The sequence below is a fragment of the Anomaloglossus baeobatrachus genome, chromosome 5 (assembly GCF_048569485.1).
Source record: "Anomaloglossus baeobatrachus isolate aAnoBae1 chromosome 5, aAnoBae1.hap1, whole genome shotgun sequence".
In the NCBI taxonomy this organism is placed as follows: domain Eukaryota; kingdom Metazoa; phylum Chordata; class Amphibia; order Anura; family Aromobatidae; genus Anomaloglossus; species Anomaloglossus baeobatrachus.
This window is the reverse complement of record NC_134357.1, coordinates 554,351,598-554,639,955: the sequence shown is the minus strand read 5'-3', so window position 1 is coordinate 554,639,955 and position 288,358 is coordinate 554,351,598. Positions and strand designations below refer to the sequence as shown.

The window sequence follows — 288,358 nt, the reverse complement described above, 5'->3', positions numbered from 1 at the left end:
AGCCAAGATATGTTAGTGATTGGGTCGGGGTTAGATTTGACTTTGAAAAGTTGATAATCCACCCGAAACTCTGGAGAGTCTTCAGTGCCACGTTCAGGCTGTGTTGGCATGCCTCTTGAGAGGGTGCCTTGATAAGTAGATCGTCCAAATACGGGATCACAGAGTGACCTTGCGAGTGCAGGACTGCTACTACTGCTGCCATGACCTTGGTGAAGACCCGAGGGGCTGTCGCCAGCCCGAAAGGTAGAGCTACGAACTGCAGGTGTTCGCTTCCTATAACGAAGCGTAGAAAACGCTGATGCTCTGGCGCAATCGGCACGTGTAGATAAGCATCCTTGATGTCTATTGATGCTAGGAAATCTCCTTGAGACATTGAGGCGATAACGGAGCGGAGAGATTCCATCCGGAACCTCCTGGTTTTTACGTGTTTGTTGAGTAGCTTTAGATCCAGGACGGGACGGAACGACCCGTCCTTCTTTGGCACCACAAACAAATTGGAGTAAAAACCGTGACCTTGTTCCTGAAGAGGAACGGAAGTCACCACTTCTTCCGCCTTTAGAGCGGACACCGCTTGCAGCAGAGCATCGGCTCGGTCGGGCGGTGGAGAAGTTCTGAAGAAGCGAGTTGGAGGACGAGAGCTGAACTCTATCCTGTACCCGTGAGACAGAATGTCTCTCACCCAACGGTCTTTGACCTGTGACAGCCAAATGTCGCCAAAGCGGGAGAGCCTGCCACCGACCGAGGATGCGGAGAGAGGAGGCTGAAAGTCATGAGGAAGCCGTCTTGGTAACGGTTCTTCCGGCTGTCTTGTTTGGGCGTGATTGAGTCCGCCAAGAATCTGAGCCCCTCTGATCCTTTTGAGTCCTTTTGGACGAGTAGAATTGGGACCTGCCTGAGCCTCGAAAGGACCGAAAACCAGACTGTCCCCTCCTCTGTTGGGGTTTGTTTTGTCTGGGTTGAGGTAAGGATGAATCCTTACCCTTGGAGTGTTTAATGATTTCATCCAAACGCTCACCAAACAATCGGTCACGAGAAAAAGGCAAACAGGTTAAGCACTTCTTGGAAGAAGAATCTGCCTTCCATTCTCTCAACCACAGGGCTCTGCGTAAAACCACGGAGTTGGCTGACGCCACCGCTGTACGGCTCGTAGAGTCTAGGACAGCATTAATCGCGTAAGACGCGAATGCAGACATTTGAGAGGTCAATGGTGCCACCTGCGGAGCAGATGTACGTGTGACCGTGTCGACCTGTGTAAGCCCAGCTGAAATAGCTTGGAGTGCCCATACGGCTGCGAATGCTGGCGCCAAAGACGCTCCAATAGCTTCATAGATGGATTTCAACCAGAGCTCCATCTGTCTGTCAGTGGCATCTTTAAGTGCCGCCCCATCTTCCACTGCAACTAGGGATCTAGCTGCAAGCCTGGATATTGGAGGGTCCACCTTGGGACACTGTGTCCAGCCCTTGACCACGTCAGGGGGAAAAGGATAGCGTGTATCTTTAAGCCGTTTGGAGAAACGCTTATCTGGATAAGCGTGGTGTTTCTGGATTGCGTCTCTAAAGTCAGAGTGGTCCAGAAAAGTGCTTAATTTACGCTTGGGATACCTGAAATGGAATTTCTCGTGCTGTGAAGCTGACTCCTCCGCAGGAGGAGCTGGTGGAGAAATATCTAACATCTTATTGATGGACGCTATAAGATCATTCACTATGGCGTCACCATCCGGGGTATCTAGATTGAGAGCGGCCCCAGTATCAGAATCCTGATCAGTTACATCCGCCTCATCACACAGAGAGTCGTCCCGCTGGGACCCTGACCAGTGTGATGAAGTTGAGGGTCGCTCATAGCGAGCCCGCTTAGGTTGTCTGGGACTGTCGTCCGAGTCAGAGCCGTCACCCTGGGGTGCATGTGACACCCCCGGAGCTAGGAAGTGTTCCAGCTGAGGGGGACCAGGGGGCAATGAATCAACAGTGCCCATGGTCTGAGTTACTGGTCTAGACTGCAATGTTTCAAGAATTTTAGACATAGTCATAGACAATCTGTCAGCAAAAGCTGCAAACTCCGTCCCTGTCACCTGGACAGCATTCACAGGTGGTTCTCCCTGGGTCACCTCTAGCAGAGGCCCCGGCTGAGCAATTGCCACAGGGGCCGAGCACTGCACACAATGGGGGTCAGTGGAACCTGCCGGTAGAGCAGCCCCACATGCTGTACAAGCAGCATATAAAGTCCGTGCCTTGGCACTCTTGCTTTTTGCGGACGACATGCTGTTGTCTCCTTGAGTAATCTAGGAGGGTATATAGCAGAAAATCACCAGCGACCGTACAGTGCAAAGTATTGCCAGCACAAAATACAAAGTACACTATGGCACAAGTGGGGGAGAGCCCTTGAGGGCTGCTTACCGCCCGCCGAAAAGCGGGTGTGAGGTCGTAGAATCCCGTGTCTGGGTCTCCCCGTCTCCCCTCTGCAGCTCAGCATGCAGACAGGAATGGCTGCCGGCGTCCTGTGAAAAGGGGCGGACCTTGGGCGTGCCACAAACAAAGTGCGGGAAACTGCGTCCCACTGTGCCTAGTGTGAGGGCTGGAGTATGTAAAACAGACTCCAGCTCTCAGCGCTGATGGTCTGTACAGCGTCCCGCCCTCCCCCTGACTGGCAGGTCTGGGGGCGGGAACGATACGAACTAGGCCGCAAAAGCCGGGGACTGTAGTAATAAGCGCGGCCGTCATATATGCACGGCCAGCGCGGAAGTCCCCGGCGCACCACAAGTCCCAGCCGCGTCGCAGTAAACACTGACCCCAGCGGCCGGATCGGCCGTTCGTACTAAGTCTACTCACTCAGCAGAGCTGTAGTGAGGAATGGCACAAGCGCAGCAGCGCTGTTTACCCCGGCGCACTAACACACCCAGCAATGCTGCAGTGTGCGTGCGGTATGCCCGGGGACACGGAGTACCTTGATGAAGCAGGGTCCTGTCCCTGAGGAAACTCAGCTCCGTATCCAGCAGATCCTCCAGGGGCTGTGGATGGAGCACGGTCTCAGTGCCCGGAGACCGGTAAAGTCCCACTTCACCCAGAGCCCTAATGGGGATGGGTAAGGAATCAGCATGTGGGCTCCAGCCTCCGTACCCGCAATGGGTACCTCAACCTTAACAAACACCGCCGACAGAAAGTGGGGTGAGAAGGGAGCATGCTGGGGGCCCTAGTATGGGCCCTCTTTTCTTCCATCCGACATAGTCAGCAGCTGCTGCTGACTAAACAGTGGAGCTATGCGTGCATGTCTGACCTCCTTCGCACAAAGCATAAAACTGAGGAGCCCGTGATCCTACGGGGGGGTGTATAGCCAGAAGGGGAGGGGCCTTACACTTTTTAGTGTAATACTTTGTGTGGCCTCCGGAGGCAGTAGCTATACACCCAATTGTCTGGGTCTCCCAATTAGGAGCGACAAAGAAAATGATTTTTACTGTTAAAATTTAGAGTCAGTCCTATAATCCTAGTGCGTATCATATTCGCTCACCAGCAAAAAGCGGCGGTGTTGGAAGGAAGGTCTCGGGAGGCACAGTCGATGATGCTCCAGGCTCGAAGGAATCGCGGCTCTGGAGGGTCAGTGGATGGAGGGTTGGCGATACTGCAGGCTCGTGGGATGTCGTAGCAAGCCTCATTGATCTTGGTTGATGCGATGGACTTCAAGAAAAATAGAGCTAGGCGGAGCATGCACAGATTGACCTCTGCGGCCATTTTCTTGAAATTCATTGCATTAGCCGCCGCCGATTCAAAGTAGTCCACAAGGCAGATCAATGGTCACCACTGATGTGACACCCACCAGCCGCAGTATCGCCAACCTTCAGTCCTGTGACTCTGAGCCACTCCTCCAAGTCCTCAAAAAAAAAAAAAAAAAAAAGAAAGTGTGTCTTATAATATGGAAAACCATATTTTGGTTTTACCCACTGAGAGCAGTCCATCTTTTTTCAACTGGTGAACACGGCACCAAACTATCTAGGATGACACCAGCATGATTACCCTCCGCTTTCTCTTAGGGGTCCACCATACAGATTTTACTTCTCTTCCTATGACTTTCTAAGTTGTCTGCACATTTTATGTACACTGTCATTTGTCATTGCAGATTAGAGATCTGGGCACCTAAGGGTTAACATCTTCTAATTTCAGGGATAGGATGGATCCTACCTGTAAGATCTCTCTGAAACAGATCTCATTCCAACAGAAGGGCGTCCAATGCCCAAATAAATGGGGACAGTATTGGGTGCAGGAGCATGTGGTGATCTAGCAGCAGAATGGTGACCATTTGATATGCCAGACTGCAATCCTGATAAAGCAGCCACAGCCGGTGACTGAGAAGAATCTGTGACTTCTCTGCATTTAATGGTCACTACTCACCTGGGCGGTTATCTGTAGGAATCTCCTCTTTACTCCGCTCATCACACCTCACATATGTCTCTGTAGTATTAATATGGGTCAGATCTTCCCCCTGAAACAAATATTGTAAAAGTCACAGACGGATGGAGAAGTCACATCTACGATCAGCTCTAATCCTGCCATCTCCACCGCTCTCATTACACAAGTATAAAACATACACTACTGGAGGATAAAACAAGACTGAGCACAAGATCTTCACAGCCGTCTACACATCATAGGGAGATTTCATGACACCTTCTCTCCATCTACCTGATGATCCTGAGGAACATCGGGATCTTCTTGTTTACAGTCCTGTGGGAGAAGAGGACGGGGACATCTCTCTGGTGTTGTCCTCTTACTGGATAGAACTGGAGGAGACACATACGGGGACCGAATTAATTCCTTACATACAGATAATTATAGGCCGTGTGTATTTAGTCCTGTCTATTACCTGGTGATGTCAGGGGCTGGGGATCCTCCATCATGACGTCCTTGTACAGATCTTTGTGTCCTTCGAAATACTCCCACTCCTCCATGGAGAAATAAACGGTGACGTCCTGACACCTTATAGGAACCTGACACATACAATGATACCGTCACCCCTGATCCCTTCATAGCGTTACTGTATATTGTCCCAGCATTCCCAGCAGTGTCACCTCTCCAGTCAGCAGCTCAATCATCTTGTAGGCGAGTTCTAGGATCTTCTGGTCATTGATGTCCTCATGTATCGGGGGGTGAGATGGAGGCCCCGTGATTGGGTTCAGGAGTCTTCCCCATCCCTCAGACACAGGGGCCTGACAGCGCTCACTAGAGGTCTTCTTCACTACTGTGTAATTCTGGTTATGGAGAGACACAGTAATAAATCTCACTACAGACATTTCCAGAGTCCTCACCTCTCCAGTTCTGTCCATCTGTTATTCCCATAGATAAGAATGATGTAATGTGACGTCATCAAATCTCTCACCTCTCCAGTAAGCCGGAAGAGGATCTCTAGGGTGAGGTGTAATATCCTCTCCGCCATCTTGTCCCTGTCCATATCCATCCTTGAGGAGTCAATGAAGTGAATTTTCTTGTATAGAAGATCTCCACTGAGAGGATCCGATATTGTAGGGACCTAAATGGGGAGAAGATGACGATGTAACATCATAAAGAATCCTGTATAGTAATATAATAATTACTGGAGACTTTATATCCGATCACCGGCTGCAGAAACAACGCTAACATGTATGGCATGAAGGAGAAGACAATTCATGGTTTTGGGCTGCAGGAACTGAAATGAGGATCCTTGATCCAATAATATTAAGAAGTGGCTTTTACTCCACATGTATGGCACATGACTATTTTATAAGTATTCGTGTATTGGGGATTTTTTTTGTCTGATTCTTAAACTGCAATTTAAAATATTCTGCAAAATTACTGTATAATAATGACACTGAAAAAGACGTGGGTGTGTGGGAAAACGAGAAAACCAACCAGTGCCAGGAAGCTGCGGCCAAGGCAGATAAAATAATATGATGCATTGAACGAGGCATAGATGCTCCGGACAAGAACAGTTTTGCCTCTATACAAGTCACTAGTGCGGCCACACATAATATTCTGCACAATTTTAGAGCCCAGAGTCTGGAGGAATAGTGGAGAGGCCATAATCCAAGCTGCTTGAAGTAAAGTGTGACGTTTCCACAATCAGTGATGGCTTGGGGAGCCAGGTCATCTGCTGGTGTAAGTCCAGTGTTTTATCAAGACCAAAGTCAGCACAGCCGCCTATCAGGAAATTTTAGAGCACTTCATGCTTCCCTCTGCTGACAAGCTTTTTGGAGATTTCATTTTCCAGCAGGACTTGTCATCTGTCTACACTGCCAAAAGTCCCAATACCTGGTTGAATAACAACAGTATCACTGTGCTTGATTGACCAGCAAACTGGCCTGACCTAAACCCCATTGAGAATCTATGGAGTATTGTCATGAGGAAGACGAGAGACACCAGACCCAACAATGCGGATGAGCTGAAGGCTGCTATCATAGCAACCTGGGCTTCCATAACACCTCAGCAGTACCATAGGCTGATCACCTCCATGTCACGCCGCACTGATGCAGTAATTCATGCAAAAGGAGAGTGCATTTACTGTACACACTTTTCAGTAGGCTAACATTTTTGAGTTTAACAATTTTTTTCAGCTGGTCTTATATATTATTCTCATTTTCTGAGATAAATGACTTTTGGGTTTTCATTGGCTGTAAGCCATAATCATCAACATTAAAAAAAATAAACACTTGAAATAGATCACTGTTTGTAATGACTATATAATATAATATATGCATTTACCTTTTTGTATTGATGAACTGAAAAAAAATAACTTTATGATGATATTCTAATTTATTGAGATTCACTTGTAGCAGGCAATAGGGCTCCAGTCAGTCTGACATGAAACAATGAATGGCTACCTTCTCTTGATTTGGGAATCAAAGGATCAATATTTCTGGCCTAATTAAGAACAGTTCACCCCTCACACAAATCTCCAGATGCTGCGTTTTCACATATAGCACAAGTGCAAAACTACAGAGGCATGGCCGTCCACCTAAACGGACATTCCAAGCAAGGAGCACACTAATTATAGAGAAGCAGCCAAGAGGCCTGTGGTTAGTGGAAAAGCAGGAGAAATCCAGAGCTCCAGGGGAAGAATCTATCAACAGGACAATTATAGGTCGTAGTCTCCACAAATTTGGCCTTTAGTGAAGAGTGGACATTTTTAAAAGCAAAACATAAGAATTGAAAGATGCTTCACAGACGCCTTCATCCAATTTACCTGAGATAGAGCTATTTTGTAATGTAGAAGGGGCAAAAATGTCACCTCTAGATGTGCAAAGCTGGTAGACACATCCCCCGAAAGACTTCCAATAGTAATTTCAGCAAAGGAAGGTCCTGAAAAAGTATTCACTCAGGGGCTGAATACTAATGCACATCACAATTTTCAGAGTTATATTTCTTAAAATATTTAGAAACCCATGTATAATTTCCTTTATACTTCACAAATGTTTGCTACTTTGTGTTATCACATAAAACCCCAATAAAGAAGGGAATTTTGTTACTTACCGTAAATTCCTTTTCTTCTAGCTCTTATTGGGAGACCCAGACGATTGGGTGTATAGCACTGCCTCCGGAGGCCACACAAAGCAATTACACTAAAAAGTGTAAGGCCCCTCCCCTTCTGGCTATACACCCCCAGTGGGATCACTGGCTCACCAGTTTTAGTGCAAAAGCAAAAAGGAGGAAAGCCAATAACTGGTTTAAACAAATTCTCTCCGAGTAACATCGGAGAACTGCAAACCGTTCAACATGAACAACATGTGTACCCGCAAACAAACCAACAATCCCGAAGGACAACAGGGCGGGTGCTGGGTCTCCCAATAAGAGCTAGAAGAAAAGGAATTTACGGTAAGTAACAAAATTCCCTTCTTCTTCGTCGCTCTATTGGGAGACCCAGACGATTGGGACGTCCAAAAGCTGTCCCTGGGTGGGTAAAGAAATACCTCATGTTAGAGCTGCAAGACAGCCCTCCCCTACGGGGAGGCAACTGCCGCCTGCAGGACTCTTCTACCTAGGCTGGCGTCCGCCGAAGCATAGGTATGCACCTGATAATGTTTGGTGAAAGTGTGCAGACTCGACCAGGTAGCTGCCTGGCACACCTGTTGAGCCGTAGCCTGGTGTCGTAATGCCCAGGATGCACCCACGGCTCTGGTAGAATGGGCCTTCAGCCCTGATGGAACCGGAAGCCCAGCAGAACGGTAGGCTTCAAGAATTGGTTCTTTGATCCATCGAGCCAGGGTGGCTTTAGAAGCCTGCGACCCTTTGCGCTTACCAGCGACAAGGACAAAGAGTGCATCCGAACGGCGCAAGGGCGCCGTGCGGGAAATGTAGATTCTGAGTGCTCTCACCAGATCTAACAAATGTAAATCCTTCTCATACCGATGAACTGCATGAGGACAAAACGAAGGCAAAGAGATATCCTGATTAAGATGAAAAGAGGATACCACCTTCGGGAGAAACTCCTGAATAGGACGCAGCACAACCTTGTCCTGGTGGAAGACCAGGAAGGGAGCCTTGGATGATAGTGCTGCCAGCTCAGACACTCTCCGAAGAGATGTGATCGCTACCAGAAAAGCCACTTTCTGTGATAGTCTAGAAAGTGAAACCTCCTTCAGAGGCTCGAAGGGCGGCTTCTGGAGGGCAACTAGTACCCTGTTCAGATCCCATGGATCTAACCAGGGCTGTGGAGTCGGTAAGCCAAACCTTCGACTCTGACTCCGACTCCTCAAATTCTCTTGCACCGACTCCGACTCCGGCTCCGACTCCGGCTCCGACTCCGACTCCTACATATATTGCTTATAGTTAGGTGAAAAATTTATTGTAGTACATGAATATGTGTATGTGAACATCAGACATTTAATAATTTTTATGATACAATAATCAAGATATTTGGATAGAACATAAAATATATTTATTGGAATACAACTTTAGAACACAAAAAACTGTAATAAATTGTAAATATGTAATACACTATGTAATATACAGTAGATTACATATATATCTTGTGTGTGTGTATATACACTGTATTATATATATTACATATTTACAATTTATTAGTTTTTTTGTGTTCTAAAGTTGTATTCCAATAAATATTTTATGTTCTATCCAAATATCTTTTGATTATTGTATCATAAAAACAATTAAATGTCTGATGTTCACATTGTACTACAATAAATTTTTCACTTAAATATAAGCATTATACTAAATGTTATTATTTAGTAAAATATTCAGCACATTCTGCATTGCACTCCTGTCCCCAATTTATTATATATTTTAGGAGTCGGAGTCGGTGCATTTTATACCGACTCCGACTCCGACTCCACCAAAATGAGCTCCGACTCCGACTCCGACTCCACGACTCCGACTCCGACTCCACAGCCCTGGATCTAACGGCCGCTTGTACGGGGGTACGATATGGCAAACCCCCTGTAGGAACGTGCGCACCTTAGGAAGGCGTGCCAAACGCCTCTGAAAAAAGACGGATAGCGCCGAGACCTTACCTTTAAGGGAGCCGAGCGACAAACCTTTTTCTAACCCAGATTGCAGGAAAGAAAGAAAGGTAGGCAATGCAAATGGCCAGGGAGACACTCCCTGAGCAGAGCACCAGGATAAAAATATCCTCCACGTTCTGTGGTAGATCTTAGCGGACGTGGGCTTCCTAGCCTGTCTCATGGTGGCAACGACACCTTGGGACAATCCTGAAGACGTTAGGATCCAGGACTCAATGGCCACACAGTCAGGTTCAGGGCCGCAGAATTCCGATGGAAAAACGGCCCTTGGGACAGTAAGTCTGGTCGGTGTGGGAGTGCCCACGGTCCGACCGTGAGCTGCCACAGATCCGGATACCACGCCCTCCTCGGCCAGTCTGGGGCGACAAGTATGACGCGGCTGCAATCGGATCTGATCTTGCGTAGCACTCTGGGCAAGAGTGCCAGAGGTGGAAACACATAAGGGAGCCGGAACTGCGACCAATCTTGCACTAGGGCGTCTGCCGCCAGCGCTCTTTGATCGCGAGACCGTGCCATGAAGGTTGGGACCTTGTTGTTGTGCAGTGACGCCATTAGGTCGACGTCCGGCACCCCCCAGCGGCGACAGATTTCCTGAAACACGTCTGGGTGAAGGGACCATTCCCCTGCGTCCATGCCCTGGCGACTGAGGAAGTCTGCTTCCCAGTTTTCTACGCCGGGGATGTGAACTGCGGATATGGTGGAGACTGTGGCTTCCACCCACATCAGAATCCGCCGGACTTCCTGGAAGGCTTGCCGACTGCGTGTCCCCCCTTGGTGGTTGATGTATGCCACCGCTGTGGAGTTGTCCGACTGAATTCGGATCTGCCTTCCTTCCAGCCACTGCTGGAAGGCTAGTAGGGCAAGATACACTGCTCTGATTTCCAGAACATTGATCTGAAGGGTGGACTCCTGCTGAGACCACGTACCCTGAGCCCTGTGGTGGAGAAAGACTGCTCCCCACCCTGACAGACTCGCATCTGTCGTGACCACCGCCCAAGACGGTGGTAGGAAGGATCTTCCCTGTGATAATGAGGTGGGAAGAAGCCACCACTGCAGAGAGTCTTTGGCCGTCTGGGAAAGGGAGACTTTCCTGTCCAGGGATGTTGACTTCCCGTCCCATTGGCGGAGAATGTCCCATTGAAGTGGACGCAGATGAAACTGCGCAAACGGAACCGCCTCTATTGCCGCCACCATCTTCCCGAGGAAGTGCATGAGGCGTCTTAAGGAGTGCGGCTGACTTTGAAGGAGAGCCTGCACCCCAGTCTGTAGAGACCGCTGCTTGTCCAGCGGAAGCTTCACTATCGCTGATAGAGTATGAAACTCCATGCCAAGATACGTTAGTGATTGGGTCGGTGACAGATTTGACTTTGGGAAGTTGATGATCCACCCGAACGCCTGGAGAGTCTCCAGTGCAACATTCAGGCTGAGTTGGCATGCCTCTTGAGAGGGTGCCTTGACCAGTAGATCGTCCAAGTAAGGGATCACAGAGTGTCCGTGAGAGTGCAAGACTGCTACCACTGCCGCCATGATCTTGGTGAACACCCGAGGGGCTGTCGCCAGACCAAATGGCAGAGCTACGAACTGAAGATGGTCGTCTCCTATCACGAAGCGTAGAAAGCGTTGGTGCTCTGTAGCAATCGGCACGTGGAGATAAGCATCTTTGATGTCTATTGATGCTAGGAAATCTCCTTGAGACATTGAGGCAATGACTGAGCGGAGGGATTCCATCCGGAACCGCCTGGCGTTCACATGCTTGTTGAGCAGTTTTAGGTCCAGAACAGGACGGAAGGAGCCGTCCTTTTTTGGAACCACAAAGAGATTGGAGTAAAATCCTCGCCCCCGTTCGTGAGGGGGGACAGGGATCACGACTCCTTCTGCTCTTAGAGAGTCCACCGCCTGCAGCAGGGCATCTGCTCGGTTGGGGTGTGGGGAGGTTCTGAAGAACCGAAGTGGAGGCCGAGAACTGAACTCGATTCTGTACCCGCGAGACAGAATGTCTGTTACCCACCGGTCTTTGACCTGTGACAGCCAAATGTCGCAAAAGCGGGAGAGCCTGCCACCGACTGAGGATGCGGAGGGAGGAGGCCGAAAGTCATGAGGTAGTCGCTTTGGAAGCGGTTCCTCCATTTGTTTTCCTGGGGCGTGAGTGAGCCCGCAAGGAATCTGACCTCCCTTGTTCTTTCTGAGTCCTTTTGGACGAGGAGAATTGGGCCTTGCCCGAGCCTCGAAAGGACCGAAACCTCGACTGCCACTTCTTCTGTTGAGGTTTACTTGCTCTGGGCTGTGGTAAGGAAGAGTCCTTACCCTTGGACTGTTTTATGATTTCAGCCAATGGCTCACCAAACAGTCTGTCTCTAGATAATGGCAAGCTGGTTAAGCATTTTTTGGAACCAGCATCTGCTTTCCAGTCCTTTAACCACAAGGCTCTGCGCAAAACCACAGAATTGGCGGACGCCATAGCGGTACGGCTCGTAGATTCTAGGACAGCATTGATAGCATAGGTCGCAAACGCAGACATTTGCGAAGTTAGGGACGCCACTTGCGGCACTGCTGGATGTATGAAAGCATCCACCTGTGCTAAACCAGCTGAAATAGCTTGGAGTGCCCACACGGCCGCGAATGCTGGAGCAAACGACGCGCCGATAGATTCATAGACAGATTTCAACCAAAGGTCCATCTGTCTGTCGTTGGCATCTTTAAGTGAAGCGCCATCCTCTACTGCGACTATGGATCTAGCCGCAAGCTTGGAAATTGGGGGATCCACCTTTGGACACTGGGTCCAGCGTTTGGCCACCTCAGAGGGAAAAGGATAACGGGTATCCTTAGAACGTTTAGAGAAACGCTTGTCTGGATGAGCGTCGTGTTTCTGGATCGATTCTCAGAAGTCAGAGTGGTCCAAAAAAGCACTTAATTTACGCTTGGGATATAGGAAATGGAACTTCTCCTGCTGTGCAGCTGCCTCCTCTGCAGAAGGGGCTGGGGGAGAAATATCCAACAGCCTATTAATTGCCGATATAAGGTCATTAACCATGGCGTCACCATCAGGGGCATCCAGATTGAGAGGGGCCTCAGGATTAGAATCCTGGTCACCGTCCTCAGTCTCATCACAGAGAGACTCTTGTCGCTGAGACCCTGAACAGTGTGAAGACGTGGAGGGTCTTTCCCAGCGAGCTCGCTTAGGCTGCCTGGGACTGTCATCTGAGTCAGAGACTTCAGCCTGTGATGCTTGAGACCCCCCTGAAGTACGGATTAGTTCCAACTGAGGGGGACCGGAGAGCATAGACACAGCAGTGTCCATGGTCTGAGCAACTGGCCTGGACTGCACACAATGAGAGTCGTTGGAGCCTGCTGGTAGATTATGCCTTGGCACCCTTGCGTTTTGCAGATGACATGTTGCTGCCTCCTCAGAGCAGTACAGGGTGTCCAGCCAAGAAGCGACCTTACAGTGCACTATATAAATATATATATATATATATATATATGGTACCAAGAAAAAAGTACACTAATATAACACTGAGGCACTAGAGGGGCCAGCACTACTGTGCTGCTTACCACCCGCTTAGGAGCGGTGTGTGGACGCCAGAAATCCCTCTAGTCTGGGTCCCCCAGAGCCTGCTGCCTTTCCCCAGCCAGACCGCATGTGTAATGGCTGCCGGCGTCCTTGTGGAGAGGGGGGGGCGGGCCCTGGGCGTACACCGACGAAGAGCGGGAAGTCTGCTTCCCCCTGTGCCTAGTGAGAGGGCTGGAGCATGTAAATAAAGCTCCAGCCCTCGGCGCTGTTAATTGAGCAGCGTCTCTCCCCTACCCTGATTGACAGGGTGGGGGCGGGAACGAAGCGGCACTAGGCCGCAGAAGCCGGGGGCTAAAGTTAGAAGCGCCGCCGCCGTAAAAGCGCGGTCGGCGCAAAGTCCCCGGCGCACTACAAGTCGCAGCTGCGCCGCCGCTCCAGGAGCGGTCGGCGCAGTAGTTCCCAACATGAAACGTCACTCAGCAAAGCTGCAGTGACCTAACCCCGGCGCACAGCGCTACTGTCCCCGGCGCACTATAACGCTCAGCAAGCCTGAGAGTGTCCGTGCCTGCCGGGGACACAGAGTACCTGAAAGTTGCAGGGCCTTGTCCCTGAACGGCACTCCCGCTCCAAATCCAGCAGGTTCTATGGGTCTGTGGATGGAGCCCGGCCCCAGGGCTTGGGGGCCGGCAAGATCCCACTTCCACAGAGCCCTCCAGGGGATGTGGAAGGAAAACAGCATGTGGGCTGCAGCCTCTGTACCAGCAATAGGTACCTCAACCTTACAAGCACCACCGCGGGTGAGAAGGGAGCATGCTGGGGGCCCCATATGGGCCCTCTTTTCTTCCATCCGATATAGCCAGCAGCTACTGCTGACTACAAACAGTGGAGCTATGCGTGGATGTCTGACCTCCTTCGCACAAAGCAGAAAACTGGTGAGCCAGTGATCCCACTGGGGGTGTATAGCCAGAAGGGGAGGGGCCTTACACTTTTTAGTGTAATTGCTTTGTGTGGCCTCCGGAGGCAGTGCTATACACCCAATCGTCTGGGTCTCCCAATAGAGCGACGAAGAAATACATTTGTTTGTGGCTGTAATGTGAAAAAAGGTGGAAAAGTTCACCGGGTATGAATAGTTTTTCAGGGAACGGTTTTGTCTACCTTCAACCTAAATTTACTCCAGTTTTTTTGTATATCAAATATTTTAGTGTAAACTTGCCGCCATTTAGGAAAACATGAGACTTTTTGCACTAAAAAGTCACAAACACAGGTCAAAAGGAAAAAATACCAAGCGTTTCTATTATGCTTAAAATTCATGATCCACTTGCTCCATTCTGAAGAATTTGGCACAAAAAACATTAATATGAGAAGACAAAAAAAGTCATTTAGAAAACCACAACAGACTTGGCTATACCCCATTTTTAATTTTATAAGATGCACCCCAAATTTAAAGATAAAAAAGGTAAAAAAAAAAAAAAAAAAAAAAAGAAGGGGGGGCCGTTCTATTTCATACCGAAGATGGGCTACAGCGGTGGGCTACAGCGGTGGTGGAGTGGGGGTCACAGGAGGCAGGGGCAGTTCTGGAGTAGGGCGATGCTCCAGGCGCTTCGGTGGGGGCTGTGGTGGCTACGGTGGGAACTGTGCTGGCTGTGTGGAGCAGGGCTGTGCGACGGGTGTCACAGATGCTCTGTCAGCAGTGCGGGCTTCAAAGAAGTTATATCTGGAGTCAGCGCGTGCGCAGATGAGATATCGGCTTGTCATTGAGCCAAGAGCTCAATTGCACACACGCCACCTCCGGCGGCACCATTTTCCTTTAGTCCGCTGCTGGGAGATCAATAGGTTGGAGGCGGAGCGTGCGCAGATGAGATCTTGAACAGAGAGCTCCATCGGCGCATGCGCCGACTCCGGGAGTCATTATTTGAAACCTACACTGCTGACAGAGCATCTCACCCACCACACCGCCCTGCTGCACACAGCCCCCACTGCAGGTAGCACATCCCCCACCGCAGCCAGCACAGCCCCCACCGCAACCAGCACAGCCCCCACAGTGCCCACCCCATCCAGCACAGTGCCCACCCCATCCAGCACAGCGCCCACCGCAGCCAGCACAGAGCCCACCCCATCCAGCACAGAGCCCACTGCAGCCAGCACAGCTCCCATTTTCCACCTCCCGGTAAACTACATTTGCAAAAGACGCACTCATCATTTTCCTCCCAAATTTTTGGAAAAGGAAAAAGTGGAGGAAAAGTGCGTCTTATAATCCAAAAAATATGGTAATTTTAATGTAAGTCATTAAAGAATTGCAATGTATCCGTAACACAACGTCTGCTGTGTGGTGGAGCTGGTGGGAATCTGAGGTTTTGTGCAGGCACAGACCTGAATGGATGAGTCTTATCCAATTTTACAGAAGGCACTAGAGGATGCTGGGATTATTCTCACACTCAGATTCGGTCAGTGAGAAAGAAAAATCCCCCATCTGCACCTCCACATCCAATAACAATGGCCTGAGGGCGATCCGTTGGGTTATTTTATGGACAGCACTCATACTGAAAATACAGTAGTGTGAACGAGAACTAGGAATCATCAAAGCTCTTATCTCTCCTAATCCTGCCATCTCCACCGCTCTCACTAAACAAGTATAAACCATATAATACTGGAGGATAAAACAAGACTGAGCACAAGACCTTCACAGCCGTCTACACATCATAGGGAGATTTCATGCACCTTCTCTCCATCTACCTGATGATCCTGAGGAACATCGGGATCTTCTTGTTTACAGTCCTGTGGGAGAAGAGGACGGGGACATCTCTCTGGTGTTGTCCTCTTACTGGATAGATCTGGAGGAGACAAATACAGGGACTGAATTCATTCCTTACATGCAGATAATTATAGGCCGTGTGTATTTAGTCCTGTCTATTACCTGGTGATGTGAGGGGCTGGGGAACCTCCATCATGACGTCCTTGTACAGATCTTTGTGTCCTTGTAAATACTCCCACTCCTCCATGGAGAAATAGATGGTGACGTCCTGACACCGTATAGGAACCTGACACATACAATGATACCGTCACCCCCCGATCCCTTCATAGCGTTACTGTATAATGTCCCAGCAGTGTCACCTTTCCATTCAGCAGCTCAATCATCTTGTAGGTGAGTTCTAGGATCTTCTGGTCATTGATGTCCTCATTTATCGGGGGGTGAGGTGGAGGCCCCGTGATTGGGCTCAGGGGTCTTCCCCATCCCTCAGACACAGGGGCCTGACAGCGCTCACTAGAGGTCTTCTTCACTACTGTGTAATCCTGGTTATGGAGAGACACAGTAATAAATCTCACTACAGACATTTCCAGAGTCCTCTCACCTCTCCAGTTCTGTCCATTATTCCCATAGATATGAATGGTGTAATGTGACATCATCAGAATCTCTCACCTCTCCAGTAAGCCGGAAGAGGATCTCTAGGGTGAGGTGTAATATCCTCTCCGCCATCTTGTCCCTGTCCATATCCATCCTTCACAGGGCAATCAGGAGAATTCTCTTCTAAAGAAGATCTCCACTGAGAGGATCCGATATTGTAGGGACCTGAATGGGGAGATGACGATGTTACATCATAAAGAATCCGCTGTAATAATACAATTACTGGAGATAATAAGGGGAAAAATATGAGGAGACAGAACGTGTAGAAGTTGTGCTCTTGATTCGTATGTGTGCCTTCCCTGCAGCAGTCAAACTGCTCGGATCCGGGGAGGGGGGGGGGTTGCTGTGTTGAGGGTCTCCGGACCCAGGGCCTTGCAGCCACTCAAAGTTAAAAGGGGGTATTTACAGGGGATAAGAGTTCGTGACACCACCCGTGGCTCGCGGTAAGGGGAGTACTGCCGCTGTCGATGGGAGTACTCGGGGAAGATGGAGTGGGGCAGCCAGATGACGTTCCCTCCACAGGTAGGGGAGGCCTCGGGACTCTGGATGGGATGAAGTGTAGGGGAGCGTGGTGCAGGTTGGACAGCGTACTCACTCAGGCCGTGTCGGTGTTGATGAGACCATAAAGCAGACTGACACAGTAGTAAACCAAGTCTCTGGGTGCTGTTGCCACTTCAGGGGAGCTTGTCCGGGAGTCCGCTCCCATTGGTATTGCTGATGGTTTGTAACCTGCCTCCATGCACTAGAATTTAGATGTTCTGAGTGACCCCTTGGCTTGAAGCTGTCATGGGCCCGCTCCCTACTGTTAGATAGGGGAGCTGTGCTCTCGATGGCTGACACTTGGGATTTCAGTGGGCCGCATAAGCTGGAAAGCCCTATCCCCCTCTTTGTGTTGGTACCTTCGATCTCTGAGCTCTTGGGGAAAGTTCATAAAAAGACTATCTTCCACAGGTGAATTATCAGGTTGCGTGAAGCTACTCCCTCATCTAGGGTACAATACCCCGCCGTGTTCGGTACCGGTTCGGTTACTAGATACTCCGGTGCTGACCGTTCTCCAAAACTAAGCCTAGCACAGTTCTCCAAAACCCTGCGACTGAGTCTCCAACTCCTCAGGTCCCAGACCACCGACTGCAACCTAGCCAACGTCTCCCAGGGAACTACAACTCCCTCCGCTCCTCACTCTCTGAGGGCTACCACTCAACTGACTATGTCCCTCCCACCACCAGCCTGCCTGTCCCCTTTTCCAGCTAGACCTCCCACTGGTGTGCCTGACAGGGTGTGGTGTGAGGTGTGGTTAGGATTTGAATGCTGATGGAGCAATACCAAAGGTTAGGATCCCAGAACCATGGGGGGGTTGAGCCCTGCACCAAAAGAGAAAGGAGTGCAGTACCCTGTGACACCCTGACTAGTCCAGGAGCGTCACATATGGACTGGAACGTAAATAGAATTGCTGACTAAGACGTCACCTCTGCTCCCAATCACTGGTTATTTTGGTCAATGCTTCAGCCACTGATTGACTGCAGAGATCACGGTTGTTATCACTGATTAAATTGATAGGAAAGCCAGAGGCTAACGGGGACCCCAGCAGCGGAGGCACAGGAGTAGCGGGGGACATTATGTGTTACTATTTTTAGTATTTTACAATAGTCAGTTTTTTCTATCTACTAATAAATCCTATATATTTAGGCCACACACACATCAAGCAGTTTCCTCCTCGGAGTCGGCAGCTCAATACGTTTCTCATAGACTCCTTCCATATCACTAATTCTCCTCTCATTTACCGACACTTGAATCGCCTTCAGCAAAACTGCAGGAGATATTCATTACACGTGAGAGGAGAAATAACAAAATGTACGGAGCAGAGCCGTGGTCTGCAATGTGTAAGGAGCACCGGTGTGTGTGTGTGTGTGTGTGTGTGTGTGTGTGTGTGTGTGTGTGTGTGTGTGTGTGTGTGTGTGTGTGTGTGTGTGTGTGTAGAGCGGAGCCGTGTGTACAACAGCTGCAGAACGAACAGGTATATTATCGTGTTCCTCCTTGTCACACCCAGTTTCGGCCTTACAGCCCCATTTCTCTGCGTGAGCTCAGTCCCGGGGGTCCGGCACTCTCTGTGTTATAGATTTGTACAGCTTGATAGCATTTTCTCCCGGTCTCTTTCTTAGTGCTAGGACACACGGTGAGTAAAACGGGCAGCTTGGAATGCAATATATACAGTACAGACCAAAAGTTTGGACACACCTTCTCATCTCTAGTACAACTATTAAGAGGAGACTTTGTGCAGCAGGCCTTCATGGTAAAATAAACCTACATTAGACCTGCGTAATCACATAGTGCATCAGAGAAAATACACAAGATTTCAAAAAGTATACAAATTTTATTAACATGATACCAACAAAACAGTATATCACATGATTAGAGACAGATATCAAAAAACACACAGTAAAAAGTAGTTACCCCTTAAAAACACAGAAACAATCCTGGGACAGTGTGGTATTAGAGTTGGTACATTGTAGTGGTCAAAAAATGGATATATGCATACACCCCAAAATACATCAAGGGTAATTTCATAAGACCGACAGTCTAATATACTGTAACAATCATAAAAAAGGTGTATGAATGTATCCCAAGTACATCAGGAATAATCATGCAAAAACTAACACTCCAGCAGGTATAATTAAGTACTGATGTTTTAATTACCACACCATGCAAATGCATACATATTGTGCATATGAAAAACCACCGCGGATTACATGAATCAGAGCATACATTTCTGCAATTGAATTTTAGTCATTACCTATATAAAGGTTTACCAGCATTCAGGTCGATAAAAACCTAAGATGCATACCATGCTATCCTGTCATCCAGGAGGGGGGAGGGGGGAAAAGAAAGACCAAAACCTGGTAAACTGCTGGAGGCAGAATTTAAGAGTTGTTAGAGACCACAACCTGTTGAACCACACTGCCCAGCACCTCTACGCGCGTTTCACACTCGCTTCGTCATGGTAAAATAGCTGCTAGGAAACCACTGCTAACGACAGGCAACAAGCAGAAGAGACTTGTTTTTGCTAAAGAACACAAAGAATGGACATCAGACCAGTGGAGGAGATGTGATGGTGTGGGGGGGGGGGGGGGTTTGCTGGTGACACTGTTGGGGATTTATTCAAAATTGAAGGCATACTAAACCAGCATGGCTACCACAGCATCTTGGAGAGGCGTGCTATTCCATCCGGTTTGCTTTTAGTTGGACCATCATTTATTTTTCAACAGGACAATGACCCCAAACACACCTCCAGGCTGTGTAAGGGCAATTTGACTAAGAAGGAGAGTGATGGGGTGCTACGCCAGATGACCTGGTCTCCACAGTCACCAGACCTGAACCCAACCGAGATGGTTTAGTGTGAGCTGGATCGCAGAGTGAAGGCAAAAGAGCCAACAAGTGCTTAGCATCTCTGGGAACTCCTTCAAGACTGTTGGAAAACTATTTCCGGTGACTACCTCTTGAAGCTCATCAAGAGAATGCAAAGAGTGTGCAAAGCAGTAATCAAAGCAAAAGGTGGCTACTTTGAAGAACCTAGAATATAAGACATATTTTCAGTTGTTTCACACTTTAAGTATTTCATTCCACATGTTTTAATTCATAGTTTTAATGCCTTCAATGTAAATCTACAATTTTTAGAGTCATGAAAATAAAGAAAACTCTTTGAATGAGAAGGTGTGTCCAAACTTTTGGTCTGTACTGTATATAAAAAAAAAATAAATAACCACATTCCCTTCGGACCCATGTTACTCTATGGGGCCGTTCCCATCTGCGATTTTATTTCTCAGCCCGAGTGTAAGCCGAGCCATATTCACTCGCACCCATACAAGTCTATGGGTGCAAGTGAAACATTGCACTGCACTTGGATGTTAACACAGTGCAGTGATAATCCCTCCCTCTCCTCCGCAGCGGTGATCCGATCACAGTATAATGACACGTGGCTCACACTCGCAGCAGAGCGGGAGCCGAGGTTCATTAGCATATAACATGTAATACGCTCGTGTATCCCCAGCCTTAGGCCTGTGCCACACATCCGTGCCTCCGGCACGTGTTTGTCATTTTTTACACGTACCGGCGGCACGGAGACACTTTAACCAATGCTACCCTATTGTAGCAGGCACACACACGTAAAACCACACGGAACGTGTGTCCGTGTGCGTTTGTACGTGTGTGCGATTTTCAAAGCGCTGACATGTCCGGTTTTTCGCCGGCAGCACGGGTGTCACACGGCCCGCACCCGCACCACACGGGTGTAGTGTGGATGCGGTCCCGTGTGACACGCGCCGGAGAAAACACACATGTCAGTTAAAAAAAAAAAAAAACATTAACTCACCTTCTCCAGCCCTCCTGCCTCTGCCGCTGCTGCCTCTTGCTGCCGACCGCCGCTCATTATTCTCATTGAATATTCACTTCACAGCCTGGCAGCAGCAGCAGCGGGGAGACGGGAGGGCTGGAGCCTGAGGATCAGCACCACGGACAGCAGCGCGGACATCAGGAAGGACCAGGTGAGTATAATAATTACCGGTTCTACGTGTGCTATCGCGGATAGCACACGTAGAACACACGTGTCACGCACGTACCAGAGACACGTACTTACCTGCACACAACACGCAGGGAAAATACGTGTCTCTCGGCACGTGCGTGAATTTCACGTGAGTGTGGCAGAGGCCTTACACAGTCTCTTGCTCACATTTCCAGCATTATTTGCTTCCCAATTCTGGCACAATTTCCCATTTTCAAGACAGTTTTATCTGTGGAATGTAATGTGGGATTTTTCTCTGCTTAAAAGCCAAATAGAGCATACACATGAGATGATTATTACCAGTTACTGGACAACTACTATATGGCGGCACTATACAAATTCTAATTGTCTTGTTAGGTTGTTATAAGGATTGTAAATTTATCATGACATTTCCAAAATCAATATTTGTATTTTGGAGTAAATTCTTTTCTATGGAGGATTTAGGAGGCCCAAATATTCTCTGTTATTGCTTCACCTCTGGAGCTTGTCAAGTGTCACTTCCAGGTGTCGGGAGGTGAGCGGTGCCAGTAACCCACAGGTCTAACGTATTCCTGTGTGCGTGTACAGAAAGACACGACCATCATTGGCTGTGAGCAGAAGCCACCAGGTCACGCATATCTGAAAAGTATTTCATGATGCTCAGTCCCCGACCGCTATTGAAGTTTGTTTTTCTCTGAATCTCCGCAGCCTTTGAGTCACACAAGCCTAGCGGAGATCATACAGCCACTGCCTGATACAGTCTGCTCGACCCACATGTGACATGTATCTGCTGTCAGGTTCCTTGTAAGCAGCGCTCTATACCACAGGAGGGTACAGAAGAGAAACAGAGGAAATACAAAAAAAAACAGCCGCACCACAGACATCAGTATTGATGGAATATGTGTATGTGCCTGTAGTGTGATAATACACCCACCCACTGCTGCTCTCTGGTGTCCAGTGCTGTTCTGCTCCTCATCTCAGTGAAGTCACCGCTCTCCAGTATCGATGGTGTCCAGCGCTGTTCTGCTCCTCATCTCAGTGAAGTCACCGCTATCCAGTATCTCCAATGTCCAGCGCTGTTCTACTCCTCTTCTCAGTGAAGTCACCTCTTCTGCTCCTCTTCTCAGTGATGTCACTGCTGTCCCGTATCTCTGGTGTCCAGTACTGTTCTGTTCCTCTTCTCAGTGACGTCACCGCTCTCCAGTATCTCCAATGTCCAGCGCTGTTCTACTCCTCTTCTCAGTGAAGTCACCTCTTCTGCTGCTCTTCTCAGTGATGTTACTGCTGTCCCGTATCTCTGGTGTCCAGTACTGTTCTGTTCCTCTTCTCAGTGACGTCACCGCACTCCAGTATCTCCGGGTCATACTGCTCTGCAGGATTTCAGATTTGCTGTGCGCACGTTGTTTTGGGGGATTTTTTTGCTGCATTTTTGTGGGGACCACAACACTACAGCATATCAATTCTTTTTGTGTTTTTAAGCCATTGGTGTAAAAAAAAAATTTTTTTTTTAAAAAAAAGGCATCAAAAAACACATGCATTTTTTTATGCAGCTTTTTTAGCCACAGGGTGCATTTTTGTGGTTAACATAATTCAGCATGCTGACAGCCTAAAAGAGACTACTGGATCAAACAGAGTGTAGTATGACCCAAGATAGAAGAGACGACTGCGGTAGGTGAGTATATTAATACACTCACACTACATTACATGCACATACACACAAAGAAGAGAGTTGAGGGCTTCTTTATATGTATTCACCTATGCCACCATATCCGGCCTTTCTCACACTTGTAATGGAGCTGAAATATATATAAACATTTAGGAGAGTACATGGATGTACACACAGATAAATACACAAGCATCACATACACAAATACATAGACATGACACATACAAACATATATTAGACAGATAGATACTAAAGATAGAGAGATATACAGACATACTATAGACAGATAGCCACACATTGTCTTACCCTCCCTGCAGATGATTGCACATGGTGCACAACACAGCAGGTTCTTCTGGAGCCAGTACTTCCATCTTCTGTGCTGCAGCCTCCCCTTCTCCTAGGGTCCGACTGCGGAGTTGTTGTAATTTCATTGCAGGAGGGGAGAGCGGCTCCGCCATGATGTTACAGAAAATGGGGGGGGGGCAGGGAGCCATGTCTGCAATACAGAGGCCTCTGCTCTGACAAAGACAGATCTGCTGTGCGGAGCCTCCTTTCTGGCTCTGACATGGGTTTTCCTCTGTGTGGTTGGCAGCTTCTGCAGATGTGAATCCCCCGGACTGCAGGCCCCTAACAGGTGAGGAAAGGGGCCCGTGTCCGCTCAGAATAATCATATGCGTTCAGAAGATCGGACCCCTGATTCTCCTCTTAGTTTCAGGCCCTCGGGACCCCTTCCCCCTCGGGGTCCCTGTGATACTGCACCGGCGATATGTCTGCCAGTGGATGTTACAACCTCACATACCAGTTGAGATGCCCGACCGTCCGGTATTATAAACCTCATATTTTAATGAGCAGCAGTCATTCAGGAAATCCACACAAACACAGAGAACATACAGACGTCTTGCAGATGTCGTCCTGGGAGGGAAGGGACAGCCGGACTCCAATGTTACACAGTCAGTCAGTCAGTCACTCTGCTTCCCGGTTTTCTTCATGATTTGCATGCCCAATTCTTTTGAGCGTGGCAAAACTTTCTTCAGACAACCATTAATAACTTTATGGATAAAAGGAGGCTTCTAGGCCATGCAATGCTCCTCTGGGTAATGAACACCTCCACAACCCATGACATACCCATACCTCATGTTTGAGAAGGGGCTCCCAGCCTATGACGTATGGGTACATTATGGCTATCACACGACCACTGTGACTACAGCAAGGGTGATCGCATGAAGGTGCTGACTATCTGACAACACTGCACCAGCACTCATGGCCATGATTTCTGTCATCGCTGTTCAATCCTTAACAGCAAATCAGCAATTACAATGTTTCAGGCAATGAAATTGGCGTCTCCACAGCACCTTGGCCGGCCGCAGCAGGACCCATGCCCTGCCAGAGCCAGCAGGCCAGGGCTGGAATCTGTATCTTCGGCCCACCAGGACCATCCTGAATCCTTGTTGATTCCTGGAGGCTCCCTGTTTAAAGACAGGAAACCAACTGATGTGGGGAAAGGTGCCGCCCCTTTTTATCCTGGAGGTTTCCTGTCCTTGAAGGGCAGATCCCCTCTCTCGTGGTGCTGTCATGGGTGCTGGAAAAATATGTCTTATATTCTAGGTTCTTCAAAGTAGCCATCTTTTGCTTTCATTACTACTTTGCACACTCTTGGCATTCTCTTGATGAGCTTCAAGAGGTAGTCACTGGAAATGGTCTTCCAACAGTCTTGAAGGCGTTCCCAGAGATGCTTAGCACTTGTTGGCCCTTTTGCCTTCACTCTGCGATCCAGGTCACCCCAAACCATCTCGATTGGGTTCAGGTCTGGTGACTGTGGAGACCAGGTCATCTGGTGTAGCACCCCATCACTCTCCTTCTTAGTCAAATAGCCCTTACACAGCCTGGAGGTGTGTTTGGGGTCATTGTCCTGTTGAAAAATAAATGGTCCAACTTACCCCAACCGGATGGAATAGCACGCCACTGCAAGATGCTGTGGTAGCCATACTGGTTCAGTATGCCTTCAATTTTGAATAAATCCTACAATTTTCAGAGTCATGAAAATAAAGAAAACTCTTTGAATGAGAAGGTGTGTCCAAACTTTTGGTCTGTACTATATATTGTATATATTATACATACACACACACACTATGAAAAATCCTACCTTCCCTCCTCCGGAAGTGATCTGGTTACGGCTGCATGTGGGCGAAAAATCTCATTTTTTCATATAGCAGTAATGCAGTACCAGAGTTCCCTTATACATTGATGGCATTTAGTGTGCGGCTGTATCCATTTTGTATTTGCTAGGTTTTTTCAGTTGGCACCTATACACACTTGTAGGATGTGCAGGTCAGTCTTTTGAAATATTTGCAGTAAGATGCTGTGGTAGCCATACTGGTTCAGTATGCCTTCAATTTTGAATAAATCCTACAATTTTCAGTCATGAAAATAAAGAAAACTGTTTGAATGAGGTGTGTCCAAACTTTTGGTCTGTACTATATATTATATATATATTATACATACACACATACACTATGAAAAATCCTACCTTCCCTCCTCCGGAAGTGATCTGGTTACGGCTGCATGTGGGCGATTAGCCAAACTGCCCAATCAGTGACTTCTAATGAGGTTCGAGTCAAGTCTGGTTCCAGAAAAGAACTTTAAAGTCCGGCTGAACTCGCAGAACCCAAACTTCCCAGGGTCCAGTCATCTTTAGTCAGGAGGGATTTACAGTGTGGATGTAGCAGAGCTGAGTGTGTACACAGCAGAGCCGCATATGGAGCAGAGCCTCTTGTGTACAATATGTGCAGAGTGGAGCCGTGTCTGTATGATGTGTACAGAGCAGAGCCGCGTGTGTGGCAGTGCCAGGGGGACACTGCTGGACAGGGAATCAAAATACAGTGCAGTAGAGGAGGAGACAATCACGGCATTACTGAATGCCAGAATATTTATGCCGGTAACTGCTACACCGCACTTGTGGCACCCCTGAGGCTTCAGGCGCCACAGTGTACTGCACCTCACTTAAGGTGCAGTGCTTATCCCAGGTAAGGAAGGGGTCATACACCGGTGCCAATCACCAACACGTAACACTCAGTGAAAGGGGGGGTGGCGGGATTTTGCTCTCCCACTGGGATTGAACTGGGGTGGTCGCAGGGGACAGCCATCACTAATATGGGATTCCTGATCCACTAGCGCAGACAACCTGGGGGGCAGGGCTTCCACCTGGGTAAGGCCCTGTGCGCACTGGAAAATGGAATTTTCTCAAGAAAATTCCGCAGGCATTCAAAGTTTACCACACCCGCGGTAAAAAAACACGGCTAACTGCACCCGAAAACCGCATGCGGTTTGCCGCGGTTTTACCGCTGTATTGTTTGCGGTATTGCCGCAGTTTTGCCGCGTGCAGGTTGGTACATGTGCTTTATTGCATTCAATGCAATAAAGCACATTGGAAAAAAAAAAAAGTCATTTCTTTCTGAGATGGATAGATAGAGAAATAGACAGAAGAACAGATAGAAGAATAGATAGATAGAGGGATAGATAGAGTCCCTGTGAGCACACGCTGCATTTCTCCCAAGCGGTAATGTGAGTTCACATTACCGGCCGTGGGAAATGCCCTGGAGTTACCTCTGCTGTCTCGCTGCGAGGCTGCATTCAGCCTGTGTCCGTGTCACTCGCTTCTGGATGCCAGCATCGGAGGACGTGGATTACGCCGGAGCGGTGTGTCGGGGGGTTAATAAACGGGTGAACAAGGCTTTTTTGTGTTTTTATTTAAAATAAAGGATTTTTCAGTGTGTGTGTGTGTGTGTGTGTTTTTTTCACTTTACTTACGGGTTGATCATGTAAGCTGTCCCATAGACGCTGCCATGATCAAGCCTGGACTTAGTGGCAGTGATCCGCTGCCAGGGTGGATAAAAATCAATGTAAAAAAAAAAAAAAAAAAAATTTATGCTATGTGCACACGCTGCGTTTTTTTGACGCTGCGTTTTTGGCCGCTAAAAACGCACCCGCGGCAAAAAATGCATGCGTTTTTACCGCGTTTTGGGCTGCGTTTTTCCAATGCATTGCATGGGGGGGGGAAAGCAGGAAAGAATTGACATATCCAATTTTTTTTTAAAGTTCAAAAACGCAGCTTAAAAAAAAAAAGTTATGTATTGAAAGCCATATTCTTGTCATCCCTCCTGTGTATAGTTTTTCTTGTTATTTTAAAGTATTACAATGCCATTTTTAAAAAGTGCACTAACCAAACCGTTGTATTACATTGGGTCAATGAAAAAAAAAAAAAAAAAAAAACACAAAAAAAGTGTTTAAAAATCTGTTCTTGAAATAAAATGCAGTTTCACTGCTTCAAAAAAAAAAAAGTTGTGTGCGGACAGCAAAAATGAAAACTCATAGGCTTTGCTGGGGAAGCAAAGTCATGCAGTTTTGAGGCCAAAAACGCACCCGAAAAACGCACTGTGCGCACATAGCCTAAACCATCCCTGCTGCGTCACACCATCAGCCCCAGTGAGAGACGTCCTGCAGCGGCGGCTAATCCCTGGCCGCACATCACAGGTGGCGTCACCAGACAACTACTACACCCAACATCCCCATACTGATTGACATCGACGGGGGTCACGGAGTTGGGTCAGGCCAGACCTGAGACCCCGTGGCCGTGTCACACTAAGGGTACTTTCACACTTGCGTTCAGCGGAGTCCGTCACTATGGAGAATAGCGCAGTCCGTTAATTCACAGCGCTATTCTCAGACTTGTATGGACAACGCACTGTAACACAAGTGTCAGCGTTGCATCCGCTGGACGACGCAGCGTCGTTATTTTGACGCTGCGTCTGGCGGAAGAAACGCAGCATGTAACTTTTTTTTTGAGCAGCGCAATCCGTAGGATTTCACTGCGCATGCGCTTTTTTTTTAATCACAAACTTTATTTCGTCTCTCGGTGGCCGAACGTTCAGCTGAGCGACCGGCCGCCGGCATGCGACAGCGCTCAGCTGAGCGACCGGCCGCCGGCATGCGACAGCGCTCAGCTGAGCGACCGGCCGCCGGCATGCGACAGCGCTCAGCTGAGCGACCGGACGCCGGCATGCGACAGCGCTCAGCTGAGCGACCGGACGCCGGCATGCGACAGCGATCAGCTGAGCGACCGGACGCCGGCATGCGACAGCGATCAGCTGAGCGACCGGACGCCGGCATGCGACAGCGATCAGCTGAGCGACCGGACGCCGGCATGCGACAGCGATCAGCTGAGCGACCGGACGCCGGCATGCGACAGCGATCAGCTGAGCGACCGGACGCCGGCATGCGACAGCGCTCAGCTGAGCGACCGGCCGCCGGCATGCGACAGCGCTCAGCTGAGCGACCGGACGCCGGCATGCGACAGCGATCAGCTGAGCGACCGGACGCCGGCATGCGACAGCGATCAGCTGAGCGACCGGACGCCGGCATGCGACAGCGATCAGCTGAGCGACCGGACGCCGGCATGCGACAGCGATCAGCTGAGCGACCGGACGCCGGCATGCGACAGCGATCAGCTGAGCGACCGGACGCCGGCATGCGACAGCGATCAGCTGAGCGACCGGACGCCGGCATGCGACAGCGATCAGCTGAGCGACCGGACGCCGGCATGCGACAGCGCTCAGTTGAGCGACCGGACGCCGGCATGCGACAGCGCTCAGCTGAGCGACCGGACGCCGGCATGCGACAGCGCTCAGCTGAGCGACCGGACGCCGGCATGCGACAGCGCTCAGCTGATCGTTCACAATAGTCTGCTGCCGGTAATGTAGAGAAGAAGGAAAAAAATAAAAACACTTTCCGTTGTTTTGTACGATCCATAGCATCCGTCACACAACGCAGTGCTACAGAAGCCGTCCAACACAAGTGTGAAACTAGTCTAAGGCTACTTTCACACATCCGGTTTGAGCCGTGCGGCTCAATCCGGCTGTGAAACCTATGCAACGGATGCGGCGAAAACACCGCATCCTTTGCATAAGTTTTTACATGCGGCCGGTCCGTTTTTTTCCGGTTGCGGCATGCTACTGGGCATGCGCAGTGGAAGAAACCGCATGTGGCGGCCGGATGCAGGTTTTTCCGCATCGCGTAGCATCCCGCGTCCATAGGCATGCATTGAAAAATGCGCCGCAGCGGCCGGATGCGGCGCAATGCGGTGGTTTTTGCCAGAGCAAAAAACGTTGCAGGCAACGTTCCATCCGGTCGCGGCATCGACTAAATCTGCCGCATGCGGCAAAAACCGGACCGAACGCAAGCCCCTGCGGCACAATACGGCACTAATGTAAGTCTATGTAAAAAAAAACCCGCAACCGGCGGCAAAAAAAAACGGTTGCGGTTTTTCTGCAGAGTGTCATATTATGCCGCAGAGCAAAAACCGGATGTGTGAAAGTAGGCTGCTTTCACACCTCCGGTTTCTGCAATGCGGCGCAATCCGGCACTTTGAAGGAAAATCGCAACCGTTTTTTTTTTTTGCTGCCGGTTGCGTTTTTTCTGCATAGACTTTAATTAGTGCCGCATTGTGCTGCAAGGCCTTGCGTTCCATCCGTTTTTTGCCGCATGCGGCAGATTTAGCCGATGCGGCGGCCGGATGGAACGTTGCCTGGCACGTTTTTCGTGCGGCAAAAAAAACCCGCATCGCGCCGCATTCGGCCGATGCGGCGCATTTTTCAATGCATGCCTATGGCGGCCGGATGCGGCAATAACCGCATCCGGCCACCGCATGCGGTTTTTGCCACTGCGCATGCTCAGTAGCATGCCGCAAGCGGCAAAAATCGGACTGGCCGCAAAGGAAAAACTAAGGCTACTTTCACACATCCGGATTTTTGCTCTGCGGCACAATACGGCGTTCTGCAGAAAAACCGCAACCGGCTTTTGTAACGCCGGTTGCGGTTTTTTTTTGCATAGACTAAGGCTACTTTCACACATCCGGTTTGAGCACTGTCCGGCTGTGAAAACTATGCAACGGATGCGGCGAAAACACCGCATCCTTTGCATAAGTTTTTACATGCGGCCCGTCCGTTTTTTTCCGGTTGCGGCATGCTACTGAGCATGCGCAGTGGAAAAAAACGCATCCGGCCTCCATAGGTATGCATTGAAAAATGCGCCGCAGCGGCCGGATGCGGCGCGATGCGGTGTTTTTTGCCAGAGCAAAAAACGTTGCAGGGAACGTTCGATCCGGCTGCGGCATCGGCTAAATCTGCCGCATGCGGCAAAAACCGGACGGAACGCAAGCCCCTGCGGCACAATACGGCACTAATGTAAGTCTATGCAAAAAAAAAAACCGCAATCGGCGTTACAAAAGCCGGTTGCGGTTTTTCTGCAGAACGCCGTATTGTGCCGCAGAGCAAAAATCCGGATGTGTGAAAGTAGCCTTACATTAGTGCCGTATTGTGCCGCAGGGGCTTGCGTTCGGTCCGGTTTTTGCCGCATGCGGCAGATTTAGGCTACTTTCACACCTCCGGTTTCTGCAATGCGGCACACTCCGGCACTTTGCAGGAAAATCACAACCATTTTTTTTTGCTGCCGGTTGCGTTTTTTCTGCATAGACTTTAATTAGTGCCGCATTGTGCCGCAAGGCCTTGCGTTCCATCCGTTTTTTGCCGCATGCGGCAGATTTAGCCGATGCGGCGGCCGGATAGAACGTTGCCTAGCACGTTTTTTCGTGCGGCAAAAAAAAACCGCATCGCGCCGCATTCGGCCGATGCGGCACATTCTTCAATGCATGCCTATGGCGGACGGATGCGGTGCAACAAAAACCGCATCCGGCCGCCGCATGTGGTTTTTGCCACTGCGCATGCTCAGTAGCATGCCGCAAGCGGCAAAAACCGGACGGGCCGCATGGGAAAAACTTATGCAAAGGATGCGGTGTTTTCACCGCATCCGTTGCATAGCTTGCACAGCCTGATTGAGCCTTAGGCTGCTTTCACACATCCGGTTTGAGCAGTGCGGCTCAATCCGGCTGTGAAGCCTATGCAACGGATGCGGTGAAAACACCGCATCCTTTGCATAAGTTTTTTTTACATGCGGCCGGTCCGGTTTTTGCCGCTTGCGACATGCTACTGAGCATGTGCAGTGGCAAAAACCGCATGCGGCGGCCGGATGCGGTTTTTGCCGCATCCGGCATCCATAGGGATGCATTGGGAAAAGCGCCGCATCGGCCGGATGCGACGCGATGCGGTTTTTTTTTGCCGGAGCAAAAAACGTGCCAGGGAACGTTCCATCCGGCCGCCGCATCGGCTAAATCTGCCGCATGCGGCAAAAACCGGACCGAACGCAAGCCCATGCGGCACAATGCGGCACTAATTAAAGTCTATGCAGGAAAAACGCAACCGGCAACAAAAAAAAAACGAATGCGGTTTTACTGCAAAGTGCCGGATTGTGCCGCATTGCAAAAGCCGGATGTGTGAAAGCAGCCTTAGGGTACTTTCACACTTGCGTTTATTTCCTTCCGTTACAATCCGCCCTTTTGAAAAACAGCGGAATCCGTTAACGGATTCCGCTGTTTCCCATACACTTGTATTGGTGACGGATTGTACCAAAAGGACCTGCGTTGCTTCCGCTGGGCGACGCTCCGTTGCTTCCGCCCAGCGGGAGGAACGCAGCATGTAACGTTATTTTGAGCAGCGGAATCCTCTGGATTCCACTGCGCATGCTCTTCTTTTTTCTTTTAAATCAAACTTTATTTTGGCTCGCGGTGGCCGAACGTTCAGCTGAGCGCCCGGCCGTCGGCAAGCGACAGCGCTCAGCTGAGCGACCGGCATGCCCGGCCGCCGGCAAGTCACAGCGATCAGCTGAGCGACCGGCATGCCCGGCCGCCGGCAAGTCACAGCGCTCAGCTGAGCGCCCGCCCACCGGCATGCCCGGCCGCCGGCAAGTGACAGCGCTCAGCTGATCACCCGGCGGCCGGCTGCAGGGAGCGATCAGCTGATCACCCGGCGGCCGGCTGCAGGGAGCGATCAGCTGATCACCCGGCGGCCGGCTGCAGGGAGCGATCAGCTGATCACCCGGCGGCCGGCTGCAGGGAGCGATCAGCTGATCACCCGGCGGCCGGCTGCAGGGAGCGATCAGCTGATCACCCGGCGGCCGGCTGCAGGGAGCGATCAGCTGATCACCCGGCGGCCGGCTACTGGGAGCGATCAGCTGATCGTTTACAATAGTCTGCCGCTGGTAAAACTGTAAAAAAAAAAAGAAGGGAATTTTGTTTACTTACCGTAAATTCCTTTTCTTCTAGCTCCAATTGGGAGACCCAGACAGTGGGGTGTATAGCTACTGCCCTCTGGAGGCCGCACAAAGAACTACACTTAAAAGTGTAAGGCCCCTCCCCTTCTGGCTATACACCCTCCCGTAGGAGTACAGATTCCTCAGTTTTAGTACCAAAGCAAGAAGGAGGAAAGCCAATAACAGTTTCAAAAACAAATTCAATCCGATAACATGATCGGAGAACTTAAGAAACAACATGAACAACATGTGCACCCGAAAAACGAAACCCTAAGAACAAATAGGGCGGGTGCTGGGTCTCCCAATTGGAGCTAGAAGAAAAGGAATTTACGGTAAGTAAACAAAATTCCCTTCTTCTTTTTCGCTCCTAATTGGGAGACCCAGACAGTGGGACGTCCAAAAGCAGTCCCTGGGTGGGTAAAAAGATACCACATGAACGGGCTGTCAGACAGCCTCTTCCTACAGGTGGGCCACCGCCGCCTGAAGGACCTGTCTACCTAGGCTGGCATCTGCCGAAGCGTAGGTATGCACTTGATAGTGTTTGGTAAACGTGTGCAGACTCGACCAGGTAGCCGCCTGGCACACTTGCTGAGCCGTAGCCTGATGCCGCAATGCCCAGGACGCACCCACGGCTCTGGTAGAATGGGCCTTCAGTCCAGATGGAATCGGAAGCCCAGCAGAACGGTATGTGTGAAGAATTGGTTCCTTGATCCACCGCGCCAGGGTGGATTTGGAAGCTTGCGATCCCTTATGCTGACCAGCGACTAGGACAAAGAGCGCATCAGAACGGCGTAGAGCCGCCGTGCGAGAAATGTAAATCCTGAGTGCTCTCACCAGGTCCAACAGATGTAAACCCTTTTCAAATTGGTGAACTGGATGCGGACACAAAGATGGTAAAGTGATATCCTGATTGAGATGAAAGGAAGAAACCACCTTGGGAGAAAACTCTGGAATTGGACGCAGTACTACCTTGTCTTGGTGAAACACCAGGAAGGGAGATTTGCAAGATAACGCCGCTAGCTCGGACACTCTTCGAAGAGACGTGACCGCCACAAGAAAAACTACCTTTTGTGAAAGCCGAGAAAGGGGAACCTCTTTCAAAGGCTCGAAAGGCGGCTTCTGGAGAGCAATGAGAACCTTGTTCAGATCCCAGGGTTCCAAAGGCCGTCTGTAAGGAGGAACGATATGACAAACTCCTTGGAGAAAAGTGCGTACTTTAGAAAGCTGTGCCAAGCGCTTCTGAAAGAATACGGATAGCGCGGAGACTTGACCCTTAAGAGAGCTAAGCGACAAGCCTTTTTCCAACCCAGACTGCAGGAAGGAAAGAAAAGTTGGCAATGCAAATGGCCAGGGAGAAAACCCTTGAGCCACGCACCACGCTAAGAATATCTTCCACGTTCTGTGATAGATCTTAGCTGAGGATGGTTTTCTAGCCTGTCTCATTGTGGCAACAACTTCATGAGATAAACCTGAGGCCGCTAGGATCCAGGACTCAATGGCCACACAGTCAGGTTCAGGGCCGCAGAATTCAGATGGAAAAACGGCCCTTGAGACAGCAAATCTGGACGGTCTGGTAGTGTCCACGGTTGGCCTACCGTGAGATGCCACAGATCCGGGTACCACGACCTTCTTGGCCAATCTGGAGCGACGAGTATGGCTCGATGGCAGTCGGACCTGATTTTCCGGAGAACTCTGGGTAACAATGCTAGAGGTGGGAACACATAGGGGAGTCGGAATTGCGACCAATCCTGAACCAAGGCGTCTGCCGCCAGTGCTCGGTGATCGTGAGACCGTGCCATGAAAACTGGGACCTTGTTGTTGTGTCGTGACGCCATCAGATCGACGTCCGGCGTCCCCCAGCGGCAACAGATCTGCTGAAACACGTCCGGGTGAAGGGACCATTCTCCTGCGTCCATGCCCTGGCGACTGAGAAAGTCTGCTTCCCAGTTTTCCACGCCTGGGATGTGAACTGCGGATATGGTGGACGCTCTGCTTTCCACCCACGTCAAAATCCGTTGGACTTCTTGAAAGGCTTGGCGACTGCGTGTTCCCCCTTGGTGGTTGATGTACGCCACCGCCGTGGAATTGTCCGACTGAATCCGAATCTGTTTGCCTTCCAGCCATTGTTGGAAGGCTCGCAGGGCAAGATAGATTGCCCTGATTTCCAGAACATTGATCTGCAGGGTGGACTCTTCCAGAGTCCACATCCCCTGAGCCTTGTGGTGGAGATACACCGCTCCCCACCCTGATAGGCTCGCATCCGTCGTGACCACTGCCCAGGACGGGGGAAGGAACGACTTTCCCTGTGACAATGAGGTGGGGAGAAGCCACCAACGCAGAGAGTCCTTGGCAGTCTGAGAGAGGGAGACCGTCCTGTCGAGGGACGTCGATTTCCCGTCCCATTGGCGTAGAATGTCCCATTGTAGAGGGCGCAGATGAAACTGCGCGAACGGGACTGCCTCCATTGCTGCTACCATCTTTCCTAGGAAATGCATGAGGCGCCTCAGTGAGTGCGACTGGCTCTGAAGGAGAGATTGCACTCCAGTCCGCAGCGAGTACTGCTTGTCCAGTGGAAGCTTCACTATCGCTGAGAGAGTATGAAACTCCATGCCAAGATAAGTCAGAGATTGGGTCGGGGTTAGATGAGACTTTGGAAAGTTGATAATCCACCCGAAACTCTGGAGAGTGTCTAGTGCCACTTTCAGACTGTGTTGGCATGCCTCTTGAGAGGGTGCCTTTATAAGCAGGTCGTCTAGATACGGGATGACCGAGTGACCCTGCGAGTGCAGTACAGCTACTACTGCTGCCATGACCTTGGTGAAGACCCGGGGGGCTGTTGCCAGACCGAACGGTAACGCTACGAACTGCAGGTGTTCGTCGTGTATGACGAAGCGTAGGAAACGCTGATGCTCTGGTGCGATCGGCACGTGGAGATACGCATCTTTGATATCTATTGATGCTAGAAAATCTCCTTGAGACATTGAGGCTATGACGGAGCGTAGGGATTCCATCCGGAACCTCCTGACTTTTACGTGTCTGTTGAGCAACTTTAGATCCAGGACAGGCCGATACGATCCGTCCTTTTTTGGGACCACAAACAGATTGGAGTAAAAACCGTGACCTTGTTCCTGAAGAGGGACGGAGGTCACCACTCCTTCCGCTTTTAGAGCGGCCACCGCCTGCAACAGAGCATCGGCTCGGTCTGGTGGGGGAGAAGTTCTGAAGAAACGAGTTGGCGGACGAGAACTGAACTCTATCCTGTACCCGTGAGACAGAATATCCCTCACCCAACGGTCTTTGACGTGTGACAGCCAGATGTCGCCAAAGTGGGAAAGCCTCCCACCGACCGCGGGTGTGGGAATCGGAGACCTCAAGTCAGGAGGACGCCGTTTTGGCAACGGTTCCTCCGGCTGCCCTTTTTGGGCGTGACCGAGACCTCCAAGAATCTGAGCGTCTCTGGTCTTTTTGAGTCTTTTTTGACGATGCGAATTGGGACCTGCCCGGTCCTCGAAAGGACCGATAACCAGACTGACCCTTCCTCTGTTGGGGTCTGTTTTGTCTGTGTTGCGGTAAGGATGAGTCCTTACCCTTGGAGTGTTTGATGATTTCATCCAAACGCTCTCCAAACAATCGGTCACGAGAAAAAGGCAAATTGGTTAAGCACTTCTTGGAATGAGAATCTGCTTTCCAATGTCTCAACCACAGGGCCCTACGCAAAACAACGGAGTTGGCTGACGCCACTGCCGTGCGGCTTGTAGCGTCAAGAACAGCATTAATCGCGTACGACGCGAATGCCGCCATTTGCGAGGTCAATGGTGCTACCTGCGGGGCAAATGCACGTGTGACGGAGTCAACTCGCGCAAGCCCGGCTGAGATAGCTTGGAGTGCCCATACGGCTGCAAAAGAAGGCGCTAATGACGCTCCAATCGCTTCATAGATGGATTTCAGCCAGAGCTCCATCTGCCTGTCAGTGGCATCTTTAAGTGCCGCTCCATCTTCAACTGCAACCAAGGATCTAGCTGCAAGCCTGGAAATTGGAGGATCCACTTTTGGACACTGGGTCCAACCCTTGACCACCTCAGGGGGAAAAGGATAGCGTGTATCTTTAAGCCGTTTAGGAAAACGCCTTTCAGGATAAGCGTGGGGTTTCTGGATTGCGTCTCTAAAGTCAGCGTGGTCCAGAAAAGTGCTTAAAGTACGCTTAGGGTATCTGAAATGGATTCTCTCGTGCTGCGAAGCTGACTCCTCCACAAGAGGAGCTGGTGGGGAAATATTTAACATCTTATTGATGTTAAATATAAGATCATTAACTATGGCGTCACCATCTGGTGTATCTAGATTGAGAGCGGTTCCAGGATCAGAATCCTGATCAGTTACGTCCGCCTCATCACCCATAGATTCATCTCGCTGGGATCCTGACCATTGAGATGAATGTGAAGGCCCGTCATAGCGAGCCCGTCCGAGTCAGAGTCTTCACCCTGAGGTGTATATGCCCGTCCCGGAGCTTGGAGCTGAGGGGGACCAGGGGGCAATGATTGCACAGTGTCCGTGGCCTGAAGTACAGGCCTAGCTCGCAATGTGTCAAGAATTTGTGACATAGTGAGAGACATTCTGTCAGCAAAAGCTGCAAACTCAGTGCCTGTCACCTGGACAGCATTCACAGGTGGTACACCCTGGGTCACGTCCAGCAGAGGCCCCGGCTGTGCAAGCGCCGCAGGGGCCGAGCACTGCACACAATGGGGGTCCGTGGAGCCTGCCGGTAGAAAAGTCCCACATGCGGTGCAGGAAGCATATAATGTCTGTGCTTTGGCACCCTTGCGTTTTGCGGACGACATGCTGCTGGCTCTCTGAATGTGAGAGAGTCTATAGCCAAAGGGCGACCAGCGCTATGTAATACCAAGTATTTGTAGCAACAAAATACTAAGAATACTACTGGCACAAGAGGGGGTGAGCCCTGAGGGCTGCTTACCGCCCGCTGAATAGCGGGTAAGAGGCGAAGAATTTCTTGTCTGGGTCTCCCCGGCTCCCCTCTGCAGCTCAGCGTGTCAGCAGGAATGGCTGCCGGCGTCTGTGGAGAGGGGCGGTCCGTGGGAGTTCCCAAACAAAAGTGCGGGAAACAGTGTCCCCTCTGTGCCGATTGTGAGGGCTGGAGTATGTAAAAACGACTCCAGCCCTCAGCGCTGATGCACTGGCCAGCGTCCCGCCCCTCTCCTGACTGGCAGGTCTGGGGGCGGGAACGAACGGGAGCAGGCCGCAAAAGCCGGGGACTCGAGTTATCAGCGCGGCCGCCGTAAAAGCGCGGGCCGCGCTGAAGTCCCCGGCGCACCACAAGTGCCAGCCGCGCCGCAGTCCCAGCGGCCGGCATGACCGATTTCTAGATGTGGCCAGCGTCCCGCCCCTCTCCTGACTGGCAGGTCCGGGGGCGGGAACGAACGGAAGCAGGCCGCAAAAGCCGGGGACTCGAGTTATCAGCGCGGCCGCCGTAAAAGCGCGGGCCGCGCTGAAGTCCCCGGCGCACCACAAGTGCCAGCCGCGCCGCAGTCCCAGCGGCCGGCGCGACCGATTCCTGGAAGTGTGCCTGCTTCAGCTAAGCTGAATGAGGCCATGGCACAAGCGCCGTAGCGCTGATGTCCCCCGGCGCACTACAACACCCAGCATGCTGCGGTGTGAGCGCCTGCACGGGGACACAGAGTACCTTGAGGATGCAGGGCCATGTCCCTGATGTACTCCGCTCCATCCAGCATCTTGTCCAGGGGCTGTAGATGGAGCCCGGTCTCAGTGCCTGGAGACCAGTAAATCCCACTTCACCCAGAGCCCTGTAAAAAGGGATGGGGAAGGAATCAGCATGTGGGCTCCTGCCGCCGTACCCGCAATGGGTACCTCAACCTTACAAACACCTCCGACATACAGTGGGGTGAGAAGGGAGCATGCTGGGAGCCCTGTTTATGGGCCCTCTTTTCTTCCATCCGACATAGTCAGCAGCTGCTGCTGACTAAAAACAATGGAGCTATGCGTGCGTGTCTGACCTCCTTGCGCACAAAGCTAAAACTGAGGAATCTGTACTCCTACGGGAGGGTGTATAGCCAGAAGGGGAGGGGCCTTACACTTTTAAGTGTAGTTCTTTGTGCGGCCTCCAGAGGGCAGTAGCTATACACCCACTGTCTGGGTCTCCCAATTAGGAGCGAAAAAGAAAAAAATCTAAACGAATTGCGTTGTTTTGCAGCATCCGTTGCATCCGTTGTGCCACTATATGCAACACATCCGTTGCATCCGTTACACAACGCAATGCAACGGATACCGTTCAACGCAAGTGTGAAAGTACCCTTAGGCTAGTTTCAGACTTGCGTTGAACGGGATCCGTAGCATTGCATTGTGTGACGCATGCAACGGATGCGTTGCATATAGTGGCACAACGCATGCTACAGATCGTACAAAATAACACAGTCCGTTGTAGTTTTTTTTCCTTGACTTTACACATCTGTCGCAGTTGTGTAAAGTCAGGTGCGTTAACGGAATCCGTCAAATGACGCATTCTAACGGAATCCGCCACCATAGGCGTCCATTATAAAAACAACGGACGCCAAACGGATTCCTGCAGGTTGCATTTTTTTGACTCTCCGCCAAGCGCAGAAAAACGTTACATGCTGCGTTCCATCCGCCCGACACAGCGTCAAAATAACGACGCTGCGTTGTCCAGCGGATGCAACGCAGACACTTGCGTTACAGTGCGTCATCCATACAAGTCTATGGAGAATAGCGCAGTGCGTTAACGGACTGCGCTATTCTCCATAGTGACGGACTGCGCTGAACGCAAGTGTGAAACTAGCCTTATGCAAAGGATGCGGTGTTTTCGCCGCATCCGTTGCATAGTTTTCACAGCCGGATTGAGCCGCAGTGCTCAAGCCGGATGTGTGAAAGCAGCCACAAGGCCGCCCTATACCGGAGCGCAGGGGACAACGGGGTCACTCACACTCACAGCGAGGAGAAAGGCGGGAACTGCTGCCTGGTCCCGGTGGAGCAGAGTTTGCGGTGTTGTCCTCTCCCTTGAGGGTAACGTCTCAGTCCTTTCGCGGCCTTTGTTGTGAGGGGCTGCTGCTCTCACGGTAGCGACTAGAGTGGAGTTGATTTTTTTTGGAGGGAAAAACGTCACCGGAAGGGGCGGGGCCTCCTCAGTGCCGTGCTGATCTGTGGGCGGGGCCTCCTCAGTGCGTGCTGATCTGTGGGCGGGGCCTCCTCAGTGCGTGCTGATCTGTGGGCGGGGCCTCCTCAGTGCCGTGCTGATCTGTGGGCGGGAAGCAGCAGTGCCCGGGCCCGGGGCTCCTCTGTGCAGAGCGGACGGATCCTGACCCTGAGGTGGAGAATATTCAGCTTCTCCTCAGTAGTTATAGCTCTGGGGTCTCAGCCTGTATGTTGGGGGCACAGAGCAGTGTCTCCTGTCAGTGCTGGGGGCTGCAGCTCGTGTATATCTCACAGGGAATGTACTGAAGCTGCAGCACCGTGCTTTGGAGGCTTCCATAAGAAAGAGGGTTATGGGGGGGTTACACGGAGCAGGGGGTGATGCTGTGGAGGCTTTCATAAGGAATGTGAGGGTTACGCAAGGCAGGAGGCGACGCTGCATGTTTGGGGGCTTGGAGGATGCAATGTGGAACGTTTTGGGGGGCTTGCAATTGCCAGGGAGTGACTCCGCATGTTTGGGGGATCTCGCACTGGGCAGTGGATGACGCTGCACGTTTGGGGGTCTCGCAGGGGGCTACGCTGCACGTCTGTGGGAGGGCTCGCGGAGGGTGACGCTGCACGTCTGTGGGGGCTTGCGCGGGGCAGCGGTGCGTGTTGTAGGGGCTCTTCCTGGGCAGCGGTGCGTGTTGTAGGGGCTCTTCCTGGGCAGCGGTGCGTGTTGTGGGGGCTCTCGCGGGGTAGCGGTGCGTGTTGTGGGGGCTCTCGCGGGGTAGCGGTGCGTGTTGTGGGGGCTCTCGCGGGGTAGCGATGCGTGTTGTGGGGGCTCTCGCGGGGTAGCGATGCGTGTTGTGGGGGCTCTCGCGGGGCAGCGGTGCGTGTTGTAGGGGCTCTTGCTGGGCAGCGGGGGGGGCTCTCGCTGCCAGCGAAAGACAGCGCAGCGCGCCTCCCCCCCCGCTGCCCAGCAAGAGACCCCGCAGTGCCCCCTTCCGCTGGCCAGCGAGGAGAGACCCCGCAGCGCCCCCTTCCGCTGGCCAGCGAGGAGAGACCCCGCAGCGCCCCCTTCCGCTGGCCAGCGAGGAGAGACCCCGCAGCGCCCCCTTCCGCTGCCCAGCGAGGAGAGACCCCGCAGCGCCCCCTTCCGCTGCCCAGAGAGGAGAGACCCCGCAGCGCCCCCTTCCGCTGGCCAGCGAGGAGAGACCCCGCAGCGCCCCCTTCCGCTGGCCAGCGAGGAGAGACCCCCGCAGCGCCCCCTTCCGCTGGCCAGCGAGGAGAGACCCCCGCAGCGCCCCCTTCCGCTGGCCAGCGAGGAGAGACCCCCGCAGCGCCCCCTTCCGCTGGCCAGCGAGGAGAGACCCCCGCAGCGCCCCCTTCCGCTGGCCAGCGAGGAGAGACCCCCGCAGCGCCCCCTTCCGCTGGCCAGCGAGGAGAGACCCCCGCAGCGCCCCCTTCCGCTGGCCAGCGAGGAGAGACCCCCGCAGCGCCCCCTTCCGCTGGCCAGCGAGGAGAGACCCCCGCAGCGCCCCCTTCCGCTGGCCAGCGAGGAGAGACCCCCGCAGCGCCCCCTTCCGCTGCCCAGCGAGGAGAGACCCCCGCAGCGCCCCCTTCCGCTGCCCAGCGAGGAGAGAGCGCCCCGCATCGCCCCCCTTCCGCTGCCCAGCGAGAGGCCCCGCATCGCCCCCCTTCCGCTGCCCAGCGAGAGGCCCCGCATCGCCCCCCCTTCCGCTGCCCAGCGAGAGGCCCCGCATCGCCCCCCCTTCCGCTGCCCAGCGAGAGGCCCCGCATCGCCCCCCTTCCGCTGCCCAGCGAGAGGCCCCGCATCGCCCCCCTTCCGCTGCCCAGCGAGAGGCCCCGCATCGCCCCCCTTCCGCTGCCCAGCGAGAGGCCCCGCATCGCCCCCCTTCCGCTGCCCAGCGAGAGGCCCCGCATCGCCCCCCTTCCGCTGCCCAGCGAGAGGCCCCGCATCGCCCCCCTTCCGCTGCCCAGCGAGAGGCCCCGCATCGCCCCCCTTCCGCTGCCCAGCGAGAGGCCCCGCATCGCCCCCCTTCCGCTGGCCAGCGAGGAGAGACCCCGCAGCGCCCCCTTCCGCTGGCCAGCGAGGAGAGACCCCGCAGCGCCCCCTTCCGCTGGCCAGCGAGGAGAGACCCCGCAGCGCCCCCTTCCGCTGGCCAGCGAGGAGAGACCCCGCAGCGCCCCCTTCCGCTGGCCAGCGAGGAGAGACCCCGCAGCGCCCCCTTCCGCTGGCCAGCGAGGAGAGACCCCGCAGCGCCCCCTTCCGCTGGCCAGCGAGGAGAGACCCCGCAGCGCCCCCTTCCGCTGGCCAGCGAGGAGAGACCCCGCAGCGCCCCCTTCCGCTGGCCAGCGAGGAGAGACCCCGCAGCGCCCCCTTCCGCTGGCCAGCGAGGAGAGACCCCGCAGCGCCCCCTTCCGCTGGCCAGCGAGGAGAGACCCCCGCAGCGCCCCCTTCCGCTGGCCAGCGAGGAGAGACCCCCGCAGCGCCCCCTTCCGCTGGCCAGCGAGGAGAGACCCCCGCAGCGCCCCCTTCCGCTGGCCAGCGAGGAGAGACCCCCGCAGCGCCCCCTTCCGCTGGCCAACGAGGAGAGACCCCCGCAGCGCCCCCTTCCGCTGCCCAGCGAGGAGAGAGCGCCCCGCATCGCCCCCTTCCGCTGCCCAGCGAGGAGAGAGCGCCCCGCATCGCCCCCCTTCCGCTGCCCAGCGAGAGGCCCCGCATCGCCCCCCTTCCGCTGCCCAGCGAGAGGCCCCGCATCGCCCCCCTTCCGCTGCCCAGCGAGAGGCCCCGCATCGCCCCCCTTCCGCTGCCCAGCGAGAGGCCCCGCATCGCCCCCCTTCCGCTGCCCAGCGAGAGGCCCCGCATCGCCCCCCGCAGCGCCCCCCCGCTGCCCAGCGAGAGACCCCCGCAGCGCGCCCCCCCCGCTGCCCAGCGAGAGACCCCCCGCAGCGCCCCTGGGGGCTCGCGGTGGGCGGGCGGTGCGTTGGGGCGGGGGGTGGCACGTTTGGGAGGCTCGCACTGGACAGGGGGCTATACTGCACATTTGGGGGGACTAGCAGGAGAGGATGCACGTTTGGGAGGCTTGCAGTGGGCGACGCTGCACGTTGTGGGTGGGCTCGCACTGGGCAGGGGGCGACGCTGCATGTTTGGCGGGGCTCGCAGGGAGAGGATGCACATTTTAGTGGGGCTCGCACTAGGTAGGGTGTGACTCCGAACTTTTGGTGGCTTGTAGGGGTCTGTGTTGCACTTTGGGGGGGGGGGGGGGGGGCTTGCAGGGTGCACTAGGCAGGGAGCAACCTTGCACGTTGGGGGGGGGGGGGGGTCTCGTGCTGGGCAGGGGGCTGTGTTGCACGCTGGGGGGCTCATGCTGGGCAGGGGCTGTGATGCACGTTGGGGGGGCTCGCAAGGAGAGTGCACGTTCGGGGGGGCTCGCAGGGAGAGAGACTGCACATTCGGTGGGGCTCGCAGGGAGAGAGACTGCATGTTGAGGGGGGCTCGCAGGGATGGGAGCTGCACATCGGGGGGGGGGCTCGCAGGGAGAGAGGCTGCACATCGGGGGGGGGGCTCGCAGGCAGAGAGGCTGCACGTTGGGGGGGGCTCGCAGGTAGAGAGGCTGCACATCGGGGGGGGCTCGCAGGGAGAGAGGCTGCACGTTGGGGGGTGTGACGGGGTATGCAACAGAGCAGTGAGGGACGCCAGGCCAAGGAACAATCCAAAGGGCTTTATTGGAACCACAAAGATAAAGCAGCAAACATAAATATAAATCCTTCAAATCTGCAAGGAGTCCACAACAAAAGATCCAGGGGCACCGCCTGGTATTCCGATGCCAGGGGAATTAGGGCAATGGTCCTTATATGAGTTCCTTGAGTCCAACAGGTGAACAACAAAACACAATCCCACGTGGCCGCGGATCTCCAGTCTGTAACAGTCCACACACACAGACCCCAGGATCCAGCCTCCGCTATAGATCCTAGTCCTTCTCCAGCCGAGCTCCAACTAACTGCTCTAACATGTTCTTCTCTCCTGGGATCAGCCCCTTAGGTGGGCACACCTCCCCCTGGCCATTTGATGCATGAATGGACTTTAGACTGCTGGCTCTGTTCTGTTTACCAAGTTGTAGATTGGAGAAGTCCCATGCTGAGAAGAACAATATATATATGCAACCCCCACCAAATCAATGACAATAGCTACTGCTGAAGCCTGATTGCAATATGATACAGGCTGGGGGGAAGGTATGGTCACTTACATCCCAAGACATAGTATTCCAGCAAATACAGTGAGAAGGTAAAATACATCATGACAGGGGGGCTCGCAGGGAGAGAGGCTGCATGTCGAGGGGGCTCGCAGGGAGAGAGGCTGCATGTCGGGGGGCTCGCAGGGAGAGAGGCTGCATGTCGGGGGGGGCTCGCAGGGAGAGAGGATGCATGTCGGGGGGGAAAGGCTCGCAGGGAGAGAGGCTGCATGTCGGGGGGGGGGGGGGTCGCAGGGAGAGAGGCTGCATGTCGGGGGGTGGCTCGCAGGGAGAGAGGCTGCATTTCGGGGGGAGCTCGCAGGGAGAGAGGCTGCATGTCAGGGGGGGCTCGCAGGGAGAGAGGCTGCATGTCGGGGGGGGCTCGCAGGGAGAGAGGCTGCACGTTGGAGGGGCTCGCACTGGGAACTGTGTGTGTTATTAATCTTCTCCCTTTGTTTTTCATATACAGCTTGTGACTACTGGCACTGGGTGTATTTGTTCCCCGTCGTCCCACCTTAGAGACTGAGAGAACAGTGTGGTCTAATCCACATCCTCCTCCTGTGTCCTCCAATGTATTCAACAAGACGATTTTTATGGTAAATGGAGAAATACAATTTTTGCACCTAAAACGCACGGGACTCGGATACAAAAGATTTTTTTCTTTCATTGTTGCCGATGTCCAACATGGCTTTATTCTATGTATTGATTTGTAAAGTTGATTGCTACATTATATTTGTACTACTGTCTCCTCCCCATTACCCTGTAGACTGTGAGCCCCCGAGGGCAGGGTCCGCTCTTCTCTGTACCAGTCTGTCAGTGTTATATATTTGTATCCTCGACCTACTGTCTCCTCCCCATTACCCTGTAGACTGTGAGCCCCCGAGGGCAGGGTCCGCTCCCCTCTGTACCCGTCTGTCAGTGTTATATATTTGTATCCCCGACCTACTGTCTCCTCCCCATTACCCTGTAGACTGTGAGCCCCCCGAGAGCAGGGTCTGCGCCCCTCTGTACCAGTCTGTCAGTGTTATATATTTGTATCCCCGACCTACTGTCTCCTCCTCATTACCCTGTAGACTGTGAGCCCCCGAGGGCAGGGTCCGCTCCCCTCTGTACCCGTCTGTCAGTGTTATATATTTGTATCCCCGACCTACTGTCTCCTCCTCATTACCCTGTAGACTGTGAGCCCCCGAGGGCAGGGTCCGCTCCCCTCTGTACCAGTCTGTCAGTGTTATATATTTGTATCCCCGACCTACTGTCTCCTCCTCATTACCCTGTAAACTGTGAGCCCCCGAGGGCAGGGTCCGCTCCCCTCTGTACCCGTCTGTCAGTGTTATATATTTGTATCCCCGACCTACTGTCTCCTCCCCATTACCCTGTAGACTGTGAGCCCCCGAGAGCAGGGTCCGCTCCCCTCTGTACCCGTCTGTGAGGATTGGTTTATTCACTGTAATTTATATCTGTATTTTGTGTTACCTGTTCCCATGTGCAGCATGGAATAAATGTTCTCTATAAAAATAAAACTGTATAAATATTTCTCCTTTTTGTTAGAATTATTGATATACTTGTTTTAATAAAACTGTTCTAGACGTATGGGCTGAATGTTCATTTCTATATTGATAAAGCTCGGTGTGACATTAGTGATCAGTCACTGCCGGTTGGATCTGTATCGGGCTGCGGTCACACATTGCTGTAGGTAACTTCCAGTCCTCACATGTAGGCCCACAGTAAATTGTTCAGATCTCGCTGACAGTTTATTTTCTGTCTTTAGCAGCCCCTGATCCTCTTATGCCCCACATTTATTAGGCCCTAGTCCTGTTTCTTGGTGTTTCCCTCTTTTTGTGGCAGCATAACTCCATGATGCTCACACCGCCTGATTCAGGTCATTTGGGGCGAAACTTTTTTTTTTTAATTTATTTACAGGGATGTAAGTCGCTGAGAGTCTGAAGCTGTTGCCACCGCTGTTCCATAGGACAGGCTCTGGCAGAGGTCACACTACATATTTTACAGAGGGGGTAACAATACTCCTTAGAAAGTTTGAGAAGTATTTTTAGCCTCTGAGGAGAACATCATAATTTGCAACAACACAAAACAATAGTACATACAGTAGATGGGTATCCATAAGGCCCCTTTCAGATGTCCGTGTTTAAACAGTTGCAAGTCACATGTGCCGCTATGGTCGTCCGTGTGGTATCGGTAAAAAAGTAAGATACTGAAATGAATATTTTGGGGTTTTTTTAATGTGTAAAGCCTGAAAAATTATAAATACATAGATAGAATAGTGATATAGAGATAGTGTAACACAGCTGGTCAAGCTATTTATTTTTTAATTTAAAAAAATAAATGACGCGGGGTCCCCCCAATTTTCATGTCTAGCACAGGAACAGCAGCAGCTGCAGGTTGCAACCCTCAGTTGTCTGCTGTACCTTGGCTGGTTATGAAAAATAGAGGGGATCCCATGCTTATTTTTCAAATTTTTAGATTTAAAAAAAAATGTTGTGGGGTCCCCTCCATTTTACTAAAAACCAGCCATGGTACAGCAGACAACTGGGGGATGTTATTATTAGGGTGGAAAGGGCCATGGTTATTTGGCCCTTTCCAGCCTAAGGGCTCATGCGCACGTTGCGTACTTACATGCATTTACGTTGAGTATAGCACTGCAGTGTAAATGCATGCGTCCTGCGTTCACTGCACAATCTATGTAGATTGTGCATGAGACGTGCGCACATTGCTTTTTTTGAACACAGCGATTTGGGTGCTAAAATTTTGACTCAAATCCGTGCGTTCATAAAAGCAGCATGTCAATTATTCCGTGCGCTATGGATACAGCTCCCGCTCTGTCTATGGTGGGGGCAGCTTCCCGAGCACATGAAATCGGCTTTTTTTAACAAAAAAAGGCGTACATTATGCAGTGTTTCTGCAGCGATTTAAAGCACACATGTGCTGTCAAATCGCTGTAGAATATTCAGCAGTTACATGCGCATGAGCCCTTACAATAGCAGCCCACAGACGCCTGAAAAGTGGAACATCCATTAGAGGCACCAATTCTGGTGCTGGACTCGGCTCTTCCCATTGCGCTGGTGTGATGGCAAATGGGGTAATATATGTAGGGTTGATGCCAGCTCCAGCTGGTATCAAGCCTTGGTATTAGTAATGGGTGGCGTCTAGCACACACCCCCTATTACTAATCCAGTAGTTGAAATAAGAATAACAAAGTTTATTTGAACAAAATACCTCCAATTTATTTCTCTAGTAAAGCCCTAATCCTGGTCTGTCGAAATCCAATTGGGGGCGGCCACGTCGATCCTATACTGCTGTCACATTCAATGGAGAACTGATCGTTCCTCATTGATTGTGGGAGCGCACACACACTGCTATGTATACTTCAGTTCTGTGACCTGGATCTGATAAGGTGAGCTCAGGTCACTGCAGGGACGACCTCAGCAGTATGTGTGCGGGTGTGGCAGTGATGTCAGGGGTTAATTAGTTCACAATGAATTCGGATGACATCCTGATGACACCCCTGTGACGTCCGCTGTATTGTGGGTGTCGCGGCAATAATGTCATGGGTTCATCTGAGTACCCAATGAACTTTGATGAACCCGTGAAGTCACTGTCTCTACACCCGCAGTAGCGTGGGTATCGTCAGGATATCATCAGAGTTCTTTGGATACTCACCTGTCCCCAGCGATGCTGTCCCTGGCACTGATGTCTCTGGTGCTGCTGCTTCCAGGTCCTCTGTGCAGTGCATATTCATTGAGTATAATGAGCGGAGATCGGAAGCAAGTGACAGCAGAGCCGAAAACAGCAGGGCTGGAGACAAGAGAGTATAATAAATCATTTTATTTCAGAGACACGTATTTTCTCCGGTACGTGTCATACGGATCACATCAGTGTGACACTCGTGCTGCCACATGTCTGCGTGCAGGGAAACACTGGGCCACACGGTCCATGTGAAAACACGCAGTGTGAGGAACACCATAGAATAACATGAGTACGTGTGGCATCCATGTTAATACCTTCAGCCCCCGGGCACGTTCCGTTTTTGCGTTTTTGTTTTTTGCTCCCCTTCTTCCGAGAGGTGTAACTTTTTTATTTTTCCATCAATCTTGCCATATGAGGGCTTGTTTTTTGCGGGACGAGTTGTACTTTTAAATGAAACCATAAGTTTTACCATATAGTGTACTGGAAAACGGCAAAAAAATTCCAAGTGCGGAAAAATTGCAAAAAAAGTGTGATCGTACAATAGTTTTTGGGATATTTTATTCACTGTGTTCACTATATGGTAAAACTGAGGTATCTATGTGATGCCTGAGGTCAGTGCGAGTTTGTAGACACCAAACATGTATAGGTTTACTTGTATCTAAGGGGTTAAAAAAAATTCACAAGCTTGTCCAAAAAAAGTGGCGTACGTTTTGCGCCATTTTCCAAAACCCGTAGCGTTCTCATTTTTCAGGATCTGAGGCTCATTGATGGCTTATTTTTTGCGTCTCGACCTGATGTTTTTAACGGTACCATTTTTGCGCAGATGCTACGTTTTGATCGCCTGTTATTGTATTTTGCGCAAAATTTGCGGCGACCACAAAACGTAATTTTGGCGTTTGGAATTTTTTTGCTGCTACGCCGTTTACTGATCAGATTCATTGATTTTATATTTTGATAGATCGGGCATTTCTGAACACGGCGATACCAAACGTGTATATTTTTTTATTTTTTTAACCCTTTAATTTTCAATGGGGTGAAAGGGGGGTGATTTGAACTTTTAGGTTTTTTTATTTTTTTTTTAATTTTTTAAAACTTTTCTTTTTACTTTTTTTTTTTATTTTACTAGTCCCCCTAGGGGGCTATAGCGATCAGCAATCTGATCGCTCTGCATTATCTACAAAGCTGAGAACTGCAGATTTGCTGCTTTACTTTCAATGCCGGCTGTATTCTGGCATTGAGAGGAAGTGAGTCATGTTAGCTACAGGCGTCATCACATGACCCTGTGCTACCATGGCAACCATCGAAAGTCACGTGATCATGTCACGTGACTTCCGGTGGGGCGGGGTAAGTGACCTGTCATGGCGGCGCCCATATACATATCGCTGCCAGATTTTGGCAGCGAAATGTAAGGGGTTAATGGCCGCGGGTGGAAGCGATTCCACCCGCGGCTAGCAGGCACACATGTCAGCTGTTGATAACAGCTGATATGTGCGCGGATCGCCGCCGCCTGCCGGAGCTTACCGGCACACGATCCATAACGTACCCAGTACGTCATGGGTCGTTAAGGGGTTAAAAACGGATGTCACACATACCTGAAACATGGATAAAAATTCCCTGCTTTCCCAATCAGTGCGGGTCCCAGTGATCGGACACTGATCAGCAGGGTATCACATGTCATTTGGATAGGTGATAACTTGTTTTCACTAAACAATCCCTTTAAGACCCGTAAACAATTCCTACAATCATTTGGCCCTCGGCTCTCTCTTGACTATCACATACAGGAGTGCTCAGCCAAATATTCTTGTGTTCTCTAGCAGAGAGCAGATGTCGCCTTCTCTGGTGGTGGATTATCTTTCAAAAGAACAAAAGGATCAACTAGTGGAATTCCAATAAGCCGGTTCCTTTCCTCCCTTGACATCCATTCTCGAGGTAAGTCGGGAAGCCCCCATACACATCAGATTGTTGTCTGATCCTGGCGACTTTAGCCCGGTGTATGGGAGCCTTCATGTAATCTTTATAAGGGCTTATTCAAACATCTATGCACGTCTGTACAATCTCGGAACACAATGCATGGACTGGATGAGGCAGTCCTTATAGACAGTGCTGTGAGCTCAGAAATCATGAGCCTCAGTGCAGCAACTCCGCTCTAGTCACCTCTGTAGTGAGACAGCTACAATGGAGCTGCTGCAGGGAGGACGTCCTTATAGACATTACCCAGAAATCATGGACCTAGGTGCAACAACTCCGATCTAGTCAACTCTGTAGTGAAACATCTATAATGGAGTTGATGTACATGTGCCGCCCCCACGCCCGTAGCAGCCGGGCTGCTCGGATCAGGACCCACTGAGTGGCTCGAGGGATCCTCCGGACCTGGGGGTCGCGCGGACACCGCAAATGAAAAAGGGGGAATGTCGCGGGCGGGGAGGGGACGCTGCGCTCACCACGCTCGGGTCCGGCGCTGCTGCTGCTTCGCCTGCTGCTCGGTGGCTCGAGCGGTGGGCCGGATACGGGGACTCGAGCGGCGCTCCTCGCCAGTGAGTGAAAAGGGGAATGGTTTTGGGGATTTATTGTCCGTGACGCCACCCACGGTTGTGGTGAGGTTGTGACACCACCGCTGCTCTGGACGGGGATCCCGGGAGCGATGACGGGGAGCAGCTTGTATGTTGTTCTTCCCCTCCATGGGTAGGGGGGTTGGTTGTCCCGGGGCCCGGTGAGGGAGGTCGTCAAACCTCCTCACCTGCCCCTCATAGATTGGGCCCCGTACGCGGAAGGTAGCCTGGCGGAGGCTCTCTTTCTCTCGAATCGTGCGGGCGACCAGCTCCGCCTTCCTCCTCTCCCTTTCTGCGATTTCCTGGCCCAGCGGGATCTGTTCCCTGTCCCAATAAGGGGCTACGGTGGGCCCCTGCGCACAAATCGGGCCCCGCGAGACCTCCTTCACGCTGGCCACTGCCAGTGTTCTGGGCGGCAGGTCCCGCGGTGTCATGGCCTGGGGTGCTGCCTTACAGCGGCGACCCGGCGCAGCCTCAGCCGAGGCATGGGGAACGGGTACAGGGGTCCTCTCCCACTGAGCCTCTGCCTCCTCCTGCACGGGACGGGCTGCCGGGGGTGTTACAGGGCCAGGCACGGTCACAGGTGCCTCCGGTGGACCTTTGCTAACGGGCTTAGCCTTTGGCTTCTTCCACGGAAGCGGTTCTGGGTGGTCACGGACTTCTGCTGCAGACCGGTCCGTCGGGGCGGATGGGCAGGGTACCGCTACCGATTGTGGTGGTAGCGGGCCTAGTGACGGGGCAGCAGCAGCCAATACGGGTAGCGGGGGAGGTAGCAGGGCGAGCGGGTGTAGACCGGGCCCCTCGGCCGCGATGACCGACCCGCTAGGGGTACAGGGGCGTGGGTCACTTACCAGCTCTTCCAGAACTCTCTCCACCTCACGTCTCTGTATGGCCGCCACCACCTCCGCCATGTCGGCCTCCCACTCCTCCAAGAGGAGCTGCACCCGGATCTGCAGCCGTTGTTGTAGCTGGGCGGTCTGGACCTCCACCCACGCTGCGGTCCCGGGCGCGGGGGCTACGGTGCTGCGGGACGGTTGGTACATCGCTGCGCCGGCCTCTTCCAGGAACCAAAAGATGGCCGCAGGGTCCTGGTGTCCCTGCTTTTATAGCCGCGAGCTACATGCGGCCAGACGCCATCCGTCCCTCTTAGTCTTTTTCCGGCTCCTCCTCTACAGGGGCGGGGTTTCGGCTTTCGCAACTCCACTGCTCAGGAAGATGCTCGAGCGGGGATTTTTCGCGCCCAAAATGGCGGCTTCTCAAAATTTTCGGCCGGACACCTCCGGCGGTCACAAGGCGCACCTCTACCAGACGGCAGAGCGGTAAGATCCTGTTCGTGACGCCAAGTTGTCACGGGCAGGGAGGGGACGCTGCGCTCACCACGCTCGGGTCCGGCGCTGCTGCTGCTTCGCCTGCTGCTCGGTGGCTCGAGCGGTGGGCCGGATCCGGGGACTCGAGCGGCGCTCCTCGCCCGTGAGTGAAAAGGGGAATGGTTTTGGGGATTTATTGTCCGTGACGCCACCCACGGTTGTGAGGTTGTGACACCACCGCTGCTCTGGACGGGGATCCCGGGAGCGATGACGGGGAGCAGCTTGGATGTTGTTCTTCCCCTCCGTGGGTAGGGGGGTTGGTTGTCCCGGGGCCCGTTGAGGGGGGGATGGCAGGCGGGCTTTGGGGCCTGGTGAGGTGCAGGGTCGCGGGGGCAGCGCGGTGCCGCACGGCACGGTGGTACTCACTCAGCCAATGACGAATGCAAAGTCTCCGGTAAAACAAATGGCTGGATGGACAGGTCCCACAGACGGCTGCGGTGGTTCTTCTCCCGGTAGGTTGGTGGTGACTGCCTTTCCCTGCACCTGTGTTATGTTCTCGGTTCTGGTGGCTTCCCACCGGTAACCCGCTCCCCAGCTTGGATGGAGGCTGAGGGAGCCCCTTTTGCCGCAGGCTCTGGCCCTGGGAACTGTAGCCTTGGCGGTGACTGTATTTCCCTTCACGGTTTGAGCTGTTGCCTTCAATCGGGTCTTGACTGCTGGGAAACCCCGGAGGTTCCCTTCGCTAACGGATTTGACCAGTTTTACGGCGACTCCTAGCCTGGTCGGGGTCCGTAAGCCCTGCCGAATGGTGCTGGCTTCTCTTCGCTCCCCGATCCGGTACCGGCGGGCCACCGCCCGTCCCCGGTCCCTACGGTTCACGTCAATCAGCCCCTCCTGCAGACGGTCACCACCGTCTGCCAACCTTGCTGTATGTGCCCGGGCCACGCACCCGGACACGGTCAGTCTCCTCCACTACCACTTCACTCCTCAAACTCCAAACTGAACTGCTCTGACTTCCTTTTCCCGCCTCCAGGACTGTGAACTCCTCGGTGGGTGGGGCCAACCGCCTGGCTCCACCCCCTGGTGTGGATATCAGCCCCTGGAGGGAGGCAACAAGGATTTTTGTTTGACCTCGATGTGCCTAGCCAGGGTGTGGGGTGTGTTGTTGCAGTACCTGTGACGTCCTGGCTTGTTCAGGGCGCCACAGGAACGTAGTGGTACGGGCTTGTCCGTACTCGGTTTGTGACGCCACCCACAGTGTGTGGTGAAGTGGGACACCACCGCTGCTGTTGTGGGGGCACCTGGGAGAGATGCGGTGGCAGCTCGATGTTAACCCCTCTGTGGGAAGGGATGGTTGACCCGGGGCCCAATGTCTCTGTGCAGGGTATGGCGATGGCAAGGGACTGCGCGCCCGGACCTACCAGGGGATGTTTGGTTACTCACAATTAAATGAATCACACGAGTCTTTTGGTAAACCAAGGTGCTGGTGGCCGGCCGCCGCGGTCTGTTGTACTCTGGTCCCCCACCCGGGCTGGTGGTCGCCGTCTTTTTCTCTGCACTATTATTGTTCTTTGTTTAGACTTCCCGGTATGGAACACGGGAATCCGCTCCCAGCCTTTTGTGTACCTGAGGAGCCGTGCCCACTGACGCTGACCCATGGGATCTATGGGCCCTGGCGGTTGCCCTATCCCTCTCTGTGGGTGGTTGTCTGCTTTTGGGTCTTTGGTTGGGACAGGATCTCTAATCCTGCCCTCAATCGGTTGATTAGCTAGGCCATTGGTTCCGATCCTGGCTTCAGGGTCCGAGTACCCCCTCTGTGCACGGTTTCCAGGTCGGGTCTCCGGTGTCGGTACCTGCAGGCTCCAACCCTGTCCCGGTCCACCTCGGATCTCCGGCTCCGTCTTTCCGTCGCCTGCCGACGGAGACCACTGTCTGCCACCTAGCCAAGGTACCAGGGCTCCAACCCTGGCACCATTCAACTTGAGCTATTCCTCTGCTGGAGCTACACCTAGCCCCAGCCTCCACTCCTCTCCACTTGAACTCCAAAACTTCAATGCTTGTTTTACCTCCCCGGGCTGTTTAGACCCCTAGGTGGGCGTTCCCTAAATGCCTGGTCCCGCCCACTGGTGGGCCTGTCTTGCCCTAAGGGGGGTGACTAGGGTTTCAGGTCGGCTGAGTGTAACCCTGTGAGGGAAGATGTTATGCAGGGGCCTAATGTGTGACTACCTGGTTTTGCCAGTGCGTCACATACACCAGACGTCCTTATAGACAGTACAGTGAGCTCAGACATCATGAGCCTCAGTGCAGCAACTCCGATCTAGTCACCTCTGTAGTGAGATAGAATGGAGTTACTGTACAGAGGACATTCCTTATAAACAGTGCTGTGAGTTCAGACATCATGAACCTCAGTATAGCAACTCCGATCTAGTCATCTCTGTACTGAAACATCTATAATGGAGTTGATGTACACCAGACGTCCCTTATAAACAGTGCTGTGAGATCAGACATCATGAACCTCAGTGTAGCAACTCTGATCTAGTCTCCTCTGTTGTGAGATAGATGGAGTTACTGTACAGAGGACGTCCCTTATAAACAGTGCTGTGAGATCAGACATCATGAATCTCAGTGCAGCAACTCCGATCCAGTCACCTCTGTAGTGAGAAAACTAGAACGGAGTTGCTGTTAAATTTTTAATCCAGGTAAAGAAGGAAAAGCAGCAGATCACTCTGGGAATTTGCAATGTTTATTCTGTATATACAGATAACATCAGATGGGGGAAAGGGGAGTATGGGTGCGGCAGACGGACAACAACCGTTATTATCCTATGGGACATGGGGAGTGTCTGTGTCCATGCTGCGGATATATGCGGCTGCGGAACATGCTGCTGATGTCCCGCAGCCGCACGTAATTGCATGTCATTTCTTTCTGCAGAATTATCTGCGGAAGTCCCGGCCCTCCACTATGGAGATAGAGGCCGGGACTTCCGCAGGTAAGCCGCAGGAATGTCCGCAGGTTTACCGCAGCTATTTCGCTGTACTACCACAGCTAAAAATAGCTGCAGATTCCGGCGAGCAGGTGTGGGAAACCTGCGGCCGTACCTGCGGATTTATCCGCAGGTGCGAGCTCCCGTGGGCACATAGCCTTAAGGCTACTTTACACACTGCGATATCGGTCCCGATATCGCTAGTGTGGGTACCCGCCCCCATCTGTTGCGTGACACGGGCATATCGCTGCCCGTGCCGCACAACATCGCCCAGAGCCGTCACACATACTTACCTGTCCGGCGACGTCGCTGTGACCGGCGAACCGCCTCCTTTCTAAGGGGGCGGTCCGTGCGGCGTCACAGCGACGTCACTGAAACGTCACTGAACCGCCGCCCAATAGCAGCGGAGGGGCGGAGATGAGCGGGACGTAACATCCCGCCCACCTCCTTCCTTCCGCATAGCGGCCGGGAGGCAGGTAAGGGGAGCTTCCTCGTTCCTGCGGCGTCACACATAGCGATGTGTGCTGCCGCAGGAACGAGGAACAACTTTGTTACTGCTGCAGTAACGATTTTTAAGAATGGACCCCCATGTCGCCGATTAGCGATTTTGCACGTTTTTGCAACGATGCAAAATCGCTTATCGGTGTCACACGCAGCAACATCGCTAATGCGGCCGGATGTGCGTCACAAATTCCGTGACCCCAACGACTCCGCATTAGCGATGTCGCAGCGTGTAAAGCCCGCTTTAGAGTCATTAGTAAATGGCTGCAAATGGAAAAGTTAATGTTATTGACAATTAATCAGATAAAATACAATTAAGTAAATGAAGGTCTGACATATGACCGTCAAGATATTAATATAACAATATGTACATTCTCTTGGCTGCCACATGTTACTGAAGATAACCTGGAAATAAAGAGCTTTTAGCGGGTTATATTGGTGATATACAGTATATGATTACACATAAATAACAGGAAGATGAATCAACCTGGAAATTACATTGTACTTCTGGGAAATGTCTTCATGTACCGGATATGTACAATAATACCTAAAAGTTCATTATCAAAAGGAAAACAATGGAATTTGCAAATTAGATAATGTATGACTGTTATAATGAAAAACCTGTGACATAAAGATGGAATAACCATAAAGATGGAATGATATATCCACATTTAGATAATTGCGCAATAACATCAGTTACTGCCATCTAAAGTAATAATAAATATATACGTGATACAAAGAAAATGTATCTACCAGTAATAGTATGGAGCGTTCATTATTCAGAAAACGTTTCTTACATAAACATATAGATGGAAATGCAATCATATATAGCGCCGTCCTACTGCCCATGAGATTGAGCCTAGGAGCCGTGTACCTGGAGCACAACCCAATAACAAAGGAGAATTACACAGATTGTTAAAGCTAAGAACATTCACATGGCTAGAAGACCCCAAAGATGTTACGTAAAAGGTCAAATGCCGCGATCTGGGGATTCATTATCGTTTAATATTTATATAGAATGAGTCGTTTTTATAGTTCATTCCATAAGGAGATTTTGTATGTACTGTAATTCCAAAATCCAAAATGCCCCTTGTAAAAGTAAAGATTTTTCCAGTTGTCGCTAACCATTAATGGCACTCATTCCAATGCATCGAAGTGAAGTCTGGATGTATCACTTCCATGGAGTGAAGTGAAGCGCTTGACTGCGCTGGAGAAAGTGGCATCTTATTCTCAGCATTTGATAAGTCTTCCACAATTCTCCTTCTTAGTTTTCTTATAGTGCGATCAATGTCCTGCATGTTACATGACGCGCAGATGGTGCCATAAACTACATGGTGGGAACTGCAATTATGAAACATTTTATGTTATATACCTTATCTTGTGAAAAGTAAGTTTTTTATTTTCGGCAAATCTGCATACGTTGCATTTGGGACATAGACATGTATAGAAACCCTGGGTATAAAGCTAGTGAGTGATTAATGGTTTATGACTGGGGCTTACACTGGAGAGAGCATGTTTCTCAGTATAGACTCCTTCAGGGAACACATTTCTATCCCTGATTAATGATCTTACTGACTGTGCTATCCTGATTGACAGCTGGGAGAGATTTCAGAATATTTCTGAACTGAGAAAATTGAGGCTGAAAGCTGCAGTAAAAGTTATTGAAAAATTTGCATCACAGACGTTTTTTATTGCTTTTACAATAAAGGTTTTCTTATTTTATTCGCGACTCCCTATGGAAGTTGCGGCTCCTTTTCCTTTTTTTCCAGCACACTGACCACTGTACATTGTATCAAACTGTCAAAGCTTTAGTTCAAAGAGTAATAGAGATGGGTTTTCCAAAGCCACGCCAATGACTAAAGGACGATGGTAATATAAGATTAATGTTGCTTTATTTTCATGCTCAGGTCAACGCGTTTCAGGAGACTTGGCTCCCTTCATCAGGACAAACAGGCAAAAGAACATCAAATCTGCTGTAACAGAGACCAAGTCGGCATTATATACCATTGTATTGATGTCACAATACCACCCACTTAGAAAAAAACTCAGCGGGAGTCCATACATTTGAAAGTAAACATGATGTATAACATCAAATTCACTGATTTTCAGAACATGTCTCCATTATATCTTTCACTTAAGTCCTATGTGTATAATGCAATGTAATTAAATTTGTTATGCAAAGGAAAATATATGTGAACTAATGTGTTCAAAATTTAAATAAAAATTAAAAAATAAATGTGCAGGGTTCACCTAGAACTCCATTCATGTGTTCGGGAATGCTATCACAGAAGTATGGGAGGATTGTGTGGACAAATTTGTAAATAAGCACTTGTACCATGCCCCTCCCCCCATCTCATTGTAGATTGTAAGCTCTCACGAGCAGGGTTGCCTTTTTTCCCTTTAAATATTGTATCTTCTATAATTGTTACTTGTTTGTATATGTTTATGTATATGATATGTATATGAGCCTCCTGAATTGTAAAGCGCTGCGGAATATGTTGGCGCTATAGAAATAAAGATTATTATTATTATTATTATTATTATTATTATTATTATTATTAAAAACATGCAAACCACTATACTATTCACTCGTGTGAACATAATTACCAAAACATGGTATGTAAGTGAAGGATTTATATATACATATTAACATATACCAGCAAGAAAAAAAGAACCAGAAAAATTGCCGTACATAAACCAAAGAAAAGAAGAAGCGGGTGCCAGATTACAACTCCCAACCTCTATCCTGTGAGTTCACCGGAGTTCATATTGAGCCGGCGAACAAAGAGGTGAATCAAGTTCACAAGTGTGGGAAAAAGGTTTAACACGGACGCTCAGGTAAAAGGTCTAAATCAAGGGCTAAATGAACCTCAAATTTGTGAGACGTAACTATAGAAGGATGGAGGCAGCCTGAACCCCTCGTGTAGAACTGTCTATACAGGGATCTTTCCACGCGGGTTAAAAAAAACGGCACATAAGATACACCATTATGTATGGTGATGCCGTCTAGATAAATGTAAAAAAGTGCAATATATTATTATTAAAATATATATATATATACCGTATTTGTCGCTTTATAAGACGCACTTTTGTTCCCCCAAATTTTGGGGGAAAGTAAGGGGTGCGTCTTATATTCCGAATATACGGGGGGGTGTATATATATATATATATATATACACTTCGGAGTCCAGGGGAGGTGGGGGCAGCTCTGGAGCTCTTCTGGGGGCTGGTGATAGCAGCGTTTGATCTCCTGCACCCGCTCATATAATATGCACAGCCGCTGTCCATCACCATGGTGCTGAAACCGCACCGCAGCGATGGGCTGGGGCAGCGGCGTATAATATATCTGCCTGCGCCCTCCTTTGATCGCACATGCCCCCCCTGTGTTAGATATGGCCCACATACTGCTGCCCATAGTAAAATAAAACACTCTTTACTTACTCCCTCCAGCGTGTCTCCCTCCTGCCACTGTGATCATGCACGCAGAGATGATATCACTCTGCCGTGCCGATCACATGACCGGCCGAGAACCAGGAAATGCAGGAGGCCGGAGCTCAACCCCAAGGAGGGAGTCACGAGACAGGACAGTGCTGGAGAAGGTAAGGAAAGATTTTATTTTACTAAAAGCAGCAGCATGGGGGCGATATCTAACACAGGGTGCTGTGTGCCAGCCACAGTGGGCCGTGTGCCATCCACAGGGGGCCATGTGCAGCCACAGTGGGCCGTGTGCCAGCCACAGGGGGCCATGTGCATCCACAGGGGGCCATGTGCATCTACAGGGGGCCATGTGCATCCACAGGGGGCCTTGTGCATCCACAGGGGGCCATGTGCAGCCAGAGGGGGCCATGTGCAGCCACAGTAGGCCATGTGCCAGCCACAGGGGGCCATGTGCCAGCCACAGGGGGCCATGTGCATCCACAGTGGGCCGTGTGCCAGCCACAGGGGGCCATGTGCAGCCACAGGGGGGCCATGTGCAGCCACAGTGGGCCATGTGCCAGCCACAGGGGGCCGTGTGCATCCACAGGGGGCCGTGTGCATCCACAGGGGGCCGTGTGCAGCCACAGTGGGCCGTGTGCCAGCCACAGGGGGCCATGTGAAGCCACAGGGGGCCATGTGCAGCCACAGTGGGCCGTGTGCCAGCCACAGGGGGCCATGTGCATCCACAGGGGGCCATGTGCATCTACAGGGGGCCATGTGCATCCACAGGGGGCCATGTGCATCCACAGGGGGCCATGTGCATCTACAGGGGGCCATGTGCATCTACAGGGGGCCATGTGCATCCACAGGGGGCCATGTGCAGCCAGAGGGGGCCATGTGCAGCCACAGTAGGCCATGTGCCAGCCACAGGGGGCCATGTGCCAGCCACAGGGGGCCATGTGCATCCACAGTGGGCCGTGTGCCAGCCACAGGGGGCCATGTGCAGCCACAGGGGGGCCATGTGCAGCCACAGTGGGCCATGTGCCAGCCACAGGGGGCCGTGTGCATCCACAGGGGGCCGTGTGCATCCACAGGGGGCCGTGTGCATCCACAGTGGGCCGTGTGCCAGCCACAGGGGGCCATGTGAAGCCACAGGGGGCCATGTGCAGCCACAGTGGGCCGTGTGCCAGCCACAGGGGGCCATGTGCATCCACAGGGGGCCATGTGCATCTACAGGGGGCCATGTGCATCCACAGGCGGCCATGTGCATCCACAGGGGCCCATGTGCATCTACAGGGGGCCATGTGCATCTACAGGGGGCCATGTGCATCCACAGGGGGCCATGTGCAGCCAAAGGGGGCCATGTGCAGCCACAGTAGGCCATGTGCCAGCCACAGGGGGCCATGTGCCAGCTAGCCAGCTACAGGGAGCCATGTGCATCCACAGTGGGCCGTGTGCCAGCCACAGTGGGCAGTGTGCCAGCCACAGGGGGCCATGTGCAGCCACAGTGGGCCGTGTGCCAGCCACAGGGGGCCATGTGCATCCACAGGGGGCCATGTGCATCTACAGGGGGCCATGTGCATCCACAGGGGGCCATGTGCAGCCAGAGGGGGCCATGTGCAGCCACAGTAGGCCATGTGCCAGCCACAGGGGGCCATGTGCATCCACAGTGGGCCGTGTGCCAGCCACAGGGGGCCATGTGCAGCCACAGGGGGGCCATGTGCAGCCACAGGGGCCATGTGCAGCCACAGTGGGCCATGTGCCAGCCACAGGGGGCCGTGTGCATCCACAGGGGGCCATGTGCATCCACAGGGGGGCATGTGCAGCCACAGTGGGCCGTGTGCCAGCCACAGGGGGCCATGTGCAGCCACAGGGGGCCATGTGCAGCCACAGTGGGCCGAGTGCCAGCCACAGGGGGCCATGTGCATCCACAGGGGGCCATGTGCATCCACAGGGGGCCATGTGCATCCACAGGGGGCCATGTGCATAAACAGGGGGCCATGTGCATCTACAGGGGGCCATGTGCATCCACAGGGGGCCATGTGCAGCCAGAGGGGGCCATGTGCAGCCACCATAGGCCATGTGCCAGCCACAGGGGGCCATGTGCCAGCCACAGGGGGCCATGTGCATCCACAGTGGGCCGTGTGCCAGCCACAGTGGGCCGTGTGCCAGCCACAGGGGTCGTGTGCCAGCCATAGAGGATGTGTGCCAGCCAAATTTGATTTTCTATTATGACACAGAGTGACATGTCTAGATAGACCATGCAGCATAAGTCCTATTTTTATATTGTGCCTATGTGAATTAATCCTGTTGTGTAGTGCTTGAGTCGTCCTACCAATATATTGTTTATCACATTCACAGTCAATTAAATAAATAAATAACAAAGTCCGACTGACAGGTTAAATGGTTCTTGATCAAAAAGAAATCACCCCCTAGAGATGAACAAAAATTAACCATCTTATGTTGGATAGAATTGCAGCATAAACAGTTCCTTGTTCCACATTTAAACAGTTCCACATTTAAAGAACCCACAGGTTTATCTGTAGTGTGTGCTGTTAAATTGTTTCTCAGTCTACTAGGCGCCAATTGATTCTTTAAACTGGAGGCCCTCCTGTAAGTAATCCCAGGTTTTTCCGGTAGAACATCCCTGAGGAAAGGATCATTTTGAAGAATTTTCCAATGTTTGGAAATAATACTTTTTAATATCTCCCCATCACTACTGTAAGTAGTCAAAAAATTAGAAGAAAACACCTGATGTCCTTTGTTATTATCCACAGTTTCCTTCTGTTTGATTAAGGCTAGTTTCACACTTGCGTTGAACGGTATCCGTTGCATTGCGTTGTGTGACGGATGCAACGGATGTGTTGCATATAGTGGCACAACGGATGCAACGGATGCTGCAAAACAACGGAATCCGTTTTGATTTTTTTTTTTTTTACAGTTTTACCGGCGGTAGACTATTGTGAACGATCAGCTGATCGCTCCCAGTAGCCGGCGCCGGGTGATCAGCTGATCGCTCTCAGTAGCTGGCCGCTGGGTGATCAGCTGATCGCTCCCAGTAGCCGGCCGCCGGTGATCAGCTGATCGCTCCCAGTAGCCAGCCGCCGGGTGATCAGCTGATCGCTCCCAGTAGCCGGCCGCCGGGTGATCAGCTGATCGCTCCCTGCAGCCGGCCGCCGGGTGATCAGCTGATCGCTCCCTGCAGCCGGCCGATCAGCTGATCGCTCCCTGCAGCCGGCCGCCGGGTGATCAGCTGATCGCTCCCTGCAGCCCACCGCCGGGTGATCAGCTGAGCGCTGTCACTTGCCGGCGCCCAGGCATGCCGGCGGGCGCTCAGCTGAGCGCTGTCACTTGCCGGCACCCGGGCATGCCGGCGGCCGCTGCTCAAAACAACATTGCATGCTGCGTTCCTCCCACTGGGCGGAAGCAACGGAGCATCGCCCAGCGGAAGCAACGCAGGTCCTTTTGGTACAATCCGTCACCCATACAAGTCTATGGGAAACAGCGGAATCCGTTAACGGATTCCGCTGTTTTCCAAAAGGGCGGATTGTAACGGAAGGAAAACAAAGAAAGTGTGAAAGTACCCTAAGTCTGCCTGTTTAAGGGTCTTAAGGTACTGTCACACTAAGCGACGCTCCAGCGATCCCACCAGCAACCTGACCTGGCAGGGATTGCTGGAGCGTCGCTACACGGGTTGCTGGTGAGCTGTCAAACAGGCAGATCTCACCAGCAACCAGTGACCAGCCCCCAGCCAGCAGCGACGCGTGGAAGCGATGCTGCGCTTGATAACTAAGGTAAATATTGGGTAACCAACCCGATATTTACCTTGGTTACCAGCGCACACCACTTAGCACTGGCTCCCTGCACTCCTAGCCAGAGTATACATTGGGTTAATTACCCGATGTGTAGTCTGGCTATGTGTGCAGGGAGCAGGGAGCCGGCACTGGCAGCGTGAGAGCACACCGCTTAGCGCTGGCTCCCTGCACTCCTAGCCAGAAAAAAACAAAAAAGCTAGCACTAAATGTGCACTACAGCACTAATAATTCCAACTGTAATTATTATAAATTTGAGAATTTTGGCAAAAAATTGCAATTTCTTGAGCCACCCCGCCACGCCACGGCAAATCTCATTTGGGGCAGTCCTAACACTAAAATATTTTTATAAAATGTGCCAAAAGGCCTCACATATGAAATAATAGAACTGCTCTTAGCAGCACTCACCTGGTCTATTTCAATCCCGCACCCATGACTGAATCATGGCTGTGGGCGGGACAGGTCCAAGCAAATGCTGCATGAAGTAAATAGCCTGTGGACAGGGCCTGATGACTGAATGTGAACAGTCACCAATCGCCAAAATCTAGACAGGTGGAATACATCCCAAATTGGGGTGCATAGCAAGGTGGGGGTCAGCCACCGACCAATTCAATGAAGAAAAAACAAAAAAGCTAGCACTAAATGTGCACTACAGCACTAAAAATTCCAACTGTACTTATTATAAATTTGAGATTTTTGGCAAAAAATTGCAATTTCTTGAGCCACCCCGCCACTCCACAGCAAATCTCATTTGGGGCAGTCCTAACCCTAAAATATTTTTATAAAATGTGCCAAACGACCTCACATATGAAATAGTAGAACTGCTCTTAGCAGCACTCACCTGGTCTATTTCAATCCCGTACCCATGACTGAATCATGGCTGTGGGCGGGACAGGTCCAAGCAAATGCTGCATGAAGTAAATAGCCTGTGGACAGGGCCTAATGACTGAATGTGAACAGTCACCAATCGCCAAAATCTAGACAGGTGGAGTACATCCCAAATTGGGGTGCATAGCAAAGTGGGGGTCAGCCACCGACCAATTCAATGAAGAAAAAACAAAAAAGCTAGCACTAAATGTGCACTACAGCAATAAAATTCCAACTGTACTTATTATAAATTTGAGATTTTTGGCAAAAAATTTCAATTTCTTGAGCCACCCCGCCACTCCACAGCAAATCTCATTTGGGGCATAAAATGTGCCAAACGGCCTCTCATATGAAATAGTAGAACTGCTCTTAGCAGCACTCACCTGGTCTATTTCAATCCCGCACCCATGACTGAATCATGGCTGTGGGCGGGACAGGTCCAAGCAAATGCTGCATGAAGTAAATAGCCTGTGGACAGGGCCTGATGACTGAATGTGAACAGTCACCAATCGCCAAAATCTAGACAGGTGGAATACATCCCAAATTGGGGAGCATAGCAAGGTGCGGGTTAGCCACCGACCAATTCAATGAAGAAAAAACAAAAAAGCTAGCACTAAATGTGCACTACAGCACTAAAAATTCCAACTGTACTTATTATAAATTTGAGATTTTTGGCAAAAATTGCAAGTTCTTGAGCCACCCCGCCACTCCACGGCAAATCTCATTTGGGGCAGTCCTAACACTAAAATATTTTTATAAAATGTGCCAAACGGCCTCACATATGAAATAGTAAACTGCTCTTAGCAGCACTCACCTGGTCTATTTCAATCCCGCACCCATGACTGAATCATGGCTGTGGGCGGGACAGGTCCAAGCAAATGCTGCATGAAGTAAATAGCCTGTGGACAGGGCCTGATGACTGAATGTGAACAGTCACCAATCACCAAAATCTAGACAGGTGGAATACATCCCAAATTGGGGTGCATAGCAAGGTGGGGGTCAGCCACCGACCAATTCAATGAAGAAAAAACAAAAAAGCTAGCACTAAATGTGCACTACAGCACTAAAAATTCCAACTGTACTTATTATAAATTTGAGATTTTTGGCAAAAATTGCAAGTTCTTGAGCCACCCCGCCACTCCACGGAAAATCTCATTTGGGGCAGTCCTAACACTAAAATATTTTTATAAAATGTGCCAAACGGCCTCACATATGAAATAGTAGAACTGCTCTTAGCAGCACTCACCTGGTCTATTTCAATCCCGCACCCATGACTGAATTATGGCTGTGGGCGGGACAGGTCCAAGCAAATGCTGCATGAAGTAAATAGCCTGTGGACAGGGCCTGATGACTGAATGTGAACAGTCACCAATCGCCAAAATCTAGACAGGTGGAATACATCCCAAATTGGGGTGCATAGCAAGGTGCGGGTTAGCCACCGACCAATTCAATGAAGAAAAAACAAAGAAGCTAGCACTAAATGTGCACTACAGCACTAAAAATTCCAACTGTACTTATTATAAATTTGAGATTTTTGGCAAAAAATTGCAATTTCTTGAGCCACCCCGCCACTCCACAGCAAATCTCATTTGGGGCAGTCCTAACACTAAAATATTTTTATAAAATGTGCCAAGCGGCCTCACATATGAAATAGTAGAACTGCGCTTAGCAGCACTCACCTGGTCTATTTTAATCCCGCACCCATGACTGAATCATGGCTGTGGGCGGGACAGGTCCAAGCAAATGCTGCATGAAGTAAATAGCCTGTGGACAGGGCCTGATGACTGAATGTGAACAGTCACCAATCGCCAAAATCTAGACAGGTGGAGTACATCCCAAATTGGGGTGCATAGCAAAGTGGGGGTCAGCCACCGACCAATTCAATGAAGAAAAAACAAAAAAGCTAGCACTAAATGTGCACTACAGCAATAAAATTCCAACTGTACTTATTATAAATTTGAGATTTTTGGCAAAAAATTTCAATTTCTTGAGCCACCCCGCCACTCCACAGCAAATCTCATTTGGGGCATAAAATGTGCCAAACGGCCTCTCATATGAAATAGTAGAACTGCTCTTAGCAGCACTCACCTGGTCTATTTCAATCCCGCACCCATGACTGAATCATGGCTGTGGGCGGGACAGGTCCAAGCAAATGCTGCATGAAGTAAATAGCCTGTGGACAGGGCCTGATGACTGAATGTGAACAGTCACCAATCGCCAAAATCTAGACAGGTGGAATACATCCCAAATTGGGGAGCATAGCAAGGTGCGGGTTAGCCACCGACCAATTCAATGAAGAAAAAACAAAAAAGCTAGCACTAAATGTGCACTACAGCACTAAAAATTCCAACTGTACTTATTATAAATTTGAGATTTTTGGCAAAAATTGCAAGTTCTTGAGCCACCCCGCCACTCCACGGCAAATCTCATTTGGGGCAGTCCTAACACTAAAATATTTTTATAAAATGTGCCAAACGGCCTCACATATGAAATAGTAAACTGCTCTTAGCAGCACTCACCTGGTCTATTTCAATCCCGCACCCATGACTGAATCATGGCTGTGGGCGGGACAGGTCCAAGCAAATGCTGCATGAAGTAAATAGCCTGTGGACAGGGCCTGATGACTGAATGTGAACAGTCACCAATCACCAAAATCTAGACAGGTGGAATACATCCCAAATTGGGGTGCATAGCAAGGTGGGGGTCAGCCACCGACCAATTCAATGAAGAAAAAACAAAAAAGCTAGCACTAAATGTGCACTACAGCACTAAAAATTCCAACTGTACTTATTATAAATTTGAGATTTTTGGCAAAAATTGCAAGTTCTTGAGCCACCCCGCCACTCCACGGAAAATCTCATTTGGGGCAGTCCTAACACTAAAATATTTTTATAAAATGTGCCAAACGGCCTCACATATGAAATAGTAGAACTGCTCTTAGCAGCACTCACCTGGTCTATTTCAATCCCGCACCCATGACTGAATTATGGCTGTGGGCGGGACAGGTCCAAGCAAATGCTGCATGAAGTAAATAGCCTGTGGACAGGGCCTGATGACTGAATGTGAACAGTCACCAATCACCAAAATCTAGACAGGTGGAATACATCCCAAATTGGGGTGCATAGCAAGGTGGGGGTCAGCCACCGACCAATTCAATGAAGAAGAAACAAAAAAGCTAGCACTAAATGTGCACTACAGCACTAAAAATTCCAACTGTACTTATTATAAATTTGAGATTTTTGGCAAAAATTGCAAGTTCTTGAGCCACCCCGCCACTCCACGGAAAATCTCATTTGGGGCAGTCCTAACACTAAAATATTTTTATAAAATGTGCCAAACGGCCTCACATATGAAATAGTAGAACTGCTCTTAGCAGCACTCACCTGGTCTATTTCAATCCCGCACCCATGACTGAATTATGGCTGTGGGCGGGACAGGTCCAAGCAAATGCTGCATGAAGTAAATAGCCTGTGGACAGGGCCTAATGACTGAATGTGAACAGTCACCAATCGCCAAAATCTAGACAGGTGGAATACATCCCAAATTGGGGTGCATAGCAAAGTGGGGGTCAGCCACCGACCAATTCAATGAAGAAAAAACAAAAAAGCTAGCACTAAATGTGCACTACAGCACTAAAAATTCCAACTGTACTTATTATAAATTTGAGATTTTTGGCAAAAAATTTCAATTTCTTGAGCCACCCCGCCACTCCACAGCAAATCTCATTTGGGGCATAAAATGTGCCAAATGGCCTCACATATGAAATAGTAGAACTGCTCTTAGCAGCACTCACCTGGTCTATTTCAATCCCGCACCCATGACTGAATCATGGCTGTGGGCGGGACAGGTCCAAGCAAATGCTGCATGAAGTAAATAGCCTGTGGACAGGGCCTGATGACTGAATGTGAACAGTCACCAATCGCCAAAATCTAGACAGGTGGAATACATCCCAAATTGGGGTGCATAGCAAGGTGCGGGTTAGCCACCGACCAATTCAATGAAGAAAAAACAAAGAAGCTAGCACTAAATGTGCACTACAGCACTAAAAATTCCAACTGTACTTATTATAAATTTGAGATTTTTGGCAAAAAATTGCAATTTCTTGAGCCACCCCGCCACTCCACAGCAAATCTCATTTGGGGCAGTCCTAACACTAAAATATTTTTATAAAATGTGCCAAGCGGCCTCACATATGAAATAGTAGAACTGCGCTTAGCAGCACTCACCTGGTCTATTTTAATCCCGCACCCATGACTGAATCATGGCTGTGGGCGGGACAGGTCCAAGCAAATGCTGCATGAAGTAAATAGCCTGTGGACAGGGCCTGATGACTGAATGTGAACAGTCACCAATCGCCAAAATCTAGACAGGTGGAATACATCCCAAATTGGGGTGCATAGCAAGGTGGGGGTCAGCCACCGACCAATTCAATGAAGAAAAAACAAAAAATCTAGCACTAAATGTGCACTACAGCACTAAAAATTCCAACTGTACTTATTATAAATTTGAGATTTTTGGCAACAAATTGCAATTTCTTGAGCCACCCCGCCACTCCATGGCAAATCTCATTTGGGGCAGTCCTAACACTAAAATATTTTTAATTACCCGATGTGTAGTCTGGCTATATGTGCAGGGAGCAGGGAGCCGGCACTGACAGCGTGAGAGTGGCGGACGCTGGTAACGAAGGTAAATATCGGGTAACCAAGGAAAGGGCTTCTTGGTTACCAGATATTTACCTTTGTTACCAGCGTCCGCAGAAGCCGGCTCCCTGCTCACTGCACATTCAGTTGTTGCTCTCTCGCTGTCACACACAGCGATGTGTGCTTCACAGCGGGAGAGCAACAACTAAAAAATGGTCCAGGACATTCAGCAACAACCAGCGACCTCACAGCAGGGGCCAGGTTGTTGCTGGATGTCACACACAGCAACATCGCTAGCAACATCGCTGTTGCGTCACAAAAGTCGTGCCTCAGCAGTGATGTTGCTAGCGATGTTGCTTAGTGAGACGTGGCCTTTAGTGTCTCTATAGACTTTCTTAATTAGTGAGAGAGGATATTCTTTATCCAAAAATCTCTCTTTTAAAATGTCTGCCTGTTCCTGAAAATCCCCATCTAGTGTATAATTTTTACGAATTCTTTTAGACTGGTTGTTAGGAACATTACTGAGCCATTTATGGTAATGGCTACTAGTGTAATGAATGTAACCATTACTATCCACCTTTTTGAAGAAGGTTTTGGTACGGATCACCTCCTTATCCTGCATGATTGTCAAATCCAAAAATTCAGTCATATTATTGTGTACATTTGGAGAAAAAGTTAGACCCCAGTTGTTATTCTTTATATGGCCCAAAAAACATCAATGTTATCATCTGCATTGTCCCAAATTAGAAATAAATCATCAATGTATCTCTTGTATGTGATGACATGCTCAAAAAGGATAGAATTGTATGTATACTGTAATTCAAACATGCTGATGAAAAGATTTGCAAAGGTCAGTGCGACCTTTGACCCCATCGCTGTGTCACAGCATTGATGGTAGAATTTATCTTGAAAAGTAAATTAATTGTTGGTCAATATAAATTCCATCCCTTTTAATATAAAGTCTTTTTGCACTTCCGGTAAGCGATCATCCATCAAGAGGAATTGTTTAAAGCACTCCAAACCTAAATCATGAGAAATATTCGTATAAAGGGACGATATGTCTAGTGAGACAAATAGAAAGGATTCTTTCCACTTAATATCCTTAATCGTATTAATAAGGTGTGTCGAGTCGTGTAAGTAGCTCCTCAGATTAGTCACATGAATTAGCATGATCTGATCAATGTAAGCCGCTAGGTTCACCGTTAGGGAGTCAATCCCAGAAATGATGGGTCTCCCCGGTGGGTCTGAAAGGTTTTTATGTATCTTGGGTAGATGGTAATAAAATGCCATTTTTGGATTTCTAACTTCGAAGAATTTCTTTTCAGCTTTATTGAGTATACCCGCCCCTACGGATTTTTGTATCAGTGAATGATATCCAAGAATAGATTGATTGTATTTATCCATACTAACCACCTCATAATGTAAGGGGTTACATAGATTCCTCAAAGCCTCTCGGATATAGGCTTCCTTGTCTTGTAAAACTATACCCCCACCTTTATCAGCATTTCTAATTATAAGATCAGGATTATTTTTGAGTGAAAATAGAGCTTTCTCATCAACATTTAGATTACATTTAATTGAGGTTCTTTAGCTCGATCGTTTTTTGAAGTCCTCTAGTACCAAATCACTAAAAGTTTTCATGTGGTGTTCTTTGCTTTGTAAGGGGTAAAAATTGGATTTTTGTCTGAGGTCAGTATGATGAAAATCATCCACCATTACTGCGTTGTCATTAGGGTTATGTTTATGTATTTGAAAGTGTCTGGTGAGTGTTAGTTTCCTAACAAACCTTTGAAAGTCCATGTAAATATCAAAATCATTAGAGGAAGTAGCTGAACAAAAGGATAATCCTTTATTCAAAATATTTACTTCTCCTTTTGTAAGGGTGTAGCTGGATAAATTAAAAATATTTTTATTTCTATTTAGTGTTGTAGAATTTTTCTTTCTTTCTTGCTGGACCCTATGTCCAGCTCTTGTTCCTCTATGGTGTTTTTTCTTTTTCCCACTCAGGGCGTCAGGAAATATGTTATCTGAACTTGCGTATTCTTGACAACCGGTAAAAAAGGAACGCAAGTGCTCACTTTATGTGTATTATCTATCGTAATGGTGTTCCCCTTTAGGCTATCCAATGAAGACTCTTTTAGTTGTAGTGAAACTGTTTCATCATTGGGGTTTTGTGTTTCGGGTAATGGAATATACTCTTCATGAGTGGATAAATCCAATAGATCAATGAAATCTTTGTCTGGCACATTATTTTCTATGGGTGTCGGTAAAACTGCCTCGTAATACATATTAAGATCCCTTTCTTTGCGGAACCTTTCAATCTGTAACCTAATTACCTCCAACTGCCTCCTTGTCTCCTCAAAATTTCTAGGGTTAGTGTTAGTTTCAACAGTCTTATTGGAGACCTCAGTCCCTACATTAAGGGAAAAAACCTCATCCAAGGTAGTTGCCATGGGAGACTCCATGTCAGGAGTCGCAGCATTCAGATGGGAACTTTGAGTGTTTTTAGACATATTAGCAACTATAGCAACTTCATTTTAGCTACAGAATTGGATCTTTTTTTATGGACCTTGCTGTGGAGACACGGGGCTCAGTGGGTGCTCTCGTCCACTAAAACCCGCCGCCTTTAGAAAGACAGCGTGGCTCAGGGCTCATCCCAACTGAACGCCGGCCTCCTTAACCATGGGCGTAACACTACTCAGACAACACAGGGTGAGGGAACCACAATAATTAGACTTTATTGGATCCCCAAACAATTAACGGCACATAACCAGCAAAACACACAAATGTAACAGGCAACAGAGTCTCACCCTTCCGCTGGCTCACCAGGGATTTAGAATGTCCATGCCTCAGAGGTTCCAGGGCTATTTACTCCAATCCAGCAGCACCCCGCTTTTGGCGGGCACCCACCGAGAAAGGAATAATGCCAGATTTAGGAAGCTGGCTGAGGTCTGCAAAGTCTGTAACAGGTGACTGAACTGTCCCAACCTGAGTGTCCTCCTTAGGTAGTCCTGGTATGATGATACAATCCTGGCAGCCGGAGTCGAAATCCCTAGGCTGTGGATATGGTCTCCAACCGGAACCGGAGTCCCTAGATTGAAGCCATAAGATATCCTGATCCTCTAGTCAGCTCCGAAAAGCTTAGACTCGATCCATCAGCATCCATCAACAACCTGGTGGCTTAAAGAAATCCTTTTTATAGCCACAGCCTTCCACTTGGATACACTGCGTCCTCATCGGATTGGTTGGACAAGACCGCCTCTGCCATTGGATGAATTTCAAGCTGCATGGATAATGTTCATTTAAATGGTGTGCATAGAATGACTGAGGATATCTACATGAAGTCTGCAAGTCACAGACTTGACAATGGCTACTAAGGTAATCACATTAGCAATAGTGATGAGCGAGCATGCTTGTCACTACTCGGTACTCGCACGAGTATCGCTGTACTCGGGCTGCTCGGCGGGGACCGAGTAATCTCGCGATACTCGTGCTGTACTCGTGGTCTTCATTTCTGCATGTTGGCGCTCCTTTGAGAGCCAGCCCTCATGCAGGGATTGGCTGGCAGACCACTGCAATGCCACAGCCCTGTTAGTTGTGGAATTGCAGTGATTGGCCGGCCTGCACAGCGTGACCGAGCCTTTATATCGGCCGGCGCGCTGTGCTCTGCTCACAACTATCCAGACAGTCAGTGCAGGGAGAGTGTCGCTGATTCAGGGAAAGCTTTGCGGCCCTTTATAGTTAGTTCCGGAGCAGGGCTGCAAACAGTGTGACCAGAAGTCCTTCTCAGGACTATTCTAGTTGTATACAGGCAGGCAGGGTATAGCTAGGTCGGAGTACAGTAGCAGAGTCCTTCTCAGGACTATTGTTGCTATATACAGGCAGGGTATAGCCAGGTCGGAATACAGGCTAGTGACCAGAAGAGTCCTTGTCAGGACTATTGTAGCAGTATACAGGCAGGCAGGCAGGGTAGTGGTGACCGTATACCAGCCTTCATCATATCTGGGGCTGGTGTACACAGTGTAAAACAGTCCAGATAGTGTCAGACTTCTCAGTAATTGTCGCTCCTAAAAACCAGTTAGGTTCTTATTGCGTCCGTGCTTGCATTTAAAAACAGCACGTGTGTGGCAGTCAGTGGCAGCGTACAGGTGCGCGTTTTGCACAAACTATTATATAACGCACAAGTCTAGTGTATAATACACGTCAGTCAGCAGTGTCTGATAGTGTCAGACTTCTCAGTAATTGTCGCTCCTAAAAACCAGTTAGGTTCTTATTGCGTCCATGCTTGCATTTAAAAACAGCACGTGTGTGGCAGTCGGTGGCAGGGTACAGGTGCGCGTTTTGCACAAACTATTATATAACGCACAAGTCTAGTGTATAATACACGTCAGTCAGCAGTGTCTGATAGTGTCAGACTTCTCAGTAATTGTCGCTCCTAAAAACCAGTTAGGTTCTTATTGCGTCCGTGCTTGCATTTAAAAACAGCACGTGTGTGGCAGTCGGTGGCAGGGTACAGGTGCGCGTTTTGCACAAACTATTATATAACGCACAAGTCTAGTGTATAATACACGTCAGTCAGCAGTGTCTGATAGTGTCAGACTTCTCAGTAATTGTCGCTCCTAAAAACCAGTTAGGTTCTTATTGCGTCCGTGCTTGCATTTAAAAACAGCACGTGTGTGGCAGTCGGTGGCAGGGTACAGGTGCGCGTTTTGCACAAACTATTATATAACGCACAAGTCTAGTGTATAATACACGTCAGTCAGCAGTGTCTGATAGTGTCAGACTTCTCAGTAATTGTCGCTCCTAAAAACCAGTTAGGTTCTTATTGCGTCCGTGCTTGCATTTAAAAACAGCACGTGTGTGGCAGTCGGTGGCAGGGTACAGGTGCGCGTTTTGCACAAACTATTATATAACGCACAAGTCTAGTGTATAATACACGTCAGTCAGCAGTGTCTGATAGTGTCAGACTTCTCAGTAATCGTCGCTCCTAAAAACCAGTTAGGTTCTTATTGCGTCCGTGCTTGCATTTAAAAACAGCATGTGTGTGGCAGTCGGTGGCAGGGTACAGGTGCGCGTTTTGCACAAACTATTATATAACGCACAAGTCTAGTGTATAATACACGTCAGTCAGCAGTGTCTGATAGTGTCAGACTTCTCAGTAATTGTCGCTCCTAAAAACCAGTTAGGTTCTTATTGCGTCCGTGCTTGCATTTAAAAACAGCACGTGTGTGGCAGTCGGTGGCAGGGTACAGGTGCGCGTTTTGCACAAACTATTATATAACGCACAAGTCTAGTGTATAATACACGTCAGTCAGCAGTGTCTGATAGTGTCAGACTTCTCAGTAATTGTCGCTCCTAAAAACCAGTTAGGTTCTTATTGCGTCCGTGCTTGCATTTAAAAACAGCACGTGTGTGGCAGTCGGTGGCAGGGTACAGGTGCGCGTTTTGCACAAACTATTATATAACGCACAAGTCTAGTGTATAATACACGTCAGTCAGCAGTGTCTGATAGTGTCAGACTTCTCAGTAATTGTCGCTCCTAAAAACCAGTTAGGTTCTTATTGCGTCCGTGCTTGCATTTAAAAACAGCACGTGTGTGGCGGTCGGTGGCAGCGTCAGGCTCCATATTGTCCCTGGATAGAGACGTGCATGATGGCCTGTAAACATGAAGTGCCCATTGTAAGTAAGTGGGTCTATTGTAGTATAGCCCTTAGGCAGGGCAGCCAAAAATTGGGAGGCTCCACGTTGTCCCTGGATAGAGACGTGCATGAGGGCCTGTAAACCTGAAGTGCCCATTGGAAGGAAGTGGGTCTATTGTAGTATAGCCCTTAGGCAGGGCAGCCAAAAATTGGGAGGCTCCACGTTGTCCCTGGGTAGAGACGTGCATGAGGGCCTCAAAACATTGTTCCCATTGCAAAGGAGCGGGTCTCCTGTCGTTGTAATGTCCATTCTGCAAAGAATGGGCGAAAAAATTTACCACTGGGGGTATACCTGAAACAAAGGCCTAAGTATTGCAATTTGTAACGGTCATCATCATGGTGGCGCATGAGGAGAAGGAGGAGCAGTCCAGCGATTATCCAAAGTCAAGAAGTGTGTACCCATGGGTGAGTGGAGGTACATGGCAAACTTTAAATTCCGCTCTCATTTGCTGGTGGTGTGGTGAAGTCTGGCCCAATCCAACCCTTGTTCATCTTGATCAGAGTCAGCCTGTCAGCATTTTCAGTTGACAGGCGGGTGCGTTTATCTGTAATGATTCCACCTGCGGCACTAAAAACACGCTCTGACAAAACGCTAGCAGCAGGGCAGGCCAGGCCTTCCAAGGCGTAGAGAGCCAATTCATGCCACGTGTCCAGCTTGGATACCCAACAATTGTAAGGCACAGAGGAATGTCGGAGTACAGTTGTTCGATCTGCAAGGTACTCCTTCAGCATCTGGGCAAACTTAGGATTTCTTGTGGCACTACCCCGCACCTCAGGGGCTGTGGTACGTGAGGGGCTGAGAAAACTGTCCCACATCTTAAAGACTGTTCCCCTACCTCTGGCGGATTGGACTTGTGCCTCTCTCGGCTGTACGCCTCGGTTGTCCACTGATTCATGACCTATGCCGCTAGCGTTTTGTGAGGGGAATGCTTTGCCTACTTCCGTGACTATGGCCTTCTGGAACTGCTGCATTTTGCCTGACCTCTCCGCCTCGGGAATAAGAGACATAAAGTTCTCCTTTTAGCGTGGGTCTAACAGTGTTACCAACCAGTAATGATTGTCGGCCAAGATGTTCTTAACGCGAGGGTCACGAGACAGGCAGCTTACCATAAAGTCAGCCATGTGTGCCAGACTCTTAACAGCCATCACTTCAGTATCCTGACCAACACGATGACTGAACATGCTGTCCTCCTCCTCCTCCTCCTCATCATCTACCCTGTCCTCTGGCCAGCCACGCTGAACCGAGGATATGACTGCATGTCATATCCTCAATTTGGCCAGAGAGTTGCTCCATGTCTTCATCCTCCTCCTCGTCATAGTCCTCCACTGCACGTTGTGATGAGACGAGGCTGGGCTGTGTGTTATCATCACCCACACCCACTACTGTTTCTTGCTCAAACTCATCGCGCTCCGCCTGCAATGCATCATGGTTGTTTTTTGAGCAGAGACCATTTTAGAAGGCAGAGAAGCGGTATGGTGACGCTAATAATGTCGTCATCGCCGCTCACCATCTTGGTGGAGTCCTCAAAGTTTTGGCGGATGGTGCATAGGTCGGACATCCATCTCCACTCCTCAGGTGTTATGTGTGGAGTTTGACCCATTTCCCGACGGCTTAGGTGATGCAGGTACTCAACAACTGCCCTCTTCTGCTCACATATCCTGACCAACTTGTGCAGAGTTGAATTCCAATGCGTGGGGACATCACACACCAGTCTGTGTGCCGGAAGATGCAAACGGCGTCTTAAGCCGGCAAGGCCGGCTGAAGCAGTAGGTGACTTTCGAAAATGTGCAGACAGGCGGCGAACTTTTACCAGCAGATCAGACAGCTCTGAGTATGACTTTAGAAACCGCTGAACCACGAGGTTGAGCACATGGGCCACGCATGGAACATGTGTCAGCTGGCCTCGCCTCAAAGCCGCCACCAGGTTCCGGCCATTGTCACACACGACCTTTCCTGGCTTTAGGTTCAGAGTTGTGAGCCAGTGATCTGCCTGCTGTTTCAGAGCTGTCCACACCTCTTCTGCATTGTGGGGTTTGTCACCTATGCAGATTAGCTTTAGCACTGCCTGTTGCCGCTTCGCCGAGGCAGTGCTGCAGTGCTTCTGTGTCGCCCTGGACAAGCCAGGGGCCACAGAGCACAACACTTAAACACCCCACACTCCCTGCAGGCATATCATAGTCAAAACACAAAATCCTTGTTGCCTTCCCCAGGGGCTGTTGTCCACACCAGGGTGTGGAGCCAGGCGGTTGGTCTCCACCCACCGAGGAGGAGGGAAAACACAGGCAGTGAGAGTTAAGCTAAGGAAGTGGAAGGAGGAAAGTAGTAAAGAGGAGAAAAGTGACAGCAAAGAGCCTGAAGTTGGTCCGGGTGTGTGGCCTGGACAGGACAGCAAGGTTGGCAGGATGTGGTGACCGTCTGCAGTGGAGGCCGATTGGAGTCTGCCGTAAGGACCGTGGACGGGTGGTGACCCGGCCGTACCGGACCGGTATACAAAGAGAAGCCAGCACCATTGGCAGAGGACTTTCGGATCCCGGCAAGGCTTGGTGTCGCCGTGAATTTGCCAAATCCGTTAGTGAAGGGGACCTCAGGGTTTCCAAACAGCCAAGTCCAGATAGAAGGCAACCGTACAACCGTGAAGGGGAGACACAGCCACCGCCAAGGGCAACCGTCTCCCAGTGCCATCGCCTGTGGGCAAAAGGGGCTCCTCCGGCCCATATCCAGGTCAGGGAGCGGGTTACCGTTGGGAAACCATCACTACCAACACTTAACTTAGGTGCAGGGAGAGACAGTCATCACTAACCTGCAGGGAGGAACAACCGCAGCCGTCCGAGTGACCCGTCCATCCAGCCACTTGTTTTACCGTGAACTGTGTCATCATCATTGGGCTGAGTGAGTACCTCCGTGCCGTGCGGCACAGTGCTGCCCCTGCGACCCTGCACTTCATCAGGCCCCGCAACCCGCCTGTCATCCATCTCTACCCCATCACCAGGCCCCGGGACAACCAACCCCCCTACCCACGGAGGGGAGAAATAACAACAAAGCTGCTCCCTGTCACAGGCTCCAGGGATCCCCGTCCAGAGCAGCGGTGGTGTCCACACAATCACCACAACCGTGGGTGGCGTCACGGACAATATCCCCAAAACCCAAACCACCCCTTTTCACTCACGGGCGAGTAGCGCCGCTCGAGTCCCCGGGATCCGGCCATCGCTCGAGCCAACGAGCAGCAGCAGCCGTAGAGCTGCGTCAGCCGGACCCGAGCAGTGGGAGAGCGCACCGTCCCCTCCTCCGCCCGCGACACTTCCAGCTTGGGACTGGTGTGGAGGGTAAAGTGGATCAGGATGCGCAGGAGGAGGAGGCTGAGGAGCATGACATTCCGGAGCTGTAGAGTGTGTGTGAAACCCTGACTGAGGTAGGGCCTGCAAAACTTGGTGTGTGAAGGACGTGTTCCGTCCCTCGCTCAGACTGGGTCCCAGCTTGCACAATATTAACCCAGTGTGATGTCAACGAGATGTAGCGGCCTTGCCCACATGCACTTGTCCACGTGTCTGTGGTTAGGTGGACTTTGGCTGAAACAGCGTTGTTCAGGGCACGTGTGATGTTTTGTGACACGTGGTTAGTTATGCAATGCGGGGACGGCACACCGGGAGAAATAGTGGCGGCTGTGGACCGAGTAACGTGGGACAGCTGCCACCATCAGGTCGCGGAATGCTTCTGTCTCAACCAGCCTAAAAGGCAACATTTCCAGCGCAAGCAGTCGCGAAATGTTAGCATTTAGAACTGTGGCATGTGGGGTGTTGGCAGTGTATTTGCGCCTGCGTTCAAAGGTTTGCTGAATGGATAACTGAACGTTGCGCTGGGACAAGGACGTGCTTGATGATGGTGTTCTTTCTGCGTAGGCAACTGCAGGTGCAGGAGTGGAGGAGGCTTGTTCGCAGGCAGCATGGACAGGGGATTGGCTCGCATGCACAACCAGCGAAGACGTAGCAGTGACATCAGCAAGCACTGCTCCTCGACTCTGTTGTACTTCCCACAAAGTCGGGTGCTTGGCTGACATGTGCCTGATCATGCTGGTGGTGGTCAGGCTGCTAGTTTTGGTACCCCTGCTGATGCTGGCATGGCAGGTGTTGCAAATGGCCTTTTTAGAATCATCTGGAGCCAACTTAAAAAACTGCCAGTGTCAGAGTTCCGGGTTTTCCAGTTTTCTTTTGAAAGAGCTTGCCCTTTGTTAACATGGAGTTTTCTGTTCTGTTGCCCTACTTCCTGTCCATCTGTTTAAAAGCCGCCCCTAAAGCTTAGTCCAGTGCCTGAGTATACTGCTTCCTGTGTGCTCCTGCCCTGCTGCTTTTGGTTCCTGATTGTTATTCGGATCCTCTTGGAAAACAACCGACACCGACTCTGGACTTCATCTGGTATCATCTAGCTGTGCCTGGACTCCGTTTGCCGTCTTTGGTCGGCACTTCTGCCCGGTTCCTTCCGTTTAATACCACTCTGGACTCACATCACGTACGGACATTTTTGGACTTACCTATTGCCCTTTTGTGTCCCGGCTGCTGCGCATTTAGGGCTTCTGGGGTGATTGCCAGACAGTCCCTGTATAGGGGTTCGCTCTTGGTGGTCTCCCTGGGGGAGTCCGGTGCGCGGTCCCGGGAATTCCCTTTCGCTCAGTCCCTGGAAGGTATTTCCTGTATTTATGTTCTACTGTGTTTTTGTTCCGTTTATGTACATATTTGCTGGTTGCATATTATAAACGTCTTGCACCAAGAACTCGTCTCTGGTTGTCATTGCCCTAACGCAATCGAAATCCTCAATACATACAATAGTATTACAGCCAGACTCGGGAAGACCTAACATTTGTACAGGCACCTTGTGTCGTGTTGTTCCGGGGAACAGTTGCCTGACGTCTGCCTGGGGCCACCACTCTGCTTCTTACTGCCTGTTGTGATGCTACGCCTCCCTCCCCCTGTGCACTGCTGTCCTCGCTCTGCATATCCTCCTGCCAGGTTGGGTCAGTTACTGGATCATCCACCACGTCGTCTTCCTCTTCCGCACCCTGCTCCTCCTCCTGACTTCCTGACAATTGTGTCTCATCATCGTCCACCCCTTGTTGAGACACGTTGCCAACTTCGTGAGAACGTGGCTGCTCAAATATTTGGGCATCTGTACATACAATCTCGTCATGGCCCACTTCAACAGGAGCTGGCGAGAGGCCAGAATTTGTGAATGGAAACGTGAACGAACAGCTCTTCCGAGTGTCCAAGTGTGGGATCAGTAATGTCCGTGGACGTGTACTCGGCCTGGTGGTAGGAAGGAGGATCAGGTTCTGAAATGTGCGGTGCAGTATCACGGCTACTGACACTTGACCGTGTGGAAGACAGAGTGTTTGTGGTGGTGCCAATCTGACTGGAAGCATTATCCGCTATCCAACTAACAACCTGTTGACACTGGTCTTGGTTCAAGAGCGGTGTACTGCTGCGGTCCCCAAGAATTTGGGACAGGACGTGCGAGCGACTAGATGTGGCCCTTTGTTGTGGCGAAATTAGAGCTTGCACACAACCTCGGTCTCTGCCTGCACCACCATCACGTCCACTTCCTTGTTCGTTGACAACGCCCTTGCGCATTTTGCAATGCTGTGCTGATGTGTATTCACTAGACTTGTGCGTTATATCCAAGTTTTTGCAAAACTCACACAAATGCAGCGGAAAGCTGCCACCAACAGGCACACACGTGCGGTTTTTAAATGCAAGCACGGAGGCACTAAGAACCTAACAGGTCTCTATCCAGGGACAACGTGGAGCCTCCCAATTTTTGGCTGCCCTGCCTAAGGGCTATACTACAATAGACCCACTTCCTTACAATGGGCACTTCAGGTTTACAGGCCCTCATGCACGTCTCTATCCAGGGACAACGTGGAGCCTCCCAATTTTTGGCTGCCCTGCCTAAGGGCTATACTATAATACACCCACTTCCTTACAATGGGCACTTCAGGTTTACAGGCCCTCATGCACGTCTCTATCCAGGGACAACGTGGAGCCTCCCAATTTTTGGCTGCCCTGCCTAAGGGCTATACTATAATACACCCACTTCCTTACAATGGGCACTTCAGGTTTACAGGCCCTCATGCACGTCTCTATCCAGGGACAACGTGGAGCCTCCCAATTTTTGGCTGCCCTGCCTAAGGGCTATACTACAATAGACCCACTTCCTTACAATGGGCACTTCAGGTTTACAGGCCCTCATGCACGTCTCTATCCAGGGACAACGTGGAGCCTCCCAATTTTTGGCTGCCCTGCCTAAGGGCTATACTACAATAGACCCACTTCCTTACAATGGCACTTCAGGTTTACAGGCCCTCATGCACGTCTCTATCCAGGGACAACGTGGAGCCTCCCAATTTTTGGCTGCCCTGCCTAAGGGCTATACTATAATACACCCACTTCCTTACAATGGGCACTTCAGGTTTACAGGCCCTCATGCACGTCTCTATCCAGGGACAACGTGGAGCCTCCCAATTTTTGGCTGCCCTGCCTAAGGGCTATACTACAATAGACCCACTTCCTTACAATGGGCACTTCAGGTTTACAGGCCCTCATGCACGTCTCTATCCAGGGACAACGTGGAGCCTCCCAATTTTTGGCTGCCCTGCCTAAGGGCTATACTATAATACACCCACTTCCTTACAATGGGCACTTCAGGTTTACAGGCCCTCATGCACGTCTCTATCCAGGGACAACGTGGAGCCTCCCAATTTTTGGCTGCCCTGCCTAAGGGCTATACTACAATAGACCCACTTCCTTACAATGGGCACTTCAGGTTTACAGGCCCTCATGCACGTTTCTATCCAGGGACAACGTGGAGCCTCCCAATTTTTGGCTGCCCTGCCTAAGGGCTATACTATAATACACCCACTTCCTTACAATGGGCACTTCAGGTTTACAGGCCCTCATGCACGTCTCTATCCAGGGACAACGTGGAGCCTCCCAATTTTTGGCTGCCCTGCCTAAGGGCTATACTATAATACACCCACTTCCTTACAATGGGCACTTCAGGTTTACAGGCCCTCATGCACGTCTCTATCCAGGGACAACGTGGAGCCTCCCAATTTTTGGCTGCCCTGCCTAAGGGCTATACTACAATAGACCCACTTCCTTACAATGGGCACTTCAGGTTTACAGGCCCTCATGCACGTCTCTATCCAGGGACAATGTGGAGCCTACCAATTTTTGGCTGCCCTGCCTAAGGGCTATACTATAATACACCCACTTCCTTACAATGGGCACTTCAGGTTTACAGGCCCTCATGCACGTCTCTATCCAGGGACAACGTGGAGCCTCCCAATTTTTGGCTGCCCTGCCTAAGGGCTATACTATAATACACCCACTTCCTTACAATGGGCACTTCAGGTTTACAGGCCCTCATGCACGTCTCTATCCAGGGACAACGTGGAGCCTCCCAATTTTTGGCTGCCCTGCCTAAGGGCTATACTACAATAGACCCACTTCCTTACAATGGGCACTTCAGGTTTACAGGCCCTCATGCACGTCTCTATCCAGGGACAACGTGGAGCCTCCCAATTTTTGGCTGCCCTGGCAAAGGAAAATACTACAAAGACTCACTTCCTCAAAATGGGCACATTAGACTCAAGAGGCCTTCATGTACGTCTCTTCTCAGGGACATCGGAGTGCCACACAATGTTTTCACGTAAAATCTTTCATGTATTATTCTCAAAAAGTAACATACACCAGCTCTATCTCACTATTGGGTATGTGCCCTTAACATTTCCGCCATGAAAAAACATTTTGGGGTCATTTTGGAAGGTTTTCTGGTGAGTCCGTAAAAATGGCGTAAAACGCGGACAAAATTGTTCACAGCTGTGACTTTTGAGTGATAAATGCTTCAAGGGGTCTTCCCCATGCTGTTGCCATGTCATTTGAGCACTCTTCTGAGACTTTTGTGCCATTTTTAGGGTTTCTCCATGCTGCCGGGGGGTCATTTCACAAAAATACTCGGGTCTCCCATAGGATAACATTGGGCTCGTTGCTCGGCCCGAGTACACGAGTATCTTGGGAGGCTCGGCCCGAGCTTCGAGCACCCGAGCTTTTTAGTACTCACTCATCACTAATTAGCAATACACAACTACAATACAATGGTTACTGAAAGAGTCTGAAGAAACAATACGTCTGGCTTTCAGTGGCCAACACAATTACATGAGTCAACAAGAGTCTTGTAGAAACAATGAGGGACTTATCCCCTGTCTATAAACAATCTATCATCCTGTCTGGCTGAATTTTAAGAAACTTTAACCCATGAGAGTCCATGTCGTCACACTTGCTATTAAAAAAACTTTTATTGTAACTATTGGATCTGGGTCTTTTATGTGTAGTCTCCCTAGAGACTTCTTTATGGTCAGGACCATGTGTCTTAGGTGGAATTTTGTTCTGTCTATCCCTCTGTAGTTTTTTAGATTTTCTGAAGATGGTGTCTTGTTCTAATTGGATGAGTTTGGTATTGATGTCTGAGTTCAAGATTTTGAATTCAGTGTGTAGATCATAGCAGCTAAGTTCTTTATATAATTCAGAAATATTTTTACAAAGCAAAGGACACCACTTGAAAACTTGTAGTGATTTGGTACTAGAGGACTTAAAAAAAAACTATCGAGCTACAGAATCTCAATTAAATCTAATCTACAGTGCCTACAAGTAGTATTCAACCCCCTGCAGATTTAGCAGGTTTACACATTCGGAATTAACTTGGCATTGTGACATTTGGACTGTAGATCAGCCTGGAAGTGTGAAATGCACTGCAGCAAAAAAGAATGTTATTTCTTTTTTTTTTTTTTTAAATTGTGAAAAGTTTATTCAGAGTGTCATTTATTATTCAACCCCTCAATCCACCAGAATTCTGTTTGGTTCCCCTAAAGTATTAAGAAGTATTTCAGGCACAAAGAACAATGAGCTTCACATGTTTGGATTAATTATCTCTTTTTCCAGCCTTTTCTGACTAATTAAGACCCTCCCCAAACTTGTGAACAGCACTCATACTTGGTCAACATGGGAAAGGCAAAGGAGCATTCCAAGGCCATCAGAGACAAGATCGTGGAGGGTCACAAGGCTGGCAAGGGGTACAAAACCCTTTCCAAGGAGTTGGGCCTATCTGTCTCCACTGTTGGGAGCATCATCCGGAAGTGGAAGGCTTATGGAACTACTGTTAGCCTTCCACGGCCTGGACAGCCTTTGAAAGTTTCCACCCGTGCCGAGGCCAGGCTTGTCCGAAGAATCAAGGCTAACCCAAGGACAACAAGGAAGGAGCTCTGGGAAGATCTCATGGCAGTGGGGATATTGGTTTCAGTCAATACCATAAGTAACGTACTCCACCGCAATGGTCTCCGTTCCAGACGAGCCCGTAAGGTACCTTTACTTTCAAAGCGTCATGTCAAGGCTTGTCTACAGTTTGCTCATGATCACTTGAAGGACTCTGAGACAGACTGGTTCAAGGTTCTCTGGTCTGATGAGACCAAGATCGAGATCTTTGGTGCCAACCACACATGTGACGTTTGGAGACTGGATGGCACTGCATACGACCCCAAGAATACCATCCCTACAGTCAAGCATGGTGGTAGCAGCATCATGCTGTGGGGCTGTTTCTCAGCCAAGGGGCCTGGCCATCCATGGGAAGATGGATAGCACGGCCTACCTGGAGATTTTGGCCAAGAACCTCCGCTCCTCCATCAAGGATCTTAAGATGGGTCGTCATTTCATCTTCCAACAAGACAATGACCCAAAGCACACAGCCAAGAAAACCAAGGCCTGGTTCAAGAGGAAAAAAAATCAAGGTGTTGCAGTGGCCTAGTCAGTCTCCTGACCTTAACCCAATTGAAAACTTGTGGAAGGAGCTCAAGATTAAAGTCCACATGAGACACCCAAAGAACCTAGATAACTTGGAGAAGATCTGCATGGAGGAGTGGGCCAAGATAACTCCAGAGACCTGTGCCGGCCTGATCAGGTCTTATAAAAGACGATTATTAGCTGTAATTGCAAACAAGGGTTATTCCACAAAATATTAAACCTAGGGGTTGAATAATAATTGACCCACACTTTTATGTTGAAAATTTATTAAAATTTAACTGAGCAACATAACTTGTTGGTTTGTAAGATTTATGCATCTGTTAATAAATCCTGCTCTTGTTTGAAGTTTGCAGGCTCTAACTTATTTGCATCTTATCAAACCTGCTAAATCTGCAGCGGGTTGAATACTACTTGTAGGCACTGTATATGTTGATGAGAAAAAAACTCTGTTTTCGCTCAAAAATAATCCTGATCTTATAATTAGAAATGCTGATAAAGGTGGGGGTATAGTTTTACAAGACAAGGAAGCCTATATCCGAGAGGCTTTGAGGAACCTAACCCCCTACATTATGAGGTGGTTAGTATGGATAAATACAATCAATCTATTCTTGGATATCATTCACTGATATAAAAATCCGTAGGGGCGGGTATACTCAATAAAGATGAAAAGAAATTTTTCGAAGTTAGAAATCCAAAAATGGCATTTTATTACCATCTACCCAAGATACATAAAAACCTTTCAGACCCACCGGGGAGACCCATCATTTCTGGGATTGACTCCCTAACGGTGAACCTAGCGGCTTACATTGATCAGATCATGCAAATTCATGTGACTAATCTGAGGAGCTACTTACGCGACTCGACACACCTTATTAACACGATTAAGGATATTAAATGGAAAGAATCCTTTCTATTTGTCTCACTAGACATATCGTCCCTTTATACGAATATTTCTCATGATTTATGTTTGGAGTGCTTAAAACAATTCCTCTTGATGGATGATCGGTTACCGGAAGTGCAAAAAGACTTTATATTAAAAGGGGTGGAATTTATATTGACCAACAATTATTTTACTTTTCAAGATAAATTGTACCATCAATGCTGTGGCACAGCGATGGGGTCAAAGGTCGCACTGACCTTTACAAATCTTTTCATCAACATGTTACAGTATATATACAATTCTATTCTTTTTGAGCATGTCATCATCACATATGAGAGATTGATGATTTATTTCTAATTTGTGACAATGCAGATGATAACATTTATGTTTTTTTGGGGCATATCAAGAATAACAACTGGGGTCTAACTTTTTCTCCAAATGTACACAATAATATGATTGAATTTTTGGATTTAACAATCATGCAGGATAAGGGGGTGATCCGTACCAAAACCTTCTTCAAAAAGGTGGACAGTAATGGCTACATTCATTACACTAGTAGCCATTACAATAAATGGCTCAGTAATGTTCCTAACAACCAGTTTAAAAGAATTCATAAAAATTGTACACTAGATGGGGATTTTCAGAAACAGGCAGACATTTTAAAAGAGAGATTTTTGGATAAAGAATAGAGATGAGCGAACCGGTCCCGGTTCGGCTCGAGGTCGGCTCGCCGAACGGGGGTCCCGTTCGAGTTCGGTTCGTCGAACGTTCGACGAACCGAACTCGAACGTATAGGCTAGAATGGGAGGCAATCACAAACACATAAAAATGCATGATAAATGTACACAAACAGTTAATAAACATTGCCATAATACTTACCGGTCCTCGCGATCCCTTCTGCACTCTGTCTCCTGCCGCTATTCCATCCGATGATCGCTGAATCCTCCCGTGACCGGCACTGCCAGCAGAGATGCAGGACCTGTCGTGACGTCAGAATAGCCATGTGACCAGTCACGTGGCTATTATCTCATTGGCTACAGACTGGTCACATGACTATGACACGTCATGTAGGACCTGCGAGTGCATCTCTCCGGTACACGGTGCACATATGTGTATCGCCGTGTACCGGCGACATGCTCTAGCACACGGTCGACTCCCCGTTCCGTTAGGGACCGGCTGTCACAGCCGGTCATTAACGGAGATCACCGTTGCCATAGCAACGCAGTTAGCGGTGATGTCACCGCTAACCGCGGCTCCGAGAGCACCGTTGCTATGGTAACGCGTCTGTCAGCGTTACCGCTGTTACCGCTGACAGCCAGCACTGATCACTCACGGAGTGAAGGCTGCACGATTGTAGTGAGCATTGTAGTGAGGATGGAGGTTCCCCCAGCCCCAAGTGTTGAGCTGGTGAACCTTATCCTCACTACAATCGTCACTACTACTACACTAGTGAGGATTGTAGTGAGCATTGTAGTGAGGATGGAGGTTCCCCAGCCCCAAGTGATGAGCTGGTGAATCTCATCCTCACTACAATCGTCACTACTACTACACTAGTGAGGATTGTAGTGAGCATTGTAGTGAGGATGGAGGTTCCCCAGCCCCAAGTGATGAGCTGGTGAATCTCATCCTCACTACAATCGTCACTACTACTACACTAGAAAGAAAGAAGACAGAAGAGCAGGATCGTGGAGGGCTGACAGGGGGTAATAAAGATGGAGTCTCTAATGTGTCTGTGTATTTATTTCTATTAAAGTATTTTTTCTCTGTGTGGTGTTTTTTTTAACCCTTTATTGGAGATTCTTAATGGCCGGGTCAAACGTGCCTGACATTAAGAATCTCTGGCTTAATACTGGCTAGTAAAACAAAGCCAGTATTAACTCATGATTACCCAACAAGCCACCCGGCTCCAGGGCTGTTGGAAGAGTTGGATACAGCGCCAGATGATGGCGCTTCTATGAGAGCGCCATTTTCTGGGGCGGCTGCGGACTGAAATCCGCAGTAGAGGGGCCCAGAAACCTCGGGCTAACCTGTGCTGCGGATTCCAACCCCCAGCTGCCTAGTTGTACCCGGCTGGACACAAAAATGGGGCGAAGCCCACGTCATTTGTTTTTTAATTATTTCATGAAATAAGTGAAATAATTAAAAAAAAACGGGCTTCCCTATATTTTTGGTTCCCAGCCGGGTACAAATAGGCAACTGGGGGTTGAAGGCAGCCCGTGGCTGCCTGCTGTACCTGGCTAGCATACAAAAATATGGCGAAGCTCACGTCCTTTTTTTTGTAGTTTTTTGGCAAAAAAAATAAAAAATGCTTCCCTGGATTTTCCATTGCCAGTGAAGGTAACACCAAGCAGTGGGGGTTAGCCGCCAGTAGCTGCTTGGATTACCCTTAGCTAGCAATACAAAAAATGCAGCGGGAGCCCATATATATTTTTTTTAATTATTTATTTAAATAACTAAAAATAAAATGGGCTTCCCTGTATTTTGATTGCTAGACATCACAGTGCTGTAAAAATAAATCTTTAAAAAAATGACGTAGCGCTCCGCGGTATTTTTGATTCTCAGCGCAGATAAAGCAGACAGCTATGGGTTGCCACCCCCATCTGCCTGCCGTTACCTTGGTTGGCAATCAAAATACAGGGAAGCCCATTAATTTTTTCTATTTAAAAAATGGTTAAAAAAAAAAATGACGTTGGGTCCCCCCATTTTTGATAGCCAGCTAGGGTAAAGCAGACGGCTGTAGCCTGAAAACCACAGCTGGCAGCTTTACCGTGGTTGGGGATCCAATGTGGAGGTCCCCTCAGGCTCTTTTTATAATTATTTTATAAATATTAATAATTACACAATAAAAGTAGGGTCCCCCCAAATTGGATCACCAGCCAAGGTAAAGCGGACAGCTGTGGTCTGGTATTCTCAGGGTGGGAAGGTCCATAGTTATTGTGCCTTCACAGCCTAAAAATAGCAGGCCGCAGGCACCCCAGACGTGGCGCATCCACTAGATGCGCCAATCCTGGCGCTTCACCCCAGCTCATCCCGTGCCCTGGTGCAGTGGCAAACGGGGTAATAAATCGGGTTGATACTAGCTGGAAAGTCACCTGAGATCAAGCCCAGCAGTTTGTGATGTCATGGCATCTATTAGATACCCAACATCATAAACTGTCAGTACTAACAAAAAAAAAAAAATCGACAAAAGAAATTTATTTGAAAAAACAGTCCCCAAAACATTTCCTCTTTCACCAATTTATTGTAAGAAAAAAAATAAAGGGGTCCCACGACGACTCTGGACCGTCTAGAATATGGGGGGGAGACACTCAGGGAACGTATCCCCCATTTTCTAGGAGTGCGGACCCTTCATGTGAGGAGTGTGGGTGCAATGAATCTGCACTCACTCTCCCCGGGTCCACAGCAGCAGAGTCCATGTCGTAATGGTTGCTACCAAAGCTGCAATGCCCTGCTCATGAGGTAAGGGCATGCCTAATCAGGAGAACTACTGTAGAGGAAGCTCTGCTCACTGGTATATAGGTGCTCAGAGGTAATAATAGATACAATTAGTGAGTAACCTCGGCACTCTAAATCTCCCAGACTAAGTCAGTAAGTCACAACGGATAGTAATGCAAAATCACTCTTTATTGGTCCGTATTAAGAAAAAATTTTTTTTCATAAGCATATATGTTTTTGTCCAAAACAAGTTACAAATGACGTTTCAGCCTGAGCCTTCGTCAGATTGGACTTATCTGCATGTAATCATGAAAAATGACAATAATCAGTATCACATAAGAGTGAGAGAACAATAACATAAACTCGAACAATGTAGAGGTACAATTGGGATGCAGCAAAAAAATTGCAACACAGCAAGAAAAGAAACACATGATACAAATGTCATAATACAGTACAAGGACAATATAGTAATGACAAATATGGGGTCAGAGTAGGCTTAGACAGCTCTGGTACGAAAGAGATGTCAATCATAAAGTAACATGTGCAGTAGGTGTAGAGCTACAGTATGCATGGCAGAGCTAATGGGTAGACCGACCATAGAAAAAGAACGGAGAAAAAGTGGAGAAAAAGTGGAGAAAAAAATGGAGAAAAAGTGGAGAAAAAGTGGAGAAAAAAATGGAGAAAAAGTGGAGAAAAAGTGGAGAATAAGTGGAGAATAAGTGGAGAAAAAGTGGAGAATAAGTGGAGAAAAAGTGGAGAATAAGTGGAGAAAAAGTGGAGAAAAAGTGGAGAATAAGTGGAGAAAAAAATGGAGAAAAAGTGGAGAATAAGTGGAGAAAAAGTGGAGAAAAAGTGGAGAATAAGTGGAGAAAAAAATGGAGAAAAAGTGGAGAATAAGTGGAGAAAAAGTGGAGAATAAGTGGAGAAAAAGTGGAGAAAAAGTGGAGAAAAAAAAGGAGAAAAAGTGGAGAAAAAGTGGAGAAAAAGTAGAGAAAAAAATGGAGAAAAAGTGGAGAAAAAGTGGAGTAAAAATGGAGAAAAAATGGAGAAAAAAATGGAGAAAAAGTGGAGAAAAAGTGGAGAAAAAGTGGAGAAAAAATGGATAAAAAGTGGAGAAAAAGTGGAGAAAAAGTGGAGAAAAAGTGGAGAAAAAATGGATAAAAAGTGGAGAAAAAGTGGAGAAAAAGTGGAGAAAAAAATGGAGAAAAAGTGGAGAAAAAGTGGAGAAACAAAATGGAGAAAAAGTGGAGAAAAAGTGGAGAATAAGTGGAGAAAAAGTGGAGAAAAAGTGGAGAAAAAGTGGAGAATAAGTGGAGAAAAAAATGGAGAAAAAGTGGAGAATAAGTGGAGAAAAAGTGGAGAATAAGTGGAGAAAAAGTGGAGAAAAAGTGGAGAAAAAAAAGGAGAAAAAGTGGAGAAAAAGTGGAGAAAAAGTAGAGAAAAAAATGGAGAAAAAGTGGAGAAAAAGTGGAGTAAAAATGAAGAAAAAATGGAGAAAAAAATGGAGAAAAAGTGGAGAAAAAGTGGAGAAAAAGTGGAGAAAAAGTGGAGAAAAAATGGATAAAAAGTGGAGAAAAAGTGGAGAAAAAGTGGAGAAAAAGTGGAGAAAAAAATGGAGAAAAAGTGGAGAAAAAGTGGAGAAAAAAATGGAGAAAAAGTGGAGAAAAAGTGGAGAATAAGTGGAGAAAAAGTGGAGAAAAAGTGAAGAAAAAAAAGGAGAAAAAGTGGAGAAAAAGTGGAGAAAAAGTGGAGAAAAAGTGGAGAAAAAAGTGGAGAAAAAATGGAGAAAAAGTGGAGAAAAAGTGGAGAAAAAGTGGAGAAAAAAGTGGAGAAAAAATGGAGAAAAAGTGGAGAAAAAGTGGAGAAAACGTGGAGAAAAAGTGGAGAAAAAGTGGAGAAAAAGTGGAGAAAAAATGGATAAAAAGTGGAGAAAAAGTGGAGAAAAAGTGGAGAAAAAAATGGAGAAAAAGTGGAGAAAAAGTGGAGAAACAAAATGGAGAAAAAGTGGAGAAAAAGTGGAGAATAAGTGGAGAAAAAGTGGAGAAAAAGTGGAGAAAAAGTGGAGAATAAGTGGAGAAAAAAATGGAGAAAAAGTGGAGAATAAGTGGAGAAAAAGTGGAGAATAAGTGGAGAAAAAGTGGAGAAAAAGTGGAGAAAAAAAAGGAGAAAAAGTGGAGAAAAAGTGGAGAAAAAGTAGAGAAAAAAATGGAGAAAAAGTGGAGAAAAAGTGGAGTAAAAATGAAGAAAAAATGGAGAAAAAAATGGAGAAAAAGTGGAGAAAAAGTGGAGAAAAAGTGGAGAAAAAATGGATAAAAAGTGGAGAAAAAGTGGAGAAAAAGTGGAGAAAAAGTGGAGAAAAAAATGGAGAAAAAGTGGAGAAAAAGTGGAGAAAAAAATGGAGAAAAAGTGGAGAAAAAGTGGAGAATAAGTGGAGAAAAAGTGGAGAAAAAGTGAAGAAAAAAAAGGAGAAAAAGTGGAGAAAAAGTGGAGAAAAAGTGGAGAAAAAGTGGAGAAAAAAGTGGAGAAAAAATGGAGAAAAAGTGGAGAAAAAGTGGAGAAAAAGTGGAGAAAAAAGTGGAGAAAAAATGGAGAAAAAGTGGAGAAAAAGTGGAGAAAACGTGGAGAAAAAGTGGAGAAAAAGTGGAGAAAAAAGTGGAGAAAAAATGGAGAAAGAGTGGAGAAAAAGTGGAGAAAAAAGTGGAGAAAAAATGGAGAAAAAGTGGACAAAAAGTGGAGAAAAAGTGGAGAAAAAAGTGGAGAAAAAATGGAGAAAAAGTGGAGAAAAAGTGGAGAAAACGTGGAGAAAAAGTGGAGAAAAAAGTGGAGAAAAAATGGAGAAAAAGTGGAGAAAAAGTGGAGAAAACGTGGAGAAAAAGTGGAGAAAAAATGGAGAAAAAGTGGAGAAAAAGTGGAGAATAAGTGGACAAAAAAATGGAGAAAAAGTGGAGAATAAGTGGAGAAAAAGTGGAGAAAAAGTGGAGAATAAGTGGAGAAAAAAATGGAGAAAAAGTGGAGAATAAGTGGAGAAAAAGTGGAGAATAAGTGGAGAATAAGTGGAGAATAAGTGGAGAAAAAGTGGAGAATAAGTGGAGAAAAAGTGGAGAAAAAGTGGAGAAAAAAAAGGAGAAAAAGTGGAGAAAAAGTAGAGAAAAAAATGGAGAAAAAGTGGAGAAAAAGTGGAGTAAAAATGGAGAAAAAGTGGAGAAAAAAATGGAGAAAAAGTGGAGAAAAAGTGGAGAAAAAGTGGAGAAAAAATGGATAAAAAGTGGAGAAAAAGTGGAGAAAAAGTGGAGAAAAAGTGGAGAAAAAATGGATAAAAAGTGGAGAAAAAGTGGAGAAAAAGTGGAGAAAAAGTGGAGAAAAAAATGGAGAAAAAGTGGAGAAATAAATGGAGAAAAAGTGGAGAAAAAGTGGAGAATAAGTGGAGAAAAAGTGGAGAAAAAGTGGAGAATAAGTGGAGAAAAAAATGGAGAAAAAGTGGAGAATAAGTGGAGAAAAAGTGGAGAATAAGTGGAGAAAAAGTGGAGAAAAAGTGGAGAAAAAAAAGGAGAAAAAGTGGAGAAAAAGTGGAGAAAAAGTAGAGAAAAAAATGGAGAAAAAGTGGAGAAAAAGTAGAGTAAAAATGGAGAAAAAATGGAGAAAAAAATGGAGAAAAAATGGAGAAAAAGTGGAGAAAAAGTGGAGAAAAAGTGGAGAAAAAATGGATAAAAAGTGGAGAAAAAGTGGAGAAAAAGTGGAGAAAAAGTGGAGAAAAAAATGGAGAAAAAGTGGAGAATAAGTGGAGAAAAAGTGGAGAAAAAGTGAAGAAAAAAAGGAGAAAAAGTGGAGAAAAAGTGGAGAAAAAGTGGAGAAAAAGTGGAGAAAAAAGTGGAGAAAAAATGGAGAAAAAGTGGAGAAAAAGTGGAGAAAAAGTGGAGAAAAAAGTGGAGAAAAAATGGAGAAAAAGTGGAGAAAAAGTGGAGAAAACGTGGAGAAAAAGTGGAGAAAAAGTGGAGAAAAAAATGGAGAAAAAGTGGAGAAAAAGTGGAGAAAAAGTGGAGAAAAAAAAGGAGAAAAAGTGGAGAAAAAGTGGAGAAAAAGTGGAGAAAAAAGTGGAGAAAAAATGGAGAAAAAGTGGAGAAAAAGTGGAGAAAAAGTGGAGAAAAAAGTGGAGAAAAAATGGAGAAAAAGTGGAGAAAAAGTGGAGAAAAAAGTGGAGAAAAAATGGAGAAAAAGTGGAGAAAAAGTGGAGAAAAAGTGGAGAAAAAAGTGGAGAAAAAATGGAGAAAAAGTGGAGAAAAAGTGGAGAAAACGTGGAGAAAAAGTGGAGAAAAAAGTGGAGAAAAAATGGAGAAAAAGTGGAGAAAAAGTGGAGAAAACGTGGAGAAAAAGTGGAGAAAAAATGGAGAAAAAGTGGAGAATAAGTGGACAAAAAAATGGAGAAAAAGTGGAGAATAAGTGGAGAAAAAGTGGAGAAAAAGTGGAGAATAAGTGGAGAAAAAAATGGAGAAAAAGTGGAGAATAAGTGGAGAAAAAGTGGAGAATAAGTGGAGAAAAAGTGGAGAAAAAGTGGAGAAAAAGTGGAGAAAAAGTGGAGAAAAAATGGATAAAAAGTGGAGAAAAAGTGGAGAAAAAATGGATAAAAAGTGGAGAAAAAGTGGAGAAAAAGTGGAGAAAAAGTGGAGAAAAAAATGGAGAAAAAGTGGAGAAATAAATGGAGAAAAAGTGGAGAAAAAGTGGAGAATAAGTGGAGAAAAAGTGGAGAAAAAGTGGAGAAAAAGTGGAGAATAAGTGGAGAAAAAAATGGAGAAAAAGTGGAGAATAAGTGGAGAAAAAGTGGAGAATAAGTGGAGAAAAAGTGGAGAAAAAGTGGAGAAAAAAAAGGAGAAAAAGTGGAGAAAAAGTGGAGAAAAAGTAGAGAAAAAATGGAGAAAAAATGGAGAAAAAAATGGAGAAAAAGTGGAGAAAAAGTGGAGAAAAAGTGGAGAAAAAGTGGAGAAAAAATGGATAAAAAGTGGAGAAAAAGTGGAGAAAAAGTGGAGAAAAAGTGGAGAAAAAAATGGAGAAAAAGTGGAGAAAAAGTGGAGAAAAAAATGGAGAAAAAGTGGAGAAAAAGTGGAGAAAAAAGTGGAGAAAAAATGGAGAAAAAGTGGAGAAAAAGTGGAGAAAAAAGTGGAGAAAAAATGGAGAAAAAGTGGAGAAAAAGTGGAGAAAACGTGGAGAAAAAGTGGAGAAAAAAGTGGAGAAAAAAGTGGAGAAAAAATGGAGAAAAAGTGGAGAAAAAGTGGAGAAAAAAGTGGAGAAAAAATGGAGAAAAAGTGGAGAAAAAGTGGAGAAAACGTGGAGAAAAAGTGGAGAATAAGTGGAGAATAAGTGGAGAATAAGTAGAGAAAAAGTGGAGAAAAAGTGGAGAAAATGTGGAGAAAAAATGGAGAAAAAGTGGAGAAAAAAAAGGAGAAAAAGTGGAGAAAAAGTGGAGTAAAAATGGAGAAAAAGTGGAGAAAAAATGGAGAAAAAAATGTAGAAAAAGTGGAGAAAAAAATGGAGAAAAAGTGGAGAAAAAGTGGAGAAAAAAAAGGAGAAAAAGTGGAGAAAAAGTGGAGAAAAAGTGGAGAAAACGTGGAGAAAAAGTGGAGAAAAAGTGGAGAAAAAAATGGAGAAAAAGTGGAGAAAAAGTGGAGAAAAAGTGGAGAATAAGTGGAGAATAAGTGGAGAATAAGTGGAGAAAAAGTGGAGAATAAGTGGAGAAAAAGTGGAGAAAAAGTGGAGAAAAAAAAGGAGAAAAAGTGGAGAAAAAGTGGAGAAAAAGTAGAGAAAAAAATGGAGAAAAAGTGGAGAAAAAGTGGAGTAAAAATGGAGAAAAAGTGGAGAAAAAAATGGAGAAAAAGTGGAGAAAAAGTGGAGAAAAAGTGGAGAAAAAGTGGAGAAAAAGTGGAGAAAAAATGGATAAAAAGTGGAGAAAAAGTGGAGAAAAAGTGGAGAAAAAGTGGAGAAAAAATGGATAAAAAGTGGAGAAAAAGTGGAGAAAAAGTGGAGAAAAAGTGGAGAAAAAGTGGAGAAAAAGTGAAGAAAAAAAAGGAGAAAAAGTGGAGAAAAAGTGGAGAAAAAGTGGAGAAAAAGTGGAGAAAAAAGTGGAGAAAAAATGGAGAAAAAGTGGAGAAAAAGTGGAGAAAAAGTGGAGAAAAAAGTGGAGAAAAAATGGAGAAAAAGTGGAGAAAAAGTGGAGAAAACGTGGAGAAAAAGTGGAGAAAAAGTGGAGAAAAAAATGGAGAAAAAGTGGAGAAAAAGTGGAGAAAAAGTGGAGAAAAAAAAGGAGAAAAAGTGGAGAAAAAGTGGAGAAAAAGTGGAGAAAAAAGTGGAGAAAAAATGGAGAAAAAGTGGAGAAAAAGTGGAGAAAAAGTGGAGAAAAAAGTGGAGAAAAAATGGAGAAAAAGTGGAGAAAAAGTGGAGAAAAAAGTGGAGAAAAAATGGAGAAAAAGTGGAGAAAAAGTGGAGAAAAAGTGGAGAAAAAAGTGGAGAAAAAATGGAGAAAAAGTGGAGAAAAAGTGGAGAAAACGTGGAGAAAAAGTGGAGAAAAAAGTGGAGAAAAAATGGAGAAAAAGTGGAGAAAAAGTGGAGAAAACGTGGAGAAAAAGTGGAGAAAAAATGGAGAAAAAGTGGAGAATAAGTGGACAAAAAAATGGAGAAAAAGTGGAGAATAAGTGGAGAAAAAGTGGAGAAAAAGTGGAGAATAAGTGGAGAAAAAAATGGAGAAAAAGTGGAGAATAAGTGGAGAAAAAGTGGAGAATAAGTGGAGAAAAAGTGGAGAAAAAGTGGAGAAAAAGTGGAGAAAAAGTGGAGAAAAAATGGATAAAAAGTGGAGAAAAAGTGGAGAAAAAGTGGAGAAAAAATGGATAAAAAGTGGAGAAAAAGTGGAGAAAAAGTGGAGAAAAAGTGGAGAAAAAAATGGAGAAAAAGTGGAGAAATAAATGGAGAAAAAGTGGAGAAAAAGTGGAGAATAAGTGGAGAAAAAGTGGAGAAAAAGTGGAGAAAAAGTGGAGAAAAAGTGGAGAATAAGTGGAGAAAAAAATGGAGAAAAAGTGGAGAATAAGTGGAGAAAAAGTGGAGAATAAGTGGAGAAAAAGTGGAGAAAAAGTGGAGAAAAAAAGGAGAAAAAGTGGAGAAAAAGTGGAGAAAAAGTAGAGAAAAAATGGAGAAAAAATGGAGAAAAAAATGGAGAAAAAGTGGAGAAAAAGAGGAGAAAAAGTGGAGAAAAAGTGGAGAAAAAATGGATAAAAAGTGGAGAAAAAGTGGAGAAAAAGTGGAGAAAAAGTGGAGAAAAAAATGGAGAAAAAGTGGAGAAAAAAATGGAGAAAAAAGTGGAGAAAAAGTGGAGAAAAAAGTGGAGAAAAAATGGAGAAAAAGTGGAGAAAAAGTGGAGAAAAAAGTGGAGAAAAAATGGAGAAAAAGTGGAGAAAAAGTGGAGAAAACGTGGAGAAAAAGTGGAGAAAAAAGTGGAGAAAAAAGTGGAGAAAAAATGGAGAAAAAGTGGAGAAAAAGTGGAGAAAAAAGTGGAGAAAAAATGGAGAAAAAGTGGAGAAAAAGTGGAGAAAACGTGGAGAAAAAGTGGAGAATAAGTGGAGAATAAGTGGAGAATAAGTAGAGAAAAAGTGGAGAAAAAGTGGAGAAAATGTGGAGAAAAAATGGAGAAAAAGTGGAGAAAAAAAAGGAGAAAAAGTGGAGTAAAAATGGAGAAAAAGTGGAGAAAAAATGGAGAAAAAAATGTAGAAAAAGTGGAGAAAAAAATGGAGAAAAAGTGGAGAAAAAGTGGAGAAAAAAAAGGAGAAAAAGTGGAGAAAAAGTGGAGAAAAAGTGGAGAAAACGTGGAGAAAAAGTGGAGAAAAAGTGGAGAAAAAAATGGAGAAAAAGTGGAGAAAAAGTGGAGAAAAAGTGGAGAATAAGTGGAGAATAAGTGGAGAATAAGTGGAGAAAAAGTGGAGAAAAAGTGGAGAAAAAAAAGGAGAAAAAGTGGAGAAAAAGTGGAGAAAAAGTAGAGAAAAAAATGGAGAAAAAGTGGAGAAAAAGTGGAGTAAAAATGGAGAAAAAGTGGAGAAAAAAATGGAGAAAAAGTGGAGAAAAAGTGGAGAAAAAGTGGAGAAAAAGTGGAGAAAAAATGGATAAAAAGTGGAGAAAAAGTGGAGAAAAAGTGGAGAAAAAGTGGAGAAAAAATGGATAAAAAGTGGAGAAAAAGTGGAGAAAAAGTGGAGAAAAAGTGGAGAAAAAAATGGAGAAAAAGTGGAGAAATAAATGGAGAAAAAGTGGAGAAAAAGTGGAGAATAAGTGGAGAAAAAGTGGAGAAAAAGTGGAGAATAAGTGGAGAAAAAAATGGAGAAAAAGTGGAGAATAAGTGGAGAAAAAGTGGAGAATAAGTGGAGAAAAAGTGGAGAAAAAGTGGAGAAAAAAAGGAGAAAAAGTGGAGAAAAAGTGGAGAAAAAGTAGAGAAAAAAATGGAGAAAAAGTGGAGAAAAAGTAGAGTAAAAATGGAGAAAAAATGGAGAAAAAAATGGAGAAAAAATGGAGAAAAAGTGGAGAAAAAGTGGAGAAAAAGTGGAGAAAAAATGGATAAAAAGTGGAGAAAAAGTGGAGAAAAAGTGGAGAAAAAGTGGAGAAAAAAATGGAGAAAAAGTGGAGAATAAGTGGAGAAAAAGTGGAGAAAAAGTGAAGAAAAAAAGGAGAAAAAGTGGAGAAAAAGTGGAGAAAAAGTGGAGAAAAAGTGGAGAAAAAAGTGGAGAAAAAATGGAGAAAAAGTGGAGAAAAAGTGGAGAAAAAGTGGAGAAAAAAGTGGAGAAAAAATGGAGAAAAAGTGGAGAAAAAGTGGAGAAAACGTGGAGAAAAAGTGGAGAAAAAGTGGAGAAAAAAATGGAGAAAAAGTGGAGAAAAAGTGGAGAAAAAAAAGGAGAAAAAGTGGAGAAAAAGTGGAGAAAAAGTGGAGAAAAAAGTGGAGAAAAAATGGAGAAAAAGTGGAGAAAAAGTGGAGAAAAAGTGGAGAAAAAAGTGGAGAAAAAATGGAGAAAAAGTGGAGAAAAAGTGGAGAAAAAACTGGAGAAAAAATGGAGAAAAAGTGGAGAAAAAGTGGAGAAAAAGTGGAGAAAAAAGTGGAGAAAAAATGGAGAAAAAGTGGAGAAAAAGTGGAGAAAACGTGGAGAAAAAGTGGAGAAAAAAGTGGAGAAAAAATGGAGAAAAAGTGGAGAAAAAGTGGAGAAAACGTGGAGAAAAAGTGGAGAAAAAATGGAGAAAAAGTGGAGAATAAGTGGACAAAAAAATGGAGAAAAAGTGGAGAATAAGTGGAGAAAAAGTGGAGAAAAAGTGGAGAATAAGTGGAGAAAAAAATGGAGAAAAAGTGGAGAATAAGTGGAGAAAAAGTGGAGAATAAGTGGAGAAAAAGTGGAGAAAAAGTGGAGAAAAAGTGGAGAAAAAGTGGAGAAAAAATGGATAAAAAGTGGAGAAAAAGTGGAGAAAAAGTGGAGAAAAAATGGATAAAAAGTGGAGAAAAAGTGGAGAAAAAGTGGAGAAAAAGTGGAGAAAAAAATGGAGAAAAAGTGGAGAAATAAATGGAGAAAAAGTGGAGAAAAAGTGGAGAATAAGTGGAGAAAAAGTGGAGAAAAAGTGGAGAAAAAGTGGAGAATAAGTGGAGAAAAAAATGGAGAAAAAGTGGAGAATAAGTGGAGAAAAAGTGGAGAATAAGTGGAGAAAAAGTGGAGAAAAAGTGGAGAAAAAAAAGGAGAAAAAGTGGAGAAAAAGTGGAGAAAAAGTAGAGAAAAAATGGAGAAAAAATGGAGAAAAAAATGGAGAAAAAGTGGAGAAAAAGTGGAGAAAAAGTGGAGAAAAAGTGGAGAAAAAATGGATAAAAAGTGGAGAAAAAGTGGAGAAAAGTGGAGAAAAAGTGGAGAAAAAAATGGAGAAAAAGTGGAGAAAAAGTGGAGAAAAAAATGGAGAAAAAGTGGAGAAAAAGTGGAGAAAAAAGTGGAGAAAAAATGGAGAAAAAGTGGAGAAAAAGTGGAGAAAAAAGTGGAGAAAAAATGGAGAAAAAGTGGAGAAAAAGTGGAGAAAACGTGGAGAAAAAGTGGAGAAAAAAGTGGAGAAAAAAGTGGAGAAAAAATGGAGAAAAAGTGGAGAAAAAGTGGAGAAAAAAGTGGAGAAAAAATGGAGAAAAAGTGGAGAAAAAGTGGAGAAAACGTGGAGAAAAAGTGGAGAATAAGTGGAGAATAAGTGGAGAATAAGTAGAGAAAAAGTGGAGAAAAAGTGGAGAAAATGTGGAGAAAAAATGGAGAAAAAGTGGAGAAAAAAAAGGAGAAAAAGTGGAGAAAAAGTGGAGTAAAAATGGAGAAAAAGTGGAGAAAAAATGGAGAAAAAAATGTAGAAAAAGTGGAGAAAAAAATGGAGAAAAAGTGGAGAAAAAGTGGAGAAAAAAAAGGAGAAAAAGTGGAGAAAAAGTGGAGAAAAAGTGGAGAAAACGTGGAGAAAAAGTGGAGAAAAAGTGGAGAAAAAAATGGAGAAAAAGTGGAGAAAAAGTGGAGAAAAAGTGGAGAATAAGTGGAGAATAAGTGGAGAATAAGTGGAGAAAAAGTGGAGAATAAGTGGAGAAAAAGTGGAGAAAAAGTGGAGAAAAAAAAGGAGAAAAAGTGGAGAAAAAGTGGAGAAAAAGTAGAGAAAAAAATGGAGAAAAAGTGGAGAAAAAGTGGAGTAAAAATGGAGAAAAAGTGGAGAAAAAAATGGAGAAAAAGTGGAGAAAAAGTGGAGAAAAAGTGGAGAAAAAGTGGAGAAAAAGTGGAGAAAAAATGGATAAAAAGTGGAGAAAAAGTGGAGAAAAAGTGGAGAAAAAATGGATAAAAAGTGGAGAAAAAGTGGGGAAAAAGTGGAGAAAAAGTGGAGAAAAAGTGGAGAAAAAGTGAAGAAAAAAAAGGAGAAAAAGTGGAGAAAAAGTGGAGAAAAAGTGGAGAAAAAGTGGAGAAAAAAGTGGAGAAAAAATGGAGAAAAAGTGGAGAAAAAGTGGAGAAAAAGTGGAGAAAAAAGTGGAGAAAAAATGGAGAAAAAGTGGAGAAAAAGTGGAGAAAACGTGGAGAAAAAGTGGAGAAAAAGTGGAGAAAAAAATGGAGAAAAAGTGGAGAAAAAGTGGAGAAAAAGTGGAGAAAAAAAAGGAGAAAAAGTGGAGAAAAAGTGGAGAAAAAGTGGAGAAAAAAGTGGAGAAAAAATGGAGAAAAAGTGGAGAAAAAGTGGAGAAAAAAGTGGAGAAAAAATGGAGAAAAAGTGGAGAAAAAGTGGAGAAAAAAGTGGAGAAAAAATGGAGAAAAAGTGGAGAAAAAGTGGAGAAAAAGTGGAGAAAAAAGTGGAGAAAAAATGGAGAAAAAGTGGAGAAAAAGTGGAGAAAACGTGGAGAAAAAGTGGAGAAAAAAGTGGAGAAAAAATGGAGAAAAAGTGGAGAAAAAGTGGAGAAAACGTGGAGAAAAAGTGGAGAAAAAATGGAGAAAAAGTGGAGAATAAGTGGACAAAAAAATGGAGAAAAAGTGGAGAATAAGTGGAGAAAAAGTGGAGAAAAAGTGGAGAATAAGTGGAGAAAAAAATGGAGAAAAAGTGGAGAATAAGTGGAGAAAAAGTGGAGAATAAGTGGAGAAAAAGTGGAGAAAAAGTGGAGAAAAAGTGGAGAAAAAGTGGAGAAAAAATGGATAAAAAGTGGAGAAAAAGTGGAGAAAAAGTGGAGAAAAAATGGATAAAAAGTGGAGAAAAAGTGGAGAAAAAGTGGAGAAAAAGTGGAGAAAAAAATGGAGAAAAAGTGGAGAAATAAATGGAGAAAAAGTGGAGAAAAAGTGGAGAATAAGTGGAGAAAAAGTGGAGAAAAAGTGGAGAAAAAGTGGAGAATAAGTGGAGAAAAAAATGGAGAAAAAGTGGAGAATAAGTGGAGAAAAAGTGGAGAATAAGTGGAGAAAAAGTGGAGAAAAAGTGGAGAAAAAAAAGGAGAAAAAGTGGAGAAAAAGTGGAGAAAAAGTAGAGAAAAAATGGAGAAAAAATGGAGAAAAAAATGGAGAAAAAGTGGAGAAAAAGAGGAGAAAAAGTGGAGAAAAAGTGGAGAAAAAATGGATAAAAAGTGGAGAAAAAGTGGAGAAAAAGTGGAGAAAAAGTGGAGAAAAAAATGGAGAAAAAGTGGAGAAAAAGTGGAGAAAAAAATGGAGAAAAAGTGGAGAAAAAGTGGAGAAAAAAGTGGAGAAAAAATGGAGAAAAAGTGGAGAAAAAGTGGAGAAAAAAGTGGAGAAAAAATGGAGAAAAAGTGGAGAAAAAGTGGAGAAAACGTGGAGAAAAAGTGGAGAAAAAAGTGGAGAAAAAAGTGGAGAAAAAATGGAGAAAAAGTGGAGAAAAAGTGGAGAAAAAAGTGGAGAAAAAATGGAGAAAAAGTGGAGAAAAAGTGGAGAAAACGTGGAGAAAAAGTGGAGAATAAGTGGAGAATAAGTGGAGAATAAGTAGAGAAAAAGTGGAGAAAAAGTGGAGAAAATGTGGAGAAAAAATGGAGAAAAAGTGGAGAAAAAAAAGGAGAAAAAGTGGAGTAAAAATGGAGAAAAAGTGGAGAAAAAATGGAGAAACAAATGTAGAAAAAGTGGAGAAAAAAATGGAGAAAAAGTGGAGAAAAAGTGGAGAAAAAAAAGGAGAAAAAGTGGAGAAAAAGTGGAGAAAAAGTGGAGAAAACGTGGAGAAAAAGTGGAGAAAAAAATGGAGAAAAAGTGGAGAAAAAGTGGAGAAAAAGTGGAGAATAAGTGGAGAATAAGTGGAGAATAAGTGGAGAAAAAGTGGAGAATAAGTGGAGAAAAAGTGGAGAAAAAGTGGAGAAAAAGTGGAGAAAAAGTAGAGAAAAAAATGGAGAAAAAGTGGAGAAAAAGTAGAGAAAAAAATGGAGAAAAAGTGGAGAAAAAGTGGAGTAAAAATGGAGAAAAAGTGGAGAAAAAAATGGAGAAAAAGTGGAGAAAAAGTGGAGAAAAAGTGGAGAAAAAGTGGAGAAAAAATGGATAAAAAGTGGAGAAAAAGTGGAGAAAAAGTGGAGAAAAAGTGGAGAAAAAATGGATAAAAAGTGGAGAAAAAGTGGAGAAAAAGTGGAGAAAAAGTGGAGAAAAAAATGGAGAAAAAGTGGAGAAATAAATGGAGAAAAAGTGGAGAAAAAGTGGAGAATAAGTGGAGAAAAAGTGGAGAAAAAGTGGAGAATAAGTGGAGAAAAAAATGGAGAAAAAGTGGAGAATAAGTGGAGAAAAAGTGGAGAATAAGTGGAGAAAAAGTGGAGAAAAAGTGGAGAAAAAAAAGGAGAAAAAGTGGAGAAAAAGTAGAGTAAAAATGGAGAAAAAATGGAGAAAAAAATGGAGAAAAAATGGAGAAAAAGTGGAGAAAAAGTGGAGAAAAAGTGGAGAAAAAATGGATAAAAAGTGGAGAAAAAGTGGAGAAAAAGTGGAGAAAAAGTGGAGAAAAAAATGGAGAAAAAGTGGAGAATAAGTGGAGAAAAAGTGGAGAAAAAGTGAAGAAAAAAAGGAGAAAAAGTGGAGAAAAAGTGGAGAAAAAGTGGAGAAAAAAGTGGAGAAAAAATGGAGAAAAAGTGGAGAAAAAGTGGAGAAAAAATGGATAAAAAGTGGAGAAAAAGTGGAGAAAAAGTGGAGAAAAAAATGGAGAAAAAGTGGAGAAAAAGTGGAGAAAAAAATGGAGAAAAAGTGGAGAAAAAGTGAAGAAAAAAAGGAGAAAAAGTGGAGAAAAAGTGGAGAAAAAAGTGTAGAAAAAATGGAGAAGAAGTGGAGAAAAAGTGGAGAAAAAGTGGAGAAAAAAGTGGAGAAAAAATGGAGAAAAAGTGGAGAAAAAGTGGAGAAAACGTGGAGAAAAAGTGGAGAAAAAGTGGAGAAAAAAATGGAGAAAAAGTGGAGAAAAAGTGGAGAAACAAAAAGGAGAAAAAGTGGAGAAAAAGTGGAGAAAAAGTGGAGAAAAAAGTGGAGAAAAAATGGAGAAAAAGTGGAGAAAAAGTGGAGAAAAAGTGGAGAAAAAAGTGGAGAAAAAATGGAGAAAAAGTGGAGAAAAAGTGGAGAAAAAGTGGAGAAAACGTGGAGAAAAAGTGGAGAATAAGTGGAGAATAAGTAGAGAAAAAGGGGAGAAAAAGTGGAGAAAAAGTGGAGAAAAAGTGGAGAAAAAATGGAGAAAAAGTGGAGAAAAAGTGGAGAAAAAAGTGGAGAAAAAATGGAGAAAAAGTGGAGAAAAAGTGGAGAAAACGTGGAGAAAAAGTGGAGAAAAAAGTGGAGAAAAAATGGAGAAAAAGTGGAGAAAAAGTGGAGAAAAAAGTGGAGAAAAAATGGAGAAAAAGTGGAGAAAAAGTGGAGAAAACGTGGAGAATAAGTGGAGAATAAGTAGAGAAAAAGTGGAGAAAAAGTGGAGAAAAAGTGGAGAAAAAGTAGAGAAAAAAATGGAGAAAAAGTGGAGAAAAAGTGGAGTAAAAATGGAGAAAAAATGGAGAAAAAAATGGAGAAAAAGTGGAGAAAAAGTGGAGAAAAAGTGGAGAAAAAATGGATAAAAAGTGGAGAAAAAGTGGAGAAAAAGTGGAGAAAAAATGGAGAAAAAGTGGAGAAAAAGTGGAGAAAAAGTGGAGAAAAAAATGGAGAAAAAGTGGAGAAAAAGTGGAGAAAAAATGGAGAAAAAGTGGAGAAAAAGTGGAGAATAAGTAGAGAAAAAGTGGAGAAAAAGTGGAGAAAAAGTGGAGAATAAGTGGAGAAAAAAATGAAGAAAAAGTGGAGAATAAGTGGAGAAAAAGTGGAGAATAAGTGGAGAAAAAGTGGAGAAAAAGTGGAGAAAAAAAAGGAGAAAAAGTGGAGAAAAAGTGGAGAAAAAGTAGAGAAAAAAATGGAGAAAAAGTGGAGAAAAAGTGGAGTAAAAATGGAGAAAAAATGGAGAAAAAATGGAGAAAAAGTGGAGAAAACGTGGAGAAAAAGTGGAGAATAAGTGGAGAATAAGTGGATAATAAGTAGAGAAAAAGTGGAGAAAAAGTGGAGAAAAAGTGGAGAAAAAGTGGAGAAAAAAGTGGAGAAAAAATGGAGAAAAAGTGGAGAAAAAGTGGAGAAAAAAGTGGAGAAAAAATGGAGAAAAAGTGGAGAAAAAGTGGAGAAAACGTGGAGAAAAAGTGGAGAAAAAAGTGGAGAAAAAAGTGGAGAAAAAATGGAGAAAAAGTGGAGAAAAAGTGGAGAAAAAAGTGGAGAAAAAATGGAGAAAAAGTGGAGAAAAAGTGGAGAAAACGTGGAGAAAAAGTGGAGAATAAGTGGAGAATAAGTGGAGAATAAGTAGAGAAAAAGTGGAGAAAAAGTGGAGAAAATGTGGAGAAAAAATGGAGAAAAAGTGGAGAAAAAAAAGGAGAAAAAGTGGAGAAAAAGTGGAGTAAAAATGGAGAAAAAGTGGAGAAAAAATGGAGAAAAAAATGTAGAAAAAGTGGAGAAAAAAATGGAGAAAAAGTGGAGAAAAAGTGGAGAAAAAGTGGAGAAAACGTGGAGAAAAAGTGGAGAAAAAGTGGAGAAAAAGTGGAGAAAAAAGTGGAGAAAAAATGGAGAAAAAAATGTAGAAAAAGTGGAGAAAAAAAAGGAGAAAAAGTGGAGAAAAAGTGGAGAAAAAGTGGAGAAAACGTGGAGAAAAAGTGGAGAAAAAGTGGAGAAAAAGTGGAGAAAAAAGTGGAGAAAAAATGGAGAAAAAGTGGAGAAAAAGTGGAGAAAAAAGTGGAGAAAAAATGGAGAAAAAGTGGAGAAAAAGTGGAGAAAAAGTGGAGAAAAAAGTGGAGAAAAAATGGAGAAAAAGTGGAGAAAAAGTGGAGAAAACGTGGAGAAAAAGTGGAGAAAAAAGTGGAGAAAAAATGGAGAAAAAGTGGAGAAAAAGTGGAGAAAACGTGGAGAAAAAGTGGAGAAAAAATGGAGAAAAAGTGGAGAAAAAGTGGAGAATAAGTGGACAAAAAAATGGAGAAAAAGTGGAGAATAAGTGGAGAAAAAGTGGAGAATAAGTGGAGAAAAAAATGGAGAAAAAGTGGAGAATAAGTGGAGAAAAAGTGGAGAATAAGTGGAGAAAAAGTGGAGAAAAAGTGGAGAAAAAGTGGAGAAAAAGTGGAGAAAAAGTGGAGAAAAAATGGATAAAAAGTGGAGAAAAAGTGGAGAAAAAGTGGAGAAAAAGTGGAGAAAAAATGGATAAAAAGTGGAGAAAAAGTGGAGAAAAAGTGGAGAAAAAGTGGAGAAAAAAATGGAGAAAAAGTGGAGAAATAAATGGAGAAAAAGTGGAGAAAAAGTGGAGAATAAGTGGAGAAAAAGTGGAGAAAAAGTGGAGAAAAAGTGGAGAATAAGTGGAGAAAAAAATGGAGAAAAAGTGGAGAATAAGTGGAGAAAAAGTGGAGAATAAGTGGAGAAAAAGTGGAGAAAAAGTGGAGAAAAAAAAGGAGAAAAAGTGGAGAAAAAGTGGAGAAAAAGTGGAGAAAAAGTGGAGAAAAAATGGATAAAAAGTGGAGAAAAAGTGGAGAAAAAGTGGAGAAAAAGTGGAGAAAAAAATGGAGAAAAAGTGGAGAAAAAGTGGAGAAAAAAATGGAGAAAAAGTGGAGAAAAAGTGGAGAATAAGTGGAGAAAAAGTGGAGAAAAAGTGGAGAAAAAAAGAGAAAAAAAGGAGAAAAAGTGGAGAAAAAGTGGAGAAAAAAGTGTAGAAAAAATGGAGAAGAAGTGGAGAAAAAGTGGAGAAAAAGTGGAGAAAAAAGTGGAGAAAAAATGGAGAAAAAGTGGAGAAAAAGTGGAGAAAACGTGGAGAAAAAGTGGAGAAAAAGTGGAGAAAAAAATGGAGAAAAAGTGGAGAAAAAAAAGGAGAAAAAGTGGAGAAAAAGTGGAGAAAAAGTGGAGAAAAAAGTGGAGAAAAAATGGAGAAAAAGTGGAGAAAAAGTGGAGAAAAAGTGGAGAAAAAAGTGGAGAAAAAATGGAGAAAAAGTGGAGAAAAAGTGGAGAAAAAGTGGAGAAAACGTGGAGAAAAAGTGGAGAATAAGTGGAGAATAAGTAGAGAAAAAGGGGAGAAAAAGTGGAGAAAAAGTGGAGAAAAAAGTGGAGAAAAAATGGAGAAAAAGTGGAGAAAAAGTGGAGAAAAAAGTGGAGAAAAAATGGAGAAAAAGTGGAGAAAAAGTGGAGAAAACGTGGAGAAAAAGTGGAGAAAAAGTGGAGAAAAAAGTGGAGAAAAAATGGAGAAAAAGTGGAGAAAAAGTGGAGAAAACGTGGAGAATAAGTGGAGAATAAGTAGAGAAAAAGTGGAGAAAAAGTGGAGAAAAAGTGGAGAAAAAGTAGAGAAAAAAATGGAGAAAAAGTGGAGAAAAAGTGGAGTAAAAATGGAGAAAAAATGGAGAAAAAAATGGAGAAAAAGTGGAGAAAAAGTGGAGAAAAAGTGGAGAAAAAATGGATAAAAAGTGGAGAAAAAGTGGAGAAAAAGTGGAGAAAAAATGGAGAAAAAGTGGAGAAAAAGTGGAGAAAAAGTGGAGAAAAAGTGGAGAAAAAAATGGAGAAAAAGTGGAGAAAAAGTGGAGAAAAAAATGGAGAAAAAGTGGAGAAAAAGTGGAGAATAAGTAGAGAAAAAGTGGAGAAAAAGTGGAGAAAAAGTGGAGAATAAGTGGAGAAAAAAATGAAGAAAAAGTGGAGAATAAGTGGAGAAAAAGTGGAGAATAAGTGGAGAAAAAGTGGAGAAAAAGTGGAGAAAAAAAAGGAGAAAAAGTGGAGAAAAAGTGGAGAAAAAGTAGAGAAAAAATGGAGAAAAAGTGGAGAAAAAGTGGAGTAAAAATGGAGAAAAAATGGAGAAAAAAATGGAGAAAAAGTGGAGAAAAAGTGGAGAATAAGTGGAGAATAAGTGGATAATAAGTAGAGAAAAAGTGGAGAAAAAGTGGAGAAAAAGTGGAGAAAAAAGTGGAGAAAAAATGGAGAAAAAGTGGAGAAAAAGTGGAGAAAAAAGTGGAGAAAAAATGGAGAAAAAGTGGAGAAAAAGTGGAGAAAACGTGGAGAAAAAGTGGAGAAAAAAGTGGAGAAAAAAGTGGAGAAAAAATGGAGAAAAAGTGGAGAAAAAGTGGAGAAAAAAGTGGAGAAAAAATGGAGAAAAAGTGGAGAAAAAGTGGATAAAACGTGGAGAAAAAGTGGAGAATAAGTGGAGAATAAGTGGAGAATAAGTAGAGAAAAAGTGGAGAAAAAGTGGAGAAAATGTGGAGAAAAAATGGAGAAAAAGTGGAGAAAAAAAAGGAGAAAAAGTGGAGAAAAAGTAAAGTAAAAATGGAGAAAAAGTGGAGAAAAAATGGAGAAAAAAATGTAGAAAAAGTGGAGAAAAAAATGGAGAAAAAGTGGAGAAAAAGTGGAGAAAAAGTGGAGAAAAAGTAGAGAAAAAAATGGAGAAAAAGTGGAGAAAAAGTGGAGTAAAAATGGAGAAAAAGTGGAGAAAAAGTGGAGTAAAAATGGAGAAAAAGTGGAGAAAAAATGGAGAAAAAAATGGATAAAAAGTGGAGAAAAAATGGAGAAAAAAATGGATAAAAAGTGGAGAAAAAGTGGAGAAAAAGTGGAGAAAAAATGGATAAAAAGTGGAGAAAAAGTGGGGAATAAGTGGAGAAAAAGTGGAGAAAAAGTGGAGAAAAAGTGGAGAAAAAAATGGAGAAAAAGTGGAGGAAAAAATGGAGAAAAAGTGGAGAAAAAGTGGAGAAAAAGTGGAGTAAAAATGGAGAAAAAGTGGAGAAAAAGTGGAGAAAAAAATGTAGAAAAAGTGGAGAAAAAGTGGAGAAAAAAATGGGGAAAAAGTGGAGAAAAAATGGAGAAAAAGTGGAGAAAAAGTGGAGAAAAAGTGCAGAAAAAGTGGAGAAAAAATGGAGAAAAAGTGGAGAAAAAGTGGAGAAAAAGTAGAGAAAAAGTAGAGAAAAAAATGGAGAAAAAGTGGAGAAAAAAATGGAGAAAAAGTGGAGAAAAAGTGGAGTAAAAATGGAGAAAAAGTGGAGAAAAAATGGAGAAAAAAATGTAGAAAAAGTGAAGAAAAAAATGGAGAAAAAGTGGAGAAAAAGTGGAGAAAAAGTGGAGAAAAAGTGGAGAAAAAGTAGAGAAAAAAATGGAGAAAAAGTGGAGAAAAAGTGGAGTAAAAATGGAGAAAAAGTGGAGAAAAAATGGAGAAAAAAATGGATAAAAAGTGGAGAAAAAGTGGAGAAAAAGTGGAGAAAAAATGGATAAAAAGTGGAGAAAAAGTGGGGAATAAGTGGAGAAAAAGTGGAGAAAAAAATGGAGAAAAAGTGGAGAAAAAGTGGAGAAAAAGTGGAGAAAAAGTGGAGAAAAAAATGGAGAAAAAGTGGAGAAAAAGTGGAGAAAAAGTGGAGAAAATGTGGAGAAAAAAATGGAGAAAAAGTGGAGAAAAAGTGGAGAAAAAATGGAGAAAAAGTGGAGAAAAAGTGGAGAAAAAGTAGAGAAAAAAATGGAGAAAAAATGGAGAAAAAGTGGAGAAAAAGTGGAGAAAAAGTGGAGAAAAAAGTGGAGAAAAAATGGAGAAAAAGTGGAGAAAAAGTGGAGAAAAAGTGGAGAAAAAAGTGGAGAAAAAATGGAGAAAAAGTGGAGAAAAAGTGGAGAAAAAGTGGAGAAAAAAGTGGAGAAAAAATGGAGAAAAAGTGGAGAAAAAGTGGAGAAAAAGTGGAGAAAAAAGTGGAGAAAAAATGGAGAAAACGTGGAGAAAAAGTGGAGAAAAAAGTGGAGAAAAAATGGAGAAAAAGTGGAGAAAAAGTGGAGAAAACGTGGAGAAAAAGTGGAGAAAAAATAGAGAAAAAGTGGAGAAAAAGTGGAGAATAAGTGGAGAAAAAATGGAGAAAAAGTGGAGAATAAGTGGAGAAAAAGTGGAGAAAAAGTGGAGAATAAGTGGAGAAAAAAATGGAGAAAAAGTGGAGAATAAGTGGAGAAAAAGTGGAGAATAAGTGGAGAAAAAGTGGAGAAAAAGTGGAGAAAAAAGTGGAGAAAAAGTGGAGAAAAAGTGGAGAAAAAGTAGAGAAAAAAATGGAGAAAAAGTGGAGAAAAAGTGGAGTAAAAATGGAGAAAAAATGGAGAAAAAAATGGAGAAAAAGTGGAGAAAAAGTGGAGAAAAAATGGAGAAAAAGTGGAGAAAAAGTGGAGAAAAAATGGATAAAAAGTGGAGAAAAAGTGGAGAAAAAGTGGAGAAAAAATGGATAAAAAGTGGAGAAAAAGTGGAGAAAAAGTGGAGAAAAAAATGGAGAAAAAGTGGAGAAAAAGTGGAGAAATAAATGGAGAAAAAGTGGAGAAAAAGTGGAGAATAAGTGGAGAAAAAGTGGAGAAAAAGTGGAGAAAAAGTGGAGAATAAGTGGAGAAAAAAATGGAGAAAAAGTGGAGAATAAGTGGAGAAAAAGTGGAGAATAAGTGGAGAAAAAGTGGAGAAAAAGTGGAGAAAAAAAAGGAGAAAAAGTGGAGAAAAAGTGGAGAAAAAGTAGAGAAAAAAATGGAGAAAAAGTGGAGAAAAAGTGGAGAAAAAGTGGAGAAAAAGTGGAGAATAAGTGGAGAATAAGTGGAGAAAAAAATGGAGAAAAAGTGGAGAATAAGTGGAGAAAAAGTGGAGAATAAGTGGAGAAAAAGTGGAGAAAAAGTGGAGAAAAAAAAGGAGAAAAAGTGGAGAAAAAGTGGAGAAAAAGTAGAGAAAAAAATGGAGAAAAAGTGGAGAAAAAGTAGAGTAAAAATGGAGAAAAAATGGAGAAAAAAATGGAGAAAAAGTGGAGAAAAAGTGGAGAAAAAGTGGAGAAAAAATGGATAAAAAGTGGAGGAAAAAGTGGAGAAAAAGTGGAGAAAAAGTGGAGAATAAGTGGAGAAAAAGTGGAGAAAAAGTGGAGAAAAAAAGGAGAAAAAGTGGAGAAAAAGTGGAGAAAAAGTAGAGAAAAAAATGGAGAAAAAGTGGAGAAAAAGTAGAGTAAAAATGGAGAAAAAATGGAGAAAAAAATGGAGAAAAAGTGGAGAAAAAGTGGAGAAAAAGTGGAGAAAAAATGGATAAAAAGTGGAGAAAAAGTGGAGAAAAAGTGGAGAAAAAAATGGAGAAAAAGTGGAGAAAAAGTGGAGAAAAAAATGGAGAAAAAGTGGAGAAAAAGTGGAGAATAAGTGGAGAAAAAGTGGAGAAAAAGTGGAGAAAAAAAAGGAGAAAAAGTGGAGAAAAAGTAGAGAAAAAAATGGAGAAAAAGTGGAGAAAAAGTAGAGTAAAAATGGAGAAAAAATGGAGAAAAAAATGGAGAAAAAATGGAGAAAAAGTGGAGAAAAAGTGGAGAAAAAGTGGAGAAAAAATGGATAAAAAGTGGAGAAAAAGTGGAGAAAAAGTGGAGAAAAAGTGGAGAAAAAAATGGAGAAAAAGTGGAGAAAAAAATGGAGAAAAAGTGGAGAAAAAGTGGAGAATAAGTGGAGAAAAAGTGGAGAAAAAGTGGAGAAAAAAAAGGAGAAAAAGTGGAGAAAAAGTGGAGAAAAAGTGGAGAAAAAAGTGTAGAAAAAATGGAGAAAAAGTGGAGAAAAAAGTGGAGAAAAAATGGAGAAAAAGTGGAGAAAAAGTGGAGAAAAAAATGGAGAAAAAGTGGAGAAAAAGTGGAGAAAAAGTGGAGAAAAAAAAGGAGAAAAAGTGGAGAAAAAGTGGAGAAAAAGTGGAGAAAAAAGTGGAGAAAAAATGGAGAAAAAGTGGAGAAAAAGTGGAGAAAAAGTGGAGAAAAAAGTGGAGAAAAAATGGAGAAAAAGTGGAGAAAAAGTGGAGAAAAAGTGGAGAAAACGTGGAGAAAAAGTGGAGAATAAGTGGAGAATAAGTAGAGAAAAAGTGGAGAAAAAGTGGAGAAAAAGTGGAGAAAAAGTGGAGAAAAAGTGGAGAAAAAAGTGGAGAAAAAATGGAGAAAAAGTGGAGAAAAAGTGGAGAAAAAGTGGAGAAAAAAGTGGAGAAAAAATGGAGAAAAAGTGGAGAAAAAGTGGAGAAAAAAAAGGAGAAAAAGTGGAGAAAAAGTGGAGAAAAAGTGGAGAAAAAAGTGGAAAAAAAATGGAGAAAAAGTGGAGAAAAAGTGGAGAAAAAGTGGAGAAAAAGTGGAGAAAAAAGTGGAGAAAAAATGGAGAAAAAGTGGAGAAAAAGTGGAGAAAAAGTGGAGAAAACGTGGAGAAAAAGTGGAGAATAAGTGGAGAATAAGTAGAGAAAAAGTGGAGAAAAAGTGGAGAAAAAGTGGAGAAAAAGTGGAGAAAAAGTGGAGAAAAAAGTGGAGAAAAAATGGAGAAAAAGTGGAGAAAAAGTGGAGAAAAAGTGGAGAAAAAAGTGGAGAAAAAATGGAGAAAAAGTGGAGAAAAAGTGGAGAAAAAAGTGGAGAAAAAGTGGAGAAAAAAGTGGAGAAAAAATGGAGAAAAAGTGGAGAAAAAGTGGAGAAAAAAGTGGAGAAAAAATGGAGAAAAAGTGGAGAAAAAGTGGAGAAAACGTGGAGAATAAGTGGAGAATAAGTAGAGAAAAAGTGGAGAAAAAGTGGAGAAAAAGTAGAGAAAAAAATGGAGAAAAAGTGGAGAAAAAGTGGAGTAAAAATGGAGAAAAAATGGAGAAAAAAATGGAGAAAAAGTGGAGAAAAAGTGGAGAAAAAGTGGAGAAAAAGTGGAGAAAAAATGGATAAAAAGTGGAGAAAAAGTGGAGAAAAAGTGGAGAAAAAGTGGAGAAAAAATGGATAAAAAGTGGAGAAAAAGTGGAGAAAAAGTGGAGAAAAAGTGGAGAAAAAAATGGAGAAAAAGTGGAGAAAAAGTGGAGAAAAAAATGGAGAAAAAGTGGAGAAAAAGTGGAGAATAAGTGGAGAAAAAGTGGAGAAAAAGTGGAGAAAAAGTGGAGAATAAGTGGAGAAAAAAATGGAGAAAAAGTGGAGAATAAGTGGAGAAAAAGTGGAGAATAAGTGGAGAAAAAGTGGAGAAAAAAAAGGAGAAAAAGTGGAGAAAAAGTGGAGAAAAAGTAGAGAAAAAAATGGAGAAAAAGTGGAGAAAAAGTGGAGTAAAAATGGAGAAAAAATGGAGAAAAAAATGGAGAAAAAATGGAGAAAAAGTGGAGAAAAAGTGGAGGAAAAGTGGAGAAAAAATGGAAAAAAAGTGGAGAAAAAGTGGAGAAAAAGTGGAGAAAAAATGGATAAAAAGTGGAGAAAAAGTGGAGAAAAAGTGGAGAAAAAGTGGAGAAAAAAATGGAGAAAAAGTGGAGAAAAAGTGGAGAAAAAAATGGAGAAAAAGTGGAGAAAAAGTGGAGAAAAAGTGGAGAAAAAAAATGGAGAAAAAGTGGAGAATAAGTGGAGAAAAAAAAGGAGAAAAAGTGGAGAAAAAGTGGAGAAAAAGTAGAGAAAAAATTGGAGAAAAAGTGGAGAAAAAGTGGAGTAAAAATGGAGAAAAAATGGAGAAAAAAATGGAGAAAAAGTGGAGAAAACGTGGAGAAAAAGTGGAGAATAAGTGGAGAATAAGTGGATAATAAGTGGAGAAAAAGTGGAGAAAAAGTGGAGAAAAAGTGGAGAAAAAGTGGAGAAAAAAGTGGAGAAAAAATGGAGAAAAAGTGGAGAAAAAAGTGGAGAAAAAATGGAGAAAAAGTGGAGAAAAAGTGGAGAAAACGTGGAGAATAAGTGGAGAAAAAGTGGAGAAAAAAAAGGAGAATAAGTGGAGAAAAAGTGGAGAAAAAGTGGAGAAAAAAAAGGAGAAAAAGTGGAGAAAAAGTGGAGAAAAAGTAGAGAAAAAATTGGAGAAAAAGTGGAGAAAAAGTGGAGTAAAAATGGAGAAAAAATGGAGAAAAAAATGGAGAAAAAGTGGAGAAAACGTGGAGAAAAAGTGGAGAATAAGTGGAGAATAAGTGGATAATAAGTAGAGAAAAAGTGGAGAAAAAGTGGAGAAAAAGTGGAGAAAAAGTGGAGAAAAAAGTGGAGAAAAAATGGAGAAAAAGTGGAGAAAAAAGTGGAGAAAAAATGGAGAAAAAGTGGAGAAAAAGTGGAGAAAACGTGGAGAATAAGTGGAGAAAAAGTGGAGAAAAAGTGGAGAGAAAAAGTGGAGAAAAAGTGGAGAAAAAGTAGAGAAAAAAATGGAGAAAAAGTGGAGAAAAAGTGGAGTAAAAATGGAGAAAAAATGGAGAAAAAAATGGAGAAAAAGTGGAGAAAACGTGGAGAAAAAGTGGAGAATAAGTGGAGAATAAGTGGAGAATAAGTAGAGAAAAAGTGGAGAAAAAGTGGAGAAAAAGTGGAGAAAAAGTGGAGAAAAAAGTGGAGAAAAAATAGAGAAAAGGTGGAGAAAAAGTGGAGAAAAAGTGGAGAAAAAAGTGGAGAAAAAATGGAGAAAAAGTGGAGAAAAAGTGGAGAAAACGTGGAGAAAAAAGTGGAGAAAAAAGTGGAGAAAAAATGGAGAAAAAGTGGAGAAAAAGTGGAGAAAAAAGTGGAGAAAAAATGGAGAAAAAGTGGAGAAAAAGTGGAGAAAACGTGGAGAAAAAGTGGAGAATAAGTGGAGAATAAGTGGAGAATAAGTAGAGAAAAAGTGGAGAAAAAGTGGAGAAAAAGTGGAGAAAAAATGGAGAAAAGTGGAGAAAAAAAAGGAGAAAAAGTGGAGAAAAAGTGGAGTAAAAATGGAGAAAAAGTGGAGAAAAAATGGAGAAAAAAATGTAGAAAAAGTGGAGAAAAAAATGGAGAAAAAGTGGAGAAAAAGTGGAGTAAAAATGGAGAAAAAGTGGAGAAAAAGTGGAGTAAAAATGGATAAAAAGTGGAGAAAAAATGGAGAAAAAAATGGATAAAAAGTGGAGAAAAAATGGAGAAAAAAATGGATAAAAAGTGGAGAAAAAGTGGAGAAAAAGTGGAGAAAAAGTGGAGAAAAAATGGATAAAAAGTGGAGAAAAAGTGGGGAATAAGTGGAGAAAAAGTGGAGAAAAAGTGGAGAAAAAGTGGAGAAAAAAATGGAGAAAAAGTGGAGAAAAAAATGGAGAAAAAGTGGAGAAAAAGTGGAGAAAAAGTGGAGTAAAAATGTAGAAAAAGTGGAGAAAAAGTGGAGAAAAAAATGTAGAAAAAGTGGAGAAAAAGTGGAGAAAAAAATGGGGAAAAAGTGGAGAAAAAATGGAGAAAAAGTGGAGAAAAAGTGCAGAAAAAGTGGAGAAAAAATGGAGAAAAAGTGGAGAAAAAGTGGAGAAAAAGTAGAGAAAAAGTAGAGAAAAAAATGGAGAAAAAGTGGAGAAAAAAATGGAGAAAAAGTGGAGAAAAAGTGGAGTAAAAATGGAGAAAAAGTGGAGAAAAAATGGAGAAAAAAATGTGGAAAAAGTGGAGAAAAAAATGGAGAAAAAGTGGAGAAAAAGTGGAGAAAAAGTGGAGAAAAAGTAGAGGAAAAAAATGGAGAAAAAGTGGAGAAAAAGTGGAGTAAAAATGGAGAAAAAGTGGAGAAAAAATGGAGAAAAAAATGGATAAAAAGTGGAGAAAAAGTGGAGAAAAAGTGGAGAAAAAATGGATAAAAAGTGGAGAAAAAGTGGGGAATAAGTGGAGAAAAAGTGGAGAAAAAAATGGAGAAAAAGTGGAGAAAAAGTGGAGAAAAAGTGGAGAAAAAGTGGAGAAAAAAATGGAGAAAAAGTGGAGAAAAAGTGGAGAAAAAGTGGAGAAAATGTGGAGAAAAAAATGGAGAAAAAGTGGAGAAAAAGTGGAGAAAAAATGGAGAAAAAGTGGAGAAAAAGTGGAGAAAAAGTAGAGAAAAAAATGGAGAAAAAGTGGAGAAAAAGTGGAGTAAAAATGGAGAAAAAGTGGAGAAAAAATGGAGAAAAAAATGGATAAAAAGTGGAGAAAAAGTGGAGAAAAAATGGATATAAAGTGGAGAAAAAGTGAAGAAAAAGTGGAGAAAAAATGGAGAAAAAATGGAGAAAAAAAATGTAGAAAAAGTGGAGAAAAAGTGGAGAAAAAAATGGAGAAAAAGTGGAGAAAAAGTGGAGCACCCTTTGGTGCCTTTCATGTGGCACTAAGGGGTGCTTAGCTTTGTATTTAGCCAAAAAAATGAAAAAAAAAATGACGTAGGGTTCCCTCTAGTTTTGTAGCCAGCTAGGGTAAAGCAGACGGCTGCAGCCTGCAGACCACAGCTGGCAACCTCACCTTGGCTGGTAATCCAAAACTGAGGGCACCCCACGCTGTTATTTTAAATTAAATAAATAATTAAAAAAAAAAACACGTAGGGGTCCCCCAAAATTGGATCACCAGCCAAGGTAAAGCAGACAGCTGGGGCCTGATATTCTCAGACTAGGGAGGTCCATGGTTATTGGACTCTCCCCAGCCTAAAAATAGCAGGCCGCAGCCGCCCCAGAAGTGGCGCATCCATTAGATGCGCCAATCCTGGTGCTTCGCCCCAGCTCATCCCGCGCCCTGGTGCGGTGGCAAACGGGGTAATATATGGGGTTAATACCAGGTGTGTAATGTCACCTGGCATCAAGCCCTGGGGTTGGTGAGGTCAGGCGTCTATCAGATACCCGACATCACCAACCCAGTCAGTAATAAAAAAAAATAGACGACAAACACATTTTTATTTGAAAAAACACTCCCCAAAACATTCCCTCTTTAACCAATTTATTAGAATGAAAAACAAATCCAGGTCTGGTGTAATCCAAGGGGTTGCCATGACGATCCACACTGTCCCAGTCAATGAAGAGCAGGATGTTCCCCATTGGCTGGGAGAGCAATGCAGTGACCTGAGCTAACATCAATGGGTCAGCCCAGGTCACTGCAGGGGATGACAAGTGCTGCTGTCAGCGAGGTACATTACCTGCGCTGATCTCCAGCACACTGACAGCCCCTGTCACTGAGTTCAATGACCGCCGCCTTCACAGCCAAGAATCGCGAGAGGCCCGTGACGTCACCGCTAGTCAGTCTCGGGTCGGAAGCGAGAGAAGGTGATGTGACAAGCGGCGACCATGGAGGACAGTGACAGCGCTGAGGTCGGGATGGCGGGACTTCATCACCGCAGGCAGGGCCGGCTCCAGGTTTTTGTGGGCCCCGGGCGGAAGAGTCTCAGTGGGTCCCATACACACGCAGACACACACACATACACAGATACATACACGTACATATACATATTTAAAGACAAACTCACAAAAATACATATAAACAGACAAATCTATACAGTCATATACACTGACATACATAGATACACATCATACATGCATACATACAGAGACACACACTGCTATGCTGCATACATACATACAGACACACACATACTGCTCTGCATGCATACATACATATAGACAGACACACACACACTGCTCTGCTACATACATACATATAGACAGACACACACATACTGCTCTGCTGCATACATACAGACACACACACACATTGCTCTGCTGCATACATACATACAGACAGACACGCATACTGCTCTGCTGCATACATACATACAGACACACACACACACTGCTCTGCTGCATACATACATACAGACACGCATACTGCTCTGCTGCATACATACATGCATACATACATACAGACAGACACGCATACTGCTCTTCTGCATACATACATACATACATACAGACAGACAGACACGCATACTGCTCTGCATGCATACATACAGACACGCATACTGCTCTGCTGCATACATACATGCATACATACAGACACGCATACTGCTCTGCTGCATACATACATGCATACATACAGACACGCATACTGCTCTGCTGCATACATACATGCATACATACAGACACGCATACTGCTCTGCTGCATACATACATGCATACATACAGACACGCATACTGCTCTGCTGCATATATACATGCATACATACAGACACGCATACTGCTCTGCTGCATATATACATACATACATACAGACACGCATACTGCTCTGCTGCATATATACATACATACATACAGACACATATACTGCTCTGCTGCATACATACATGCATACATACAGACACGCATACTGCTCTGCTGCATATATACATGCATACAGACATGCATACTGCTCTGCTGCATATATACATACATACATACAGACACATATACTGCTCTGCTGCATACATACATGCATACATACAGACACGCATACTGCTCTGCTGCATATATACATGCATACATACAGACACGCATACTGCTCTGCTGCATACATACATACATACATACAGACACGCATACTGCTCTGCTGCATACATACATGCATACATACAGACAGACACGCATATTGCTCTGCTGCATATATATATATATACACATACATACAGACACGCACACTGCTCTGCTGCATATATTCATACATACACGCATACTGCTCTGCTGCATATATACATACATACATACAGACACGCATACTGCTCTGCTGCATATATACATACATACAGACACGCATACTGCTCTGCTGCATATATACATACATACATACAGACACGTATACTGCTCTGCTGCATACATACATGCATACAGACAGACACGCATATTGCTCTGCTGCATATATATATACAGACAGACACGCATACTACTCTGCTACATATATACATACATACATACAGACACGTATACTGCTCTGCTGCATACATACATGCATACATACATACAGACACGCATATTGCTCTGCTGCATATATATATACATACATACAGACATGCATACTACTTTGCTACATATATACATACATACATACAGACACGCATACTGCTCTGCTGCATATATACATACATACAGACACGCATACTGCTCTGCTGCATATATACATACATACATACAGACACGCATACTGCTCTGCTGCATATATACATACATACAGACACGCATACTGCTCTGCTGCATATATACATCCATACATACAGACACGCATACTGCTCTGCTGCATATATACATACATACATACAGACACGCATACTGCTCTGCTGCATACATACATACATACATACAGACACGCATACTGCTCTGCTGCATACATACATACATATAGACACGCATACTGCTCTGCTGCATATATACATACATACATACAGACACGTATACTGCTCTGCTGCATACATACATGCATACATACAGACAGACACGCATATTGCTCTGCTGCATATATATATACAGACAGACACGCATACTACTCTGCTACATATATACATACATACAGACACGTATACTGCTCTGCTGCATACATACATGCATACATACATACAGACACGCATATTGCTCTGCTGCATATATATATACATACATACAGACACGCATACTGCTCTGCTGCATACATACATGCATACATACAGACATGCATACTACTTTGCTACATATATACATACATACATAGACACGCATACTGCTCTGCTGCATATATACATACATACAGACACGCATACTGCTCTGCTGCATATATACATACATACAGACACGCATACTGCTCTGCTGCATATATACATAGGGTACATACAGACACGCATACTACTCTGCTGCATATATACATACATACAGACACGCATACTGCTCTGCTGCATATATACATACATACATACACGCATACTGCTCTGCTGCATATATACATACATACATACAGACACGCATACTGCTCTGCTGCATATATACATACATACAGACACGCATACTGCTCTGCTGCATATATACATACATACATACAGACACGTATACTGCTCTGCTGCATACATACATGCATACATACAGACAGACACGCATATTGCTCTGCTGCATATATATATACAGACAGACACGCATACTACTCTGCTACATATATACATACATACATACAGACACGTATACTGCTCTGCTGCATACATACATGCATACATACATACAGACACGCATATTGCTCTGCTGCATATATATATACATACATACAGACATGCATACTACTTTGCTACATATATACATACATACATACAGACACGCATACTGCTCTGCTGCATATATACATACATACAGACACGCATACTGCTCTGCTGCATATATACATACATACATACAGACACGCATACTGCTCTGCTGCATACATACATACATACATACAGACACGCATACTGCTCTGCTGCATACATACATACATATAGACACGCATACTGCTCTGCTGCATATATACATACATACATACAGACACGTATACTGCTCTGCTGCATACATACATGCATACATACAGACAGACACGCATATTGCTCTGCTGCATATATATATACAGACAGACACGCATACTACTCTGCTACATATATACATACATACAGACACGTATACTGCTCTGCTGCATACATACATGCATACATACATACAGACACGCATATTGCTCTGCTGCATATATATATACATACATACAGACACGCATACTGCTCTGCTGCATACATACATGCATACATACAGACATGCATACTACTTTGCTACATATATACATACATACATAGACACGCATACTGCTCTGCTGCATATATACATACATACAGACACGCATACTGCTCTGCTGCATATATACATACATACAGACACGCATACTGCTCTGCTGCATATATACATAGGGTACATACAGACACGCATACTACTCTGCTGCATATATACATACATACAGACACGCATACTGCTCTGCTGCATATATACATACATACAGACACGCATACTGCTCTGCTGCATATATACATACATACAGACACGCATACTGCTCTGCTGCATATATACATACATACATACACGCATACTGCTCTGCTGCATACATACATACATACAGACACGCATACTGCTCTGCTGCATACATACATACATATAGACACGCATACTGCTCTGCTGCATATATACATACATATAGACACGCATACTGCTCTGCTGCATACATACATACATACAGACACGCATACTGCTCTGCTGCATACATACATACATATAGACACGCATACTGCTCTGCTGCATATATACATACATACAGACACGCATACTGCTCTGCTGCATACATACATACATATAGACACGCATACTGCTCTGCTGCATACATACATACATACAGACACGCATACTGCTCTGCTGCATACATACATACATATAGACACGCATACTGCTCTGCTGCATATATACATACATACAGACACGCATACTGCTCTGCTGCATATATACATACATACAGACACGCATACTGCTCTGCTGCATATATACATACATATAGACACGCATACTGCTCTGCTGCATATATACATACATATAGACACGCATACTGCTCTGCTGCATATATACATACATACATACAGACACGCATACTGCTCTGCTGCATACATACATACATATAGACACGCATACTGCTCTGCTGCATATATACATACATACATACAGACACGCATACTGCTCTGCTGCATACATACATACATATAGACACGCATACTGCTCTGCTGCATACATACATACATACAGACACGCATACTGCTCTGCTGCATGCATACATACAAACACACACCTTGCTCTGCGGGGCTCACACACGCGGCTCCGGGGGTCACACACACGGCTCTGCGGGGCCCACACACGCGGCTCCGGGGGTCACACACACGGCTCTGCGGGGCCCACACACGCACGGGGGGACAGGGAGGGGCGGGGAGGGAGTGATGTCCCACATACTGATCAGGTCACGGTGCAGATGGGGCCCACACAGCGCCGGAGGGAAGCGATGTGCTGGGGGTCGCTGGCTGGCACTGTGACTCCTTCATCTGTGCGACCGAGCAGGACGCCGGGCGGTAGCTCCGCCCACAGATGATGCTCAATGCAGGAGAACACAGTGGCCTTAAAGGGCCGGCAGCCACAGTTTCCAGTGCCCCCGGGCCGACCGCAGGTAAGCCGAGCGGGACCGTCTGTGTGTGTGTGTGTGTGTGTGTGTGTGTGTGTGTGTGTGTGTGTGTGTGTGTATGTATGTATGTGTACATGCCGCGGGCAGGAGGGGGCGGAGCGAGCTGAGCGGGAAAGTGTGGGCTTCCTGCACGTAACTAAGATAAACATCGGGTTACTAACCAAAGCGTTTTGCTTGGATACCCGATGTTTATCTTGGTTACCAGCTTCTGGCAGGCTGCCAGCGATGGCTCCTGCACACTCTAGCTGTAAAAAGCCCTGCTTTTTGCTGCTAGAACCGTTCTCGAACGTATCTAGAACTATCGAGCTTTTGCAAAAAGCTCGAGTTCTAGTTCGATCTCGAACAGCCCCCAAAATCACTCGAGCCCCGAACTGGAGAACCTCGAACCACGAACCGCGCTCAACTCTAATAAAGAATATCCTCTCTCACTAATTAAGAAAACCTATAGAGACACTAAGACCCTTAAACAGGCCGACTTAATCAAACAGAAGGAAACTGTAGATAATAACAAAGGACATCAGGTGTTTTCTTCTAATTTTTTGACTACTTACAGTAGTGATGGGGAGATATTAAAAAGTATTTTTTCCAAACAGAAAATTCTTCAAAATGATCCTTTCCTCAGGGATGTTTCACCGGAAAAACCTGGGATTACTTACAGAAGGGCCTCCAGTTTAATGAATCAATTGGACCCTAGTAGACTGAGAACAATTTAACAGCACACACTACAGATAAACCTGTGGGGTCCTTTAAATGTCATACAAGGAACTGTTTATGCTGCAATTCTATCCAACATAAGAGGGTTAATTTTTGTTCATCTCTAGGGGGTGATTTCTTTTTGATCAAGAACCATTTAACCTGTCAGTCGCACTTTGTTATTTATTTAATTGAATGTGAATGTGATAAACAATATACTGGTAGGAGGGGGGTTGGGCGATGTAGCAGGGAGAGCAGTCGCATGGTGAAGGAGCTCCTACAATCCTGCTGCCATCCTACAAAGATCCGATGTCTCAGCGTCTCACCTGCTCCTGGACGCTTTCCCCCGGGTGTGCGGTAATCCCCTCGGGCGTCAGGGGAGCTGATCTGGGCGATCCGGCCTGTCGGGATCCGCAAGCAAAGTGGCGGAGTGAAGGCCATCTAAAGCCGGCGGCCATTTTCTCGCATGCTGCAGAGATGCCGCAGCCTGTGCGGCCAGCTTTTCCTCTCTTCTCCCTGCTTCCTGTGCCTGAAGAGCTCATTAGAGGAGTCGGTGCACGGACGGACGCCAGCAGAAACTGGAGTAAGGCGGTGTGTGCCCTGAAAAATGGGCCCCATACTTTCCCCTCACACTTGTAAAGACAGCCCGCCGGCCATCTTGCTGATCCTGCCTGCTGCGCTTCCCCCTTCTTCTATTTTCTCCGGCTCCTGTGCCGTTCTGGGTCATTCTGAGGCTGTGCTGTGGGAGCCTAGATAACATGACACCGGGTGGGGGCCCTGTGTAGAGAGAAAGCCCGACCACACAATTTGCTGAAAGGATAGTGATCATTCCCTGGCCTGCAGTATGTGACATACAGTATAGTGAGGAGATAATAATCTGGAGGCTACATTACCCCTTGGGAGCGCTGGACAATCTGCAAGGGGACAGAGATTACTCTGTGGACAGTGACATATAGTGAGGAGATAATAATCTGGTGGCTACATTAACCCCTTGGGGGCGCTGGAAAACCTGCAAAGGGATAGTGATTACTGCCTGGCCTGCAGACTGAGGCATATAGCACGAAGATAATAATCTGGAAGCTGCATTAACCCCTTGGGAGCGCTGGAAAACCTGCATAGGGACAGAGATCACTCCCTAGCCTGTAGACTGTGACATATAGTGAGGAGATAATAATCTTGAGGCTGCATTAACCCCTTGGAAGCGCTGGAAAACCTGCAAACCTGCTCTCCCTACTGATTTGTGAAGAAAGGGTACACTCACACTCTCCTGGTATACAGCACAGTACCACCAGATATACCTGCCTATATTATTATTAAATATTATTTATTATTATAGCGCCATCAATTCCATGGCGCTTTACATGTGAAAGGGGTGTACATAATAGGGACAAGTACAATAATCATAAACAATACAAGACACAGACAGGTACAGGAGGATAGAGGTCCCTGCCCACGAGGGCACACAGTGTACAAGGGATAGGTGAGGCTACGGTAGATTAAGGTATATTAGTCGCTGTATTGTGGTCACAGAGCAACGCACGTCTCCTCCTTTCTTCTACTTCTCCTTTGGCTCTCCTGCTTATATACAATATGTGCCCAGCTAAAAATCCCTCTGCGGTGGACAAGCTGAAGGAGTACGTCAGGGGGGACCCTTCAGAGTCATCCCGGACCCTGAGGGGAGGTACCCCCGCGAAGAGTAAAGTGAACCCCTCTATTGATGAAGAACCGGAGGGTGAAGATCTAACTCTCCAGCAGGTGTCTGAATGACTACTTCACGCTATATCCTCCTGCAAATCCTCCCTGTCAGGAAAAATAAAGGAGGTGCACTGGAGGTCGGGCTTCTTCGGCAATATTTGCAGGCCTTGAGGGGGCGAATTGTGGAGGTTGAAGGTAGAGTCTCTCATCTGGAGGACACTGTGAGCCCTATGTCCACCAAGCTCACCAAGGTGGCTGGATCGATGAACGCCTGGAGGCAAAAAGCAGATGATCTGGAGAACAGAATGTGGCGTAATAATATACGCATTATTGGCCTTCCAGAACGCTCAGAGGGTCAGCAACCGGAACGCTTTCTGGAGGATTGGCTCAAAACCACCTTGGGCGACACCTTCTCCTCGACGTTCGCAGTGGAAAGAACCCACCGAGTTCCTACTCAACCTCTCCCTCCGGGGGCCCCCCAGACCCTTCCTGGCATGACTTCTTAACTGCAGGAACAGAGTTACAGCACTGCGTCTCGCCAGACAGAAGAGCCCACTAAAGATGGAGAATGCCGCAATTTCCATTTTTCCTGATTTTTTGGTGGACCTCCAGAAGCAGAGGGCCCAATTTATGGAGGTCAAGAAATTGCTCAGGGACCGTAACATTCTATACTCAATGATATACCCAGCTCGCCTCCGGATCATTAATGAAGGCAAAACGCTTTTCTTTTCCACAACTGGTGAGGCTTCCGAATGGCTCCAACTGCACCGAGGAAATAAATGGAAGTGACTGAACTATTTTCATTGCCATCTCCGCCTGGATCGATTATGCTGTGCGTCAGGATGGTGAGACGGAAAGACTCTTATGTACCAAATGATAGTTAAAGCTTCAGGAGCCTCTCCTTGCCGTAAACGCCATACCAACTATACCTACGACTGATGTCAATGACGGTATCCCCTTTATGGCTTGATAGGATGTGCATTGGACGCTGCCTTTATTTTTCCGCGATTTTATGCGAAAAGAATTATCCGTACAATGTGTGTTTGTTATGTTACTGTTCAATTTTTGCTCTGCTGATGTCTTTGATGCTAACCCTTCTTTGTTATAGGTTACGAAATAGCAGGAAAAGTGCTGGGGAGATAACAGTCTTACTGGGTTGGGCCCATATGTCTCAGTTCCGAGATGGGTTCTGATTTTAAGTGTCTAGTGTGGAATGTGCAAGGTTTCACGACCCCAGAAAAAAGGGCAAAAGTTTTTTCGCAGGTCAAGCGCTATGGCCCCTCTCTGGTGGAATTGGTGTAGACGCACTTGACCAGAGACACAACCAGGTTTTTGCAGAAACCTTCGATTCAGTGGTCAATTCATGCCTATCACACCAGCTACTCCAGAGGAGTCTCGCTGCTTATCCATAAGTCGTTGCGCTGGGATCTCCGGGTAGCTCGTAGAGACCCTGAAGGGAGATTTGTCTTTGTGCAGGCTGCCATTAATTCTCAGGAATATGTCATAATATGTCTCTATAACCCCCCTCCAGCTAATTTGGCGATAGTTAAAAGTGCGGTCAGCTTTGCGCTCAGCTATCCAGCTGCCCACGTGCTTTGTATGGGAGACTTCAACTTAGTTATGGACAGTAGACTTGACAGACTCCGACTAGATGATACTTCCCATACGAACGAGTCGACCCCCACTACTCTTTCTACCTACATGCAGAGCAAACTCCTAGCTTTTATGGTTAGGCAGCATAACTCCTCTAACTGTGCTTCAAATCCATAGGCCAGACGGTAGTATGGCCACTTCCCCTACTGACATCCTTCAATGCTTTTGTAGCTTTTATGACTCACTATATCAATCTAAAAGTGGGGCGACTATGACAGACTGCCTGACGTATTTGAAGATGTGCACTTCCCGAGGCTTACTACCGCTCAGCAAGCCTTTTTGGATGCTGAAATTACTCTAGATGAGCTGATATCTGCAGTGGCAGATCTGCCTGTCGGCAAGGCTCCGGGGCCGGATGGCTTTCCAGTGGAGTTATTTGGGAAATACCAAGAATTAATGCTGCCGCCTTTGCTGGAGGTGTTTGTGTGACACCCTGGACCCGTCAAACGAAAACAGTTGTTGCCTCCTCCAGGGTCTGATGTCCACACCAGGTGGGGCGGAGCCAGGCAGTTGGCCCCACCCACCAAGGAGTTCACAGGCCTGGAGGTGGGAAAAGTAGTCAGTTTAGTTTAGTTTTGGAGTTGGAGTAGAGAGAGGTGAAGTGGAGAGGTGGAAGGAACTGTGAGTGTCTGGGTCAGAGCCCAGGCACTATCAGCAAGGTCGGCAGACGGTGGTGGCCGTCTGCAGGAGTTAGTGGACGTCTGCAGAACCGTAGGACCGGGTTCGGGCGGTGGCCCGCCGGTACCGAACTGGGGAGCGGAGTGAAGCTAAGCACCAAGGCAGGGTACTCAGACCCCGACTAGGCTTGGAAGCCGCCATAATGGTCAAATTCTCTGATTGCGGTCTGGACCTCAGGGTTTCATTCCCACCCAAGTACCGTCAGAAGACAACAGCCCAACCGTCCGGATAAGAGCCACCGCCAACAGCCAGAGATCCAAGGGCCAGCGCCTGTGGGCAAAACGGGCTCTCCCGACACGTACAAGCCGAGGAGCGGACCACCCGTGGGAATCCATAGGGGTCAAACACTTACACACAGGTGAAGGGAATGACAGCCGCCATCAACCCGTCCGGGGAGAGTGAAGATGCCGCAGCCGACTGCGGGCCCCGTCCATCCAGCCGTTTGGTTTACCAGAGACTCTGTTATTGACTACCTGAGTGAGTACACCAGTGCCATCCGGCACAGCGCTGCACCGTATCGCTGCCCCGCTGCCGCGCTGCCTCCCCGCATCGGCACCTGCACCTAGCCCCTACCCACAAACACCCATCCAACCAAACCTCTCCCCCAACCGGGGCCCCGGGACCAACCACCCCTACCCACGGTGGGGCCAACACCTCAGCTGCTCCCTGCCATCGCTCCCGGGAACCCCCGTCTTCAGCAGCGGTGGTGCTCATCATCACCACAACCGACATCCCACCACCAAACCTTCCCCTTTCACTCGTGGGCGAGGAAGCGCTGCTCGAGCCCCGGGTCCGGCCCCATGCTCGAGCCACCAAGGAACAGAAGCACCGGACCCGAGCGCCAGAGATTCCCCCAGGCGAGCAGTGTTCCCCAAAAACCCCTCTCCGCCCGCGACATTTGTTCGGACCACGCAGGAGACCTTCCTCCCAGACTCCTTTTACGATGCTAATATCCTAGTGCTCCTGAAAGAAGGAAAGGACCCCTCAGAGTGTGGATCCTACCGTCCCATCTCACTTGTAAACGTGTGGATTATAAAATTTTTAACAAAATATTGGCCACCAGACTGATTTCTGTCATACTGGATTTGGTTAACCCTGACCAGACGGGGTTTATGCCAGGGAAGAGTACTTCCGTTAACATCAGAAGAGTTCAGTCGGTGGTTCAATCAAGCACCTTGGTGACGGACAATAAGTGGGCCTTGGCTTCGCTGGACGCAGCCAAGGCATTTGACTCTGTGGAGTGTAGTTTCCTGCGGGCCTGCCTTCAAAAGTTTGGATTTGGTCCTAAATTTGGTAATTGGATCCAGTTGTTGTATGATGCTCCCTGAGCTAGGGTGGTGGTAAATGGTATTCTCTCAAACTCCTTCCATTTGGGAAGAGGAACTCAGCAGGGATGCCCCTTGTCCCCGGCTCTTTTTGCTCTGGCCAGCGAAGCCCTGATGATCAAGATTCGATCAGACAGACTGATTCAGGGCATTCGCATAGCAGACCGGGTAGATACCATTGGACTGTATGCGGATGACATGATCATATTCATGGAGGATGTGGAGCGGTCTTTGCCTCGGGTGGTTGACGTTATTGATGAATTCGGTAAATTTTCAGGACTTAGTATAAATTGGGACAAGTCTCATTTGATGCCCCTGTCCCTCAGCCTGATTTCTGGCCTGGAGGCGCTGTCTCCGCTGCCGCTGGCCTCTAGCTTTAAGTATCTGGGGATTATAATAAATCAAGATAGCCGACAGGACCTACAATCTAACATTTACCCTCTATTGACATTGGGCAAAACTAAGTTCTCGCTATGGAGTAAGCTGCCCCTATCAGTCCCTGTCAATTTGGTAAAAATGATCTTACTTCCCACACTCAGTTATTTCCTCCAGCATAGTGCGGTTCCAGTTCCTAAATCCTTCTTCCCTTCCCTGAATTCGTTATTGTCTGGGTTTATCTGGGGCACGACACGACCTAAACTGAAGCTGACCACACTACACAGATCTAAAGGCCGCTTTACACGCTACGACATCGCTAATGCGATGTCGTTGGGGTCACGGAATTTGTGACGCACATCCGGCTGCATTAGCAATGTTGTTGTGTGTGACACCTATGAGTGATTTTGAATCGTCGCAAAAACGTTCAAAATCGCTCATCGGTGACATGGGGGTCCCTTCTCAAATATCGCTGCCGCAGCGTGTACGATGTATTTCGTCGCTCCTGCGGCAGCACACATCGCTCCGTGTGACGCCGCAGGAACGAGGAACCTCACTTTACCTGCCACACGCCAGCAATGCAGAAGGAAGGAGGTGGGCGGGATGTTACGTCCTGCTCATCTCCGCCCCTCCGCTTTGATTGGGCAGCCGCTTAGTGATGTCGCTGTGACGCCGCACGGACCGCCCCCTTAGAAAGGAGGCGGTTCGCCGGTCACAGCGACGTCGCAGAGCAGGTAAGTAGTGTGACGGGTCCGGACGATGTTGTGCGCCACGGGCAGCGATTTGCCCGTGTCGCACAACCGATGGGGGTATGTACCCACGCTAGCGATATCGGTACCGATATCGCAGCGTGTAAAGTGGCCTTAAGCGACAGGGGGGGACTGGCTCTGCCGGATTTCTTCTTATATTACCTGTCGGGCCAGCTGAGGGCGCTGTCCTTGTGGATGCCAGGATCCGACCTTCCGAACTCAGAGAGCCACCTTGCACACGCTGCTGGAAGAAGGTGCTTACTTGGGTTTCTGGAACTGGATGGAACTGGCCCGTCTAGGATGTTGCCGCTTCTCAGGTTGGCGCGACGGGTTTGGAGACAGGTTAAAAGTGTGGTGAATTTTTCGGACATTATTGCCGAGATGCCCTTATGGCAGAACACATTTTCCTATGCTATTAAAACACCCGTCCTCCATCTTTTGGAGCTCACATGGCGCACTCACTCTGAGTAATATCTATGAACAAAATGTTCTGTTGTCCTTCGAGCAAATTCACTCCCGATTCAAAGTGGCTAGGTGTCACTTCTTTAGATATCTGCAACTTAGATCAGCAATTCAACATCATATGCAGAACAGGCCGGGAGCCACCCTTATATACTCTTTTCCCTTAATTGGAATTCTGCGGTCCCAGGGTCCTAAAGGACTGATCTCATCTCTGTATACCCACTTACTGTCTGTAAGAAACGAATCCCATCCACTGGCAGTTAGAGGGAGGTGGGAACTGCTAACCCCGAACATACAGGAGGAGGACTGGGAGGAGAATAACAGAATGACCCAACTATATATCATACATCAAGCGTATTTACCTTCTTCAAGGTTATACAAAATGCGACACCGGGCGACTCCTGACTGCCCACGGTGCCATGGAGGCGATGCTGATTTCCTTCACATGATATGGGACTGCCCGGTGACTGCAACCTTTTGGAAGGAGGTTGTCTTGGTCTTGTCCTCCCTGTCTCTTTTTCCTATACCCTTTGAACCACTTCTTTGCCTGTTTGGGGTTATGGACGAAGGGACATGGTCACACTATCACAAAATATTTCTACGGGAATCCCTTTTAATGGCCCGGAAACTCATAGCCATGCGGTGGATGGGCATTTCTCCTCCTACGGTGCGAGCGTGGATAGAATTGGTGAACAAAATGCTCCCGTATGAGAGGACAGTATACCAGAACAGAGGGTGTCTGGAGAAATTCAACCGGATATGGGAAATGTGGAATTCCTCTCCTTTGACTTTGACTGATTGAAAATAATATCTCCACATGTCTCTACCAGCACTGAATACAACAGTGATTATAGAAGGGTACAAATTCAGAATGTGTGGGATAAAGTTATCAGCAGAGCCAGTTAATAGTTGTTTCCTGGTTCTTTGTCTGTTTATAGAATTTATTATACACTCAAATGCAATGTAATCAGCTTTTTCTTTGACCGTAAGACACTATAGCAGTTTTGAAGTGAACATCTGTTTAACAATATAGTGCTATGTCTACTTAGTGAGCCTACTTGAGCGACTCACAGCAAATTTATATGTGCATATTTTGTGTCTTTTGCTTTGTATTTGAGAAATGTTTTCTACTGTTTAAAAAACGAATTTAAAAAAAAAATTTACTGGTAGGACGACTCAAGCGCTACACAACAGGATTAATTCACATAGGCACAATATAAAAATAGGGTTTATGCTGCATGGTCTATCTAGACATGTCACTCTGTGTCATTATAAAAAATCAAATTTGAGGTTCACTCCCATTGAACAAATACCATCCCATGTCCCTAATCGAATAGAGTTACTAAGCAAAAAAGAGACATACTGGATCTACAAATTGAATACTCTAGCCCTTTGGGCTGAATGAGGTGACTGATTTATTTTATTAAATAATTTATTAAATAATTTATTAAACTTTATACACTATTTATGGTTTTATAATAATTTTAGGAGATTCCAGTGTGTATATTTTTTACATTTCCCCTATAAATTTTTTATATTTAGTTATATTTTTTTCTTTTCTCTCACTTTTCTGACGATGGTTCAGAAATTCTTGCTTTGATATTTCCCTTGATATAGTTCCTTTTTAACCATGCCGGGTCATTATTGCAGGTTTTTATAATTATGTTTTTTATATATATATATATATATATATATATATATATATACATATTGTAATAATAATATATTGCACACTTATATTTATATTTATCTAGACGGCATCACGGCATCACCATACATAATGGTGTATCTTATGTGTATCTTATAGTTACATCTCACAAATTTGAGGTTCATTTAGCACTTGATCTAGACCTTTTACCTGAGCATGCGTGTTAAACCTTTTTCCCACGCTTGTGAACTTGATTCACCTCTTTGTTCGCCGGCTCAATATGAACTCCAGTGAACTCACAGGATAGAGGTTGGGAGTTGTAATCTGGCACCCGCTTCTTTTTTTCTTTGGTTTATTTACGGTAAATTTCTTGTTCTTTTTTTCTTGCTGGTATATGTTAATATGTATATATAAATCCTTCACTTACATACCATGTTTTGGTAATTATGTTCACACGGGTGAATAGTATAGTGGTTTGTGTTGTGAATGTCAGTTATGCTTTCGCTGCTGTGAGGCTCCCTCTTGTGCACAGGAATGGTTTGGACAGAGACCAGGTGTGCTGGAGCAATGGGCGTTTCCATTGCTAACTCTCTGCCTATTTAAACCTTGGTCTGCTAGCAGTCTGAGCCGGTTGTCATTTGTTCTTTAAGCCCGCTTTACACGCTACAATATATCTTACGATGTGTAGGCGGGGTCACGTCGTAAGTGACGCACATCCGGCATCGTAAAGTACATTGCAGTGTGTGACAGGTACGTGCGATTGCACGTTAAAACGTTCATCGCATACACGTCGTTGAATCCTGACGAATTGCACGTCGGGTTGTCAGCACACATCGCAGGGAACATTGAACATTGAACAGATGTTACCTGCGTCCTGAGGCTCCAGCCGGCAATGTGGAAGGAAAGAGGTGGGCGGGATGTTTACGTCCCGCTCATCTCCGCCCCTCCGCTTCTATTGGCCGGCTGCCGCGTGACGTCGATGTGACGCCAAACATCCCTCCCACTCCAGGAAGTGGACGTTCGCTGCCCACATCGAGATCGTATGGACGGGTAAGTATGTGTGACGGGGGTTAATCGTTTGTGCGGCACATTCAACAAATTGAACGTGCCGCACATACGATGGTGGCGTTGCAAATCGCATACGATATCGTATGTGAAATTGCAACGTGTAAAGCAGGCTTTAGTTTACCAGCCTTCTCATCTTGCTCCAGACCACATCTACCTCAGATAAGTGCTTTGTTCTTTTATATGTTGTTTTGTTCTTTTTGTTCTTATCTGGGTTTGTCATTTACTGTGGTTATTGTCAGTTCATTTGCATGCAGGAATCTTCCCTCTCAGTTGCTTAGCTGGGAAGCTCCCTGCGCCCTAATTCCTCAGGGAATCCTGTACAATAGGTCAAGATTGTCATCTCCTTACTGCGTGGTGGCCCTCAGGACTGGGCCTTCTCTTTGGCGTCTGATGATCCGATTCTCAGTGATGTGGACTCCTTTTTTCAGGCCTTGGGATTATTATATGATGAACCCAATATTGTGGACCAAGCAGAAAAGGCCTTGTTGTCCTTAACTCAGGGTCTGGATTCTGCAGAAACGTTTTGTCAGAAATTTTGAAAGTGGGCGGTCTTTACCAAATGGAATGATGACTCGCTTGCGGCTCTTTTTTGGAAGGGTATTGCTGATAATGTGAAGGATGTAATGGTGGGATTCCCCATCCCTTCTGGTCTTGATGCCTCTATGACCTTAGCCATTCAGATCGATAGGCGGTTACGTGAGTGCAGGAAGATACCTGCTGATTTTGTGCCTGTGGAACAGCCTTTGGAGCCTATGGAGTGTGATAGGGTCCTCTCTAATGCTGGTCGGCAGGGGTTCAGACGGAAAAATAGACTTTGCTTCTATTGTGGAGACGCTTCTCATAATATATCTTTCTGCCCTAAACGTGAAAGGAGATTGGCTAGTTCTGTTACTGTGGGTTCTTTGCAACCAAAGTTTCTTTTGTCTGTCACACTGATTTGCTCATTGTCTTCATTTTCTGCACTGGCCTTTGTGGACTCAGGGGCAGCACTCAATTTGATGGATTTTGGGTTTGTTAGGGATTGTGGTTTTCCCATGGTTCCTTTGCAAACTCCTATTCTTTTAAGGGGCATTGATGCTACCCCTTTGGTGGAAAATAAACCACAATTTTGGACCCAGGTGCCTATGAGAGTAGCGCCAGCGCATCAGGAAACTTGTAAATTTTTAGTATTGCATAATTTACATGATACTTTGGTACTAGGATTTCATTTGGTTGCAGACCCATAATCCAGTTCTTGACTGGAGATCCTTGTCGGTAGCCAGTTGGGGTTGTCAAGGTGTGCATAAGGATCTTTCTGTGTCGTCCACATCTGCTCAGACAGTTGATGTTCCGGGTTTCTTGTCTGATTTTCGTGATGTATTTAATGACCAGGTATCTGATTCTCTACCCCCACACCAGGACTACGACTGTTCCATTGAGTTGGTGCCCGGTTGTAAATTTCCCAAGGAGCGGATTTCCAACTTGTCTGTGCCCGAACATGATGCCATGCGGTCATACATCAGGGAATCATTGGAGAAGGGGCACATTCGGCCCTCATCTTCTCCTTTGGGTGCTGGCTTTTTCTTTGTTGCCAAGAAAGATGGTTCGTTGAGACCTTGTATTGATTATCGCCTTCTTAATAAAATCACGATCAAATATCAGTACCCTTTGCCTCTGATGGCTGATCATTTCTCTAGAGTGAAGAGTGCCAAATGGTTTACGAAACTGGATCTGAAGGGTGCGTATAATCTCATCCGTATTAAGGAGGGTGATGAATGGAAGACGGCTTTTAATACTCCTGAGGGGCATTTTGAGTACCTAGTGATACCTTTTGGGCTCACTAATGCCCCTTCCGTCTTCCAGGCCTTCATGAATGATATTCTCCGGGACCTTACTGGTACATTTTTGATTGTCTATTTGGATGACATCTTGATTTTTTCTGATGATTGGGACTCTCATGTTGGGCAAATACGGGCTGTTTTTCAGATACTCAAGGATAATGCACTGTACGTTAAGGGGTCAAAGTGCCTTTTTGGGGTGCAAAGGATTTTCTTTTTGGGGTTCATTTTGTCTCCCTCCGCTATCGAAATGGACCCGGTTAAGGTTCAGGCTATTTACGACTGGGTGCAACCGACTTCTCTAAAATCCTTGCAGCAGTTTTTGGGGTTTGCAAATTTTTACCGTAAATTCATAGCCAATTTTTCTGCCATTGTCAAACCTCTGACAGATTTAACCAAGATGGGAGCTAATGCTGAGAATTCGACCCCAGAGGCAATTGTGGCCTTCCAGGAGCTTAAAGGCGGTTCACTTCTGCCCCAGTCCTGCAGCAACCTGATGTGTCTCACCCATTTCAAGTTGAGATCGATGCCTCAGAGATTGGAGCAGGTGCTGTTCTGTCTCAATGAGACTCTATTTCGGGTAAACTTAAGCCCTGTGCCTTTTCCTCTCGGACGTTTGCTCCTTCTGAACGGAATTATGATGTGGGCAACCGGGAATTATTGGCTATAAAATGGGCGTTTCAAGAATGGAGACATTGGTTGGAAGGGGCTAGACATCAAGTTGTGGTGCTTACGGACCACAAGAATCTTACCTATCTGGAATCTGCCAAGAGGTTGAATCCTCGGCAGGCCAGGTGGGCTTTGTTTTTTACTCGCTTTAATTTTGTGGTCTCTTTTTTGCCGGGCACCAAGAATGTTAAGGCCGATGCCCTTTACAGGAGTTTCTGTGCTGACTCTTTGGAGGTTGCCGAGCCATTTAGTATCCTGAATGATGGTGTAGTTCTCTCGGCCATTTCGCCTGATCTGCGGTTGGCACTGGCGGGATTTCAGGGGGATAAACCTGAGAGATGTCCTGCGGGGAAACTGTTTGTCCCGGACCAATGGAGAAACCGAGTTGTCTCTGAGGTTCATTGCTCTGTTTTGGCGGGTAATCCTGGCATTTTTGGTACTCGGGATCTTGTGAGCCGCTCTTTTTGGTGGCTTTCCCTGTCCCGGGATGTCCGTAATTTTATGCAGTAGTGTGGCATTTGTTCTAGGTCCAAGCCCTGTTGTTCACGTTCTAGTGGGCTATTATTGCCTTTGCCGGTACCTAAGAGACCTTGGACGCACATCTCTATGGATTTTATTTCAGAGCTTCCCGTCTCTCAGAAAATGACTGTGATTTGGGTGATCCGTGATAGATTCTCCAAGATGGTCCACTTAGTTCCCCTATCTAAGTTGCCGTCTTCATCAGAATTGGTGCCTTTGTTTTTCCAACATGTTGTTCGTTTGCATGGTATTCCCGAAAACATTGTTTCTGACAGAGGAGTGCAGTTCGTATCCAGATTTTGGAGGATTTTTCGTTCCAAATTTGGTGTTCAGCTGTCTTTCTCCTCGGCGTTTCATCCTCAGACCAACGGTCAGACTGAAAGGGCTAACCAGACCCTGGAGACCTATTTACGGTGTTTTGTTTCTGCGAATCAGGATGATTGGGTTTCGTTTTTGCCTTTAGCTGAATTTGCCTTTAACAATAGGGCTAGCTCTACCACATTGGTGTCTCCATTTTTCTGCAATTTTGGGTATCACCCCAGGTTCTTCTCGGGGCAGCTTGAGGCGTCTGACTGTCTGGGGATGGATTCTGTGGTAAACAGAATGCAGCAGATTTGGGGGCAGGTAGTGGATAAATTGTTTCAATCCCAAGAAACTGCCCAAAAGTTTGCCAATCGGCGTCGAACTGTTGGTCCCCGGTTTAAAGTGGGGGACATGGTGTGGTTGAGAAAATAGGGGGGAAGCCAGCACTGCTTATGAGTGGGATGCAATTATGACGAGATAAAAAGTGTATCATTCACAAATTCATTCCTACTGTATCAATTCAATGAGATTTTTAGCAAATAATTGATCAATGATTTGAGCCCCCCTGCCCCGTCACGGCAAATCTCTATAAGGGGGGTCCCTACACTACAGTATATAATATACATGTGTACCATGTGGTCTCGTGTGATGTGCAGGACCATATAGGAACACCACCTACCTGAGAAGTGTCAGAACCGCTCCCATGCTGCAAGGGCTGACAACTGCGAGTACAGAGGCAGTTCAGGTGCCTGCCACTAGCACAATGTCTGAACTAGCCCCCACAGTGTCAGACCTGCAGACATGGATGAAGGGCGGAACAGCCCCAGGCAGGTGGTGCTTAAGTATTAATGCCTATGGAACAGGGGGCGGTGGCTGTGTGTGAACAGGCACCAACATGCATTTTGATGGCGACAGGAGGAATTTGCAAACCACACTGGGCGTGCACGGCATAGTGGTGGTCAACCACTTGACCAGTAAACGAGAAAATAGGGGGGAAGCCAGCACTGCTTATGAGTGGGATGCAATTATGACGAGATAAAAAGTGTATCATTCACAAATTCATTCCTACTGTATCAATTCAATGAGATTTTTAGCAAATAATTGATCAATGATTTGAGCCCCCCTGCCCTGTCACGGCAAATCTCTATAAGGGGGGTCCCTACACTACAGTATATAATATACATGTGTACCATGTGGTCTCGTGTGATGTGCAGGACCATATAGGAATACCACCTACCTGAGAAGTGTCAGAACCGCTCCCATGCTGCAAGGGCTGACAACTGCGAGTACAGAGGCAGTTCAGGTGCCTGCCACTAGCACAATGTCTGAACTAGCCCCCACAGTGTCAGACCTGCAGACATGGATGAAGGGCGGAACAGCCCCAGGCAGGTGGTGCTTAAGTATTAATGCCTATGGAACAGGGGGCGGTGGCTGTGTGTGAACAGGCACCAACATGCATTTTGATGGCGACAGGAGGAATTTGCAAACCACACTGGGCGTGCACGGCATAGTGGTGGTCAACCACTTGACCAGTAAACGAGAAAATAGGGGGGAAGCCAGCACTGCTTATGAGTGGGATGCAATTATGACGAGATAAAAAGTGTATCATTCACAAATTCATTCCTACTGTATCAATTCAATGAGATTTTTAGCAAATAATTGATCAATGATTTGAGCCCCCCTGCCCCGTCACGGCAAATCTCTATAAGGGGGGTCCCTACACTACAGTATATAATATACATGTGTACCATGTGGTCTCGTGTGATGTGCAGGACCATATAGGAACACCACCTACCTGAGAAGTGTCAGAACCGCTCCCATGCTGCAAGGGCTGACAACTGCGAGTACAGAGGCAGTTCAGGTGTCTGCCACTAGCACAATGTCTGAACTAGCCCCCACAGTGTCAGACCTGCAGACATGGATGAAGGGCGGAACAGCCCCAGGCAGGTGGTGCTTAAGTATTAATGCCTATGGAACAGGGGGCGGTGGCTGTGTGTGAACAGGCACCAACATGCATTTTGATGGTGACAGGAGGAATTTGCAAACCACACTGGGCGTGCACGGCATAGTGGTGGTCAACCACTTGACCAGTAAACGAGAAAATAGGGGGGAAGCCAGCACTGCTTATGAGTGGGATGCAATTATGACGAGATAAAAAGTGTATCATTCACAAATTCATTCCTACTGTATCAATTCAATGAGATTTTTAGCAAATAATTGATCAATGATTTGAGCCCCCCTGCCCCGTCACGGCAAATCTCTATAAGGGGGGTCCCTACACTACAGTATATAATATACATGTGTACCATGTGGTCTCGTGTGATGTGCAGGACCATATAGGAACACCACCTACCTGAGAAGTGTCAGAACCGCTCCCATGCTGCAAGGGCTGACAACTGCGAGTACAGAGGCAGTTCAGGTGCCTGCCACTAGCACAATGTCTGAACTAGCACCAACAGTGTCAGACCTGCAGACATGGATGAAGGGCGGAACAGCCCCAGGCAGGTGGTGCTTAAGTATTAATGCCTATGGAACAGGGGGCGGTGGCTGTGTGTGAACAGGCACCAACATGCATTTTGATGGCGACAGGAGGAATTTGCAAACCACACTGGGCGTGCACGGCATAGTGGTGGTCAACCACTTGACCAGTAAACGAGAAAATAGGGGGGAAGCCAGCACTGCTTATGAGTGGGATGCAATTATGACGAGATAAAAAGTGTATCATTCACAAATTCATTCCTACTGTATCAATTAAATGAGATTTTTAGCAAATAATTGATCAATGATTTGAGCCCCCCTGCCCCGTCACGGCAAATCTCTATAAGGGGGGGTCCCCACACTACAGTATATAATATACATGTGTACCATGTGGTCTCGTGTGATGTGCAGGACCATATAGGAACACCACCTACCTGAGAAGTGTCAGAACCGCTCCCATGCTGCAAGGGCTGACAACTGCGAGTACAGAGGCAGTTCAGGTGCCTGCCACTAGCACAATGTCTGAACTAGCCCCCACAGTGTCAGACCTGCAGACATGGATGAAGGGCGGAACAGCCCCAGGCAGGTGGTGCTTAAGTATTAATGCCTATGGAACAGGGGGCGGTGGCTGTGTGTGAACAGGCACCAACATGCATTTTGATGGCGACAGGAGGAATTTGCAAACCACACTGGGCGTGCACGGCATAGTGGTGGTCAACCACTTGACCAGTAAACGAGAAAATTTTGACATGGTGTGGTTGTCCTCAAAAAATATTCCTATGAGAGTTCCATCTCCTAAATTTAAACCCAGATTTATTGGATCTTATAAGATTTCGGAGATTATCAACCCTGTATCTTTCCGTTTTGTTCTGCCTGCGCCATTTAAGATTCACAATGTCTTCCATAAGTCCTTGTTGAAGAGACATGTGGAGCCAACAGTTCCTGCAGCAGTGCCTCCTGACCCTGTTTTGGTACAAGGGGATCTGGAGTATGAGGTTGAAATTTTGGATTCCCATCGCTGTAGGCGGAAGCTTCAGTACCTTGTGAAATGGAAGGGTTATGGGCAGGAGGATAACTCTTGGGTTGTGGCTTCTGACATTCATGCGGACAGGTTGGTTCTCGCCTTCCATCATGCTCATCCTGAGTGACCTGGTGGCATTGGTGAGGGTTCGGTGACCCCTCCTCAAGGGGGAGTACTGTTGTGAATGTCAGTTATGCTTTTGCTGTTGTGAGGCTCCCTCTTGTGGGCAGGAATGGTTTGGACAGAGACCAGGTGTGCTGGAGCAATGGGCATTTCTATTGCTAACTCTCTGCCTATTTAAACCTTGGTCTGCTAGCAGTCTGAGACGGTTGTCATTTGTTCTTTAGTTTACCAGCCTTCTCATCTTGCTCCAGACCACATCTACCCCAGATAAGTGCTTTGTTCTTTCTTATGTTGTTTTGTTCTTTTTGTTCTTATCTGGGTTTGTCATTTACTGTGGTTATTGTCAGTTCATTTGCATGCAGGAATTTTCCCTCTCTGTTGCTTAGCTGGGAAGCTCCCTGCAGCTATGCTTGGAGTATTGCTTCTATAAGTTCATGTGTTTGTTGCTTCTTGAATTTGTAATTGTTCCTGCTTTCTGTTCATTGGTTAGACAAGAGCGCCTGATATAGGACGGAGTTCAGATCATGAGATCTGAGGACTTTTGGAACAGGTATTTGGATTTTTGTAGGGTTTTTCTCTGGCCACCATCAGCCCCTTTCCTCTCCTTTCCTATTTTGTCAATGGAGCCTCACCTTTTGCTAATCCTATCATCCATCTATGTAGTGTTTTCCTATATCACTGTAGTCTTTGAATATGGGGGGCTTGCTATACCTTTGCGCTCTATTTCTGAGGCAGAGAGCTATTCATCCTTCCTTCCTTTAGGATAGCTAGTTCTCCGGCTGGGTTCGCGGTGCATATGATGTTAGTTCACCCCTCAGGTACTTCCAGTGTTGATGGTTAGTGAGGGGATGGCGGCCAGATTAGTTGCCAATGCTCTTGTCACCTTTTTTGCCAATGATCTATTGTGATCTTCCATGGTTCCGGTTCATAACAGGTTTGCACGTCTTTCCACACATTCCTCCCATACTTCTGTGATAGCATTCCCGAACACATGAATGGAGTTCTAGGTGAAGCCTACACATTTACTTTATACTTTTTATTAAAATTTTGAACACATAGATTCACATATATTTTCCTTTGCATAACAAATTTTATTACATTGCATTATACACAAGGACTTAAGTGAAAGATATAATGTAGACATGTTCTGATAATCAGTGAATTCGATGTTATACGTCATGTTTACTTTCAAATGTATGGACTCCAGCCGAGTTTTTTTCTAAGTGGGTGGTATTTTGACGTCAATACAATGATATTTAATGCCAACTTGGATGAAGGAGCCGAGTCTTCTGAAACGCGTTGACCTGAGCATGAAAATAAAGCACCATTAATCTTATATTACCATCGTCCTTTGGTCATTGGCGCGGCTTTGGAAAACCCATCAAAATTACTCTTTGCTATCAGCCAATTCGGGGACTGCAGCCTTGACCTGGAGTTACATGCTTGTATAGGAGTTCCATAGGCGAGTTCAACCATATTATTTAACCCCTGATCCTATTGAGGTAAGACCCTATTGCGCTTCTTTTTCCACAGTCTTCTAAATTTTCAGTGCAAGGAAAAGTTATAATAAAATATTTATTACATTAATAGGGGTGTACTCACTTTTGTAATATACTGTTAATATATAACAATGTGAAATGTTCAATACACATGGAATATTGTTTTTTATTTCATTTTTATAAAACAGATGTCTATTAGTAACTGGATATATTATAATTCTAATGTAACTTATAACGTGCTTTTCTTTTCTTGTTTACTTATTTGCCTTTATGTTTACTGTCTCTTTTATGTTTTCTTGTTCAGTTTGTCAAATGTATCGTTGTTCCAAATATGAATTTTTCTAAGTGGTCATCAAATAATCAAATAAAACATTTCTCACCTTCTAGGTATGATAATGGCTTCTACCCTTGTGAGTTTTATGTTTAAAAAGATGCCATTTGTCTGTTAAATATTTCTCTCATTCTTAACATGACAAGGGCTTCTCCCCCACGTGAATTCTTTGGTGTGTAACAAGACTTGATTTATATCCAAAATATTTCCCACATTCGGAACATGAAAAAGGCTTCACCCCTTTGTGAATTCTTTGGTGTTTAAGAAGACTTGATTTATCTGAAAAACATTTCCCACAATCTGAGCATGAAAAAGGCTTCTCCCCTGTGTGAATTCTTTGGTGTATAACAAGTTGTGATTTTTGGTTAAAATGTTTTCCACATTCTGAACATGTATATGGCTTCTCCCCTGTGTGAGTTCTCTGATGTGAAATAAAATGTGATTTCTGTGCAAAACATTTCCCACATTCTGAACATGAAAAAGGCTTCTCCTCTGTGTGAATTTTCTGGTGTCTATCAAGATGTGATTTTTGGTTAAAATGTTTCCCACATACTGAACATGAATATGGCTTCTCCCCCGTGTGAGTTCTCTGATGTATAACAAAATAAGATTTATGTGCAAAACATTTCCCACATTCTGAACATGAAAAAGATTTCTCCCCTATGTGAAATTTCTGATGTTCAACAAGAATTGACTTATTTATAAAACATTTTCCACATGCTGAACAGGAATATGGCTTTTTCACCATGTGAGTTCTCTGATGTGAAATAAAATGTGATTTTTGTGCAAAACATTTCCCACATTCTGAACATGAAAAAGGCCTCTCTTCTGTGTGAGCTTTCTGGTGTCTATCAAGATGTGATTTTCGGTTAAAATGTTTCCCACATACTGAACATGAATATGGCTTCTCCCCTGTGTGAGTTCTCTGATGTATAACAAAATGCGATTTATGTGCAAAACAGTTCCCACATTCTGAACATGAAAAAGGCTTCTCTCCTGTGTGAGTTCTCTGATGTGAAACAAAATGTGATTTATGTGCAAAACATTTCCCACATTCTGAACATGAAAAAGGCTTCTCCCCAGTGTGAGTTTTCTGGTGTCTAATAAGATTTGATTTCTGGTTAAAATGTTTCCCACATTCTGAACATGAAAAAGGCTTCTCCCCTGTGTGTTTTCTTTGATGTGTAACAAGAAATAATTTACGTGTAAAACATTTCCCACATTCTGAACATGAAAATGGCTTATCCCCTGTGTGAGTTTTCTGGCAACTAGCAGATTCTGAAGAAAATCTTTTCTCCCCTGTGTAAATATTTTGATGGACTTTTCCATATTTTGAAGTTGAAAATGGCTTCTTTGCTGTAAAAGCACTTTGATTTCTACTGCCTCTTTTGTGCCTTTTATTTTTCTTAATAGTTTGTGATGAATCAAAAGGTAGGACTTGCTTAATAGAATCAGATGATAGATCTTTGCTGTGTAGAGATGATGGTATATCTGGAATAGTGGCATTCACTTCAGTTATATCTTGTGTGATTGCAAGCTCATCTGATTTAAAAATTGAAGATGTCAGTTGTCCATCTGATCTTCTGGTACAGTCATCTGCCGAAAATTAAAAAATATTTTTAATATAAACAAATTTAAGGATTTAATTTACAAAATAACTAAATAAATTGGAAGTTATGTAGCAAAATTTAATTATTTACATTATCCATGCTTTGCACCTGTTGCCTCCATCTTTATTAGTGGGTTTCATTGCATCCTGTGACTAGAATTCCAATGTAAATTCTTTGACCTGGGCAGGTAAACATCTTTGCCATTTGTTAGTGTTAAACTGGAGATGATTAATATAAATATACCGGGGGCTGAAGCCTTGCACCTTAGTTCTACATTTCCCTTTAAATGATGGAATGACCACATCAAATAATTAGGGATCACTAAATACTCCAAATTTTTTATCTCTTCTATGTAATATTGAGAGCAATTTATTGAACTGGTCCGGGCTCTTGGTTTCATGGTTCGGTTAATACCAAGGATCTATGAGGTAGCGACCACCAATGTGGTAAATGGTCGCTATGTGTCGCAGTGGAAAAGGTCCCTGCGATATTAAACTGAAGAGGTTGCTATGGGACTTGTAGTTTCACAAAGGCTTGTTTCTGCATAAAAGGGTCAGGTTCCCTTTAATAATGCCAGTGTGCTGTGCAGGTCTGGAGAATCACAGACCTCCACCTGTGGGTGTGTCCAGTCTGATTTAGGAGACTGTCAGAGTCTGGAATTCAGTCTGAGTTGAGACTGAGGCGAGTGCAGCCAGGCTAGGGCTGTGGCTGCAGGGCCGAACCTCTCCTGGAGGAGAGACAGACAGACAGACAGAAGTCTGAGAGTGCTGCACATGGAGATTGTGTGCTGGAAGTCTCAGTCTGTGTGAAGATTGGAGAGAGACTTCTGAAAATCAGTCCACGTGAGGACTGGGGGAAAGACTGCAGCCTGGCTGGAGAGTGCTGGAGGCTGCAGGAAGCAACCACAGTGAGTGGTGTTCGCTGGCAGGAGCCAGAGTGTGGAGACTCCACTATGGACATTTAATGGACTGGAAGCCCACGGTACGTGGATTGCTTATGTTTAAGAGCAGTTTATGCTGAGACTGTTTTAAATAAACTGCCAGAATTTTTATAAAGAGACTGTAGCTGTGTTGCTGAAGCTACCTCGCACCACTGCAAGCGAGTGCACCCCAGGTTGCGGGGTGCAACCCTACAGATCCTTTACCTCTTCCAGATTGTCCCCATCAATCTCCCCAGATCTTTCTGAGATTTAAATCTTTTTCCTCCAGGTTCATTTGGAGAACCTCGAGGTCCATGCTTTCTTACTCAGTATTGGCATGGTCTAGGGCACTAGCAGGGGCAGGTGTTCCAGTTTTTGGTATACCATAAAGCCTCTAAGGCAGTGTTTCTCAACTCCAGTCCTCAAGACCCACCAACAGATCATGTTTTCAGGTTTTCCTCATCAGGTTTTCCTTTTTTTAAATTTTTTAGATACTTTTTTATTAAAACAGAATACATACAACAGAATAACAAATCGGCATCCAAATTAAATTTATCATATCTATTACCCCTTTAACTCCCCCTCCCGACCCCTCCCCCACCCCGGCAGCAACACTTCTCCCCGATACTACATCCCATATAGTACACACTTATAATACCCTCCAACTGTAGTATAGCAACCATCCCGTTGTGCAGGAGGAACAACTAGTAACACAAATAAAACAAAACACACACATCAGAGGTCTCAGACGGCTATCCCCGTCCCATATCAGTTTACTTGTCCATCACTCGTCCTATCCGCATTGCAGCCAAGGAGACCAGAGCTTCTCAAACATTTTAACATTCCCCCTTCTTTCATACACTCCCTGTTCCAGCTGAAGAATACATTTCCATCAGGTTTTCCTTAATGTTTCACAGGTGATGGAATAATTCCTTGTCTAACATTGAGGAAAACCAGAAAACATGATCTGTTGGTGGGTCCTGAGGACTGGAGTTGAGAAACACTGCTCTAAGGTTAATTGTATTTTGAATATTATCAGAAATCCTTACAACAAGATATAGACTGAGCTGGAAGAATCTATGAATTCTATTCCATGAGTTAGATTTCTCTGGGATTGGGTGATTCATAAATATAATATCTCTTCTATGCCTGGCCCTATGCCCCTGTTCATATAGGATTTGCAGGATGCTAATTTTTTTAGATTTCTGGAATCTGTTGAAAATCCTATCATTAAGAAGGGAAATTAAATGTCATAAAAGCGGGATCACCAAAAATATAATTTTTATTGTACAAAAAATAATAAATACAAACATCCTAATAAAAGGACAAAAAACACCAAGAAAGTTAAAAACACTTAAAATCCATAGTGGAAGATGATAACACCCATAGTTCTGGTAAATAAGCACCCAATGAAAGTATTATGCACTTGAATCATAGTAAGCAGGCAAGAGCAAAAAAATATAAAGTACAAAGCCAATAGAGCTAATGAAATATACAGCAATACAGACTAGCACTTCAGAAGGTACCGTATGTTTCGCTTTATAAGACGCACCAGATTATAAGACGCACCCCAAACCTTAAAAAAGGTAAAAAAAAAAAAAAAGGGGGTCAGTCTTATGCTCCGGTGTTGTCTTACTGGAGGGGGGCAGCAGTGGTGGTGAAGCAGGGTCAAAGGAGGCAGAGGTTGTGCTAGGAGGCAGAGGTTGTGCTGGCAGGCGCGGCGTGTCAGTGGCGGCAGGCGCAGCGTGTCAGTGGCGGCGGGGTCCGTGGTGGCAGGTGCGGCGGGGTCCGTGGTGGCAGGCGCAGCGGCGTCCGTGGTGGCAGGCGCAGCGGGGTAACTGGTGGCAGGCGCAGCAACTGGTGGCAGGCGCAGCGGGGTAACTGGTGGCAGGCGCAACCATCTGGGGGGGGATCTGGGCTTACCCTTCAGAGGGAGGGCATTAACTACTTATGATTGTTTGTATATGAACCTTTGAATTGTAAATATGAATATGTTGGCGTTATAGAAATAAAAGATTATTGTAATATAACCATTACTCTCCTGTTAAATCCATTGCCATTTCAGCTCAACTACTTTAGTGCTCTTCTTCGATCTTGGCCTGACAATCAGGGGCAGAAAAATGCTGCTTTACTCCGTACAAGAGATCTAGGCAACCATCTTATGTAACCAGCTAGAAGAACACGTGCAGGAAAACTGTCAGGTGGGCTGGATAAACGCCTCTGTATCTGGCCTGTATACAGCAACATTTTTCCACATCGATTCTAATAAACACTTATATTTTAAAGGGGCTGTCCGGCACCACTCTGCATCTAGAGGTTTTGTACATATGTCTTATTTTAGAATATACCTGCACATAAGTGCTATAATCCACTAACATACAGGAAATCAATGATTCACCAGTATAAATAATATGGAACATGTGAACAATCCACTATAAACTGCACATTCTCCATGTCTAGGATGTACGGGAAACTTCTTACACCTTATTTTTAGGATAAGTTATTTTCATTCTTTTTAGTCCTACATCGTACCAGCTGCTGAATGAGAAGAACCTGTGACTTCTCTGCATTTAGTGGTCACTACTCACCTGGGCGGTTATCTGTAGGAATCTCCTCTTTACTCCACTCATCACCCCTCACATATGTCTCTGTAGTATTAATATGGGTCAGATCTTCCCCCTGAAACAAATATTGTAAAAGTCACAGACAGATTGAGAAGTCACATCTATGATCAGCTCTAATCCTGTCATCTCCACCGCTCTCATTACACAAGTATAAAACATATAAGGCTATGTGCGCACGTGTGCGTAATTCATGCAGTTACGCTGCGCTTTGTAGCGCAGCGTAACTGCATGCGTCCTGCGTCCCCTGCACAGTCTATGGAGATTGTGCAGGGGCCGTGCGCACGTGGCGTCTTGGAGCGCAGCGCTTCGGCTACTGCCCGAAGCGCTGCGTTCAAGAAGTGACATGTCACTTCTTCCGTGCGCTTTGCCGGCAGCTCCTGCTCTGTCTATGGGAGGAGCTGCAGGCAGAGCGCATGGAGTCGGCTTTTTTTTTTTTCTACGGACATTTTCTGCAGCGATTTGAAGCGCACATGTGCTCTTCAGATCGCTGCAGAAAATTCTGCAGGGCTAGTACGCAACGTGCGCACATAGCCTAATACTGGAGGATAAAACAGGACTGAGCACAAGACCTTCACAGCCGTCTACACATCATAAGTGGAAAAGCTGTGGAAGATAAAGTGCAATAGGGTCTTACCCTAATATAGATAGGGTAGGGGAGGGGGGAGCAATATTACTCACCAGACAGTCACAACCACTATAATCGCATGTAGAATGGATCAAGGCAGCAGCAACCCAAAACGGCAGATAACAGAGAAAAGTAGAAGACGGGTTTGTAATGCCGCGCCAATGATCACCAATCAGAGGATCAGATTCATGTATCTTTATTGTTGCATAGGTCTACGCGTTTCAGAAGCTCTGCTCCCTTCCTCAGGACCGTCAGAAATAAGACAACATCAAATCTACCATGGTAGATACGGATATACATTAAATAGACACAGTGACGTCAGAGTACCGCCCATATTTGAAAAAAAAAAACGGGCAGGAAAGGGTGCATGGTGATCCATAAATGACGCAATACATGTTAATGCATAATAGAAAGGTAAAACATAAAACCTTGTCTCATAGAAGAATTAGTGGTATAATCTCAATATAGTAAAATGTGTGAAAAATTAAAAATGTTAATATATCAGTGTATGACAGAAAAAAAAATTATATATATATATATATATATATATATATATATATATATATATATGATATAGGTAAACTGACACATACATATATATATATATATATATATATATATATATATATATATATACACACATGCATATAGCCACAAACCTGTGTGTGTGTGAGTAGGCTGCTCCTAGACCTTTCTCACAGGTCTCACAGGTTTCTGACGGTCCTGAGCAAGGGAGCAGAGCTCCTGAAACGCGTAGACCTAGGCAACAATAAAGATACATGAATATGATCCTCCGATTGGTGATCAATGGCGCGGCATTACAAACCCGTCTTCTACTTTTCTCTGTTGTCTACACATCATAGGGATATTTCATGGCACCTTCTCTCCATCTACCTGATGATCCTGAGGAACATCGGGATCTTCTTGTTTACAGTCCTGTGGGAGAAGAGGACGGGGACATCTCTCTGGTGTTGTCCTCTTACTGGATAGATCTGGAGGAGACACATACAGGGACTGAATTCATTCCTTACATACAGATAATTATAGGCCGTGTGTATTTAGTCCTGTCTATTACCTGGTGATGTGAGGGGCTGGGGAACCTCCATCATGACGTCCTTGTACAGATCTTTGTGTCCTTCTAAATACTCCCACTCCTCCATGGAGAAATAGACGGTGACGTCCTGACACCTTATAGGAACCTGACACATACAATGATGCCGTCACCCCCGATCCCTTCATAGCGTTACTGTATAATGTCCCAGCATTCCCAGCAGTGTCACCTCTCCAGTCAGCAGCTCAATCATCTTGTAGGTGAGTTCTAGGATCTTCTGGTCATTGATGTCCTCATGTATCGGGGGGTGAGGCCCCGTGATTGGGCTCAGGGGTCTTCCCCATCCCTCAGACACAGGGTCCTGACAGCGATCACTAGAGGTCTTCTTCACTACTGTGTAATCCTGGTTATGGAGAGACACAGTAAGAAATCTCACTCCAGACATTTCCAGAGTCCTCACCTCTCCAGTTCTGTCCATCCGTTATTCCCATAGATAAGAATGATGTAATGTGACGTCATCAGAATCTCTCACCTCTCCAGTAAGCCGGAAGAGGATCTCTAGGGTGAGGTGTAATATCCTCTCCGCCATCTTGTCCCTGTCCATATCCATCCTTCACGGGGCAATCAGCAGAATTCTCTTCTATAGAAGATCTCCACTGAGAGGATCCGATATTGTAGGGACCTGAATGGGGAGAAGATGATGATGTAACATCATAAAGAATCCGCTGTAATAATACAATTACTGGAGAGAATAAGGGGAAACATATAATGAGAATATTCTGGGGGAACATTATACTATGTGAGGGCAGAAAGGGGCCGAGGACTGAGGGCAGAAAGGGGCCGAGGACCGAGGGCAGAAAGGGGCCGAGGACCGAAAGGGGCTGGGGACTGAGGGCAGAAAGGGGCCGAGGACCGAAAGGGGCTGGGGACTGAGGGCAGAAAGGGGCCGAGGACCGAGGGCAGAAAGGGGCCGAGGACCGAGGGCAGAAAGGGGCCGAGGACTGAGGGCAGAAAGGGACCGAGGACTGAGGGCAGAAAGGGGCCGAGGACCGAGGGCAGAAAGGGGCCGAGGACTGAGGGCAGAAAGGGACCGAGGACTGAGGGCAGAAAGGGGCCGAGGACTGAGGGCAGAAAGGGGCCGAGGACTGAGGGCAGAAAGGGGCCGAGGACTGAGGGCAGACGGGTTTCCTCACTTCCGGCCTCTCATAGTTGGGGCGTCTGTATCTATCAGAGGAAAAGGAACAAAAACCTCACGATTCATAGAAATCAGCGAGAGAAAAACACCAAGAAAGTCTCAGAGCTGAAGGGGTTAATGTCGCCTGCCCCAGTAATGGGGAATCTCCACACACCTCCTCCTGCAGAGCCGCACACTAGATATATGGCTGCTCTGTGCTTCCAGGACCTGTGATGATGTCACATGGAGGGGAGGAGTCAGGGGTCACATGATCAGCTCCTCAGTGTATTAGTGATGGGCAGTCCGGCTCATTCGGCTCGGCTCACCAAAAAGAATCGGCTCTTTCGGCTCAAAAAACGGCTCTTTTTTTTAAAAAACCCCTCTGCTACACCTTGTGGTGATGCAGAACCTCCCCTGTACATTGGGAACCTCATTCTACACCCTTGTATGTATCTAGTGAAGCAGTAAAAACAGTTTTTAGCATTATTGTTTCCGTTTCCTCAGATTGTCAGCTCTTCTGGACAGGGCCCTCGCTCCTCTTTTATGTGGTGTTTTTTGTACATGTCCTTTCTACATTAGTCAGTGCTCTGATATGTGTCGCTCCTACAAAAGATTATAATTCCTGAAAATAAAGGCGAGTTGCAATTACTGTGCTGCCTGTCACTATATGTGCAACACACACACACACTGTACATACTGAACACAAAGGACACACATACATACACACATTGTACACACATACTGTACATACTGAACACAAAGGACACACATACATACACACATTGTACACACATACTGTACATACTGAACACAAAGGACACACATACATACACACATTGTACACACACACTGTACATACTGAACACAAAGGACACACATACACAAATTGTACACACACACTGTACATACTGAACACAAAGGACACACATACTGTACATACTGAACACAAAGGACACACATACATACACACATTGTACACACATACTGTACATACTGAACACAAAGGACACACATACATACACACATTGTACACACACACTGTACATACTGAACACAAAGGACACACATATACACATTGTACACACACACTGTACATACTGAACACAAAGGACACACATACTGTACATACTGAACACAATGTGTGTATGTATGTGTGTACAATGTGTGTATGTGTGTCCTTTGTGTTCAGTATGTACAGTGTGTGTGTACAATGTGTGTATGTATGTGTGTCCTTTGTGTACAGTATGTGTGTACAATGTGTGTCCTTTGTGTTCAGTATGTACAGTGTGTGTGTACGTGTGTATGTATGTGTGTCCTTTGTGTTCAGTATGTACAGTATGTGTGTACAAAGGACACACATACATACACACATTGTACACACACACTGTACATACTGAACACAAAGGACACACATACACACATTGTACACACATACTGTACATACTGAACACAAAGGACACACATACATACACACATTGTACACACATACTGTACATACTGAACACAAAGGACACACATACACACATTGTACACACATACTGTACATACTGAACACAAAGGACACACATACACACATTGTACACACATACTGTACATACTGAACACAAAGGACACACATACACACACACATTGTACACACACACTGTACATACTGAACACAAAGGACACACATACATACACACATTGTACACACACACTGTATATACTGAACACAAAGGACACACATACACACATTGTACACACACATACTGTACATACTGAACACAAAGGACACACATACATACACACACATTGTACACACACACTGTACATACTGAACACAAAGGACACACATACATACACACATTGTACACACACACTGTATATACTGAACACAAAGGACACACATACACACATTGTACACACACATACTGTACATACTGAACACAAAGGACACACATACATACACACATTGTACACACATACTGTACATACTGAACACAAAGGACACACATACACACATTGTACACACATACTGTACATACTGAACACAAAGGACACACATACACACATTGTACACACATACTGTACATACTGAACACAAAGGACACACATACACACATTGTACACACATACTGTACATACTGAACACAAAGGACACACATACACACACACACATTGTACACACACACTGTACATACTGAACACAAAGGACACACATACATACACACATTGTACACACACACTGTACATACTGAACACAAAGGACACACATACACACACATTGTACACACACACTGTACATACTGAACACAAAGGACACACATACATACACACACACATTGTACACACATACTGTACGCACACCAACATATGGAAGCATAGGATACTGAATAGCAAAATCAGTTTATTTCAACACAACCTGGAACAGAAATGTTTAAATGCTAACATAGCATGGGTCCAACTTCTGCTGGTGGTGCACAGCACTACAAATCCCAGCAAGTGGAACACAATATGGCAATGCAACACTAGTTACATACCAACTTTTTTAACAGTTAAGTGACAATAAATGTCATTGAGGTAGTATTGCACATAAAACAAATGTATAGAGGTTGTGTGCAGATGTCAGATCTATTTACATCTAAAAATACCAGGATTTGTAACAGAAATAGAAAAAAAGTCTTAACTGCGAGAATTGTGACACCACAACGCCACAGACACATGCATATAGAGGCTAATGAATATGTTGTATGTAGTCACCAAACTAGTAAAAAAAATATCAATTGTGGTCACAAAAAAAAATAACACACACGCACAGACACACACACACACACACACACACACACACACACACACATATGCGCACAGACACACACACACACACACATGCACACACACACATGCACAGACACACACACACACACACACACAGACACTCACACACACACATGCACAGACACACACACACACACACACACACACACACACACACACAGACACTCACACACACACACAGCAGCTTCCACTAAACATTGAAGGAATGGAGACATGGCTTATTATCAATGATTTTCTCGTTTTTATGCCAGAAAAAAAACCTTACAGGGTTAAATGATCATGTCAGGGGTCATCTGTTCTGTGCACACACTGGACACTAAGTGCTGACTTCTATTACTAACTCTATACAATGATTGAAGCTGTATACACTTCTTTACATATGTTTGGTCTAAAATGCTATAACCCAACAAGTGGTCAGGTCTTTACTGTAGTGGTCCTGAACCCTGACTAATACCTAGAGAAGATGGTCATTGTTATCAGCAAACAAGCTGAGCCCTCTCCTCCTACACATTACCATATGTGCCAGTCAAGATCAGAAAACTTAACCCTAGCACATCATTCCCTGGTACTCAATTGTGCCCACTGAACTAAGGAAGAACCACTATGTGTGTATAGCTTTAAGTGTCAGCTCCTGCCCAGAGCTTGTGTTTACTTTACTCTTCTCCTTATCTCCTGATTCCCCCTGAAGCAGAGAAAAAAAAAAAAAAAGCGGCTCTTTATGGCTCGTTCACTTTGATGATTCGGCTCATATCGTTCACTTCAAAGAGCCGGCTCAAAGAATCGGCTCGTTCGCGAACGACACATCACTAGTATGCAGGGCTCTGGATGAGGTGAGGTTTATGTGCGGGGTCAGGAGTAGAGATGACCGGACCTGAACATTAACCCCTTCACCCCCGGCCACTAAACACCTTCCTGACCGGCCATTTCTTGCAGTTCTGACCGGTGTCACTGTATGAGGTTATAGCTCTGGAGCTTCAGCGGATCCCGGAGATTCTGACGTTGTTTTTCCTTGACATATTGCACTTTATGTCAGTGGTAAAATTAGGCCGATATTTTTCACGTTTATGTGTAAAAAAAAAAAAGCTGAACATTTTAAAAATGTCACAATTTTCTGCCCATAAATCCAAGAATTATGTCACACTAAATAGTTAATATACCTACAGTGCCTACAAGTAGTATTCAACCCCCTGCAGATTTAGCAGGTTTACTCATTCGGAATTAACTTGGCATTGTGACATTTGGACTGTAGATCAGCCTGGAAGTGTGAAATGCAGCAAAAAAGAATGTTATTTCTTTATTTTTTATTTAAATGGTGAAAAGTTTATTCAGAGGGTCATTTATTATTCAACCCCTCAAACCACCAGAATTCTGTTTGGTTCCCCTAAAGTATTAAGAAGTATTTCAGGCACAAAGAACAATGAGCTTCACATGTTTGGATTAATTATCTCTTTTTCCAGCCTTTTCTGACTAATTAAGACCCTCCCCAAACTTGTGAACAGCACTCATACTTGGTCAACATGGGAAAGACAAAGGAGCATTCCAAGGCCATCAGAGACAAGATCGTGGAGGGTCACAAGGCTGGCAAGGGGTACAAAACCCTTTCCAAGGAGTTGGGCCTACCTGTCTCCACTGTTGGGAGCATCATCCGGAAGTGGAAGGCTTATGGAACTACTGTTAGCCTTCCACGTCCTGGACAGCCTTTGAAAGTTTCCACCCGTGCCGAGGCCAGGCTTGTCCGAAGAGTCAAGGTTAACCCAAGGACAACAAGAAAGGAGCTCCGGGAAGATCTCGTGGCAGTGGGGACATTGGTTTCAGTCAATACCATAAGTAACGTACTCCACCGCAATGGTCTCCGTTCCAGACGTGCCCGTAAGGTACCTTTACTTTCAAAGCGTCATGTCAAGGCTCGTCTACAGTTTGCTCATGATCACTTGGAGGACTCTGAGACAGACTGGTTCAAGGTTATCTGGTCTGATGAGACCAAGATCGAGATCTTTGGTGCCAACCACACACGTGACGTTTGGAGACTGGATGGCACTGCATACGACCCCAAGAATACCATCCCTACAGTCAAGCATGGTGGTGGCAGCATCATGCTGTGGGGCTGTTTCTCAGCCAAGGGGCCTGGCCATCTGGTCCGCATCCATGGGAAGATGGATAGCACAGCCTACCTGGAGATTTTGGCCAAGAACCTCCGCTCCTCCATCAAGGATCTTAAGATGGGTCGTCATTTCATCTTCCAACAAGACAACGACCCAAAGCACACAGCCAAGAAAACCAAGGCCTGGTTCAAGAGGGAAAGAATCAACGTGTTGCAGTGGCCTAGTCAGTCTCCTGACCTTAACCCAATTGAAAACTTGTGGAAGGAGCTCAAGATTAAAGTCCACATGAGACACCCAAAGAACCTAAATAACGAAGATCTGCATGGAGGAATGGGCCAAGATAACTCCAGAGACCTGTGCCGGCCTGATCAGGTCTTATAAAAGACGATTATTAGCTGTAATTGCAAACAAGGGTTATTCCACAAAATATTAAACCTAGGGGTTGAATAATAATTGACCCACACTTTTATGTTGAAAATTTATTAAAATTTAACTGAGCACCATAACTTGTTGGTTTGTAAGATTTATGCATCTGGTAATAAATCCTGCTCTTGTTTGAAGTTTGCAGGCTCTAACTTATTTGCATCTTATCAAACCTGCTAAATCTGCAGGGGGTTGAATACTACTTGTAGGCACTGTACCTCCCAACCATCCCAGATACAGCGAGACTGTACCGGATTTCAGCGGGTGTCCCGGTGTCACGATCGTGAGGCTTTTGTCCCGTGGCTCCGCCCACCCGCTCTCTCCCCGTCTGACTTTGGCTCTGTGCTGCCGCTGTTATGGGTGGGCGGCAGCAGCACTTTCCTGGATGCTGGCACTTTAAATCGGCACCTGCAGCTCAGCGTGCACTGCTCTCAGCTGGGCTGCTTCTGTACGGAAGTAAATCTGTGGGCGGAGCTACCGAGCAACATGCTGAGCACTGTCCACAGATGCAGAGAGTGGAGGAAGAGGAGCTGCAGCACCAAGGAACGCTGTATGTGACCCCCCCACCTACCCAACCCCCTCCTCACCAGAGCTATATGCCTCCAGTCACCCCCTCACCACATCTGTATGCCCCCCTCACCAAATGTGTATGCCCCCCAGCTTCCCCACCAGATCTATATGCCCCCCCAGCACCCCCAGATCTGTATGCCCCCAGCCCCCTCCCACCAGATATGTATCCCAGCCCCCCCTCATCAGATCTGTATGCCCTAGCAGCCCTCTCCTCACCAGAGCTATATGCCTCCAGCCACCCCCACCTCACCAGATCTGTATGCCCCCAGCCCCCTCACCAGATTTGTATGCCCCCCAGCACCCCACAGCTCTGTATGCCTTCAGCCCCCTCCCACCAGATATGTATCCCAGCCACCCTCACCAGATTTGTATGCTCCAGCCCTCTCACCAGGGCTATATGCCTCCAGCCACCCCCCCCTCACCAGATCTGTATGCCCCCAGCCCCCACACCAGATTTGTATGCCCCCATCCCCCCCATCGGAGCTGTATGTGCCCCCAGACCTGTATAAGCCCCAACACCAGAGCTATATGCCCTTTAGTAATATCTATGCTACCAGTAAAGTGTATTTCACCCAGTAATGTGTATACCCCTTAGTAACGTGTATGCCCCTCAGTGAAAAACACAGACGTTCTTCACTGATGTGTTAAACATGCATATGTCCCTTCATACTCAATGATTCACGGCACACAGTGGTTGTTCATGTGCAATCCATGATACGTAATCCGTACTCCGTGATTGCACATGGACATATACTCACCTGCCCCCGCTCCTGCTCTCCGTGGTGCTGAAGAGTCCCGCGATTCAGCATCCATCTACCGCTCTCTCACCTCTGCAGCTACTTCCGGGCCGGCTCTGGCTGCATAAATGAATATGCATGCCATAATGTGCCGGTCAAGAAGAAGCAGAGAGCAGCTGCCGAACTCGGCATCGCTGGAGAAGGTGAGTTGAAAAAGCTTTTTATTTTAAATGTCCATGTTTTTCTGGTACGTGTTTCACGGATCACACCATAGTGTGGTCTGTGGGACATCAGTGATGCCAGAAAAGAACCAGACATGTTTCTGTGCGGCAATCACGGATACGCATGTACGCCGCACGGACACACGGTCAGTGAAAAATCACTGATGTCTGTGCAGACCCATTGATTATAATGTGTCTGCATAGGTCAGTGATTCTAGTATGTATAAAAACTAGCACGTACATACCAGAATCACGGACATCTGAAACAGGCCTAATATGTATGCCCCCTCAAGTACTGTCTATGCCCCAAGACCCTCCTGTGATGTATATACTATAACCCCAGCCCCTCCTGTGCTGTATATACTGTAGCCCCCAGCCCCTCCTGTGCTGTATATACTGTAGCCCCCAGCCCCTCCTGTGCTGTATATACTGTAGCCCCAGCCCCTCCTGTGCTGTATATACTGTAGCCCCAAGCCCCTCCTGTGCTGTATATACTGTAGCCCCCAGACACTACTGTGCTGTATATACTGTAGCCCCCAGACACTCCTGTGCTGTATATACTGTATATATACAGTGTGTGTGTGTGTATATATGTATATATATATATATATATATATATATATATATATATACAGTTAGGTCCAGAAATATTTGGACAGTGACACAATTTTCGCGAGTTGGGCTCTGCATGCCACCACATTGGATTTGAAATGAAACCTCTACAACAGAATTCAAGCGCAGATTGTAACGTTTAATTTGAAGGTTTGAACAAAAATATCTGATAGAAATTGTAGGAATTGTACACATTTCTTTACAAACACTCCACATTTTAGGAGGTCAAAAGTAATTGGACAAATAAACCAAACCCCAAAAAAAAATTTTTATTTTCAATATTTTGTTGCTAATCCTTTGGAGGCAATCACTGCCTTAAGTCTGGAACCCATGGACATCACCAAACGCTGGGTTTCCTCCTTCTTAATGCTTTTCCAGGCCTTTACAGCCGCAGCCTTCAGGTCTTGCTTGTTTGTGGGTCTTTCCGTCTTAAGTCTGGATTTCAGCAAGTGAAATGCATGCTCAATTGGGTTAAGATCTGGTGATTGACTTGGCCATTGCAGAATGTTCCACTTTTTTGCACTCAAGAACTCATGGGTAGCTTTGGCTGTATGCTTGGGGTCATTGTCCATCTGTACTATGAAGCGCCGTCCGATCAACTTTGTGGCATTTGGCTGAATCTGGGCTGAAAGTATATCCCGGTACACTTCAGAATTCATCCGGCTACTCTTGTCTGCTGTTATGTCATCAATAAACACAAGTGACCCAGTGCCATTGAAAGCCATGCATGCCCATGCCATCACGTTGCCTCCACCATGTTTTACAGAGGATGTGGTGTGCCTTGGATCACGTGCCGTTCCCTTTCTTCTCCAAACTTTTTTCTTCCCATCATTCTGGTACAGGTTGATCTTGGTCTCATCTGTCCATAGAATACTTTTCCAGAACTGAGCTGGCTTCATGAGGTGTTTTTCAGCAAATTTAACTCTGGCCTGTCTATTTTTGGAATTGATGAATGGTTTGCATCTAGATGTGAACCCTTTGTATTTACTTTTATGGAGTCTTCTCTTTACTGTTGACTTAGAGACAGATACACCTACTTCACTGAGAGTGTTCTGGACTTCAGTTGATGTTGTGAACGGGTTCTTCTTCACCAAAGAAAGTATGCGGCGATCATCCACCACTGTTGTCATCCGTGGACGCCCAGGCCTTTTTGAGTTCCCAAGCTCACCAGTCAATTCCTTTTTTCTCAGAATTTACCCGACTGTTGATTTTGCTACTCCAAGCATGTCTGCTATCTCTCTGATGGATTTTTTCTTTTTTTTCAGCCTCAGGATGTTCTGCTTCACCTCAATTGAGAGTTCCTTAGACCGCATGTTGTCTGGTCACAGCAACAGCTTCCAAATGCAAAACCACACACCTGTAATCAACCTCAGACCTTTTAACTACTTCATTGATTACAGGTTAACGAGGGAGACGCCTTCAGAGTTAATTGCAGCCCTTAGAGTCCCTTGTCCAATTACTTTTGGTCCCTTGAAAAAGAGGAGGCTATGCATTACAGAGCTATGATTCCTAAACCCTTTCTCCGATTTGGATGTGAAAACTCTCATATTGCAGCTGGGAGTGTGCACTTTCAGCCCATATTATATATATAATTGTATTTCTGAACATGTTTTTGTAAACAGCTAAAATAACAAAACTTGTGTCACTGTCCAAATATTTCTGGACCTAACTGTATATATATTAGTATATAAAATCCCCATCCTCCCTTGTCATAAGCAGCGGTGTCAGTGTGCACTGTGCGTGGCTATGTCTGTTAAAGTGATGCCAAGTGATCACATGCCGAGGAGGAGCTGGACAGAGACAAGCGGGGTAGGTGAGTGCGGCTGCTGCTTCCCCATATTATTACCTCCAATGTGTGTATATGTATGATGTATATATCTGTGTATGTCAGTGCAGATGACTGTGTATAGATTTGTCTGTTTATATGTATTTTAGGGAATTTGTCTTCAAATATGTACTGTATATGTGCGTATGCCTGTACCCACGATCAGGACTCACTGTGTCCTGGAGGCAGCGGGTCCTGATCTGCGGGGCTGCATGTCTCCTCCGCAGGAGACCACAGCTGCCTGTGCCTACGATCAGGACTCACTGTGTCCTGGAGGCAGCGGGTCCTGACCTGCGGGGCTGCACGTCTCCTCCGCAGGAGACCGCAGCTGCTTGTGCCCACGATCAGGACTCACTGTGTCCTGGAGGCAGCGGGTCCTGACCTGCGCAGGAGAACTCAGCTGCCTGTGTCCACGATCAGCGTTCAGTGCGCTGCGGTCTCCTGCTGTGTTCTCCCTATGGAGGACGCATGCAACTGCAGCAAACAATTGATATGCTGCAGTCTGGAAAGACGCTCTTCAGGTCAGTGTTTGCTGCAGAAAAAACAAGCACAGTGGGCACGGGATTTCTAGAAATCCCTCCACTGTGCTTGTACTGTACAATACAGCGTTTTGGACACAGCAAAAACACGCTACATCCAAAATGCTGCAAACACTGATCGTGGGCACGCAGCCTTAAACAATGTGATCAGCAGTGCTGAAAAGGATTGGATGTGGGCGTGACAGATTGCAAAATGGGTGTGGTTAGGGGGCGTGGCTTAAAATTGCTGCTACGCGTGCCGCATACTTTCTCCCTCTTTTTCATCTTTAAATGTTGGGAGGTATGAATATATAATATTTCCCACTTGTCTACTTTACATCAGCGCAATTTTCAAAAGATAATTTTTTTCATTAGGAAGTTAGAAAGGGTCAAAGTTCATCAGCAATTTCTCATTTTTCCAACAAAATTTACAAAACTATTTTCCTTAGGGACCACATCACATTTGAAGTGACTTTGAGAGACCGAGGTGACAGCAAATACCCAAAAGTGACCCCTTTATAGAAACTGCTCAAAACCACATCCAAGAAGTTTATTAACCGTTTAGGTGCTTCACAGGAACCAAAGCCATGTGGAAGGAGAAAATGAAAATTTTACTTTGTCCAACAAAAATGTTACTTTAGCCATAACATTTTGCAAATTCACAAGGATAATAAGAGAAATTGCACCATACAATTTATTGTGCAATTTCTTCTGAGTACACGATACCTCATATGTTGTGGAAATCAATTGTTTAGGCGCACGGCAGAGGTTGGAAGGTAAGGAGCGCCATTTGAATTTTTGAAAGCAAAATAAGCTGGAATTATTAGCAGGCGCCAAGTTGCGTTTGGAGACCCCCAGAGGTACCTAAACAATGGAGCTCCCCCACAAGTGACCCCATTTTTTAAACTAGACCCCTCAAGCAATTTATCTAGATGCTTCGTGAGCACCTTGAACCGCCTGGGGCTTCACAGATGTTTATGAGGTTGAGGCGTGAAAATAAAAAAATACATTTTTACCACAAAATTGTTACTTTGAACAGGTATTTTTTTTTCACAAGGGTATCAGGACTAAATGCACCATAAAATTTAATATGCAATTTTTCCTGAGTACATAGATACCTCATATGTGGTGGAAATCAAATGTTTGGGTGCATGGCAGGGCTCAGAAGGGAAGGAGTGGCATTTGACTGCAAAATTGGCTGGAATCATTAGCGCACACAATATCACCTTTGGAGAGTCCGTGAACTGCCTAAACATTGGAGCCCCCCCACAAGTGACCCCATTTTGGAAACTACACCTCTCAAGGAATTTATTTAGATGGTTAGTGAGCAACTTGAACGCCCCCAGGTGCTTCACAGAATTTTATAATGTTGAGCTGTGAAAATAAAAAAAAATGCATTTTTAAACTCAAAAATGCGTTAACTCCAAATTTGTCAAATTCACTAGGGTAACACGAGATAATGAACCATACAATTTGTTGTGCAATTTCTTCTGAGTACGCTAGTACCCCAAAAGTGGTTGAAAACTACTTTTTAGACACAATACAAAATAAAGGGAAGGATTGCCATATTGGAGTGCAGATTTAGTTGGAATGGTTTGCGGGTGCCATGTCACATTGGCAGAGTCCCTGAGGTGCCAGAGCAGCAGAAACCCCCCACAAGTGACTCCATTTTACAAACTGCACCCCTCAATGAATTCATCCAGTGGTGCAGTGAGCATATTGCCACTACAGGTGAGTCACAAAATTTTATACTATTGGGCAGTGAGCAAAAAATAATAACATTTTTATCACTAAAATGTTGTTTTAATACCATATGTTCAATTTTCAAAAGAGGAATATGTAAAAAAGACCCCATAATGTGTTATACATTTTCTCCTGAATGTGGAAATACCCCACATGTGACTGTACATTACTGTTTGGATGCACCGCAGGGCTCAGGAGGGAAGGAGCGCCATTTGGTTTTTGGAGCACAGGTTTTCTTAGAACAGTTTGCAGACTCCGTTTGCAGAGCCTCTAAGTGCCAAAACAGAAGAAGTCCCCCTCAAGTGACCAAATTTTGGAAATTACACCCCTCTGGGAATTCATCTATGGGTGTAGTAACGATTTAGTCTCTGGAAAACACCCATGGTGTCAAACGCAGTGAATGTTACAAAATTAAAAATTTTGAATAAGTCCTTGTTGTACCCAGTACATTGTAGTCCCTGTACAGTGTGCTCAGCTCGTGCTTTTGGAAAACTGCAATCCGTACATTTAGGCCGGCTCCCTTCACTATAATAATGCCAAACGTGGATGCTAACTGGTTTAGTCACATTGTGGTGCTCAGAAGAGTGGGGCATTTGGATTTGGGAGCACAGATTTTCCTGGATTTTTTTTTGAGGTGAGGAGACATAGCGTTTTTCCAGAGCCTTTGTGCTACCAGTAGTGTGGAATCCCCTATATTTCCATTAACAGATGTTGGACCTGAGTGGGGACTTGAGTTTTTATGGGTTCACTTGAATGCTCTTTGGTGGCGATTTTGGTACAGAGCATTTTGGATCAGTTCTCATTTATCTTGTGCGCTATGCTGAGCGCATACTTGGGGGTTTCCATCTATATTTCCGAAATACACTATTCAGGTGAAGCCCACAATGGATCCATTCATTAATGAAGCAGCAGAGTTAGGCGGGCTTTGCACACTACGACATTGCAGGTGCGATGTCGGTGGGGTCAAATTGAAAATGACGCACTTCCGGCATCGCATGCGACATCGTAGTGTGTAAAGGCTCGATGATACGATTAATGAGCACAAAAGCGTCGTAATCGTATCATCGGTGCAGCGTCGGCGTAATCCATGATTACGCTGACGTGACAGTCCGATGTTGTTCCTCGCTCCTGCAGCAGCATACATCGCTGTGTGTGAAGCCGCAGGAGCGAGGAACATCTACCGGCGTCACCGCGGCTTCCGTAGGATATGCGGAAGGAAGGAGATGGGCGGGATGTTTACATCCCACTCATCTCCGCCCCTCCGCTCCGATTGGCTGCCTGGCGTGTGACGTCGCTATGACGCCGCACGACCCGCCCCCTTAACAAGGAGGCGGGTCGCCGGCCAGAGCGACGGTCGCAGGACAGGTGAGTCCATGTGAAGCTGCCGTAGCGATAATGTTCGCTACGGCAGCTATCACAAGGAAATCGCTGCTGCGACGGGGGCGGGTACTATCGCGCTCGGCATCGCAGCATCGGCCTGCGATGTCGCAGCGTGCAAAGTACCCCTTACTCTTGACTCCGTTTGGCCTGTGTTCAGTGGTGTCTGTCTTTTCATAGGTGAACAAAGCTGTTGATAACTGCACTTTTGTGCACGCCTAAAAAGAGGCGTAAAAATTTGGACACCACCGGACCACAGGCCAGACGTAAGGTAAAAGTGACTTTCTGACTACAGTGAATTTACGGTTGGGAATTTTTTCTGAATCACGTTTTTCAGAGATTTAGGGTATGTGCCCATGATCCGCAGACGCTGTGTCCTGGACACAGTGTGTCTTTCCCTGTAGAGACGCCAGTGTTCTCTGCAGGAGAACGCAGCTGCCTGCGTCCACTATCAGGATTTGGGGCACTGTGGACTTTCGCTGTTTTCCCAGCGGAGGACACTCACATCTCCGCGGCATAATTTGACAGGATGGGAAGCCACGCGCAATGTCAGTTTCTGCTGCAGAGAAAAGAAGCACAGTGGGCATGGGATTGTTATAAATCCATCCACTGTGCTTGTACTGCACAACACAGCGGTGTGGACACAGCAAAAAACACTGCTATTACTGCTATTTGTGTCCAAAACGCTGCTATTACTGATTGTGGGCACGCACCCTTACCCATAATCCCGGTGCAGGCGCTCAGCGTAAAGCGCAGGATAAATAGGAGCCGCCCTGTACCGCGATCTCTTAGAGGCAGAATGAACAAATCAATAGCGGTTCATACAATGTGAAAGGTTTAAACTCCCCAGCAAAACGTTATCTGACATGGAAAGAGATTAAATCCTTTAATGCAGATATTATTTGCTTTCAAGAATCAAAATACGCCAGGATGAATCACCCACATTTCTCCCACAAGAACTAATATCTAGTCTGCCTTCCAGATAATAACATATATTCATCGGCACCTAATCGACTCAAAAAACAATCTCTTAATCCCCTGTCATGGGGTCCTTCTCCCATATCACACGATCAACAGAGCGAGAGATGGCTGTACAATCCAAAGAGCATTTATGCCAAGCAAATCAAATGGTCCATAACATAATCCACAAAACAGAGGGTAAAATTGTCCAGTAATGGCATAAATGTCCCAGGGATCAGTCACAATCCTCCAGCAGTCCTTTTCCAGGTAAATGGGGTTTTCTCACAGTCTCTCTGGAATGCTGGTTGCAGCCTCAGCTACCCGCTCCCAGAGGATCAATCTTCTTTCTTCAAGTTCCCAACAGACTCACTCAATCTCCCAGGTAAGCAGAGAGTTTACAGTAGGTGGCCCACCTCCTCCCACACCCAGGGACGGAAGCGCCTCAAGAGGCTATAACCTTGCACTGTGGGGATGATTACTTACAAACAATACAATGTAGATAGGAGTACAAATAATGGACAGTGAACAAAGCTTAAAAAAAGCAATCTGTACAGCAAGATACACCTCCCCCATATCCCACCATCACAAAGGGGTTAATACCAGCTTTGTATTCTCAGATGGTACTAAGCCCGAAATTCTTGGTGTCATGCCAAAATAGACATGGTCACCATGAATTTCTAATAAAGATAAAAAAAAAACAACACACAGAAAAATATTTTTATTAGAAATAAAACACCACACTATTAGTGACTCCATCTTTATTGAACTAAAGAACCCCCCCCCCACTCCGCTGTAGTCCTGGGTTGAGGATCCCGCGATATCCAATCCGGATCCAATATCATCTGATCGGTTTGCTGAAAGGCAAAGCAATCAGATGATGTGTCAGGTGTTCAAGGACCTGAATCACCTGACACATCAGCTGATTGTATAAAAGCCTTTTAGACAATCAGCTGATGCATCAGTAGAAAAAAAAAATACACACTTCTGTGCAGACTCCCATCCGATCACTGCAGGACCCGTCGGTAATCAGCTGATTTGGTCACCTGACAGCATCAGCTGATAGTTTAAGCCGGCCGGGCGGTAAAAAGCCGGCCTCACCGCTGAACTTATACGATCAGCTGATGCCGTCAGGTGACCGCATAAGCTGATCACCGCCAGGTCCTGCAGCCATCGGACGTGTCCCGGGAGTCTGCAGACAGGTGAATATGATATATTTTTCTCTACTTTTCACTTTTGATTTCGCAGCTGCTTCCACCTTCTGTCTGGACATGGCGCCGGACGGGAGGTGGAAGCAGGGGTGGCGGTACCGGGAGGATCCACTCTTCTGTGTTTAACAACACAAGGAATCCTCTTCCTGTACACGTGATTGTACTACCAACCCCTTGCATTTATAGCTGCGTTTATAGTCATAGAAACGCTTAGGGTAAGTTCACACACTGCGTTTTTTTTACGCTGCATTTTTGTGCATTTTTTCACACAAAAAACACACAAAATGCAGCATCTTAAAAAACGCATCAAAAAATGCGTGTTTTGCGGATTTGGCTGCGTTTTGCTGCGTTTTTGCTCACTGCATTTTTATGCGTTTTTAAAGATTGTTGAAAAAAAAAAGGTCTGATGTCATATCCTTCTTCAATATGTTCTTCATTCTCCACTAGTGTATGCAGGAAAGCAGACAGCCGCAGAACTACAAGGCTCAGCATGCTCTATCCAGGAATGTATGCTGAAGGGAGAGGCAGGGAGAGCAGAACTACAAGCCTCAGCATACTTCATCCACTAGTGAAGGAAGATATTCCAGCAACTTGAGTCCAAACAGGAAATTCTTTAAAACGTTGATTCTTTATTATTTACATATTAAAAAGTCCATGTTGGGGTGAAACAAACCCAAGACAGAGAGGACGCGTTTCAAACACTTGGTTCTTAGTCAATCTCTAAAGCATGTGTTCACAGGACTTGTTTAAAAAGGAGGGAGTAAAGACCCAAACATGTGTTTAATCAAATGGAAAGAGCTTTTCACTAAAGCATTAACCCTGTGAGGGGAACATTTTTTATGCAGGTATTCACACATGGTAACATAGAAGTGAATGTCAGACAAAAAAAAAACAAAAAACCAACAGCATTAGTAAGCAAACAGTATTTCATTTCTTTTATTCAAACCTGTGGGAGTTCTGGTACCCATTAGAAAAATCCACTTAATTTCCCTCTGAAAAAGAATATCCTTTAAATTTCCTCCTCTCTTAGGAAGTTTTACTTTCTCAATAGCACAAACTTTCATGCCATCAAAACTACCGGCATGTATATCACGAAAGTGCTGGGAGGCACTAGACAACTTCCTAGATGTAACATTATTCACATCATAGATGTGTTCGGATATTCTTTTTCTTAGCGAGCATGAAGTGCTGCCAATATACTGCAGTTGGCACATCGTGCAAGAAATCAAATAAACCACATGGTCTGAACCACAGTTAATCATAGAAGTAATTTGGTACATTTTTTTATCAGCATATGAAGAAAAATTTTTTGCATTCAACATATAATGAAAAAGTCCACATTTCTTGTGTCCACACTTGTATGATCCTGTGGTAGGTAACCAATTACGGGCAGTTTTTACATCCTCAATAGAATCGCATCTGCTAGTGTGATCACTTGGTGATAGGATGGAACTTAAAGTCGTGTTTCTCTTGGAAACAAACTTCACTCCATCCCTTAATATATGATGTAAAGTGTCATCTGTAGACAAAATTGGAAGATATTTTTTTCATGATCAAACGAAAATAAATTTTTTGGATATGTCACTCCATGGAAATATTGATAGTGGCAAAATTGACTGTAGTTTATATCGTAAACTCATATCAGGCAATTCTCTACTACATGCTAAAAGTTGTCACCCCAAGCATGTGGTGGAGAATATCCCCACAGGTGAATATATACGTGCAAAGAGGTGCTGCAGCAGTCAGGAAAGTTTTGAGGCAGAGTGTAGTAGTATTGATAGGAGGTTCTTGGCCAGAGGGTATAATTTTCAAAATCTTCAGAGGGCAAAAATCAAAGCGAATACTAAAAACAGATCCCAATATCTTGAAATGAACAATAAGGATAAAAATAAAGGTAACCTTCAGAACAAATTACCGGTAGTTTTTTCTACAAAATACAGCAGCAACTACTATGATGTGATCAGAATTGTTAAGAAATATCTTCCAATTTTGTCTACAGATGACACTTTACATCATATATTAAGGGATGGAGTGAAGTTTGTTTCCAAGAGAAACACGACTTTAAGTTCCATCCTATCACCAAGTGATCACACTAGCAGATGCGATTCTATTGAGGATGTAAAAACTGCCCGTAATTGGTTACCTACCACAGGATCATACAAGTGTGGACACAAGAAATGTGGACTTTGTCATTATATGTTGAATGCAAAAAATTTTTCTTCATATGCTGATAAAAAAACGTACCAAATTACTTCTATGATTAACTGTGGTTCAGACCATGTGGTTTATTTGATTTCTTGCACGATGTGCCAACTGCAGTATATTGGCAGCACTTCATGCTCGCTAAGAAAAAGAATATCCGAACACATCTATGATGTGAATAATGTTACATCTAGGAAGTTGTCTAGTGCCTACCAGCACTTTCGTGATATACATGCCGGTAGTTTTGATGGCATGAAAGTTTGTGCTATTGAGAAAGTAAAACTTCCTAAGAGAGGAGGAAATTTAAAGGATATTCTTTTTCAGAGGGAAATTAAGTGGATTTTTCTAATGGGTACCAGAACTCGCACAGGTTTGAATAAAAGAAATGAAATACTGTTTGCTTACTAATGCTGTTGGTTTTTGTTTTTTTTTTTTTTTTTTTTTTGTCTGACATTCACTTCTATGTTACCATGTGTGAATACCTGCATAAAAAATGTTCCCCTCACAGGGTTAATGCTTTAGTGAAAAGCTCTTTCCATTTGATTAAACACATGTTTGGGTCTTTACTCCCTCCTTTTTAAACAAGTCCTGTGAACACATGCTTTAGAGATTGACTAAGAACCAAGTGTTTGAAACGCGTCCTCTCTGTCTTGGGTTTGTTTCACCCCAACATGGACTTTTTAATATGTAAATAATAAAGAATCAACGTTTTAAAGAATTTCCTGTTTGGACTGAAGTTGCTGGAATATCTTCCTTCATCATTACCAAAGAATTGCCGACTTTTTTCCTTGCACGGTCCACAGGTCTCGGTCTCCTATCAAGCAGGTGAGCTGGGTAAAACCTTCATTCCTTTTTCATCCACTAGTGTGTGGAGGAGAGAAGACAGTAGCTGCAGAACTACAAGGCTCAGCATACTCAATCCAGGACTGTATGCAGGAGTTTTTTGCCCCCCAAATAAATGACGTGGGCTTCGCCATATTTTTGTATGCTAGTCAGGTACAGCAGGCAGCTACGTGCTGCCCCCAACCCCCAGCTGTCTATTTGTACCCGGTTGGGAACCAAAAATATAGGGAAGCCCTTTTTTTTTTTTTAAATTATTTCACGACTTTCATGAAATAATTAAAAAAAAAAATGATGTGGGCTTCACCGAATTTTTGTCTCCAGTCGGTACAACTAGGCAGCTGGGGATTGGAATCTGCAGCGCAGGGTGTCCAAGCTTTCTTTGCACCCCTGCTGCGAATTGCAGCCTGCAGCCACCTCAGAAAATGGCGCTTTCATAGAAGCGCCATCTTCTGGCCCTGTTTCCAACCCTCCAGCTGCCCTGGTGACGGGTGGCTCACTGGGTAATAATGGGGTTAGGGCTAGCTGTATATTATCAACTGGCTCTAAGCCTGAATTTCATGGTGACACTCCAATATTAGACATGGCCACCATGAATTTCTAGTATAGAGGAAAAAAAACACAACACAAACATTTTTTTTATTAGAAATAAAATACAATTAGTGACTCCATCTTTATTGATATAAAGAACCCCCCTCCGCAGTAATCCTGGGTCAAGTGTCCCGCGCTGTCCAATCCGAATCCAATATCATCTGATCGGTTTGCTGGAAGGCATACCGATCAGATGATGTGTGAGGTTCAAGGGCCTGAATCACATGACATATCAGCTGATTGTATAAACGGCTTTTATACAATCACCTGATGCATAAGTGCAAAAAAACCCCAAAAACTACCTGTCATGATTGACTCCTGGCTCAGCTGGAGCTGAGCCTTTTTTTTAGTTTCACTTCTGATGCAGGTCACGTTAGGTGTTAATCCTTTCTGCCTCGTTCTGGAGGTCAGGCTGCTTTATTAGGGCACTGTTTCTCTTGGACTTCGCCAGTGATATTTCTGGCTCTGCTGTGTTCTGCTCTTGAGTGACCTGTTGTCTGCCCTGCCCCCTCCTGACCTCCGTGTTCACCTGACCTGGTAACCTCCTCTGTTGTCTGTTTCCATCAGTGTCTCTCCCGCTGTCTCCCTGTTCTTTCCTTATCTGTTTACCTTAATTCTGTCTTGTCTTCCCATTGCCCCTCGCTGCTAGGCTCTGATTTCCCGGCTACTGACTATTTGCTTCCCTCTGACTACGTTTAGACTTTGCCCTTGTGTACTTACAAGACCTCATGTTGTGACACGGCTTTCTGACGATTCTACTGCCATCTGGTGGGCTTGACTAGTATTACCTCTGCTAGGGAATTCCCTGCTCATACGTTTCCTCCACTTTTACGCCCCCTAGTGGTTTACCAGCTAACTACCTTCTCAGATAGTTTCAGGAATCCTCTCAGTCCCACATTACTGCGCTGTACTGCTATTGTACATCTTAGAGTACAGCGTGACACTACCCACTTCTGTGCAGACTCCCGTCTGATCGCTGCAGGACCCGGCGGTAATCATCTGATGAAGTCTCCTGACGGCATCAGCTGATAGTTTAGCCGGCCTCACCGCTGCACTTATACTGTCAGCTGATTCCGTCAGGTAACTGCATCAGCTGATCATCGCCAGGTCCTGCAGCCATCGGACGTATCAAGGGAGTCTGCACACAGCCGGAGCAGGGGTGGTGGTACCGGGAAGAAGAGCTGGGAGCGGACATGTACCGGGAGTCTGCAGACAGGTGAATATGATATTTTTTTTTTCTACTGTTCACTTTTGATTTCGCAGCTGCTTCCACCTTCTGTCTGGACATGGCGCCGGATGGGAGGTGGAAGCAGGGGTGGCGGTACCGGGAGGATCCACTCTTCTGTGTTTAACAACACAAGGAATCCTCTTCCTGTACATGTGATTGTACTACCCACCCCTTGCATTTATAGCTGCGTTTATAGTCATAGAAACGCTTAGGGTAAGTTCACACACTGCGTTTTTTTGACGCTGCATTTTTGTGCATTTTTTCCCACAAAAAAACACACAAAATGCAGCATCTTAAAAAACGCATCAAAAAATGCGTTTTTTGCGGATTTGGCTGCGTTTTGCTGCGTTTTTGCTCACTGCATTTTTATGCGTTTTTAAAGATTGTTGAAAAAAAAAAGGTCTGATGTCATATCCTTCTTCAATATGTTCTTCATTCTCCACTAGTGTATGCAGGAAAGCAGACAGCCGCAGAACTACAAGGCTCAGCATGCTCTATCCAGGAATGTATGCTGAAGGGAGAGGCAGGGAGAGCAGAACTACAAGCCTCAGCATACTTCATCCACTAGTGTGTGGAGGAGAGAAGACAGTAGCTGCAGAACTACAAGGCTCAGCATACTCAATCCAGGACTGTATGCAGGAGTTTTTTGCCCCCCAAATAAATGACGTGGGCTTCGCCATATTTTTGTATGCTAGCCAGGTACAGCAGGCAGCTACGTGCTGCCCCCAACCCCCAGCTGTCTATTTGTACCCGGTTGGGAACCAAAAATATAGGGAAGCCCTTTTTTTTTTTTTAAATTATTTCACGACTTTCATGAAATAATTAAAAAAAAAATGACGTGGGCTTCACCGAATTTTTGTCTCCAGTCGGTACAACTAGGCAGCTGGGGATTGGAATCTGCAGCGCAGGGTGTCCAAGCTTTCTTTGCACCCCTGCTGCGAATTGCAGCCTGCAGCCATCTCAGAAAATGGCGCTTTCATAGAAGCGCCATCTTCTGGCGCTGTTTCCAACCCTCCAGCTGCCCTGGTGACGGGTGGCTCACTGGCTAATAATGGGGTTAGGGCTAGCTGTATATTATCAACTGGCTCTAAGCCTGAATTTCATGGTGACACTCCAATATTAGACATGGCCACCATGAATTTCTAGTATAGAGGAAAAAAAACACAACACATTTTTTTTATTAGAAATAAAATACAATTAGTGACTCCATCTTTATTGATATAAAGAACCCCCCTCCGCAGTAATCCTGGGTCAAGTGTCCCGCGCTGTCCAATCCGAATCCAATATCATCTGATCGGTTTGCTGGAAGGCATACCGATCAGATGATGTGTGAGGTTCAAGGGCCTGAATCACATGACATATCAGCTGATTGTATAAACGGCTTTTATACAATCACCTGATGCATAAGTGCAAAAAACCCCCAAAAACTACCTGTCATGATTGACTCCTGGCTCAGCTGGAGCTGAGCCTTTTTTTTAGTTTCACTTCTGATGCAGGTCACGTTAGGTGTTAATCCTTTCTGCCTCGTTCTGGAGGTCAGGCTGCTTTATTAGGGCACTGTTTCTCTTGGACTTCGCCAGTGATATTTCTGGCTCTGCTGTGTTCTGCTCTTGAGTGACCTGTTGTCTGCCCTGCCCCCTCCTGACCTCCATGTTCACCTGACCTGGTAACCTCCTCTGTTGTCTGTTTCCATCAGTGTCTCTCCCGCTGTCTCCCTGTTCTTTCCTTATCTGTTTACCTTAATTCTGTCTTGTCTTCCCATTGCCCCTCGCTGCTAGGCTCTGATTTCCCGGCTACTGACTATTTGCTTCCCTCTGACTACGTTTAGACTTTGCCCTTGTGTACTTACAAGACCTCATGTTGTGACACGGCTTTCTGACGATTCTACTGCCATCTGGTGGGCTTGACTAGTATTACCTCTGCTAGGGAATTCCCTGCTCATACGTTTCCTCCACTTTTACGCCCCCTAGTGGTTTACCAGCTAACTACCTTCTCAGATAGTTTCAGGAATCCTCTCAGTCCCACATTACTGCGCTGTACTGCTATTGTACATCTTAGAGTACAGCGTGACACTACCCACTTCTGTGCAGACTCCCGTCTGATCGCTGCAGGACCCGGCGGTAATCATCTGATGAAGTCTCCTGACGGCATCAGCTGATAGTTTAGCCGGCCTCACCGCTGCACTTATACTGTCAGCTGATTCCGTCAGGTAACTGCATCAGCTGATCATCGCCAGGTCCTGCAGCCATCGGACGTATCAAGGGAGTCTGCACACAGCCGGAGCAGGGGTGGTGGTACCGGGAAGAAGAGCTGGGAGCGGACATGTACCGGGAGTCTGCAGACAGGTGAATATGATATTTTTTTTTTCTACTGTTCACTTTTGATTTCGCAGCTGCTTCCACCTCCTGTCTGGACATGGCGCCGCACGGGAGCGGACATGGTGCCGGACAGGAGGTGGAAGCAGGGGTGGCGGTACCGGGAGGGTCCAATATTCTGTGTTTACCAACACAAGGAATCCTCTTCCTGTACACGTGATTGTACTACCCACTCCTTGCGTTTATAGCTGTATTTATAGTCATAGAAACACTTAGGGTCCCGTCACACATAGCGATGCACGAACGATCCGACCTGGCAGGGATCGTTAGTGCGTCGCTACATGGTCGCTGGTGAGCTGTCAATCAGGCAGATCACCATAGCGACCAGAGACCCGTGTAACGACGCTATGCTTGGTAACCAGGGTACACATAGCGTTACTAAGCAAAGCGCTTTGCTTGGATACCCGATATGTACCCTGGATACCAGCATACCGCAGGCTGCCAGCGCTGGCTCCCTGCACACGTAGCTGTAAAAAGCTACAGTTACACTTTTGGTGATCGAACCATTATTGAATATAACCTCGTACTCTCGAACGTTAAGCAAATCGTTCGAGTTCATCGAACGACACGAACATCGCTCAATTCGAACAACGCTCATCTCTAGTTTTCTGTGCTGGCAGATATCCCAGATGCTGTCAGGCAATGGAGGCTGATGGATGTGGAGCGCTGTCGGCTGCCCCAGATGCTGTGTGGTTGTAGGGCTAGAGGTGGACCGTTCAGTGCCCAGTGCAGGATAACGTCACGGGTGTCGTGTCAAAAGAACGCTCGGGGTGAGAGTTGATAACTCACTGCCATAAGGTGAGATCTCCGCAACCCTGTGAACGGAGAGCCTCCAGCCCCTACTGGAAGTTAGCAGCACGAGCTGATCTGCATCTGCCGCCGGCGGGGGTGATTGTGTAGTAGATAATAAAGAGTCAGTAAGATCGCTGCAACACTAACCATTCACTCCTGGAGGAGGTATAACATGGAATAAGGAATAAGAAAAATTATGGTTAACAGTGCGCAACCGATCTAAAATACCGACAGAGGACTGGACAAAGTGACAGTAAAAGTTTAAGTTTAATATTAAAAATTATAGCTATATAAACACTAGGGATTATTGGGATGACCTGTCCCCTTCCTCAGGTGTCTTCAGAATAGACAATTCATGGACCTATATATACCATAATACACACAAAGAGTTAATTGAGTGATGGACAAATTAACAAATTGACAATTATCAAATTAACATACAGGCATACAGGATTAAAAATAGCAAGTAGAAAACAATTTATGAAATAATGAATAATGCAAATAATATCAAGGTTATAAAAGATATAAAAAGTATATAAAATTAATAGGATGCTACATGTGTCAAATATCAGAGAACTAATGTGTTAAAACCAGCAATTCATAGTCAATGCGGACATAACGGATAAAATATACCGGATAAAACATGGAAATATATGAAAATATATAAATAAGTGGTTTTTATAATTTAATGCACTATGGCATATTTAGTACACTGATTTAGTTTATACGCATCTTAATATATTAATTTTATGTACCGTATATTTAATTATATGTATACATGTGTATTTATATTCCATATTGTATTACCATGTATTCCTGTATTCATATTACCTCCACCCTATATGTTAGGGCATAGTTGAATGGAGATTTTACTGTACCAGGAATGTTGGCATATTAACCGTATGTTTAATATATTTTTTGGGTTATTTGATATCTTCTGTACTGACATTGAGGCCTTCAGGATACAGAGTGGCCATCTTAAAAATCCAGTAACTCTGAATCGCTCAGAATTAGAGTCTGGAATTTGTTCCAGAATGATGACCTTCAGGCCTACAGGGTTTTACCATGCTCCATGAGATAGAGTTTGGATACACTATTGTGACGCCCTGACAAAATCAGGGTGTCACAGAAGACTAAGTATAATATAGGAGAAACTCCAGCTTACCAAATAGTTCTGTGCAACAGGGCTAGGCGTGCTCGTGATCCTTGAGGTGGCCAGGCTGTAGTCAGTCATGATTGAAAAAAGGTTGGATCCAGCATCAAAATGCATGGTTTAAAAAGATTCCACTTTATTGAAAAATAAGTATAAAAATATACAAGAGACGTATATGTTAGCAGAGGGATGGGGAAAAGTGCATGAAACACCTTACGTGTTTCGGACGGTGAATTTAAAAGTAGTCCTTAGTCACAGAAGACTGCATCCATCTTCCAGATGCAGAATTCCCTCCTCCTTGGCCCTCCATCACAACCCACACACAGGTACACACACCAGCCATGAAAGCCTAGTCACCCCCCCCACAAGGACAATAGGGACACACCAGAGGTCGGGGCCAGGCAGATGGTGACGCCCACCTAGGGGTTATGAGGTGTCAGGGGAGGGAACAAGATAGTTGAGTTCAGACAGAGGAAGTGAGAGCAGTGAAGTGGTAGTCGGGGGTTGTAGCTCCCGGACTACCGGACTAGCTGAGCTAACTAGGTGGCAGATGCCAGAGCAGGGCCACAGGCGATGAAGATCCGGTCGCGGGAGACCTTATGTGGACCAGGGCAGGGTTGTAGCCCGCTGGTGCCGACAGCAGGAATCCGGTCCAGAGGCCGTGCACAGTCGGGGTACCTGGACCCTAGGGCGAGGACCTCTTCATGCACCTTCCAATTGACCAGCCGGGGACAAGATTCCAAGTCTTGTCCCACTAGCAGCCCAGATAGAGCGATACGGAAGCCCAACGCGGGGAATAGGGCGTCTGCAAGTGCCTGCAAAAATCCCAAGGGTCACATCTCGTGGGCCACAGCTCCCACAGCAAAGATACCCGGAGTGTACTTTTCCCGTTTTATGCAGGACTAGTCAACACACAAGACAACACAGAAGTGCAGGAGGAAGGGCCTCTGTTCTGTCTTGGGACCCGAGCACACCCCTCCGGAGGCTACCGGTATCCGGCACTTGGTTTACTATTTGGACTCTGTGTGACTTTATTCAAACAGTGAGTACACCGGTACCATCCGGTTCAGCCCTGCAGGCTGCACCCCAGCACCCTACTCCACCGACAGCTGGGCCCCGGGACTACACCACCCCTACCCGTGGAGGGGATACTGTCGCGGGCGGGGAGGAGGGTGTCGGCACACTACGCTCACCCCTTTCTGCTCGGGTCCGGCAGCTGCTCAGTGGTGGCTCGAGCTGTGGGCCGGATCCCGGGGTTTCTCGAGCGACACTCCTCGCCCGTGAGTGAAAAGGGGTTTGTGGTTGGGTGTGGGGATTGTTATAGTTCGTGACGCCACCCACGGTTGTGGTGATTTCACCACCGCTGCTCTGTACGGGGCTCCCGGGGATGGTGATGCGGAGCAGCCAGGTGTTGTGTTGCCCCTCCGTGGGTAGGGCTTGGTGATCCCGGGGCCCGGTGATGGAGAAGTAGGTGCAGGGCCTGATGGGCGCAGGGACGCGGGGGCAGCGCTGTGCCTTGCGGCACTGTGGTACTCACTCAGCCTGAGACGTGGACACAGTTTGTACGGTAAACCAAACGGCTGGTAGGACGGTCCCACAGACGGCTGCACCTGCACTCCCGGTAGGTGACGGTGATGTCCCTCTTCCTTGCACCTATGTTTGACTTGTGGTAGCGGTGGATTCCCTCCGGTTACCCGCTCCCCGACTACAATCTGGGCCGGAGGAGCTCTACACTTTGCCCGCAGGCGCTGGCCCTGAGAAACTGGTGCCGTGGCGGTGGCGGTGTCTCTCTGCTTCAGGTTGGGCTGTTGCCTTCAATCGGGACTTGGTTGTTGGGGGATCTGCGTCCCCGTCACTGACGGATTCGGCAAATTTGGCGACTCCTAGCCTTGCCGGGGTCCGAGAGGCCCCTGCCCTGGTGCTGACTGTCCTTCGGAACACTGCTGCAGACCACCGGGCACACAGCCAACGGGGTCCTTCCAGGAACTTCCAAACAGTCCCCCTCCAGACAGTCACCGCCGTCGCTGACCTTGCTGATCTGGCCCTACACAAAGCTGGACCCTTCAGGCTTTCTTTCTCTTCTGTCACTTCACTTGCTTTCCTCCTTTTCCACTTTTCTACTTTCACTCTCACTTTGCTGTTTACTTTCGCCCTGTCTAGACTACTCCTCCACTCCTTACACTTCCTCCTCCCTGACTAGACTGCCTGGTTTTCCCGCCTCCAGAGTCGTGAGCTCCTCGGTGGGCGGAGCCAACCGCCTGGCCCACCCCCTGGTGTGCATCATCAGACTCCTGGAGGAAGGCAACAAGGATTTCTGGTTAGCTGTGGTGTTCCTACCTGGGATGTGGGGTGTGGTGGTGTGCGACCTGTGTCCCCTGGCTTGCCCAGGGCGACACATTCCCCCTTAGCAAAATGCAGACCGTCCGCGGGCTGCCGTCCTACACCGGTTTTATTTTTCTGAAAAAGGGGGGTAACAAGGTTAAGAAAACATGAATAACATTTTTAATAACTCTTCCCAAAACGGGAGGCACATTTACTTTTAACGTTACAAACGGTTTACGGTTACGGTTTCCGCTCTCTCCCACCCAAGCAACCTGGCCCTGATGCTGCCCCTAAAACCCAGGCAGCACCCCTTGACCCACAGTCCAGCACAAGTTACCCGAGCGGGATCTGTCCTTCCCCTCCAGAGGGTAGCCACCGGTTCCTTTGGTGGCTGGGCCCCAAACTGCTCTGCTCAGGGCCCTCCCTCCAACCTGCCTCTCCGGAGGCGGCATAGCGGAAACGGTAACGGTAACCAACATATTTACAAGCCACTTAACGTTTGTGGTGCCCTGCAAGTTCACGGGCTTGTCCATGGATAGTTCCCATGCCAAATAAACTTTAAACGGTCCCCACGGGGACAACGGTGCCGGCTCCAGCCGGTTCAATCACAAGCAAATCAGGTGAAACTTCGGTAATTTTCATTTTCCTTATCATTCTTTCCAAAACTTTCAAACAAACTTAACTCAGTGGTGGTCCCAACGGGGACGGTGCAACGGGCATCCGCTGCCCTACTCCGGTCCTTCTGCTGCTTCATCCGAGGGAGGGGGTGCAGAGCTCACCCTGCTCTCATTGCTGCCCCTGAGCTTCACATCCAGGGCAAACCACCCCCTCTCTCCGCAGTGTCGGGTATACCGCACCATGTCCCCCGGCATGAGGTTACGGCCAGGATGCTCCTCGGGCAGATGGGCATTCACATCCCGCCGGGCTACAAACACTTCGGCCTCCAGGCCCGGTTCATATATAAATCCATAGCCCCGGCGGACATCAAACCGCCTCACCTGCCCTTCATACAACGGGCCCCGGACACGGAAGGTCGCCTGCCGAAGATTTTCCTTCTCCCGAATGGCTCGGGCCACCAGCTCGGCTTTCCTTCTTTCCCTCTCCGCGATCTCCAGGCCCAGCTTGGTCGGCTCCCTATCCCAATATGGCACTGCTGCCAGCGCCGGCGCACGGGTCGGGCCCCGCGGGACATCCAGAACGTTACCCACTGTCAGGAAGGTGGGTGGCGTATCCCGCGGTGTCATGGCCTTGGGCGCTGCCTTGCAGCAACAACCCGGCGCCACCTCAGCCGAGGTGTGGGGGATGGGCATAGGGGCTTTCCGCTGCTGGGCCTTCGGCTCGGAGCGGGCCATCAGCTCCGGCTCGGGAAACTGCTCGGGGACTGTTTCTGGCACAATCTTCGGGGCCTTCCATGGCAACACCTCCGGTTTGCTACGGGCTCCGGCTACAGGTCGGTCCGCTGGGGCGGACGGGCTGGGTATCGCTACCGATTGTGGTGGTAGCGGGCCTAGTGGCGGGGTCACAGCCCCCGAGACGGGTGGCGAGGGAGGCAACGGGGGGAGAGGGCTTGGACCGGGTCCCTCAGCCGCAGCGACCGGTCCCTCCGGGATATAGGGGCGTGGGTCACTCACCCTCCCTTCCTCCGCTTCCTCCTCACGTCTCCGCACGGTGGCTATAACGTCCGCCATGTCGGTCTCCCACTCCTCCAAGAGGAGCTGCATTTTGACCTGCAGCCTTAGATGGAGCTGCGCGGTCCGGATTTCCACCCACGCTGCGGTTCCCGGTGCGGGGGCCACGGTGTTTCGGGACGGCATCCACATGGTGTCTTTCTCTCTTTCTTCCAGGAACGGGATGTTTGCAGGGTCCTGGCGTCCCTGCTTTTATAGCCGCAGCTACATGCGTCCAGCCGCCATCGCGTCCCCCTTAGCTCTTTCCGGCCCCTCCTCTCTCGGGGCGGGGTTTTGGCCTTCGCGCCTCTACTGCTCGAGAAGACGCTCGAGCAGGAACTTTTCGCGCCAAAGATGGCGGCTTCTGAAATTTTTCTGCCGGATACCTCCGGCGGTAACAAGGCGCACCTCTACCAAACGGCAGAGCGGTAAGATCCTGTTCGTGACGCCAAGTTGTCGCGGGCGGGGAGGAGGGTGTCGGCACACTACGCTCACCCCTTTCTGCTCGGGTCCGGCAGCTGCTCAGTGGTGGCTCGAGCTGTGGGCCGGATCCCGGGGTTTCTCGAGCGACACTCCTCGCCCGTGAGTGAAAAGGGGTTTGTGGTTGGGTGTGGGGATTGTTATAGTTCGTGACGCCACCCACGGTTGTGGTGATTTCACCACCGCTGCTCTGTACGGGGCTCCCGGGGATGGTGATGCGGAGCAGCCAGGTGTTGTGTTGCCCCTCCGTGGGTAGGGCTTGGTGATCCCGGGGCCCGGTGATGGAGAAATAGGTGCAGGGCCTGATGGGCGCAGGGACGCGGGGGCAGCGCTGTGCCTTGCGGCACTGTGGTACTCACTCAGCCTGAGACGTGGACACAGTTTGTACGGTAAACCAAACGGCTGGTAGGACGGTCCCACAGACGGCTGCACCTGCACTCCCGGTAGGTGACGGTAATGTCCCTCTTCCTTGCACCTATGTTTGACTTGTGGTAGCGGTGGATTCCCTCCGGTTACCCGCTCCCCGACTACAATCTGGGCCGGAGGAGCTCTACACTTTGCCCGCAGGCGCTGGCCCTGAGAAACTGGTGCCGTGGCGGTGGCGGTGTCTCTCTGCTTCAGGTTGGGCTGTTGCCTTCAATCGGGACTTGGTTGTTGGGGGATCTGCGTCCCCGTCACTGACTGATTCGGCAAATTTGGCGACTCCTAGCCTTGCCGGGGTCCGAGAGGCCCCTGCCCTGGTGCTGACTGTCCTTCGGAACACTGCTCCAGACCACCGGGCACACAGCCAACGGGGTCCTTCCAGGAACTTCCAAACGGTCCCCCTCCAGACAGTCACCGCCGTCGCTGACCTTGCTGATCTGGCCCTACACAAAGCTGGACCCTTCAGGCTTTCTTTCTCTTCTGTCACTTCACTTGCTTTCCTCCTTTTCCACTTTTCTACTTTCACTCTCACTTTGCTGTTTACTTTCGCCCTGTCTAGACTACTCCTCCACTCCTTCCACTTCCTCCTCCCTGACTAGACTGCCTGGTTTTCCCGCCTCCAGAGTTGTGAGCTCCTCGGTGGGCAGAGCCAACCGCCTGGCCCACCCCCTGGTGTGCATCATCAGACTCCTGGAGGAAGGCAACAAGGATTTTTGGTTACCTGTGGTGTTCCTACCTGGGATGTGGGGTGTGGTGGTGTGCGACCTGTGTCCCCTGGCTTGCCCAGGGCGACACAATACCATCCTGCTGCCCCGCTCCATCAGCCCCGGGCACCCCATACCAAGGCAGCGGCGGTGTCACCAACCATCACCGCAACCCACGGGTGGCGTCACTGACACAAACTCTCCCCTGTAAATACCCTCTTATTTAGTTGTGAGGACAGACGGCTGCACGAGCCCGGTCCGGCTGCCACTCGAGCCACAGCAACGATCCCAGATCCGAGTGTCCCGAGCAGCCCCTGCCGTGGTCTGTACCCCGTCCGCAACAACTTACTTGGCGTCACGAACAGGATACTTTCCCCATCCACTAACCTGGGTGAAGTGTGCCTTTCCTGGACTGTTAACTAGAGATGAGCGATGTTCGAATCGAACTGTTCGCCAATTTCAAATTCGAGTAATTTTGGGCTGTGTTCGAGTCGTTCGACGAACTCGAACGATTTGCTTCATGTTCGACCACTCGAGTTACCGTTCGATAACGGTTCGATCACCAAAAGCGTAGCTATTTACTAGCTGGCTTTTCACTGTAATACTGTCAGTCACTGTTACTAATGATATTTTTAAAAGTAAGAGTATAGTGTGCAGTGGGAACGGGGTTTAGATCAGTGCTGCTGAGTGCTGAAAGAATGGCGATCGACATTTTTATTTTTCCTAACCGCGTGTACAGTGGGGCGGGCCAGGCTGTCAGCCAATCACAGACACACACACAGCAAAGTGGATTTTTGCCAAACAAGCAAGGGCATGTGTCAAGGGCTATGCATGTCACATGTCCTTGCCCTATAAGACCCGGCCATTTTCCCCATCGCCGCTATTATCTCTCTTCTGCGGGTGTGTGACAGTCACTGCTCCCGCTGCTCCTGCTGCTGTGTGCGCTATAGACTTTTATACAGTGCAATCTACACATCGGTTTGAAATTGGCGAACAGGGATTAGGGACTACTTGTAATTTCAGCCCTTTTCAGGGCTTCATTAGAGCAGTTCATAGCCATTTTTGCTAGGCAGGTCTGTGCCAGCGCTGTGCATGGGTTTATCATAGCGTCTGTCTAAATCAGCTCCGGCAGTTCCTTGGGGCATAGTTTCATTGTTTGAGATAGTCAGTGAGGGTTCCTCTGTTGACAAGAAAGCTATACCACCTCTGCATTCTACACCAACTCTCCATTTTTGCTACGCAATTTTAAACTGCAGGTAGTCCAGCCAATCTGTGAGAAAGGTGCAGGCATAGATATAATGTTGCCATCATCCAAAGGTGGTGCTCTCGATGTCTGAGAGAGCTCAACACCAGCAGCTGTTTCCACTTCCAAAACAACTGACGACCTGCCAATCACACTGCCTGTTGTGGGTAAAGGGTTGGAAGATCTGCGTCCAAAAGCCTGTGTGACTGCTGTCCCCACAGTCACAGAGGATGAAGAGCACGCATATGCACTTGATGGGGCAGACGGTGGTTACCCCGTCCCGCTAGGTGCATTGTAGCATAGTGACCTTCCCACTGCGACTAATGCTTCATTTAAAGTCGTGTACAGGGTGGGCTCTCCAGTATACAGCAAAACCACGCACCAGGAAAAGGACTCTAGGCAGTTGGGTTGATAAATTATTGTTTAACTGTACCAAAACAAACAATAACAACCATGCATAAAAGTGAAAGAATAGAACAATCTATTCACAAGTTCAAAAGCCTACACCCCTATGCTGCGACACTCGTAATGGCGATTTATACCCCCTTCTCACCAACCTTTGTCTAAGCAAGGGACTGTCTAAACAGTTGCCTACTACATGGTAATCTCTCTGCATAGCAGGAGTAATTGTGTGCACGTGTGTGTGTGTGTGTGTGTGTGTGTGCGAACATGACCTACCAGTGGCACAGCACAAGAGCTTACAACTTATCTATCTAAACATAGACAAAACCAATTACCCCCCATGAATACCCTTGTTTGCTGAAGCCTCACAGATAAGGCAGATGATAAAAGTGGTAAGGCAACCACACAGCTCAGCAACACAGTCCGGGAAATCTTGTAAAGCAACAGTCAATGCAAACATGTGTTACTGTCCCTCTAGGATTTTGACTGTAACTGACAAACTGATAGAGCAGATGCAGCAAGTCTTATTGTCTATATAGTCGGCCTAAGCAGAACAGATATGTGTTTTTTTACCAAAACAAAGTGTTGCGTGCACGCAGTCCTGGCTGGGCCCAGCCTACCGTACCCGGGTACTGTGGTGTTCATAAATACAAACTTGACGATCCTCTCACGGTAAACAGTATGGCCAGCAACTGAAGAATGGCAGTCTCCAGCACAGGATGCTGCTCACAGGCGTTTACGATCATCCTCACCAAACTCCAACACGAGTCTCCTCACAATCCACCTAAGTGTTTCTGCGGCGACTCCTTTCTATTACGCACACCTATTGCTTTTACTTCAGTTCACATACAGCACCTCCTCTGGTCTCCAAGTCCATAGCCGAAGACCGTTTTGCTATTGCTATAGTGACCAAACAGTCAAAGGCAGATTCAAAACAGCAGCCCCCCGTGGGTGTTCAGCAACAATGCATACAATGAATGTCAAATAAGCATCTTGCATTCACAGTGGATAAAGGTCATCAATACACCCTCACCCTATCACTTCATATCCATGTGACCGTTCATGGACGAAGTACTCAAAGTAGTGAGTTTTTGGCCTCTACTTACAGATTGGTGACAAATCTTACAGATGACATGAGTTGGGTGATCCTTTGCGATGTGAAAAAAGGCCCAGGCTAGGCAAAGCTTACAGCTCATGCGACCTGCAGAGCCACCACGACTTCTGCTCAGAGGCAAAATTGTGGCTGACGATTCAGTTGTTGACGTGATTCCAGTGCTTCGTCTCTGTCCAGGAAGACACAACCTAACCTCGTCGTCATTAGCATTAATTAGTCATTAGTGGGGTCTCCAACCTCATCATCACCCTGTGTGTTTTCACTCCCCTCGTCATGACTCTTCAGAGCCAACCTCTTTCTGCCCTGACCGAATAGTAAAGTTGTCGTTCCAATCAGGTGTCTGAGTCTCATCAGCATGTTCCCCATTGTCTCCACCAAGAGGAGTTACAGTTTGGGAATGAGGGTCTACATTATGCTCAGAACCTTCTTCATCTGGGCCTGGATCCGACTCACAAAGCTTCTGGGCATCAGTGCAGATCATTTCCTTGTCTGGACGCACAGCAGCTTTGAAGCAGACCTCTGATTCCCAGGCTATAGTGTGACTAATGAATATACAATACCAAAAAACACGGACGATCCCGTGCCATATTCGCAATATGTATAAAGCCATATACAGAATATTACAAGAAAAGAAAAAGAAATTCTGTACGACTTAATTGCAAAAAGATTAAATTTTATTAATACAGTAGCATAATAGCAGTAGAAAAATATATGTTAAAATTGCAGAGACAAATGGTGAGTGCCAGCAGATGGCGCCCTCACCTCACAGTAGGCACACAGGAGCACACTGTAAATAGAACAGTACACCCACGGATAAAAAAGCCAGATAGTCCAAAGCTAGGGTGCGCTAAAAGTCAAACAGTGCCCTGTTGTAATTGTTCAAAGCACACTGAGATCAATTGTACATGTAAACACTAACAAAGTGCAGAGTGCAAACCTGACATACCTATATGTGAAATGAGAGCCCAGATCCCCGACCTATAGGTTTCGGTGTTAATCCTTCTTCCGAGGGTGGTGTCTAGTTAAAAAATGCCGTCCTTATAAATGGTAAATACCCAATCACATCCATGTCAGTCTAGACCAATCAGATCTCACAATATATAGTACCCCTCCATGGTAGGATACAAGATCCACTAACATTGGGAAATGGCCCGAGGTGCAGATAATAACCACGCCCTATTCAGTGACGCCGCACCGGAAGTACAATGACGTGGGTGTCGCATCACTGCCATGGAGGTATAGGCATCACGTAACTCATAGGGGTGTGACTATAGCCCCCACGTGTAACTACATATCCAGAAACCATAGCGCACTGCCGGTGTTCAGTGACGCCACACCGGAAATACAATGACGTGGGGCGTCGCATCACTACCATGGGGGCGTCCACATCACGTGACTCATGGGGGTGTGACCATAGCACCCACGTGCCACCACACACCCAGAAGCCGTGACGCGGACGCCTCTGTTTACATGGGCGTCATGACAACTAGATCAATAGCACCGTGCGCCCACGTGTCGATTACGTCACAGCCCATATCATGGATCCGCCTATTAAGATATATGTAATTCAGCAGGGGGCGGCTGGAAGGAGTGACCATACACTGACGGAACCTAATGAATCATGCAAAAACACATCATGCAGTCGCAGTTAACCACTACGGCGCACAAGCGCACGCCCGAGAAGCACCGCGCCACCGCGGGCGCATCCAGGCCACAACCACGGGGACAAAGTCACCATAGGAGTGGGCAAAACAGACGCGCCCGCGGCGGCGCCGAGCAACCCAGGTGAACGCATGCGCGCACCGGTACTGCGAGAGATGTGGTGAAAGAGGGAGATCAAGTGAAAATACGGCCATACATAATTGTATACATACAGGGGAAAAAAACACCCACTTATTTTACCATATGTGTATGCGCGCACTCCCATAGCAACAAGATAAATAGTATATAGAGCATGAATTAGTCCATAACAAATTGCGTCCATATATGGTGCAAAGGTTCCGTACGGTTTTCGCAAAGATCCAGTGGACAATAGGCCTCTCAAATTCCATATGTAGGTGGTACAGGAGGTCAAGACACGACATGGATATGAGGACAGAACTAAAGAATGAGAGAAATAAAAACAAGTAAAATTAAGACCAATTTGGAGCAGAGCATAGGGAACACAGGATATAATTATAAGCATTACCATAACCCCACAGCCAGAGGCCAAAATGGCTGCTATCTAAAAGATTTTTTATAGGAAGGGCACAAAGCTTAAGCATTCATTTAGCCCATCAGGCTACAAAGTTTTCAAGGTCCATATCCACTCCGTTTCGCGTTGTGCTAGGAGTCGGCTAATATTGCCACCTCGAACCCCTGTTATTATCTGATCTATCCCTCGTACATTCAATGAGGTGCGGTTACAATGATGGTATTTTTTAAAATGCCTAGGTATTGTTTTAAGGCCCTCGATGTCCACCTCATCTATGGCGGCCTGAATGTCACGAACGTGCTCTCTCACACGGACCTTCAAGGCCCATGTGGTCAGGCCGACATAGATGAGCGGACATGGGCAACTCGCATAATAAACCACAGCCTTAGAGAGGCAGTTGACTTTTCTCTTGATTGAGAAAACTTTTCCATCAGAAGAGGTAAAATCAGTCGCTGTTTCAATGTTGGGGCATGCCATACACGAACAGCAGGGTGAGCAGCCAAATCTAGACCTCAGGGGGAGAGAGGAGGAGGACAAAAAAGGAAGGACAATTTTATCCTATTTATCATAGTGGCTAGATGTCAGTATGTCTTTCAAATTTCTAGCCTTGCGAACTGTGATTGATGGTCTATCAGGCAAGTAGTTCCGCAGAATGGGATCAATAGTGAGAATAGACCAGAATCGGGACATAACATCCACCATCCGACCCCACTATGAGTGGTATTGGGTGATCATTCTAACATCATTAGAGGTCTTCCTCGTTTGACCACCGAATAGCAACTCTACACGTGGGGAATTCCTAGCTCTATTGTAAGCCTTTTTGATGGACCTGTTACTATATCCGAGGTCGCGGAATCTTTGCTTGAGCTCAAGAGCTCTGAGTTCAAATGCAGAGTCCGAGGAGCAGATCCGCCGCAACCAGAGGAACTGCCCCACGGGGACTGCTCGTACAACGTGGGCGGTGTGAGCTGAAGTGGCATACAACACCGAGGCAGAATTGTGGCTGAGGATTCAGTTGTTGACGTGATTCCAGTGCTTCGTCTGTGTCCAGGAAGACACAACCTAACCTCGTCATCAGTAGCATCCTCCTCCACCTCCTCTGCTGACCTCATCGACTGGCTTACTGTGGGTTGACAGTAAGTGGGGTCTCCAACCTCATTATCACCCTGTGTATTTTCACTCCCCTCGTCATGACTCTTCAGAGCCAACCTCTTCCTGCCCTGACCGAATAGTAAAGTTGTCGTTCCAATCAGGTATCTGAGTCTCATCAGCATGTTCCCCATTGTCTCCACCAAGAGGAGTTACAGTTTGGGAATGAGGGTTTACATTATGCTCAGAACCTTCTTCATCTGGGCCTGGATCCGACTCACAAAGCTTCTGGGCATCAGTGCAGATCATTTCCTTGTCTGGACTCACAGCAGCTTTGGAGCAGACCTCTGATTCCCAGGCTATAGTGTGACTAAACAGCTCTGCAGACTCAACCATCTCTGTTACCCCATACTCAGCAGGGCGGGTGGAGACTTGAGAGCTTGTAGGAAGCAAGTGCAATTGGGGTGACACCACAGAGGACTCGAATATTTGGGATATTGAAGTTGAGGTGGAGAGGAGGCCACTTGATGGAGCACTTGAGATCCATTCAAGCACCTGCAGTTTTGGTGCCTCATCTACATTTGGTAGCGATGGTCGTGTCCGTAACAAAATCAGATTATCCACGGGAAGAAGTAGACATTATATTTTGGCAGGAAGATGGTGTTACAAATCAGTGCCGCCATAGCCGCAAGCAGCCTGCTGTGGTTCCAGTTGCGCACAGGCGTCGGTTGCCATTTTTTGCCGTACCTCGGGTCCTCCAGCTGGCTGCTTCCTCCTTCACGTCAAAATATGGAGAGGTGGCTAGTGCGCATGCATGTGCCGATTTACCCCAGCCACAGCCTAAGTCCAGTGTTTCGCCTAGTGAGCATGCTCAGCCTGACTGTGCCATTCCTGAGGCTAAGTCCTCAGTTCGGGCTACTGATCATGCTCCCACACGTAGTGCGAAAAGCCTCTTTGCACAGGTACTTGGACTTCGGTCTGTGTCTAAGTCCTGTGTTGTGCCTACTGAGCATGCTCAGGCTGAGTCTGATTTCTGAGGCTAAGTTGGTTGTTCAGGCTACTGAGCATGCTCAGGCACTTAGTGCATCAGAGGCTAGGTCCGGTAAGGACCTCACTGGCCATGTCCGTGAGGTGGCAGGCCCAGATAGGCCACAGGGCATTGGTGTCCTGATGATGTGGCCACTCCGGACTGGCTCGCAGAGGCCCACTCCTATGACTTGCCACCTCATCATTGTTCGTCAGACGATGACTGGTGAGGTATTTGGGGCGTGCCTGCCATGAGGTCATCAGTGAAGTGGCGGTTCAGGATAGTCCGCTGGTTATGTCAATGATGACGTGGCACTCTGCTCCTGGAGGTGCATTGTGGTCCTCCCTGGGTTGGGGCGGACCCAGGTTATAAAAGGGGCTGGAGACAACATGGAGGTGCGCAGTCTTCTATTATGCTCAGACAGAGCACACCTCCATGTGTTGAACCCATTGCGGCTTTAGTACAGAGGTAGGCAGGGATAGGGCGTCGGTGCAGGACGCCACAACACTTGGTAACGCAGCATGGTTACGGCCAGCTCCTGTCCTACCAGTCCTGCTAGTGCAGCCCAGTGGCATTAACTGGGCTGCTGCTGCGCCTGCTGTCTACAGGTGTGCCCCCTACGCACTCGGACAGCGTACCCCAAGGCCCCTGTGTTGTTAACAGGGAGTTCCTGGGCTGGGTGTGTGGACCCTGTTACGCTAACAGGGTTCACAGTCTCCTGAACCGAGTGTCGTCTAACTCGGGTCAGGCTCCGATTAGTTTCAGAGCCACCCAGCTCTGTATCCTCCGCCTAACCTTCGGGTTGCTAGCATCTCCTTTTCCATCTGGTAGCACAGTGGACCCCGACTGGCGATTGGGATATATACCACCTTATCATAATCTGCCAGTCCCCCAGTAACAGATGGTGTTTCATCAGCAGATGTTACTGTTGCTTTACCACCAACGCCATGGACACAAACTTTTTTCCCTTCCCAACACGCCTGTTCCCCTTTCCACCAGCATCTGGCCTTTTTTAGCTCATTTTGTATATGACCAAATTTGCAACTCTGCACGGACACCCTACTCAACGCCGTCTCAACACAGCAGCCAGCCCTCGGTCCCTCAGATGTGGACAAGTAAAAGACCATTTCTTCCTAGCCATGACAAAGCTGTGAGATTCATTATGTGCACCACTGGTGTTTAGTGGAAAAGCTGATCTAAGATTGTGTAACAGCTTCTGCTGATACTCCTACATACTTGCGTCCCTTTCTATGGCAGAAATTATTTTGCCAAATTTGGCCACAGACACGACTTAAGTGGCATCAATTTTCCCACAGTTGCAAACTTAAAATTGTTATTTTCATGGAGCACATTCAAAAATCCACAAGCCTTTAGTCTCCCCAGGATGACACAGGGGTAGAAAAGTCCTTGCGGATCCATGACTTGTTCATCTGTCACATTGTCACTGGACAGACGCGTGCACTTATCTTTCAGCACAACCCCAGCAGCACTGAAGACACATTCCGATAGAACGCTGGCTGCGGGACATGACAAGATCTCCAAGGCGTAGGTGGCGAGCTCAGGCCATTTTTCCTGATTGGAAGCCCAAAATGAGCAAGGCTCCAGTTGCAGAGTCATGGCATCGATATTCACTTGGAGATACTTCTGTATGATCCTCTCCAGGCGTTGACTATGTGTCAGACTTCTTGTGTATTGTGGCCTTGCAAAGGATGTTCTAAAAATTTCATGAAAAACGGTTCCAAAAAATTGCTGTTACCACCAGATACGGTGTACTGCTGGTACGGTTTCAGTGATGACTCCACAGTCCCATGGTTGGCAAGTTAGAAATGTGAGATTCACTCTGTGCAGCATTGGTGTTTAGTGGAAAAGCCGCTCTAACATTGCGTAGCAGCTTCTGCTGATACTCCTGCATACGTGCGTCCCTTACTATGGCAGGACTTATTTCGCCAAATTTTGTCTTGTACCGGGGATCTAAGGGGTACTTTGCACGCTGCGACATTGCTAGCCGATGATAGCAATGCCGAGTGCGATAGTACCCGCCCCCGTCGCACATGCGATATCTTGTGATAGCTGCCGTAGCGAACATTATCGCTACGTCAGCTTCACACGCACTTACCTGCCCTGCGACGTCGCTCTGGACGGCGACCTGCCTCCTTCCTAAGTGTGCGGGTCGAGCGGCATCACAGCGACGTCACACGGCAGGCGGCCAATAGAAGCGGAGGGGCGGAGATGAGCGGGACGTAAACATCCCGCCCACCTCCTTTCTTCCGCATAGCCGGTGGAGGCAGGTAAGGAGATGTTCCTCGCTCCTGCGGCTTCACACACAGCGATGTGTGCTGCCGCAGGAACGAGGAACAACATCGTATCTCCTGTTGGTGCGACATTATGAAAATGTCCGACATTACACAGATCACCGATTTACGACGCTTTTGCGATCGTTAATTGGCGCATTTAGGCTTTACACGTTGCGACGTAGTTACCGGCGCCAGATGTGCGTCACTTTCGATTTGACCCCGACGATATCGCAGTAGCGAAGTCGCAACGTGCAAACGTGCAAAGTACCCCTAAGAGTGTGGCAACCTAGTAAACCCAGTAGTCAGCATTACTTCTAATTCTGACAATCCGAGGGTCATGTTGTAGGTAGTGCAGCAAGAAGGCGCTCATGTGTCTTGCGCATCCAGGAGGAACAAGTCCTTGCTGTGTTGTTGGCAGCAAGGTGAGAATCATGCTTCCTTCCTCTGCCCTCTCCCCCCAACCTCGCACAACAGAAATGTGATCAAGGTCTCCCTCATCTGCTGATTATGTTGAAAAGAAGCGGGCCCAATACTGACCCCTGTGGTACCCCACTATGAACTGAGACCCAGTCCGAGTACGTACCATTAATAACCACCCTTTGTTTCCTATCACTGAGCCAGTTTTTAACCCAGTTACACATGTTCTTGCCGGCCGATTCTGTTCCTGTTCCACAATTCCTGGTTTGACCCTGCCTGACCACTACTCTCTCAGACTGCAGCCTTCCACAGGTAGTGAGTGATCACCTTGGGCCCTGTGTAATTCCAAATCCCTGTATAGGGGTTAAAGGGTTTCAGGGTTCTAGGGGTCCTGCTTGGTGAGTGGCTTCCTTCTAGCCTATCCTTTACAGCCCGTCTGTGTGTGGATCCAGGCAGGCGTTACACCGTTCCCTCTGCAGAAGCCCATGTAGGCCGTGATAGTGGTTTAAAAATTGCTGGATAACCAGGTTGAATACGTGATCCATACAAGGCACATTGCCCCGGCGAAGGGCCGCACCCAGGTTTGCAGCATTGTCGCACACGGCCTTCCCTGGCTGCAGGTTGAGTGGAGACAACCATTGATGAAAATCGGTTTCCAGAGCTAACCGTCCACAACTCCTCAGCGGTGTAGCTTACATTTCCCATACATATCAAAGTAAAGAGTCAACCGCCAGATGCCGTCGAGCTCTGCTACCAGCATAGTAAGGGATTCCTTGTGCACAGTTACAACGCAGGTGACCTTACCAGACAGGCTTTGGGCAGAGGTGGAGGACCCAGACGAGGTTGAGGAGGCAGAAGCAGTGGAGGAACTTCTACATACAGAGGATTGACGCACATCTCTCACCATAGTTAACCAGTGCCCAGTCAGCGACATGTAACGCCCTTGTCCATGCTTACTGATCCAAGTATCTGTGGTGAAATGCACCTTGTCACACACAGAATTTCTCAAGGAAGCAGTGCTGTTGTGTGCGACATGCTAGTGTAGCGCAGGCACACCTTTCTTGGAGAAATAGTGGCGACTGGGCATCTGCTCTTGTGGCACTGCGATGGACATAAGGTCTGGAAAATCCTCTGTGTCCACCGGGCAGCATTTCTGTAGCCAACAGCTTGCAGATGCTGAAAGTCAACCTCTTAGGCATGTCATGCCCTTCTAAAATCACGTAAAACACAGCAAGGGGACTCCAACAAGAGTCTCCATGTTTTCCAAAAATTTGGCCACAGACACCACTTAAGTGGCATCAATTGTCCCACAGTTGCAAACTAAAAATGTTGATTTGCATGAAGCACAATCAAAAATCCACAAGCCTTTACTCTCCCCAGGATGACAAAGGGGTAGAAAAGTCCTTGCGGATCCATGATTTGTTCATCTTGATGAACATTAGTCTGTCCACATTGTCAGTGGAAAGACGCGTGCGCTTATCTGTCAGCACACACCCAGCAGCACTGAAGACACGTTCCGATAGAACGCTGGCTGCGGGACACAACAAGATCCCCAAGGCATAAGTGGCGAGCTCAGGCCATGTTTCCAGATTGGAAGCACAAAATGAGCAAGACTCATGTTGCACAGTAATGGCATCGATGTTCACTTGCAGATACTCCTATATGTGTGTCTCCTCCTCCTTTTACTCGTCCAGCTCTTTTCATTCAGCATGAGTATATGTACTTGTCACTTTTCCATGTGTTTGTGGTGTCTTGTGAGTTGTTTGTCACCTTTTGGACACCTTAGAAGGTGTTTTCTAGGTGTTTGTATGTGTTTGTGTTTGCCTGCCATTGTTTTCAGTGGGGTTCGAAGTTGTTCGTCGAACACCCACCGAACAGAGCCACCATTCGACGAACCGAACCGAACTCAAACACTAGGGGGTGGCTCATCTCTACTGTTAACCCTTGAAGTGCTGACATTTTCGGACCGCCGCCATCTTGCCCGCAATTTTGGCACCAAAAAGGACAACCTCACCTTCTTCATCCCTGAAAAGAGCACAAGTCTGAAGATCCGCCCCCTAAGAACGCAGGCGGAGATTGCTGCCGAAAACCAAGGGAGAGGGAGAGAGCGCGGCATATGACCAGAACTGAACTGAACAGAATCCGTTACTGGACACCAGCGCGGCAAGATGTCACAGCAATCTGGCAGGCAGCGCCCGGAGAGTCCCGTCCCCGAAACCGCTTACTGGATCGAGGAGCTGACGGAGAGGATGTGCCGGAGGATCCAGGCCCAAGCCCACTTCATGCTGGCGAAGTGGAAGTCGGAGATGAATGGCCTGGCTGCAGCGGTCCGGGCACGCGAAGTGAAGATGGCCTCGGAGGAGCGGGTAAGCAGAGACCCACGCCCCTATGTTCCCCAGGAACTGACCTGCCCGGCTGAGGGGTCCGGCCTACTCCCGTCCGCCACGTCGCCTCCCTCGCCACCCGTGTCAGCAGCTAATGCCCCGACCGACTTGTTGCCTCAGTCCGTGGCAGCGGAGCCTGTACCATCTGCGGGGGAGGACCCAGCTGCTGGATCCAAAGTCCTTACCGTCACCATCGCTCCGTCACCGCTGATGACATCTCATCCGGCCTGAGCCAGGCCGCAGCCCCGACGACATCAGACTCGGCCCGAGCCAGGCCGCACCACCTGTGATGTCCGTCCCGAGCCTGGCTGCACCATTGATGACGTTGGCCCCGGCCATCCGCCCGGCTGCTACGGAGGCGACACCCGTCTTTGTGTTTACTCCAGCTGCAGCACCAACCGCTCCCAAGCACCCCGCCCCGGCTGAGATGCAGCCGGAGTGTTCCTGCAGGGATGTGGAGCAGGCCCCATGGCATCCGAGTGGGCCTGGCTCCTGAGCAGGAGGAGGAACCATTCCCTATACTGGGAACGGCAGCTCCGCCGGGATATAGCCACTCGAGAAGAGAAAAGAGCAGGAGTGATTGCCCGGACGTACCAGGAAAAGGACTGCTTGCGACAGGCCACTTTCCGGGTCAGGGGCCCGACATACAGAGGGCAGGTCCGCCATTTTGACTCCCATAAAGGGTGGGGGTTCATATACGAGCCGGGACTAGAAGCCAAGATATTTGTGTCTCGGAGGGATTTAGCCCCTCACCTACCGACCGGCCATCCAGATCGGAATCTGGAACCCGGGGACATGGTTAGTTACACCATGCACTGTGGAAAGCGGAGGTGGTTTGCCCTAGACGTGAAGAAGTGGGCAATGGTCAATGAGGAGCCATGCCTCGCTTCCCACCATCAACTTTATGAGAAGAAGGAGTAATGTGGTAGCAGGACCAGGCTACCTACTTTCCCCAGTTTAACCCCAACTTACCTTTGTTTTGTTTTTATGGACCATGGCCTCAGGACTGGCAGAGGCCACCCAAAAACTTTCTTGGGCTCAGGTAAATACCCTACTGCCTTTTTATTCTTTAACTACCAGGACTGTGACACCCACTGGAGAGAACTGGTTGAAGGAAGGGCCTGGCAGATGGTGATGTCCACCTAGGGGTTGGGTTATGAAGTGTCAGGGGAGGGAACAAGACAGTTGAGTTCAGACAGAGGAAGTGAGAGGAGTGAAGTGGTAGTCGGGGGTTGTAGCTCCCGGACTACCGGACTAGCTGAGCTAACTAGGTGGCAGATGGCAGAGAAGGGCCACAGGCGATGAAGATCCGGTCCCGGAAGACCTTATGTGGACCGGGTCAGGGTTGTAGCCCGCCAGTGCCGACAGGAGGAATCCGGTCCGGAGGCCGTGCACAGTCGGGGTACCTGGACCCTAGGGCGAGGACCGCTTCACGCACCCTTCCAATTGACCAGCTGGGGACAAGATTCCAAGTCTTGTCCCACTAGCAGCCCAGATAGAGCAAGACGGAAGCCCAATGCAGGGGATAGGGCGTCTGCAAGTGCCTGCAAAAAGCCCAAGGGTCACATCTCACGGGCCACAGCTCCCACAGCAAAGATACCGGGAGTGGACTTTTCCCGTTTTATATAGGAATAGTCATCACACAAGACAACACAGAAGTGCAGGAGGAAGGGCCTCTGTTCTGTCTACCGGTGTGCGGGACCGGAGCACACCCCTCCGGAGGCTACCAGTATCCGGTACTTGGTTTACTATTTGGACTCTGTGTGACTTTATTCAAACAGGGAGTACCGGTCCAGCCCTGCAGACTGCACCCCAGCACCCTACTCCACCGACAGCTGGGCCCCGAGACTACACCTCCCCTACCCGTGGAGGGGATACCATCCTGCTGCCCCGCTCCTTCAGCCCCGGGCACTCCATACCAAGGCAGTGGCGGTGTCACCAACTATCACCGCAACCCACTGGAGGCGTCACTGACACAAACTCTCCCCTGTAAATACCCCCTTATTTAGTTGTGAGGATGGACGACTGTATGAGCCCAGGTCCGGCTGCCACTCGAGCCACAGCAACGATCCCAGATCTGAGTGTCCCGAGCAGCCCCTGCCGTGGTCTGTCCCCCGTACGCAACACTATAGTTTAATGTTTGACCTGTGTTTAGGCGTTTCTTCACAGTCTGTATTGTACGGCCCACGTACTGTAGGCTGCAGTTACATTCCAGCATATAAATAACATAGGAGGTGTTACAATTAGAAAAATGTTTGATGGGGACAGTTTCCCGTGTGATGTTGGACATGAAGGATTTTTTCCCATGTTCTATGCTAGAAGAACACAGGCATTTCGAGTGACACAGCGGAACACCCCACAGGACCTCTGACCAAAGTGGTAATACAATATTTGTTGCTACTGCCCGTGCGGCTGGGAGCTAGTAGAATTTTGAGATTCCTATTTCTCTTAAAAATAACTACCGGTTGTGTAGGTAAGAAGGTGGCAAGTAGTTGATCACTAACTAAAATATGCCAATGTTTCTGGGCCAATTGTTTAATGGTTATGTAAGAATTATTAAAAGTAGTGATCAAACCGTATTTAAATTAGGATTCATCTCGTCACTTAATGCTGCCAAGTCAGTGGCTTTATTTTCCATCTTAGTCATGCAATTGTTTTGATTGATTAGTTTTGTTCTATTGAAAGCATCTATGGTCAGTTCTTTAGGATAACGATACTAAATCTGGCTCTGAGGACATCCGCTTCTATTTTCAAATTGGAACAATTCTTACTGAGGGGTGTAGTTTTTAGAATGGTGTCACTTTGGGGTATTTTCTGCCACTTAGGCCTCTTCAAAGTCACTTCAAGTACGATGTGGTCCCCAAAAAAATGATATTGTAAATTTTGTTGAAAAAATGAGAAATTGATAATGAACTTTTGAACCCTTCTAGCTTCCTAACCCCAAAACATTTTGTTTCAAAAATTGCGCTGATGTAAAGTAGACATGTGGGAAATGTAATTTAGTAACTATATTGTGTGACAGAACTCTCTGGCTTAAAGGCATAAAAATCAAATGTTTGAAAATTGCTAAATTTTCTAAATTTTCATCAAATTTCTGTTTTGTTTTTTTCACAAATTAAAGCAAAAACTATCATCCTAAATTTACCACTATCATGAAATATAATATGTCACGGAAAATCAATCTCAGAATCACCGGGATCCGTTGAAGCATTCCAGAGTTATAACCTGTTAGAGTGACACTGGTCAGATTTGCAAAATTTGACCTGAACAGTAAGTACAAAATTGGCTTTGTCCTTAAGGGGTTAAACTTGTCACTCCCCTCAGCTGGCCACACACAGGATCCAGCACCCTACCAGCAGCACACAGCACTTTTTGTAAGGCTCGGCTTTTATAACCCTTAAGGCCCTGTCACACACAGAGATAAATCTGCGGCAGATCTGTGGTTGCAGTGAAATTGTGGACAATCAGTGCCAGGTTTGTGGCAGTGTACAAATGGAACAATATGTCCATGATTTCACTGCAACCACAGATCTGCCAAAGATTTATCTCTGTGTGACGGGGCCTTTACTCTAGCCTTTAACTGTTTTCCATCATTCCATTCACCGTTGTCACTTCAGTGGAGCACTAGTGTATCTTCATATATCTCTCTAATTTATGTTCTTGTTTATGTTGTGCTGCTGTGATACTATAATTTCCCTTGGGATCAATAAAGTGTATTGTATCGTATATGTCCCCAGCGTCTCCTGTGATGTATATGCCCCCAGCATCTCCTGTGATGCAAGTCACTGATTGGGTGGTTTGGGTCTCCGCCCACACATGCAGCCATAAACAGAGCACGTCCGGGAGAGGGAAGGTGGTTTGTTCATATTATATACAGTATATATAGTTTTTTCTTTGCGCACACTACATCTGATAACGCTGATTTCTGCCAGTGCGAGGCTCATACACTGCAAGTGACTCCCACTGGGCCGAGCACCAAGTATATCCCAGCACAGCGCTGCTCCCTCCAGTGGTCACATACAGCATAACCTTCCCCTCATCCAGCACCTGACACCCAGCACAGCAGAGCCCTGCATACACTGAGGAGCTGACCATGTGACCCCTGACTCCTCCCCTCCATGTGACATCATCACAGGTCCTGGAAGCACAGAGCAGCCATATATCTAGTGTGCGGCTCTGCAGGAGGAGGTGTGTGGAGATTCCCCATTACTGGGGCAGGAAGCATTAACCCCTTCAGCTCTGAGACTTTCTTGGTGTTTTTCTCTCGAATCGTGAGGTTTTTGTTACTTTTCCTTTGATAGATACAGATGCCCCAACTATGAGAGGCCGGAAGTGAGGAAACCCGTCTGCCCTCAGTCCTCGGCCCCTCTCCTGCCCTCAGTCCTCAGCCCCTTTCTGCCCTCAGTCCTCGGCCCCTTTCTGCCCTCGGTCCCCGGCCCCGTTCTGCCCTCGCTCCTCGGCCCCGTTCTGCCCTCGCTCCCCGACCCCTTTCTGCCCTCGGCCCCTTTCTGCCCTCACTCCCCGACCCCTTTCTGCCCTCGGCCCCTTTCTGCCCTCGGTCCTCGGCCCCTTTCTGCCCTCTCTCCTCGGCCCCTTTCTGCCCTCGGTCCTCGGCCCCTTTTTGTCCCCACACAGTATAATGTTCCCCCAGAATGTTCTCATTATATGTTTCTCCTTATTATCTCCAGTAATTGTATTATTACAGCGGATTCTTTCTGATGTTACATCGTCATCTTCTCCCCATTCAGTTCCCTACAATATCGGATCCTCTCAGTGGAGATCTTCTATAGAAGAGAATTCTCCTGATTGCCCCGTGAAGGATGGATATGGACAGGGACAAGATGGCGGAGAGGATATTACACCTCACCCTAGAGATCCTCTTCCGGCTTACTGGAGAGGTGAGAGATTCTGATGACGTCACATTACATCATTCTTATCTATGGGAATAACAGATGGACAGAACTGGAGAGGTGAGGACTCTGGAAATGTCTGGAGTGAGATTTATTACTGTGTCTCTCCATAACCAGGATTACACAGTAGTGAAGAAGACCTCTAGTGAGCGCTGTCAGGCCCCTGTGTCTGAGGGATGGGGAAGACCCCTGAGCCCAATCACGGGGCCTCCACCTCACCCCCCAATACATGAGGATATCAATGACCAGAAGATCCTAGAACTCACCTACAAGATGATTGAGCTGCTGACTGGAGAGGTGACACTGGTGGGAATGCTGGGACATTATACAGTAACGCTATGAAGGGATCGGGGGTGACGGTATCATTGTATGTGTCAGGTTCCTATAAGGTGTCAGGACGTCACTGTCTATTTCTCCATGGAGGAGTGGGAGTATTTAGAAGGACACAAAGATCTGTACAAGGACGTCATGATGGAGGATCCCCAGCCCCTCACATCACCAGGTAATAGACAGGACTAAATACACACGGCCTATAATTATCTGTATGTAAGGAATTAATTCAGTCCCTGTATGTGTCTCCTCCAGGTCTATCCAGTAAGAGGACAACACCAGAGAGATGTCCCCGTCCTCTTCTCCCACAGGACTGTAAACAAGAAGACCCCGATGTTCCTCAGGATCATCAGGTCGATGGAGAGAAGGTGCCATGAAATCTCCCTATAATGTGTAGATGGCTGTGAAGGTCTTGTGCTCAGTCTTGTTTTATCCTCCAGTATTATATGATTTATACTTGTGTAATGAGAGCGGTGGAGATGGCAGGATTAGAGCTGATCATAGATGGGACTTCTCCATCTGTCTGTGACTTTTACAATATTTGTTTCAGGGTGAAGATCTGACCCATATTAATACTACAGAGACATACGTGAGGGGTGATGAGCGGAGTAAAGAGGAGATTCCTACAGATAACCGCCCAGGTGAGTAGTGACCACTAAATGCAGAGAAGTCACAGATTCTTTCCATTCAGCAGCTGCTACAATGTGGGACTAGGTATAATACTGTGGAACAGAGAAGCACGATAGGGTCTTACCCGGTAGAGGAATTAATAAACAAAAATTAGGCACACTCACTTATTCAGGTTGTGACAGTCACAAGCCCTATATGCACGTGCCGTGATGGTATCAGCTGCAACCCCGAGGTTTGAGACGTAGAATCAATAGGAGAGGAAATTGGGTATATGCTGCGCTAACACCACGGAATCCGATATTAATATAATTCCTTTATTGTTTGTACAGGTCGACACGTCTCAGAGACATCCGTCTCCTTCATCAGGATATCAAAGGAACAGTATCATACTGTTCCTTTGTTGTCCTGATGAAGGAGACGGATGTTTCTCAAATGCGTCAACCTGTACAAACGATAAAGGAATTATATTAATATCGGATTCCGTGGTGTTAGCGCGGCATATACCCGATTTCCTCTCCTATTGATTCTACAATATGGGACTTAAAAAAATGAACATAACCAGCGTTGGACTGGAGTACCTTGTGCCCACCAGAGATAACCATTCTTGGGGCCCACTATGTAGCTACATAGAAATAAATATAAGACCACCAATTGCGTGGTAAAACATGCTAATATCAGGGTATAATACTATGTAATACACTTTTTAAAGCTTCTCTCCAGGTTTTTATTCTTTTACCGCTGGAGTGGGGATTCTCATCTAAGGTCCCTGACTCTTATACTCCCCTTCTGGCATCTTCACCCCCTAATGCTGACAAGCTTGTCAGTCTCCAGCAGTTTGTGACCTGCCGGCTGCTCCAGTGATTCATGGGGCCAGAGGTTACACCTCAATAAAAGTGTATGAGAGCCTCGTTCTTGCTCTCATGGACTTGTATTGAACACTTGTGAAGTAAATTATGACTTACGGACAGCCATAAGTTGCGCTCACAAGATGGCACCACAGAAAAAAAAAAAGGTGAAAATGCCATTGAGTGAGTATAAGACAGTGGTAGACACCTTGAGTTAAAAGCAGCACTCCAATAGTGAAAAAAAAACAACAAAATGCATTAATGTTATAGAAAGACCTGATGCCCACATTTTAGTGAAAACTCAATGATAAATGTCCACTGATGTGTATTAACCACTAAACGAGTTGATCGGTGCTGCAGATTTGAAATGAACAATGTGTGAATTTATGCTGCGGATATTCACCATCGATTTCATCCTTTGCAACACAAAGAAAGAGGTCAGTGCTGAAGGTGGAGGAACCATTTGTACTAGAAAATGCAGCAATATCGGCACAATATTTGCCTGGATATCACCACTGTTAATTTGCTGTGGGATTTCCATTGTAGAAATTCTGCAGCAAATACATGATGTGAATGTGCATACTATATGTACTAAAAGTGGTAGGGTCCTGAATCAGTTATGTGTAACATTGGAGTGATATCGAAAGAGAACTTTCCCACACATCCCCCATACACTTTACGGAAATCATCCATAAGGCCATAATTTTTATGAAAAGGTTTGTTTTGTTAGTGGTGTGCGAAGAAAGAAGAAAACCAAAGTCAGTCAGGGGTAATACAGCGGGAGGGGGCACAGTTTGTGAGGAGTGATACAGAGGGAAGAGGGCGCAGTCAGTCAGGGGTGATACAGGGGGAAGGGGCAAAGATTGTCAGAGGTTATGCAAAGTAAGGGGGTGCAGTCTGTCGGGAATGATAAGGAGGTAAGGGGCCGCAGTCAGTCAAGGGTGATACAGGGGGAAGGAGGCGCAGTCAGTCAGGGGTGATACAGGGGGAGGGGGCACAGACTGTCAGAGGTTATACAAGGTAAGGGGGTGCTGTCAAGCAGGGGTGATACAGCGGGATAGGCTCAGTCAGGCAGAGGTCATACAGAGGACAAGGGGCTCAGTCAGTCCGGGGTGATACAGGGGGAGGTGGCGCAGTTAATTAGGGGTGATATGGGGAGAGGGGCTCAGTCAGTATGAATGATACAGGGTGATGGGCTCTCACTCAATCTGGGGTGATACCAAGGGAGGGGACATAGTCAATAGTCAGGAGTAATTCGAAGAGAGGGGCTCAGTCATTCAAGGGTGATACAGGGAGAGGGGCTCCTGATATATATGTCCTCTTCCTGGACCCCTCCTGGTATTTATGTCCCCTCCTGGTTTATCCTCTTTCTGGTATAAATGTCTTTCTGATATATATGTTCCCTTCCTTGGCCGCTCTTAATATAAATGTCCCCTTCCTAGTCTATATGTCTTCCTCCTGGTATATAGGTCACCCTTCTGGTATATATGTCAACCTCCTTGTTCGCCTCCTGGTACATTAGTCCCGCTCCTGGTTTATACAAGTTACATAGGTTGAAAAAAGACCTAGGTCCATCTAGTTCAACCTTCCTCCACCAATTAGTGCTTCTAAATAAATTAGAATATCATAAAAAAGCTAATTTATTTCAGTAATTCAATGCAAAAAGGGAAAGTCATATATTATATAGTCATTACACACAGAGGGATCTATTTCATGTGTTTTTTTCTATTATTGTTGATGATTATGGCTTACAGACAATGAAAACCCAAAAGTCATTATCTCAGAAAATTAGAATATTTTATAAGACCAACTGAAAAAAATAATTTTAAACTCAGAAATGTTGGCGCCTCCTGAAAAGTCTGTACAGTAAATGCCTCAATACTTGGTCAGGACTCCTTTTGCTTGAATTACCGCATTAATGCAGTGTGGCATGGAGGCGATCAGCCTGTGGCACTGCTGAGGTGTTACGGAAGCCCAGGTTGCTTTGATAGCAGCCTTCAGCTTGTCCGCATTGTTGGATCTGGTGTCTCTCATCTTCCTCTTGACATTACTCTATAGATTCTCTATGGGGTTTAGGTCAGGCGAGTTTTCTGGCCAATCAAGCACAGAGATACTGTGGTTATTAAACCAGGTATTGGTACTTTTGGCAGAGTAGACAGGTGCCAAGTCCTACTAGAAAATTTAATTTCCATCTCTAAAATGCTTGTCGGCAGAGGGAAGCATGATGTGCTCTAAAATTTCCTGGTAGACAGCTGCGCTGACTTTGGTCTTGATAGGACACAGTGAAGCTACACCAGCAGATGACATGGCTCACCAAAACATCACTGATTGTGGAAATTTCACACTAGACCTCAAGCAGCTTGGATTGTGGCCTCTCCACTCTTCCTCCAGACTCTGGGACCTTGATTTCCAAATGAAATTCAAAATTTACTTTCATCTGAAAACACCTTGGACCACTGAGCAATAGTCCAGTTATTTTTCTCTTTGGCCCATGTAAGATGCTTCTGGTATTGGTTATTGATCATGAGTGGCTTGACACAAGGAATGCGACACTTGTAGCCCATGTTCTGGATACATCTGTGTGTGGTGGCTCTTGAAGAACTGACTCCAGCAGCAGTCCACTCCTTGTGAATCTCCCCCAAATTTTTGAGTGGCCTTTTCCTAACAATCCCATTAAGGCTGCGGTTATCCCGGTTGCTTGTGCACCTTTTACAACCACACTTTTTCCTTCCACTCAACTTTCCATTAATATGCTTGGATACAGCACTCTGTGAACAGCCAGCCTTTTTATCAGTGACCTTTTGAGGCTTACCTTCCTTGAGGAGTGTGTCAATGACTGCCTACTGGACATCTGTCAAGTCAGCAGTCTTCCCCATGATCGTGTAGCCTACTGAACCAGACTAAGAGACCCTTTTAAACAGTTAGGAAGCCTTTGCAGGTGTTTTGTGGTAATTATTCTAATTTTCTCAGATAATGACTTTTGGGTTTTCATTGGCTGTAAGCCATAATCATCAACATTAACAGAAATAAACACTTGATATACATCACTCTGTAATGACTCTATATAATATATGCATTTCCCTTTTTGTATTGAATTACTGAAATAAATTAACTTTTTGATGATATTCTAATTTATTGAGATGCACTTGCATGTCCTCTCCTGGGCTCTTCCTGGTATATATATATTCAACACAAAAAGAAAAAAAAACCCCAAAACATTTTACTCACCCTCCCTGGCTCCCACATAACGTGGTGTTCTCTCTGAGCAGTGATGCATTTCAGCTGGATGTGCGCACTTAGACGCACATACAGCTGAAGTAAAGCATGGACTGGGGTAGGCGGGCTCCCACTACCCCTAGCAATCGTTCCGCTCCTGTCTTCAGCTCATGGAGCACTTACCTTTTACCAGTGGCTGCCGCGTCCTCACCACTTCTGCAGCTCTGCGTTGCCTGCAGCAGTGTGATGAGGTCACAATTGGTGACCTCATCTCTCTGCTACACACTGGGCCGTAGAATGACGCGTCGGCGCCCTGCTCTGCCACACTGACCCTGGTGCATCCACATTGCTAATTTGCATGCAAGACACCTGAAGAGCATCACATGCTTATTAACAATGTGGTATTGCAGCTGTAACTGTTACTTTTGTTCAGTAAACAGAGGAGCTCAGCCGGGGCTTAATAAAGCAAAGTGAGTACCCCGGCCGGGCCCCCCTTTTCACCGGGCCCCATCAGTAAGGCCTGATGGCGGTCCTGCCAGCAGGAGCCAATGCCTGGGCCCACCGGAGGATCCTTCAGGTTCTCCAGTCAGCCAGTCCGACCCTGAACATACCTTATTTTTAGGATAATAAGTTATATTTTGCAGGTAGCCCTACAGAACTGAAAAGTAAGCTGCACGACTCTGTTTGATACGATGTGGAGCGGTAGACTGTGCAAGTGTTAAATATGCTGAATGAACTTCTTAGCGAGTACTGGAGTAGATGGAAGACCAGGCAAGGGAGTAAAGTGTGCCATTTTTAAAAACGATCATTACTTTCCAGATGACTGAGCAACCGAATGACACCTGAAGGTCTGTGATTAAGTCAATCACACTGGGCTGCCAGGGAGCGGAGGGCACAGGAAGTGGTATTAACCGATATGATGGAATATGTTTTGGAGTTTTATTCCGAGTGATGTCATTACGCAGGGATGGCCACCAATAATGCTGTGAGATGAGCAGGGCCATCTTCTCTGCCCAGCATGACCAGCAAATTTATACGAGTGACCCTACGCAGAATTAGCTTCCTGTCAGCGTCTACGCTAAAGTTAAATTTACTGGAGCCACAATAGGCATCTTGGAGGGCTCATTGTTGTGTTGAGGATCCTCTTCTTGGTTGGTTGACAAAAAGCACCTTTTTGTTCTTGTCCGCTGGCTGAAAATGGAAGACGAAGTCAAAACAGGCAAATAACAATCACCTAGTTTGGCATGGATTCATCCTCTGTTTGGACTGCAGGTAGGCCAAATTCTTATTGTTGGTGTTTATAAAAACTGGATGGACTGCCCCTTCTAGCAGATATTACATCTCCTCCAAAGCCATCTTAATCACCAATAACTCTTGGCCGCCAATTTAATAGTTGCATTCTGAAGAAGAGAAGGCCTTGGAAAAAAACCCGCAGGCTATCATTCACCTGGTAAGTGATTTCTGCGTGTGGACAGCCTCAGCCCTAGAGTAAGAAGCATCCACTTCCAAGAACTGTTTATTAGTCTCAGGTTCTATGCAGCGTGGGAGACAATGAACAGGCCTGCTTCATGGAGATAAAAGTGCTCTTAGCCTCCGGAGTCCTCACCTTCGGACTAGCACCCTTGCAGATTAATGCAGAAATCGGGGCAGTTTGGGTTGAGAGATGCGGTATAAATTGATGTTAGGAATTTGCGAAACCCAGAAACCGTTGCGCAGCCTTCACACCGTCAAGACAGGGCCACTTCATAATTTCATCATCAGAGTGTCATGTCTGTACCAGAATCTGTTTGTACGACTAAAGGCTGCTTTACATGCAGCGACATCGCTAGCGATGTCGCTCGTGAAAGCACCCGCCCCCGTCATTTGTGCGTCACGAGCAAATCGCTGCCTTTGGCACACAATATCGTTAGTCCCCGTCACACGTACTTACCTGCCTAGCGACGTCACTGTGGCTGGCGAACTGCCTCTTTTCTAAGGGGGCGGTGTGTGCGGCGTCACAGCGACATCACACGGCAGGCGGCCAATAGAAGAGGAGAGGCGTAGAACAGCCGAAGGAAAGACACGCTCACCTCGTTGCTGGAGGACGCAGGTACGGTGTTGTTCGTCGTTCCTGGGGTGTCACACTTAGCGATGTGTGCTGCCTCAGGAACGACAAACAACCTGCGTCCTGCACCAGCAATGATATTTGGGATTTGAACGACGTGTCAACGATCAACGATGTGGTGAGTATTTTTGATTGTTAGCGGTCACACGCAACGACGTCGCTAACGAGGCCGGATGTGCGTCATGAATTCCGTGACCCCAACGACATCTCGTTAGCGATGTCGTTGCGTGTAAAGCCCCCTTTAGGCTTCTGTCACCAGATACCGCCATATTCATCCTGCAGCTGTTGCCGGTGATGGACAAGAAGTCAGTGCCAGTGTCTGGAGCGCAGAGGCACTGCTAACCTAGGGGTGTTGTTGCTGTGACCTGTGGTGCTTGTGTCTGACTTGTTTGTGCGTGCTTTCCAGCTAAAGTCATCAGCCCCTGCCTCAGCCTTTCAGAGAGCACCACACCCTTTTTAGCATTTAGAATTTTGTTGTTCCTTGCCAGATACAGCCTTATGTTAAGCGGACTTTAGACGCTATGATTTCGCTACAGCGATCTCGTTGGGGTCACAGATTTTGTGACGCACACCCGGTCGCTGTAGCGATCTCGTTGTGTGTGACTTCTAGGAGCGATTTTGGATCGTTGCAAAAACGTCCAAAATCGCTACGTGTGATGCCGCAGGAACGAGGAACCTCTCCTTACCTGCCACACGCCAGCAATGAGGAAGGAAGAAGGTGGGCGGGATGTTCGTCCCGCTCATCTCCGCTCCTCCGCTTTGATTGGCCGGCTGCTTAGTGACGTAGCGGTGACGTAGCTATGATGACGAACGCACCTCCCCCTTGAGGGAGGGATTGTTCGGCAGTCACCACAACGCTGCCGACCAGGTAAGTGCGTGTGACGCTGCCGTAGCGATAATGTTCGCTGCGGCAGCGATCACCAAATATCGGCATAACGATAGGGGCGGGTGCTATCACGCTCGCCATCGCTAGCATCGGCTAGCGATGTCGCAGCGTGTAAAGCCACCCTTAAGCCCCCAACACACGCTTCAATATATCTCACAATCCGTCGTTGGGGTCAAGTTGTAAGTGACGCACATCCGGCATCATTTGTGAGGTATCTGCGTGTGACATCTACGTGCGAACAGGATTGAACGCAAAACCGTTGATCGCAAACACATCGTATCTTTGTCTAGAATTGAGCGTTTTGTTGCACAAACCTAGTCAATTGTAACGTGTGACATCCCTCATACGATTTTGGTGTCTGATGCTATGTGCGCAGGTGTGCGCTCTGCACCGCAGCTTAAATAAGGTCCGCTTCAGAGCGCAGCTGAAAAGCTGCGTTCTGAAGCGCCTCACAATGTCTGTCATTCACTAATCTCTGTCAGTCGGTCACTATCTCTGTCCCTCTCTATCTGTCCATGTCAGTCTATCCCCCTCTCTCATACTCACCGATCCCCGATCTCCGGCGCTGCACGGCGTTCACACTGCTCCGGCGGCTTTTACTGTTTTGAAAAAGCCGGCCGCCCATTAAACAGTCTCGTATTCCCTGCTTTACCCGCCCACCGGCGCCTATGATTGGTTACAGTGAGACACGCCCCCACGCTGAGTGACTGGTGTCACACTGCACCCAATCACAGCAGCCGGTGGGCGTGTCTATTCTGTGCAGTGAAATAAATAATTAAATAATTTAAAAAAACGGCGTGCGGTCCCCCCAATTTTAAAACCAGCCAGATAAAGCCATACGGCTGAAGGCTGGTATTCTCAGGATGGGGAGCCCCACGTTATGGGGAGCCCCCCAGCCTAACAATATTAGTCAGCAGCCGCCCAGAATTGCCGCATACATTATATGCGACAGTTCTGGGACTGTACCCGGCTCTTCCCGATTTACCCTGGTGCGTTGGCAAATCGGGGTAATAAGGAGTTAATGGCAGCCCATAGCTGCCAATAAGTCCTAGATTAAACATGTCAGGCGTCTCCCCGAGATTCCTTCCATGATTAATCTATAAATTACAGTAAATAAACACACACACCCGAAAAAATCCTTTATTAGAAATAAAAAACACAAACATATACCCTGGTTAACCACTTTAATCAGCCCAAAAAAGCCCTCCATGTCCGGCGTAATCCAGGATGATCCACCGTCGCTTCCAGCGCTGCTACATGGAGGTGACCGGAGCTGCAGCAGACACAGCCGCTCCTGTCACCTCCACACAGCAACTGAAGACAGCCGCGCGATCGGCTGAGCTGTCACTGAGGTTACCAGCGGCCACCGCTGGATCCAGTGACAGCGGGTAACCTCAGTGACAGCTCAGCTGATCGCGCGGCTGTCTTCAGTTGCTGTGTGGAGGTGACAGGAGCTGCTGTGTCTGCTGCAGCTCCGGTCACCTCCATGCAGCAGCGCTGGAAGCGACGGTGGATCATCCTGGATTACGCCGGACATGGAGGGCTTTTTTGGGCTGATTAAAGTGGTTAACCAGGGTATATGTTTGTGTTTTTTATTTCTAATAAAGGATTTTTCAGGTGTGTGTGTTTATTTACTGTCACTTACAGATTAATCATGGAAGGTATCTTGGGGAGACGCCTGACATGTTTAATCTAGGACTTATTGGCAGCTATGGGCTGCCATTAACTCCTTATTACCCCGATTTGCCAACGCACCAGGGTAAATCGGGAAGAGCCGGGTACAGTCCCAGAACTGTCGCATCTAATGTATGCGGCAATTCTGGGCGGCTGCTGACTGATATTGTTAGGCTGGGGGGCTCCCCATAACGTGGGGCTCCCCATCCTGAGAATACCAGCCTTCAGCCGTATGGCTTTATCTGGCTGGTTTTAAAATTGGGGGGGACCGCACGCCGTTTTTTTAAATTATTTAATTATTTATTTCACTGCACAGTATAGACACGCCCACCGGCTTCTGTGATTGGGTGCAGTGTGACACCTGTCACTCAGCGTGGGGGCGTGTCTCTCTGCAACCAATCATAGGCGCCTGTGGGCGGGGTAAGCAGGGAATACGAGATTGTTTAATGGGCGGCCGGCTTTTTCAAAATAGTAAAAGCCGCCGGAGCAGTGTGAACGCCGTGCAGCGCCGGGGATCGGGGAACGGTGAGTATATGAGAGAGGGCTGCTCAATTCAGTTACTCAGGAGTTTAGCGGTCACCGGTGAGTCCTTCACTGGTGACCGCTAATCAGGGCGCGACACAGACAGAGCCGCAGCATGACCATGAAGTCGGGTGAGGTTCACCCGAGTTCATTCTGACAGTGCGGCTCTTTCTGTGTCTGCTGTCATCTGCCATTCAGTTCTGCTACATGGCTGTCTGTGTCTGCTGTCAGCGGCCATGTAGCAGAGCTGAATGGCAGATGACATAGTAAAAACGCATCCCTACACATTACACACGCTTGGCAAGTCAATAAATAAAAAAAAAAAAAAGGGTGCCCAATGCATACGTCACAGAACACATGATCTAAAGGATCGCACACAAAATTGATCAATTTAACATAGACTACTAACGCTCGTGTGACAGCAAATGAACGACCTACGTGCAATCTCATAAGATCCCGTATGCAACCTGGGCGTGTCACATCGCAAATGCGATTGTACAACTAATTGCAACGTGTAAAGCAGGCTTTAGTCTTGTATTGTTGCTTTTCTGGTTCAGGCTCCTTGCTGCCCCACTACCATTGTTTTCCGTTTTGACCTCGGCCTGATTTAATGATGAGTCTGCTGCCTGCTGTTTAGTAACTTGCTGACCTCTCCGTTTTGACCTCAGCCTGATTTACTGACAATTCTCTTGCCTGTTCTTTTTGCCCCTTTTTGTGCCTCCTGGTTTTGACCCGGCCTGGCGATGATTCCTCTCTGTACTGCAGCCTTCCATAGGCAGCGATCTCCTGGACCCTGTAGTTAATCCAGATCTCTGTATAGGGGTTAAAGGGTTTCATCATCTCTCAGGATGTTGGTTGGTGGGCATCTTGTGCCTAATCTGTCCCTGATAGCCATTCTGTGCATGTGGCCCTGGACAGCCATCACACAGAGATAATGAAACCCAGGAATCGAAGTGACGTCTGCTCGAACACACACTTCTCAAACATGCTGTACATATGGTTCTTCCTAAGCCTCTGCAGGACCTGGTGGACATTCCTGATGTGTGTGGGCAGGTTGGGGGAGAACACCATGATGTCATCCAGGTATACCACCACTCAGGAGTAGAGACGATCACGGAAAATGGCATTTATGAATTCTTATAACAGAGAGGAGTAGAGAGGGGTGATTAATTCCGCGCCAAATGATCACTGTCCAGATGTCAGATTAACGTGTCTTTATTGTTGGCATAGGTCTACGCGTTTCAGGAGCTCTGCTCCCTTCCTCAGGACCGTCAAGCACCAAAGAAACATCAAATCACAATTTTGGAGCTTGACGGTCCTGAGGAAGGGAGCAGAGCTCCTGAAACGCGTAGACCTATGCCAACAATAAAGACACGTTAATCTGACATCTGGACAGTGATCATTTGGCGCGGCATTAATCACCCTTCTCTACTCCTCTCTGTTATCTGCCATTTGGGTGGCTGCAGCCTTGATCAAAGTTATACACGCGAGTAAAGTAGTTGTGACCGTCACAACTGCATCTGGTGAGTATATTACTCCCCTCTCCTCACCCCGCATATATTGGGGTAATACCCTATCTGCGCTTTTATTTCCACAGTTTTTTTTCTATTTATGAATTCTTGGAAGACTTCAAGGGCATTGCAGAACCCAAACAGCAATACTCCATGCGTATAATGACTGTCCCTGGTGTTAAAAGCGGTCTTCCATTCGTTCTCCTGGTGTATACTGATCAAGTTATATGCATCTCAAAGACTGAGTTTAGTGAAGATTCTGGAGCCTCTGAGATGATGAAACAATTCTGGAATGAGTGGCATACGATACTTATTCTTAATTGATTTCATTGACACCCCTGTAGTCAATGCAAGGCTGGAGAGAGCTATCATTTCTCTTTACAAAGAAGAAACCAGCTCCAGCCAGGGAGGAAGATTTATAGAGAAATCTCCTAGCCATATTCTCTCTGATTTACTCGGACATGGCTTGGTCTCCGTCTGGGATACAGCGTTGAGGAGGAGTAACACTGGGAAGTAGATACATAGGACAGTCATACGGCCCGTGTGTTGGTAGAGTCTATAGTTTCTTCTTATTGAAGATGTTCACATATTCCAAATAAGCAGGTGTTAAGCCCAATAGGTTGGACGGAGTCACCGGAGGTCAAACAGGATGAATGGCAAGATATTTCTCTTGACAAAACTGACCCCAACGAAGCACTTCTCTGGACCTCCAATCCAAGACTGGCCCGTGCCACGGCAGACACAGGAGCAAATAATGGGCTAGGCCTAGTAGCATATAGAAGGCGATCTTCTTTTTCAAATGCAACATTCCCACTCGAAGTTCCACCGTCTCAGTAACAAATTTAATCGGTCTCGGACAGAGGTCTCCCATCAACGGACAACATTACCAAGAGACTTTGGAGATGTTGAACATGAATCTGATACCTGTCCCCCACTGCCTGTTGCTTGAAATTTCCTGCGGAACTGGAATCCAGATCGGCTGACTTGTTGAACCGGGTGTTACCACAGGAAATTTTCACTGACAGGTTCACCTCTCTAGAGCATTCCTGAAACCTGAAATCATTCCGGATAGCCAGGGAAACCAGGTCATCCAAGGAGGTGGGAATATCTCGACCAGCAAACTTCTTTATTCTCCCGGTCAGACCCTCCCAGAAGGTTTCTATCTGCGCCTCATTATTGCTTGTTTGGTGCAGAAACAAATGGAATAAAGGTCTACTGAAAGACTCCCCTTGCGCAGTTTGAGAAGAGATGATGCTGCAGACTTAACAAGTCCCAGCTCATCGAAAACCTTGTGGAACACCTCCAGGAAGGGCTGCAGGTTCGAGATTGCGAGATCCCCCTCACTCCCATTAGGGTATGAGCCACGCAAGGGCCTCTCCACCCAGGTGGTACATACTTAATGCCACTTTGACCGAGTCTAAGTGGAATTGATGAGCCATATGTTCAAAGTGCAGCTTGCACTGGTTGATGAACCCACAGCATTGTTTGAGGTCACCATCAAAGCATGGAGGAGCAAACGATAGGGGTCCAGAGCTAGGAACAAGAATAATTGGCTGTGCCGAAACTGCTGGCTGGAATGGTGCAGATGAGGCTGCCAGTGCCAGAGCATTCAAGGGGGTGTTCACAGATCGCTGATAAGTCATGACCTGATCCTGCTGTTCCCACTGGTGGGTCATCTATTGATACAACACCAAGGTGTAGGGGAGCTGTGGTCAATGGGATCCATGGCTTGAGCAAACTGTTACTTAGTAGGGTATGGACCCACTGCACCATGGATCTGGGTTTACCTTGGAAGGGTGATATTAAGTGACTACCTAGTCTTCATGAGAGCCTCTGATAGAGAGGTTAGGCTTGTGCTGGAAGTTAGCCGCCAGATACCACTCCAGGGCATTCCCATGTTTCGCGGCAGCTGACCCCAGGGGTCAAGAATGCAGGTCTGGATTAAGAAATCGGCAGGATGGCTGGTACAGACTGGCAGGCTTGTACTGACAGGACAGCTGGAACACAAGTACAGGTATGCAGGTCCGAAACGGATTCTAGAACATGGGTACAGGAACACAGGACTGGAATGGACTCGAACACTAGACTGGAACAAATACAAGGGACCTGACAACTAGCTAACATACAAACTAACAGGACACGTTTCTCAGGCACATCCCTAAAGAGTAAAATGCCTTAAGTACCCAGTAGTACACAGGCATAGGCTGAAAGGCATTTCCAGACTAAATGCACTGTTCCTTATCAGAAGAGGTGAGAGAGCGCGCTCCTAGAAGATCGCTGCAGCATGCACAGGCCCCGGTAACAAGAAGCAGAGACAGGAACCTGAGATTCCACAGGGCAGCCGGCATGGTAAAAGCGCCATCATCTCTGACTGGTGGAGGAAGCTGGACCATACAGGGATGCTAGCGCCGATTTTACACCCAGTATGTGATTTTATTGTGTTGGTTTAAGTGTGAGTCTCGCTCTTAAAGTGTGAAATGAAACTTTCCAGCACATTTTTCACATTGATTTCTGCAGTTCATTTCTCAACTCCTGGAAGTTCACAGCAAATCTGTTCCAAGGGAAGGTTGTCCAAAAATTATTGGAAAAAGACAATTTCACAGATAAATTAAGGAAATGCCTAAGTAACACAGTTGTTCCCACTACATTATGTGACACCCTGGACCCCAGGGGTCACAGGTCACTACACTCACCACATACACCCCCACACTAGAAAGGTACCACCAGTCAACCACAAAGACCTGATTGCCTCCCTCAGAGTCAGACAGGCACACCAGGTGCGCGGAGTCAGGCAGGTAAGACACGCCCCCCGAGGAGTCTGCTGGCCTGAGGCAGGAAAACAGTAGACAGTCCAGTTCAGTACAGTGGAGTGGAGAGTAGTGGAGTACAGTTCTGCTTGGGGCCTGGGCTGGAGCCTAGGACCCCAGATCAGTCAGGCAGGCAGACGGCAGTGGCCGTCTGCAGGAGACCGGGAATACGACCGGTGGAACCGTGAGGGACCGGGACAGGGTAGTGGCCCGCCGGAACCGAACCGGGGAGCCAACAGGATACCGGAGCACCAGGCAGGGTACTCAGACCCCGAACTAGGCTTTACGCCTCTACCATAGTCGAATTAACTGATTGCGGTCTGGACCTTAGGGGTTCATTCCCACCAAAGTCCCGTTTGAAGGCAACAGCCCAACCCGTCCGGATAGTAGCCACCGCCAGAGATCCAAGGGCCAGCGCCTGCGGGCAAAAGGGGCTCCTACGACACACACACGCCGGGGAGTGGACTAGCAGTGCCCAGGCACAGTGGTCACACTACAAACAGGTGCAGGAGAAAGACGGACATTGCCAACCCGACTAGGAAGCTGCAGCCGGCTGCGGGCCCAGTCCATCCCTCCGTTTAGTTTACCAGTGACTCTGTGTGGTTTAATCGTGAGTAACATCGTACAACCGGGCCCCGGGACCAACATCCCCTACCCACGGAGGGGTCAACACCTAGCTGCGCCACTACACCGCTCCCGGGAGTCCCCGCACCTTCACCGCAGCGGTGGTGTCCTCCATCACCACAACCCGTGGGTGGCGTCACGAACAATCATCCCAAAACCAAACACCCGCATTCCCCCGCGCGTAGCGCCAAACACCCTTGCAGAGCGACGTGACCCCCGGGTCTGGAGGCGCTCAAGCCACCGACACACACGAGCCCGGACCCAAGCGGCTCGGCGGTCGCAGCCGAGGCCGCGGGGCGGTACAATTACATCCTACAGCATTGATCAGGAGGCCAGGATGTCGCCTATTATTTTACCTTCGATCAACATTCAGTTACCAGAACTTAATTATGGATGTACTTTAGTGGATTTACTTCTGGCTTATTTAGAAATGGGTTTGTGGTCTTTTACAGTGGTTACTAATGTCTTATAATGCTTTCAGGTTTGACTTAATTGGCCATTATAATAGACTTCTTGCAGAATTTAGGTTCACCACCTCCCGAGACTGGGGGAAGTAAGTGATTAAGAGAAAATATAAGTGAAGCATTACTCGGCAGTCCTAGCCTCTGAATTGGTGCTTATCTCTGGCCTTTCTGTACTTGACTGCAGCCATAATGTGCCATGCACACCATGTGAGCGTTGCAGCCCATCACTGGCCTCACAGTAGACATGATGCAACGGTCATGTGTGATATCGAGTTCGTCATCACAGCAGCCAAGTAGACCCAGATTGGAGGGGAGCACTAAAGTGGTAGCCCTGAAATGCCAATGGATTCCTCAGGCGAGTAATACTTATTTCAATTATTTATCACATTCGCCCTTAATCTTTTTTTTGTCACTTTGAGAAAACCACTTTACAAGTTAATTTGCAATCCAAGTTTTACACTTTCTACAAAGTCAGAGCTTCTTCATATATAATCATACTGTTCCTCTGTTCTGCTCTAAAATGCACGTGGCTATCAGGGATTGTACCATACAGACCCACCTAACAGTACTGACTGACAGGCTCATTTATGATTGTCCACTGAGGGTCTCACTACAAAATACTGGTGACTGACACTCTGCGACATGAATCTAGGAAGATGCTGAATTCAACACTGAATTGGAAAACTGCTAGAGTCGATCCTGGTCGCTGATATCATTATCTAGTGTCCTCGCCCTGTGGTCTTCAGTTACAATGTGAACTGTTTTGTCACAAATACCTTAGTGAATAATGACATTTTGTAACATGACTTGCAATTTTAATGGATATTTGATATAGTTAAAAATAACAAAACTATTTTCAACTTGACATTATTGAAAACTAATAAAAGTGTTATTCTTGGCAGGTAACAGTATTAGGAGATCAGAGGGGCTTCTGACTTCTTCAGACATTCAATCATATGATCTTGGTGTGCCACAAGACACATATGAAGAACATTGCGTTATCCCAACTTTATCCTCAATGCTTCAGAGCAAAGATCTACCATCTGATCCTATTAAACAGATCCTATCTTCAGATTCATCACAGGCTATTAAGGAAAATAAAAGTCACAGCAGGGATGTTAGAACGTCCAGAGGAAAGAAGACATCTTCATGTTCAGAGTGTGGGAAGTGTTTTGATTGTCAATCAAACCTTGTTGTACAGAAGAGAACTCCTAAAGGGGAGAAGTCATATCCATGTCCAGAATGTGGGAAATGTTTTGAAAAGAGATGGACTCTTGTTATACACAAGAGATCTCACACAGGGGAGAAGCCATATCCATGTCCAGAATGTGGGAAATGTTTTGGAAAAAAATCGCATCTTGTTGCACACCAGAGAACTCACACAGGGGAGAGGCCATTTTCATGTTTAGAATGTGGGAAATGTTTTGCAGATAAATCAACTCTTGTTACACATCAGAGAATTCACACAGGGGAGAAGCCATTTTCATGTTCAGAGTGTGGGAAAGGTTTTATTCAGATATCAAGTCTTCGTTTCCACCAGAGAATTCATACAAACGTAAAGCCATATTCATGTTTCGATTGTGGGAAAAATTTTAATCACACATCAAATCTTGTTAAACATCAGAGAATTCACACAGGGAAGCCCTAACTTTTTTATTTGAAAGTCAATTTTGCCATGTGGGGGCTTATTTTTAGCGGGACGAGTTGTGATTTTGTATGAAATCATTAGTTTTACCATATACCGTATTTTTCAGACTATAAGACACACTTTTTTCCCCCCAAATGTTGGGGGTAAGTGGGGGTGCGTCTTATAGCCTGAATGTAGGGCATGGCTACTGGGAATGAGGGTGCTGCGGTGAAGTGGGTCATCGGCGGCATGCGCAGGCTGTAGCAGCGCCTACTGTGACCACGTGGGCCTGCTCATTTCATATGCATGCATCCTTTTGCCCATCATCTCTCAGCGCTGAAGCCGGCGCTGACAGGTGGACGGGATGATGGGCGGGGGGTGCGCGCATAATAAACAGCCGTCCCGCATGATCACCCCTGGCAACTACAGCCTGGAGTGATCATGTGTGGCTATATTCACTGCCCCCCGCACATCATCATCAGTGTGACGGGGCAGTGAATAAGTATACTCACCGGCCACCGATTCCAGCAGCATCGCAATGTCCTCCTGTCTGTCGGCCCGCTGATGTGTGTGGAAAGCTGTGCGCACAGCGATGACATCATCGCTATGCGCACTGCTCTCCACACACATCAGCGGGCCGGCAGACAGGAGGGCTGTCCAGATCACAGCAGAGGGAACAGATCGGCGCCATCATTGTGGAGCTCACAGCGTATGCTGTTTGCTCCACTTTACCCCTGTCAACCGCCAGGATATGTGAGTATGAGCCGCCTACCCTACCCTCCCCCCGCCGTAACCGTCTCCAATGACACTCCCTCCCTCCGCTCTACCCGTCCCCCACTACTGCTGCTGCCGCCGCCCCTGCCCCCGCTGTTACCGACTCCAATGACACCCCCTCCCTCCGCTCTACCCAGCCCCCGCTCTGCCCGGCGCCACCGCTGCTGTGTGTTTGTGTGCCTCTGCATGTGAGTACCGGCGCCCCTCCCCCCCCCCCCGCCGCTGCTACTGTCTCCAAATCCCCCCCTCCCCCTGCCACCTGCCATCTGTCGACCGGTGTATACCGGTGATACTGTCTGCACAGCTGTGTATCTAATCCTCTCCTGTGTGATACTGTCTGCACAGCTGTGTATCTAATCCTATTCTGTGTGATACTGTCTGCAGAGCTTTGTATCTAATCCTGTCGGGTGTGATACTGTCTGCTGAGCTGTGTATCTAATCCTCTCCTGTGTGATACTGTCTGCTGAGCTGTGTATCTAATCCTCTCCTGTGTGATACTGTCTGCTGATCTGTGTATCTAATTCTATCCTGTGTGATACTCCAGCTGTCCTTGGTGACACTTTAAACATTTCTGGTTACCAACAAAATGGCTCCGCACTGTGTCCCTACATTTCATTCTCTGTTATCCCTTGGAAACACCCAGATTGGGAGGAGGAGGTGACATCACACACGGGAGAGCAGATTCTACCCACTTTTACTGCAGCTGTAATCCAGGCTATTTCTACAGTAGGATTTCAGCAGCTGCTCCCCCTAGTGTTTAACAGTGGAAAATACCAAACTTTTTAATTTTTTTATATTTTGCTCAATTAAAAGCAAATAATAATATTTAAACAAAACATTAAAACATTAATACTTTACATTTTTTCAGTTATTAAAAATGTTTTTTTTTTTTTGGACGACACCTTCCCTTTAATGATACAAGTGCATCTCAATAAATTAGAATCTCATCAAAAAGTTAATTTATTTCAGTAATTCAATACAAAAAGGGAAACACATATATTATATAGATTCATTACACACAGAGTGATCTATTTCAAGTGTTTTATTATATATTATATAGAGTCATTACACACAGAGGGATCTATTTCAAGTGTTTATTATATATTATATAGAGTCATTACACACAGAGGGATCTATTTCAAGTGTTTATTTCTGTTAATAGTGATGATTATGGCTTACAGCCAATGAAAATCCAGCAATCATTATCTCAAAAATTTTAATTATTACCACAAAACATGTGCAAAGGTTTCATAAGCTTTTAAAATGGTCCCTTAGGCTGTGTGCGCACGTTGCGTTTTTTCATGCGTTTCCGCATCGTTTTGAACTGCAGCGTTTTATTGCAAAACTGCTTGTTTTCCAAGCAAAGTCTATGGGAAATAGGCATATTTTGTGCGCACTATGCGTCCAAAAAAGCTCAGGGTTTTTTTTTACAAAATCTCTGCGTTTGAAAAAGCAACATGTCAATTCTTTTGAGCTTTTTTGCAGCGTTTTGATAACATTGAAGTCAATGACAATTATAAAAACTCATCCTAAATTCAAATCATTGCGTTTTACTTGCATTTTTAATGCGATCTATATGTATATTTGTCAACAAAAACGCATCCGTTTTTGGTTGGTAGTGAGCTCAAGGGCTTCCCTGATTACATCACATCCTCAAATAACGTAGAGTTCAATTTTGCAAAGACATTTTCTTAGAGATTCTACCTATAAAACAGAATGTAATGAATGTTTGGTAGTATGAAATTACATCAGTAGATGTCTTTTTTTTTTTTTCTTTTTTCATTTCTGGAACCTTTATTCTATCATGACAATGTATTGGAAACGCAACTAACAAAAAGCAAGTAAAATGCATGTGAAAAGCAATCAAAACGCACCTAAAACGCAAGGAAAACTTACTCAAAACACATGTGTTTTTCAAGCGTTTTTGTGGTCAAAACAAAATTTGACATTGTCAAATTCTGCCAGAGGATGCGTTTGTGTCTACAAGATACATAACGCAACGTGCGCAAATGCCCTAAAGCCTGTTTTACACTTTGCAATTTTGCATACGATATTTGAAGATAAGTGTGGCATAGTTTAAACACAATTACATAGTGGTGATAACTGTAATTGTTTCATTTTATTAGGAAATTGTTTGTCTGTTTGTCTGTGATACTGTTAAAAAAGCAAAAAAAAAAAAGTTTTGTCTTGGGATTTAATCAGTAGTATTAGTCACATCTGTTTCTAGAACCTTCTGGCAGCTTCTGGAAGTTCTTGTAGATCTATATAAACCAGCCAGAGCAAGCGAGGTGCTGAGCGTGCGAGGTTCTGAAGTAAAGTGTGCGGGGTTTGAAGATAAGTGTGGCATAGTTTAACACAAGAACATAGTTTGAATTTATCCTTATACGTTTCCCATTGGTTTTTTTAGGATGTTTTTTTTTCTGTTTTTCTACTTTAACATTTCTCCCCATTTAATAGGTGCTCCATGGACAATGCTACCAGGTGTGTATCTTGTCAGATGTATGCATGCCTTGAGCAGCCGTTTGAGGGTGAATATGTCTGCACTCGATGCAAGCATGTTGCGTATTTGGAAGCCAAGGGAACTGATCTAAATAAGCAGCTTGCAACACTCAGGGGCATTGCAAACCTGGAGAGGAGTTTAGAGCTCACTGAGCTTTCTCTGGCTGGGGCCAGTGATATGGAGGAGGGTGGAGGTGGAGAAGATCAGGACCCAGAGGTAGGTAGTTGGGTAACAGTTAGAAGAAGAGGTAGGGGAAAAGTGTCAGGTAGCCTAGTCCTGACCTGGCGCAACCTGGTAAATATGCCTGTTTGGCTGATATTAGGAATGAAGGGCCAGGACCAGGGTCACTACAGGAGGACATTGCTCCTAGCAACCAGGAAAACAACTGCTGTAGGAAGGAGGGAAATAGGAGTGCAGCAAAGCCCAGACAGATGGTGGTGGTAGGGGACTCTATAATTAGGCGGATAGACAGGGTCATCTGTCGCCGAGACCGTGAATGCCGAACAGTGTGTTGTCTGCCGGGTGCTCGGGTTCGTCATATTGCGGATCAGATAGACAGATTGCTGGGTGGGGCTGGGGAAAACCCAGCGGTCATGGTGCACATTGGTACTTATGACAAAGTTAGAGGCAGGTGGAGGAAGGAAGGGTTCGGGTTCATGGAGAACTGGGCTGACTTCTCAGTCGGCTACAGGCTCTACAGTAGGGACGGGCTGCACCTCAATGGGGAAGGTGCAGCTGTGCTGGGGGAGAAAATGGTCAGAAGGATGGAGGAGCTTTTAAACTAGGATCTGGGGGGAGGGAGGGAAGTGGAGCAAAAAAGGGGATAGAGCAGATGGAGACAGGGAGACGGTAGGGGTCAATGAAGGATTAGGGGGGGATGGGACATGCAAGGAACAGGGAGGCTAGGAGTAATAAAGGTGTTAATAGGTTTAAATATCTACTAGCAAATGCAAGAAGTCTTGCAAACAAAATGAATGAATTGGAGACCCTTATGTCAACCATGGATTATGATGTGGTGGGCATTACGGAAACCTGGCTGGATGAAAGCCATGACTGGGTGACAAACATACAGGGTTATAGTACATTTAGGAGGGACAGGAAAGACAAAAAAGGTGGTGGGGTGTGTATATTTATCAATTCTAACTTAAAACCTGTGTTGAATGATGACATTGCGGGGAACTGCAACAATGTAGAGTCAGTATGGGTAAATGTACATGGGGAGGGTAATAATGGAAAAATGCTAATTGGAGTTTGCTATAAGCCTCCTAACATACCTGAACAAATAGAGGGTGAAATGCTGGAACAAATTGAAAAGGCAGCTAATAATAATAATCGGGTTCTTATTATGGGGGATTTCAACTATCCAGACATAGTGGGACATAGAATCTCATGGTTGTGCTAAAAGCTGTAAATTCTTATCTACCATTCAAGATCATTTCCTCTCTCAGATGGTAGATGAACCGACGAGGGGAGATAATTTGCTAGATCTGGTCCTGTCAAATAGACCGGAGACAATTTCAGATCTACAGGTCCGGGAGCACTTGGGCACCAGCGATCATAATATGGTAAGCTTCAACGTAATATTCAATAGAACATTTCAAAGGGGAAATACTAAAACCTGGAATTTTAGGAAAGCTGATTTCAACAAATTAAGGGAAGAGCTTAAATGTGTAGATTGGGACAAAGTCATGGTAACTGGGGATACATAGTTACATAGTTACTTAGGTTGAAAAAAGACCTAGGTCCATCTAGTTCAACCTTCCTCCACCAGTTCTACATTTAGTCACTAAGTCATTTATAACCAAAAATGTTTTGTATACTGAGGAAATCATCCAGCCCTTTTTTAAAAGCTGTTATAGTATCTGCCATTACTACCTCTTGTGGTAGGGCATTCCACAGTCTGACTGCTCTAACTGTAAAGAACCCTTTCCTATTTAGCTGTTGGAATCGCTTTTCTTCCACTCACAGTGAGTGCCCCCTGGTCCTTAGTACTGTCTTTGGAAGAAATAAGTCATGTGCCAGTCCTTTATATTGACCACACATGTATTTATACCTATAAATGAGATCTCCTCTGAGACGTCTTTTTTCTAAGCTAAACATATCTATCTTTTTCAACCTGTCATCATATGGGAGGCCTTCCATTCCTTGTAATAGTCTAGTTGCCCGCCTTTGAACTGACTCTAACTTCTGAATGTCCTTTTTAAAATGTGGAGCCCAAAACTGGATACTGAACATAAATGGGGAAAGTTTAAGGATATACTGCTAGAGTGCTGTAAAAAACGTATACCCTCTGGTAATAAAATGTCCCGGAATAAAAAAGAAACCACTATGGATAAATAAGACTGTACAAAGTATAATAAAACAAAAACAAAGGGCGTTTAAAATCTTGAAGGCTGAGAATACAGAAATAGCATTTCAGGAGTATAAAGATATCAATAGGAAATGCAAAAAAGAAATCAAACAAGCAAAACTAGCTACTGAAACAAAAATCGTCAATGACATTAAAATCCCAAAATATTTTATAAATACATTAATGCCAAAAGGAAAACAAAGGATAGTATTGGCCCCTTAAAATATAATAACAAGTTAGTTATAGAGGATAAACAAAAGACTGAGATATTAAATAGGCATTTCTCATCTGTGGTCACCAAGGAACTGACTGTACCAGGGATCATTCAACAAGTGAAAAATCAAAGTTCCCCACCAGATATAATTAATTTAACACAAGAAGAAGTACGCCTACGTCTGAGTAAATTAAACATTGACAAATCCCCAGGGCCAGATGGCATTCATCCACGAATATTGAGGGAATTGAGCTCCGTAATTCACAGACCGCTGTATCTCATCTTTTTAGACTCGTTTGTAACAGGGTTGGTGCCTCAGGATTGGAGGACTGCTCATGTGGTACCGATATTTAAGAAAGGTAAGAGGGTAGATCCAGGCAACTACCGTCCAGTAAGCCTGACATCAGTAGTATGCAAAGTTTTTGAGGGCATTTTAAGGGATGACATGCAAAAATATGTTGCAGAAAATAATATAATAACTGACAGACAGCATGGATTCATGAAAGATAAGTCGTGTCTAACCAACCTGTTGGGGTTCTATGAGGGGGTAAGTGCAAACCTGGATATTGGTAATGCAGCTGATGTGATTTATTTGGACTTTTCAAAGGCATTTGATACTGTAACACATAATAGGCTTATACTAAAGCTCCAGAAGCAAAGACTAGGGGAAACTATATGCAACTGGGTAAAGAATTGGCTAAAAGATAGGAAACAAAGAGTAGTCATAAATGGTATATTCTCTAAATGGGCTATAGTCAGCAGTGGAGTGCCGCAGGGATCTGTGCTAGGACCAATTCTTTTTAATCTCTTTATTAATGACCTTGTGGATGGGATTGATAGTAAACTGTCAGTCTTTGCTGATGACACCAAACTATGTAGGATATTAAAAACTGACCTTGATAGTACAATATTACAAAAAGATCTGGATAAGATGTCAGAATGGGCAGATACTTGGCAAATGAGATTTAATGTTGATAAATGTAAAGTAATGCACCTAGGACGGAGTAATCCTATAGCTGCGTATACATTAAATGGAAGTAAACTTGGGACTACAGAACAGGAGAAGGACTTGGGTATTCTCATTACAAATAAGCTGAGCAGCAGCACTCAATGTCAGGCAGCAGCTGCAAAAGCAAACAAGATTCTAGGGTGTATAAAAAGAGAGATTAGATCCCGTGATCCCAACGTATTGTTACCCCTCTATAAATCACTTGTAATGCCACATCTGGAATATGGGATCCAGTTTTGGGCTCCACATTTTAAAAAGGACATTCAGAAGTTAGAGTCAGTTCAAAGGCAGGCAACTAGACTATTACAAGGAATGGAAGGCCTCCTATATGATGACAGGTTGAAAAAGTTGGATATGTTTAGCTTAGAAAAAAGACGTCTCAGAGGAGATCTCATTTATATGTATAAATACATGTGTGGTTAATATAAAGGACTGGCACATGACTTATTTCTTCCAAACACAATACTAAGGACCAGGGGACACTGACTGCGAGTGGAAGAAAAGCGATTCCGACAGCTAAATAGCAAAGGGTTCTTTACAGTTAGAGCAGTTAGACTGTGGAATGCCCTACCACAAGAGGTAGTAATGGCAGATACTATAACAGTTTTTAAAAAAGGGCTGGATGACTTCCTCAGTACACAAAACATTGTTGGTTATAAGCAGGGCCAGATTAAGGTTGGTGGGGGCCCCTGGGCAGAAAATCTAGTGGGGGCCCAATAACGTTAACATTTTTAGCCATAACAGTAGAGCACGAACTGTAGCATTTAGATATAAATACTGTACCTCAGTCTCACATTCCCCCTTCTCAGCATACTGTGCCCTCCATACTGTGCCCTCACACTGGCCACCATGCCGCCCCTTCTCTATACTGCCTACCTGCTTCATTATCCAGTCACTATACTGTACCTCAGTCTCACATTCCCCCTCCTCAGCCTACTGTGCCCTCCATACTGTGCCCTCACACTGGCCACCATGCCGCCCCTTCTCTATACTGCCTACCTGCTTCATTATCCAGTCACTATACTGTACCTCAGTCTCACATTCCCCCTCCTCAGCCTACTGTGCCCTCCATACTGTGCCCTCACACTGGCCACCATGCCGCCCCTTCTCTATACTGCCTACCTGCTTCATTATCCAGTCACTATACTGTACCTCAGTCTCACATTCCCCCTCCTCAGCCTACTGTGCCCTCCATACTGTGCCCTCACACTGGCCACCATGCCGCCCATTCTCTACACTGGAACGAAGAAAAAAAATTATTCAGCTCACCCGTATATGTATCCGCTCAGTTCAGGTGGGATGCAGGATGTCCACCGGACAGGCAGGTCCGTAGAGGCAATAGCAAGGAGAAAGGATGGGACTCAGCACCAATTCCAGGATAGCAAAAATATAAATCCAACGAAAAAAATATAAAAGTGTAGAAACTTTATTCAATGATTAAAAATCCAAGAAAAACATCATCGGTTCCATGAAAACATCATGGCTTGACGCGTTTCGGACAGTTGGAATATAGATAAGTCCTTAATCATAAGCATAAAAATACACAGTGGAACCAAACATATAGAGCTTACCATGGAGAATGAAGGGCTGACCAGCTGATCAGCCCTTCATTCTCCATGGTAAGCTCTATATGTTTGGTTCCACTGTGTATTTTTATGCTTATGATTAAGGACTTATCTATATTCCAACTGTCCGAAACGCGTCAAGCCATGATGTTTTCATGGAACCGATGATGTTTTTCTTGGATTTTTAATCATTGAATAAAGTTTCTACACTTTTATATTTTTTTCGTTGGATTTATATTTTTGCTATCCTGGAACTGGTGCTGAGTCCCGTCCTTTCTCCTTGCCATTCTCTATACTGCCTACCTGCTTCATTATCCAGTCACTATACTGTACCTCAGTCTCACATTCCCCCTCCTCAGCCTACTGTGCCCTCCATACTGTGCCCTAACACTGGCCACCATGCTGCTACTTCTCTGTACTGCTTATCCCCCCCACTACACAGTCTCTCTACTATGCCCCTCACACTTTTCTTTCCCAATACTGTCCACTTACAATTTTCTCCCACCATACTGCTGCCTCACACTTTCCAATGGTGCCCCCCTGATTGCTGTGCAGGGACAAATATACCACATGTCTTCCAAAGGTACGCCCAAGTACAGTGTACAGGAGAATACATGACTGGTACACGCAGGGCCGGCTCCAGGTTTTTGTAGGCCCTGGGCGAAAGAGTCCTAGTGGGCCCCATCCACACATAGACATGCACAGATACATACACATACAGGCATATGTACACATATATATTTAAAGAGAAATTAACAAAAACACATATAAACAGACATAAATCTAGACGAAGTCATATACACTGACATACATAGATGACATACACAGATCATACACAGATACACATCATACATGCACACACAGACACATTTTTATATTTTTTATATATATTTCTAATATTGTGAAGCCGGCAACAGCCTCATTCACCTCCCTGCTTGTCTCCATCCAGCTCCTCCTGGGCACGTGTCTGTGCCACGCTGATTGGTGGCCAACACTAACAGACATGGCCGCATATAGAGAACACTAACACTGCTGTATATACATCACAAGAGAGGCTGGGGACATACACATTACTGGGGGGCATACATATTACTGAGGAAAGGGGTTTATATCAATGGGGGCATACAGCTCTAGAGGGGGACAGTGGCTCTGAAGTGGGGGGACAAACAGCTCTGAGTTGGGGGGGTGACATGCAGCTCTGGGGGTATACAGCTTTGGGGTGGAGGGGACATACAACTCTGGGGGAATAGTTGTATGAAGCTCCCATAGTCCTCCATATAGTATTATGTAGCCTCCATGTAGCATTATGCAGCCCCCATATGGCACTATGCAGCCCCCATATGGCACTATGCAGCCCCCATATGGCACTATGCAGCCCCCATATGGCACTATTCAGCCCCCATATGGCACTATGCAGCCCCCATATGGCACTATGCAGCCCCCATATGTAACTATGCAACCCCCATATTACATTAAGCAGCCCCTATATAGTACAATGCAGACCCATATAGCAGTAGGAACCCTCATGTCTTATACAGCCCCCATATAACACAATGCAGGCCCATATAGCATTAGGCACCCTTATGTAGTACACAGCCCCTATATAGCACAGTGCAGACCTAGATAGCATTAGGCATCCTCACATAGTACACAGCCCCTATACAGCACAGAGCAGACCAGATAATATTAAGCACCTTCACGTAGTACACAGCCCCTATATAGCACAATACAGAGCCAGATAGCATTAGTCATCCTCACATAGTACACAGCCCCTATACAGCATAGAGCAGACCAGATAATATTAAGCACCTTCACGTAGTACACAGCCCCTATATAGCACAGTGCAGAGCCAGATAGTATTAGGCATCCTCATGTAGTATACAGCCAGTATATAGCACAGTACAGACCCAGATAGTGTTAGGCATCCTCACGTAGTACACAGCCCCTATATAGCACAGTGCAGAGCCAGATAGTATTAGACATCCTCATGTAGTATACAGCCAGTATATAGCACAGTACAGACCCAGATAGTGTTAGGCATCCTCACATAGTACCGGGTTTACTGTGATACAGACACCAGATGTTATACAATATACACATTATATACCATCTGATGTGTGTACACAGTATATCACACTACTCTGTACACTGGATGTGGTATACCATGTACACAGTATATCACACTGCTCTGTACACTGGATGTGGTATACCATGTACACAATATATCACACTGCTCTGTACACTGGATGTGGTATCCCATGTACACAGTATATTACACTGCTCTGTACACTGGATGTGGTATCCCATGTACACAGTATATCACACTGCTCTGTACACTGGATGTGGTATCCCATGTACACAGTATATCACATTGCTCTGTACACTGGATGTGGTATACCATGTACACAGTATATCACACTGCTCTGTACACTGGATGTGGTATACCATGTACACAGTATATCACACTACTCTGCACACTGGATGTGGTATACCATGTACACAGTATATCACACTGCTCTGTACACTGGATGTGGTATCCCATGTACACAGTATATCACACTGCTCTGTACACTGGATGTGGTATCCCATGTACACAGTATATCACACTGCTCTGTACACTGGATGTGGTATATAATGTACACAGTATATCACACTGCTCTGTACACTGGATGTGGTATACCATGTACACAGTATATCACACTGCTCTGTACACTGGATGTGGTATATAATGTACACAGTATATCACACTGCTCTGTACACTGGATGTGGTATACCATGTACACAGTATATCACACTGCTCTGTACACTGGATGTGGTATACAATGTACACAGTATATCACACTGCTCTGTACACTGGATGTGGTATATAATGTACACAGTATATCACACTGCTCTGTACACTGGATGTGGTATACCATGTACACAGTATATCACACTGCTCTGTACACTGGATGTGGTATACCATGTACACAGTATATCACACTGCTCTGTACATTGGATGTGGTATACCATGTACACAGTATATCACACTACTCTGTACACTGGATGTGGTATACCATGTGCACAGATATACAATGTCCTGCACTGATCACACCTGGGCCTATAGCACCTCACATATTCTATATGTAATATGGGCCATATAGTGTAATGTGTGCTGCAGGCTCAGATGTGATCAGTGCAGGATCTGGGTAGTGATGTTTGTGCTGGAGCTCAGTGTGAGTTATTGCAGGGGAGGGATGAGGCTGAAGACCCGGCACTGACAGCCCGACCTGATCTGCAGCAGGTCACACTCCTGCAATAACTCACACTGGTCCTGCCGGCAGAGCTGCCGCTGACACTATGGAATCCCGTCCTGCTCCCTCCTCACAGCAACCTCCTGCCCGGCATCATGATGGATGACGTCACACTCACCGTCATCCACAGAGGCCTCTGCTCCGGTCCTCCCACAAGCTCCTGTACAGCACGAAGCAGCAACAGCAGGCGCGCGGTGACGCCATCCATGCAGACGCAGCCCACACAGCGTGCAGTGGGCGTGTCTGCAGCACAGTGCCGGCCGGGATTGAAAATCTTTAAAGGTACAGTGCGGTCCTGAACACTGCGGCGTTAATAAAATGGCGGCCACACAGATGGTGGTGGGGGCCCCCTCAGAAGCTCTTGTGGTGGGGGCCCCTGGGCTGAAGCCCCGTCTGCCCCGCCTATAATCCGGCCCTGGTTATAAGTGACTTGGTGACCAGGTGTAGAACTGGTGGAGGAAGGTTGAACTAGATGGACCTAGGTCTTTTTACAACCTTAGTAACTATGTAACTATGTATGTGTGGCATGTTCAATTTGTTGAACGTGCCGCACAAATGATTAACCCCCATCACACGTACTTACCTTCCATACAACCTCGCTGTGGGCAGCGAACGTCCACTTCCTGGAGTGGGAAGGACGTTTGGCGTCACATTGACGTCACATCGACGTCACGCGGCAGCCGGCCAATAGAAGCGGAGGGGCGGAGCTGAGCGGGACGTAAACATCCCGCCCACCTCCTTCCTTCCGCATTGTGGGCCGGGAGCCGCAGGACGCAGGTAAGATCTGTTCATCGTTCCCGGGGTGTCACACACTGCGATGTGTGCTACCCCAGGTACGATGAACAATCTGACGTGCAATTCTAGAGAAAGGTACGATGTGTATGCGATGAACGTTTTAACGTTCAATCGCAATCGCACGTACCTGTCACACACTGCAATGTAACTTACGATGCCGGATGTGCGTCACTTACAACGTGACCCCGCCGACACATTGTAAGATACGTTGCAGCGTGTAAAGCTTGCTTTAGTCTGGTTCAGTAGGCTGCACAATCATGGGGAAGACTGCTGACTTGACAGATGTCCAGAAAGCAGTAACTGACGCACTCCAAAAGGAGGGTAAGCCACAAAAAGTCATTGCTAAAGAAGCTGGCTGCTCACAGAGTGCTGTATGCAAGCATATTAATGGAAAGTGGAGTGTAAGGAAAAAGTGTGGCAGAAAAAGGTGCACAAGCAATCGAGATAACCGAAGCCTTCACATGATTGTTGTGAGAAAGCCATTCAAAAATTTTGGGGAGATTCACAAAAAGTGGACTGCTGCTTGAGTGAGTGCTTCAAGCCACAACACACAGATGTATCCAGGATATGGGCTTCAAGTGTCTCATTTATTGTGTCAAGCGATTCATGACCAATAGACGCCAGATGTGTCTTACCTGGGCCAAGGAGAAAAGAACTGGACTGTTGCTCAGTGGTCCAAGGTGTTGTTTGTAGATGAAAGTAAATTTGCATTTCATTTGAAAATCAAGATCCCAGAGTCTGGAGGAAGAGTGGAAAAGCCACAATCCAAGCTGTTTGAGGTCTAGTGTGATATTTCCACAATCAGTGATGGCTTGGGGAGCCATGTAATTTGCTGGTGTAGCTCCACTGTGGTTTATCAAGACCGAAGTCAGTGCAGCCGTCTACCAGGTAATTTTAGAGCACTTCATGCTTCCCGCTGCCGACAAGCTTTTTGGAGATGGAAATTTCATTTTCCAGCAAGAAAATCACACCTGTCCACACTGCCAAAAGTACCAACACCTGCTTTAAAGGGGGTGGTTCACCTATTTTTTAATGTTTCACTATCAATTTAAATCCCTATAACAAGTCTCTCTTTAATGGGGGAGGGGAGGATGAGCAGAGCACAGTGTCTGTGTGTGAGAGCAGAGAGCAGTGTGGGTGTATGTGTGAGAGCAAAGCGCAGTGTGTGTAAGGGCTCGTGCGCATGTTGCGTACTTACATGCATTTACGCTCTGTATTGCAATGCAGCATAAATGCATGCATCCCCTGCACAATCTATGTAGATTTTGCATGAGACGTGCGCACGTTGCTTTTTTGAACGCAGCGATTTGGGTGCTAAAATTTTGACCCAAATCCGGGCGTTCATAAAAGCAGCATGTCAATTATTTTTGCGTTCTGGATGCAGCTCCCACTCTGTCTATGGTGGGGGCAGCATCCCGAGCGCATGAAATCGGCTTTTTTTTTGACAAAAATACTGCATTCATTATGCAGTGTTTCTGCAGCGATTTGAAGCGCACATGTGCTGTCAAATCGCTGCAGAATATTTTGCAATTACGTGCGCATGAGCGTTAAGAGCAGAGCGCTGTGTGTGTGTGTGTGAGCGAGCGAGCAGAGCGCAGTTTTTGTGTGAGAGCAGAGACTAGTGTGTGTGTCTGTGTGTGAAAGAGCAGAGCGCAGTGTATGTGTGTGAGAGAGCAGACTGTGGCAACCCTGAGGCTTCAGTCGCCACAAAGGTACTGCATCTCAGCCAGAGGTGTGGTGCCCCATCCTTGGTTAAGGAAGAGGTCATCCACCGGTGTGCACACAAAACACAACACTCTCATCAGCAACACTCCACTGGACCGTGGGTAGGGCAAGATGAACCTTTGATATCGCCATAGGAACGCACAGTCAGAGCCAGGCTGGGGGGTGGAGTCTAGTTAGTGGGATCAGCCTGCAGAAAGTGAGATAGAGGGAAGGAGGAGTGAAGACCTGTGGCCTGGAGCTGGTGCAGCTCGGCCCAGGCACAAGAGAGAAGAGGTCCTAGAGCCTACGGGAAGTGCGCCATACACCCGTGGTCTTGCTCCACATACGATATATATTGGAGTGGAGGGACTTGGCCGCAAACAGGGATCCGGTCCCTAGACTAGAGGAGAAGAACCAATGTGCTCTAGTAAAACCGGAGGCTAAGGATACAGCTAGTACCGAAGCCAACTCCACACACGAATCCGCTGGAAGGTGACCATATAGGGCCAAGGGATAGAGCTTCAAGCCACCTGACAGGGTCCACAGACACGGGCTTATGGCACTGGGTGCGTAGGCACGGGACAGGCTGGCAAGAAGTCAGTGCAGGAGGACGACCAGGGAAGGAACATAAGAAGGATGCACCGGTCTTAACCTTCGAACTACCCGGGATCGACTGGAGCCCTTCACAGTGGAACCCAGCACTTCAAAGGCGGTCACTGACTAGTCGTGTTAACTTGAAACCTGCTACAGTGAGTAAAAACCTTGAGACTGCATCCCTGTGTCACTCCATCATCACTCCATCATTCACCTGCGCCTCTGGCCCTGCACCCCCGCCATCACCGACTACTACCCCCATCAGCTCTACCTGTGGAGACCTATAACAACTCATCTGCGTCACCATCTGCCCCAGAGGCAGCGTCGGCTATCCCTGGCAGAGTACCTCAGGTGGCGTCACGAATAACTATCATCATCCCTCGTAAAAACCAGGCCTTGCCGCAGCGACATCCCACCCCAAGACTAGGACCGGCCCGGTAACAAGGGCTCCACGGCCCTGGTGCGGGCACGTCATCTTGGCATCACGAACAGGATACTTTGCGCCTTAAAGACTGTGTAAAAAGGACTGCACTGGCGTCTATTAAAAAGAACAGGTGCCATGTGTAATCAGATGGCCTGGGTGTATCCGCCCTTCATGGGCTGGGTAGTGGTATGGCGCGAAAATCCGTGCCCGCCCCCTGCAGCAATCACAGAAAAACGAAACCTTACCAAAGTGCCCAGAAGTCCCGCATTCCCAGTAAGTAAAATAACATGGTATAACGGCGCAGGACTCAGAACGCCCCATAGCGAGCAGCAACCGGAGCAACCTGGAGTGCAGGGTGGAAGCGACAGACTCCCCTGGCCGTCCAGGAGATGCACCAGTACCGCGACTAGCCCTAGCCCCGGACTTCCTAGAGGAGGTGAAGCTGTTCGGATGCTGGCTGTTGGAGCTCCAGAAGGGTACCATCCAGAAGTGGCAGGAGTCCCTGATGGGGGTGTGGCAGAGGGGCGTGCCCTTATGGAACGGGCGACGCCGACCCTAGCGGAGGAGACTAGCACCAAAGAGGTAATGGTAGTGACAACCCCTGTTGCCCTAGTAGCCGAGGACACCCTGGTGGGACCCTTTGCAACCCCCCCAGCTCTTGTACCCTGTCAGGTTTGTCAGTGTTTGGCCAGGGATGTCATGGCTGGTGGCGGAAAAGGATTGGCGGCCTCTCTGCAGCCCACCCTGTCTCAAAGCGCCATCAAGGTGTCGTGCCAGCAGCAGCTGACCAAACTGTTAGCGGAGCAGGAGCAGCGCCAGGCCAAATGGGATGCAATGGAGGTCCGCAACATGGCTGCTAAGCAGCAGCTCCGCAAAGCCCGACCTTCCAAGCGGGGACCGCTGAGGCACGGGATAGTGATCAAGTTTGACCTGGAGCGGGGATGGGGCTTCATTAGCGAGCCCGGTCTCGCAAAGGACAACTTTGTCTCCCGGCGAGACGTAGAAGCCCACCTACAGAAGGGTCATCCTGGTCGCGACCTGTACCCAGGCGATGAGGTGGTGTACTCCCGACATAAGGGTGAAAGGGGTTGGTACGCCCTGAATGTAAAAACCCAGCTCTTGGAGGAAGCTGCACTGGAGTGCACACCTGACCGGGAACTGGCCCTAGTCAGCATAACAAACATTGCATCCTGTGACCAGGGCACACAGACACTGGGTCTGAGCTACAGCGTGCCGGGGTACATGAACTGCTCTGAGCTGGGAAGCCGCAGACCTGATGCCAGAGAGTAAAAAGTATCTGAAGGAATGTAAATAGTTAATTTGCTTGAAAATAGTTAACCGGTTTGATAGCATTGATAACTTTGCTGATAATGTTTTCTTGTTTAAAAACGGACATCTGGATCACTGCACTATGTGTGATCAGGACTGCTCTTGTATAGAGTTAAAAAAGGTCCGTGGAGCCTCTGTTAGGAGTCTCAACACAGAAACCTACTCCACACTGATGAGGGGCAATACCCCGAAACGGCTGTCTGTGGATGGATACCTGGCCTTGGTATTTCCCTTGTCATATCTTTAAACTTGTCAAAAAGTTGGATATTGACTAAAAGGGCCACTTAATATGGTGGTTATGGTGATCTCCTAAAAAGAGTCACCCCTTGGCTGGGCCCTTCCCGGAGGGATATCTGGCTGGTTTCTGTGTTGAGACTCCTAACAGAGGCTCCACGGACCTTTTTTATTTACATATTTCCCAGGGGGCAATGTACCTAGGATTTCACTGTCTTGAGCGCCCTCGCTGGCTGCCGGCAGTGTTTTCTCTGGCTGGTCTCCCCGAGATCAGTGATTGTCTTGTATAGAGTTTGCACTGGTTACAGTGCCCCCTAGCAGAATTCAAAGACCACAGGAGTTAAAACCAGTCTGGTGTGCTGAAGTAATGAAGCGTGGTCAGGAACGCTCTGTCGCACGCCCAGAGCCAACGTTGGGGGTTTGTTTGCGTCGGTCCCCACAGGAATCCATACAACAGATTTTTGGATTTAGATGGATGAAACTATTGTGAATATTACAGATCATCCAACTTAGATGGAGAAAGTACGGATGGATACATGGACATTTTTTAGAACTTCTTTTTTACACTTTTCACAGTTTTTGCATATATTTTTATATAAATATTACATGGACATTTTTCTAATTTTTTTTTTCCACTCATCACATTTTTTGTATATATATATATATTTATATACGTACGGTATATATGTATGTTCATATATATTTTATATTTTTTTCTTATTATAACATTCATACACAAACTTAAACATTTTTATAATTTTCTGGATATATTTACACATAATATATTTTCACACCTTTTATATAATTAATAAATTCTATATATTTATATAATATAGCGTATTTTTCGGACCATAAGACGCACTTTTTTTCCTCCAAATTTGGGAAGAAAGTGTGGGGTGCGTCTTATGGTCTGAATGTCAAAGCGGGGTACCCTCGGGGTAGGGAGCTGTGGGGAGTCAGCGCTATACAGTGGGATCACAGGAGGCAGGGAGGGTCACTGCTGCAGGAAGCCAGCGGCTGGAGAAACCACGTGTGCCCGCTGCTTAAATTAAACGAATATTCATTAGCTGCTCCCCGCCCACCTCTCCCTGCAGTCAGTGAGCAGCAAATCAATACTTGTTTAATGTAAACAGAGGTCACACGTGGGGGCTCCAGACGCCGGCTTCCTGCAGCGGCTGGGGAGACTGTGTTTAGGAGGCAGGAGCAGGGTGCCGCTGCAGTTATGTCTGGCCTGGAGGATGTGCAAATCACTGCAGTGTCCGGACCAGAGCACGGCATACCATCACAGCACAGCCCGCAGTCTCTGTGCTGAGTGCTCACATTGCTTTCATTTTGATCCTTCCTCTGCACCAGAAACAGTCTCCCGTAGCTGAACAAGGACCTGCAGTGATGTAATGAAGAGGGGTGGGCCAGAACAGCACAAAACAGCACAGTGCCCCGCCTCTTCATTACATCACTGCAGGTCCTCAAGATATGGGAGACTTTGCTTCTAGTGCCAGGACCAAACTGAAGCATGGTGAGCATCACATCTGTAAAAGTAAGGAAATAAATAATATAGTATATAAAGGCATTACTGTACACCTGGATGGGTTGGATCATATATATATATATATATATATACACACACACAGTGTATAACTATATATATGTATATATATATTATATACATACACACACACACAGTATATAACTATAAAACACACACAGTATATAACGCTATATATACACACACACAGTATATAACTATATACACACAGTATATAACGCTATATACACACACACACACACACACACACACACACACAGTATATAACTCTATATATACACACACACCCACCAGATTGGAGGATCACATATAATGATGGGGAATATACATATTCCACGATGGGGGCCATATATACCTGGAAGGTACCCAGAATGGGGGATATGAGTACAGAATTTGGGATATTATTACCTCCATATCACCCTGTCAGCAGTGAAATAACAGTGTGTCATGACCACATTTTTTTACTTTAATTTTTCTATTTTTTTCCTCCTCTAAAACAAGGGTGCGTCTTATAGTCCAGTGCGTCTTATAGTCCGAAAAATACGGTATATGTCAATTTTTTCACTTACTTTTGGTATATATTCATACACATGAACTTACACATTTATTTATTGATTTTTTCGCATATATTTACATGTACAGATGCATCTTTACATTCTTTATATAATGAATTATATATTTATATATTAAATACATATATATTAGTATATTTATACATACTCTCTTATATGGGTATATGTATACGTTTTCTAGGTTTTAATAATTATATATATTCATTCATTCACCTTTTTTTGTATATATTTATTTTTACACACATGTATATGATTCATTTTATCACTTTTTTGCACATATTGCATATAATTTTACACATAAATTGATATATATATATCTTTCTTTATCTGTATATAATTTATTATTTTATTACATATTTATTAATTTCTGATTATCACCCTTTAAATAGTAAATGTTTGTTAGATTGTTATTATGTCCATGTGAATTGAATGTGAATTGTTCCTTTGATCTATCTCCTTTCTTTTGTTATGGGCTAGTGTGATTACGTGGTGACGTGTCACTCCTCGCTCCCCTTCACTTTTCCGGACCCAGGGGAGCGATGAGTGCATTACACCCTGTACTTCCTGTGGTGTGAGCTCAGTTTTGCAGCCTCCGTAACGGTTGCCATGCCAACGCATCCTGTAACTCCCTCCCCTCCACTCTCCTATTGAGAGTGGGGGGAAGTTACGTAGGACACCGCAGCATGGACTTCCGGTCCGGGCGGTGCAGACACTAGCACCGACATACCGCTGAGGTTAGAAGTATAAAATCCCCCTCTGTACACCCCACTACTACCCTCATGAAGAAGCCCCCTGGCGAAACGTGTCAGGATATCTGTTCCTCCTCACACACATCCTGCACGGTATTTTTCTTAGCCTGACACTTTGTCTATATTTTGGCTGTATGGTATTTATCCTCAGCCTGATATTCTGGATCTACCTTGGCTGCTTTGTTCACTTCAGATAAGCTAACTGCTCTGCTGTATTCCTATATACACATCTATTTGGCTCTTTAATTCCTTATATTTTTTGCTTGATTATTTTGTAGAGCCTATCACATAGTGTTATATATATGTATTTTACAGGTAAAAATATCTTCAGATTCAATGGCTATACCTGAATTTTCAATATGAAAATATGCGATATCCATTTTTTTGTATGTTTGATATTTTGTTCCTTTGTGCAATCCCTTGGGTCAGTGCAATATATTAAGCTATCACTATCTGGCTTTAATATAGCACTTTAGTATATCTGGTTGGTGCAATAGTATATATCCTTTCTGGGCTGTGCAATAAACACTATGAACTTTCTATTTATTATGATACATTTGCACTAATTTTGATCTACTTTATTTTTGGCCCACAGTGATCCCTACTTATCAAATTTGAGAAATCCTCTTTCTGGCTGGGTTGGAGCAATAATATATATATTTTTTTGGACTGTGCAATAAATATTATGAACTTTCTGCTTATCTAATATATAAAGCTGGGTGTATGTGTGTGTGTATGTCCGCTAAAGGAATTTGCACCGTCGCATTTACAATCACGAAATTTTGTACAGACACTCCATGTGACTCAGGAAACGTCATGGACTATGTTTGGACAAGAAAATTTAACCCCGCGCTTTACAGTTACTCTCCACAAATCCTACCTCCATTAAAGTTAATGGCGCTGCGAGCTATTAGGTCATTAATAGGAGCTGTGAGTGGTTGCTATAGGAACAAAGGACATTGTTAGTACAAGAAGCTTATGTGTGAGGTAATAAGATGTCGGTGGGGAGATGGATAGAGAGAGACAGAAAGAGACAGAGAGTGAAAGAGACTGACAAAGGCAGACAGACACAGACAGACAGGGAAAGACACAGGAAGACAGGGAAAGAGACAGACAGAGAGACAGACAGAGACAGGGAAAGAGACAGACGGGGAAAGAGACAGAGACAAGGAAAGAGACAGAAACAAGTAAAGAGACAGATGGGGAAAGAGACAGAGACAAGTAAAGAGACAGGGAAAGAGACAGAGACAAGTAAAGAGACATGGAAAGAGACAGACAGACTGGGAACGAGACAGACGGGGAACAACAGGGGGGTAAGAGACAGGCGGGGAAAGAGACAGACGGGGAAAGAGACAGACGGGGAAAAAGACAGATGGGCAAAGAGACAGACCTGGAACGAGACAGACTGGGAAAGAGACTGACAGACAGAGAAACAGAGATAAAGATAGAGAGACTGATACAGAGACAGACAGAGAAACTGATACAGACAGACAGAGACAGACACACAGAGACAGAGTCAGACAGAAACTCGAAGAGAGACAGAGAGACAGTTACTATCCCAGGCAACGTCCTGGTACTACAGCTAGTAATGATATATTTGCACTAGTTTGGATTTACTTTATTTTTCACTACAGTGACCCCTAGTGACCACAATGAGTAATTTATTCTCTAGGCAAAAAATTCTATTCATTAATATTTTGTGGATATTTGCTATTTAGCATATTTGCACATTTGGGTAGGTGCAATAATATATATTATTTATTGGTTACAAATTGTTGTGATATACTTTGTTCAAATCGGCACATATGAATATTTGGATCAACCGATTGGATTAATCTCTTTATTTTTTGCAGAAATTGTGACCTCCAGTGACTTCTATAAGAATTTTTCATCCCGGGCAAAAAACCTTTTTATCAACAGCTAATGGATATCTGTCATTTGCCATTAGAATTTTTTTTCTGATGTAAACATGTGCTTTTATGGATGATTTGTTGAGGAAAAATGTTCTCTGCATATCCCCACTATTTATTGGAATTGTTTAGTTTGTTTTTAATTTCTTCAATAAAGAAATAGATTTTTTATAAAAGAGAGAGACAACTTTTCTGGCTTCAAACTCGGTTTGTTTTCATAGGTGTTGTTGATTAGGAGGTAGCCATTGTGAATGAGAGTTGGCCATTCTTTTTGGTTTCGTCTAATTATCTGTATCCTTACAATCTTTTCAGGCCAAAATGGACATAAAGTCCAGAGAGTACTCAAGGTAGTCAAGGAAAGGTAGTAAAGGAAAATTGATGTCAAGTCAGCCATTTTGTGAAATCCAATATGGCGTCCGCGTATGAGTCAGGGCAAATGGAAACATTGTTTTTCTTATTGCTTATACAATAACCTTTCCAGAAATGTATAGTTTTCATATTCTCCAAAAAATTCGAAATCGAAACATAGTGACCCTGACTATGGGATCAGATTCTGGTCGAGACATGTTGGAATCTGATCCAAAACATGCAGAGAAGGATTCAGGCAGTGTTCAAAGCCCAAATGTGGATTTACAAAATCCGATTTAGGAGCAAAACAGAAGAATGCAGTGACATGACAAGAATCTGCATAACTAATCATATGCTAAATAGTTACAAGTGAAATTTATGTATGAGATAGCCAAAATGATTGTTTATAAAATGATGGTAGACTCATGTTAAATAAAATAGTGGATGGGGAGATATGGAGCCTGAAAGTAAAAGATTAAAAACATTTTTACCCTTTTGCTCATCAGTGTCGAAAAATGTGAAATGTTCAATGCACATGGGATATTGCTTTTTATTTTATTTTCTATTAGTAACTGTATATATTATAATTCTAATGTCACTTCTAATGTGCTTTTTGCCTTTGTTTTCTTACTTGCCTTTACTTTGACTGTCTCTTTTGTGTGTATTCTTCTACACTTTGTCAACTACAGGTGCATCACAATAAATTAGAATATCATCAAAAAGTTAATTTATTTCAGTAATTCAATACAAAAAGTGAAACATATTATATGTAGTCATTACACACAGAGGGATCTATTTCACGTGTTTATTTATGTTAATGTTGAGGATTATGGCTTACAGCCAATGAAAATCCAAAAGTCATTATCTCAGAAGATTACAATATTATCTAAGACCAACTGAAAAAATGTTTTTACAGTAAATTACTCAATACTTGATCAGGGCTTCTTTTGCATGAATTGCAGCATCAATGCGGCGTGGCATGGAGGCGATCAGCCTGTGGCACTGCTGAGGTGTTATGGAAGCCCAGGTTGCTTTGCTAGCAGCCTTCAGCTTGTCTGCATTGTTGGGTCTGGTGTCTCATCTTCCACTTGACAATACCCCATAGATTCTCTATGGGGTTTAGGTCAGACGAGTTTGCTGGCCAATCAAGCACAGTGATACTGTGGTTACTAAATCAGGTATTGGTAATTTTGGCAGTGTGGACAGGTGCCAAGTCCTGCTGGCAAATTAAATCTCCATCTCCAAAAAGATTGTCAGCAGAGGGAAGCATGAAGTGCTCTAAAATTTCCTGGTAGACGGTTGTGCTGACTTTGGTCTTGATAAAACACAGTGGACCTGGATTGTGTAAACTCATATTAGACATTAAACAGCTTAGATTGTGGCCTCTCCACTCTTCCTCCAGGGTCTGGCACCTTGATTTTCAAATGAAATGCAAAATTTAGCATAACATGCATATGACTCATAGGTCTAGGGAATACTCTGAATACATATATGCACGTTGGGTCCTCAGATGCAGAGCGTCCTGTTTATAGTTTGTATATACCTGCACATATATATCACATATGTACAGTTCCGAAAATAGTTCATTAAATATATTTAGAAGATAAATGGTATAAAAAACAGAGATCCCTACCTATACAGCCGCGGAGGCATCGCGCATGCGCGATAGCGATGCCATGACGTTCACCTCACATGATTGATTGGCCCACAGCTGATTTGATTTATGCGGGCTTTTTAAACCCCTATGGACATGCAGCTCCATGACCATGACGCTTCCAGGGACGGTGGTAGCTGTTTAGCGCTACAGGATTCTTCTGTGCTGCTGCCGATTCTATCAGAGAAAGACGCCATGGATCTGCATGTCCAACTATCTTTTCTTTATGGCAAGTAGACTATACCTTGTTTATCTCACTATGTTTGCTTATTTTCCACACATGCTGGTGTTTCTCTATGAATCATATGTATGATATAATGCTCCAATCCTGATAGATTGCATTTACTTTCCATAGCCTCCTGATGAACCACAGTGTTTTTATGTGGGGAAACGCGTCGAGTGGAGACTGTTTCCAACTGATCTGATGATTGGCAGGTCACTATAACATTACTGGGACTGGATACCGTATGCCCTGACCTTTTTTGGACTCTTCTGGACTGCATATCTAAGTGGCTCATGTCACTAATGTTCTGAAGAAGAATATATAAAGTCCTTAAGTTAAGTTGGCTGTACGGTGTTTATCCATACTCCTTGTATGTACTTTTAGACAATTTGAATGTGTTTATTTGTCTGATATAACTATGAAAACCCTGTCCTTGGCATTCAAGGTCAGAGGTGACCGATTGGTATATGTCTATGACAAATGAATTTTGAAATTTCACTAAAGGTGTGGTACCTTGTATAAAAATCTATATTTAATAAATTAATTACACTTGGGAATATTTCGTCTTATGAAATGCAAAATTTACCTTCATCTGAAAACACCTTGGACCACTGAGCAAAAGTCCAGTACTTTTTCTCCTTGGCCCATGTAAAATGCTTCTGGCGTTGTTTATTGGCCATGAGTGGCTTGACACAAAGAATCCATAGATGTAGCCCATGTCCTTGGTATGTCTATGTATGGTGGCTCTTGAAGCACTTACTCCAGCAGCAGTCTCCTCCTTGTGAATCTCCTCCAAATTTTTGAATGGCCTTTTCTTAACAATCCTTTCAAGGCTGCATTATCCTGGTTGCTTGTGCACCTTTTTCTACCACACGTTTTCCATCCACTCAACTTTCCATGAATATGCTTTGATTCAGCACTCTCTGAATAGCCAGCTTCTTTAGCAATGACATTTTGTGGCTAAAGGTACTGTCACACATAACGAGATCGCTAGCGAGATCGCAGCTGAGTCACCGGTTTGGTGACGCAGTTGCGATCCCGTTAGCGATCTCGTTATGTGTGACACTTACCAGCGATCAGGCCCCTGCTGTGAGATCTCTAGTCGTTGCAGAATGGTCCAGGTCATTTTCTTCAAAGGCGATGTCCTGCTGGGCAGGACACATCGATGTGTTTGACACTGTATAACAGGATCACAGTGACTGCTGAGATCGTTATACAGGTCGCTACTGCGATCTGTATTGTTCTGCATCGCTGGTAAGATCTCACTGTGTGACATCTCACCTGCGACCTCCCAGCGACTTACCTGCGATCCCTATCAGGTCGCATCGTTTTTGGGATCGCAGGTAAGTCGTTGTGTGTGAAGGTACCTTTATCCTCCTTGGAGTGTGTGAATGAATGCCATCTGAACATCTGTCAAGTCAGCAGTCTTTCCTATGATTGTATAGCTTACTGAACCAGATTAAGGGACCATTTTAAAAGTTAGAAAGCCTTTGCAGGTGTTTTGTGGTAATTATTCTAATTTTCTGAGATAATGACTTTTGAGCCATAATCATCAACATTAACAGAAATAAACACTTGAAATAGATCACTTTATTTGTAATCACGCTATATAAATATATGTGTTTCACTTTTTGCATTGAATTACTGAAATTAACTTTTTGATGAGATTCTGAGATGCACCTGTATATGGCTTCTGCCTGTGTGAATTTTTCTTAATGGTCAACAAATTATAATTTTCAAGTAAAACATTTCTAAAACGTCTAGGTTAATGGCTAGGATAATGGCTTCCACCTGTGTGATTTTTGTGATGTTCAAAAAGATTGCATTTGTATGTAAAATATTTCCCACATTCTATCATGAAAAGGCATCTACCCTGTGTGAGTTCTCTGATGTGTAACAAAATTTGATTTATGTGCAAAACATTTCCCACATTCTGAACATGAAAAAGGCTGCTGCCCTTTGTGAGTTCTCTGGTGTGTAATAAGATGTGATTTACATGTAAAATATTTACCACATTCTGAACAAAAAAAGGGCTTCTCTCCAGTGTGAATTCTTTGATGTGTAACAAAATTTGATTTATGTGCAAAACATTTCTCACATTCTGAACATGAAAAAGGCTTCTCCCCTGTGTGAGTTCTCCGATGTGCAACAAAATTTGATTTCTGTGTAAAACATTTCCCACATTCTGAACATGAAAAAGGCTTCTCCCCTGTGTGAGTTCTTTGATGTGCAACAAAATTTGATTTCTGTGTAAAACATTTACCACATTCTGAACATGAAAATGGCGTCTTCCCTTTGTGAGTTCTCTGATGTATAACAAGATCTGATTTCTGTGCAAAACATTTCCCACATTCTGAACATGAAAATGGCTTCTCCCCTGTGTGAGTTCCCTGATGTGTAACAAACTTTGATTTATGTGTGAAACATTTCCCACATTCTGAACATGAAAAAGGCTTCTCCCCTGTGTGAGTTCTCTGGTAACTAAAAAACTCTGAAGAGAATCTTTTCTCCCCTGTGTGAATTTTTTTATGTATTTTTTCAGATTCTAAAGTTGAAAATGGCTTTTTTACTGTAAGAGCATTTCTATTTTGAATGCCTGGTTTGTGACTTTTATTTTTCTTAAAACTCTGTGATAAATCAGAAGGTAGGACCTGTTCAAAAGAATGAGATGATAGATCTTTGCTTTGAAGAGATGAGGCTATATCTGGAGCAATGGCATTCGCTTCACTTCTATCTTGTGTGATACCAAGGTCATCTGATTTAAAAATTGAAGATGTCAGTTGTGCCTCTAATCTCCTGGTACAGTCATCTGCCGAGAATAAAAATTATTTTTATTAGTATATATAAAAATGAAAGGATACGATTTATAAAATAGCTAAAAAAAAATTGCAAGTTATGCAGCAATCTATAATTAGAATAATTATTTACTGAAACAAATAATGTTCATAATTTAACAGTAGACCTCAGAGCAGCAACCAGTAAACCATGATTTTCAATCCTCTTTGTTCATCTTGCAAAGCAATATGGCTGCATAATCCAATCCAAAAAAATCCCAAATCCAAATGTCCTCAATGCTTCTCAGCATTACAGTATTCTAAACATGGTTGCTATCCATGTTTGGCATTGCTACAGGGAAGAATTCACATGAACATTTATGGTTTGCGTGTTTCCTGGAGCCCAAGCTGGGTGTTATGTATTGGGCAGTAAAATGGCATAGTTGCATTTTTTGTTAAGTATTTCATTCCACATGTGTTAATTCATAGTTTTGATGCCTTCAATGTGAATCTACAATTTTCAGAGTCTTGAAAATAAAGAAAACTCTTTGAATGAGAAGGTGTGTCCAAACTTGTGGTTTGTACTGTATATACTGTATATATATTCAGTGACTTTCCTTAATACAATATACTATAATTAATAATTTTATTCATTTATATAGCACTATTACTAGCATATGTAACTTAAAGATGGCTCCTACTTCCTGGACAACGCCCAAGAAGATGAAAAACAGAGGAATTCCCAAAGTTTGGAACAACCATTCCCAGTAGAGACTATACAAATTGCTACATGCCCCGAGCCCGACCTGCGATATTTGATTGGACTATATTTTGTCTACACCCTTTACTCCCCTAGAACTATAGAACTATAAAGGCTTTGTGAAAAATAAATGGACAGAATTCTTTGGCGCTTGTCATGGAAGAAAGCTCATAACCAATCCAGAATCTGTTATTCTTTCTAATGTGCACACATGACATTATAATCTGAACACTGCAGTCAGACCCTTTGTAGTCTCACCTCAACAGCTGGCACCTATTTAACGTGGGGCATCGAAAGGGTGAGCCATCTCCTCAATTCCGGATGCAGGGGGCTGCTCCACAAGTAACCCAGGGTTGCTCGACAATGAGGATTGATCGCCCTCATCGGTCCACGGTAAGCATCATACACATTGTATGTGTTGTTTTGCTTGTGGCTCAAGAGACACGTGGTGAAAGGGGGGCAGTCGCTAGTCCAGAGAAGGGGTAGAGCACCAGAGACCGAACGGTGTGGCGATCACCCGCCGGTGACCTCGAGAAGGGAAGGACCCAGACCCCTGAGTGCTGGGTGTAGGTCATTAGGATCTGACTGCTCTTGTGTTACGGGGCTGCTAGAAAGAACAGGAGAAAGAGGAGGGGTCAGTGAACAGGGCTGCAAGAAGGGAGAAGCAGGGGGCTAATGTGCAGGGCTGACAGTGAGAGAGGAATTTTTAGCACCAGAATGAGCAGGAGGAGAAGGGAAACAAAGGGGGTAACTTCCCGCAGCAATGTGTACAAATGACAGCTGTGATTAATTATGAACAGTGAAGAAGGGAACTAGCGTAATCCCGTGTGTTTACTTAACACATCCAGTGCCGTGTTCGAAGTCGTAAGCATTGGAACAAAGCTCGTAAACTGCTGCATTTTATAGCGGCAGCCAGTATTAAAGCCATTTTGCAGGTATGGATCCATGACCAAGCTCCTCCTTTTAAGATTTTTATAGACAAATTCTCATTTCTGTTTCAGATGGATTGGACTGAGGCCTTCCTACATAGAAGGAAAAGTGCAAGCCTTCTTCGCAACTTTAGGAAAGTTTCATCTCTCTGCTTCCACAACGCATTCAGAATGACATTAGAACTTGCTTTCAACCTACAGTGTGGTATCAAGAACAGCTACTACTGAGAGAAGTGCCCACATAGAATTACCTTTGGAAGAACCGCTGTATAGAGTTACTTCTCGGTGTTGGAAGTCTATCCGGGTGTCGATAGGCCTGCACAACTCTCAAGGAGAGACTAGGGTTATGCACCCATGTTGGGTGAGTTTTATGCAAAAGCGGTACCTGTTTCACACATGGTTTCCTCTCCCCTCCTTCCCTTCCCCCTCCAAGTTTTTGATTTATTCTTTGAGTAAAAGTAACCCTACTTGGAATATATATTCTACTTCTTAGGCTATGTGCACACGGTACAATATAACCGCGGATTTTGCGGTGGACAACCTGAGGATTTATCTGGATTTTCTAGATAAATCCGCAGGTTTTAGCAAGTACAGACACTCCCCATGTTATTCTATGGGACATGGGGAGTGCTGTGTCCATGCTGCGGTATGTGCGGCTGCGAAATATGCTGCACGTAACCATGTCAATTATTCCTGTGGAAATATCTGCGGAAGTTCTGCCTCACCACTATGGAGATAGAGGCCGGGACTTCCGCAGGTAAGTCGCACGAATGTCCGCAGGTTTACCGCAGATATTTTGCTGGAATACCGCAGCAATGGATAGCTACGGATTCCGGGGAGCTTCTGCGGGAAACCTGCGGACATACCTGCGGATATATCCGCAGGTACGAACTCCCGTGGGCACATAGCCTAACAGATAATTAAGCCTGCATGTAATTGCAGGCTCTGGCTAACCTTTGTCATATGTATGTATGTTTCAAGTAATATGTGCATTTACAGTATGTTTGAGAGAGTTTCAATAAAAAAAAACGTTAAAAGCGTGCCCAAAAACGCAGTAGGAAGAGGGTGTCCAGAAAAATTCAATGAAATTTGGGACCTGTGGAACTCTTCCCCGACATACTCGTGGAAGCCTAAAGATGATTATGAAAGTAACAGACCCCCTTTCGGTGCTAGATGATAGAGCATTTTCCAGCAGTATAGTAAGATAGTATTTGTTACTGTTATTATTTCTACTTTTTCAGATTTAGATATTTCAGATCATTCTGAATAATGTTGTCTGCGTGCCTTGATTAAATACTGAAATTTGTAGGCGACAATGGTGGTAGAGGTACAGCTGATGTAATGTAATGGAGTTTTTGTGTTCTCTCTTCATCAACATTACCATTGTGTTCATATTGCTTGTAGACACTTCTGAGAATTGCTTGTGTACTGGTATATATAATTCAAACTGTACCGTTTGGCTAAGTTGCTAATAAAAGAAGTAAAAAAAAAACGCAGTAGGATGTTTATTGTTTCTTACACATAAATTGATAACATTTAGATGGATTCAGACGACCCTCCGACAAAACGGGATTAACAAAGTCATTACTACAGGACGGTATGAGAAGATTTATTGTAAAAGAAACGCTGGAGCCAAAAATGAGAGACTCTGGGCCCCGGGGCTGGAGACCTCGGGCTTCCAGCGTGTCAGTACGAGACGAGGTCTTTGTCCCTGGAGCTTCTCTACTCGGTATAATGAGACTCATTGATCTTATTCATATAAAAAGCGTCTGAGTAAAATAGAAACTGCCTAAATATGAGGAGCTTGTCTGATCTATAAGTCATTGTATAAAGAACTATGGAGATAGCACTATTCTTCTGTATAAAATATGTGATGCACGATACTTCTTCCCACCATTTTGTATGTGTTTTCAAAGCTACATTTGGATTTTAGCGGAATACAGTGGAAGCTTGGATTAAGAGTAACTTGGTTTGAGAGCGTTTTGCAAGACAAGCAAAGAGTTTTCAAAATTTGTAACTTGGTGTAGGAGCAATGCTTTGCAATAACAGCAAATATTCATCACACACTTCTGGTTCCGTCCCTTCACCTGACCCACTCTGGAGGTAACTTTCTGTACATATTTACTGTATACAGTATACTATTGTACAGTATATACTATATAGCATGTCTATCACTTTGCATTTGTGGATACAGAATTGTACTTTCCTTTTGCTAACCAGTAAAGCACATTTCTGGTACTGTAATCTCCCTGTGCATTATTCCTACCCCACATTGGGCTTAATTCTGCCCTTTTTTGGGGAGAATAGAGTTGGGGTATGTTTTTTGTGTACTGTAGTAGAATAAAGATTGTCATATTTATACATTTTTTTTCTCTCTATACTGTACCTCCCACACACACCAACAATTCTATTGTAAGCTAACATACAATTTTGTATTACTGTAATAGGTTTGTATAAAAACAGTAAATATTTTTGGGTTGTAGAACGAATTGTCTGCATTTCAATTATTTCCTATGGTAAAATTCGCTTTGATATAAGAGTAACATGGTTTAAGAGCACACTCACGGAACCAATTATACTCCTAATCCAAGGTTCCACCTTATTTAAAATCATAGAAAATGTAATCAAGGACCTCATGTGGAGAAGTAAATAGCCGAGGAAAGGAAGGAATAGGACGAGGAGGTCATATTGTCTAAGGAAAAAAAAAGGCCAAGAGAATAGGGTTAAATTGTTATGTAAGGCCTTACAGAGGAAAAATGGAGATACTTTTGGAAAATTAGCAAACAGTTAACCCCTTCAGCCCCGGGGCACTTTCAGTTTTTGTTTTTTGCTCCCCTTCTTCCGAGAGCCGTAACTTTTTTATTTTTGCGTCAATCTTGCCATATGAGGGCTTGTTTTTTGCGGGACAAGTTGTACTTTTAAATAAAACCATAAGTTTTACCATATGGTGTACTGGAAAACAGCAAAAAAATTCCAAGTGTGGAAAAACTGCAAAAAAATTGTGATGGCACCATAGTTTTTGGGATGTTTTATTCACGGTGTTCACTATATGGTAAAACTGATGTGTGGGTATGATGCCTGAGGTCGGTGCGAGTTTGTAGACACCAAACATGTATAGGTTTACTTGTATCTAAGGGGTTAAAAAAATTCACAAGCCTGTCCAATAAAAGTGGCGCACGTTTTGCGCCATTTTCCGAAAACCGTAGAGTTCTCATTTTGAGATCTATGGCTCAGTGACGGCTTATTTTTTGCGTCTCGAGCTGTCGTTTCTAATGGTACCATTTTTACGCAGATGCTACGTTTTGATCGCCTGTTATTGCATTTTGCGTAAAACTTGCGGCGACCAAAAAAACGTAATTTTGGCGTTTGGAATTTTTTTGCCACTTCGCTGTTTACTAATCAGATTAATTGATTTTATATTTTGATAGATCAGGCATTTCTGAACGCGGTGATACCAAATATGTGTATATTTATTTATTTTTTAACCCTTTAATTTTCAATGGGGGGAAAGGGGGGTGATTTGAACTTTTAGGTTTTTTGTTTTATTTTTTACATTTTTTTTTATTTTTTTTTATTTTACTAGTCCCCCTAGGGGGCTATAGCGATCAGCAATCCGATCGCTCTTATCTATCTGCTGATCACAGCTATACACCTGTAAACAGCAGGAAGTGATTCAGTCACTTCCTGTTTCTCTCTGCTCCCAGCCGAGGAAAAACGAAAGTGAAACTTCATAGCTGCAGGCGTCATCACATGACCCTGTGCAACGATGGCAACCACCGAAAGTCACGTGATCACGCACGTGACTTCCGGTGGGGGCGGCGGTAAGTAAAAATCATGGCCGCGCGCATATAGATCTCGCTGCCAGACTTTGGCAGCGAGATTTAAGGGGTTAAATGTTGCGAGTGGAAGCGATTCCACTCGCAACATGCAGGTACACATGTCAGCTGTTGAAAACAGCTGATGTGTGCCGACCGCCGCCGCCTGCCCGCGGCAGGGGGCGGGGCTTAACGGGACACGCTCCATGACGGATATATCCGTCCATGGTCGTGAAGGGGTTAAAGCTTTGTTAATGAGAAATTGCAGTAATAAGAGTATTGTATCGAAGATGTTTAATATCAATGAGGGAACAGGTTAGGCGACCTCTGCTCCAGCAAAAAGGAAATGGAGGAAGAAGAAATGAAGAACATTAGTTTAGATACTCAGACTTAATTGGAAAAAAATATTTTGGATGTCAGGTTATTGGGACAATTTAGTAAGTATTTACAATCAGAGTCCCCTTAGACCCTATAATATGTGTATTGGGGAATAGAGAAGGGGGTCAGTTCCGAATGATGATGAAAAAAATACTAAACTTAGCGGAAAATGATTTTAAGAAACGCGATCACACCAGATATTCCCACAAAGAAGGAATGGATCGTAGATGGAAATAGTAGTTTGTAATATAAACATGTTTATTATTGTAGTATAGAGAATTTACAGACATTGTTCAGACATGGAGATTGTGCGCTGAAAGTAACTGTAATGAATGGCAGATCGCTGAGATTGGGAGTTAGGAAGAAAAGGGAGGAGGAATGTTGGGTATTTTTATGGGAGGGTTGTAATACTCTTGTCCATATAGTGAATGGAATATTGCTTTTTAATTGATTTTTAGGCCTTTACTTTGCCTGTTTCTTTTGTGTTTTCTTGTTCAGTTTGTCAAATCTATATTTTCTCCCCATGTGAATTTTTCTTAGTGGTCAACAAATTATAATTTCAGGTAAAACATTTCTCATCTTCTAGGTATGATAATGGCTTCTACCCTTGTGAGTTTATGTTTAAAAAGATCCCATTTGTATGTAAAATATTTCCCTCATTCTGCACAGGACAAGGGTTTCTCCCCTGTGTGAATTCTCTGATGTGCAACAAGATTTGATTTATCTCCAAAACATTTCCCACATTCTGAACATGAAAAAGGCTTCTCCCCTGTGTGAGTTCTCTGATGTGTAACAAGATGGTATTGATCTGCAAAACATTTCCCACATTCCGAACATGAAAAAGGCTTCTCCCCTGTGTGAATTCTCTGATGTTTAACAAGATTTGATTTCTCTGCAAAACATTTCCCACATTCTGAACATGAAAAAGGCTTCTCCCCTGTGTGAGTTCTCTGATGTGTAACAAGGCGGGATTTATGTGCAAAATATCTCCCACATTCTGAACATGAAAAAGGCTTCTCCCCTGTGTGAGTTTTCTGATGTCTAACAAGAATTGATTGCTGTGCAAAACATCTCCCACATTCTGAGCATGAAAAAGGCTTCTCCCCTGTGTGAATTCTCTGATGTCTAACAAGAATTGATTTTTGATTACAACATTTCCCACATTCTGAACATGAATATGGCTTCTCCCCCGTATGAGATCTCTGGTAGCTAACAGTCTCTGAAGAAAATCTTTTCTCGCCTGTGTGAATTTTTTGCGGGACTTTTCGATATTTCAAAGTTGAAAATGGCTTTTTTCCCGTAAGAACACATCTATTTTTAATGCCTTTTTGGTGACAGTTATTTTTCTTGATAGTCTGTGTTGAATCAGAGGGTACGACTTGTTTAATAGTATCAAATGATAGATCTTTGCTGTGAAGGGATGATGATATATTTGGAATAGTGGCATTCACTTCAGTTATATCTTGTGTGATATCAAGGTCATCTAATTTTAACACTGAAGATGGCCGTTGTCCCTCTAATCTCCTGGTACAGTCATCTGCCAAGAATAAAAATTATTTTTAATAATATATTCAAATTTATGGATTTAATTTATAAAATAGCGTGCAATGCCATTACCAGCATCCCCGCAACGTCCTGCACCCTTTACCCAGCGAGGACTCCATCACACATACCTTTCCGCCCTCCCATCGGTGGCTTCCATGTACCGGAGCCCTGCAGCTGTCTCCCAGGGCCTGCGCACACTATGCAGAACTCCTGGGAAAAAGGTCTTTGTCTGAGAGGCACTAGGTATCCTCCCCCTATGGTAGGTGCCTGAGCAACGTGGTCTATCCTTAGAGACGTGTTACTAGTTGTCAGGTTTGTTTCTGTGACGTCCCTGACTCTGTGAGGGTGTCACAGGGAACTGCACCCCTGTGTCTCATGGTGCAGAACCCACCCTCCATGGTTCTGGGATCCTAACTAATGGTACTGATTCCATCCTCACTCAAATCCTAACCACACCTCACACCACACTCTGTCAGGCACACCAGTGGGCTGTCTAGCTGGAATAGGACCACCCACCTAGGGGTCAGGAAGATTGGTGGGAGGGAGGAAGTCAGTTCAGTAGTAGCCCTCAGAGTGAGGAGCTGAAGGAGTTGGAGCTCCCTGTGTGACCTTGGTTGGGTCGCAGACGGTCTGGGACCATAGGAGTCGGAGACCCGGTCGCAGGGTATTGGAAGAGGTGTAACGGACTTAGTTTTGGAGAAGGGTCAGCACCAGGACATCCAGTAACTGGATCGGTACCGAGCACAGCAGGGTACAGGACCCTAGATCAGGGAGTAGCTTCCCGCAACCTGATAATTCACCTGTGGAGGATAGTCTCTTTATGAACTTTCCCCAAGAGCTCAGAGATCGAAGGCATCAACACAATGAGGGGGATAGTACCTTCCAGCCTATGCAGCCCACTGAAATCCCAAGTGTCAGCCATCGAGAGCACAGCTCCACTATACTATTATAGGGAGCGGGATCCTGACAGCTTCAGGTCGAAGGGTCACTCAGGAACATCTACACAATTGTGCAAGGAGGTAGGCTCCGGACCACTAAGCAATACCAGTGGGGATGGACTCCTGGACGGGCTCCCCAAAGCGGCACCGGCACCCAGAGACTTGGTTTACTTCTGTGTCAGAGTCTGCTTAATCATTGCACCAACATCTTCACAGTCTGAGTGAGTACACTGCCCTCCCCGGGTCCCTGCCTGCCCACATCACCTACACCGTGCCATCCACCAATCCTTCAGAACCCTGTGGCCTACCCTACCCGTGGAGGGATCACCATATGGCTGTCCCGCTCCATCAGCCCCAGGTACTCCCATCGGCAGCGGCGGTACTCCCCTTACCGAGAACCACGGGTGGCGCCACGAACTCTCCCTTGTAAATATATCCCCCCTTATTAGAGTGGCCACTGAACCCTCAAGCCACAGCACCCCGGATCCGAGCAGTCCAACTGCTGCAGGGGTGGTACATTTCCATTTCCTGAGTGTTATGCTGTGTGTGCAAACACTTGTCTTTATCCTAGTCTCTGCTGTGCCTACCGTACCTCCCGCATCTATCTATGCCAGCTGTGCCTTCCAGACCTGCAGTGACTGTCAGTATTCTATCCCAAACCCCTAGGGCCAGCTGTTGCAGTACCTGGACTCCCTGGAGTAGCATCAGACTGCTATCTTCCAGCACAAACCTATCCTCGTCATCAGAGGCTCTAGTGAAGATGAGGTAGTCACTTAGTTACTCCCCTCCTGGGTGATTCTCCCACGAGCCTAAAATTTTCTAAAACAAAAAGCGTTTACAATCTAACAGTAGACCTCAGAGCAGGAACTAGTGGACCATGATGTTCAATCCTCTTTGTTCATTTTGCCTCCCGTATATTGGAATAATAAGCCATCAAATAATATTTTGTAGGCCAAAATTATACCAAACTGCTTCTCCATCAGTGGAAAAATAGACGTTTCCACAATGGTTGTAGCTGAAAGACTCTTGATTATAAAGAGATATTGCTTCTGTAGAGTCAAAATAGTCATTTAGACTAAAGAAGAATATGGTAAATGCTATTTACTGACTATATGTTGTGGTATCACTATTTGTATTAACAGCGTCCAAATGCAATGTTTGATCACTTCTAATTCTTTTACATTTTTGGCGAATTCAGGTTTTTTTTAAAAAAAATAAATCAATAAATAAATAAATGCAAAATAAAACAACCTAACTTTACAACTAAGATAAAGTAGAATATGCCACAGAGAAAAAAAAATCTCAAACACTGGGGTCAGATTACGCATTACAAAGTTGTTATCATGTAAAGTAAGTTAACGCCCAAAACGGGTCCCCACGCTGTCCTGCCCCACTCCCTCAACAGGGACATCAGTTCCCTCACCTGACCAGACATCCTGCTGTGGGCTCTCTCTTCCCCAATCAATGCTGCTGTTTGCCAGAGCCTGTGTGCACCTCACAGGCTTCCTGGTTCTTCCTGAAGGGCGCGCGCACGGCCACAACCCTTTTCTTAAAGGGCCAGCATACCCTAACCTGGAAGTGCCTCTCAAGTCAGCTGTGAGGTTAAAAGGTACTTAAGGAAGGTGCCTGGGCAAGGAGTCAGATGCGTTGCTAGTTCTCAGGTCCCGCTGCTGCTGATTTAGGTTTGTGTTTTAGTGTTCTCCTCATACACTGCTGCTATTATCCCAAGCTGCCATGCCGGCCCCCAACCGCGACACCCATTGTCACAGAGTAATGGTACAAGCTGCTGCATCCATCCATCCACGCCAAACAAAATGCCCGGTCTCCATGTAACCACTGTAGGATAATTCTAACCTCCCTGATATGTTACAGTTACCCTGTGCTGAACTTTGGATAAAAACGCCCCTATCAGCACATTCAGTAGAAGGGAGAGAAGGAAGATCCATCAATAAGATGCCAAGATTCTAGGAAGATGGATTAATTGCTCTCAGTGGGAGAAACAATAAGAATCTTGTAGTTATTATTAGTGATGAGAGAACCCATGGATATTCGGACTAAAAAATAAAACAACAATTGGGGTTTGGCAGCGAAACTTGACCCTAACAATGAACCCCATACAAGTCAATGGGAAGTCGAAGTTCTGGGCTGTAAAATGGTTATAGTGAGAGCTAGAGGACTGCAAAAGGAACCTAAATGCAGGCAAGAGCAGGACAATTTCCCTACAAAGAAATGTGGATAGGTAAGTGACTTAAAGCGCTTATGTGACCACAGCAACTATGGTTACAGAGCAAGTAAATACAAAACCTAAAAATGTTAACAGTGACCCCACAGAGATGAATTTGAGAGATTCTCCAAAGACCAACAATTTAAAAAAGGCCCTTACAGAGCCCGTATTCCCAGTTCACCTTACAGAGCCCATATTCCCAGTTCACCTTATAGAGACAGTATTCCCAGTTCATCTTACAGAGCCAGTAAACCCAGTTCACCTTACAGAGCCCGTATTCCCAGTTTACCCACACAGCCAGTTTAACTACAGAGTGTAACTGTCATACCTAGGCCTCAGAGCCTCTTTAGTTGCCCCACACACCTGAGATTTCCAGACTTCCCCCACAGAGCAAGAAGTTTAACAAATTTGCCCGATGTAGCCTGTATTCCCAGCTCCCCACAGAGCCAAGACTGATAGAGTTCCACCACAGACCCCCAAATTGTAAAAAAATAAAAAAGGCCCCTAAACTGCCTTTTACCAGGTTAAGGCTGGTTTCACATCAGAGTTTTTTTGCCTAGTGGCAAAAAAATGCAAAACACATATCACCGGATCCTGCAGATGGAATGTCCAATGCTTGCAACCGCAATTGTTATTTACTGGATCCTGGATGCAGCGGGACACAGAATTTATCGGTCGGCACTGGAGTCATCTGATCGGGAGTCAGCTGAACTCCTGATGTGACAGCCTACACACGCTGTGAATGCACTGCTGCCGGTCACGTGTGCTGGCTGTGTGGTCAGGAGTTCAGCTGAGTTCCGATCAGCTGACTCCAGCGTCGGCCGATATTTGTTCTGTGTATCGCTGCATCCAGCGTGTGCGGGCTTTGAGATCAGCTGAGTTCGGCCGACTCTGGAGTCAGCTGATCTGAAATCCTGACCTCATAGCCAGCAGAACAAGTAATCAGATTCAGCTGACTCCAGTGTCGGCTGAATACTTGTTCTGTGTCAGCTGCATCCATCACAGAGTGTGCAGGCTGTGAGGTCAGCTGAGTTCAGATCAGCTGACTCCAGTGCCGGCTGAGCTCAGCTGACCTCACAGCCAGCACACTCTGTGATGGATGCAGTGTTACACAGAACAAGAAATCGGCCGACACTGGAGTCAGCTGATCTGATTACTTGTTCTGCTGGCTGTGTGGTCAGGAGTAGGGATGAGTGAGCAGTAAAATGCTCGGGTGCTCGATGGGCAAAGCCCATGTCAATTTTGCCCATGCATTTAAAAAAACAAAACAAAAAACAAAACACATAACCCTAGAGTTAGGGGTAAAAAAAAAAAAAAAAGGTGGGCTTCGCCATATTTTTTGTATGCCAGTCAGGTACAGCAGGCAGGTACGGGCTGCCCCCAACCCCAAGCTGCCTATTTGTACCCGGCTGGGAACCAAAAATATAGGGAAGCCCCTTTTTTTTAATTATTTCATGAAATAATTAAAAAAAAAAAACAAAAAACACGACGTGAGCTTCGCCCAATTTTTGTGTCCAGCCAGGTACAACGAGGCAGCTGGGGATTGGAATCCCAGCGCAGGCTGGCCCAAGCTCTCTGCCCCCCCCCTGTGAATTGCAGTCTACAGCCACCCCAGGAAATGGCTTGTGTTATGATCCGGAACCATGGAAGATCACCACACATCACTGGCAAAAAGGTGACAAGAGCCTTGGCAACTAATCTGGCCGCCATCCCCTCACTAACCAACACAACTAGAAGTAGCTGAGGGGTGAACTAACATCCTGTGCACCGTGAACCCAGCCGGAGAACTAACGATCCTAAAGGTAGGAAAGATGAATATCTCTCTGCCTCAGAAAATAGACAAGAATAGCAAGCCCCCCACATTAAAAGACTGCGGTGATATAGGAAAAACACAATACACAGGTAGATGACAGGATTAGCAAAAGGTGAGGCCCCCGCTGACTAAAATAGGAAAGGACAGGAAAGGGACTGATGGTAGCCAGAGAAAAACCCTACAAAATACCAACTTCCTGATAGTACAAAAAGGCCCTCAGATCGCTCGATCTGAACTCCGTCCTATACCAGGTGCCCTTGTCATACCAATGAACAGAAAACAAGAATTATAACACATTCAACAAGCCATAAACACATGGACCCAAAGGAGCTATACTCCACACAGAACTGCAGGGAGTTCCTCAACAATCCACTGAGGGGGAAAATCCCTGGAAGGAAATAAACTGAAACCAACCACAACAAATGACAAACCCAGATAAACAAAAGAACCAGACAATAAATAAAGAGCAAGCACTTATCTGGGGAAGATGTGGTGTAGAGCAGGATTAAGCAGGCTGAAAATACAAAGTACAACTGATATCCGGCAACACCCTGCAATCAGACCAGGACTTAAATAAGCAGAGAATTAGGAAAGGAAACACCCACTGCACAACCCACCTGGTCTCTGTCCAAAACCTTCCTGGCCACCAGAGGGAGCCCCCCAGCAGCCAAGACATAACTAACATTCACAACAGGCTTGTTCATAGAAGCGCCATCTTCTGGCGCTGTATCAAACTCTTCCAGCGGCCCTGGTAATAAGGGGTTAATACCTGCTTTGTTTTACTGGCTGATATTAAGCCAGAGATTCTTAATGTCAGGCCAAGTTTGACCCAGACATTAAGAATCTCCAATAAAGGGTTAAAAAAAACACAACACAGAGAAAAAATACTTTATTAGAAATAAATACACAGACTGTTACGGTTGCTGTGTCACTGGAGACTATGTTTGGATTTCTTGCTACTGCACATGTGCGAGCGCTGGAAACTAAGTCCTATCTTGGAGCCATTGCACATGTGCAAGTGACATCATCACTGACACGAGGTCACATGTCTCTGACACCTCCTAAGCCGATTGGTCGCTGGTCATGTGCTTGTGACGCCTTGCTCGGTGATAGGCTAGCGTGACGTCATTGCTGTCATTCTTACAGCGGATTGGCTCTGGTGTCCTCCATCTTGGATGAGGCACAGAGTCTATATAATACCCTGACGCATGCTGCTCGGCGCTCAGTCCTCTTGGTTCATGCATGAGAGTAGACGCTCTATGCACGTCCCTCTAGGCATCTCTCTGTCTATGCTAGGTGAGCGCTACCTGCAGGGTAGCGTTCTTGTACCTTACAGCTTCGGCTGCGGTCCGTATCCTTACATCTTAGTGGAGCGGACATAGGCAGGTGCCTGAGGCACATGGTCCGGCTGGGCTTATGATTCTACTCATAGGTGGACGTTGCCGCTAGGGTAACATTCCTTATACTGCGTCTGGCAGTTGTTCGTATCCTCGCACACTAGGGGAGCGAACGCAGGTAGGAGCTTTGTGCGGCTTACGCTGCTGTCCGTCTCCTGGCACCGCTAGAGAAACGGACCTAGGTTGGTGCCATTTCACACTCACTGCTTTAGTCTCTGTGATCATTAACAGAGACCGTCCCACACACCCTCCGAATAAGGGAGGAATTGCTTTATTTCCTAACTATATGCCTCTGTGAGTTTAACAGAGGTATTTAACTCTGCACTTGTGCTACTACTATTCACAGCGGCACACTTATATACTCTTCCTCACTCATTAACCTATCCCTTTTACGTTAATGCTGAATACGGTAGTCGCTGTGACTTTAACAGTACACGCCGTGATTGGCTCTAGTGTCACTGAGACGTATCAGTGTCAGTACTGCTTCCGTAGTACAAGAGACCCCTTATCCTCTGCCATAGTCTGCAGCAGATACTTTGCACGGCGGACCCTGACTGTCTGATATCCCTTTGGTCTTTATAATCAGACAGCTCCCATAACACAGACACACTTAGAGACTCCATTTTTATTACCCCCTCTCACCCCTCCACGATCCTGGTCTTGAGAGAGAGAGAGAGAGAGAGAGAGAAGAGAGAGACAGAGAAGAGAGAGCAGATCGCTCATACAAGCCGGCCGCTGGCTGATCAGCTGATCGCTCATCAAAGCCGGCCACCGGCTGATCAGCTGGCGGACGGCTTTTATGAACGATCAGCTGATCAGCCAGTGGCTGGCTTTTATGAGCGATCAGCTGAGACTCTGTTCACACCATGCATCTTCAGCTTCAGAGCATGCACTGTAAAGCAAACTGGATCCGTTCGTGATGGATGCAACCGCATTTTAAAAGCGGACTCCGGCACCCATTCAGATACATTACAGCTCCAGCCGCAAGCTGCAGAATTTGTTCAGATGCAGTTTTTTGACCAAGGTCAAAAACGCAACATGTTGCGTTTTGGAATCTAGGTAAAAAACGCTAAACAACGGATCTGGTGTCTGCCACACCCAACCGCATCTTACTGCAATTCCATTGAAAATGCATTTAAATCAGGGCAGGATACGGTCATATGTGGTTTGCGATTTTTTTGCCGTTAGGCAAGAAAACGCTGATGTTAAACCAGCCTAACTCTCACCGCCAAGATTGCTCAAGATCCACCACACAGCACCCAATTAAAACAGAGATGAGCCTTGGAACCCCCTTGTCATGATTATTTCTCGCTGAGGAGTGATTTGTGGCGGTTTTACCATTTGAACTCTCTCTCCCTACTCTGGAGAATAATATAAAATGTATTTTGCTTTCTGTTGGCGCATCAAGGGTTAATGTCCTTTTCCCTTGCTGTAAGTTTGGAGCTCAGCTGCAGCCTTTTGTGGCCACTCCCCTCCTCCTTATATCAGCCACCTCTTCCTTGCAGTTGATAGAATCCATTCTATCAAGTAGTGATGTGCAGTCCGGCTCTTTTTGGTGATCCGGTTCCCATGGCTCCGCTCATCAAAAAGAGCCGGCTCATTCGGATCTTTCTTGGCTCCCTATTAAATATGTGTTCACCCCAGGTGAACCCCAGGTGAACACATATTTAAGATTATAGTAACGCTGATGAAATCCCGCCCACTTACAAGGAACCAATTATATTGTTGAGTGGGTGGGGTTTAGCCACAGGTGGGCGGGGTTTCAGCAGCGAAAAGAGCCGTTTAGAGATTTTAGTGGCTCTCACTGGGGATCCGGCTCCTGTCAGTCACAGCAGGGAGCCGGATCTTTGTGTCGAATCGTTCGCGACCGACACATCACTATTATCAAGTTCTGCAGAGAGGGTGTCATTTGCAGCTGCTCATGCACATTTTGCTGTATGCTTGCTGTTGTGAAGTTATTCTTTGTCTTGTATTTTGATCACTGCTTTGGTTTTCCCCTTTACCATTTTTGTCTTATACCGCTGTGTTAGGGTACAGTGTGACTGAGTTTTGATTTTTCCTTGTATGTCCATTTTCTGTGGGGCAACCACTCTGATGCCAGTTCTCCCCTTCGGTGGTGGGAGAGGGGGTACTAGCTCAGGGCTGGTTAGGAGCAGGGTCAGGGTGACGGTCCAGACATCCTCACCTTCAGAGGAAATTCTTGGATTAGAGATAGCTATGGCCCCCTTAGCCTGAGGGTCAGTTCAGGAGCCCTTATCCTGTTACCTCTATTCTTCCCTGGACACCCATCCAGAGTGCTCAAAAACTAGAAGTGACAGGTACCTGACTTGATGTTCCCACTGCTTTGCTTCTTTTCAAGGGGTTGACGTTGACAAAAGATGTTCGTGCTCCTCAGGTGCCAACTCAGCACTTTCACCAGGGCACCAATTCTTAGACTGTCTGTATGAACAGTTCCCACACAGGAGCCAATTTTCTGTTTTAGTGGTGGACAGTCTAGTTGCTGTATTTAAAAAGATCATAGTTGAATTTGGGATGGAGCCGTAGGTACGACAGCTAGATTTGCTACTGCCTGTCCCAGCTATTTACACTTGAAGTGGCTCATCCATGCTGATCAGTGTCTATCCCGGGAATGCAAAGCATGTATTTCGAAAACATTGTTCAAAGTAGGCTGCTCTGTCTGAATATGACAGCTTTGAAAAATGGAATAACACTCTGTTTCCAATTTTTGGGTTTGGTAATACTGTGGCTGTGATGAAGATGGGACTCGGCAATGCTTCAGTGATGGAAGTAACCATGGCACCTTGACATAGTAGCGGGTATCCAGAAGGGTGGACACCCAGTAATCAGTACTGATAACAGTAAGGGCAACTTGTCAAACACTGCAGGAAAAATCTGCTCACGTTAGCCACACTGCCTAAAGGCAACAACAATCTGCCATTAGTTGCAGGTGTATTGCAGTTTAAAATTTCCAGATTCCCTCCTCCAGAAAAGCTATTTTAAAAAGACCCGTAAAACAGCTTCTTTACTCGGTTGACCCTCACAGCCAAAATTGCCTGAGATCCAACACTCCTGCACAGTGCTGTAATACGGATCATTTTCTGCTCACAGTCTTTCCACCATATGCAAGGTGGAGTTCCACCTTGTTGCTAAATCACATATGCAGCAGTGAGTGGGAAGGCTGAAATGACTTTGCAGTGCAGACAGGCGAGCAGCATCAGGGTGAAAACACCGAAAGTGCCTACATACTATCCACACTTTCAGCAGAAGCTCTGACATATGTGGGTAATTTTGGGAAGCTCTGCACTACCAAATTCAGCACATAGGCCCGGCAAGGTATGAGTGAAGTCGCCTAGGCCCAGAGCTGCAAAGAGATTTCAGCCAATGTCGCACACCACCAGGCCGGGTTGTAGGACCACAGTTGCCAGCCACTCATCTACTTGTTCTTTTATGACTGCCCACAGCTCCTGTGCGGTGTGAGGTTTGTCCCCCAGGCAGATGAGCTTAAAAACAGCCTGCTGTCGTTTACCCCTGGCTGAGCTAAAGTTGGTGGTGCACATCTTACTCTGACCGGATAAGGAGTTGGAGGAAGCGAAGTAGGAGGAGAAAGCAACACTGACTGACCAACATCCAGCGATCCGAGATGGTGGTAGGATATGTGCTTGAATGCCTTATGCCCAGCTGCCACTACGTTTACCCAGTGTGCAGTTAAAAAGATATACTGTTTCTGCCTGTGCTTACTGGTCCAAGTATCTGTAGTAACGTGGACCTTACCACTTATGCCAGTACTGAGTGAACAACAGATTGGTTCTGCCACATGTGTGTGCAGGGTAGGGATATCGTGTTAAAGGAAACCGGGAGTTCGTCCGCGCTGTCACCACATCAGAATGTATTAATAATTTAGGTCTTTATTCTTTCGTGCACAGATCACAGATGTCCATCTAGTACAACCTCCTGTAAGTGCTTTCTTGGGTGATAAGAAGAACTTGGAGCTGTAAACACCTAGTGGTTGAACATGGGTGTCTAAGTCATTAGGAAGTCAACTTGAAGGGGTGACACCTCTTCCCTCATTGTACTTGGCTGTAGATAGTTAACAGGTCGATTTGGAGCAGTATCATTCCTCAGTTGACCAGCCGGGCAAGTGTCTTGTAGATGGCCAGGCTGCCCACATCGATAACATCTGCACTGCATCTCACTCCTTCCAGTTTTCATTCTAGAGAAGTAGGTAGGAGAACTTGGTGACTGATATGGATGTTTAGGTGCTGGAGGTAGTTGTCGATTTGAAGGATGACTCCACTGGATAGATGGGCATGTGGCCTGCAGATGCCCGGGATGCCCACAGCTATAACATCTTCGCTCTTCCACTTTCTTTCCTCATCGCATTCCAAAAAATGTGGTAGGAGCAACTGGAGGCACATTCACACGGGTATTCACATGTGGTGGTGACCTAGGAGGTCGAGGGACATTGGGTACTGAAGGACAAGGAACCTCCGGTGTTGGGGTGCTGGTCATTTTTTCTCCCTCCACTAGCAGCTTCTTCCACTGGGGCTTGATAGTGAGCACCTCATCAGCTAGAGCAGCAGCTTGTTACACTGTCTCTGGTCTCCTCTCACGCACACATTTCCGGATCTCAGTAGGGCACTTAGCATAGAACTGTTCTTTTAGGATGATGTGTCCCTCCCCAACCCCCGCCCTGTATTCATGATGTGTCCATCCTCAACCCCGACCTGTATTCATGTGCTCTATACCATATATGGTCATGTAGGTTGCTTGGCTGTCTTTGTTCTCCTCTGCAGGGGGCTTCCCTAATACACCATCCCTGGAGACTGTATTCTAGAAACTTCTTTATACCTAGGAGCTACAAGTATCAAATGTCCAGGGGAGGTGTGCCCCTCTGCCCACCTAAGGGGCTGATCCCAGGAGAGGAGAACAATGAGACCCATGTTAGTCAGTTAGTTGGATCTCGGCTGGATAAGTACTCCAATATGTAGCTGAGGCTAGATCCTAGTGCCTGTGTATGGACTGTTACAGATTGGAGATCAGTGGCCACGTGGGATTGTGTTTTATTAATCACCCTGTTGGACTCAAGGAACTCATATAAGGACCATTGCCATATTTTCCCTGGCTTTAGATTACCGGGAGGCGGCCCCGGATCTGTTGTTTTGTAGTGGACTCCTTGCAGACTTTAAGGATTTATATTCATGTTTGGTACTTTATCTTTTTGGTTCCAATAAAGCCCTTTGGATTGTTCCTCGGCCTGGCGTCCCTTACTGCTCTGTCACATACCCCGTCACACATGGAACTTACGAGACGACTCTGAGCTTTCATTTGTGGACGAGGAGGAAGACAATGCAAAGGAACAAAAGTCATTTGTAGCCATATGATCTAAAACTGCTTCAACATGTTCTGGCCTCACCATTCGTGCAGTGGTACTTGGGCCTAAGAGTGACGAAGACCAGCCTGTGGTCTGTGTGCACCAGAGGAAGGTGTTTCAGTTTGGAGTGTAGCAGGCACACATCTACCACATCCTCGCTCTGAAGCGGCTACAAAACCAGCAGCACCACCACGGCCACGTCCCCTATTATATGTCTGTGTGCCAAAGAATGAGAAGAACAACTTAAGATTATTACACGGCCTGTTTACAGAGAATGATTATAACAAAGCCTGTATGCTGCTGTTTGTCACCGCTATGTAAAGCTGCGTGATGCAGCGCTGTATTTGATTGTGAATTGTAGGCACCCATCACTGTCCCTCACTCCTACAGCGCCTTTCCCTACAATGTAATAGATTATTTTAGTAACTGCACCTATCACTGTCCCTCACTACAACAGCGTGCTCTCCCTATTCTAGTGAAGGCAAAACGGCAGCGCGGCCTGTGAACCGTCCTTTAAAGACGCTGAGTCACGGTGTGCATCGACCAATCACAGCCATGCCAATAATTGGCATGGCTTTGATGGCTCTGAAAGTGCCCAAAGCCTAAAAGCTTGCTGATTGGTTGCTCTGAAACCTTTCAAGAAGCTTTACTCAGGTGAGAAACTCGAATAGGAACTGGATGTACAGTAAAAAGTCCGCGTTCTGGGTTCAGCACTGGACACAAGGTGTCCGATAAGGACCTTGAACTTTAAAGTTCAGACTCACTCATCTCTACTTATGATACCTTTTAATGGTGAGTAAAAATAAAGAAGGGAATTTTGTTTACTTACCGTAAATTCCTTTTCTTCTAGCTCCTATTGGGAGACCCAGACAATCGGGTGTATAGCTTCTGCCTCCGGAGGCCACACAAAGTATTACACTTTAAAAAGTGTAACCCCTCCCCTCTGCTATACACCCTCCCGTGCATCACGGGCTCATCAGTTTTGGTGCCAAAGCAGGAAGGAGGAAACTTATAAATTGGTCTAAGGTAAATTCAATCCGAAGGATGTTCGGAGAAATGAAACCATGACCCAAAAGAACAATTCAACATGCACAACATGTGTACACAAAAGAACAACAGCCCGAAGGGAACAGGGGCGGGTGCTGGGTCTCCCAATAGGAGCTAGAAGAAAAGGAATTTACGGTAAGTAAACAAAATTCCCTTCTTCTTTGTCGCTCCATTGGGAGACCCAGACAATTGGGATGTCCAAAAGCAATCCCTGGGTGGGTAAAAGAATACCTCGATAAAAAGAGCCGAAAAATGGCCCCCTCTTACAGGTGGGCAACTGCCGCCTGAAGGAGTCGCCTACCTAGGCTGGCATCTGCCGAATCATCGGCATGCACCTGATAGTGTTTCGTGAAAGTGTGCCGACTCGACCAGGTAGCCGCCTGACACACCTGCTGAGCCGTAGACTGGTGTCGCAATGCCCAGGAAGCACCGACGGCTCTGGTAGAATGGGCTTTCAGCCCTGCAGGAATCGGAAGCCCAAAAGAACGGTAGGCTTCAAGAATCGGTTCCTTGATCCACCGAGCCAAGGTTGACTTGAAAACCTGAAATCCCTTACTCTGGCCCGCGATAAAGACAAGAGCGCATCGGGCCGGCGCAGGGGCGCCGTGCGAGAAATGTAGAGCCGGAGTGCTCTCACCAGATCTAATAAATGCAAATCCTTTTCACATTGGTGAACTGGATGCGGACCCAAAGAGAGTAAGAAGATATCCTGATTGAGATGAAACGGGGATACCTTAGGGAGAAAGTCCGGGACCGGACGTAGAACTACCTTATCCTGGTGAGACACCAGGAAGGGGGCTTTGCCTGACAGCGCTGCTAGCTCAGACACTCTTTTGAGTGATGTGACTGCCACTAGGAAGGCTACCTTTTGCGAAAGGCGAGATAGAGAGATCCCGCATCGGCTCGAAAAGTGACTTCTGAAGAGTCGTCAGCACCCTGATAAGATCTGAGGGTGCTAATGGACGCTTGTAAGGTGGGACTATGTGGCCAACCCCCTGCAGGAACGTGCGGACCTGCGGAAGCCTGGCTAGACGCTTTTGAAAAAACACGGAAAGCGCCGATACTTGTCCCTTGAGAGAGCCGAGAGACAAGCCCTTGTCCATTCCAGATTGAAGGAAAGAAGAAAAGTGGGCAAGGCAAACGGCCAGGGAGTAAACCCTGAGTCAGAGCACCAGGATAAGAAGATCCTCCAAGTCCTGTGATAGATCTTGGCGGACGTTGGTTTCCTGGCCTGTCTCATGATGGCAATGACGTCTGGAGGTATCCCTGATGACGCTAGGAGCCAGGACTCAATGGCCACACAGTCAGGTTTAGGGCCGCAGAATTCAGAAGGAAAAATGGCCCTTGAGACAGCAAGTCTGGTCGGTCTGGGAGTGCCCACGGTTGACCCACCGTGAGGTGCCACAGATCCGGGTACCACGATCACCTCGGCCAGTCTGGGCGACGAGGATGGCGCGGCGACAGTCTGACCTGATCTTGCGTAACACTCTGGGCAGTAGTGCCAGAGGAGGAAATACATAAGGCAGTCGAAACTGCGACCAGTCCTGAAGTAGCGCGTCTGCCGCTAGAGCTCTGTGATCCGTGGACCGAGCCATGTATGCCGGGACTTTGTTGTTGTGCCGAGACGCCATTAGATCGACATCCGGCGTTCCCCAGCGGCAACAGATCTCTAGAAACACGTCCGGGTGAAGAGACCATTCCCCTGCGTCCATGCCCTGGCGACTGAGAAAATCTGCTTCCCAGTTTTCTACGCCCGGGATGTGAACTGCGGAGATGGTGTAGGCTGTGGCTTCCGCCCACAGCAGAATCCGCCGAACTTCTCGGAAGGCTTGACGACTGCGTGTGCCGCCCTGGTGGTTGATGCACGCAACCGCCGTGGCGATGTCCAACTGAATTCGGATCTGCCTGCCCTCCAGCCACCGCTGGAACGCCTTTAGGGCTAGATACACTGCCCTTATCCAGAACATTGATCTGAAGGGAGGACTCTGTCGGAGTCCAGGCTCTCTGAGCCGAGTGGTGGAGGAAGACCGCTCCCCACCCTGACCGACTCGCGTCCAATTGTGACCACAGCCCCGGCTGGGGGCCGGAAGGATTTTCCCTTCGCCCAGGAAGTGGAAAGAAGAGAGACGTTCTTGTCTAGGGACGTCGACCTCCTGTCCCATTTGTGGTGTCCGATAGAAGCGGACGCAGACGAAATTGCGCAAGGGAACTGCCTCCCTTTTTGCCACCATCTTCCTTAGAAAGTGCATGAGGCGCCTCAAGGGGTGTGACTGGGCCCGAAGGAGAGAGTGCACCCCTGTCTGTAGTGAACGCTGATTATGCAGCGGAAGCTTCACTATCGCTGAGAGAGTATGAAACTCCATCCCGAGGTAAGTCAGTGATTGGGTCGGTGTCAGTTTTGACCTTAGAAATTTGATGATCCACCCGAACCCCTGGAGAGTCTCCAGAGCAATGGTCAGGTTGTGTTGACATGCCACCCAGGAGGGTGTCTTGACTAGAAGATCGTCTAGGTAAGTGATCACCGAGTGGCCCTGAGAGTGTAGGACCGCCACCACTGCTGCCATGACCTTGGTGAAGACCCGTGGGGCTGTTTCCATGCTGAAGGCAGTGCCCCGAACTGAAGGTGTTCGTCCCCGATGGTGAAACGCAGGAAACGTTGATGCTCTGGTGCAATCGGCACATGGAGATAAGCATCCCTGATGTCGATTGATGCTAGGAAGTCTCCTTGTGCCATCGAGGCGATGACAAAGCGGAGAGATTCTATCCGGAACCGTCAGGTTCTCACATGTCTGTTGAGCAGTGTGAAGTCCAGAACGGGGCGGAATGATCCGTCCTTTCTTGGTACCACGAACAAGTTGGAGTAAAAACCGCGACTACGTTCTTGAAGGGGAACGAGTAACGCAAATCCTCCTGCCTTCAGAGTGTTCACCGCCTGAAAACGTGCATCAGCTCGCTCGGAGGGCGGAGATGTTGTGAAGAAACGAATCGGAGGACGAGAACTGAGCTCTATCCTGTAACCGTGAGACAGAATGTCTCTCATCCAACGGTCTTGGACATGTGGAGACCGCTCCCCTGACCTGGACCGCCATGCAGAAGAGTTTCTCTGGCTCTTCTGTAGCCTGTTGGACGATGAGATGGGGACCTAGCTGAGGGTGCTAAGGTCTCTTTGGTATGGGCTGGGTAAGCACGAGTCCATTCCTTTGGAATGCTCAATCGATTCATCCAATTGTGCGCCAAACAATCGGTCGCCAGAAAATGGCAAACCGGACAAGAGCTTCTTGGAAGCAGAGACTGCCTTCCATTCTCGTAGCCACATGGCCCTGCGGACTGCCACCGGATTGGCGGATGCTACCGCTGTACGGCAAGCCGAGTCCAGGACAGCATTCATGGCGTAGGATGAAAATACCGACGCCTGGGACGTCGAAGACGCTAATTGCAGAGCAGAGTATGACCGCATTAATCTCAGACAGAGCAGCTGAGATAGCCTGGAGTGCCCACACTGCTGCAAAGGCTGGGGCAACGGACCATCAGACACTGCTACTACGGATCTAGCCGCCCGTCTAGAGACTGGAGGGCCACCTTGGAACACTGAGCCCAACCCTTAACCACGTCAGAGGGGAAGGGATAACGTGTGTTATTAATGCGTTTAGTAAAACGCTTGTCCGGGAAAGCCCTGTGCTTCTGGACAGCATCTCTGAAGCATTGAGAGCCACGTCCGGACAGAGTCCTGGGCTGCGACCTCCGCCTCATCCTCTAGAGAGTCCTCAAGCTGAGACTCTTGATGAAGTCGGGGAAGATTCTAAGCAAGCCCGCTTAGCCGGTCTGGGACTGCAGTCCGTGCCGGAGTCCCCCACGTAATAACTAGAGGTCCCCCCAGGAGCCCGCTGCGTCGCGGACCGAGCGGGGCCTGTGAGCGATCCCGCAGTGCCCAGGGCCTGTGTAAGGGGCCGGTCTGGGCTGCAAGCTTCTAGTATCTTAGAAGACCATATGTCCATTGACTGAGCCCTGGATTGTGAAAGTGACTCAGAGAGTTTTTCAGCAAAAGCTGCAAACTCTGTCCCTGCCGTCTGGACAGGGGACGCCGGCGGTTCTACCCGGGCCGAGTCCAACCAGTGCCCCAGGCTCCGCTGAGCGAGTGCCACATGGCCCGAGCAATGCTCACAGTGATCACTGAGTATGTACCGCCGAACTGTGAAGATGCATACAATATTAATTTAATATATATATATATATATATATATATATATATATATATATATATATATATTATATATATATATATATATATATATATATAGAGTTCAGCACTCTAGGTGGCCCAGCCCGATGGGAAGAAGCCACCTGGCTTACCGACCGCTCAAGCAGTGTGTGCTGCTTAAAAACATGGCTGTCGGCGTTTACTGGGGAAGAGGGGGCCGTGGGCGTAACCCCAAAAGTGCGGGAATCTGGAGTCCCGGAGTGAAAAGTGAGGGGGGCGGAGGACAGCCAAGTGTGCTCCAGCCCTCACTGTCGGCGTCAGACCGACCGTCCCGCCCCTCCCCCTGACTGGCAGGTCCGGGGGCGGGAGTTTAAGGCACTAGGCCGCAAAAGCCGGGGGCTAAAGTTCAAAACCTCGGCCGGCCAGCAGGCGCGGTCGGCGCGGTAGTCCCGTACTACCCCCGCAGTCGCCGCCAAGTCTGAGGCCAAGGTGCTCCATGCACCGTCCCCGAGGGGACACTGAGTACCTGTGCGGGGATCTGTGCCGTAGAGTGATTAGTGAGGGGGGCGGAGGACAGCCCAGTCTGCTCCAGCCCTCACTGTCGGCGTCAGCCCGGCCGTCCCGCCCTTCCCCCTGACTGGCAGGTCCGGGGGCGGGAGTTTAAGGCACTAGGCCGCAAAAGCCGGGGGCTAAAGTTGAAAACCGCGGCCGGCCAGCAGGCACGGTCGGCGCGGTAGTCCCGTACCAACCCCGCAATCGCTGCCAAGTCTAAATCCAAGGTGCTCCATGCACCGTCCCTAAGGGGACACTGAGTACCTGTGCGGGGATCTGTGCCATAGAGTGAATAGTGAGGGGGGCGGAGGACAGCCAAGTGTGCTCCAGCCCTCACTGTCGGCGTCCGACCGACCGTCCCGCCCTACCCCCTGACTGGCAGGGCCGGGGGCGGGAGTTTAAGGCACTAGGCCGCAAAAGCCGGGGACTAAAGTTAAAACCGCGGCCGGCAAGCAGGCGCGGTCGGCGCGGTAGTCCCGGCGTCATACCAATCACTGCAGTCGCTGCAGCGTCTGAGGTCCAGGTGCTCTATGCACCGTCCCCAAGGGGACACAGAGTACCTGTAGATGCAGGGCCCTGTCCCTGATGATACTCAGTCTCCTGTCCGTCAGATTCCCTCAGGGGCTGCGGAGGGAGCCCGGTCCCAGTGCCTGGATGACCGGATAGGATCCCACTTCTCCCAGAGCCCCTAAGGGATGGGGAAGGAAAACGGCATGTGGCTCCTGCCTGTGTACCCGCAATGGGTACCTCAACCTTAACAACACCGCCGACTCAGTGGGGTGAGAAGGGAGCATGCCGGGGGCCCTGTGAGGGGCCCTCTTTTCTTCCATCCGATAAAATCAGCAACTGCTGCTGACTAAAATGGGAGCATGAGTGCATGTGTGCCTCCTTCAACACAAAGCATAAAACTGATGAGCCCGTGATGCACGGGAGGGTGTATAGCAGAGGGGAGGGGTTACACTTTTTAAAGTGTAATACTTTGTGTGGCCTCCGGAGGCAGAAGCTATACACCCGATTGTCTGGGTCTCCCAATGGAGCGACAAAGAAATAAATGATGTTACAAAGCAAGCTTCCCAGACTACTTAGCTCTCTTCATCAACTACAAGATTATTTAGTTTTCCCCACTGAGAGTAATTAATCTTTATTCAACTGGCGAACACGGCACCAAACTAAGAATCTAGGACGTCACCAGCATCATTACCCTCCGCTTTCTCTTAGGGTTCCACCATACACATTAGATTTTTCTTCTCATGATTTTCTAAGTTGTCTGCACATTCATGGACGCTGTCATTTGACTTTTAAATTAGATTATATAGACCCCTAATTGCTCAGATCTCTAATCTGTAGAGGATAGTGTAGCGCCCCTGAGCCACTCAGGGCACTACAAGGAACTGCATGCTCTAGGACCTACCCTCTGGGACCTGGAGTTTTAGTGCCGATACCACCAAAGCACAACCAAAATCTTAATTTCCCACTCCACACTGGGTACAGAGGGTTAATCTGTAAGGGGATGGTCGCCTGGAGATAGGAACGAGTCCTCTGATTAGCCAGCCTAGTGGGAGGGGTCAGACAGTTAGAGAGAGAAGTTCAAGTGCACACAGTGAGGTGTGTGGACGTGTCCGAGCTGGTTCCGTGCAACGGTGACCCCGGGGGCACAGGAGACAGGTCGCCAGGGCGGGTACGACAAGTACCGCTGGGACCGGGGCACGCACGGGGCACAGGGCCCTAGATCAGAAACAGTTCCATATGGTCTGATAAATACCTGCATGGTGGAATACCTCTAAGGATTTCACTATACCAAGTAATCCGGGGGCATCAGCAGTAACATAGGATCAGGGTTTGGACATTTACCTCCCCACAGGGTACGCACTGCCCGCCATACGGAGGAGACTGATACTCCAAAAGGGACAGTCGGGCCCCAAATTCTTCAGGCTAAGGGACCCAAAAAACAGAGAGTGCCGGGGACAGAGCAATCTGGGTCACTACATTGGCACTGATACTCCTGGGACCTGAACCAGTGGACCAGAGGTCGGAGTGAGTAGACACTGTTCATTCAACTCTGTGTGGTCTTCATTATTGCACCTATATATTTCCCAGGCACAGCCCTACCTGCGGAGGGCCTAATACCCTTGCTGCAATTACCACCAACCCTGGGAGTACCCATATTTAGCAGCGGCGGTTCCCTATTTTTAACCACAACCCACAGGTGGCGTCACATGAACATTAACTTCATTATCCCTTGTAAATAGCCCCTTCCATTTCATTAAGCGTCCCCAGGGCAGGGGACTGGGCAACGGCCACCCGAAGTGACATTCCCATTTGCAACCGCCCGTGACCGAGAACCCCCTTCCCTGGGCGACTCAGCTTAACTTGGCGTCACGAACAGGATCCTACAAGAACCGTTAATCCAGGTGACGTGTGCCTTAACGATTACATTTAATGGACTGTTTGTGCAAAACTGACTGTCGCGATCTTTGATTAAACTGGCTGCGCCATCACTGTGGCAAAAGAGCATGAAAATACAAAAGCGCACGAGCACAAGTCCCGCCCACTAGTCCTGTTAGCGCAGGCGGAAGTCGGCAGTAACCTGACCCGGGAGCTCCCAGAGCGCCCAGTTCCCGCGAGAGTCGTGAGAGATAACCAAGGGGGAAACGAAAAAATGTCGGCACCGGATAATGGGAGTGTGGTTGCACCTTCCACGGCAGCGCAAGGAGATGGGAATGCAGCGGGACAGCTCCGGTGGCACAAGCAGCAGCACCCGCTGCCAGCCCGATAATGCCGATCATCTTACCGTATGTACCCGGCGCAGCCTGGATGCCCCAGTATGATGGCAAACCAGACGCTTTGCTAGGATTTAAAAAGAAAATCTGTACTATGTTGGACATGTATGCCATGACTGGTAAACAAGGAGCATCTGTACTGGGACAGTTAACAGGTGCGGCAGAGCTGGAAGTGGAGACCTGGTCGGATACAGACTGAGGCTCAATAAATACTATTTGAAAAACTCCAAATTGCTTTTGAAACCCGCACGGAGGCAGAGCACCGCATGGGATTCTATAACTAAACAGCTCCCTCAGGACAATATCAGAGATTATGCCTTGAGGTTGCAGGCAGCGCTGCGGACCCTAAAACTTGTAGACCCCATCAGTGACCCAGAAGAAAATAAAATGATCATCGAGCAATTCTTGCAGGGTTTACAGTCAGTGGAGGATTGCAAGCAGCTGTGGCTGTGGGCCCTGGAACATTCAAATGTGAACTTTGTTGTTCTTAAAGACCGGGCCATCAAAGCTTTGCAACCCCCTGAGGCCAATGACTCTACCCCGCAGCCCCCTTCTTTAATTGTGGCAAAGGCTATACCTCAGGTGGTGCCTCCATGTGCTCCCAGTGATCTGTGTTCCCAAGTGCAGCAGCTGAGCAAAGATGTGGCCAGAATCCTAGAGGTGATGCAGCTCCAGCCCGAGGTCAAGCAGGCGGAGAAGATTCATCTAGCTGACTGCCCAGAGGATGTCCCTTGGATGCGAGGAAGGAGAACCCCACCGCTTCGAGGGAGGAGCAGAGATCGCTACAGTGCATCTGGACAACCCATCTGCCGCAAGTGCCAGAAAGTCGGCCATCTCGCCAGAAAGTGTCCTTTAAACAGGCGATCCCTGGGGCCAAGGGACAATCCCCAGGAATAAGACAACAAGGCCAAACTGATTGGCGTGACCGGTATGTAGGAGGACGACCCATCATATCCATCACCTTAGGTGGGATTCCTACTTCTGCATTGTTGGACATCGGCTCGCAGGTTACAACCATATGTGCTGTATAAGAGGTTCTGGTCAGATGCTGAACTCACCCGGCCCCATGAAGGCCTTACCATCTATGCTGTCAACGGTTCACCAGTGACTCAGATTGGGTTTAATGAGGTGACCATAAAGGTGGGACGAGTGGAGCTGGAAAAACAAGGACTGATTATTGTAGAAAAGGATGCTAGTGATAAAAACCCTAAAATGAGTCTGGGGACAAATGTCATTGAAAACTGCTTGGGAGAATTGTTGTTTTTGCTCCAACAGATTGCTGAAACTGCAGGTGCTGGGCAGCAGAGGGTCCTGAAGCGAAAAATCCGAGCCCTCCTGCAGAGGCAACAGGTAAACTTGTCTGATGGGGAGATTGGCAGTGTACGGGTGATTGATGCTGGTCGTATTGTGATACCCCCGAGAAGTGAAATGATGATATGGTGTCGGGCGGCCATAGGCCTTAGCGGACAGGACTACCAGGCAGTTGTAGAGCCACTACACTCTGAGCACTGGCCCACGGTCTTGACAGCTAGAGGGGTAGTTGATGTCCGCAATGGGAGAGTGCCCGTGCGAGTGTTGAATTACAGGGATGAGGAGACCAAATTGCCCAGATATGCTACTGTTGCTAAATTATTCACTGTCACTGAGGAGTCCATCCAGGCAGCTGAACCCACAACCTCACCAGCAGACAGAAAATCACAGTACCCAAAATCAGCTAGGGGGTTGGTGCCAAGAACTGCATGTAGGTACTGACTCTACACCCTCACATCAGAAACAAGTAGTCTACCGAGTAGTACAAGAGTATGAGCAGGTCTTCGGCAAACATCCACTAGACTTTTGGAGGATAAAAGGGGTACAACATCACATACCCACAAGGCAACCATCCACTCATCAAAGAGAGATATAGGCCTATACCACCCACACACTTTCAATGTGCCAAAGAAATGTTGAGGAACATGAAGGAGGCAGGGGTCATTCGAGATAGTTGCAGCCCCTGGGCAGCTCTACTCGTTCTGGTTAAGAAAGACGGCACCATGAGGATGTGCGTGGACCACAGGCAGATCAACAAGATCATTCATAAGGATGCTTATCCATTACCCCGTATTGAGGAGTCGCTGGCCGCATTGAAGGCTGCTAACTATTTCTCTACCCTAGATCTAACCAGTGGCTACTGGCAAGTCTCAGTTGCTGAGGAGAATAAGGAGAAGACTGCCTTTGCTACCCCCATGGGTCTGTGCAAATTCAACAGCATGCCATTTGGACTGTGCAACGCACCAGGAACATTCCAGAGGCTCATGGAGTGTTGTTTGGGGCCACCGCAACTTCGAAACCGTCCTGCTCTACTTGGATGATGTGATTGTATACTCCAAGACTTATGAAGCTCATCTAGAACACCTAGCAGAGGTATTCAAAGCCCTTTCGAAGTATGGGATGAAGATGAAGCTCTCCAAATGTCATCTGCTGAAACCCAAGGTTCAGTACCTGGGACATGTGGTCAGTGCAGATGGTGTAGCACCAGATATGGATAAGGACACTGCTATCAAGCATTGGCCTAGGCCCACCACTGTCAAAGAGGTACGTCAGTTCTTAGGCCTTGTGGGATACTACAGGAGGTTTATCGCAGGCTACACCAAGATGGCAGCCCCCTTACAAGAGCTCCTGGTGGAACAAACCAACAAACCAAGAAGGGCAAGAATTTTGGTCCTCCATTCACATGGGATGAAGGAGAAGAAAACTCCTTCATACAGATGAAGTTGGCACTTACAGATGAGATTCTGGTGTATCCAGATTACCACCTTCCCTTTGTGCTGTACACGGATGCCAGTAATGTGGGACTGGGAGCTGTACTATCCCAAGTACAAAGCGGCAAAGAAAGAGTGATTGCCTACGCCAGCCGGAAGCTCCACCCTACTGAGAGGAACCCCGAAAACTATAGCTCCTTCAAGCTGGAGTTCCTTGCATTAGTCTGGGCAGTAACTGAGAGGTTCAATTATATCCCAATCTAAGATACTTAAAGTAGATATTAGCATAAAACCTTAGTTTTAACTACTTTTGTGTAAAATTATTTACTTTTATTATCAATATCAAATTACATACATACATAAACAATTACTTAAAATTAAGGCATAGGAAATAAAGAAGCGGGAAGGGGTACTTTCCCTGTCCTTTCCCTTCCTATACCACAGGGGGTTGGCGTCCTAGTCGCAATGACGCCCCAGTTCCACGATGAATCAGCCCCTATGCTGTACCCTCTCTGGTTCTAATTCAAGTGCACTAACTTCAAGGAGTGTAATATCCCAAAGCGATAACACCACAGAGAGAAAAGGTGCACAGTCCGAGGTGACTAATTTGTCTGTTTGTAGATAAAAAACAAAAACAAAGAATTGCTGTCCATTTGGTCGATTCTTGGACAGCAATTTTTTGTTTTTTATCTACAAACAGACAAATTCGTCACCTTGGACTGTGCACCTTTTCTCTCTGTGGTGTTATCGCTTTGGGATATTACACTCCTTAAGTTAGTGCACTTGAATTAGAACCAGGGAGGGTACAGTATAGGAGCTGAGTCATCGTGGAACGGGGGCGTCACTGTGACTAGGACGCCAACCCCCGTGGTATAAGAAGTGAAAGAACAGGGAAAGTACCCTTCCCCTCTTCTTTCTTTCCTATCTCTTAATTTTAAGTAATTGTTTATGTATGTAATTTTGATATCGATAATAAAAGTAAATAATTTTACACAAAAGTTGTTAAGACTAAGGTTTTATGCAGTAACTGAGAGGTTCAAACATTACCTGCCAGCTGCAAAATTCACTGTGTACACTGACAACAATCCTCTGACCCATCTGGATACGGAAAAGCTGGGTGCGCTAGAACAACGCTGGGTGGCAAGACTGGTGAACTATGACTTCGTCATCAAATATAGAGCTGGTTGCAAGAATGCCAACGCAGATGCGTTATCCAGAAAGCCTCACCAGTCTGATGAAGGGGTAGATGAACTAGAATAGATTGAGTTGCCAGCCTTCCATCGCCCTAACTTGGGAGACCATCAGCCCTACAGTATGCGTCAAGAAACAACATTAGATCCATTACCCCATCACAGATGGAAAGAGGTACAAGACAATGATCCTGCAGTCAAATTGATCAAAGAGCTGATAGTGCAACCAAACTCACATTTGGGTCCAGGAGCCCCACGAGAGACTCGGAAATTGTTTAAAGACAGGGGTCGACTGTATCTTCATCGAGGGAAGCTGTGCTGAAGCCTCACTAACCCTAACACACATGAGAGGGTTTGTCAAATAATAATACCAAAAAGCCATGTGCCAGTAGTCCTAGAAGCGTACCATGATCAAGCAGGACATTTTGGCTGGAAGAAACTGGAAGCCTTACTACGTGACCGGTTCTATTGGGTTGAGATGAGAGCCACCATAGAAGAATGGTGCAGAAATTTTGGTCCTTGTACCTGAGAAGACAGGATGGTAACTGTCAAAAGGCACCACTACAATCCATCGTTACTAAGCAGCCTTTGGAAATTGTTGCTCTGGATCACGTCAAGCTGACACCCAGTCGAACAGGTTACACCTATGCTCTAACAATGGTGGATCACTACTCCAGATTCCTGGTGGTGGTACCTGTCAAGGACTTAACAGCCAGCACTGCAGCTAAAGCCTTCCAAGCTCATTTCTGCAGACCTCACGGTTACCCAGAACAGGTGTTGACAGACAGAGGACCCGCCTTTGAAGCTGAAATCTTCAGGGAATTCTGTGGCTTATATGGATGTAATAAGATACGTACTACACCTTACCATGCTCAAACAAATGGAATCTGTGAGAAGATGAACCACCTCGTTATCAACCTGTTGCAGACCCTACCACTTGAAGAGAGAAATCTGTGTCCGGAGAAATTGCCTGATCTGGTAGATATGTATAACAACATTTCAGTAAGTTCTACAAAGTGCACTCCTGCAGATCTCATGAGAGCGAGACCTGGAAGACTACCAGTGGATCTCGAAATGGAGGTTGAAATGCCAGAAAATAGATCACCAGATGAAGATTGGGACACTAACCATCAAGCTCAATATAAAAGAATATAATATTATGTAGAGCAAACTTAAACTGCAGTCAAGCAAAACAAGAAAAAGACTTCAAAAAGAAGGCATGTGCTAATCCTTTTACGCCCGGAGAAACAGTTCTCAAGAGAAAAAGGAGAATTCATAAATTAGATGACCACTGGGAAGAGGAACCTTATGTTGTGCTACCTTCAAACTTAATCAGAAAACCTGTCTAATCAGTGAAGATCACGGAAAAAGTCAACTGTCTCACGTGACCTCTTAAAAAAAAATGTTCAGAACTACTGAAACCAAGAGAAGAAGTGCCAAGTCAACCTCAAGTTGAAGAGAAGAAAGAAAAAGTGATTCATACTGTCTTGGGAGACTTTCCAGAGAATTGGCCCCAGTACAATGGAGCAGTCATTGTACCAGTCATAACATTCCCACAACCTGTGGAAGAAGCAGTTCAAGAAGAACCCTCAGACCATACACTTGCAGGCCTACGAAGAACACGTAGACAATTGCCAAGTACACCTACAAACAGTAGTGAGACACTAACAACATACATCAGAACACAACAGGGGTTAGATGAGAGACCAGAGATACATAGATCAACCCGTAGCAATTTTGGTCAACCCCCACTCAGATACAGAGAGTAAGAGTTCTAAGAGAAATATGCAATTCATAAATGTAAATAATGGTATATAATGCCTTGAAAATGATAAGTGATGTTTTGAAAAATGTTGAAAAAAAATTGCCTGCATAATCCCTGAAGAAGTTACCTGATTTGCTGCAAATTAAAGAAGTTGTCCAGTTACCAAAACTGATTTTTTTTTTCCTCACAAATCTTGCTAATATGGGCCTCTCCACACATCTATTATGCTATTTTAGCAATATTACCTTTTATCGTGCTCTAGCAGCACATCCTCATTTCTGGCTCCAGCTCTGATGGAGTTTATCGCTCTCCAGGCTTCCTGGGTTCAGTTACTACAACTTCCATAATCCTTTGCAGTAACTAGCAATCTATCTCACACCCACTCAGATCTCCACCAAAACTGTTCCCTCCCCTCCTTCCTGTGTGCACTGCCCAATCATGGTAATAGAGCTTTTATCATTTGGTCTTTCTGATCTATTTCATAGTATATATTTCAGTATATATTTCTAAGCAATATACAGTTAGGTCCAGAAATATTTGGACAGTGACACAATTTTCGCGAGTTGGGCTCTGCATGCCACCACATTGGATTTGAAATGAAACCTCTACAACAGAATTCAAGTGCAGATTGTAACGTTTAATTTGAAGGTTTGAACAAAAATATCTGATAGAAATTGTAGGAATTGTACACATTTCTTTACAAACACTCCACATTTTAGGAGGTCAAAAGTAATTGGACAAATAAACCAAACCCAAACAAAATATTTTTATTTTCAATATTTTGTTGCGAATCCTTTGGAGGCAATCACTGCCTTAAGTCTGGAACCCATGGACATCACCAAACGCTGGGTTTCCTCCTTCTTAATGCTTTGCCAGGCCTTTACAGCCGCAGCCTTCAGGTCTTGCTTGTTTGTGGGTCTTTCCGTCTTAAGTCTGGATTTGAGCAAGTGAAATGCATGCTCAATTGGGTTAAGATCTGGTGATTGACTTGGCCATTGCAGAATGTTCCACTTTTTTGCACTCATGAACTCCTGGGTAGCTTTGGCTGTATGCTTGGGGTCATTGTCCATCTGTACTATGAAGCGCCGTCCGATCAACTTTGCGGCATTTGGCTGAATCTGGGCTGAAAGTATATCCCGGTACACTTCAGAATTCATCCGGCTACTCTTGTCTGCTGTTATGTCATCAATAAACACAAGTGACCCAGTGCCATTGAAAGCCATGCATGCCCATGCCATCACGTTGCCTCCACCATGTTTTACAGAGGATGTGGTGTGCCTTGGATCATGTGCCGTTCCCTTTCTTCTCCAAACTTTTTTCTTCCCATCATTCTGGTACAGGTTGATCTTTGTCTCATCTGTCCATAGAATACTTTTCCAGAACTGAGCTGGCTTCATGAGGTGTTTTTCAGCAAATTTAACTCTGGCCTGTCTATTTTTGGAATTGATGAATGGTTTGCATCTAGATGTAAACCCTTTGTATTTACTTTCATGGAGTCTTCTCTTTACTGTTGACTTAGAGACAGATACACCTACTTCACTGAGAGTGTTCTGGACTTCAGTTGATGTTGTGAACGGGTTCTTCTTCACCAAAGAAAGTATGCGGCGATCATCCACCACTGTTGTCATCCGTGGATGCCCAGGCCTTTTTGAGTTCCCAAGCTCACCAGTCAATTCCTTTTTTCTCAGAATGTACCCGACTGTTGATTTTGCTACTCCAAGCATGTCTGCTATCTCTCTGATGGATTTTTTCTTATTTTTCAGCCTCAGGATGTTCTGCTTCACCTCAATTGAGAGTTCCTTAGACCGCATGTTGTCTGGTCACAGCAACAACTTCCAAATGCAAAACCACACACCTGTAATCAACCCCAGACCTTTTAACTACTTCATTGATTACAGGTTAACGAGGGAGACGCCTTCAGAGTTAATTGCAGCCCTTAGAGTCCCTTGTCCAATTACTTTTGGTCCCTTTAAAAAGAGGAGGCTATGCATTACAGAGCTATGATTCCTAAACCCTTTCTCCGATTTGGATGTGAAAACTCTCATATTGCAGCTGGGAGTGTGCACTTTCAGCCCATATTATATATATAATTGTATTTCTGAACATGTTTTTGTAAACAGCTAAAATAACAAAACTTGTGTCACTGTCCAAATATTTCTGGACCTAACTGTATGTAGTATCCGGTCACCTGCACAACAAGTCCCAGAGTGAAGCAAGATAGTGACATATAGCACACTATGTGTCAGAGCAGAGCATGTCACCAACTGTCTCCACTCTGGGACTTGTTGTGCTGGTGACCGGATGCTACATGTCACTAACGGTCTCCACTCTGGGACTTGTTGTGCAGGTGACCGGATGCTACATGTCACTAACGGTCTCCACTCTGGGACTTGTTGTGCAGGTGACAGAGTGGAGCAAGTTGGTCCCATGCAGCGTCCGGTCACCTGTGCTGCTGTTAGGAGCACATGATCACACTGCCGACACCGCAGGCTCTCCTGACAGCTGAGCAGTGCACAGCGGGTAGATATTGTGATCACATACTTGCGTGACAGGGGGGATTTCAGCTGAAGAAACCCCCCTGTACTCTACACTGGCGCCCCGTACCTCCCACATCTGACGGATGCTAAGCGGCGCGCTCTTCACCCCTCCACACTGGAGCCCTCCGGATCCTCCCCTCGATGCTGGGCTGTAACGTGCAGTAGTCACCGCCCACAGCCCTGTCAATCAATGTGAGTGGCGCCAGTGTCCTCTGACGTAACCGTCAAGTTTGAGAGCCCGAAACTTGACGGGACGTAAGAGGATACTACCGGCCGCAGCACCAGGGGGTCAGAAGTGCAAATAGAGGCCAATGAAGAAAACACCTAAAATGGTAAGTTACACTCATAGAAAATAAAAAAAATGGGTGAACCACCCTTTTAATAATGTTTGATATGTTTGATAAAAATGGACCTTGGCTGCAGGACTGGCAGCAGCCAACACAAACTTGTGTACTGTAAATAGTTGCACCGAGTGTGCCTTCCAGAGTAATCCATCTTTTACCATCAGGACACTGATACCGCCACCAAGGAGAGGAAGGTTTGAGGAAACGTCTTGGATATAGGTGGCCCAGACCTGGTCACCAAAAGGACTGGTGACCTGCCTCCTTAGAGGGTTCTGGGGGCCGGGACCTTTTTTGGTAGTGGGTTGATGGGGAATGCTCATGGCTGCAACGTTCAAGTAAATTGCCTCCCCTGCGTGAGAAGACTGTTTTGTATTATTAACTTATACTTTTTTCCATTCAATAAATCTCTACTTTGCTTAAAGCCCGAGGACGTGCTGTGTTTAACCAAGGGGGAATGTAGCGCCCCTCAGCCACTCAGGGCACTACAAAGAACTGCATCCTCTAGGGGATGCAGGACCTACCTCCTAGGACCAGGAGTATTAGTGCTGATACCACCAAACCACAACCAAAATCCTAGTTCCCCACTCTACACTGGGCACACAGGGTTAATCTATAAGTGGATGGTCGCCTGGTGATAGGAACGAGTCCTCTGATTAGCCAGCTTAGTGGGAGGGGTCAGACAGTTAAAGAGAGAAGTTCAAGTGCACACAGTGAGGTGTGCGGACGTGTCCGAGCTGGGTCCGTGCAACGGTAACCCCGGGGTCACGGGAGAGAGGTCGCCAGGGCGGGTACGGCAAGTATATGTGGGACTGGAGCATGCACGGGGCACAGGGCCCTAGATCAGATGCAGTTCCATACGGTCTGATAAATACCTGCACGGTGGAATACCTCTAAGGATTTCACCGAACCAAGTAATCCGGGGGCATCAGCAGTAACATAGGATCGGGGTTTGGACACTTACCTCCCCACAGGGTCCGCACTGCCCGCCGTACGGAGAAGGAGACTGATACCCCAAAAGGGACAGTTGGGCCCCGAACACTTCAGGCTAAGGGACCCAAAGAACAGAAAGTGTCGGGGACAGAGCAACCTGGGTCACTACATTGGCACTGATACTACTGGGACCTGAACCAGTGGCCCAGAGGTCGGAGTGAATAGAGACTGTTCATTCAACTCTGTGTGGTCTTCATTATTTCTATATATTTCCCAGGCACGACCCTACCTGCAGAGGGCCTAATACCCTGCTGCAATTACCACCAACCCTGGGAGTACCCATATTTAGCAGCGGCGGTTCCCTATCTTTAACCACAACCCACAGGTGACGTCACATGAACATTAACTTCATTATCCCTTGTAAATAACCCCTTCCATTTCATTAAGCGTCCCCCGGGCACGGGACCGGGCAACGGCCACCCGAAGTGACATTTGCAACCACCCGGGACTGAGTACCCCCTTCCCTGAGCGACTCAATAAGATAGAGCCTACTTGTACGATCTGGCTGAAACAGATCTCACTCTAACAGAAGGGCGTCCAATGCCCAAAATAATGGGGACAGTTTTGGTTGGAGGGGCATATGGGGGTCTAGCAGCAGAATGATGGCCATTTGATAGAACTACACTGCTGATAAAGCAGCGACAGCCGGTGACTGAGAAGAATCTGTGAGTTCTCTGCATTTAGTGGTCACTACTCACCTGGGCGGTTATCTGTAGGAATCTCCTCTTTACACCGCTCATCACCCCTCACATATGTCTCTGTAGTATTAATATGGGTCAGCTCTTCACCCTGAAACAAATATTGTAAAAGTCACAGACAGATGGAGAAGTCACAGCTATGATCAGCTCTAATCCTGCCATCTCCACCCCTCTCATTACACAAGTATAAAACATATAATACTGGAGGCTAAAACAAGACTGAGCACAAGACCTTCACAGACGTCTACACTGTGTCCAGAGTTATTATGCAAATGAGCATTTTGATCAATTGATACTTTTATACATGTTGTCTTTCTCCAAGCTGTATAGGCTTGAGAGCCAACTACCAATTAAGTAAATCAGGTGATGTGCATCTCTGTAATGAGGAGGGGTGCGGTGTAATGACATCAACACCCTATATAAGGTGTGCTTAATTATTAGACAACTTCCTTTCCTTTGGCAAAATGGGTCAGAATAGAGATTTGACGGGCTCTGAAAAGTCCAAAATGGTGAGATGTCTTGCAGAGGGATGCAGCAGTCTTGAAATTGCCAAACATTTGAAGCGTGATCACCGAACAATCAAGGGTTTCATGGCAAATAGCCAACAGGGTCGCAAGAAGTGTGTTGGACAAAGAAGGCGCAAAATAACTGCCCATAAATTGAGGAAAATCAAGCGTGAAGCTGCCAAGATGCCATTTGCCACCAGTTTGGCCATATTTCAGAGCTGCAACGTTACTGGGTTATGAAAAAGCACAAGGTGTGCCCTACTAAAGAGATATGGCCAAGGTAAGGAAGGCTGAAAAACAACCACCTTTGAACAAGAAACATAAGCTAAAACGTCAAGACTGGGCCAAGAAATATCTTAAGACTGATTTTTCCAAGCTTTTATGGACTGATGACATGAGAGTGACTCTTGATGGGCCAGAGGCTGGATCAGTAAAGGGCAGAGAGCTCCACTCCGACTCAGATGCCAGCAAGGTGGAGGTGGAGTACTGGTATGGGCTGGTATCATCAAAGATGAACTTGTGAGACCTTTTCGGGTTGAGGATGGAGTGAAGCTCAACTCCCAGACCTACTGCCAGTTTCTGGAAGACAACTTCTTCAAGCGATGGTAGAGGAAAAAGTCGGTATCGGTCAAGAAAAACATGATTTTCTTGCAGGACAATGCTCCATCACATGCATCCAACTACTCCACAGCATGGCTGGCCAGTAAAGGTCTAAAAAATGAAAAAATAATGACATGGCCCCCATACTTCACCTGATCTGAACCCAATAGAGAACCTGTGGTACATCATAAAATGTGAGATCTACAGGGACAGAAAACAGTACACCTCTCGGAACAGTGTCTGGGAGGCTGTGGTGGCTGCTGCATGCAATGTTGATCGTAAACAAATCAAGCAACTGACAGAATCTATGGATGGTAGGCTGTTGAGTGTCATCATAAAGAAAGGTGGCTATATTGGTCATTCATTTTTTTTGGATTTGTTTTTGCATGTCAGAAATGTTTATTTCTAAATTTTGTGCAGTTATATTGGTTTACCTGGTGAAAATAAACAAGTGAGATGGGAATATATTTGGTTTTTATTACGTTGCCTAATAATTCTGAACAGTAATAGTTACCTGCACAAACAGATATCCTCCTAAGATAAGCTTTGATATTTATGATCCTTTTGGGTTGATTGAGAACATACTTGTTGCTCAATAATAAAAAAAAACTCTAAAAAACAACTTGGCTAATAATTCTACACACGGTGTATACATCATAGGGAGATTTCATGGCACCTTCTCTCCATCTACCTGATGATCCTGAGGAACATCGGGGTCTTCTTGTTTACAGTCCTGTGGGAGAAGAGGACGGGGACATCTCTCTGGTGCTGTCCTCTTACTGGATAGACCTGGAGGAGACACATACAGGGACTGAATTCATTCCTTACATACAGATAATTATAGGCCGTGTGTATTTAGTCCTGTCTATTACCTGGTGATGTGAGGGGCTGGGGAACACACATCATGACGTCCTTGTACAGATCTTTGTGTCCTTCTAAATACTCCCACTCCTCCATGGAGAAATAGACGGTGACGTCCTGACACCTTATAGGAACCTGACACATACAATGATACCGTCACCCCCGATCCCTTCATAGCGTTACTGTATAATGTCCCAGCATTCCCAGCAGTGTCACCTCTCCAGTCAGCAGCTCAATCATCTTGTAGGTGAGTTCTAGGATCTTCTGGTCATTGATGTCCTCATGTATCGGGGTGTGAGGTGGAGGCCCCGTGATTGGGCTCAGGGGTCTTCCCCATCCCTCAGACACAGGGGCCTGACAGCGCTCACTAGAGGTCTTCTTCACTACTGTGTAATCCTGGTTATGGAGAGACACAGTAAGAAATCTCACTCCAGACATTTCCAGAGTCCTCACCTCTCCAGTTCTGTCCATCTGTTATTCCCATAGATAAGATTGATGTAATGTGACGTCATCAGAATCTCACCTCTCCAGTAATCCGGAAGAGGATCTCTAGGGTGAGGTGTAATATCCTCTCCGCCATCTTGTCCCTGTCCATATCCATCCTTCACGGGGCAATCAGGAGAATTCTCTTCTATAGAAGATCTCCACTGAGAGGATCCGATATTGTAGGGACCTGAATGGGGAGAAGATGACGATGTAACATCATAAACAATCCGCTGTAATAATACAATTACTGGAGAGAATAAGGGGAAACATATAATGAGAACATTCTGGGGGAACATTATACTGTGTGGGAGCAGAAAGGGGCCGAGGAGCGAGGGCAGAAAGGGGCTGAGGACTGAGGGTAGACGGGTTTCCTCATTTCCGGCCTCTCATAGTTGGGGCGTCTGTATCTATCAGAAGAAAAGGAACAAAAACCTCACAATTCATAGAAATCAGCAAGAGAAAAACTCCAAGAAAGTCTCAGAGCTGAAGAGGTTAATGCCCCCTGCCCCAGTAATGGGGAATCTCCACACACCTCCTCCTGCAGAGCCGCACACTAGATATATGGTTGCTCTGTGCTTCCAGGACCTGTGATGATGTCACATGGAGGGGAGGAGTCAGGGGTCACATGATCAGCTCCTCAGTGTATGCAGGGCTCTGCTGTGCTGGGTGTCATGGTGCTGGATGAGGGGAAGGTTATGTGTGGGGTCAGGAGGGGTTTACAGTGTGGATGTAGCAGAGCCGAGTGTGTACGAGGTGTGCGGAGCGGAGCCGTGTGTGTACGAGGTGTACGGAGCGGAGCCGTGTGTGTACGAGGTGTACGGAGCAGAGCCTTGTGTGTACGAGGTGTGCGGAGCGGAGCCGTGTGTGTACGAGGTGTACGGAGCAGAGCCAAGTGTGTACGAGGTGTACGGAGCAGAGCCTTGTGTGTACGAGGTGTACGGAGCGGAGCCGTGTGTGTACGAGGTGTACGGAGCAGAGCCTTGTGTGTACGAGGTGTACGGAGCGGAGCCGTGTGTGTACGAGGTGTACGGAGCAGAGCCGTGTGTGTACGAGGTGTACGGAGAGGAGCCGTGTGTGTACGAGGTGTACGGAGCGGAGCCGCGTGTGTATGAGGTGTACGGAGCGGAGCCGCGTGTGTATGAGGTGTACGGAGCGGAGCCGCGTGTGTACGAGGTGTACGGAGCGGAGCCGCGTGTGTACGAGGTGTACGGAGCGGAGCCGCGTGTGTACGAGGTGTACGGAGCGGAGCCGCGTGTGTACGAGGTGTACGGAGCGGAGCCGCGTGTGTACGAGGTGTACGGAGCAGAGCCGTGTGTGTACGAGGTGTACGGAGCGGAGCCGCGTGTGTACGAGGTGTACGGAGCGGAGCCGCGTGTGTACGAGGTGTACGGAGCGGAGCCGTGTGTGTACGAGGTGTACGGAGTGGAGCCCATACCTCCCAACTTTTCAAGAAAGGAAAGAGGGACAAATTTTGACCACGCCCCTAGCCACACCCCTAGCCACACCCATTTGGCAGTAAGGGTCATTCAGCAGATGCCCCGGACTGTTCATTCATATTTATAGCAGTCAGAATTTTTTATATTTCTGTGTCACTATATGACATGCTTATTTGTGCCTATAAATCCGTGTTCACACGCTGCATAAATTCTGTTTCTTTTTGTTATTGTCTGCACCAAACTACACAATAACTATCTTCTCTGTTTTTTCCATTTTTGCTGCATTTTCTCCATTATTTAATGTGTTTTTGGTTCAGATGTGAATCTGCGTTTTTAAGTGTTTTTATTGTACAGAGAAGCTTTTTCCTGCATTTTTTTAAGCTCCACATAGAAACCTCCAGAGAAACCCCCCCCCTCCCCCCCGAAAACCACAGAATTCAGCGGCGTCTTTTCATGGAACCACATACACTTTACTTGGACAATTAAACACAGCAGAATAAATGTGCAAAGAAACAGCAGAAAAAGTGCAGCATTTACACTACATGTGAACACGGACTAATTGTCCAAGCAAAGTGGATGAGACGTCCTGAAATCTCCGCTCCTGGTGCGTGGAAAGACGCCGCTGAACTGTGCGGATTTGGTGTTTCTTTCTTTATAAGCTTCAGGATTCACATCAGCAACAAACATGTATCAAAAAAGGGGGACAATGTATAAAAAATACCGCAAACACGCAATTATCAGAGAACATTGTTATTGCACTCGTCGCGCGGACACCTGCAGAAAAAATGCAGCATTTACGCTATGTGTGAACACGGCCTCAGTGATCCATTTTTATTACATTTTTTATGGGTTTTAATAAAGAAAAATAATAAATTGCGCCTTTTTTTTCCCGCCATTTACCGATCCCCATAAATAATCTGATCGCTGTGTTGTTCAGGTCATTACGATTACAGGGACACCAAATATGTCCATGTTATTTGCTGATTTGTGATGTTTATTATTTTATAAAAAAAGTGCAATAAAATTACATTATTCTATTTTTTTTATTATTTTTAGTAACTTTATTAGAAGAAAAAAAATCCTCTTTTCCTCTCCCTCTATAATACAGGACATAGAGATGCTGCTCTGTACAATGTAGCTGTGTCCTGTGTAATCTGCTGTGTAAGAGGCTGCATTGTAGGTTCATTTATGTGAAATCCTCCCTCTGACATCATCAATCCTAGTGGCTCAACAGCTAGAGCAGCTAGGAAAGCTAGGAGGCTGCTGGACACAAGTTTTGAACGTTGCTGGTTTGAATCCAAGGTGGTGAAGATAAAAAAAAAATAAAAAAATTGTATTTGTATTTTTTTCCTCATTTCTTTATAGTAGTTTTATGGGAACAAATGAATCTGACTCTTTCACCAACATTGAGATACAGTATTTATCTATCTATCTATCTATCTATCTATCTATCTATCTATCGCTATCCCTCTATCTATCTATCTATCTATCTATCTATGATTCTATCTATCTATGATTCTATCTCTCTATCTATCTATCTATCTATCTATCTATGATTCTATCTATCTATGATTCTAACTATGATTCTATCTCTCTATGTATGATTCTATCTATGATTCTTTATATGATTCTATCTATCTATGATTCTATCTATCTATGATTCTATCTCTCTATCTATCTATGATTCTATCTCTATCTATCTATTATCTGTCGTGTATCTATATATCCCTCTATCATCCATCCCTCTATCATCCATCTATCCCACTATCATCCATCCATCCCTCCCTCTATCCCTCCCTCTATCTCTCCATTCATCCCTCCATTCATCCCTCCATTCATCCCTCCATTCATCCCTCTATCATCCATCCATCCATCCTTCTATCCCTCCATTCATCCCTCTATCATCCATGCATCCATCCCTCCCTCTATCCCTCCATTCATCCCTCCATTCATCCCTCCTTCTATCCCTCCATTCATCCCTCCCTCTATCCCTCCATTCATCCCTCTATCATCCATCCATCCCTCCCTCTATCCCTCCTTTCATCCCTCTATCCCTCCATTCATCCCTCCTTCTATCCCTCCATTCATCCCTCCATTCATCCCTCTATCATCCATCCATCCCTCCCTCTATCCTTCTATTCATCCCTCCATTCATCCCTCTATCATCCATCCATCCCTGCCTCTATCCCTCCATTCATGCCTCCCTCTATCCCTCCATTCATCCCTCTATCATCCATCCATCCCTCCCTCTATCCCTCCATTCATCCCTCCATCCATCTTTGCAGCTGAATAATCTGCTTTTGGTGTCTCACCTGCAGTATATAGGTCAAGATAACAAAATCTTCCTATTGCTTTCAATAGAGGCAGTAGCTCAGTGGTAAAGCTGCTGCCTTTGAAACAATGAACTCACAGCTCCACGAGTTCAAGTCCCGGCCGCCCCGAAAATCCAGAGCCGATGATAATTTAATATAATTTATTCACTCCACTGAGGGGAGGAGCCGGGACATCAGCTGTGAGCCGCGGGAGTGCGGGACAGCCCTGATAAATTGTGCAAGTCCCGCAGAATCCGGGACGGTTGGGAGGTATGGTGTACGAGGTGCACGGAGCGGAGCCGTGTGTGTACGGAGCGGAGTCTCATGTATATTATTGTGTTTCTGTACCGCCCCAGGGCTCGGCCGCCTGCCGAGCCACTCGGATGCGGGCTTGTCTGTGGGTGGCTCGAGCTCCTCCCGGACCCAGGGGGGTCATGTCGCTCTGAAGGGATGCTGGCGCTACGTGAGGGGTGGTGTTCTGTGGGGAGGTCCACGGCCGAGGCCATGGTTGTTTTTGGGGTTTAAGTTCGTGACGCCACCCACGGGTTGTGGTGAATGGATGGGCACCACCGCTGCCGTTGACTAGGTTCCCGGGGACGGTGTTGCACAGCTTGGTGTTGACCCCTCCGTGGGTAGGGGGTGATGGGCCCGAGGATGCTGAGGAGGGGGGGGGGGGCGATGTGTGCTGGCGTGTCGGTGCGGTGCAGCGCGACCCGAGAGGACTGTTGTACTCACTATTACAGACACACTGGAGTCTCTGGTAAACCAAATAAGATAGTGGACGGTGCCCGCAGTCGGCTGCGCTTTTCCCCTTTTCAGATTGGTGGTTTTCGCCTTTCTCCTGCACCTCACTTTTAGTAGAATGGTGATTCCTATGCCTGAGCAACGGTAGTCCGCTGCCCAGCTTTGTGTGTGCCGGCAGAGCCCGTTTGCCCGCAGACGCTGGCCCGTGGGATCTCGATGCCTGGGCGGTGGCTTTCTATCCCTATGGTTGGACTGTTGTCTTTAGTCGGGTCTTGGGTGGGAAAGGACCTAAAGTCCAGACCCCAATCAGTAAATTTGACTCTGTCCAGTGGCTTCTGGGCCTCGTACTGGGTCTGAGTACCCCTCCTGGTGCTCCGGTTTCCAATCGGTTCCCCGGTTCGATACCGGCGGGCCACTACCCGGTCCCAAACCTTACGGTTCCACCGGCTGTAATCCCAGCTCCTGCAGGCGGCCACCACCGTCTGCCTCCTGGCCACAGGGTATCCGGGCTCTAACCCAGATCCCTGACAGACGTCTCCTCCTTGCTACCACTCTCCTCCACTGCTGTCGCTAATCTGCCTGTTTTTCCCGCCTCAGGCCATCCGAACTCCTCGGTGGGCATGGCCAACCGCCTGGCCCCGCCCCTGGGTGTGAACGTCAGGACCTGAGAGGGGTGACTCAGGGTTTTAAGGTTGGCTGCTGGTACCTTTTTAGGAGAAGGTATTTGTATAAGGGCCTACCTGTGACTACCTGGCTAGTCCAGGGCGTCACATTTCCCTCTTGTCACACCCAGTTTCGGCCTTACAGCCCCATTTCTCTGCCCTGAGCTCAGTCCAGGGGTCTGGCTCTCTCTGGTTTCTCTGCCCTGAGCTCAGTCCCAGGGGTCCAGCACTCTCTGGTTTTTCTGCCCTGAGCTCAGTCTCGGGGGTCCGGCGCTCTCTGGTTTCTCTGCCCTGAGCTCACTCCCGGGGGTCCGGCGCTCTCTGGTTTCTCTGCCCTGAGCTCAGTCCCGGGGTCTGGCACTCTCTGGTTTCTCTGCCCTGAGCTCAGTCCCGGGGGTCCGGTGCTCTCTCGTTTCTCTGCCCTGAGCTCAGTCCCGGGGGTCCGGTGCTCTCTGGTTTCTCTGTCCTGAGCTCAGTCCCGGGGGTCCGGCGCTCTCTGATTTCTCTGCCCTGAGCTCAGTCCCGGGGGTCCAGTGCTCTCTGGTTTCTCTGCCCTGAGCTCAGTCCCGGTGGTCCGGTGCTCTCTTTTCTCTGCCCTGAGCTCAGTCCCGGGGTCCGGCGCTCTCTGGTTTCTGTGCACTGCGCTCAGTCCCGGGGTCTGGTGCTCTCTAGTTTCTCTGCACTGAGCTCAGTCCCGGGGTCCGTCTCTCTCTAGTTTCTCTGCCCTGAGCTCAGTCTTGGGGGTCTGGTGCTCTCTGGTTTCTCTGCCCTGAGCTCAGTCCCGGGGTCCGGCGCTCTCTGGTTTCTCTGCCCTGAGCTCAGTCCCGGCGGTCCGGTGCTCTCTTTTCTCTGCCCTGAGCTCAGTCCCGGGGTCCGGCGCTCTCTAGTTTCTCTGCACTGCGCTCAGTCCCAGGGTCTGGTGCTCTCTAGTTTCTCTGCACTGAGCTCAGTCCCGGGGTCCGTCTCTCTCTAGTTTCTCTGCCCTGAGCTCAGTCTTGGGGGTCTGGTGCTCTCTGGTTTCTCTGCCCTGAGCTCAGTCCCGGGGTCCGGCGCTCTCTGTGTTATACATTTGTACATCTTGGTAGCAGTGTATCCCGGTCTCTTACTTACAGTGACTTTTGATCACGTTTCCCCCATTATTCTCTCCTCACTTCTGGCACAATTTCCCCGCTTCCTGTTTTCTAGAAAGTTTTTTGTGTGGAATGTAACGTGGGATTTTTTCCTGCATCGAAGCCGAATAGAGCAGACACATGAGATGATTATTACCAGTTACTGGACAACTACTATATGGCGGCACTATATATTTATAAATATCACGGCCCCCCGAGGAAGAAACACGAAACATGCGCGTCGGGGCACGTTACACCGGACATCCAACCTGACATGGGTGAGCTATATAACCTATGGTCACTTGGCGACTTAGAGGTCTTTCCTCCGGATTATATTGATTTATGGTTACAGGGTAACTGAGTGACTGATGTACTATTATATCTCTGTGGGATTTTATTTACGCACTGTGTGTGGTTACATAGTCTTATTAGTTAATAATAATAATAATAAAACATCTGTGATTATGGCTGATATACTGGGATATATTAACCCCACTGTGCTTTATTAACAACGTACCCACGTGTGATGATTAATTAAACCATGTTCAGACCTGTCATGCTGCACAATCGGGGCCTTTCCTAGGGACTTCCCATGTTCACCTGATTTTTACATAATGTATTTAAATTATTGTATTTACCTCTTGCTGTGAGAACTGACCTTAATAAAATTTCTATTTTTGCAAGAAGGATTGATTTGAATTATTATTAAGCTATTATGTAGCTATATCTACTTTTAACCCCTTGGTTCTCTTGTTCTTTAATACTATGTTGTTTGAGGTGGAGATTATATTTGTAATCGCTATGGTACCTAATTTTGTCCTAATCTGCTCAATATTTCTAAATGTCGTATTAGGTCGTTATAAGGCTTATAAATTTAACACATTTCCAAAATCATCTTTCTATTTTGGAGATCAATATTATGGAGTATAATATATGTGTGGGCAATCACATGAGGTGATTAAATAGAGAAAGGGGAAAAATGACACAATGTAAAGCGAGAAAAGAGCAGAACATAGGGAAAAATATTATATAAATGTGAATAAATATATACGTAATAGATAAAAAACCTGTATTGATCATGTATAGAATATATACAATGAGGACAGTGAAAATGCTTCCCCACGTATTTCATCCACATCATCTTTAGGGGCCGTGGCGCCAGACAGATATGTTTACTGAAAACCAAAGATAAGAGATTAAAAACTACCAAAAAATAGGAAAAAACCTTTACAGACATAATAATAACTCTCCAAATAAAAAACATTGATAAAATACTCTGTACAAAAAAGAATTGCGTTGTCACCAAAATGTTCCTTTAAACCCAGTCTATAGATCCAGTGTCTTACCTACTCTGCCAATTTCCTTCCCATGTTCCTCCCCTCTTATCACCATAGAATTTATTTCCTCGGACTTTTTGGAAGGTGGAGTTGGACTGATGGAAGATCTTGAAGTGTCCGGGGAGCGTCTTCAGACTGGGAACTTCTTGAGCTGTTTTACCCTTTTCAGTATCTCTGATGTGATCTCTGGTTCTTGCTCCTAATTCTCTTACTCTGACATCAGATTCTGTATTACGGACATTCTGCGTAGTACGGTATATCACTGCCTTAGACGTAGACCTTATATGATGCCTCACTCTGTTCACTCTGGACCTGCTCGCATTTTTTAACGATTTTAGCTTTTGAATGTACATGTCTTGCTACTAACGCAGAGAAAAGAAACCCACGGTGGTCCTTTTGTGTCACATAATCGAGGTTTGGGGGGTATAGCATGTGAGCCCTCGCGGCAGGGTCCTCTCTCCTCTGTACCTGGCTGTGCCTTGTATTGTTCATGATTATTGTACTTGTCTGTTTTATCTATACCCATTTTCACAAGTAAAGCACCATAGAATAAATGGCGCAATAATAATAATAATTATATTATATAGTGACTATAAATTAGTAAATCCTTTAGGCTTTGTTTTCTTCTTGCAGTGCACATAGTTTTATAAGGTAAATATTTCTTGAGGATGGAGTTGGCTTTCATTGCATATATTGTCCCATTTATTGTTCTATTACCAGTTTATATATGCATGCCACTGAAATCAATGATAAATCAACCAAAAAAAAGTCCCAAAATGATGGAAACAAGAAAGCGGTTCATGCTAAAAATTATATATACTTTATTAATTACATTTTTTTTTTTTTAGGTAAAAACAAATATAATGCTACTGAGAGGTACCCAAATAATTACCCAGATGTTTACAGTGCATTTTATTTAGTAATTTGTGAGTAATTTCACATTAAGTAATTATTTAGATAATCTTTTGATTACTAAAGTATGTATATATTTATGTGAGGTATTTATTCTAAGAATTTTTGTACCATTTTTTTCCCTATATTCCCCCATTTTTTAAGTACTTCTGCGTAAACATGTGGGTAATTATTTGGGTCCCTCTATGGAGCATTAGATCTGGTTTTTACCTAAAAAAATGTAATTAATATAATATATATAATTTTTTAGCATGAACCGTTTTCATGTTTCCTTCATTTTGGGACTTTTTTTTTTTTGGTTGATTTAGGTACTAACTAGACTGTATGTTGGGAGTGCCATCAGTTCTTTTGTGTAGATTCTGAAGTCATGTCCTCTGACTGTGCCCCCCTCTCCCATTAGCCCCAGGTGATTTTATTCTTTAGTAGTGGGGTCCTACTTGCTCATACACATGAAGGGGTTTGTTTTTTTCTTCAACGTTTTATTTTAAAAAAGATTTTTTCAACATGTTTTACAACAAAAGAAACAATACAAGTATGCAAGTATCAGAAACATTTCCCAAGTATGCAATCAAATACAGTGTACAGTCATGGCCAAAAGTTTTGAGAATGACAACAAAATTATATTTTCACATGATCTCTTGCCCTCTGGTTTTCAATTGTGTTTGTCTGATGTTTACATCACATACAGAAATATAATTGCAATCATATTATGAGTACCAAAAGCTTATATTGACAGTTAGAATGAATTAATGCAGCAAGTCAATATTTGCAGTGTTGACCCTTCTTCTTCAGGACCTCTGCAATTCTCCCTGGCATGCTCTCAATCAACTTCAGGACCAAATCCTGACTGATAGCTGTCCATTCTTGCATAAGCAATGCTTGCATTTTGCCAGAATTTGTTGGTTTTTGTTTGTCCACCCATCTCTTGATGATTACCCACAAGTTCTCAATGGCATTAAGATCGGGGGAGTTTCCAGGCCATGGACCCAAAATCTCTATGTTTTGTTCCAGGAGCCATTTAGTGATCACCTTTGCTTTTTGGCAAGGTGATCCATCATGCTGGAAAAGGCATTGTTGGGCGCCAAACTGCTCTTGGACAGTTGGGAGAAGTTGCTCTTGGAGGACATTCTGGTACCATTGTTTATTCATGGCTGTGTTTTTAGGCAAGACTGTGAGTGAGCCGACTCCCTTGGCTGAGAAGCAACCCCACACATGAATCGTTTCAGGATGCTTAACAGTTGGCATGAGACAAGACTGGTGGTAGCGCTCACCTCTTCTTCTCCTAATAAGCTGTTTTCCAGACAAAACAGTCCCAAACAATCGAAAAGGGGATTCATCTGAGAAAATTACTTTACCCCAGTCCTCAGCAGTCCACTCCCTGTACCTTTTGCAGAATATCAGTCGGTCCCTGATGTTTTTTTCTGGAGAGAAGTGGCTTCTTTGCTGCCCTCCTTGAAACCAGGCCTTGCTCAAAGAGTCTCCGCCTCACAGTGCATGCAGAAGCACTCACACCAGCCTGCTGCCATTGCTGAGCTAGCTCGGCACTGTTGGTAGTCCGATCAGTTTTAAGACACGGTCCTGGCGTTTGCTGGTCTTTCTTGGGCACCCTGGAGCCTTTTTGGCAACAATGGAAGCTCTCTCCTTGAAGTTCTTGATGATGCGATAGATTGTTGACTGAGGTGCAATCTTTGTAGCTGCGATACTCTTCCCTGTTAGGCCATTTCTGTGCAGAGCAATGATGGCTGCACGTGTTTCTTTAGAGATAACCATGGTTAACTGAAGAGAAACAATGATACCAAACACCAGCCTCCTTTTAACACTAGAACTACTGAGGTAGTCATTTTGACTACTTCGCACTATGTATTTCTATATAGGTGTCACGAGTCCAGTAGTTCTAGTGTTAAAGTGTCCAGTGGTGTCATTCTTACTTAATCATGACTGATTGATCGCCAGCTCTGTCCTCATCAACACCCACACCTGTGTTAATGGAACAATCACTAAAACAATGTTAGCTGCTCCTTTTAAGGCAGGAATGCAATGATGTTGAAATGTGTTTTGGGGGTTAACGTTCATTTTCTTAACAGCAATTACTTGCAAAGTCAATATTGGCTAAGCTGATCACTTTATGACATTCTGGAGTATATGCAAATTGCCATTAGAAAAACGTAAGCAGTAGACTTTGTAAAAATTAATATTTGTAGCATTCTCAAAACTTTTGGCCATGACTGTATAATAAACTTATCAGAAGGCAAATGAAAGGTGAGTGGATTCCCACCGCACACTAGACTCAAAAAGGAGAGAATTCAGGGCCAGACCAAAGGGGACTCAATGGTACATTCACATACCCCCTCAGTGTGTAAAACAGAAATACCAGTTGCGGTAGAAGCCTTCCCGGCCTCATATCTGGTATGTGTCCCCAAGAGCGTCCCAGAGGGACCAGGTCGCTGTAAACCCATCCATTGTATTATGGAGCTGTGCTGTCAGTCTTTCCATAGTTCTAACGTCTTTTATCCGGGCATATAAATCTGAGAGAGACGGTGGTGCCACCCTCTTCCAGAACAGCAAAATTAGACATTTGGCCGTTGTGAGGATATGAAGTAGGAGCTTTATTTCGGATTTACTTAAGGACGACGGAAGGGGGGGGGCGTGGCTTGAGCATGGTGGCAGGCAGAAGTACATACTGAAAGCTCTGTAGGCTGAGGCGGCAAAACATAGCTTTAAACTCACCTGGCACACCCAAATATGCCAGGGAAGAGGAGCACAGGACCACAGAGCGGACCCCCGGCCCTGAGAAGTAGCAGAGCGGCGGTGGATCGCCTGTTCCAGGTAGGTAAACTATCCCCAGTCTCCAGGCCTGCTCCTGTAATGGCGACGGTTGTCA

The 288,358-nt window shown here is 46.3% G+C and overlaps 2 protein-coding genes across 2 annotated transcripts in view; both read right to left on the bottom strand.

Annotated features, from left to right (window-relative positions):
• The window catches only part of LOC142312986 (uncharacterized), a 112,502-nt gene extending 96,132 nt beyond the window's left edge, over positions 1-16,370 (bottom strand). The window contains exons 1-9 of the mRNA XM_075351975.1: positions 16,353-16,370; positions 16,114-16,293; positions 15,917-16,040; positions 15,736-15,833; positions 5,363-5,512; positions 5,055-5,234; positions 4,850-4,973; positions 4,669-4,766; positions 4,381-4,471 (exon numbers count right to left, since the gene is read on the bottom strand). Of these exons, the coding sequence (XP_075208090.1) occupies positions 4,381-4,471; positions 4,669-4,766; positions 4,850-4,973; positions 5,055-5,234; positions 5,363-5,512; positions 15,736-15,833; positions 15,917-16,040; positions 16,114-16,293; positions 16,353-16,370 (1,063 nt within the window). The remainder of the gene's footprint in view (positions 1-4,380; positions 4,472-4,668; positions 4,767-4,849; positions 4,974-5,054; positions 5,235-5,362; positions 5,513-15,735; positions 15,834-15,916; positions 16,041-16,113; positions 16,294-16,352) is intronic.
• A 120,641-nt stretch (positions 16,371-137,011) lies between these two features.
• Positions 137,012-277,157, bottom strand: LOC142312985 (uncharacterized). The gene is given in 11 exon segments (XM_075351974.1): positions 137,012-137,970; positions 137,972-139,331; positions 142,853-142,931; positions 144,213-144,272; positions 161,889-162,367; positions 235,597-236,215; positions 243,093-243,919; positions 274,513-274,603; positions 276,310-276,407; positions 276,491-276,614; positions 276,696-277,157. Coding segments are annotated over 11 exon segments (4,113 nt in total). The 5' UTR covers positions 276,951-277,157; the 3' UTR covers positions 137,012-137,849.
• Between the last annotated feature and the right edge of the window lie 11,201 nt (positions 277,158-288,358).